Source organism: Plecotus auritus (assembly GCF_963455305.1).
Source record: "Plecotus auritus genome assembly, contig: SCAFFOLD_33, whole genome shotgun sequence".
Taxonomy (NCBI): Eukaryota; Metazoa; Chordata; class Mammalia; order Chiroptera; family Vespertilionidae; genus Plecotus; species Plecotus auritus.
The window spans coordinates 1-247,976 of NW_027664303.1; the positions used below are offsets into that span (position 1 = coordinate 1).

General features: G+C 66.2%; 1 protein-coding gene across 1 annotated transcript; it reads left to right on the forward strand.

Moving 5' to 3' along the window:
• Positions 1-30,464: 30,464 nt before the first annotated feature.
• On the forward strand, positions 30,465-227,105 carry KCNQ1 (potassium voltage-gated channel subfamily Q member 1; the record flags this gene model as incomplete). The annotated part of the gene is made up of 14 exons (XM_080688747.1): positions 30,465-30,609; positions 31,032-31,110; positions 31,402-31,498; positions 32,220-32,360; positions 39,546-39,656; positions 40,979-41,074; positions 41,807-41,935; positions 42,627-42,771; positions 77,520-77,640; positions 164,362-164,437; positions 164,636-164,730; positions 165,460-165,506; positions 167,112-167,173; positions 226,736-227,105. The coding sequence occupies 14 exons, from the start codon at positions 30,465-30,467 to the stop codon at positions 226,961-226,963; spliced, it is 1,572 nt and encodes a 523-aa protein (XP_080544873.1). The 3' UTR covers positions 226,964-227,105.
• Between the last annotated feature and the right edge of the window lie 20,871 nt (positions 227,106-247,976).

The window sequence follows — 247,976 nt, forward strand, 5'->3', positions numbered from 1 at the left end:
GGGCCTCAGCGCCGTGAGCACAGGAAAATGGCCGACACCGGGCCTGGCCCTCCGGCCCAGCCTGTCCAAGCGCCTCAGGGCCTTCTCTCTGCCCTCCAGCGATGACCCCTCGGGCAGGGCCTCGGCCGGTGCCGGAAGCGCTGACCCCAGGCAGGGGCCCCTCCAAGGGGACCCCTCTGTGTGGCTGGCGTCCAGGGTGGTGGGACACAGGGCGGCCAGGTCCCCGGGCAGCTGCCTGACCGTCTAACACCGGGGCATGTGCCACGACTGGGAATCAAACCGGCAAGCTTTCAGTGACGGGCGACGCGCCACCCATGGGCCACGGGCCGGGACACGAGGTGGCGTTTTCACTGTAACCGGGTGTCAGGGGCCGCGGCCGCTCTGGGGCCCCTGTCGGGGCCGCTGCTGTGAGGACACCTGGGCCGAATCTGTTTCTTCTGGTTTGTTCCCTGCCCGGCTCCCCAGGGGCCGCCTGCCAGTCCCCCGATTGGCTCCTCCCAGGGACCCCGCAAACACCTGTCCGGCCCCGGAAACCCCGATGCCTCTGCTCGTGAGCGTGGGGACGCCCCATCCGTGAGCGTGGGGACGCCCCGTCCGTGAGCGTGGGGACGCCCCGTCCGTGAGCGTGGGGACGCCCCGTCCGTGAGCGTGGGGACGCCCCGTCCGTGAGCGTGGGGACGCCCCGTCCGTGAGCGTGGGGACGCCCCGTCCGTGAGCGTGGGGACGCCCCGTCCGTGAGCGTGGTGCCTGTATCGGGGCTGGCGGCTCTGCGGGCCAGGCTCCAAGGCGGCGCTGGGTCACGTCTGTTGGGTTTCACGCAGGTGCCGACGCGCATCTCGCTGGCCACGTGGAGGTGGCTGACCCCACGGGGATCCCTCGCTTTCCTGGGGCCGCCCGCCCCCGGGGTCCTGGCAGCTGGTTTACTGCCCTACGCTCGGCTCTGTCGCCGCTCACGTAAAAGTAGGGACAGGCAGCAGCAAAGTTGGATGGCCACCATGCCCGCGAGGGACAGCGTGTTGGGGTCCCGCTGCCCCCTGTCCCCTGTCCCCTGCTCCCTGCCCTCTGTCCCCTGCTCCCTGCACCCTGCCCCCTGCCCCCTGTCCCCTGTCCCCTGTCCCCTGTCCCCTGCTCCCTGCCCCCTGTCCCCTGTCCCCTGTCCCCTGCCCCCTGTCCCCTGCTCCCTGCCCTCTGTCCCCTGTCCCCTGCCCCCTGTCCCCTGCTCCCTGCCCCCTGTCCCCTGTCCCCTGTCCCCTGCCCCCTGTCCCCTGCTCCCTGCCCCCTGTCCCCTGCTCCCTGCCCCCTGTCCCCTGTCCCCTGTCCCCTGTCCCCTGTCCCCTGCTCCCTGTCCCCTGTCCCCTGCCCCCTGTCCCCTGTCCCCTGTCCCCTGTCCCCTGCTCCCTGCCCCCTGTCCCCTGTCCCCTGTCCCCTGCCCCCTGTCCCCTGCTCCCTGCCCTCTGTCCCCTGTCCCCTGCCCCCTGTCCCCTGCTCCCTGCCCCCTGTCCCCTGTCCCCTGTCCCCTGCCCCCTGTCCCCTGCTCCCTGCCCCCTGTCCCCTGCTCCCTGCCCCCTGTCCCCTGTCCCCTGTCCCCTGTCCCCTGTCCCCTGCTCCCTGTCCCCTGTCCCCTGTCCCCTGTCCCCTGCCCCCTGTCCCCTGCTCCCTGCCCTCTGTCCCCTGTCCCCTGCCCCCTGTCCCCTGCTCCCTGCCCCCTGTCCCCTGTCCCCTGCCCCCTGCCCCCTGTCCCCTGTCCCCTGTCCCCTGCCCCCTGTCCCCTGCTCCCTGCCCTCTGTCCCCTGTCCCCTGCTCCCTGTCCCCTGCCCCCTGTCCCCTGCTCCCTGCCCCCTGTCCCCTGTCCCCTGCTCCCTGCCCCCTGTCCCCTGCCCCCTGCCCTCTGTCCCCTGCCCCCTGTCCCCTGCTCCCTGCCCCCTGTCCCCTGTCCCCTGCTCCCTGCCCCCTGTCCCCTGCTCCCTGCCCTCTGTCCCCTGCCCCCTGTCCCCTGCTCCCTGCCCTCTGTCCCCTGCCCTCTGTCCCCTGCCCCCTGTCCCCTGCACCCTGCTCCCTGCCCTCTGTCCCCTGCTCCCTGCCCCCTGCTCCCTGTCCCCTGCTCCCTGTCCCCTGCCCTCTGTCCCCTGCCCCCTGTCCCCTGCTCCCTGCCCCCTGTCCCCTGCTCCCTGCTCCCTGCCCTCTGTCCCCTGCCCCCTGTCCCCTGCCCTCTGTCCCCTGTCCTCTGCCCCCTGTCCTCTGCCCCCTGTCCCCTGCTCCCTGCTCCCTGCCCTCTGTCCCCTGCCCCCTGTCCCCTGTCCCCTGCCCCCTGTCCCCTGCCCTCTGTCCCCTGCCCTCTGTCCCCTGCCCCCTGCCCCCTGCTCCCTGCCCCCTGTCCCCTGCTCCCTGCCCCCTGTCCCCTGCCCCCTGTCCCCTGCTCCCTGCCCCCTGCCCCCTGCCCCCTGCTCCCTGCCCCCTGTCCCCTGCTCCCTGCCCCCTGTCCCCTGTCCCCTGCCCCCTGCCCCCTGCCCCCTGCTCCCTGCCCCCTGTCCCCTGCTCCCTGCCCCCTGTCCCCTGTCCCCTGCTCCCTGCCCCCTGTCCCCTGTCCCCTGCTCCCTGCCCCCTGTCCCCTGTCCCCTGCCCCCTGCCCCCTGCCCCCTGCTCCCTGCCCCCTGTCCCCTGCTCCCTGCCCCCTGTCCCCTGCCCTCTGTCCTCTGTCCCCTGTCCCCTGCCTGCTGCCAGCTTCCTTCCAGGGGCCTCCTCCTCCCTCCTCACATTTCTGAGGTCTGCCTGCCCCCTGGTGGCCTATCTCTGAACTGTGGGCACAGTGTCCTCTGCTGAGGATGGGGACTGGGCCTGGACTGGGGGACCAGAGAGGGGTGTTTCCTGAGCACAGAGCCCCTTCCCACTTTGGTCCCACCTCCCTTTCCACCCCCTGGTCCCCTCTTCTCCCCTGTGGGCCACCCCCTGCTGCCCTCCTGCCCCCAGGCACCCTCTGCACACAGCAGGCCTGGTGTGTGTGTACGTGTGCACGTGTGTGTGTACGTGTGCACGCGTGTGCTTGGGGGCAGGGGGGCGTACAGGTCTTCCTTTAAACAATTTGATCGTCTGGACAGTGTGGCTCAGTGGTTGAGCAACGACCTATGAACCAGGAGGTCACGGGTCGATTCCCGGTCAGGGCACAGGCCTGGGTTGCAGGCTCCGTCCCGGGTGGGGCGTGCAGGAGGCAGCCCATCCATGACGCCCTCTCCTCACTGAGGTCTCTCCCCCTCGCCCTTCCTCTCTGATTCAATACAACGTGCGTGTTTAGAAAAGACCTGACCCTCCAGAAGCTTCCGTGCGTGTAGGACACGCTTGGCCTCTTGGGCCCCGGGGTGCTCCCCAGCCAGGCACCTGCCTGCACCGCACGCCGCCCTCACTGCCCACGCTCGCCCTGCGCCGTGCACTCTCGCTGACCTGGACACTCCCCGCGCTGGGCATGCCACGGGACGGCTTCTCGGCCCTTCCCAGCGCAGCCTGGCTGTCCCTGCCTCCATGAGCCCTCCTAACCTGCCCTCCGTGGGGGCCCTGCCCTCCATGGGTCCCCTGCCCTCCATGGGGTCCCTGCCTGCCGTGGGTCCCTGCCCCCCGTGGGTCCCCTGCCCTCCGTGGGGGCCCTGCCCTCCGTGGGGGCCCTGCCCTCCGTGGGGGCCCTGCCCTCTGTGGGGCCCTGCCCTCCGTGGGGGCCCTGCCCTCTGTGGGGTTCCTGCTCATGGGGTCCCTGCCCTCCATGGGTCCCCTGCCCTCCGTGGGGGCCCTGCCCTCCGTGGGGTCCCTGCCCCCCATGGGTCCCCTGCCCTCAATGGGGTCCCTGCCCTCCGTGGGGTCCCTGCCTGCCGTGGGTCCCTGCCCCCCGTGGGTCCCCTGCCCTCCGTGGGGTCCCTGCCCTCCGTGGGGTCCCTGCCCCCCATGGGTCCCCTGCCCTCAATGGGGTCCCTGCCCTCCGTGGGGTCCCTGCCTGCCGTGGGTCCCTGCCCTCAATGGGGTCCCTGCCCTCCGTGGGGTCCCTGCCCTCCGTGGGGTCCCTGCCTGCCGTGGGTCCCTGCCCTCAATGGGGTCCCTGCCCTCCGTGGGGTCCCTGCCTGCCGTGGGTCCCTGCCCCCCGTGGGTCCCCTGCCCTTCGTGGGGTCCCTGCCCTCAATGGGGTCCCTGCCCTCTGTGGGTCCCCTGCCCTCCATGAGGCCCTCCCCTCCATGGGACCCTGCCCCCCGTGGGTCCCCTGCCCTCCGTGGGTCCCCTGCCCTCCGTGGGGTCCCTGCCCCCCATGGGTCCCCTGCCCTCAATGGGGTCCCTGCCCTCCGTGGGGTCCCTGCCCCCCATGGGTCCCCTGCCCTCAATGGGGTCCCTGCCCTCCATGGGGTCCCTGCCCTCCATGAGGCCCTGCCCTCCGTGGGGTCCCTGCCCTCCGTGGGGTCCCTGCCCTCCGTGGGGTCCCTGCCCTCCGTGGGGTCTCTGCCCCCCATGGTTCCCTGCCCTCCGTGGGGTCCCTGCCCCCCATGGGTCCCTGCCCTCCGTGGGTCCCTGCCCTCCGTGGGGTCCCTGCCCTCAATGGGGTCCCTGCCCTCAATGGGGTCCCTGCCCTCCGTGGGGTCCCTGCCCTCCGTGGGGTCCCTGCCCTCCGTGGGGTCCCTGCCCTCCGTGGGGCCCTGCCACCCTCCCTCGCCCCTGCTCTCAGGCCCGTGTGCGGGAGCTGGGGGTGGCTCCGTGCCCCTCCCACACTCCTGGAGGCCAGGCCCAGGGGTGCTCACCGTGACCCCAGTGTGGCCTCCCTGGGTCTGCGGCTCCCCCCTCAAACCCACACACCCCGAGCGACCCCGTGGGACAAGCCAAGTGGCTGAGGGTCCTGGGGTCAGCGTCCCCACCTGTAAAGGGGAGGGGTGGGCAGGGTGCCCTCGGCCAAAGCCGCTGGGTCTCAGGAGCCGGCTGAGTCAGGGCCAGGGTGTGGGGGATGCTGGGGAGACAGAGGATGGGGCGGCCCCGGGTCCCCCGCCCGGGGGGGCAGATGTGAGTGTCGTGGGGACTGGCCGGGAAGCGGGTGCGAGGTGAAGAGAGACCGCGGCCAGGACATGAGGGCGCCCCGGAGGGGGTCCCCCTGAGAAGGGCGTTGGCGGGAGGGTGCACGCGGTGCTGGGGGGAGGCCCAGGCAGGAGGGCCCCTCCCCAGCTCACAGTCTCCAGGGTGGGCTGGGGGGGCCCCCGGGGCAGTGAGAGTCGGGGGGGGATGTCCTGGGGGGCTTCGGTCTGCGGGGCGCCGACCCCACCCAGAGGCAGGGCGTGGGGAGGGGGCCCGGGAAGCCGAGGGTGCGCCCCCCCCCCCCCCCCGCCCGCGTCCGCACGGATCCCAGCCCCGGACACCAGGTGGCGCTGTTGTCAGCAAAATGGGGCGGCTGCTGGCAGGGGCCCAGCGCGGAGCCAGACCGCAGGCGGCGGGGAGGGAGGGCGGGGTGGGCTCCTGCGAGGGGCTCGGCTGCGAGGCTCCGGCGGTGGAAAAAAATGCGCTCCGCTCGGCGCTGTGTTTTCCCAGAGAGCCCATATTTCTTCCTTTTTCCGAGGCTCCGGCTCACGGTGCCAGAACGCTGTTATCTCAGCCGGGAAGGCCGGCCGGGCCTCCCGGGATTAGCGTTCTGCTGAGCCAGGGATATTCGGGCCTGAAAAAGCCATTTTGTTGGAATCGCGTCTCTGCCGCGGGGTCTGTCCGGGGCCTGCTCACGGCCACGTTGCAGCTCTGAGCTTTGTTCGTGGTTTCTCGGGGCGGGGGGCCGCTTCTGGGGCTGCGGCCACGCTCAGCACGGCCCCCACGTTCGGAGACCTCATCCCCCAGGCCCCCCGGCGCACCGACGTGTGTGTGTGTGTGTGTGTGTGTGTGTGTACACGTGTGTGCCTGCTGGCGCACGGTGCCGGGGGCACACGCGTGTCCACACTCCGTGCCCGCGTTTCCACGGGCGCACCCCGTGAAGGGGTCCCAGGTGTGGGGGGCTCTCCGCGCCCCTCCCTGTCCCGCTGCTGGGGCAGAACGCCCGCTCTCGGGGAGACCCTCCCCGCCGGGAGAGGCTGGCTTTGTCTCTAAAACACACTCTGTTTTCTGCTTTTCTCCAAACCCCACACAAAAAGCAGCTCCCCCACAGCCAGCCAACAGGTAACTGGCCGGGGAGCCGGGACGGTCAGGGCCCCAGGCCCCAGCCCCGCGCAGCCCGGGCCGGGGATGAGGTCACTGCTGTGGCTTCCTGCTGCCGCTGGCGCCCGGCCCTCCGGGGACCGCCTCCCGCCAGCTGCATCCCCCTCCCCAGCCCGGCGAGACCCTGCTCTGCGGGCCCCTCACCGCCTCCCACGGGTCCGGGCCCGTGGGGCGAGGTCCAGGCTGTCCTCCCCACGCCCTTCACTGCCAGGAGGGGGCCCGGCTGGGGCAGGTCCCCGCGCCCCCGCCCTGCGCGCCCCTCTCTCGCTGGAGGGGGTGAGTCCCAGGGCTGAGGTCACTTCTTCCCTGGGTCTGCCCCGAGTTTCCATTAAGAACCCCAAGGTTTCTTATTCTCTCCGTCGCCTCCTGCGTGGGGGCCCCTCAGCCCTCACCCCTGCTCGGCGAGCGCCTCATTTCATAGGTGGCCTCTGGGGTGCCTGCCTGCTGCTCCCGGATCTCGGGGTGCCCGGGAGGACCCCCTCGCCCCTCCTGGACCCTCGCCCTCGGCTTCTTTGTCTCCGTCCCGGCCCCTGGGAGCCGCTGGCTGAGATGTTCCCCCGGGTGCAGCCGCCGCGCCCGGCTGTGGGTCCTTGCCCCCTCACTCAGCCGGCACCCCGGCTTCATGCCTGCACCCCGACCCTCACCCTGGGGCCCGGAGGAGGGCGTCATGCCCGGGCGGGGCTGACCCTCAGTTCCCGGGAGCCGGAGGCGGTGGGCATGTGGCCTCCCGCGTGTGAGTCTGTGTGCGGGCTCACGTGTGGGGTGACCCTCTGCGTGGCAGCCAGCTTCCCGCAGGCAGACCAGTGGGGCCCGCCGTTCGGGTAGGGACGCTGGAAGCCGGAGGAGGCCCCCCGCAGCCCACGCTCCTGCTGTCTGTCCGGAGGGCGGCGGCGCGGCTGCCACCTGGGTGCCCATGCCCTGTGCTGCTCCGCAGGCCTGGGGGCCCACGGCCACTGGTCACTTCTCATCGGAGCCCCCTGGTGCCTCCCCCCCGGGGAACCAGGGCGGGGGGCGAGGGCCTCTGGGGCCGGGAGGGGTGAGGGTGGGAGTGGGGTCCAGGGCTGGGCTGGAGGCTGCCTGCCGGGTGGGGGCGGGGATGCCGAGGTCCCTGCGTGAGACCGTGAGCAGAGGCTTCCGGCACCCCAAGAATGAGAACCCCGCCCTGGGGGGTTCTGGGGACACAACCCGAGCCACCTCCCGTGTCCCCGAGGCAGGGCATTCGGCTCCCTGACCCCTCACCCTGATGGGTGCCCTGTTCGCGGGCCATTGCCAGCCCAGTGTTTGTAGCAACTTCTTCTTCTTTAAAAAAAAAAAAAATAATGTTCTTATTGGTGTCAGAGAGGAAGGGAGAGGGAGAGAGAGAGAGACATCAATGATGAGAGAGCAGCATGGATCGGCTGCCTCCTGCATGCCCCCCCAACCCAGGCCTGTGCCCTGACCGGGGATGGAACCCTGACCTCCTGGCTCCTAGGTGGACGCTCAGCCCCTGACCCCGCCGACTGGGCTGCAGCCATTGTTTCTCTTCTCATTGGTTGTCACTGGTTTGGGTGACTGGACCTGGAGCAGGCTTGCGCCATCTTGTCCGGGTCGCCCCGAGGGGGCGAGCCCACGTGTGAGGGGGTCTGTTCTGGTCCCGAGGGTGTCCGAGCAGGAGGGCCGAGGCTGGGCAGGACCCCGGGGGCCCCCTCCCGGCCCCGCCCGGTGGGCACAGGCTGGCTGGCGGCGCTCCGGTGCAGGCAGCTGTGGGGGGACAGCTGGCATTCCTTCGCGCGGGGCCTCCGAGAGCGTGGAAGCGGGGATCGCACTGTAACCAGAACCTTCTCGGAGGACCCTGCCCTGGGTGGGGGTGTCCTACGTGTCTGTTCTGTAACAAAGACGGCCTCTGTGCGGCCCCCGGCCGGGCCCCACGGCGTCGCTGCCAGAATTGTCCTATCGATCAAGACTGTTCAGAACGAGGGGTGGGGGCAGGAGGAAGAGGAAGCGGTGGGAAATGTTTGGAACGTTCCCGAAAAAACACGTAACCCGAGCCTTGGCGAAGGGTCTGAGTCAGGTGGACGGTCCTGGCCGGCGAGAGTCCCGGGAGGGAGGGACTCAGCCCAGCACGTCCACCTGCCCCTCCCGGCCCTCTGCCCCCCTTCCCCTGCTCCCCACAGGCACCTCTGGGGCCCTGCATGCTCAACTGGCCCCTGAAGGGAGAGGGGAGGGGCCCTCGGCTTATGCCTGGTGCTGGGTCCCATTGGATCTTGGGGAGACCCCACGGGGTCCACTGGAGGCCCTGGGGCCCCGAGGCCGGCCAGGTGCGGGACCCCCCCCCCCCACCCCAGCTGAGGGAACTGCGAGCCGGGCCTGTGTGCTTCCATAGCATTTCCTGTTTTCCAGCCTTAAAACCGGCTGATGCGAGGGGAGGCCTGGCTCCTGAGACCTTCCTTCCGGGGGCGTCCTTGCCTGGAGCCCCTCGGCCCGCGGGCCACCCTCCTCCGTGGGGCCACCCTCCTCCTTGAGGGCCACCCTCCTCCCTGGGGCCACCCTCCTCCGTGGGGCCACCCTCCTCCGTGGGGGCCACCCTCCTCCCTGGGGCCACCCTCCTCCGTGGGGCCACCCTCCTCTGTGGGGCCACCCTCCTCCGTGGGGGCCACCCCGCTGGTCCTGGGGAGACAGGAGCTCTGGGCCTCATCCCCCTCTGGGGCCGACCAGGGCCCATCACCACGCAGGTGCCCACTCAGCAGGCGCCATGGCCGGCACCGGGCATGAGCGTATGTCTGCGTGTGTCTTCATATGCCTGTGTGTGTGCCTGTGTCTCTGTGTGTGTCTCTGTGCATGTGTGTGTGTCCCCGTGTGTGTGCCTGTGTGTCTGTATGTGCATGTGTGTCTGTGTGCGTGCATGTCCGTGTGTGCCTGTGTGTCTGTATGTGTATTTGTGTGCGTGCATGTGTGTTTGCATGTGCATGTGTTTCTGTGTCCATGTGTGTCTGTGTGTCTGTATGTGTCTATGTGCATGTGTGTGCCTGCATGTGTGTGTCTGTGTGTCTGTATGTGCGTGTGTCTGCGTGCATGTCCATGTGTGCCTGTATGTGCGTGTCTGTGTGCGTGTGTGTCCATGTGTGCCTGTGTGTCTGTATGTGCATGTGTGTCTGTGTGCGTGCATGTCCGTGTGTGCCTGTGTGTCTGTATGTGTATTTGTGTGCGTGCATGTGTGTTTGCATGTGCATGTGTTTCTGTGTCCATGTGTGTCTGTGTGTCTGTATGTGTCTATGTGCATGTGTGTGCCTGCATGTGTGTGTCTGTGTGTCTGTATGTGCGTGTGTCTGCGTGCATGTCCATGTGTGCCTGTATGTGCGTGTCTGTGTGCGTGTGTGTCCATGTGTGCCTGTGTGTCTGTATGTACATTTGTGTGCGTGCATGTGTGTTTGTATGTGCATGCGTGTGTCTGTGTGCGTGCGTGTCCGTGTGTGCCTGTGTGTCTGCATGTGTGTGTGTGCATGTGTGAGTCTGCGTGTGCGTGGTTTCCAGGTCTCTCCCTGCACAGCCAGGCGTCTGGGTGGTCTCTTCCCCCACCTCCCCCCACGACCCCCCTCTTTTCCTCTTTTCAGAAATTGATGACTCAGCTCCAGGTTGGTCGGTAACCAGAGACGGAGCCTCCCGGGTTGGGGTGCAGGCGGGTGGGGGCCCCGCTGGCTCCGCTCGGATGGGGAGCCCAGCCCAGCCCCAGCTCAGCGTGGGCGGGAGGGCCCTGTGGGGGCAGCAGGCCCCTCCTGCCCTCCCAGGAGGCGACACCCGCCCAGGGGGGTGTTGCGTTCGCCTGCACCCCGGCCGCCCCGCAAGGCCCGGCTTCCCGTGCTCTCCTCGCCCTCACCGGCCGCTCCCGAGGCGCGGACCCGAGGCGGAGCCGGGGCCGCGGGGGATTTAGGGGATTAGAGGGGCCGTCGTCCTGGGACAGGTGCTTCCTTTATGCTCGGCCGGGCCGGGCGCCGGCCATTAGTGCCACGTCCGGGGGGTCCGCGCGGGGCCGCCGCGGCCGGTTTTGTTCGGGCCTTGTCTTCACATCCGACCCGGCCAGCTGGAGCGCCTCCTGTGCGCGCAGCAGCTGACACAACATAACGGGGCTCGGGGCGCGGGGGGGCGGGCACCGAGCTGCCTGTGGGCTGCGGGGCGCCTGCGATCGGCGGGACAATGGGATGAGCCGTGGGGTGCGGCGCGGGCCGCCAGCTGTTGCCCCACAAGGGGGCTGCCCGGGGGGCTGGGCGGAGGGGGGCCCAGCTGTGCAGGTGCAGAATGGCCGCTCGCCACTCAGAGGGGCACAGCCACGCCCGCCTCCGGGTCCCTCAGAGAGAGCCAGGCCCCCGGTGCATCATCGACTGCTTCCCTGGTCACTGGGCAACGAGGCGGCGGGGGGAAGGGAGCTTGGGCCCCAACACCCCCAGCCCCAGCCCCAGTCCCAGCCCCAGCCCCAGCTCCAGCCCTAGTCCCCCAGCCCCAGTCCCAGCCCCAGCCCCAGCCCCAGCCCCAGCCCCAGCCCTAGTCCCCCAGCCCCAGTCCCCAGCCCCAGCCCCAGCCCCAGCCCCAGCCCTAGTCCCCCAGCCCCAGTCCCCAGCCCCAGTCCCCAGCCCCAGTCCCCAGCCCCAGTCCCCCAGCCCCAGTCCCCAGCCCCAGTCCCCAGCCCCCAGCCCCAGTCCAGCTCCCAGTCCCCAGATCCCAGCCCCCAACCCCAGATCCCAGCCCCCAGCCCCAGTCCAGCTCCCAGTCCCCAGATCCCAGACCCCAGCCCCAGCCCCAGTCCCCCAGCCCCCAGCCCCAGCCCCAGCCCCAGCCCCCAGCCCTAGTCCCCCAGCCCCAGTCCCCAGCCCCCAGCCCTAGTCCCCCAGCCCCAGTCCCCAGCCCCCAGCCCCAGCCCCAGCCCCAGCCCCAGCCCCCAGCCCCCAGCCCCAGCCCCCAGCCCCCAGCCCCAGCCCCCAGTCCCAGCCCCAGCCCCCAGCCCCCAGATCCCAGACCCCAGCCCCCAGCCCCAGCCCCAGCCCCAGTCCCCCAGCCCCCAGCCCCAGCCCCCAGCCCCAGCCCCAGCCCCAGCCCCAGCCCCCAGCCCCCATTCCCCAGCCCCAGTCCCCAGCCCCAGCCCCAGTCCCCCAGCCCCAATCCCCAGCCCCAGCCCCAGCCCCCAGCCCCCCAGCCCCCAGCCCCAGCCCCAGCCCCCAGCCCCCAGCCCCCAGCCCCCAGCCCCAGCCCCCAGATTCCAGACCCCAGCCCCCAGCCCCAGCCCCAGCCCCAGTCCCCCAGCCCCCAGCCCCAGCCCCCAGCCCCAGCCCCAGCCCCAGCCCCAGCCCCCAGCCCCCAGCCCCCAGTCCCAGCCCCAGCCCCAGTCCCAGTCCCAGTCCCCCAGCCCCAGTCCCCAGCCCCAGTCCCCAGCCCCAGCCCCAGCCCCCAGCCCCCAGCCCCCCAGCCCCAGCCCCAGCCCCTGCCTCACAAACTGGCCTCAGAACTGGCACAGCAGCCACACTGTGGAGCCGGGGGACAGCCAGGCCTACAGGGAGGGGGGACCCCAGGGCCGGGCCGTGGGCAGCCTGTGCGGTCAGCGGGGAGATGCCCGTGACCAGGTCCAGCCCAGGTGCCCAGAGCACTGCCCACCGGCGACGTCAGGGTCCAGCCGAGCGGACGGGCTCCCGAGGCCCCGATGGCGCCGTCCTCCGTGTTGGGAGGCCGCGTTGCCCCGCAGCGTCCCTGGGGCCGTAGGAACGGGTGACGGCCCCTCCCCCGCGGCGTGCAGGTCCTGCCGGGCTTCTGGCCCCCGGGAAGCACGTGTGGCCTTGGCAGCTCCCCTTCCCTGGGGGGGCAGCTCCCCTTTCCTGGGGGGGCAGCTCCCCTTTCCTGGGGGGGGCAGCTCCCCTTCCCTGGGGGGGGCAGCTCCCCTTCCCTGGGGGGGCAGCTCCCCTTCCCTGGGGGGGCAGCTCCCCTTCCCTGGGGGGGGCAGCTCCCCTTCCCTGGGGGGGGGCAGCTCCCCTTTCCTGGGGGGGCAGCTCCCCTTCCCTGGGGGGGCAGCTCCCCTTCCCTGGGGGGGCAGCTCCCCTTCCCTGGGGGGGCAGCTCCCCTTCCCTGGGGGGGCAGCTCCCCTTCCCTGGGGGGGGCAGCTCCCCTTCCCTGGGGGGGGGCAGCTCCCCTTTCCTGGGGGGGCAGCTCCCCTTCCCTGGGGGGGCAGCTCCCCTTCCCTGGGGGGGCAGCTCCCCTTCCCTGGGGGGGCAGCTCCCCTTCCCTGGGGGGGGCAGCTCCCCTTCCCTGGGGGGGGGCAGCTCCCCTTTCCTGGGGGGGGCAGCTCCCCTTCCCTGGGGGGGCAGCTCCCCTTTCCTGGGGGGGCAGCTCCCCTTCCCTGGGGGGGCAGCTCCCCTTCCCTGGGGGGGGGCAGCTCCCCTTCCCTGGGGGGGCAGCTCCCCTTTCCTGGGGGGGCAGCTCCCCTTCCCTGGGGGGGGGCAGCTCCCCTTCCCTGGGGGGGGCAGCTCCCCTTCCCTGGGGGGGGCAGCTCCCCTTTCCTGGGGGGGGGCAGCTCCCCTTCCCTGGGGGGGGCAGCTCCCCTTTCCTGGGGGGGAGCAGCTCCCCTTCCCTGGGGGGGCAGCTCCCCTTCCCTGGGGGGGGCAGCTCCCCTTCCCTGGGGGGGGCAGTGTCGGGCAGCGTCGGGGACAAGGCCCCAGCCCGGGGCTCGTGGCGAGGGGCACCTCTGCCTGGCCACGTGGACCCAACCACAGCTGGGCAGGAAAGCCCCTTGTGCTGGTCCCAGGCCACGGGCCGTGACCTGACGGGCGGTGCCGGGGGACAAGGAGGGCGAGGGAGAGAGTGAGGAGGGCGAGGAGGGTGAGGGTGAGGGCGCGGGCACAGATGAGGGCGAGGGCGAGGAGGGCGAGGAGGGCGAGGGCGAGGGCGAGGGTGAGGGCGAGGAGGGCGAGGGCGAGGGCGAGGGCGAGGCTGGTAGACATAGAGGGTTGGGAAGATGCCCCTGGTCCACCGGACGCCTCATTGAGAAGCAGGCCGTGCACAGGTACCCACGTGGAGGCAGAAACACAGACACAGCGGACAGACACGCACCATCACACAGACACGCACAATCACACAGATACGCACAGACGCACACAGAGACACACACAGACACACACGTGTGGAGGCACAACACGAGTGGCTGTGCTCACGTGTCTGCGCGCACGTGCACGCCGCCTGGAGCGGGGCGGCCAGGAGAGACCCTCGGGGCCGCGTTCCGCGCGCATTGCATCAGGAGCTGTCAGCACGGGAAGCGGCGGGAACGCGGTGTGAAGCCCGGCCAGGCCCCTCCTGGGGGCGCGGAGCTGGTCGGTTTCAGGCTCAAGGCGCCAGGAAGCATCTGAGCCCTCAGAGCCGGTCGGGGGGCGCCGGGGGCGGGAGGCCTGTGTCCCTTCTCCGACCCTGGTCTGAGCCCGGCCAGGCGGGGCTGGGGTCAGTGCCACCGCCCTTCGGGGTGGGCACCGGGCTGGGGCCCCGTGTCAGCCCTTCCCCCGCGGCACCGACCCCGGGACGTCGCGGGCAGGCGGTGGCGGGGAGGCCTGAGCTGGACCCCAGGCCGCGTCCTGCCGGGCCCCCCTCCCCAGCACCCTCTGGGCTCAGGGGGGGTTGCTCCCTGCAGTGAGCACATCTGTGGGACCTGGGGCTCCGGGCTGGGGGGCCGCCTCCGCCTGGGAAGGCGTGAGACGCCCCGTTTCTCCCCGTGTCGGAGGGGGAGCCCCTCCGTCCCATCGCCGGCCCATGTAGGTGGCCCCCGAGGGGCTCGGCCGGGCAGTGCTGGGGGGCCTGCTGTGGGCGTGGCTCCCCGAGGCCCCTGGCACCCGGACCACACAGACAGACAGGCTCCGGGCGGGGGCCGTCCAGACCCCCACACGTGTCACCACCCTCCCCGGACCTGGGTTTCCTTGAATGTAACATTCAGGGGGTTTTGGGGGCCGCGGGCCTAGACTGTGGCGGTGGGCACGCGGGGCCTCCAGGGCTGAGGAGAGAGTGGGCGCCCCCGGCAGGATGAAGCGGGACCAGGCGCTGGCGGGGGGTGGAGGGGGCGGGGCGCGGCGGGAGCTGGGGGATCGATCGGGAGTTTGCAGACCTGACGTTCTCCTGAAACCCAAGGGGGAGGGACAGACAGATGGACAGACAGATGGACGGACGAACCCACGTGCCCGGGTCTGCACAGGGTGCCGTGGCCTCTGGGGTAGGAACTCTGCCCACTTACACCCAAACCCGCTTTAGGGGTGTGAACGCTGGCATCTGCGGGCACCCCGAGACCATCGCCACCATCCAGACAGCGAGCACATCCCTGACCCCCACAGTGTCCTCGTGACCTGGGGACCCCCCTGCCCTCCGCCCCCCACTTGGGAGGGGGCCGCTGGCCTGTTCCTGTCCGTGTGGGTTGGGTTGCATTTTCCCGTTTTCTGTCCTCGGGCTCACACGTTAGGACCCGTGTGGCTCCTTCACCGGGCGTGGCCATGCGCGGTCCCTCCGGGCTGTGGCGTGTCGATTGTCTGTTCTTTTTCATGACCAAGCGTGTCCCTGCGTGTCTGTCGCATGCTCAGTGACACTTGGGTCGTCCCCAGTCGTGAGCTACCGTGAATACACGTGTGTCCGCCTCTTGGGAAGGACTTGCGTGTCTTTTTCGTAGATGAATACGGAGGAGTGGAACGGCCCGTCGCTCAGTCGGTGTGGATTTTACCTCTTTTGTCTCTTTAAATATATCTTTACTGATGTCAGAGAGGCAGGGAGAGGGAGAGATAGATAGAAACATCCATGATGAGAGAATCATGGATGGGCTGCCTCCTGCACGCCCCACACCGGGGATCGAGCCCGCCGCCCGGGCCCGTGCCCGGACCGGGAATCGAACCCTGACCTCCTGGTTCCTAGGTCGACGCTCCACCGCTGAGCCCCGCCGGCCGGGCTGGGTTTTACTTTTTAAGAACCCGACCGCGCCGACCTGCATTCCCGCCTCCGTGCGCGTCCGTGCCCCCCGCCCTCACCCGCACTCGGGCGTCTTCTCACGTGAGCCCGCCCCGTGGCCGGGAAGCGGTGTCTCGTGTTCTAATGTTCCCTCCTCGTGACACCGACGCGACCCTCTCCCACGCGCCCCCACCTCCGTGTGGCGTCTTTGAAGAACGAGCATGGCCTCGGCTCCCTGCCCACTTCCAGTGACGCCATCTGTCCTGTAGACACAGGGGTGTGTGTTTTACAGATTACGCGCCCCCCCCCCCGACCCCCCGTGTCCCCGCCCGCGATGTTCCTTCTCGTTCATTTAATGGCATCTTTTAAAGACAAAAAGTGGCCCTGACCGGTGTGGCTCAGCGGATAGAGCGTCGGCCTGCGGACGGAAGGGTCCCGGGTTCGATTCCGGTCAAGGGCATGGACCTTGGTTGCCGGCACATCCCCAGTGGGGGGTGTGCAGGAGGCAGCTGGTCGATGTTTCTCTCTCATCGGTGTTTCTAGCTCTCTGTCCCTCTCCCTTCCTCTCTGTAAAAAGTCAATAAAATATATATTTTTTAAAAAGATGGAAAGTGACCCATTTTCATGAAGTAAATGGTATCGCTTTTTCCTTTTTTTATGTGTTTTGTGCTGTTTTTGTGTCACATTTCAGGAATCTCTGCCAAACACGTGATTACGGAGATTTCCTTCTATTGTGTTTGTTCTTCCAGTAATTTTATTATTTCCATTGATTGATTGAGAGAGAAAGAGAGAGAGAGGGAGAGAGGGAGAGAGAGAGAGAGAGAGAGAGAGAGAGAGAGAGAGAGAGAGAGAAAGAAAGAGAGAGAGAGAGAGAGAGGGAGAGAGAGAGAGGGAGAGAGAGAGAGAGAGAGAGAGTCGTTGCACTTATTTAGGGACTGGCCCCTTCTGGCCGCTTTAGTTTGTAGCTTTAACCTGAAGCTTCCATGTCGATCTGCGGTTACTTTTTGCAAACCCCTTTTGTAAATGAAGGTTGAGGTGAGCCACGTATGTGAACGCCCGATGGTTCCGCTGCCACGTGTTGGAGAGAGTGGCCCTTGCCCATCGGGTCACCGTGACACCTTCTCAAAAGCTCGGTTCTCCACGGAGGTCGGGCCTGCTCTGGGACCCTGTTCGGCCCGCGGGTCTGTTAGTCTGTCCTTGTGCTGTGGCCGCACGGTCCCGGGGGCGCGGCTTTATAAATCGTCTTGAAACAAGTTTTAAGTCACCCGGCCTCATGCTTCTCTGTGGCGTTGCTGTGGTGAGTCCAGGTCCTTTGCATTTTGTATACAAACTAGAGGCCCGGTGCACAAAATTCATGCACTTGGGGGGGGTGTCCCTCCGCCCAGCCTGCACCCTCTCCAATCTGGGACCCCTCGGGGGATGTCCGACTGCCGGCTTAGGCCCGATCCCACAGTCGGACATCCCTCTCACAATCTGGGACTGCTGGCTCCTAACCACTCGCTGGCCTGCATGCCTGATCACCCCCTAACCACTCCCTGCTGGCCTGATTGACGCCTAACTGCTCCCCTGCTGGCCCGATTGCCCCCAACTGCCTTTTCCTGTGGGGCTGAGGGGACTGGGGGACTCCAGCTGGATGAGGTGGGGCTGAGGGGACTGGGTGCCACCATCTTGTGGCTGTGTGCACCGCCATCTTATGAGGGCATGATGGTCAATTAGCATATTCTCTCTTTATTGGCTGTGTGCACCGCCATCTTATGAGGGCATGACGGTCAATTAGCATATTCTCTCTTTATTGGCTGTGGCTTCCATCTTATGAGGGCGTGGCCATCAATTAGCATATTTTCTCTTTATTGGCTGTGGCTGCCATCTTATGAGGATGTGGCCGTCAATTAGCATATTCTCTCTTTATTGGCTGTGGCACCGCCATCTTGTGAGGGCGTGACAGTCAGTTAGCATATTCCCTCTTTATTCGATAGGAATGTGGAAGCTGATTGCCAATTTTTACAAAGAGGCTCGAGGCATTCTCTCTGGGATCCCACTGAACCCAGGGGCCCGTGGGGAGAGAATGAATCTCGCGCCGACATTGAGCCTCTGACCCACGAACGCTGTCTCTCTGTTTATGGTGACTTTTATTTCTGTCAGACGACGTGGTGTCCAATGTCAAGGTCTTGCACATCTTTTTTTTTTTTTAATATATTTTATTGATATTTTATAGAGAGGAAGGGAGAGGATAGGGATAGAGTTAGAAACATCGATGAGAGAGAAACATCAATCCGCTGCCTCCTGCACACCCCTTACTGGGGATGTGCCCGCAACCAAGGTACATGCCCTTGACCGGAATCGAACCCGGGACCCTTCCGTCCGCAGGCCGACGCTCTATCCACTGAGCCACACCGTCCAGGGCGCATCTTTTTGTTGTTTTTGTTTTGGTCAGAGACCTGGTTCACATTCTTGCGCTCTTGTCCATGGTGTTGGTTAACTTTGACTTCTGACCGTTGGTTGTTGGCGTGCAGCATCGGGATGATGGCGATGTATTGATCTGCCCTCTGGGGATTTTTCTAACTCCCATCTCGGTCCTCATGGCTCTCCGTGTGGATCAAGTTCGTTCTTTCCCCGTGACTTTACCTCCTCATGTCCAATGTGGCGTGCACGTCTCCTTTTTTTTTTCTCTCTTGCTGGGTTGCCCTGGCTGGCCTCTCTGGCGCCATGTCCAGCAGGTGGCTGCGTGGACGTCCTCACCTGTTCCAGGCTCAGGAGCGACCACGTGGCTCTGCCACGCCCTGGAGTGGGGGGGGTCTCTGTAGCCGTGGCCGAGGGACCTCCCTCCGGACGGACGCCTGCCGTGGCTTCGTGTGTGGTGTTCACGTCAATGGATGCCACGTTTGGTCAAGTGCGTCTACATCTCGCGGGAGGACCGCCTGGGCCAGAGGTCGGCAAACTCATTCGTCCGCAGAGCCAGATAGCAGCAGGACAACGATAGAAATTTCTTTGGAGAGCCACATTTTGTAAACTTAAACGTCTTCTAACGCCACTTCTTCAACATAGACTCGCCCAGGCCGTGGTATTTTGTGGAAGAGCCACACTCCAGGGGCCAAAGAGCCGCCTGGGACTTGCGAGCCGCGGTTTGCCGACCACAGACCCAAACAGTCACTTTTATTTCCTCCTTTCCCATCTCTGCTTTTTGTGTTGTTTGTTTTTTAAAGATGTTTTTATTGATGTCAGAGAGGAAAGGAGAGGGAGAGGGAGAGAAACATCAATGAGAGAGAATCACGGATCGGCGGCCTCCTGCCCCCCCCCCCCCCCCGGGGATGGAGCCCACCGCCCGGCCTGTGCCCTGACCGGGAATCGAACCCTGACCTCCTGGTTCCTAGGTCGATGCTCAGCCCCTGAGCTGCGCCGGCGGGTTCTGCTTTCTGTTTGTTCTTGCCGGGTGCCCTGGCCGCGGCCCCTCGCCGTGCGGTGGTGTGGCTGTGGGTTTCAGAGGTGCCCCTTCCCGGCCGGGAGCGGGCGGCGAGCGGGCTGCTGGGTTTTGTGAACCGTTTCCCGGCGCCGATGGAGCGGGTTACGTCTTTCCTTCCTTAGCCGGTTGACATGGCACCCGGCCGGCGGCCTTCCCACCCGTCCACCAGCTCCGACCTCTCTCCTCCTTCCTCCCCTCCTCCGCAGCGCGGTGGCTGCGCGCACAGCTGTCCCCTCGCTGACCTCTCAGGCCCGCTGGGCCGGGATGCGCTTTCCACCAACACGGCGCTGGGCCCCGCTTCCCGGAACGGCGGGTGGACCGTGCGGAGCCCTCGGGCCCGGCGCTGTCTTGGTGGGAACCCCGTTTCTTTCCTAGACCCGGGCCCCTGGGGCCCCCCGAATCCCTGAGCCGCTCCTGAGAATGCGTGTCCTCGGAGGTGCTTGTTCCCACGTTTCCACGGAGCCGGCGGCCCGCCAGCTGGGGGAGCGAGGCCCCTCGTGATGGATGTCAGCCCGGGGGCCTGGGGACCGTGGGGTTTGCTGCGTCCGCATGCAGCTGTTCCGATGCAGGGGTGCCTCCCTGCCTGGAGAGGGAACGGGGCTGGGGCCCCCCGCCCCCGTCCCCGGTGCTGCTGGCCGTCCAGCGGGCGCCCCGCAACGCGCTCTGGGGCAGGGCAGCTGGGCGGGGGGGGGACGTGGGAGGTCGCCTCCGGCCGTTCCCTCCGGCTGTGCTCTGGGGGCGCAGCCCCTTCTCAGGCACGGAATGCGGGGCACACCCTCCGCACCCAGCAAGCCCGTGCGGCCTCACGCTAGCGCTCCGTAAACTCCAGCCTGAAAACAACACACGGTCCAGGGCCGTTCACATGCGAGCCGGGAGCAGCAGGGTCTGAGCACAGTCCCCCTCCGCCCCGAAGCGTGCCCGAAGGAAAACACGGCCTCCGGCACCGCCTGTCCCGCACCCCCCTGGGTGCCAGGGTGGGAGCAAGGGCCCGGCGGGCACACGGTGTGGCCCGGCCTGGCGCACATACGTGTGCACCGTGTGCGCTCATGGCACCCCCTCCACACGGGCACGCTCCCTGCACACACGGGCCCTCCCTCCCCACCTCCAGCCTGGGTCCCGGGCGCCCTCGGTTCGGCTGCAGGAAACCCCACTCGCACCCACAGCCGCACACGGCTTCCCGGCACCTCGGCCAGACGGTTAGAAAGGCCGTTCGCCGGAGGCTCCCGGTTGGGTGCTGCGCGTCTGGTTCTGGGTGAATTCTTCCACAGAACTTTCTAGAAGCTCAGGCTCTTGGCGATAGCATTCCACCGCCCGTCGCCTGCCCCAGCCCCCCGTGGGGAGCGGTCACAGGGTGGGACTGCTTTTGGGGTTCACAGCCCTCGGTAGTGGGGTTCCCCGCGTAGCCGGCCTGTGGGCAGAAATAGCCCGGCGGTGTGAGGGGGGGGGTGGGGGGGCGGGGGCTGCTTTAAATGTGCGTAAAGCCGGTCGCGGGCGGTGGCTGCCGTGGGCACGGGCACGCGGGCCTCCCGCTCCCACCACTAACGGCAGGGCGGCTGCCAGCCCCTCCTGTGTGCGCGAGGCCCCGTGTGTGATTCACGGGGAGTCTTGGCCCCGAGGCCGTGCCGTGGGGCTCGGGGGGGTTCAGGACCTGCTTCTCCCAAAGCCCCCACCTTCTCGCCGTTGAGAGTCCCGGGCGCCCCCTGCCTGCCCCCCGCATTTCCTGCGCCCAGCCCGGGTGCGGCGGCGCCCCTCCCGGGAATGCCCTCCCGCGTGCTGAGCTCTGTGGAGCGGGGAGGGGCGGGCGGTGCTCTCCTGAGAGGAGAGAGGAGGCCCCGTCTCCCCGGGCCCGCGGGCCCCCTCCCCGGAGAGCAGCTTCAGAGCCCGCGGCCTGGACATCCCCAGGGACCCTCGTCGGCCGTGGCCTGAGCTCGGAGACACCCGGGAGCACCGTCCCACCCCCGGCGCCAGGGCTGCCCCCTCAGCCGAAGTCAGAGGTCGTGGGCCGTGTGGGCGGTGGTCCCTCCGGCGTGAGGAGGCGTCTGATCCAGGCCCCCCCGCCCCTCTTTTGCTGGTTTGCGGTGACCGGTGGACTCCCTGCGTCCCAGAAGCCACACCCGTCTCAGCCCTCACGTTCAGTGGGGTCCCCCGCCTGCGTGCCTGTCGGTAACCCATCGGGACTGGGTACATCGCAGAAACCCTACTTCCAAGTCCCGCCCGCGGGCCCCGGGCTCAGGGCCTCGGCATATGAAATCAGAGGGGCACAGCTCCGCCTGAGTGGGGCGGAGGCGTGGGCGCCGTGGGCCTGTGGAGCGAGGGACATTGGGGTTCACTCTGACCCGTGCTGCTCTGGGGCCGAGGAGAGCGGCCAGGGCTGTCACCTGTTGTACTCCTGACTCCTGCCAGAGTGTGGCGCGCGCTAGGGCCAGGGGCCGCCCAGGAGGATGCAGGAGACCCCTACGCACAGGCTGCTGGCAAAAAAGTAAGTGATCTACCTAAATCCGTGTCTATATATCCATACCTATCCATACCTCTCTGTCTATCTCTCTATCTCTATTTCTATATCCACATCCACATTCATATCCACATCCACATCTATATCCACATCCATATCTATATCTATATCCATATCTGTATCCATATCTGTATCCACATCCATATCCACATCTATATCTATATCCACATCCATATCCACATCTATGTCCACATCCATATCCACATCCATATCTATATCTATATCCACATCCATATCTATATCTATATCCATATCTGTATCCACATCTATATCCACATCCATATCTATATCTATATCCATATCTGTATCCACATCCACATCCACATCTAAATCCACATCCATATCTATATCTATATCCATATCTGTATCCATATCTGTATCCACATCCATATCCACATCTATATCTATATCCACATCCATATCCACATCTATGTCCACATCTATATCCACATCCATATCTATATCTATATCCACATCCATATCTATATCTATATCCATATCTGTATCCACATCTATATCCACATCCATATCTATATCTATATCCACATCCACATCTATGTCTATATCCATATCTGTATCCACATCCATATCCACATCTATATCTACATCCACATCTATATCTATATCCACATCCATATCTATATCCACATCTATATACCTATATCTATATCCACATCCATATCTATATCTATATCCACATCCATATCTATATCTAGATCCATATCTGTATCCACATCCATATTCACATCTATATCCACATCTATATCTACATCCACATCTATATCTATATCCACATCCATATCTATGTCTATATCCACATCTATATCTATATCTATATCCACATCCATATCTATATCTATATCCACATCCATATCTATATCCACATTCATATCTATATCTATATCCATATCCATATCTATATTCATATCCATATCTTTATCTATATCCATATCTGTATCCACATCCATAGCCATATCTATATCTATATCCACATCCACATCTATGTCTATATCCATATCTGTATCCACATCCATATCCACATCTATATCTACATCCACATCTATATCTATATCCACATCCATATCTATATCTATATCCACATCTATATACCTATATCTATATCCACATCCATATCTATATCTATATCCACATCCATATCTATATCTAGATCCATATCTGTATCCACATCCATATTCACATCTATATCCACATCTATATCTACATCCACATCTATATCTATATCCACATCCATATCTATGTCTATATCCACATCTATATCTATATCTATATCCACATCCATATCTATATCTATATCCACATCCATATCTATATCCACATTCATATCTATATCTATATCCATATCCATATCTATATTCATATCCATATCTTTATCTATATCCATATCTGTATCCACATCCATAGCCATATCTATATCTATATCCATATACATATCTATATCTATATCCATATCCATATCCATACCCACATCTATATCTATATCCACATCCACACCTATATCCACATCCACATCTACATCTATATATCTATATCTATACCTCCATCTCTACCTATATCTATATCCACATCCATATCTATATCTATATCCATATCCACATCTATATCTATATCTATATCCACATCCATACCTATATATCTATATCTATATCTATATCCATATCCATATCTATATATCTATATCTATATCCATATCCATATCTATATCTATATCCACATCCACATCTATATCTATATCTATATCTATATCCACATCTCTACCTAGATCTATATCTATATCCATATATGTATCCACATCTATATTTATATATCTATATCCAATCTATATCTATGTCCAAATCTGTATCTACACAGGTTCCTGTGAGCCTATAGAAGTGATGTTGGAGATAGTGCTTTATTCACCCACGAGGCTGTCGAGGGGCGAAGGGAGAGGGAAGAAATTAAGTGAGACGCACGCAGTCTCACAGCACGGCTGGGGTGGGAGCTCCCAGCTCAGAGCAGGCTCGGCTCCGCGGCTCAGGCCTAGCAGGGTCTTGGTGGTGGAGGAGGTGGGGGAAGTGCCCACCTTCCTGAGGAAGAAGGGAGCGATCAGCTCAGAAACCAGAAGCCACGCCGTGAACCAGCCGGCGGGGACGGTGGGAAGGAATTGAGGGATCCGGGTTTGCACTACATGCGAACGGCCTGCGTTTCTCTGGACTGGGGATGAGCGTGCCAGCCACATGGAGAGCCGGGGCGTGGCCCTGTGCGTGGCAGCACGGCGCTGTGTGTCCCCAGCCCCCACCCCCACCCCCAGCTGCCTGACGGGCGACGCGCACACCGGGGCCCAGGCGGCCGGCGGGGGTTTTCGCTGCGTTTGTGAGCGCTGGCTCCCCACACAGTCGACGTCCCCTCATTAGAAGCAAATGCTAACATAGGAAATACAAGCCATCCGGTGCATCCACACGCAGACGCCTGTTGTCAGGCGCCTCCCGGGCCTCCGTCTCGGTGGGGTGTCTGGGGGGCCGTGCGGCCTTCGTGGGCTCAGAACCAGCGGTCAGCCCAGTCCCGCACGCAGAGAGGACCACGTCTGCCTCCCTGACCCAGCCAGGCGCCAGGGGCGGGGGGGGGGGGGTTGGGCTGCTGTGCCCGGGACCCCTCGGTGCCGCGAGCAGGCCTCCGGAGGGGCCCCCACCCACAGTCAGTGCCGTTAGTCGGCCGGTGGCACCACCTGTCCACAGGAACGTAAAGTGGCTGAGGGGCCCCTCGCTGCCACGCCACGTGGCCGTCTGTCTGGAGGCTGAGCCGGAAGCCTGCTCATGAGAGGGGGCCAAGCACCTGCCAGGACGTCTCGCGTCTTGTCCTGATTCTCCGAGGGGCTCGGACCCGTGCGCAGAGCTGGTGACAGGCGCCAGGGGTCCGCAGGCACCGGCATGACGGGGCGGAGAAGCGTGTGGGGGGCTGGAGCAGGGGCCGCCTGAGCTTCCGCTGCAGGACGGGTTTGCTCAAGGGGCACCCTCACGTTTTCAGTGCTTCCTGAAGGGCTGTCAGCGCCGCCGGAGGAGTCCCCCGATGCCCATGTGGGGGGCACGCAAGGCTCGGTCCAGGTGGCCACTGAGCCTGCAGAAGCAGCACAGGCCCACGCGAGGGCTGGGGAGGAGCGGGCGTGTCCCCCGGGGTTTCCCGCGTGGGGTGGGCACTGGGCTGGGGGTCCGTGCTGGGCTGGGTCGGGGGAAAAGGCAGACCCGACCTGGGGAGATGCTGGGAGGTGGGGAGGGGTCCCCTGGGTTGGGCTGAGTCCCACCGCCTGGGCCGGAGAGAGGCAGGCCAGGGAGAGAAGGCCAGGCCGGGGTGGTGTGAAGGGCTTGAGGTGTGTCCTAGGGGCTCGGGGGTCAGATCAAGGTGTCCTCTGTGTTGTGGGCGGCATGGGGTCCCGATGGCAGGGGGCCCCGAGACAGGTCTGGGCGAGGCCCTCCTTCAGGCCTCTCCCCGCCCACCTGTGCTGGGACCCGGGTCCTCCTTCCGTCTCTGGGTCACTTCTCTCTTGGGGCCATTCACCACCAGGGTCACCCCTGCCACCACTCCCAGTGCCTGGTGGGCAGGTCAGAGGTCACAGGCCGCAGGGACATACACTCAGGGTCCCGGGGGGGGGGGGCAGCCAGGACCTCAAGCCAAGGCGTTGGGGGGCTGTGGGGAGGGCAGCGGCTGAGCGTGCAGGGCTGAGGAGGAGGTGGACGGGGAGCCGGGAGGTCAGTTCCCAGTGTGGTCCCAGCAGCCAGCCCTGCTCCACCTCCCACCTCTGCCCTCTCCGTGGGGCGCCCCCGGCCCTGCCCCACGCCAGGCGACTCTCTGGTGGGGCGGGAGGCGGCGTGCACGGAGGCCCAGCTGTGCCCAGCACATGTCAGGGGGGCCCAGGAGCCTCTCGGGGGCGCGGCCGCAGCAGCTGCCCGCAGGCGGGACCCTGAACAAAGGCCGCTTTGAACAGCCCTCGCGCCTGCTTCGCCCCGTCCGGCCAGCTGACCCCCGGAACGCCGGGCCCGCTCCCCCTGCGGCTTAGCAGAGCCCACGTGGAAGGAACAGCTGCCCCGAGCCGGCCGGCCGGCCGTGGGGACCCTCCGGCCCCCGGGTCTGCGAGCCCGTGGGAGAGGCAGCCCTCGTCCTGGCAGCGCACCCCTGGCCGGTAGGTGGCTGGACAGGCCCCACGCCCAGAGGCCTTCGAGGGGACCTGGCGCCCTGGCAGAGGTCCCCGGCCAGGTCCGAGCTGGCCACGCCAGGCACCCACAGGCCGCCAGGGTCCGCGGTGACGTTTGTCCTGGACCCCGATTCCCGCTTTCGGTCAGCCCTGACCCCAGGCCTGCTGTCCCTCGCCCCACCGCCCAGCACCGCCCCCACCCCCCCCGAAAGGTGACCTTTCCTCTGACGGAGCGGGGTGCCAGGCAGGAATCAGGGGCTGCCTTTGCTGCACAGCAAGAATCCCCGAAACGAAAGCAGTGCTTTCATCCCAGAGGTCAGGGCTCCGGCAGTTCGGCCCAGCGGGTGTGGCCTCGGGCCCCGCTCTGTCCCGTGCGAGCAGCTCAGTCACCGGTGCCCGCAGGAGAGCCCCGGACGCCGGGCCCCGAAGTCCTCCCAGGACGAGGCTGACGAGGACGAAGTGGCAGATAAGGCAGCCGCCGCCCTTCACCCCCATGAGTTTGGAAACCATCGAGCCATCGCCAGCTCCCCTCGGCGCCCGGAGAGCGAGCCCCTGATGGGCACCTGCCTTTCTAAGTCTGTATCTCCACTCCTGGGGTTTCCAGATCGCCGCTGAGTGCCCTGGCGCCGGGACCCCTGGCGGGGCGGGCGTGCCTGCCTGGCCCAGCTCCTCACCGTGCCCTGGTGTGACCGTGCCCTGGTGTGACTGTGCCCTGGTGTGACTGTGCCCTGGTGTGACCGTGCCCTGGTGTGTGTCTGCCGGACGGCAAGGCTCCGCCTGAGGAGGAGGTCTCGGGGTCTCTCCGTGGGGGCCGCACCGTGGGGAGCCCTCGCCCCTTCCGCACCACAGCCCGTCCTCTGTGCTCCGGTCCCCGTGGCCCGAGCTCGGGGGTTCCTTGACCGCTGAGCTGACTGTGCCTGACATTGAGGGGCGCGGCCTGAGGTGGCTGCGGGGGACACTCCTGGCCACGGCGGCCGGCAGGGCTTGGGGCGCGGCTGCCCGTAGGGCTCTGGTTTCACCACGTCCTCACCAACACTTGTTGTTGTGTGTTTTTTTAAAAAAATATATATTCTTATTGACTTCAGAGAGGAAGGGAGAGGGAGAGAGAGAGAAACATCCATGAGGAGAGAGAATCACGGACTGGCTGCCTCCTGCACGGCCCACGCTGGGGATCGAGCCCACAACCTGGGCACGTGCCCTCGACGGGGAATCGAACTGTGACCTCCGGTTCCCAGGTTGACGCTTAGCCCCCAGCCGCCTTTCGGGTGGAGCCGCCCTGGTGGGCGTGAGGGGCGCCTCCCGAGGTCTGGTCTGCGTTTCCCTGGCGACAAGGGACTTCCGTGGGCTCGGGATAAACGCCGCCTCGAGTCCTTCGCCCGTTTCAATCGGGCGCCTGTGGGAACGTCGTCCTGAATGATAGTTCTAAATGAAGCCTGTCACCCCGCGGAGAGCCACCCAGCACCCGCCCTCGCCTCGGCGGGAATGGGCGTGTGGGGGCTGCTCGGACCCCCCACACCTCCCTGTGTCTCGGGTCCGGGGGCCTTTGCAGGCGGCCATGCTCCATCTGTACCCAGTCCCAGCGCCCAGACCGGCCCGGGCCCACCCGTGAAGCCAGCAGCCAGGAGGCAGGCTCGCTTTGTCTGTGCGGGGGGGCGGGGTGCATGTCTCACCCTGACACGGCGAGGCCCCTGTCCTCCTGCCTTCGGGGCAGAGTTCAGAGCCATTTCCATGCCGACTGGGTGCACACCCAGGGCTCGCTGGGGCCCATCCCTCCCAGGACAGAGACCCCCAAGGCTGCCCCCCTAAATCCGCAGTGAGGAGGGGTTTTCCCGGAAGGAGGGTGGCGCCATGAGCCGGCGATGCCTGGACCGGACCGGCCGGGACATCAGCCCCAGGAGTGCCGGCCACGGGAGCCCCAGGACCCCGCTGCGGGCGCCTGTCCTGAGGTCCAGCCTGGCCGTGGCTATGCTGATGGGCTCCTGAGGCGGGTGGAGGTCACAGGCTCGGGCCTCCCTCCCATCCCTTCCCAGCAAGCCGGCCGCCGTGTCGCCGCGCTGGGGGCCCGGGCCACTTAGATACGGTGAGCCCAGCGGCCGGCGGCCGGCTCTGCATTCCAGACTCAAACAGGATTTGGGGATTAGCATTGTTTAAAATTATTCCTACACCTCACCCTCCGGAGGGGTCCCGCGTCTCAGCCGGCGCCCCCAAAGGCAGGGGCAGCTGGGTCCCCGGCGCGGAGGCCGGATGAACCGGGGGTCACGCGGCCGTCAGTGGAGGCTCGCGCGGTCCTTCCTTTGAGGTCTCGCCCGAGACGCCTGTCGCTCCAGATCTGCCGAGGACGCGGCTGACGAGTTTAGTGATTTAAAAACGCTCCGAGATGAGAAAGAAGTCTGCGAACGGGACGGCCAGCCCGTGCCTGTTGGGGACATTCTCAGGACACGAATGAATGAATGAGACCCAGCGCCTGCCGGCTCGTCGGTCGGCCCTGTTCGCGCGTCCGTTCCTCCTCCCTTCTTCATTCAGTGTGTCTGTGTCACCTGCCCACCGGGGCTGGGTCAAGGGGGTGGACAGATGGACGTGCCCCTGCCCTGTGGGCTCAGCCAGCTCCCAGCCCCAAGCTGCGGAGGGAGGAGGGACGGTGCCCGCCATGAGGCCACAGAGTCTGCGCCCGTTTGCCCGGCCACCGTCTCCCCGTGTCCCCACCTCCCCCGCCCCCCCGGCCCCTGAAGGACTCGACCTTACAAACCAAGGACATTTTTGTAAAAGGCAGGCAGGTGGCATTCCCGCAGGCTCACCCGTCGCCCACAGGGCGGGCCCCACACACCGGCCGGGTGGTGTAGGCGTCCCATCGCCCCAACGCACAGCACGTGAGTGCCAGCCGGCAGCGCCCCGCGCCCCTGTGCTGGGCTCCGTGGCAGGAGGGCAGACACCGGGGGTGGGAGCGGGGCCTGCTGCTGTCACCCTGGGAGCAGACGCCCCTGCCAGGGCCGGGTCCCGGGGTGGGCACGGGGCAGGGAACCGAGGTGTCCGTGGCCTGACCCCTGATCGGCGCGTCTTATGGAGCACAACGTCCTCCAGGCCCGTCCACGCGGGAGCCGGTGTCAGGATGTCCTTCCTCCCTCAGGCCGTGCGCGATGCCACGGTGTGGCTGCACCACGGATGGTCGGGGCCGCTGGGACGCCGTCAGCACGGGGGACGCCTTTCTTCTGTTTCGGCAAAACACAGCCCGGGGGTCCCGGAGGGTTCGCACCAAATCGCAGTCCCCGTGGCGCTGCCTCGCCCACGGCCCTCTGCCAGCCAGGCCACGGCGGCGGGGTGCGCGTCCACCGATCCGTGTCTCCTCTGGCCGCGGCCCGCAGCCTTTTCTAGCCTACGGCTCCGTGGCTGAGGGAGTGCCCAGTCCAGCCGTGGGCAAACTACGGCCCGCGGGCCGGATCCGGCTGTTCTATCCGGTTCTCTTGCTCTCCCCTCCGCTCCTTTACTTTGAATTTATATTAGTTCACACAAACACTCCATCCATGCTTTTGTTCCGGCCCTCCGGTCCAGTGTAAGAACCCATGGTGGCCCTCGAGTCAAAAAGTTTGCCCACCCCCTGGCCCAGTATGTATGCTTTGTGGGATGCCAGCGTACACAGAACTGCACTGGCCACTTCCTTTCAGGCTGCCCACTGTTGGCCGAAACAACACAGCCGATCCGGCAGGGCCACCGAGGCCCGTGTGTGGACTCTGTACCCCGCTTTGCCAAATCCGTGGATCAGGCCTAGCAGGGTTTGGCAGGGGGTGGGGGGGTCGTGAGGGTTCCCCCAGATGAGTTCACATCACCCGCCAGCTGAGAGGATCTCATTCTTCTTTTCCACGGGGTGCCTCTCACTGCCCGTCCCTGCCTCACGCCCCCGGCTGGCACGTCGGGGCTGCGTTGAGTCGAGATGGGGGAGGGAGGGGGCGCCCCCGTCTTGTTCCTGGTCTTGGAGGGAGAGCTTTCATCTCTCCCCATGCCGACGCTGTTTGGTGTGGGGTTTCCTGGAGACTTTAATTCCGTGGAGGCAGTTCCCTCTCTTCCTAGCGCGCGGAGCGTCTCAGCCCGAAAGGGTGTTGAATTTTGTCAAATGCTTTTTCTGAGCCGGTTGAGATCATGTGTGTTCTTTTTCCCCCCCCTTCATTCCGTTGGGGTGATGTATTGTATTGATTGATACTCACATGCTGAACCGTCCTTGCATTCCAAGAATAAATCCCACTTGGTCATTGCGTCTAATCTGTTCAATATGCCTGGGTTTTATGGAAGATTTTTTTTCATCGATGTTCCTGAGAGATACGGCCCTGGGTTTTTTTTTTTTTTTTTTTCTTTTCTTTCTTTCTTCCTTGGAGTGACTTTGTTTGGCTTGGTATCGGGGTGATGCTGGCCTCACCGAATGAGTTGGAACGTGTCCCCCTCCCCTTCGGTTTTTGGGGAAAATCTGAGACGGATTGGTGCTGGTTCTTTACGTGCTGGATGGACTTCACCAGCAAAGCAGGAGGCCCAGGGCTCTCCCTTCCCCAGGGGGGGGGGGGGTGTTTGATTCCCGCCTCCATCTCCTGACCAGTTACAGGCACGTTCCTGCTGCTTCCTGGTTGAGTCGTGGGGGGGGGGGGGTTGCGCTTCTAGGAATCGGCCCGCGTCACCCGACTGGCCAGGGTGGTGGCATAGGTGCTGGCCTTCTGAATCCGAGTTTCACCCGCCTGTCTTCATTTGTCTACCCCTCCACCCCCTCTCCCTCCACCGCCCCCCCCCCCGCCATCGTCCGTCTGTCCACTGTGCGTCCACCCGCTGTAACTCAGACGCTCACCTTGGCCCGGGCTGCACCCCAGGTCCCCGGCTGCAGGCTGACACGGGGCAAAGGCTTTTTTTTTTCGGAGCCTGGGCGATGGCAGGGGTCTCCCACGTGGCGGTCACAGCCGACAGTGAACCTGCCCCTCCTCCCGGGCCGGGGCCAGTGATGCCCTCTGACCCCACGTGGCTCTTCCTGCTGCGGCCCAGCCCCCCGGCCCGAGGCGGCCGAGGGACCCTGGATGCCGCCTGGCTTGGGCGTTGGGGCGCCACACTTTACACGGGCGCTGGCCAGAGACGGGAGGCCCCAGGTGCCACGTTTCTCGGGCCGGGCAGGGCCCTGGCGCGGCTGCAGAATGGGTGGCGGAGCCCGGCGGGGGGGCGAGCTCATGGTCCTCTTCCCCCAGGAGATCGTGCTGGTTGTGTTCTTCGGGACGGAGTACGTGGTCCGCCTCTGGTCAGCCGGCTGCCGCAGCAAGTACGTGGGCGTCTGGGGGCGGCTGCGCTTCGCCCGGAAGCCCATCTCCATCATCGGTGAGTCATGCTGCCCCCACGGGAGTGTCACCCCGAGATTCCAGGCCAGCGCCCCAGGAAGGTGGGGTCGGGCAGGGTAGACCCCCATCCTGAGTGTCTCCGGGGGGAGTCCCTGGGCTCCACTGCCCATGACAGGCAGGACCCAAGGCCAGCAGGGTGACCTCCGGGTCTCCCAGCACAGGGGCCAGCCTCGGCGCCCGGCCCCCCCGCCCTCGGGCACTGCTCCCAGGACAGGGGTTTGGGGCGTGCTCGGCCCAGAGGGGTGCCTGCTGCCCTCAGCGGCCTGCGGGCCAGCCTGGGGGTGGGCGGTGGGCTCGGCAGGTGCCTGGGACAGTCCCTTTGTGGGACCCCGTCCCACCAACCGCCAGCTCTTTCCCCGGAGCCGGCGGCCGGGCTGTGACGCGGGAACTCTCGGCCCGCAGACCTCATCGTGGTGGTGGCTTCCATGGTGGTCCTCTGCGTGGGCTCCAAGGGGCAGGTGTTTGCCACCTCGGCCATCAGGTACGCCGGCTGCAGGCTCTCGGGCGGGATCGGGCCCCCGCTGAGCTGCGTTCGGGATCCAGGCCCGGGACCTCGGTCTGCGCCTCCGTAAACGGGAGGGATCCGGCCGGGGTGGGCGGGCAGCGGGGAGGACCGTGCAGGTCCGGCCCAGGCTCGAGGAAGGGCGAGGGGACCAGGGGGTGCACCGTGGTGCGTGGCGGGCTCACGGCCGGGTTGGAGGGAGGCGCCTGGGGGCTGTGGGCGTGCCCGGCGGGGACCTGCCTGGCGGGGACACGGGCTTCTCCTTCGCAGGGGCATCCGCTTCCTCCAGATCCTGCGGATGCTGCACGTGGACCGCCAGGGTGGCACCTGGAGGCTGCTGGGCTCCGTGGTCTTCATCCACCGCCAGGTGGGCGGAGGGGCGGGACGGGAGGGGCGGGGGCGGGGCTTGAGGGGCGGGGCGTGAGGGGCGGGGGCGGGGCGTGAGGGGCAGGGGCGGGGCGTGAGGGGGCGGGGGCGGGGCGTGAGGGGCAGGGGCGGGGCGTGAGGGGGCGGGGGCGGGGCGTGAGGGGCGGGGGCGGGGCGTGAGGGGCGGGGGCGGGGCGTGAGGGGCGTGAGGGGCGGGGCGTGAGGGGCGGGGCGGGTGGGGCTGGGCGTAGGCAGCGGCCTGTGGCTGGCATCCCGGCCTGCCAGTCGAGGAGGTGCCCACATTCCTTCTGGGTGGGGACCAGGGGCTGTCGGGCCACGTGGGGGAAGGTTCCGGGGGCTCCGAGCCTAAAGGCGGGCCATGACCAGCCCGGGGCTCGCGGTTCCAGGCAGGCGCGTACCTTTGCTGCTCCCGTGTCCCCACCCAGCCCTCGGCGCCGCAGGAGGAGAACCGGGCGTCGGGGAAGCCCGTGCCGCCCAGACCGTGTGTCCGGGCGGGGGCGGGGCCTGCCCAGCTCCGGGGGGGCGGGGCCCCACAGCGGTCTGGGACGCCAGTTGTGAGAAATAGGCGTTGAGCAGTGCGGGGTCCGCGTGGGGGAGACGTGGCCAAGGTGGCATGTGCCTGTCTGGGTGCCGTGGGCCTGGCGGCCGGCATGCGGCACCCTCCCCGGCCTGCCGCCCGCTGACCCGGCCCCCTCCCCCAGGAGCTGATCACCACCCTGTACATCGGCTTCCTGGGCCTCATCTTCTCCTCCTACTTCGTGTACTTGGCCGAGAAGGACGCCGTGAACGAGGCGGGCCGCGTGGAGTTCGGCAGCTACGCCGACGCCCTGTGGTGGGGCGTGGTAGGTGGGGCCTCAGGCGGGCGGGCTGGGTGGTGGGGGCTGCGCGGCCTCAGCTCCTCCCGCCCCCGGGGCCTGGCTTCTCAAGACTCGATGCCTCATGGATGGGGACTCGGGCCCCAAAGCCGGAAACGCCGTCTGTGCGGGGCTGGGCGTGTGAGGGCCGGCCGGCCGCCAGCTGCGGGGGCCAGGGGTGCCGCCGGGTCTCCCACACCCCTTCCCCGGGGCACAGCGCTCTGGGGTCGCGTGAGCTAGCGGCCTAGGAGGCGCGTGGCCGAGCGGGAGCCCCTCAGCTGGGCGCAGGGGGGTACCCAGGCCTGCTCGGACCAGGGAGACGAGAGGGTGGCAGCCTGCAGGAGGTGGGCCCGGGCCTTGGGGACAGCACAGGCCGAGGGGCACTGGGCGGGGGCAGGGCCTGTGCCAGCCCCCACGCGTTTCTCCTTCCAAAAAGGAGGGCCCCCTCTCTCCAGGACTCCCCACCTTCCCCCCCCCTGCAACGGGCGCCCCCTCAGATGGTCCGGGGGACAGAGGGTGCTCTTGGTTCCGGGCGGGGGCAGGTGCCTTTGCTGCTCCCGGGTCCCCACCCATGAGGCCGGGCTCCCAGACAGGGCTCCTGACATGGGTCGAGCCCGTGTTTTCTGGAAGCTTCCAACAGGCCAGGCTGCTCAGCGAAGGCACGGCCCCGGTTCTGTCGCTCGCTGCCCTCCCGCCCATAGGTCTGTGCCCCACAGGTCCGGGGGGGGCCGCCCCCGCAGGTTTGGTGGGGGCTTTGCCCTCAGCAGCGAGCTGGCCTGTGGGGGGCACAGGGGGCACCAGCCTTGGTGAGGAGCGAAGGGTTCCCAGGGCCAGGAGCACGTGGGTGAAGGCTGAGGCTCGGCCGACCCGGGCGCTGGGTCTGGTGCTGCCCCCACCTCCTCCCAGCTCCCGGAGCCGCGGGCAGCGCCGTCCCCCCGCCCCCGCCCTCGGCACGGCGGCGCGCCCACTCCCACACCTGTGCAAACATCCGCCCGCCGGCCAGGAAAACGGCCCCTTTGTGCCCGGCTTGGCACCGGTGCCCCAGGCCTCGCCGTCAGCTGCAGCCCCAGCCTCGGCCACCGCGGGCCCTGGCCTGGCCATTGTTCCCGCTGGGCCCTGGGCCGCCCGGGCCCCTGACACCCGGGCCTGGGGGCAAACGGCTCCCATTCATCGCAGCGGCTGCCCCTGCAGCTGTCCGGGTGCCCCCGCGGCTTGAGTTATGGGCTGTGTTCCTGGCGCGCCTCGGACTAACAGCGCTGCCTGGCTGGGGCTCCCGGCCAGTGGCATCTGTGGCCGCGCAGTTGCTGTATATCGGTTTCCTGTGTCCCGGCTGCGTCCACCCGCTGTGCCTGCCGGCACCTCCTCCCCCTGCCCAGCCCTGAGAGGTGGGGGGGCTCCGACCCAATGGGTGGTGAGGCCCCCGGGCCCCGGACAGGGCCAGGATCACCGGCCGGGCCATTTCTGATCTGCATGCCGGGGCCGCCCAGGAGGCAGACCAACTGCTCAGGCGTGGGGGGCAGACCCAACAACGGGGGGTCCGGGCCCGGGGCGTGCTGTACACTGCGTCTCTTCTGGAGCCGGGAGCCCCGTGGGAGGCTGCGTGGGCCCCACGGGGTGTCAGCCCTGGTGGTTGCTGGGTGAATGAAGGCATGAATGAGCCGGTGCCTCAGGGTGGCTCTGCCTGGCATCGGGCAGTGGGGTGTTGGTCTCCCGAGCTGTCCCAGAGTCCCGGGGTCCCCCATGTGGTCTTACACAGCAGCCGCACGCTCCCCGGGTCTGGAAGCCAGGAGTCTGACCTCTAAGTGTCAGGGGGCCGCGCTCCCCCCGAAGGCTTCGGAGAGGGTCCCCCTGCCTCCTCCCGCTTCAGGGGCTCCAGGACCCTCTGGGTGTGTGGCCGCATCTTGTCTCTTATACGGGGACGCTCGTCTTTGGTCGGGATAACGGGGTCACCCTTCCTTAGCCTCCTGAACAAGGGGCCCTGTTCCCAGGAGCGCCCACACTCTGCGGGTTCGGGGGGACACGCGTTTCAGGGGACACTGTTCAGCCAGGACAGCAGGGGTCGGGTGGACTTCCTGGGACAGTGCTGTGTCTCTCCCCCCCCCCCCCCCCCAGTTCCCACACTGCAGCGAAGGGGCCGGCTCCATGGCCGGGGCCTCCTGTCCCCCCTCTGAGGTGGGGACGCCCCTCTGGTGTGAGCGCTCCCCGCCCCCCCCCCCCCCACGTGCGGTGCCCCACGCCCAGCCGCTGGGTGTGGGGAGGAGGGAAGACTTTTTCCTTTGCCCCTGGAACAACACGCGAGTGTTTGTGCTCAAGCCGGGGCGGCGGGAACGGCTGACACACGGCGCCTCTGTTCCGTGCCCCGGGGTCTCCGATCGGAGGCCGCTGGGTTCTGGTTTCCCGGATCTAAATTTAGAGTCCAGCGTGAAAGCACGGCCACCATTTACCCTGGTCTGAGTCCCGTTCCTGCCCTCCTCCACTGCGGCTCCGGCCTCACGGGCTGCCCTGCATCCTGGCGGGGGAGGGGGGCCAGAGGGCTCTGGGGGCCCGAGTGGGCGCTCACACATAAACCCTGGGTGGGGGGCCAGTGCAGGGCCTCACTGGAGCTGGGGAAATGGAGGCCCATGGTCCCAGGGGTGGCAGCCCAGGCCCCCACCCCCACGCTCAGAGCCCACCCATCCAGGGCCCTTCCTCTGGGGGAAGCCTGGGAGGACTTACGGGTCCCCAGGAACCCAGGTTGCCGCCGGCCCCCGCCCAGCCCTGTGCCTGTGGACCATCTAGTGCAGAGGTCGGCAAACTCATCCGTCCGCAGAGCCAGATATCCACAGGACAACGATTGACATTCCTTTGGAGAGCCACATTTTTTAAACTTAAACTTCTTCTAACGCCACTTCTTCAAAATAGACTCGCCCAGGCCGTGGTATTTTGTGGAAGGGCCACACTCAAGGGGCCACAGAGCCGCCTGTGGCTCGCGAGCCGCGGTTTGCCGACCACGGATCTAGTGGGAGGTCACTGTGGATTCCGGGAGCCTCGCCAGAGAGCCCTCCCCAAGGAAGGGCCTTGGCAGCTGGGTTTTGCAGGGTGGGTAGGAGTCTACACGGCAGCTTCATCTCCTGCCCCTGCGGACACCCGGGGGTGCCCCGCTTCACCGAGGGGAAGGGCCGGTGGCGGCACCAGGAGACAGGGAGACTGGAAGCGGCTCCGTGACCGTGTGGGCAGGAGCCTGGGCCGACGCCAGACGCGGGGCGGCATCCGCGCTCCACCGCTGACCCGCTGCGTGGCCTTGGTGGCTCCCGCCCCTCTGTGGGCCCGGCTGTGAAATGGGTATAAGATGAGCACGTCGGAGGGTGACGTGAGGGAGCGCTCAGAAAGCCGGGGGCACCCGGCACCCAGCGAGGACGCAGTGAAGGCTGGTTGTGAGTTTGGGGGCCGTGACCCGCCCCCGTTCTCCTGGCAGGGCCTAACCCAGGGGTGGGCAAACTTGTTGACTCGAGGGCCACCATGGGTTCTTAAACTGGACCGGAGGGCCGGAACAAAAGCATGGATGGAGCGTTTGTGTGAACTAATATAAATTCAAAGTAAAGGAGCGGAGGGGAGAGCAAGAGAACCGGATAGAACAGCCGGATCCGGCCCGCGGGCCGTAGTTTGCCCACGGCTGGCCTAACCAGACGCTTAGGATGGGCCCAGAGCAAGCTGATCCACACGGAAGTGTTTAGGGCTGCCGGGGTCCGATCACACTCCTTCGCCCTCTGGCCTTGAGGGTCCTGCCACCCGCCCAGCCTTCTCTGGGCAGATGGGTGGCTGCAGGCTGGGTGAGGTCGGACCAGCCGTGGGCAAACTATGGCCCGCGGGCCGGATCCGGCTGTTCTGTCCGGTTCTCTTGCTCTCCCCTCCGCTCCTTTACTTTGAATTTATATTAGTTCACACCAACACTCCATCCATGCTTTTGTTCCGGCCCTCCGGTCCAGTTTAAGAACCCATGGTGGCCCTCAGTTGAAGAACCCATGGTGGCCCTCGAGTCAAAAAGTTTGCCCACCCCTGGGCTGGACTGTGAGGGGGGGCAGCCGCTGGCCTCAGCTCTGCTGCCCGGCCTTCCTGGCATCCGGTGTGGCGTCTGGGGCTGGGCCGGCCTCGGTCACGCCAGCTCAGTCACTTCCCCGCAGTGACACCCCGGGCACAGAGCCTGCACCGCCCCCCCCCCCAGCCTCAGTTTCCCCTCACTCAGGGCATCGGTGCCCGTTTGTCGAGTGGACGTACCACCCGTGGGAGCCCCTCAGGGTCCTGCTCTTGGCCACCCCTCCCCCCGGGAAGATGGCCCTGCCATTCCCAGACACATCCGGCCTGTGGGGTGGCCGCAGGCCGACCTCCTGTCCAGTGGGGTCCAGGTTTCGGGCCCAGGAGGGCAGCCCCAGCAGCACGGGTGGGGCTGGCGGGTGGGGCTGGAGGGCCTCTCGCGTCCCGTCCTTCGAAAGGGAAGCGGAACAGCCGAGGCTCGTGGGAGGACGAGGGCACTCCACGGCCCTGGCACGGGCCTGCCGGGTCCGTGTGGTCACGTCTGAGCTGCCGGGCGCCCGGGCGAGGCCGTGGTGTCCGCACTGTGTCTTCCCCTCCCCCTGCGGCCCCCCCCACCCCCGGTCTGTGGGCCCCGCGGACGTGCCGATCTGCATTCTAGCGTGCCGCCTAGGGGGCGAGCCCCGAGCGGGCGGCTGGAGGGCCCATTCCTGAGCTGCTTGTGTCTGTGAGCTCCGGAAAAACAAACAGCCGTGCGGACGGCCGTTTCCTCAAAGGCGGGAGGACGTCGTTAACTTGACAAAGAGGGTCTGTGACAGGGGCCGAGGGCCCGGCGTCCTCGGCTCTGGGCCTGTGCTCTCCACAGGGGGCTGGGGGACCCCTGGCCTGGGCACCCCAACCCGTGCTGACCAGCCGGCAGGCAGCCCCCGCACCTGGCGGACGGCGCGGGCCAGGCCTGGGCGGGACCTGTACGAGGGCTCTCTGCGCGCCGGGGGTGGTCTCAGGAGTCCTCGCCTGCCACCCGCCACCCGCCACCCGCTCCCGCTGCCCCCTTAGCCCTTCCCTCCCTCCCCCGCTTCCCTGTGGGTTTTTGCAGGAATTTTGATCGTTTCGAAGGTTGTGTTACATGTTTTTGTTATGTTTCCGGCACCCCTAACCTTTGTGCCCAGGTGTGGGTGCCTCCTCCGCCCGGCTCCCGGCCGCCTTGTCTCCGAGGTCCCCTGCCGTGCAGCCCTAGCTGGAGCTTTTGACTCTGAGCGATCGAAGTCCCCCGAGAACGTGTGCGCCCCCGGGTTCTGTCTGTTGGACTGAGCACAGCGGGAAGCGGAGGAATTGTTAAATGCCTCCATAGTAACTCGTTAGAAGTAAGAGATGCTCCTTACACGCTGGTAACATCTGTTTACGTAATAGAACCAACTCCTGAGAGAGGCCTCCGCTTCCCAGAGAGGGCGGGCAGTGCCGGGGTGGGGCGGGGGGTGGGGTGGGGGGGTCTGCCCGTCTGCAGCCCGGAAGCTGCCTTTGCTCTGAGTGCCTGGCCCTGCAGAGGCAGAGGCAGCTGCGGCCCAGGCCTCACACGTGGAGCCCAGGCCCTCCCGGGAGGACACCCCGCCGACAAGGGGGCCTGGGCTCCCCCAGGGTCCCCTTATCTGCCACCCGCCCTCAGCCTTGCCTGTGGCCCCGGGGGGGGGGGTCTGTCTCCGCCCTGAGGCCCTCGGGCCCTGCTCTAGGTGCGAGGTGCGTGCGGATGCGACGTGGGTGCGAGGCCTGGGTCTGAGTGTGCCCGGGTGTCAGGCCCGACCCGGCATCAGCCGCTCTGTGTGTGACCGTGCCGTGCCGTGTCTGTGTGTGCGTGTGTGAGTGCGTGTGCGTGTGCTCTGCATGCACGGGTGTGCCGTGCGGCCGTCCTGCACCCCAGGCCCTTGCACATGTCTGCGTGTGCGTGGTGTCCGCCAGCGTAGGGAGGTTTGCGAGTGCGCGCGAGGGGCCGCAGGGGCAGCGCCGTGCTGGCCTGGGACATGCCGTGTCTCCAAGGCCCGGCCTCCTCCCGCCCCGCTTCCCGCCGGCCTCGCCTCGCTCCCGCGGTTCTGCGCGGTCACCGAGCCACGTGGGCCTGTGAGGGCCTCACCTGCAGGCGGACAAAGGCTGCTCCGGGGCCTGCCAGGCCCTGCCTCCATGTCCCCGCTCCCACAAGGCCTGGGCGGGAGGCGGGGGGCAGGGGGCGGGGGGCGGGGCCCGGATGGAAGTGAGGTCCCCGCAGACCTCGGGCTGTGGAGGCCGCTCGCTGGCCTGGCCTCCCACAGGAAGAAGCTGCTGTCCAGACCCAGGCTGGCCAGTCCACGGGTGGCAGGGCCAGCCAGGAGGTCTCCGTGGCCCCGGAGCCGCAGGGACACTGGGCCCCGAGCCTGCTGTCCTGCGTGCAGGTGTGAGCTGTGCCCGCCGGGCAGCGGGCGCCGGGGCATCCTCAGTCCCCTGGCCAGGGCTCGAGCCAGGCCCCGGAAATCCCAGAATCGGGGGGCAGCTCGGGGCTGGCCGGGTGGGCTCCGGAGTCCCTACAGCACGTCCCCGTCAGCTCACGCTGGAGCCCTGGGGCCGGGGAGGAGGGTGGCCTCAGGTGGAGCAGGAGGCCGGCCGCAGTGGGGGAGCCCCAGCCCCACTGTCACTCAGCAGCCTGGGACCGAGGCCCCCCCAGACGGGAGGAGGACTGGGCTGCGGCTGCTTCTCGGGAGGAAGGACACAAGAAACATGTGGTGTCAGGAAGTGCGTGTCATCCGTCCGGCTCCTGTCGCGGGCCGGTCTCCGGGGGGTCGTGCTCAGCGACGTAGGTGGCCTGGTGCGGCCTCCCCCAGGATGAGGCAGGCGTGGGCGGGGGGCGGGAGGCCTGCGTGTCCACACGGCCTGGTTTCCGTTGGCGCCAGGCCCCGTGCCCACCCGGTGAGCGGGCCCAGGAGCAGCACACGGCGTGGAGATCCCGACCACCCCGTGTGCACGGGCCGGGCAGGGTCCCCGCTGTGAGCAGACCACTTAGTAGGGCAGCACATGAGAGTCCTGCACAGACCGCCTGCCCTGCTCGTGGGGTGGAGGTGGTTTAGGGAGACAGATGCCCGTGTCTGGATTCTGGGGCCTCGACTGCTGACCACTGTCCCCCCCCCCCGGCCCCCCACACAGGTCACGGTCACCACCATCGGCTACGGGGACAAGGTGCCCCAGACGTGGGTCGGGAAGACCATCGCCTCCTGCTTCTCCGTCTTCGCCATCTCCTTCTTCGCACTCCCAGCGGTAGGTGTTCCGTGTGGGGCGTCGCCACTGCTCACCAGCCTCCCCTGGGCTCCAGGCCAGCAGGGCCCCACTGTGAGCAGGGCCCCACTGTGAGCAGGGCCCCACTGTGAGCAGGGCCCCACTGTGTGTAGGGCCCCACTGTGTGCAGGTTCCCGCTGTGAGCAGGGCCCCAGTGTGTAGGGCCCCACTGTGTGCAGGGTCCCCACTGTGTGCAGGGTCCCACTGTGTGCAGGGCCCCACTGTGTGTAGGGTCCCCACTGTGTATAGAATCCCCACTGTGTGCAGGGCCCCACTGTGTGTAGGGTCCCCACTGTGTATAGAATCCCCACTGTGTGCAGGGCCCCACTGAGTGTAGGGTCCCCACTGTGTATAGAATCCCCACTGTGTGCAGGGCCCCACTGTGTGCAGGGCCCCACTGTGTGTAGGGTCCCCACTGTGTGCAGGGCCCCACTGTGTGCAGGGTCCCCACTGTGTGCAGGGTCCCACTGTGTGCAGGGCCCCACTGTGTGTAGGGTCCCCACTGTGTATAGAATCCCCACTGTGTGCAGGGCCCCACTGTGTGTAGGGTCCCCACTGTGTATAGAATCCCCACTGTGTGCAGGGCCCCACTGTGTGCAGGCTCCCGCGGTGAGCAGACTGCTTAGTGGGGCAAAACATGAGAAGCCCAGCTTCCTGCCCGGGCCCCAGTGGAGAGGCGGCTGGAGAGGGCCTTTCCCTGCACACTGGGGAGCAGACTGCTTATTCAGTCCCCAACGGGTAGGGTGAACCCCCAGGGCGGCTACCCTGGTGAGGGAGCGCGTGGTCCTGCACTGTGGCCTGGGAGGGGCCCTTGATCCACATCCTTCCCAGACCCACAGCCCAGGGGGAAAGCGGGTTCACTCTGCATGTGTGCGCATGTATGCGTGCACACTGTGTTAGCGTGTACCGTGTTGGGTGTGCATGTGGAATGTATGTGTATGTGTGTCTCACGGGTACGTGCATCGTGTGTATTTGCATATGCTTTGTGCCCGGGCACGTGTCGTGTCTGTACCTGTGTCCTGTGTGTATGTGGTGCACACGCATTGCATGTGTGTTGTGGGTACTGTACATGGTGCCCACACGGCACAGCCACAGTGCAGTGCTGTGTGTGCGCCTGGACCCTCTGCAGACGGGGGCTCCCTGCGTGAGGAGCCGGTCCCTGCCGTCCGCCCTCCTGGGTGCAGCTGGGTCCTCCTCCGCCGGGCCCACCCTCTGCCGGGGGCTGGCACCACGCGGGCCCCGTGCCCGTCAGGCCCAGCCCTGGGGGCCGAGGCGCAGGCTGGAGCGGGTCCCGTCTCTCCCAGGGGATCCTCGGCTCCGGGTTCGCCCTGAAGGTGCAGCAAAAGCAGAGGCAGAAGCACTTCAACCGGCAGATCCCGGCGGCGGCCTCGCTCATCCAGGTGTGGTGCCCGCCTGGCGGCCCGGTGCTCAGGGCCCGGGCTCCGCGGCCTCAGCGTGTCTGGGCCGCCATCCCCACAGGCACGGTGCTGAGTGCCAGTGGGCGTGGGGTCCCCCCACAGGTGGTGTCCCTGCCCCAGGACCCCGCCCCCCGCGCCAGCCAGCACCTCCCACCTCATCCCCCCCCGCCCCTCAGGCTCCCGTGGCCAACACGGCAGAGCCCAGGACGCAGCCTCCCAGGCCCCACTACCCCCGCCCCCCCCCCACATGGCGCATGGCCGCCCTCCTCCGCGTCGTCCCATCCAGAATGGGAACCTGGGCCTCAGGGACTCTGCCTCCTGGCCACTCAGCCTCGCCTCCCGCCAGCCCCAGGGCCGCTCCTCCTGCCCCGCCTGGTGCCCCCACGGCCCCTGGCACCCTCGCGGGAGGGAGCCCAGCCGTTGGGCTCTGCCCCGCCCCTGCCCTCACTGTGCCACCTCAGGGAGAGGCAGCCACAGGCCCCAAGGAGGGTCACAGGCCAAGGCCCCTGGTGCGAGGCGTGTGCTGCCCGCCGCCTCGGGGGGCTGAGGAGGCGAGGGCCTGGCAAGGGAGGCCCTGCTCTCCTGCGGGGGGTGGGGGGGTAGGGGCACGGCAGGATCGGGGCTGCAGCTTCTGCAGCTCAGCTCTCCCCCCCCCACCCCGTCGCCCCCTCCGCGGACGGCTGGGCAGGTGACAGCCTCTCCCTCCGGTTCCAGACGGCATGGAGGTGCTACGCGGCCGAGAACCCCGATTCCGCCACCTGGAAGATCTACGTGCGGAAACTGCCCCGCGGCCACGGGCACGCGCTGCTCTCCCCCAGCCCCCGCCCCAAGAAGTCGGCCATGGTACCCGCCCCCCCATCCCTCCCCGTTCCCAGGGCGGGCCGGCGTCGGCAGGCGGGGACTGTGCGGGTCAGCCCGGGGCACTGGCGGGACACACTTGCTCGACCCCGCCATCCGTGTCCCCAGACTCAAGGCCGTGGCGGGTGGGCCAGAGAGGGGTCCCCAGGCGTGACAGCTGTGGGAGAAGGCCCTTGAGGGGCCCCGGTGTTGGGCTGAGATATACAGCCAGGATAGCGGGGGCGGCGGGGGGCTCCGGGCAGGTTTGGCTGTAGTGGGGGGCGGCGGGTGGGGGGCCCCGCTGCAGCCCACACCCTCCCTGGGGCACCCGCCTCAGTGCCCAGCTCCTCTGCAGCCTCTGCACCACCGTCCCTCGCCGGAACCTTCTCCCAGGGCCCCACGCAGCCTGTGCCCCTTCCTTCCGCCGGGCACGTCCGCCGGGCGGCCCTGGCTGGCCCCGTAGATCCCCCCTCACGTGCTTGAGCCTCCTGGGGCCCCAGCCCTGGTCCCCAGGCCCTGGCGTGTTCCTATACATCTGTCTGTCCCCCCGCCCCTGGCCGTGAGCTCTCAGGGCTGAGACTGGGCCGAGCCCTGCGGGTGGGAGGGCTCCCTGGCCCGGGCCTTCTGAGGCTGGCGGGAGACTCCCATGAACCGCCAATTTATTGCCTGTTTTTTGTTGTTGTTGTTGTTGTTTTAGGTAAAGAAAAAAAAGTTCAAACTGGACAAGGACAACGGGGTGAGTGTGGGAGAGAAGACGCTCACGGTCCCTCAGATCATGTGCGACCCCCCCTCGGAGGAGCGGCGGCTGGACCCCTTCTCCGCGGACGGCTACGACAGTGCGGGTGAGGCCCCTACGGGGGGAGGCTGCGCGGGGCCTGGGCGCGGCTCGGACCCCTGCCCACTCCTGCCCAGGACCCTGCCGTCGGCGGGTGGGCTCAGGGGTCCCAGGGCCTGGCACTGGCCCGCTGGCCCGGCGTCGCCTCAGAGTCCTGCCCCTGCTTCCAGCCGAGTCCCTACAGGAGGCCTGCCCCCTGCACGCGCCCCCCCCCCCCCCGCCCAGAGGGGGACCCACGTTCTGTCCTGGACTCGGGGCTGCAGGGCGCCTGAGTCATATGGTGGCTGGTGCCCTGAGTCAGCAGAGGGGGGTGACCCCCCCACACACGGACCCCCACCAGGGGCTGGGCAGCGGGCATTCCACTCGCTGTCGCTCCCACCCTCCCCTCGTGGACCTGGTCCTGGGACCCACGGTGCCCGTGGCTGTGAGGACGGGGCCATTGTCCCAGCGTGGCCGAGCTCCTGTCCTTCACCCTCCGCACCCACGGGCGCAGCGCCCGGCCCACCAGCACTTGGTTCACGGGCAGAGGACCCGCTGTGTCCTCTGTACCTCGTGATGGTCCCTGGCAGGAGGCTGGCAGTGCCCTGGGGGGGGGGAGACTCAGCCGCTGTGCCAGGGGAGGGGCACTGCCATGGGCATCGTCCTGGGAGTCGGGCGGGCAGGACGGAGCCGGGCGGCCCCCGTGGCCGCATCACGTGCCTCTGGCTGTGGCTCGGGCCCAGCCGCGTCGCCGGTGAGCCCGGGACGTGCTCCCGCTGCTGCCGGAGCGGGCATAAAGGACAATTGTGCCCACAGATGCCCGTGCCCCGCGGCTGGGCTTGGGGGCAGGGCCATTGTGGGGATGCAAATGGGGGCTTTCTGCGGATGCTAATGGGCAGGTTGGGCGCGGGGAGAGGCCTCCTCAGCCGGCCGACTGCGGAGCCGGCGCCGCGTCCATTCAGCCGTGCGTTGCCCGGCGCACAGCGCGCCCACCGAATGCTGATGAGGCGCCCGTGCCCGGAAGGTCGGCGCCTGGCGTGCGGCTCTGCACGGCTGGTCCTCTCCCCCAGCGAGGGCGACCCGTCAGCCGGCCCTCGGCGTCGAGCCTCACCCCGAGGGTTGCCCAGGACGTGGCCTGGAGAGCCTGGCGTGGGGGGAAGGGTGCGGCCCCAGCTCCCCGTGCGGTGCCCGCAGCACTGCTCCGTCCGACAGCCGAGCCGGGCCCAGGCCTCCCCGTCTGAGCCTGGCAGGCGCACTGGTGGGCGAGCCGACAGGTCAGGCTGACGCCACCCCCTCCTGCACTCGGCCCGGCCGGGGAGCGAGGAGACGCACATCCCCACCCTTCACGGGAGTTCCTGGCAGTTCTGGGGAGACGGGAAACCCACAGCCAGAGCTTTGAGCAGTTTCTTAAAGTTGTAGCCTATCCGTACAAGGGAGTCCTGCTCAGAAACAAAGGAATAAACGCTTCGCGGCCCTGCTGGTGTGGCTCAGTGGATAGAGCGTCGGCCTGCGGACTGAAGGATCCCGGTCAAGGGCACAGGCCCGGGTTGTGGGCTTGATCCCCAGTGTGGGGCGTGCAGGCGGCAGCCAATCAGTGCTTCTCCTCATGGATGTCTCTCTCTCTCTCTCCCTCTCCCTTCCTCTCTGAAATCAATACAGATACATTTTAAAAAAAGAAAGAAACTATTAATGTGCATAATAGCCTGGGTGAATCTCAAAATAGTAATCATTATTTTTTATTGATGAGAGAGAGAGAGAGAGAGAGGTTTGTTGTTCCATGTATTGATGCATTCATTCATTCATCGATTCTTGCATGTGCCCTGACGGGGGATCAGACCTGCAACCTGGGTGAATCGGGACGTGCTCTGACCGGCTGAGCAGCGGCCGGGCTCAGAATAGTCATGAGTGAGAAAAGCCAGGCCAGAAAAAAAAAAAAAAAAGAGCACCAACTGTCTTATTTTACGTCTATAAGACCCAGCAAATGCAGACCGCCGTAGAGGGACACGTCCAGTGGCCGCCTAGGGACGGGGGGAGCTTGGGGACAGTTTGGGGGAGGCGTCCATGGGACACAGGAAACTCGAGTAGAGGGTCGGGGGGGTGGCACATCCATGACCTTGACGATGGCGATGGTCTCGCCGTGTGTCCAAAGTGACCAAATGGTACGCTTACAACACACATGTAGTTAGTTCGCTGCGTGTTCGTTCTGCCTCGGGAAGGAAGACCTACCAAATAAGACCGTTTTTTGCCAAAGCGAGAAAATGACCAGAAATACTTATGGGAACAGCGCGGCCGCTGGTTTCAAAGGCCCGGGGCTCGTTTATCGCCGCGCGGCACAGCTCCTGTAAATCACAAGGGGGAACGGCTTACGTCTGTAAAACGCAGTTCCCCGGGAAGGAAATACCAATCAGTCTTAGGGATGAAAGGATGCTGATAAGCTGCATTATGATAAGAGAAATACAAATTAAGGCGCTGGCATTTTTTACTTATCTGATCCCTAAATAACGAAAGCATCTGATAGCTGATAGCGCCCCACGGGCGGGCGCACCCCAGGCGCTCCTGTGGGAAAAAAGCGTATGGATAGCTGGATAGCGACCTCCCTGGAAGCCAGAGGCGCGGACGCCCTTCGACCCCGCCAGAAGCGTGTCCTGCTCCGACGTCGCACGTTTGCTCAGGGGGTCTGTTACCCAGACACCGACGTGTGTGGGTGTTATTAAACAGCAGACATGAGCCAGCTCTCCCCGACTCCACCCCCGCACGCCCGCCTCGCCCGCCTCGCAAGTCCCTTCGCCCCGCAGCATTAAAGCCGCACTGTCCCCGCTGCCTGGGGAAGGACACCCCTGATGTCTGACCCCCGAAATGACAGCGCCCGGGGTCGGAGGATCGGGGCCCTGGCGTCAGGCGTGTGCGAGCGGGGTGTTGACAGAAGGGGTCCGCCTGCCCCTCTGTGTCCCGGGACAGACCTGAGAACGGGGGACCGTCTCCTGGAAGGTGAAATGTCAGAAGGACGCGGTCAGTCCCCTGAGCCCGAGCCCGTTTTCAAGGACCCGCGGTGGACGGTCGTTCGCCTGGAGTCCATTCGCCGCGTCTCTGGGTCATTCATTCATGGCGGTGCCATTCCTCCGGGGGTTCAGAGCTGTCGCCACCGGTTAGATTACAGGGGTGGGCAAACGTTTTGACTCGAGGGCCACAGTGGGTTCTTAAACTGGACCGGAGGGCCGGAACAAAAGCATGGATGGAGTGTTTGTGTGAACGAATATAAATTCAAAGTAAAGGAGCGGAGGGGAGAGCAAGAGAACCGGATAGAACAGCCGGATCCGGCCCGCGGGCCGTAGTTTGCCCACGGCTGGGTTAGAAACACGTTTCCTCTTGATGGTTTTATGTTCTTCTGTAGATGTTGCTTCTCTTTTTTTTCCTCCTTCGAGCTCTATTGTTTGGCTTTTATTTAAAAAAAAAAAAGGATCCCCAGTGTGGGGCGTGCAGGAAAGAAAAGAAAACCACACCCCAATCCTGAGAGGTTTATGCTCTATCAGGCATTCGGTCTCTTGTCGGGACACCCCTCTTCAATCTTGTTTTCTATTCCCCCAACCTGGCCTTTAGCTTCGTTCGTTCCCTCTTCCTGGGCACCCCCATCCTTTCTTTAAACCTAATTCAGAGGGACACTCAGTTCATTTATGTGAAATCTTCCTTCCAACAGGCACCTCGAGGCTATACATTTTCCTCTGACGGCAGCGTTAGCTGGGACACAGACCTCGCCTTGAAATACGTCCCTCCTCGTGGCTTTCTCGGCAGTTTTCATTGTGTGTTCTGATTTTCCTCTTTGATCTGTGGGTTTTTTTTAAAGAGATGTTTCCCTTCACGGCCAAGCAGTCCCCTTTTTATCGCTGTCATTTATCTCCACTTTACCTGGCTTGCGGGGAGAGCGTGCGGCCTGTGGCGTCGCTTTGGAAAGGGAAGGTTTGCTTGGTGTCCAAGGGGCAAAAGATAGCACCCTTCACGTTCGTGAGCGTTCGTGGACTGACGCGGGGACGACGCGTTCTCCCTTCGTAGGACGCCAACGGTTAATTGGCGTGTACAGGCCGAGGGCACGGAGCAGGTACACGCACATGCGTGAGATGGTTATTCACGCACAGGTGCACGTGCTTGCTCATTGCATCCCTCGGATCGGCTCCAACCCTCCTTAGGACGCACCATTCTTTTTTTTTTTTTTAAATATATTCCATTGATTTTTTACAGAGAGGAAGGGAGAGGGATAGAGAGCTAGAAACATCGATGAGAGAGAAACATCGATCAGCTGCCTCCTGCACACCTCCCACTGGGGATGTGCCCGCCACCAAGGTCCATGCCCTTGACCAGAATCGAACCCGGGACCCCTCAGTCCACAGGCCGACGCTCTATCCACTGAGCCACACCGGTTTCGGCTGGACGCGTCATTCTTTTTATCTAATGTACCTGCTGCCGAATGCGGGGCCAGGAAAACAAAACCCCGCCTTTACAGTTCCGTGTCCAGGCGTCCCGTGGCGGGCGTGGGGGCGGTTTGGAGCACAGCCTGCTGGCCCAGCCGCTGGACAGAAGCCCGGCTCTCCCCTTCTCCTGTGTGACTCTGGGCAAGCGCCCGCCCTCGCTGTGCCTCCGTTTCTCTATCCGCGGAGCAGGGATCCCGACAGGGCCGCTTCCGGAGTGCATCAGCACGCCTCGGCCCCCGGTCTGTGCAGCGCCTGCACCCCCACGTCCCCCTCTTCCGCTCTGACCTCCCCGCCGCTCCCCTCCCCTGCCCAACAGCCCCCACGCCACCAGCTCCCTACGTCATGCATCTCAGGGCTGGCTCTCTCTGTTTTTTGTCGTCGTTAATCCTCACCTGAGGATGTTTTCCCATTGGTTATTAGAGGGAGTGGGAGGGGGAGGGAGAGACAGAGATGATATCGATGTGAGAGAGACACATGACTGGTCACCTCTTGCATGAGCCCTGACCAGGGCCCGGGCTGGGGAGGAGCCCGCAGCCAAGGTACATGCCCTTGACCGGCATCGAACCCGGGACCCTTCGGTCTACGGGCCGACGCTCTATCCACTGAGCCACGCCAGCTCGGGCTGGGCTGGGATCTCTTGAAAGCTTTCTTAAAGCGACATGACCAGGGAAGGCTCACACGCCTCACTCTACAGGTGTAGGGACCTGTGCTCTGTGTCCCCTCCTTCTGAGCTGCGCCGTCCTCACGCTGGTCCCAGGGCTCACGGGATGCGATGAACTGAATGCACGCGATCGAATGGGGGCCCGGCACTCACTTCCAAACACACGGGACCGTGGGACACGATCCGTGACCATGTGGGCGTCCCTCCGCGGATGCTGGAGCCGCTCATTCCAAACGGTGCGATGCTTCTCGGCGGTCTTGTTTTCTGTCCCCCCAACGCGGCCTTTCTGCTTATGAACCCCCTCTTCCCGGGGAACGTTATCCTTCCTTTTAATTCAGAGCGACGCTTAGTTCGTTCCCTTGAGGTCTTCCTTCTAAGAGGCACCCCGAGGTTATGGGTTCCCCTCTGTGCACGGTGCGCCGCGCTCTGTGGCAGCAAACCCACCGGCTCCCGGTTCTGGGCGGTTTTCGAAAACGACACGTCCGTTCGTTCCTGGGGACAGTTTCCCGGATGCATGCGTGTGCTCAGGCCAGCCTGATGGAATACCCCGCTGTGTGGCCCAACAGGCGTGATGGAGGCTGGGGTCCGAGACCCAGGTCACCGGCGGCTCCTCCTGAGGCCTCCCGCCTCCTGTGTCCACACGCAGTCCGTCTGTGTGTGTGTGTGTGTGTGTGTGTGTGTCCTGTCCTCTCTTCTGAGGAGGACCCCAGTCACCCCGGCTGAGGCCCCTCCCTGGCTCCCCTGCGCCATCCGTGGTCTTGTCTCGTCAGCCCGTGGGCGGGGCCTCTGCCGGCACCAGCGATGTTCGGGGCCACGTGAGCCTTTGCCGAGGGGCTGCCGGTGTGTCGTAGGCTGTTCAGCACCATTGCGAGCCCGTCAGGGTCCCGGCAACACCCCCCCCTCCAGGTTATGACAACAAAACTGTCTCCAGACATCACTGAATGTCCCTGGGAGGGCGGGGGAACCCCCAGTTGAGAACCACTGGGCTAAACGGATACCCCAGGGTTTGGGGGTTTTAAATATATTCTTTTTATTGACTTCAGAGAGGAAGGGAGAGGGAGAGGGAGAGAGAAACATCAGTGAGGAGAGAGAATCACGGATTGGCTGCCTCCTGCACGCCCCACACTGGGGATGGAGCCTGCAACCTGGGCACGTGCCCTGACTGGGAATCGAACCGTGACCTCCCAGTTCATGGGTCGACGCTCAGCCACGGAGCCACGCCGGCCGGACAGGGTTTGGGGATTTGGGATGCACGGTTTCTTGGGAATAACGCTGACCTCGGAGAAGAATGAGACCAGATGTGCTTCGCTCACCACGACCCCTGCCCCCGCTGCTTTCCCACTGACGCCCCGTCTGTGAACCCCGGGCCCTGGTTTTCAGAGAGGACGTGGCCCCGCACCGGTGTGCTGTGTTTGATAGAAAACGCGGGCAGCGTGGTCCCCCCCGTCGGCAGAGAGTGCTAACCCGACCCCCGGCCCCACCTGCTCCCTGCCCGTTGGCGTGGCGACGGCCTCCCGTGCGGATCCAGCCCAGGGCCGGGTCGCCTTCTGCCCCCACGTCTCCTGGTCCCCTTCTAAGCCAGACACGGCCCGGCTCCGTCTCTGCAGCACTGACATTTCAAAGGGTCCCCCCCTCCCCCCTCCTCGGCGGCGGGCCCGTCTGAGGTTTCCTGGCATTACACGGAGCCTGAGTGACCGCCGCGGGACCGGGTGTGCTTCTCGGAGTCACCGCCCAGGCCCGTGATGCCATCTCGCGCCGCAGGGGTTCCTCTGACCCCCGCCGCACCCCGTGAGGGTCCCGCGGGCCGCCCCGCCGTTTGGCCTGGTGACCAGGAAGCGGGCGAGGCGAGGAGCTCCGAGGCCCACAGATACAGCTCCTCCGTACACAGCGCCCCGTGAGGTCTCCCCGCGAGGCCCCGGGGCCGGGCCTGGAGACGGTGACGAAGGCTGAGCCGCTCCGGGCCCCCGGCACCGCCTGCGGACAGGACCGTCGGCAGAGCCTCCGCCCGCCCGCGGTTCCTCCTGTCGGTTCCTCTCGGCCACGCGTCGTGGGGACGCCGTCCTCATCCTTGGCCGTCCTTCGTGATGGCGCCTCGGGTGGCCCGGACGTGGCGGGGGGCGGGGGAGCCCCCCACGCGCTGGCCGGCCCGCGTCCCTGCGACAGGCTCACGGCCCTCGTTCTGGGATGGCTCTGTCCCGGTGCCGCTGACGCAGGCTGGTACACGCAGGCCGTGCCCGGGCCCGGGGCCTTCCAGTGGGGGTGAGCTCACTGGGGACCGAAGCTGGGGCACTGGGGCACTGGGGCGCTCACGGCTGGCAGGGCTCTGCTCTCTGCGGCCCTCTCCTCCACGGGACCTGCACCCCCACGGCGGCCCCAGCTGGCTCTCCTCCTCCTTTCAGTCCTCACCTGGGGGTGTTTTCTCCACTGGTTTCTAGAAAGGGAGGAGGGAGGGAGGGAGGGAGGGAGGGAGGGAGGAAAGAAGGGAGGGAAGGAAGGGAGGAGGGAGGGAGGGAGGAGGGAGAGAGGGAGGGAGGAGGAAGGAGGGAGGGAGGGAGGAAAGAAGGGAGGGAGGAGGGAGAGAGGGAGGGAGGGAGGGAGGGAGAGAGGGAGGGAGGAGGAAGGAGGGAGGGAGGGAGGGAGAGAGAGAGGGAGGGAGGAGAGAGAGAGAGAGGGAGAGGGATCAGAATGAGAGGCACACCGATTGGTTGCTTCCCCCCAGGATCAAAGCTGCAACCACGGTACGTGCCCTTGACCGGAGATCAAACCCGTGACCCTTCAGCCCGTGGGCCGACGCTCTAACCACGGAGCCAAACCGGCCAGGGCTTCGTCCATTTTTACAAGCGAAACTTTGTATCTCCAGACACCGACGTGCAATAACAGGGAGACCCCACACGCCCTTTAACCAGCCCCCCACCCCCGAGGGAACCGCTAACACGGCCCGGGCACCGCAGCCAGGATGGCGGCGCCGAGAGGCCCCCCCCCACACACACACAGACACACAGACGGTCCCGCCGCACACGGCCCCTCGTGGGCCCTGCAGAGCCACACCCTCCCCCCTCCTCTCCCTTGAAACCACCCATCAGAGCGCCCGTCCCACCAGTTTGTCATTTCCAGAATGTTCTATGCGTGCACGCACACGGCCCGCGACACGTGGGACCGGCTCTTTTGACGCTGCGTCACTCCGGTCAGGTTCACGCGAGCCACCGCCGGCCGGGTCGGCGCGCCCGCCTTGCCGAGGGGAGCTCTGAGGCGTCGGCGTGCCACAGTCGGCGTGACCGTTCGCTGTTGCACGTCGGGGCTGCTTCCTCTTGGGGCGCTTCCACCCCGTGGTCGGCTGAACAGGCCCCCCCGCCCCGCCCCAAGCACCTCGGTCCTAGCTCCTGGACCGAGTGCCTGTGGCCTGTGCGGTGGCGGCGGAGGCCCTGCGGGGTGCCGGGCCCAGCGTCCTCACGGCACCCTCAGAGGAGGGAGGCACAGGGAGGTGAACCCACAGAAGCCGGGGAGAAGGAGCCACGTGACAGTGACATGAGGGCGGGTCATGGGCTGAGGGGGTGTAGGTGGCTCCCGGGCCAAAAGGCAGAGACACCCTCCGGGAGGGCCCCCCAGAAGCCCTCTGGCCGGGGTCTCCGTCCCCTAAGAGGCGGTTGGGGCGCTGGCCTCGGCTGTGAAGGAACACGTCGGGCTGTGCTAAGCCGCCGCGCTGGCGGTGGTCCCGCGCAGGGGAGACGAAGGCACCGGTAAAGCCGGTGTCAGCTTGTGGGTGTCGCCCGGGAGCCGAGCTGCTGAGTCGCGTGCGTGTTCGTGTTCAGTGTCGGAAGCAACGGCCCAGCGTTTCCCAGTGGCCGCGCCCTCCCTCCGGCGACCCCGTTTCTCCGGTCCTCGCCGGCGCCCGGTGGCCCTGCTGGCCACGTCCTCGTCCCACGAGTGTGAGCAGCGAGCGCCCCCCCCCTCCCCCTGGCCCCCCGCATCTTCCCAGCATCCTCTCCCATCGCCTCTCCTGTGCCCCGGTCGGTGCCACATTCTTCCCGATCATTTGCCCGGTTCCCGATCGGGTCCTTTTGTAAATACTGAAGTTTTGCAAAGTCTCCATATTCTGGATACTCGTCTCGGGTCAGACGTGTGCTCTGAAAATACATTCGCCCGCCCTGTAGCTTTTTTTTTTTTCTTTTTTCACCCTCTGAGCAAATACTTTTAATTTCGAGGAAGTCCATGTTATTCTCCCAATGGATTGTTCTCCCAGGATCAGGTCTAAGAATCCTTCGCGTCACCCTGATCCTGAATGCTCTCTCCGATCGTTTGTTTGTTTGTTTGTTTGTTGTTAACAGCCTCCTTCAGGTGTAACTCACGCGCCGTGCAATTCGCCCGTTTAAAGTGTGCAATTCAGTGGTTTGTAGCAAGGCCCCGGGGTTGTGCCGACATCCCCACGATACATTTTAGGCAAGGATGACCCCAGGTGCACGAGCTCCCCCACTTCTGGGTTGCTGGCGGCCCCTGGAGATGCCAGGCTCTGCGGGGTGGGGGTGGGGGGGGGCGGGGGAGACAGGAGCTCTGGGCACGTGGCTGGTGAGCGCCGGGCAGAATCGGATCCAACACGCGCGACGTGGCCCTGCAAGGTCCGAGGCTGTTTATCTCGTCGACCGGCAGAGGAAGCCAGGCTGAGCCATCAAAGACCTTCCCGAGGTCACGTGCTCGGAAGGGGCACGTTCAGGATCTGCGGGAGCACGGCTCTGGGGCTGCGAGACCGAGATAAGGACTCGGGTCGATGACGCAGGCGGAGGGGAGCTCCAGGGGGTTCAGGCTGGGGAGCGGCACCCTCAGAGAAAGAGTGTTTTGCTACAGGCCCCCTCGGCGGTCCACCTTCCCACGTGGCGACATGCAGCCACGGTCGGTGGCCCCAGAGGCCGGGGCGTCCGGGACGGAGCGTGCAGAGTGCCTGGGGGGGGGGGTCCGAGTTTATATGGTTTCATTCAGCACCGCCTCCGGCCCTTTCTCTCTTAAAAAAAAATATATTGTTTTATTGATTTCTGAGAGGAAGCAAGAGGGAGAGAGAGAGAAACATCCATGATGAGAATCATTGCTCGGCTGCCTCCTGTGCACCCCACACTGGGGCTGGAGCCTGCAACCCAGGCCTGTGCCCTGACCTCCTGGTTCACAGGTCAACACTCAACCCCTGAGCCTCACGGGCCGGGCCAACCTTTCTGGGTCTGCGTCCGAGCCTGTACCCCGTCCCCCCCGCCCCCCAGAGATTAGCTGGTCGGAGGCGGCAGGTCTGGTTGGAGAAGCCACCGGAGGGGGAGGGAGAATGACCTGCAGACCAGCAGCGAGGGGACCCCGCCACCTGCCCGCCGCTGGCCCGCCCCCCAGAGTCCCTCGGCGTGGCCCGAGGGGATCGGGTCTCACGAGCTGCCGGCGGCACCGGTCACCCCGACGTGCGTATCGGGTGTGTCCGCACCAGCACCGTTTCCGGAGGAGACCGCCCTTCGTCCCTGTGTCTGCTGGGCTCCTGGGCCCCCGAGTTCCTCGGCCAGCGAGGCATAGGGTGACTGGCGGGCCCTCTCTCCCGAGCCACGGACCTGGGCGTCTGTTCCCATGCCAGTCCCGTCTCCTGTGAACTCCGTCCCTTTACAGTCCCGTGGGACACCAGGGAGCGAGGTGCCTGTCGGTGTGTTAAAGGCTTTCGCATCTGTGTTTGTAGGTTTCTGTACGGTCCTCATCCGGTTTTGTGATGGGGGAATTCTATTTTCATAAAACGCGTTGGAAAGTAGACCCCCCCCTCTCCCATCTCCCGGGAGGTGTGGTATGCCGTTATCACTCATTTCCCCCTAAAGGTTTGGGAGAAAAACCACCGGGGCCTGGGAATTCTCCCCACCACAGTCCCCAGCTTCGGAACACCCCCCGTGGCCACTGCCGACACCGCGGGTAAGACAAAGTCTCGGCTCAGTCCTCCCCTCCCTCCTGCCCGTGCCCGACCGGCTCCACCCGGCCCCGCGTCCCCGCCTCTGTGTTCACGAGGTCGCCGTCTTCTCACGGGGCCACGTCATGCGAGTCTATGTTTGGGTTCCCATCTCTGTGGAACCCCTCCCCGCCCCCCCCGCGGCCCCCGGCCCGACCGCCAACAGAGGCTCGGAATCCGGACCCGAGGATGCCGTCTGCTTGGACGTGTGCGTTTGGCCCGTTTCCCCCAAATTTCTGCCCTGAGTTCCGGAGCCCGCCCCCGGGGAGAAGGACCTCAGAGCATCTGCTTCCGCCCAGGTTGGCCAGGAACTTCCCGGCCCGGATGGTCCCCGAGTCGCTCACGATGGTGGCCGACCTTCAAGCAGCCAGGGAGGAAAAGATCAGGAACCTTTAAATCACAAGCGGAACTTCCTTGCGAGGCCCCGGGCCATACAATGCCCCGCTTCGGGCTGCGTGCACGGTGCGGTCTGTGCTTTCTTTCTTTCTTTTTTAAAAAAATATATTTTATTGATATTTTACAGAGAGGGATAGAGAGATGGAAACATCGATGAGAGAGAAACATCCACCAGCTGCCTCCTGCACACTCCCCACTGGGGATGTGCCCGCAACCAAGGTACATGCCCTTGACCGGAATCGAACCCGGGACCCTTCAGTCCGCAGGCCGACGCTCTATCCACCGAGCCAAACTGGCTAGGGCACGGTCTGTGCTTTCTGATGCACCGGCCCCGTCTCATCCAAGTCGTCAACTTGACGTGTATGCAGTTGTGTGAAGTATTCCCTTAGCATTCATTGTTTGCATCCTCATCCCAGGACAGACGTTTTTATTTGAGGGAGAGAGAGAGAGAGAGAGAGGAGGAGGGAGAGACATCTCTGTGAAAGGGAAACATTAGCCGGTTGCCTCCCATCCAGGCCCTGCCGGGGATCAGACCCACCACCTGGGCATGTGCCCGCCCGGGAATCGAACCTGCAACCTTTGGGGGGGGGGGGGGGGGACAGGTTGTTGCTCACGCAGCTGAGCCCCGTCGGCCAGGGCTCCGTGCTGATTCTTTCCGTGTTGACGGCTTTCGAGTGATGTCAGTCATTTCGTGTTGTTTTCTGAGGAATTGCCATGACCGCGTGCACCTGCGGTTTGGCCTCACCGGCTGGTCTCTGAGTGGAGGGTGTAAACCAGGGTTCCCAGCGTGGGGCGCACGCCCCCAGGGGGCCATGGGGCGTTGAAGGGGGGCCATTGGAGAATGAGTTGTTCGCAGTGAATTCCTGGCATTTCTATGGTCCTGGGGGCCCCATATACAGCATATACATACATATGGTGACGTATTTATGCATTTCTGGTCTCTTATGTTTTGAAACGTTGCTATTTTTTTTCCCTATCACTTCCTATTATTACTATTTTTTAAAAACAATTTCTTAGTGATCTCTTCCTCAGGACTTCCACTGTCCTTGCGTTCTTGGATTTTTCTCCTTCGTGGACGCCCTGTTCTTGGGAAGCTGGCTTAGACCAAGTTCATGGCCTCTTGGCTTCCTCCGCGTGAACAGGGGTTCGCCTTTTGAATAGTAAGAATTCTGTGCCAACCGGGGGGCATCGGGTTTTAGAGACGCCGAGGTGGGGCGTGGCCAGAAAGGGTGGGGGCCCCTGGGTGAAACCTCCCTTTCGCCGTGGCCCTTCGTCCTCGCCGCTCTCCAAACGTGGTCCCTTCCGTGCGGCCTCCGCACCCGCCGAGCTCCCGCGGGCGGTGAGCGGTCTCCCGCGCTTCTCCGACCATCGCCGGCCGCTGCCAGCCCCGGGCCCCTTCCCCCGGGAACCCGCTCTCCCTTGCCTTCCTCGCCTGCGTCTCCGCCCGTGAGAGAACTCCCAGCGGGCGTTTCTTTCCTTCACGTTTTTGGGAAATGCCACGCCACTTCCGTCCGGTCTCCACGGTCACTGACGTGGACCGTCGCTCCACGTCATGTCCCTCTCTACGCCACGTGTCACGGCGTTCGCACGCTTTCTCGTCGTCCGTTTTCAGACGCCGGTGACGCGTCTGGTCAAATGGCCTCCTGTCGGGGGAGTGTCTGCTTCAGCCTGTCTATTTTTGTTTTTTTTTAAAAAAAATATATTTTATTGATTTTTTACAGAGATCGGGAGAGGGATAGAGAGCTAGAAACATCGATGAGAGAGAAACATCCATCAGCTGCCTCCTGCACACCCCCTACTGGGGATGTGCCCGCCACCAAGGTCCATGCCCTTGACCGGAATCGGACCCGGGACCCCTCAGTCCGCAGGCCGACGCTCTATCCACGGAGCCACACCGGGCAGGGCCAGCCTGTCCGCTTTTGTTTCCTGTATCTCAGGACTCTGTGGTCACTTGCGTATGTGACGTCCATCGTGTTAGAGTTTTTTTTTTATCGTTGTGGCTTATGTGCCGAGCCTTGGGCCACGATCCCCATCCCTCGTCGTCTTGGTGACATGGGTCGCTCGGGGGACCTTCCCGCCGGCGTTTGGGGTGGCCGCCCCGGCCCTCTGGGCTCAGCGCGGCGTGTCCTCTTCCCCCCACCCCGGTTCCTGGGACCTGTGTGTGCGTCTCTGAGTCTATAACGTGTCCATGGCGGGGCGTGCGTCCCTGGTTCCTGCTCCAGGCACTGTGGCCACCCCTTGCTTCTTGTTTAATTCACTTACGGCTAATGCGATTACGGGGATGTGGTAGGATTCCCGTCTGCCATTTGCGCTCGCCTCGTGGCCCTTTTGAGCCCCTCTGCCTCCTCTCCCGCCTCCCGTGGGCTGAAGAGAGACTGCCTTCCCTCTTCCCCGTGCCGAAGACGGAGGCATCCTGGCGGGTCCGTCGCCAAGGCCACTGGCCCTCCTGTCCCGCCGGCTCACACCTGCCCTGCCGCTCCTCCGGGGCTCCGTCGTGTCTGCGCTTTCCGACGCCGGGAACTCGGTGTGGCTTGTTTTACAACCCGTCTCTCTGGGTCGACGTTCTCCACTCGGCGAGTCGCTGCCATCGCTCCCTTTCCTGCTCCACACGCCGTTTCGGCGAGTTCCTCGGCACACGTATGCTCGCTGCTTTGACGTCTTGGCCTCTGAGGCGGAGGGGTGGGCCCCGTGGGGGAGCACCTCTGTGGGCTGCTGCTCGCTCCACGTGCGCGCTACGCCCCCGCGGCCCTGCGCGTCTCAACATGCTGGGCTTGCCCGGCCGGTGTGGCTCAGTGGTCGCGTGTCAGCCCATGAATCAGTCAGGGCACAGGCCCGGGTTGCCGGCTCGATCCCCAGGAGGCAGCTGCTTAGCGCTCCTCTCCCATCCTGGATGTTTCCATTCCTATCTCCGTCTGCCTTCCTGTCTCTGAAATCCACATCCACGGCCACCACCAAACCCCGACTTCGGTGCCATCCCCGGGGAGCTGGGGCTCAGGGCCTCCCTCCAGGCCCCGGTGCTGCTTGCGGGCTGGTGTGACGACGCACGCGTGGCCCCGCCAGGCCTGGCCCTGCAGTGCGTCTCCTGCAGCGGGCGGCCGCTGACGTGTCGGCTCGAGGGCCTTCCATCCTTGTTTGTGTGTGTTTAGGCCTGGCTTCCTCCGTGTCACCACCGGGTCAGCCCGGCTCGTGGTCAGACGGATGGCTCAGAGGTTTTGTTTGATGCTGGAGCCAGCGCCCCGACCGTGTGCTGAGGGGCTGTGCGCGAGGTCAGAGGTCGAGTCCCGGCAGCTCACGGGTCTCTCCGTGTCTGTCCTTCCTGCTGCGCAGGGCCTCACGGCGGCCAGGGAGAGACGGGGCGCAGGTGGGGGGGTCCCCTCTGGCCTCGCCCGGGAATGTGCAGCCTCCAGGCCTCGGGAACTCCTTGAAGTCCCCCCAGTAGCCGTGACGTGAGCTCCCCGGTCATTGCCGTGCGTGGGGTTTGCACAGATGCTCCCCACACACCCCAACTGTCTGTGGGTGCAGGTGCTGAGCTGAGGGTCCGCGAGGCCGCTGTGCCCAGAGCGAGGGAGGAGGCGGGAGCAGCCCTCTGTGCTCAGCGCTGCGTGTCCTCTTTCCCCACCCCGGTTCCTGGAACCTGTGTGCGTCTTTGAGTCTATAATTCCGTGTGCCCTTGACCACACACGTGGTCGCTCTCGCATCGCCCTTCCTCGTTACCACAGGCGTGGTGTTTGTTCTAGAAGCGCCCAGCGTGTCCCCCAGGCCCACGCAGCGTCCGCTCAGAGTTCACTCCCTTCCCTCCGGCATCTGCTCTTCCCTGGTGTGAGCGTGCGTGTGTGTGTGTGCACGCGTGCGCTGGGCTTCCCAGCCCGTGTCCTCTGCGTGCGTGGACACCTCCCCGTGGCCGGTGCCGGGGCCCTCTCTAATATTCCGTCCTCGCGCATCCAGGCGGGGCTGCATAACCCGGGGGGGCTTTATTTTTTTTTTAACCTTGGGTATTTATTTTATTTTTTGCACATTTTTGGAGGCCTATCCCTAAGGTGAATTCCTAGAACAGGGCCTGCTGGGTTGAAAGACAAACACACCCTTAGTTCTGTTAAATCGTGCGCATTCCGCTCCGCAGGGATGGGGCCCCGGCGTTCCCAGGGCAGCGGGACCGCACGCAGGCGGCCGCAGGAATGTTAGCGAGACCTGGGGTTTTTGTTGATCTTGATAGCGAAAAAATGACATCTGGACTTTGCTCTCGCTGGCGTGGAGGGTTTCCGAGGGAAACTGCAGACTCCGTCCGACGCGGAAGGGCCAGGGCTGTGAATCCCCCTCCGAGCTGCTGCTCGATGGAGCCCGCGTCTCCAGCCCCCACCGGGCGTAGCAGGTTTGCGGAGGTTGCAGCCACGGGCCTGCTGCTGGCCATGCTGCCGTAAAGCCGTCCTCCCGTGCGTCAGGGCCTTCTCACTGTGCGGGGTGCGTGGGGTGGTTGGAAAGTGGCTGCCGTCGAGTGATGGTTCGCTCCTGGCCTCAGGGCTGCAGTCACACGTGGGGGGCCTCCCTCTAGGCGCCATCCGCAGAGACCCCCCCTGTCCCCCAGCGCCTGTCCCCCCGTAGTAGCCGCCGCGGCACGTGTACGGGGCGTTTAGGGGCTGTTCATGAGCCCGTGGGGGTAATCGTGTTTCTTCTTAAACCCGTGAACCTGGGAGAGCTGGCGGGTGTGCGCGTCCGCGTTCAGAACCGACGGCGGCCTCCTCTCTCCTCCCCACGCTCTCCCCGGTCAGGCTGGTGTGTCGGTTCGCACGTGCTCAGAACAGGGCTCGCCGTCGGAAGCCACGCCCGGGAGCGCACGTCTGCCTGGCCGCCGAGGCCGAGGCCGGGCCGAACCTCCCCGCAAAGCCCGCCGCCGGCTGTGGCGCTGTCTGTGAGGGCGGCTCTTGGGTCCAGTTTCCTAATTCTTTTTTATTAATTCGTATTTTTTTGGAAAACGAGTGTGTTCAGGCTCTTCGTTTCTAATGAGGTCAGCTTCCCGCAAGGAAGGCGTCCACGTCGCTGTTTTCCCCAGAGGCGCGGGCCGGCCGGCCGTTGGGAAGTCGGTGCTCCCTTCCAGCCAGAGGCCCCGCCGCCGTTTCTTCCTTGTGTTGGTGCTTCCTCTCCGCTCCTGAAGGAGGACGCGGTCTGTTTTACTTCCCCCATCACCAGGGTTTTGATGTTACTAAACGGATCTCCTCTGCCGGTTCCTGCCTCTCCGCTTCCTGCCCTCCTCGCCGCCGTTCCTTCCCCGTGCCCCCTCTGCAGCGGTGCCTCTCCGAGCTCCCCCACATACGTGGTCCTCACGTGCGCCCCTGGGGTGGGGGCTCCGCAGGTCGCTCGGCCCGGTGCCACTCGCAGACCTTCTCGGCAGCTGCTTCAGCCGCCGGGCCTGCCGTGGGGCCCTCGTCTAGCGTCTGCGTCCTGGCTGAGCGGCTGCCGTGCCGTTACCCCTCCATCACAAAATGCGGCTTCTGGCATTCGTCACCGAGTCTCCGGATTCGTCTCATGCGACGCTTTCAGCACGAAACTCCTTCCCTGCCGTTGGCATCATGACTTCCGCGTCCCGGCCCCGCTGTTGCGCTGGCCAGCCGTCCCCGTCCCCGCTGGGGGGGGGGGGTCTGGTTCGCTTTTGACTGCGTAGAGTTGGCTTTTGCTCGCTGCCCCGTGTGGATATATGTGTCGGAGGCATGCTCGTACGCCCGTGTGTTCACGAGTGGCGTTTGGTTTTCAGTTCGTTACGTGATCATGCATGGCAAGGACTGCCCCGGGCTGCCACACGGCTCCTGTTGCGCTAGGCCGTGCGCCGGCCCCGCCTCCTCGGGCCGTGTTCCCGTGTGTAAGGATGCCTACAGACGTGTGCCGGGGGTCCCTTTGGCTCACCGATGGCGTCGTAGTCCATTCATTTCGTTTACTACACGTTGGGTGCTTGGTGGCCACTTGTAACTGCGTGTTCCCGGGACGTGTGTCCATCCGGCTTCCCCCGGGCTCCTCCCGCCCCCTTCCTCTCAGGTCTGTCTTCCTGCTGCTTTGCCAGGACCTACGACGTCCAGATGGGATGACTCAGCCGCGACTCCCTCCGGGGCTTCCTCCGGCTCTGGATGAAACACGAAGACTGTCCCCCACAGTTCTGCCAGAGCTCCCCGTCTTCTGACTTCCAGGAAGTCCTTCAGCAAGGCGTGGTGGGCGCAGTCCCTGTCCCTATGTAAGCGGTCTTTCTGTCCCTCCGCACCGAACCAAGGTCAGCCGGACGGGGTCAAACCCGCCCGTGTCTGTGTCCCCAAGTCTCTGGAGAACTCTGTCCCACGGCCACCCCGCGGGCTGCTGTCCGTGTCCGGCCCGTGGCCAGGATGAAGCTCGCGCTTCACCAGTTACCCCCACGTCCCCCGGGAGGCCCAGGTTCCTCTGTGGGAAAGCCTAATGGTTTGATCACGAAGTGCCCGAGCCGGCGTCCCAGATCCGAGTCCTCGGGCGGCGGGGCCTCGGCGCGTGAGCGAGCCTTCGCTGTGTTTGCTGGATGTGTCTCTCCAGGCGGTCTGACACATTCCTGTGCTTGTTCTCTCCTCCGCGGCCTCGGGGGCACGCGTGTGACCTTGGCCGTCTCCCACGTCAGCTGCGGCCACGCGGACTGGGGACCTCCGTCTCTCCCGCGTCTTCGTGATCTCGGCTGCTCTCGAGGCGTTTTTGTGCCCCAAGGCGGAGGGCACTTCGCCGTCTGAACATTGTCTCCGGCGCTATGGGGGGTGCCTGGGGACGCTGATGAGCAGGAGAGGGGGTGCCCGCCCTTTCCGACGCCCCCACCGCGGTGAGCGTGTGCGCTGCCTGCTCGCGGAGGCTCCGACACGCCAGGTACCCGAGTTCCAGGTCAGAAGCGCTCCTCCGTCCGGTCCTCCCTCATTCCCGTTCCTGCAGCGTCTGTCCTCTGTGGCGTGGGGCTGGGGCCGGGGCCGGGGCCGGGGGAGGGAGTGGCACGTCTTATTTGTCTTGAGGTCCCACGGGATTCTCGCTTCCCGCTCTCTTTCCCTCATCGCCTTTCCTGCCGGCCCCTTCTCTCCACGCCTGTGCCTTCCCTGGAGTGACACTGGGGCTCCCCCTCCGGTCCGTCCCTTCGCGCCCTTCCTTGTCACGGGTGCCGGGAACCGCCTGTAGCTGACGGTGGTCGCCATTCTGACCCTTACTGCTGGACCTCTTTCTGTGACCCTTTGAGGGCTTCTGTGCCCCATTTTTTTAAGTGAACTCCGCACAACAAGATGAACTGTTTCCAAGCCACAATTCCGTGGCGTTTGGAGCAGCCACAGGCCTCCCGTGTCCCGCGATCGGTCGCAGCCGCGAAGCCATGAAGAGGGAGCCGGCTTTCCCCTGTGGGACGGAGGGTCTGGGCTCCGAGGCCTAGGTCACTGGTTGCTTTGGGGTCATTTTTCTCTGTGGCGTGAGCGTGCGCCCGCCTGCCTCCCTTTGCCCGGACGGCCAGTTGCGGCAGCACCGTTGGTTGAAAAGACGGTGCCTTTCCCCCGCGCGTGGCCTGGGCACCCCCGTTGGAAACCCGCCGACCGTGCGTGAGGGTTGGTCTCAGGTTCTCTGCTCGGTCCCGTCGGTTTCTGTCTGTGTGTCTGTCCCGATGCCGGGGCCGCACGGGTCCGATGCTCAGCTCTGCGGACGTCTCGAAACTGGGACGTGCGCGTTCCGACTTGGTGCTTTCCGATCATTTCAGCCATTCAGAGCCCCGCCCCCCGCCCCCCCCACCCCCACCCCACCCCCCCGGCTCCCTGCAAGTCCATACGCCTCTGAGGGTCAGTGTCTCCACTTCTGCGAACACGGCCATCGGAGCTCAGGTCACCTGGGGCTCACATACCGCCCGGGGCACGGACGGCGGCTTTGTCTGTCTCGGTCTTCACCTCCCGTCCGCCGTGTTTAGCAGAGGGGCCTCTCACCTCCGCGCTTAACTGCAGTCCTGGGTCCTTTCTTCTCCCTGTGACTGTCCACGGAGCCTCCATGGTCCCCTTCCCGGGGGGGTTGGCTGGTGCGGAGAAACACCAATGGTTTCTGTGCATCCAACATGTGCCCTGCAGGTTTGCCGGGCTTGCTCATTAGCTCTAGTGGCTCCTTTGTGGCTTCTTGGGGGCTTTTCTATGTACAGGAGCACGTCACCTGCCCACAAAGGACCTGTCCTCCTCCTTTGCGGGCAGCGCTCCGGCTCCTTCGCCTAATTGCCCCGGCGGGCGCTCCCGGGGGCTGTGGAGAGGCCGCGGTGCCCATGGGTGTCCTCGTCTGGTTCCGCTCGGGAGCAGCTTTGCGTCCCCACCAGGGAGGACGAGGGGAGCGCGGTGGGCTTTTCAGAGATGCTCTTGTCCCATGGAGCTCCCTTCTTTTCCTAATTGTGCTTTCGTGCTGAAAGGCGGTCAAATGCTTTCTCTGCGTCCATACAGAAGGTTCTATTCACGGCGAACGGCCCCGTCCACTTCCGAGAGGAATCCCGCTTGCTCTCCACGCAGGGGCCTTAGACGACACCAGGAGAGCGGGCACGCTGGTGTGTGCTCGAGGGTGGTGGCGACTTCAGGGGCTGCCGGGGGCTGGCTGTCTTCTGGCGGGGGGGCGGGGGGGCTCGCCTGGCTCTGCTATCCGTAACGGTGACTTCATGGACCGTGTTGCAAAATGTCTCCCCGGGTCTGTCTCGCCCCGGACTTGGACTAACTCTTCCTTAACGGTGGTTGTCCTTCACCCGACGCGGGACTTCTGTTCACTCAGAGCTTCTTGAAAAGTGATGGAAACTTCTTACCAGTTATCAGTGCAAGAACCTGTTTCTGAAGGCCGTTTTTGTAGCTCACGTGTCACCAAGCATGTGTCTTTTCACTCGGGTTGGGTGATTTATCGTAGTACAATCATTCACGGTACCCTTTCACGGTATGAGTTTATTTCTGTGAGTCCCATGTAATGACCCCACTTTCACTTATGACCTTCCTCACTTGCATCTTCTCTCATTTCTGCTTAGTCGTCCTGACGTTGGGACGACTTCTGTTGATCTTTTACAATAACCAACTTCCGGCGCCGTTGACTCTGTCCTATCCTATTCCTCCTTCCCTGCGTCCGGTGAGTCTGGGTATGTGGTTTTTATTTCCCTTTATCCCAAATCACTTTTACACGTCTTTCGCGACGCCTTCGTTGACCCGCTCGTTTTTTTTTAAGGAGCGAGTTGTTTAATTCCCACATATTTGTAACCCTAGTTTTCCTTCTATTATTGGTTTCCTGCCTCATTCCATTTTTGTTGGAGAAGATACTTTGTATGATTTTAGTTTCTAAAAATGTACTGCTTTCTGGCCGAATGTGAGCTGCCCTGGAAAATATTCCACACGCACTCGAGAAGGGTGTGTGTGTGCTGCCGTTGGGTGGAGGGTCCACATGGGTCTGTTAGTTCTGGTTGATTTATAGCAGTCCTGTCTTCTGCTTCCTCGCTGATCTCGTCTGGATGTTCCATCCGTTATGGAGTGTGTGTGTGGGGGGGGTTTGACGTGTTCAACTGTTGGGCTATGTCTCCCTCCAATTCTGTCAATATTGGCTTCATTTTTTTTGTGTTTTTTTTTTTGGGGGGGGGCCTGTTGTTACATGTAAACTTGTGTGAATAAACGGACCCTTTTCTCAATTGCCCTTTCTCTCCTGTCTCCATTTTTATTTATTTATTTGTTTATTTATTTATTTATTTTTTTACTTCATTTAATTCTCCTGATATGAGTGTACCCTCCCAGCGCCCCGGTGAGGACCGTTCGCATCGGCGATCACGCCCCGTCCTTCACTCCAAGTCTGTGTCTTTGGGTCGGAAACGAGCGGGTTGTGGACAGTGTGGTTTCTGATACTTTTTTTTAATCCATTAGGATCCATTTCTGTTCCCATTGGAAAATTTAACCCATTTACATTTAAAGTAATCGTCGGTCAGGGCTTCGGACATTGCGCTCTGTTCTCTGTGTGTCTTTTGCTTTTTCTGTTGATGGTGCTCATTTCCTCCTTTGCCGCCTTCTCTCACATGGAAATGATTTTTTTGAATAACGTGTGGTAGTCCTTCTCTTCTCGATTCTGTGTGTGTGTGTTCTAGGTGATTGCCAGGAGGACATCCTAAATTTATCCGAAATCTCGCTTGACCTCTTACCTGCTTAGCTTCAACCGCATACTGGCTCCTAAGGGGTTCCACCCCCTCACGAGCTTATCCACGTTGCATTTTTATGCACTGGATTGCCAGCAACACCGATGTGTAAGTACTGTTCCGTGCATTTGTCTTCCAAGTCGTACGGAGCGCGAAGAGGGTTACAGACCGAGACTGCGGCAATGGCGGCCGCATGCTGAGCTGGGCAGCGACCCGTGGCTGGGATGCTTTGTTTGGTGAGCCTTTGTGTGACTTTCTGCTGGCCTTCCCCCCCCGGCCTGAAGGACTTCCCTTTGTGCAGGGCCAGCCCACTGGTCCTGGAGTCCCTCGGCGATGGTCACCTGGCGATGTCGTCATTTCTCCTTCATCCTGGAAAGATAATCTTGCGAGACATGGAATTCCTTAGTTTCACCTCCCTGAGCACTTTCCGAATCCGGTCACACTCCTTCTCAGCCTACGTGCTTCCCGACGCGAAACCTGGAGCACCCCGTGCGATGAGTCACACTCACTCCTGTTCATGGCTTTATCTTTCAACAAGATGATTAGGATCGGTCTCCTGGAGGTCACCGAACTCCTCGGAGGGGCAGCGTCCTGTTTCCCATCCCGCCCGGGGAACGGTCAGCAGTTCTTCCCTCCCATGTTCTTCCCACCCCGCTCTCTCGCCTTGCCTCCTGGGGTCCCCACGAGGGGTGTGTTGGTCTATTTGAGGGTGTGACATGTGAGGGGCTGTTCATTCTTCCTCCATCTTTTTCTTTTCTTTCTGCCCCTCAGACTGGATCACGTAAATTGACCTAGCTTCCGGGCCACTGATTCTTCTCCCCATTCTCATGTGCTAATAAAACCCCAGTGAGTCCTCCGTGTCCATCACTATACGTTTCCGTTCCAAAATTTGCGTAACCCTCTTTTCTGACTTCTACCTCTCTGTTGATGGTCTCCCGTTGTCCTCCTGGTCCCCTTCAGTTCTTTGTTGTTTTCTTGGAGCATAATTTTAAAAGCTGGCTTAAAGTCTTCGTCCAGTACGTTCCATGTCCGTACTTCCTCTGGGACTGTTTCTGTCCACTTCTTCTGTGAATGGGTCATACTTCCTTAATTTTTTTTATTGAAATGATATTAAATGTGATAACTCTAGACATCAGAGTCTCTCCTGTTCCCAGTAGGTTTTTCTGGTTGCGAGCTCTAGCTGTTTGTTTCGTGACTTCTATTTTCGCAAAATCTGTATTCTCTGTCATGTGTGGCCCCTGAAGTCAAGTTTCTCCAGGTTGGATCCAGCTGGTCCTCTGACAGAGATTTCCTGGGCGCCCGGGAAGGGGAAGAACTGCCCATCTTTGCAAATTAGCCTGTGCTGGGGCAACCCCGTCCGATCTGGCTAGTCTGTTTGCAAATCTGTGTTAGCCTTCGCTTCCTGGTGGAGGTGGGCGTGGAGGTCGGCCAGAGGTCACGCGTGGCATGCCCTCAGCACGCTTCTGAGCTTGCGCCCTGCCCTGAGCCTGCTCCTGGCTCTCCACACTTCAGGACACAGATGCCTCTGGACGCCCGATTCCCCAAGGAAACGCTCTCCCCGCGTCCCCGCCCGCGCATGCAGTGCTGGGGCCTCCGCTGCCGGCCCCCAGGCGGCTGGGACCTGCCTCCCTGGAGTTTTTCAGGGACGCTTTCCCCCGCTGGGTGAATCCCTGTTAGAGGAAACCATGGCGACCACCTGGTGTCAGGCCACCCCCAGACAATCCAAGACAGACACACACACACCTCTGAAACTGCTGTGCTGGCTCCTGAGCCAGGGGTCAGGGCTCCACACGGGGCATGAGGGCTGCTAGCCTGAGGCCACGCTGAGCCACGGCTGGGGGTGTCGGAGGGCCGGCAGAACGGCCACGGGCTTCCCTTGCTGCGTGGCTGCCTCCCGGCCCGGTGCCGCCTGGTGGCTGTAACCTCGGGCTGCGTCCTAGTCCTGCCGGCGCCGCTTCTGCCCGACGTCACCACGCTCCCCGCAGGGCCAGCCCTCCGAGGCACGCACTCACTTTCCTCGCATGTTTGGACCGAGCCTCGTGGGCCTCATCTCCGGACGCTGCGGGCAGAGGCTGGCACAGGCACCTGGCACCCCCCCTCCCCGCCACGTGCAGGCCCCGTGTGTGTCTGTGCTGGGGGAGGTGTGCGTGCTGATCGGCTTTATTTGTCCTTCTTGTCAGTGTTACGCTTTGAGGGGGTAGGCAGGGCGGCTGAAACCTGGGGGTCTCCTAAACCCGTGGAAGGCTTTCCCGGTCCTGCCTGGGACGGGGGCCCTGTGTGATCCGCCGGCGGGTCTCGTCGGCTTCCTGGACTTCACTGCCTCCTGCCTTCCGTCCAGCCACCTCCCTGGCCACGCTCTCTGCCCAGTGCCGCCTCCCCTCTGCCCGGCCCCGGTTTCCGCCCTCGCCTGCTCCCCTCCACTCTTCCCCCTGCTGCCCGGGAGCTCTGGGGGAGCTGCTGCGTGCCGCCGTGCCCCCGGGCTTCCTGTCGCTGTCTCGGGTCAGTTCTCCGGATGCAGAGCCGGCACAGGGCCGTGTGCAGGTTGCTGGCTGAGGAAGAGCCCGTGGCGGCTGCTGGGAAAGCTCAGGGCCTCGGCCGAGGGGCCAGGCATGTCTGTCCCCACAGAGCGCTGTGCCTGGGGCCTTGCTGTGTCACCGCCTCCCTGAGGCCAGGCCACGGAGGCCAGAGGTGGCGCTCAGGGCATCTGGCAGCTCTGCGGCGAGGGGCCCTCGGCACGTAGGGAGCGAGTGCCGAGGGCGCAGGGTGGGGCCGCCGTGTGGCCTGTGCCCTAGAGAACAGGGGACAGCCTGTTCTTTACCTGTGTCCCCGAGCCAGTCCTGCCGGGCCTCGGAGGGCCTGGCTGCCGCACCCCCACGCCCCTCTGCGCTGAGCGGGCCCTTTCCTGCGCCCGCATCGCCCTCACCCCTCATCATTGGGGACCCCTCTTCCCACCAGCGGGACCCCAGGCCCAGGAAGGGGCCAACTGTATGGGGACAGGGCCACGCGGGCCAGACGCCACCGTGTCTCCTCACGACGTGGCGCCCGCGCAGGCGGAGGGGGTCAGAACCTCAGAGCCGAGCCCCCCTCGGAGCCCCCTGGCCTCTCCCTGCCTCGCAGAACCGCGGCCAGGGGAGCGGGCTGAGCTGATTGTTCCTGACATCGGTTGTTAACATAATTTTGACACTAAGCCTCCCCCTGCTCGGGGGGTGGCTCTGACTGTGTCCAGGCTCTGGCTCAGGGGGTCTTGGGGGGCCTTGGGGCCCGGATCTGGCCGGGCTGGGAGGCGGCCTGGGAAGGGCCCCGGTGTTTCTCAAGCCCGCGCCCTCGGGGCCCGGGAGGGGGGCCGAGCAGATGTCTGGATCTGGTAGCCAGGCCTGGAGCCGGATGCTGGGAACCGGGCCTGCAACTCATTTCCCCACTAAACACTCCGAGAACATCTGCACCGTCTCCAAGGCTTCTCGCGCACTAATTGCCCTGATTGCTGCGCGCAGCGCCCTGGCAGGCTCCCCGTGCTGGGACGAAGGTGAAAAGATCGCTCCTAATTAGATTAAAGACATTTCTTTCTCCCTCTGTAATTTCGCCTTGAAAATCAAGGCCGCTCTTTTGTTTTCTTCATCCAGAGACCCAGCAACGCCCTCCCACCTCTCCAGGGGCTTCTCGGGAATGTCCTGTGAGCTCAGCTCTTGGAGAAGCCGCTTAACCCAGATTCCATTGTGTGTGAGCGCTTCCCGGGGCCGCGCGGCTGCGGGGCGGCCAGGCCGGTCGGGGGGCCCGGGCGCCGACTTCCTGGCGCAGACCCCCAGGTCACCGCCACGCGTGGGAGGCTGCGTGGCTCCTTCCCCACTTCCTCCCTGCGTCGGGCTGGGTGTCCTCCCCAGCACCCCGCTGCCCAGCCCCACCCTGGGGCCCACAGACCCGCTCCCCTCCCTCCCACTTTGTGTGTGTGTGTGTGTGTGTGTCCCGTTGTGAGGGGCAGTGCTGGGACAGGGTCCTCGGTGCCCAATCGTGGTGTGGAGACCCGTGTGCTCCGTGGGTCTGGCCAGGACGCCCCAGGTTGTTGCTGGGGACTGTTGCCTCGCGGCCACGCTCACGTCCAACGTGTTCTCTGCATGGCTGCATGGGACGTGACCCGCAGCGTGTCCCACGGTTTGCTCCAAACATCACCTCACAGGGTGGGAGAGGGCCCCGCGGAGGGAGGGAGGGAGGGAGGGAGGGCCGCCAGCAGCTTCAGGGGCCCCGCTCCCCAGCTCCTCTCCCGCCAGCTCCCCTCCTCCCCGTGCCCCTCTGAGCCCGGCCAGGAAATGTACGGGTTCAGCTGTGTGTAACCCCGACCCCAGCCCAGCCTGGACTCGGGCCTCACCCGTTTGTCACACATTCCTGAGGCCTCTCTGGGTAACACACGATGGAACCCGACGCAGCGAGCCAAGCTCAAAGGGACGCTGTTTGGCTCACACATCTGGACCCAGCTGTTCCAGGCGCAGCTGGACCCCGGGCTGGGGCCATCTCATTTGCTTGCTCTCCTCCTCCTGGGCTCCCCCCACACCCGCCTTGTTCCCCCTCCTGCCCCCTTCCCTCTCCTGCCCCCCCTTCCCTCTCCTGCACCCCTGTTCCCTCTCCTGCCCCCCTGTTCCCTCTCCTACCCCCATGTTCCCTCTCCTGCCCCCCTCCACCTCCCTCTCCCCATTGCCCTGGGGCTGTCCCCAGGCAGCCACTTTCCAATCGGGGCAAGAGGCCACCAGCTCAGCGGAGCCCCAGAAAGAGGCCATCTTTCTCCCCAACATTCCTGCCGGGGCCAGGGGCTGATCCGAGCCCTGCCTCTGTGCCTGGAAGGCCAGGCTGGGCCCAGGCGCCCTGTGGGGACAGCGTGGGCGCCGGTGCGGCGGGAGCAGGGCGGGTGCTGCCCCTCGGGGAGGGCGCTGTTCCCACAGCCGGGCCTGGCGGCGGGACAGGCACGAACAGCAGGTGTCCACCGGGCAAGGTATTTTGTGAGCGGAACCGCGTGCCAGCTGTGGATTCGCTTTCACTCCCGCGCCCACTCCTGGCAGCTGGCGTGGGAATGGCTTTCGGTTTTCTGCCTGTGTCCCTTCCTTCCCGCCTGTGAGCGGAGGCACAGGTGGTGGCGGGCCCGCTGGCTCGGGGTCTGAGCGGGGCCTGGGCAGCTGGCAGGGGCCTGGGGCTCAGCAATGTCACGCAGGCCCGGCTGCAGCTGTCCGGATGCCCGGGGAGGGGGCTCATTCCCGGGCAGGATCTGTGGGGCTTTGGTGGATCCGCCGGGAGGGGGGGGGGGCAAGGGCGCGAGGGAAGGGGCTTTACTTGGAAGGACAGGGGCAGCTTCTGCTGATCCCCGGGGGGCAAGGGGCGCCCGTGCCAGCCTGGAGGGTCGGGAGGCAGGGCGAGGCCGCGCTGGGCGGCAGCAGACCTGGAGGCCGGGTACACCTAAGCCCGCGTCTGGAGGGGGGGCTGCTCCGAGCCTGGGAAGCCGAGCGAGGACTTGGGTTACACGGGGAGCTTAGGCAGGTCTTAGGCGGTCACCAGGGAGAGCCAGGGCCAGGGAAGGTTCCAGAAAGACTCCCGAGAACTCAGGGCAGCAGGGCGGGGCTGGGGGCCGCCTCCACACCCAGCCTCTCCGAGGAGTCGCCTCGGGGGGTGTCACCTTGAAGGCGGGGGAGGGGGATCAACCAAAGGCCTTGTACGCATCTGTGCGCGCGTCACCCATGGACACAGACGCGGGCGGGCGGGGCGGGCCGAGGGGTCACCTGGGGAAAAGAAGGGACCTGTGTGGTGCTTTCAGCAACGAAGGCTTGGAAAAATAAATAGACATGAAACCAGGAGTCCAAGCTGCCAGCCCTGGGGCTCTGCTGACAGTGAATCTGGTTGACGAGGGAAGCAGAGGGGGACGGGGTTCCCTTCCTGCATGTGCAGGGACCAGGGGTGTCCTGGTGGTGGGGTAGAGCAGCCTTGCTGTGATGGAGGGCCGCTGGGGCTGGGGCTGGGACTGGGGCAGGGGCTGGGGCTGGGGCAGGGGCTGGGGCTGGAGCAGGGGCAGGGGCTGTGTGGGGTGTTGGAGGAAGTGGTGCCACATGTGGCCGGTTGGCCGTGGTACAGCCAGAGAGCAGGGTGTGCAGGCCAATGGGAGGGGGGGAAGGCAGGAGGGGAGACGGCCTCCCGGTGCTTTCTGCCTTGGGAAGGATCGGGCGCCCTGGCCAGTGCGGCTCCGTGGATAGAGCATTGGCCTGTGGACAGAAGGGTCCCGGGTTCAATTCTGGTCCAGGGCACGTACCTCCGCTGGAGGCTCCCTGGCCCTCATCGGGGCGCGTGCAGGAGGCAACCAATCGATGTGTCTCTCTCACATGGATGTTTCTCTGTCCCTTCCTCTCCCTTCCACTCTCTAACCAGGGGTGGGCAAACTTTTTGACTCGAGGGCCACCATAGGTTCTTACACTGGACCGGAGGGCCGGAACAAAAGCATGGATGGAGTGTTGGTGTGAACGAATATAAATTCAAAGTAAAGGAGCGGAGGGGAGAGCAAGAGAACCGGATAGAACAGCCGGATCCGGCCCGCGGGCCGTCGTTTGCCCACGGCTGCTCTCTAACAATCAATGGGAAAATACCCTCCCATGAGGATCATTAAAAAAAAAAAAAAAAGGAAGGCTCGGCTTGGGCGAGATGTAGCGTGGACGCGCTGGGGGGTAAAGAGCGACCCACACACACGGACACTGTGAACTGCTTCCTTCCAGGCCGTTCTCAGGGCCGCATCTAACACACCGAGCTCCACGGGCGGCCGGGCAGGGCCCCGGCCGGGAGGCGGCTGCGAGCTGGGCTCCCGCTCCCCGGAGAGTGGGTGCGACTTGGCGGCCAGGTCGCCAGCTGCGGCCGTCGCCACGCCAGAGGCTGGGCTCGCCGTCCCGACCTCCCGTTTTCCTAGAAAACGGAATTGTTTTGTTCTGCCCCGAGCACGGAGGCCCCGATTCCGGCCTCCGCGAGGCCCAGGCAGCCAGGAAGTGAGAGCATCCGAAACGGGGGCCGTCTTAGGAAGGTGACCTCAGTCGCCAGGATGCAGGCTCGCCTCTGCAGAGGCCCAGCTCCCTGCGCGGCTCCGTGCCCCCTGCGGCCGGGGTGTCGGAAGGAGCAGCCCTGGACACCCCCGGGCCGGCCTCCACCCCCCCGCCCCCGCCCCCGCCCCCGCCGCCGTCTCAGCGGGCCTGCAGCCTCCAGGCAGGGCTGTCCCCAGACCTCAGGAGGTCCATCACCAAGCGGAGGGGAATCCTGGCCCCTTGGGACCCCCACCCCCCCCACCTGAGCCCTCCTGGCACCTTCCTGAGGGTCCTGGCCGGGCTGTCACCACAGGCCGGACACGGGGCAGGGTCTGTGGCCCTGGTCTCCGTCTGTCAGAGGGCAGAGGCCCGGGGACTGTCCGCCAGGGGTGGCGGCGGCCGCAGACCCTAGACTCGGACCCAGGAGCTGCTCAGAGCAGTGCCCCCCCGCCCCCCCCCCCCCGCCTGTTGCTGGGGTGCCCGCCCACTGCACCCCTCACCCCTCTCCCGGGGCCCCGTGTGTCGGTCCCAGGATTAAGCCACACGGCGCACATTCTTCTGTGGCAGGTGCAGCCGCGCCCGCGCACCCGGTTGACGTGCGCCAGGTGGGGCCTCGCGGGGTCAGGGGCTCGCCCTGCCCGTGGGCCTGGGGTGGCACTTGTCATCCGCGGCCTCGGAGAAGAGCCCTGCTGTCCAGCCACCCGCCCTCGCGTCCCTCCTGTGCAGTGATGCAGCCGTGAAAGTATGTGCTTGTTCTGTCCCTCTTCTTCTTCTTCTTCTTCTTCTTTTTTTTTTTTTTGAAGAACATTCGAATCCTGGACGAGTTTTAGCTCCGACGCTTGACAGCCGTGACACAGCCCAGGGCACTTGGACCGCCGCCGAGCCCGCACACCGGGCGGGGGCGCGCGCAGGTCCCAGGCTCTTCCCTGCACGGAGCTCGGGGTGACTCAGCCGTGTCTGCGCGGCTTCCTGCTGGGAGGCGGCCCCTCGCCCCCCGGCGGCGGCCCCCCGGTTTCTTTACATCCCCGATGGCTGGTCGGGGGCACACCTGTCCGCAGGCTCACGGGCCTGGGCCCCCTCCCGGCGCGCTGTCTGCCTGTCCCACCCACTTCTCACGAAGCGGGTCACGCGGTTCTTGCTTTAGCACCCGGCCGGCACGGCTCAGAGGTTGAGCGTTGACACAGGTGCTCGGACGAGGCCCGGGGACACTGGCCTTCGGGGGGCCCCCTTCCTCTTCAGGGGCCCTTGATGCCGCTCTCCGTCTGCCGCCGAACGGGCCCGCCTTTCCCTTCCAGCTCCTGCTCCGTGCTCTCAGCTCCTTCCAGGCCCGGGCCTCGCTCCGGTCGCCAGCCGTCACTCCACTCGCCTCCAGTCGCCTGGGCACCGAGACTGTGTGTGTGAACGGTGTGAGGGAAGGGGCCATTCTCACGTGTCCCCACGTGGAGAGCCGCTATCCCTGACCCCCTCGGCCACCCCGGGCGGGCGTCCCTTCGTGTGGGGCTCTTTCCCGCCCCGGCCCGGCCCCATGGCCTGTCTGTCTCTCGGGGCCGGCTGCCTTCGGGCAGACGGGCCTCCTGTCCTCTTGCCCTGCCAGGTCAGGGTCCGAGCCGGCTGTCCCGGCCCAGCGTGCACCCCGGAGCCTCAGGGACGTGTGGGGGGAACCTCCTCATGGCCGCGTCTTGGAGTCGGAACCAAGCAGGTCCTGGCGTGTCTGCCTGGAGCGCCGCTGAGCAAGGGGTGACGGCCTCTCCGTAGTCCTTGCAGCTGCTCAACGACACACACACGGCCTCGTTGGTCTTTCTGCGGAGGGAGGCAGAGGTCGCCCCGGGCCCCGCGCACCTTTCTGCCGCTTCCCCGCCGTGAGCGTCTCCTGTAGCCGCGTGGTGACGGGAACGAGAAATCCCCACGCAGCAGCACCGGCCACCTGTCCGCACGTCCCCGCTTAACCAGCGGCCCTGTTCTGTCCCGAGACCCCAGGTTTAGTTCGCAGGCCTTCTCGTGGCCCCATGCGGCCTGCTCTCCCGTGACCTTGCGGCCTGCGCTTCCGTGACCTTGCGGCCTGCTCTTCCGTGACCTTGCGGCCTGCTCTTCCGTGACCTTGCGGCCTGCTCTTCCGTGACCTTGGCCCTGGGAGGCGGGCTCCTCAGGTGTCCGACATCTGGGTGGGCCTGGCTCCCTCAGGCTCAGGCGATACGGGGGTTCGGATAAGGTGCACAGGCGGGAGGTGCTTGTCTCACTGTGTCACGCCATGGCCTGTGGCCTCAACACGCTGGCCCCGGGCGTGAGCTTCGACTCACCTGGGCGAGGGGATCCAGCCAGTCTCCCTCCCGCCCCACACCCCCTCCCCGTGCGGGCCCCGCGTCTCCCTTCACACAGTGTAGACGTGAGAAGCCAGCCGAGTGCAGCCCCCCTCAGGGAGCGGGGACGGGATGGGGCGGGAGGGGGAGTCGGCCCTGCCTCCCCCGGGAGGGTGGATCAAAGAATCGGGGACGTCTGTTCCCAGGGCCACGGCGGGGAACACATATTTGAGGGGAGATGCTTTGAAGGCGCGCCTCCGAGTCGCACCTACTGACTTCCGTGTTCGTCCGTGGAAGCGGCCCGCAGCCGGTCCCGCCGCATTCTCGTGCTGGCCCTCCCGTCTTCCTCGTTCTTGCTCCGTCACTCGGGACCCCGTGGGGAGGGTGCGCCCCTCTCCTGCTGGGCTCTCTTCCCCACCCAGGGCTGCCGGGACCGGGAGTGCGTGTGGAGCTAAAAGCCCAATGCTGTTCGCCCCTTTGTTGCTCAGATTAGTCGTCACTTTAACGGCCACGGGTCTGCAAGCTCTCCGGGGTTCCGGGGTCTCCGTGACACGCCCTCATCCTCCTCATCCAGCGCTGAGCATGTTCCAGACAGCACGGGGGGCGGGCCCTGCGTCTCCCCCGCTCCGGCCCCGTCCCCGTAGTGAGGGCGTCAGAAACCAGCCCCCGGGCCCAGGGTGGGCGCGCTGCCTCGGGGGTGCCGCTGCTCCCAGAATCTCAGCGGATGGAGCCGGGAGACCCGTGTCCGCACGTCGCCTGCCCGTGTCCACGTCAGCCAAGTGGGTGCCCAGCTGGCGCTCCTGACCGCTGGGTTCGTCCCCACGCACCCCACCCGCTGACTTCCTTCCTCCTCTGGCCGTGGGAAGCCTGGCCGCCGTGACCCATCCCTCATCCACGTGCTCGTTGGGTCCGTGTGAACGGCGGCACCCTCGGAGAAACGCATTTCGCAGGCCCATCCTGTGTTTACGAGCTGCTTTTCCTCGTCCTTCACCACGGCGTGTCCGGTCCCGGGGCCGTTTCCAGAGGCTCGGAGGGCCTGCGCGCCTTCCCCTTCCCTTCCGAGCGACTCCACTGTGTTTGTAGACAGTAAACTGGCGTGGAAACGCACAGGTGTGTGTGTCGGGGGGGGGGGGTTTGACCATGTCACGGACCCACCACCACAGCAACACCCAGAAGGCCCCTGGGCCTAAGACTTCCCGTAGGAGCGAGCACTCCCCTCCCCGCCGCACACACGGGCAGACTGCAACCTGCTCCACGTCCCTGCCGCTCAGGAGGTCACGTCCGTGGAACCGGACAGTATGTGGCCTTTGGCCTCTGGCTTCGTTCGCTGCTCCGAACACGCACGTGAGGTTCTCCCGTGTTGCTGGTGAGCCACTAGCTCAGCCGTGGGCAAACTACGGCCCGCGGGCCGGATCCGGCTGTTCTATCCGGTTCTCTTGCTCTCCCCTCCGCTCCTTTCCTTTGAATTTATATTCGTTCACACAAACACTCCATCCATGCTTTTGTTCCGGCCCTCCGGTCCAGTTTAAGAACCCATGGTGGCCCTCGAGTCACAAAGTTTGCCCACCCCTGCACTAGCTGGTCTCCTCCGACGGCCGAGTGGTCTTCTCCTGCACGGACGCGCCACGGTCCCCCGTGCGCCCACAGGAGGACGGCTCCACGGTTCCAGGTTTGGCCGGCTGCGCGCCAAGTGGCTGTGCACGTTCACCGACAGGCTTTGGGGAACGTGAATTTCCCTGCATCGGGCGAGTGTCAGGAGGGACAGCTGGTCCCCCGGCGAGGGACCGAGCGGCCCAGGCCTGTCCCACCGAGGCCGCCGCCCCCCGACGCCGGCCTCCATTCCTTCTCTCCGCTAGGTCAAATCAGGGGCGGGCTTTCTTCCCCCCAAATAAATACCCAACGCCACATAGAGACGCCAGCCATCCCGACAGGGCGTGGTGGGCTTGCTCGCTGCGGGTCTGATCGGCTTTTTCCTCGTAACTGCGGAGGCTGGCTGAGCCAAGCACCCTCCCGTCTGCTCACCTGCAGCCACGCTGGCCGGGGGGGCGAGGGGGGGGGTGTCTGCTTCCAGTTGGCAAACTGCGCCCGCTCCTCAGGTCCCGAGACAAGCCGTTGGCCGGGCGGTGACGCGTCCAGGTTTCCCCGTCCGTGACTGGCTCCTTCCCGGGCGGTGTCTCCGCGGGGCAAATGCTTTTCGGTTTGATCAAGTCCAGTTCTTCTGTTTGCCCCTCACACATGGTGCTTCTGGTAGTCGGAGTTCCACGTCCGCGGCCAAGCCCGAGGCCCAGGGACGTTCCCGTTTCCTTGGGGAAACGTCCCGTTTCACGTCAGGGTTCCGGGAAGGGGTCGATGCCAGCTCTTACACGTCCATTGTCTGATTGCTGACGTCCCACGATGTCAGGTGTGAGCGCTAAATACATGAAATTTACACACACACACACACACACGCACACGCACACACATGCATACACATGCACACGCACACGTACACTTAAATCACAAATAGATTTAGGGAACAGTTGCGTTGCTTTGGGTGGGGAAACCTCCCTTTTTCAAAAAAGCCAAAGAGAGGCATACTGTTTTAAAAACAAAGACCGTGCCCTGGCCGGGGGCTCAGTGAGTTGGAGCGTCGTCCGGTATACCAGAAGGTTGCAGGTTCAGTTCCCAGTCAGGCGCACGCCTGGGTTGAGGGTTCGAGCCCTGGTTGGGAGTGTACGGGGAGGCGACCGATCAATGTTCCCCTCTCATATATAGATGTTTCTCTCTCGGACTCTCTCTAAAACAACAACCAGCAATAAAAGATAATCATGTCACGGGTGTAAAAGCTTGTCTGCAGCCTCAACAAGCAGAGAAGGAAGAGGCAGGAATCGGGCGGGTGGCTGGCACTGATGTCCTGGCGGGGGCGGGGGGGAGGGCCCTGGTGAATCTTTACCTTTTACAAGGAGTAATTAACTCTTTTACAGGGAAAACTTTAAACAAACTTAGCGCCCGGCCGGCACGGCTCAGAGGTTGAGCGTTGACCTATGAACCGGGAGGTCAAAGTTCGATTCCCGGTCAGGGCCCATGCCCAGGTTGCGTGCTCGATCCCCAGTAGGAGGCGTGCAGGAGACAGCTGATCCATGACTCTCACCATTGACATCTCTTTCCCTCTCTCCCCACCCCCCCGCCGTTTCCCTTCCTCTCTGAAATCAATAAAAATTTATTTTAAAAAAACTTCAAATAAATTTAAAACCATTAAGTCCAGACTGAAGCTCAGGGGACAGATGGGTGTTCTCTGTCGGGCCTGGGCCCTGTCCGCCTGTGGAGGGCAGGCTGGGAAGCCAGTCCGCATGTGTGGCCCCTCATGGCGGGGGGCGGGGGGGGGTCTGCGCCTCGGGGTGCAGGTGGTACGTGGCCCCTTGGCCTGAGCGGCTGCCCCTCCTCCTGCCTTCCCATCCTCGCCAATGGGGCTCTGACCCCCCACCCCGGCTATTCAGCACTGTCAGCAGCCTGCCAGCTGCATGACGGCGTGGAGGTGAGTTGTCCCTCTGACGAGACCGCGCCGGTCGGATTCTCAACCCGAGTATCAGGTGCGGGGCTGGGCGAGGTCAGGGCCCCATCCTCAGAGGCATCGCGGCCCCTGCTGATCTGAAGCCACTGGAGCCCAGGCTCATAGGCACCTCCACCCCAGGGGCTTCTGGTCCGTCCGTGGGGAGGCCCAGGTGTCAGGGTGTCCATGCCAGCGTGGCAGGCTGGGTGGGCATCCGAGCCCAGCTCCGGCTCTGGAGAGCCCCAGGCCCTTGGCCACCGAGCCTTCCCCGGAGTCTGACGCGCCCGCTCTCCCCGCAGCGAAGAAGAGCCCCACGCTGCTGGAGGTGAGCGCGCCCCACTTCACCAGGACCAACAGCTTCGCCGAGGACCTGGACCTGGAAGGGGAGACCCTGCTGGTCCCCATCACCCACGTGTCGCAGTGAGTGCCCGTCGCCGGTCGGAGAGGGCGGGGGCGGTGCTGCCATGGGCCGGGCCAGGCCAGGTCCGCGGGCCACCAGGGCGGCGCCAGGCGGGAGGAGCGCGGGTCTGACTCTGGAAAACCCGCTGTTGTTTCCCACTTGTTTACGCGTTCGGGGCGTCTGATGGCTGTTCCCCCGGCCCCGCCCCCCCTCCCCAGAAGGACACAGTTTGTGCTTGAGCATTTCCCCGCGGAACCCTGGCCAGCGCCCCGGGCAGGTGTGGGGATGGCTCCCTTCCCGCGCCTTCCAGGTGGCCTGCCCCGAGGTGCGATGGGCCGGGATGCGCCTGCCCGCCCTGCAACGTGGCTCACTGCCCCTCCGTCAGGGCACCCGGCGGTGGCAGCCTGTGGCGGGGGTCAGTGGGACAGTGAGGCCCGTTCCGGCCGCCACCCACCAGGGATATCCCGGGACAAGTCTTGTGTCAGGATGTGTGAGCCGCTCGCTGGCCCTCCCTGCCTCTCTCTCTGGGACAGTCCACCAGGCCCTGATTCTCTCTGGGACAGTCCGCCAGGCCCTCATTCTCTCTGGGACAGTCCGCCAGGCCCTGATTCTCTCTGGGACAGTCCGCCAGGCCCTGATTCCCTCTGGGACAGTCCGCCAGGCCCTCATTCCCTCTGGGACAGTCCACCAGGCCCTGATTCCCTCTGGGACAGTCCGCCAGGCCCTGATTCTCTCTGGGACAGTCCACCAGGCCCTGATTCTCTCTGGGACAGTCCGCCAGGCCCTGATTCTCTCTGGGACAGTCCGCCAGGCCCTGATTCTCTCTGGGACAGTCCACCAGGCCCTGATTCTCTCTGGGACAGTCCACCAGGCCCTCATTCCCTCTGGGACAGTCCGCCAGGCCCTCATTCCCTCTGGGACAGTCCGCCAGGCCCTCATTCCCTCTGGGACAGTCCGCCAGGCCCTCATTCCCTCTGGGACAGTCCGCCAGGCCCTCATTCCCTCTGGGACAGTCCACCAGGCCCTCATTCCCTCTGGGACAGTCCGCCAGGCCCTGATTCTCTCTGGGACAGTCCGCCAGGCCCTCATTCCCTCTGGGACAGTCCGCCAGGCCCTGATTCTCTCTGGGACAGTCCGCCAGGCCCTGATTCTCTCTGGGACAGTCCGCCAGGCCCTCATTCCCTCTGGGACAGTCCGCCAGGCCCTCATTCCCTCTGGGACAGTCCGCCAGGCCCTCATTCCCTCTGGGACAGTCCGCCAGGCCCTCATTCCCTCTGGGACAGTCCACCAGGCCCTCATTCCCTCTGGGACAGTCCGCCAGGCCCTGATTCTCTCTGGGACAGTCCGCCAGGCCCTCATTGTCTCTGGGACAGTCCACCAGGCCCTCATTCCCTCTGGGACAGTCCGCCAGGCCCTCATTGTCTCTGGGACAGTCCACCAGGCCCTCATTCCCTCTGGGACAGTCCGCCAGGCCCTCATTGTCTCTGGGACAGTCCGCCAGGCCCTGATTCTCTCTGGGACAGTCCGCCAGGCCCTCATTGTCTCTGGGACAGTCCACCAGGCCCTCATTGTCTCTGGGACAGTCCGCCAGGCCCCTGGTTCCCGGGGTTCTGAGGGCCCGGGTTGTCCTGAGCTGTGGGCGCTGCTGTAAAGGGAGGCCCTGAGCCGGCTGCCCGAGCTACTGGCTGGGCACAGCCTTAGCCTGGCGGGCGCTGCAGGAAGTTGGGACCATAACTGCAGGGCCTCCGGGTGCTCGTATAACGGGGACTGGCAGGGCTGGGTGGCAAGGAGGAGGAGGCTGTGGCTGTCTCGGTGGTACGAGGATCAGATGGACCCGCCGGCCATCCCTGGAGCCCCTGTGACCGGGGGGCTGACGGGAGACCCTGTGTTTGCCGGCTGGGTGGGGGCCGGTCACTGGGAAACAGGGCGACTTCTCCACGTGCCCCTGCGGCTGTCGGCCTGGGAGGGGGCTCCGACCTCTGGCGCATCCTGGAGACCCCCTGCCAGCGGGCCTGGTCACTGGGTGGGAGCCGAGGTGTGGGCGGCAGCTGAGCCAGACAGCCTGGCAGGGCCAGGTCGGTGCCCAAGGGCAGAGCACCCGCTTCACCCTGGCTCAGAGGCCTGCAAGGTGGGCACTAAAGCCCGAAGCACAGCACCATGGCCTGCCCGCTCGGTGGGGGGGGATACCGCCATGGTCTGCGTGCTGGGGGAGGAGGGGGGAGCACCATGGCCTGCGTGCTCGGTGGGGGGGGGGGGAGCACCATGGCCTGTGTGCTCGGTGGGAGGATACCTCCATGGCCTGCGTGCTGGGGGAGGAGGGGGGAGCACCATGGCCTGCGTGCTCGGTGGGGGGGGGGGGGGGAGCACCATGGCCTGTGTGCTCGGTGGGAGGATACCTCCATGGCCTGCGTGCTGGGGGAGGAGGGGGGAGCACCATGGCCTGCGTGCTCGGTGGGGGGGGTGGGAGCACCATGGCCTGTGTGCTCGGTGGGAGGATACCTCCATGGCCTGCGTGCTGGGGGAGGAGGGGGGAGCACCATGGCCTGCGTGCTCGGTGGGGGGGGTGGGAGCACCATGACCTGTGTGCTCGGGGGGGGGGGGGGATACCGCCATGGCCTGCGTGCTGGGGGGGAGGGGAGAGCACCATGACCTGCCCACTCAGTGGGGGGATACCGCCATGGCCTGCGTGCTGGGGGGGAGGGGGGATACCTCCATGGCCTGCGTGCTGGGGGGGAGGGGGGATACCGCCATGGCCTGCGTGCTGGGGGGGAGGGGAGAGCACCATGGCCTGCGTGCTCGGGGGGGGCGGGAGCACCATGACCTGCGTGCTCGGGGGGGGGGGGGGGAGCACCATGGCCTGCCCACTCAGTGGGGGGATACCGCCATGGTCTGCGTGCTGGGGGGGGGGAGGGGGGAGCACCATGGCCTGCGTGCTCAGGGCGGGGGGGGTCTGTCCAGCACTGGCTGGGCCTGAGCAGGCAGGACCCCGTCCTCACCCCGTGACTGGGCAGCTCTGGGCAGCACAGACCTGCGCAGAAGCAGAGGCTGGAGTGACCACGGGGCGTGGGGCTCGGGTGAGGGGTCTGCGGGCGCGGGGAGTGGGGCGTGGGGAGCGGGGACCACGGCCTGTGTGCAAGGCCACCTCAGGCACTGTGGTCTGTCAAGGCCGCGATGGGAGGGGTCGGTGTGCATAGCAGGCGAGGTGCCCCCCTCAGAGGAGCCCTGGTGGGGAGCGCAGGGTGCGGGTGCGTGCGAGGGGTCGGGGCCTCGGAACCTATGTGCCCGGGGGCCAGGGGCCTGGCAGACACCCACCCCACGGCTGCAGGCGGCGTGGGCAGCGTGTCACTCGGGTCTGCCACCCCCTCAGGCAGGGAGGGGAGCCGGACCGCAGTGCCCGCGCCGGGGCCGCATTCCTGAGCCTCCGGCACAGCCTGCCCGGTGACTGAGCCCCCGATGGACCCGCCCCAGCTGCTGGGGACCCCACCCCCCGGGGAGAGCCACATGCCCGTGCGTGAGAGACGGGGATGCACGCGGGGTCTCACAGGGGCCGAGCGGGTGGGAGGGTCCTGAGGAGCAGACCCACTTCCTCAGCGTTTTCTGATGTTCAACGCATTGCACGCTGGGCCAGCTCCAGAATCCAAATTAAAAGCATAAATAAAGACACGTTTTGTTTCCATCTCCAGCTCTCCCCGCCCCAAGGGCCCCAGGGAGGTGAGGTCACCGCAGCCCCGATGACGGAAGGTCCCGGAGCTGGGAGAATCGAGGGGCGGGGGGCCCAGAGGTCCCTGACAGCCTGGTGCAAACTGGGGCGTTGCTGGGAGCGGAGCCGGGGCCCGATGGGCTGAGGAGACAGGGGCGTTAGCCACCCCGGCACCGTGCAGCCCACACCCCCTTCCGGCGGTCTCCCAGGTCCCCCGGGGCCAGAGGGAGCAGCTGGCCGCCCGTGCCCATGCCCGCGCCCATGCCCGCATCCGCGCCCACTCCGAGCCCGGCTGTGGGGCTGCCAGGGGCAAGTATGAGGCAGAGGCCCCTCCCCAACTCCGCAGGAGGGGAGCCCTGCACCCCAGCAAGAGCCAGGGAGGTTTCCGGGGCTTCTGCCCACCCAGGGCACGGGCACAGCGGTGGGAGGAGGGGCCCCGGGCCCTGGGGCTGGCACATAACGCCCTTCGGAAACGCGCCATCGGAGTCCTCCTCCTCCCAGCACCCGCTCGCCCTCGGCGCCCAGGCCCAGGAGCCGGGGCGGGCAGCGTGTCCTCCTCCGGCGCCAGGCCCTCGGTCCGTCCCAGAGCTGCCAGCACGGGGCCGGGGACCCTTCTGGGGTGATTCCCTGCCCGACCCTTGGCTTCCCTGTGGCTCCCAGCCTCTGCCTCCCCAGCACCATCAAAGCCCCAGGCCGGGGTAACTCCAACCTCCCCCCAGAGCAGACAGCCCCCCGCCGCCCGCCAAGGGTCCGGCCAGGGCGTGCAAGGAGGAGGGGCCGAGGGCTCCGGGAGCCTCGGTGCCGACCCAGGGCCGGGCCAGCTGGGCAGAGGGGCCTGGGCAGGAGGACGTGGCTCAGCTCAGGGCCGCTGCCAGGGGGGGTGGGCACCTTTCCCAGCAGCCCTGGGGACGGCAGCCGTTCCATGCAGCCCCCTCCCCCGCACCCTCCCCCCCCCCCCCCCGCCCAGGCATCCGGAACCGGCCTGGAACCCACGCCAGCCCCCCCTGCGGCAGAGGGTGCCAGAGGCCAGGCCGTCATGAGCACAGCAACATGTGGCTCCCGAAAGGGTCCCTCCAGGAGAGCTGGTCCCCGGTCCCCTCCGTGGGGGGGGGGCGACTCGCTCATGTTTGCCAGCCCCCCCCGCCCCCCCCCAGCCTGCCCTGCAGGGGAGCGCGCACGGCGGGCCCTGTGCACCTCGGGCCCACAGGTGACCGTGCCCCCGGCGAGCATGTGGTTGCGGGCCTCCTGCGCCATGACAGCCCGTAGATCCTTGAGCAAAACCAGCCTCGTGTGTGTTAATTAGAATTTCCATGTCTTCAACTTTCTCCTGGACCCTGCAGAACCTCACGCCAAAACGTTCCCGTTTCTGCTTTCCAGCGAGGCCGCTGCGGCCTGGCTTTCGTCCACATCACTGCTAACGTCTCCTGAATTCTGCATCTGTCAGCGAGGCCTCGGCCAGCCCGGCCGTGCCTTTTGGAAACGGGGCAAATGTCACAGGCTCGGCCCCGCGCTGGCTCCGTGGGGCCCCGGGGTAGCTCTTGGTGGGACCACTTGATGGGACCCTTCAGGGACTTGGGTCCCACGCCCACCGGCCACGGCGGCACCGGCAGTGCCCCTCTGCCAGCTCCTCGCTCTGTTCCCTGCCCCGCAGACCTGGGGGCGGGGGGGAGGGCCGGGGAGACCGCGCTGGGACCAGTGTCCAGCGGGCGGGGGAGGGGGCTCGCAGGAACAGAAGAGACCGGTGCCCCCCCTTCTTCAGGGCTCGACCACCTCACCAGGTGCCCAGGCGGCCCCGGGGAGGGCTGCGGGGAGCTGAGTCACAGGCTCCCCCCACCCGGCAGAGCTCACAGCCCCGGCCAGGCTCAGCCTGGCTCCGAAAGGCCTGCAGTGGGGGATGAAATGTTCTCCTGACTCAGTGAAACGCCAGGCAGGACGGCTCGGCGGGAAAGGGGACGGGACTGGGAACAGGACACCCTCAGGCTGGCTCCCAGCTGGCACCGGCCCAACTGCGGGCAGCCCCCAGGGGCCCCTACCCGCCGGGAGCATCGCTTCGTCCACTGAGCACGTGGGGCGGCCGCTGTCCGGGGAGCAGGCCCAGAGCAGAGCGGACAGCCCCGTGGCCTCGGCCCAGGCTGGGCCCCCGCTGCGCCCTCGGCGAGGCTGCTGGACCAGGGAGCGGAGCGCGTGCACCCGCAGGACTGGGTAGGAGACAAGATGACCCCACAAATCGTGCCGTTGGCCTGGGGGCATTTCCGGAGGTTGTGGGGGGGGGGGTCCCATGTGTTCGGCCTAAACCGGGAAGCGGGGCTGAGCCCTGAGGTGCGTGGCCCCGGGCAGGCCCGGCCGCCCGGATCCAGGCTCCGGGCTCGAAGGGACACCCGGGCATCGTGTCCACCTGGTCAGGGGACGGGGGAGCTGCACACAGACGCGCACCCGACCTCAAGGGCGGGGTCTGTGCACGCTCACCCCTGGAGCCACGTAACCAGGAGCCCGTGCTGGCACCTCCTGCTCCTGTCGCCCGGGGACGGGGAGGTGGGGGGGGCGCAGGGGGAGAGCACGCTGGCTCCCGGCAGCTGTGGTGTGGGAGTGGCCGACTCTTCACCTGCTCCAGGCACGGCCACCGGCGGGTTCCCAGGGCGGTGGTCGCCAGGCCTTGGTGGACACGGTTGCATTTCCGGTGAGCGTGTGTGCCAGGCAGGGAGCTGCTGGCCGTCAGGTGGGCATGTGCTCTCCGTGAGGGCTGACCGACGCCCTGAGGCCGCGTGCCCACCCCGCTCGCAGCACCGGCGGCGGGCGAATGGCTGCCCCTCTGCCACCCTCCCCGACGGCTGGGAAGGCTGGCAGCTCCTGGGGTTCCTCTGTAGCCGCCCTGCTGGGGCCAGAGCCGCCCGACGGGTTAGATTTGCGGCACCCCGGTGGCTCACGCAGCCGAGCCCCTTCCCGCGTTGCTGCCGTTTAGCGGATCCTGTCCTTGATCGCACGCCGCGTCTTCTGCCGTTCTGTTCCGGTTACCTTTCCCACGGACCGCGGGAGCTTCCCGTCCCCGGGTATCCCGGACACGCGTCGCTTGTCGGAAGCACACCCACGTGCTCGGCCTACACCCAGAAGGGGGACTGAGCCCTGAACGAAGAGCGCCTCCCCGTGGAGGGTGCCCGTGGCCTCTGGGGGGGGGGGGTCTCCGGTGAACAGGGGGTCTGGACTTCCACGCGATCTCAGTCACGGCGTCTGCACTCTGTTTGCGCGGCTCTGACCACGCCAAGGCCACGGGGTGCTGCTTCCTATGGCTCCACAAGTTCACCTTCCACCCCAGGTCTGCGTCCACCTGGAGTGATTGCGGCGTCCAGGGTGAGGCCGTGGTCAAGGTACGCTCTCCCCACCTGGCACCTGGACAGCCGCTCGGCCTCCGTCCTGAGCTTGCCGTCTCCCCGCTGGACTGGACCTGGTCCCACTGGTCAGCTCTGAGAGTTCTTTGCTCGTGTTTCCTTATCACTGCGGTTCGAGGACAGAGCTGGGTGCTGGGTGGGCCCCAGGCCCGCCTGTTCTCCTGCCTCGCGGCCGGTCCGGCTGTCTTGGCGTGGCCCCTCCATCCTGGCTGGGTGGAGCGTGTGGAACTGCAGCTCCGCGCCCCACGCGCACTGTCATCACTTCCCCTGGGTCTGCCGTGCTCAGTGGGGTGGTGCGCGCACCTGTCTGAGGGTCACTCCCTGTCGCCTGCTGGGGTGTGTCCACCCAGCCTGGGGACACTGTCTGCCAGGGCCTGGCCAGCTCCGGGGGGGGGGGGGCTGCGTCCTGCCTGTGGGGCGCTGGGCAGTCACCTCGCCTCTGAGCCTTACACACTTTGGGGAGGTTCAGGTGTCCGGTGCCGGTGCTGGGCCCAGAGATGGGTCAGGCGTCCGGCGTGGACCTGCTTCACAAAATGCCTGAGAGATGTCCCCCGTATAAATGAGGGGGAGCCTGGGGGACACCCTCACTGGGCCAGCAGCTCCTGAAACTGCCAGGTCACGAGTTTCCCTGGGAATACACGGGGTCAGGGGTCAGGGCCTGTAGCCACCAGGGCTTGTCCTTAACGGGTGCCTGGGGCCCGAGAGCCGGGCCTGGGGTGGGCGGCAGGGCCGCTGGCGGCTGGGCCGGGGCTCCCAGCTGTTTGGGCCCCTGCGAGGGGGCGGGCGAGCGGGCGCACGTGGACTGTGTCTCCCTGGCCGGGTCGGCCTCGGCCTCGGCCTGCGAATGTTTCACCCGTGAGGATGCCGGATCTCGGCGCTTCGCAGGCCCAGACTGGACGGGGCGAGCGGGGGGGGTGGGTGGGGAGGCCTTCTTGCTGGTACGTGGGGACCCTCGAGTGGGGGGCAACGTGGGGCACAGAGCAAGGAGGCTTCCTGCGTGAGTGAGCCCGCTGCTGACGGGGAGTGAGCCCCGGGCGGGAGGCCGGCCCTGCGGTTTCGGGCGGCTGCGGGCCTGGGGCGCGGCCCCTCGTTCCGCTTGCTGGCAGCCTCCGGAGGACCTGGCCTGGGTCTCCCGGCCGCGGGGAGGGCGGGCGGCGTGGAGCTGGCCACCCAGTGCGGGCGCAGGAAGGGAAGGAATGTGGCTGAGCGGGTGTGGCTGAGCGGGCCCGGGGAGCTGTGGTTTTCCTTGGGGCCCCGAGAACCCCGAGCAGAGATGGAGGCCCCTTCTCCCTCCGCCCGGCACACACTGGGACCTTTCTTCGCGTGCGGCTGCGGAGCGGGGGGCCAAGGACACCTTCTGGAAACCCGAATTCCATGCGCTCTTGGCAGAGGGTGGCTTCCTGCCGGGGAAGGTGCGCTGCGTGCGCACGTGTGCCCGCCGTGGGGGCCGGGGCCGGGGCCGGGGCGTTCAGGGAGGCAGGGAAGGCGACGCGGGGGTTTCCCGGCACCGGGTGGCACGCGGGGAGCCCGTCCGTCCGTCGGAGGAGCTCAGACAGATGCCCGGAGCCGGGGGGGCGGGGAGGGGGGGCTGCAGAGCGCGTGGCCGCGCCGCCTGGGAACGGGGCTCCGGCTTAGAACAGTCCCTTGGCCAAGCTCGCCTCTCTGCATCCGAGAGCCAGGCCTCTCTGCAAAACGCTTCAGAACGTCTGCTGAACCTTAAACCTTTCCTGACGATCCTCCCTTCTGAAGTTAACTCGTTAAAGTCGCTCCAACCAGCCGGTGCCAGACCCGCTTCCTGGAAACCCTCGCACCGGCCGGCCCGGGAGAGGCCCGGCACCCGAATGGCTGTAAACAGAGGCGCGCTGGGCACCGCGGCCGCCGCCGCTCTGAACGGACCTTTGTGTCCGCTCCAGCTGCAGAGCCTCTCCAAGGCCTCGCTCGGCCGGCCTCTCGCAGGCAGTGCTCAGCCGCTCTCCCCGCCAGCCTCTCTGCCAGCGGCGCAGCCAGGCCTCCCCGCGCCGGGACGGGGCAGCGGTGCCCGGGCAGAGCCCCCGGAGTGGCCAGTATGGGCCTGTCCCGCGTGGGTCCCCGGCCGCATCTCCCCTCCACCTCCTCCGAGCCCCCTCGGCGATGCGCCCCCCGGGAGAGATTGGCCCTCCTCCGTCCACGCGGTGTCACTGCCCCGGACACCCAGGCCCCAGGCGGCTGCGGGCAGCCCCGTCGTCCCCAGAGCGGAGTTTGAGCCACAGACAGCACGGATGCACAACGGGCCCGGAGAGTTGGCAGCGTGAGTGTGGCTCAGGAAGCACGGACGTCCGTGCGGGCGCCGGGCACGGCCACCGAGCGCTCTGTGAAGTGTGCGGTCCCCGTCGCGTTGATCGGGACGAGCGGTAACCCGAGAATCGGAGAAAGCTGCGTGAAGACTTAGACACGGAGCGAGACACGGCCGCCGGGATGTGCTGCCCACGTTTGCGCCTCTAAAACCACTCCTCTCCCCGCTCCGGGGGGACCCGACACGTGTAAGGTCTCTCCCGCTGGGAGAACCGCAGATCTGCAGCGGGTGGAGGGCACCCCTTCCCGGGAGGGGGCGCCGGGGAGCCCTCCCGGGCTGCTGGCCTCCGGCCTGGCCTCTCCCCGTCAAAAAGCCCTTTGTGCACAGCCCCGCTCCCGGGAGGGACACGAAGCAGAGGCGCCCGCAGCCGCCTCGCGAGGCAGGGCCCCGCTCCGTGCGGACGAAACCCAACATCACGTCTCACGGAGGTGATGGCCAAGTGGGCGTCACAGGCGCCCGGTCACGCGGGTCCAGGGTGCAGAGGAGACCCGGGGAGCCAGGCTGCCCCACCCCGAACCCTAATTCCCCCGTCTCCTTCCCTGAAGGTCACCACTGAACAGTCCCGGTGTGTTTTTCAGCTTTTCGCACGGACACGTCTGTCTGCGTGTGTGGAGTGGACGGCCCTGTGCACGGTGGGGACTCAGACGTTCGTCGCTGTGCCCCTCCCTGTGGACGGACAAATAGGGCGGTACGAGCCATTGGTCCTCCTGCGCCCTGGTGAGCGGCCATGCATGAAGTCAGTCCCGCCGTCCGCCCCGCCGTCCGCCCACCCTGCCCCGTCCCTGCGGACAGAGGCTCTTTCTGAGCCGTCCCTTATCAAACAACCACAACTTAAAGTAAATAACTTGGAGAAAGGAGTCGTAAATCTCGCCGGGATGTGAGGCTTGGTGAAGTGAAGTGAGGCTGAAGGACCTCTCGGCGGAGATTAGGAGATTAGACAGGGCTAAGCCTGCCGTCAGCGGGGAGAGCCAGGCCGGGCCAGATAGATAAACACCTGGGGGCCGAGCAGATGAAATGGTGAGGGATGAAGGGCGGCGGCCCCGGGCCTGGCGACGCGGCCCTGCCTCCCAAGCTCCTCGCCGCCCAGGGCCTCGCACGGAGGGCTGCCGCGTCCACGGGGGGGAGGGGGGGTGGGCGTGCCTGCACACACACACACACACACGCCACGGGAGAACCGCATACACGCGCCCTCCCCACCCTCGCGAGTGAGGGGCCGCGGCGTTCCGGGAGCGAGGAGAAGGGGCGCGGTGGCTTTGGCGGCACCTTTTACTATCCGTGAGGCTTCATCTGCCCCCCAGGTCTCTCTTTCTGAGGGCCACCCCTCTGCCCCTCCTCTCCCCGACTTGGAGGAGGAGCTGGCGTGTGTGGGGAATGCCTTATCCCAGCTTCCTCTGCTTCTTAGCTGCTTCTACGGTGTTTTCTGCTGGTAGGACAGGGGTGGGCAAACTTTTCGACTCGAGGGCCACCATGGGCTCTTAAACTGGACCGGAGGGCCGGAACAAAAGCATGGATGGAGTGTTTGTGTGAACTAATATAAATTCAAAGTAAAGGAGCGGAGGGGGGAGCAAGAGAACCCTCCACGCTCTTTCGGCTCCGCGGGCCGGATAGGACAGCCGAACGGGCCGGATAGAACAGCCGAACGGGCCGTAGTTTGCCCACGGCGGTGGTAGGATGTTTGCTTTTAACTTTTTTTAAACTGCTCCACTGGGTGTGACGGGCGTGAGATCTATACATAACTAACGCACGCACGTGATGAACGTGGAGGTGCGTGGGGATGCCCGTACGCCCACAGGAACGTCACCGCCCCCTAGGCCGGGGACGGGGGGACGGGGCGGGCAGGGTGGGGAGTACCCTTTGCTGCCAAAGGCCACGTGATCTCTACCGATCGTTCTCGGGCCACAGAGAATGACCAGCGTGAGCAGTAGCCTGCCCTATGTGGTGGACACGTCATGACCTCCGCCCAATGCCTTGGCAGGGCCGGACCGAATGATTCTGGGGGCCGTGGTCTAGGCCGCCACGTGCCCGTCACCTCCAAGCCCCGCCCTCTCTGTCCCTTAGTTGCTGCTGTTAAGCACCCTCAGACCGACCCTCGGAGCAGCTCCCGGGCCCACCAGGAGGCAGGGGACTGGGCGTGGGGCTGGCAGGCCCTGAGGCCTCCCCCGGGCAGCGATGAGGCCCGTTAGGCTGGGCTCCTGGACCATTTAGGTCAGGCGTCCTCAAACAACGGCCCGCGGGCCACAGGCGGCCCGCCAAGGACATGGATCCGGCCCGCCAGGTGCCGCTGCCTGTCCTGCTTAGCAGCCGACGCGTCCCGGGCCCGCAGTGCGTATAGGAATTTGTTCATAGTTGTTTTTTTTTTAAACTATAGTCCGGCCCTCCCGCGGTCTGAGGGACAGGGAACTGGCCCCCCGTTTAAAAAGTTTGGGGACCCCTGATTTAGGTCCTCGGGGAAGTGGTATCGCGGGGCCTGTCCTGCGTCTGGCTTGTCTCGCCGCCTCCGCAGGCCCCTCACCGTCACAGACACAGGGCTCCTCCCGGCGAGGAAGTCCGTGCCCTGCGCGTCCCTGGGTGAGCACTCGGGCCGGGGAGCAAAGCGGTCCCGACACCGCTGCCGTCTGAGAGGAAGCAGGGCGCTGGCTGCAGGGGTTCAGAAGGCCCGTGAGGCCGGGACTCTGGGCGCCCTGGGGGGCTGGACGGAGGGCATTCCTGCCTCCGACGCCTCCCTGGCGTGTCACCCGGTGTCTGCCTCCTCACCCCCGGCCCACCCGGTCCCCCACGGCCATTCCCCCTCCAGCTCGGGACCCTGGTTGTCTCGAAGCTCCCGCTCGCCCACATGCAGAGAAGAAGGCCCTCAAGGCTGGGTTGACTGTAGACGAGAAAGCTCTGGGGAGGGGTGGCCTCAGTCTCCCTGTGTGGGAATTGGGGCTGGGTAACGGGGTGACGCTCCCCAACCGTCCAGGCTGGGCCGCCCCGAGGCAGGGCAGGGGTGCCTGGGACTGCGCTGGAGGTTCTAGCTGTTCGCCACGCCCCACCCTACACGCACACCCTGAGCCAGGAGGGCCGCTCCGGCCTGCGATGCCCATGCCCTCCCAGGGCCGATGGGGGGCGGGGTCCAGGTGCCGTAGCTGAGGGGACCTAGCCAGTCCCATGAGCGCCCTGAAGGCAGGTGGGTGAGGGGCCCCGTCCGGTGTGTCTGGGCTCCTCCGTGCATGAGGCGTGACCCGTGTGGGCCCGGGGCCAGCGGGGGTGGGGGGCCCAGGCCCTGCTCTTGGAGCTCCAGCCGGGGGGGTGGCGGGGGGGCAGGGTCACCGGCTCAACAGGCTGCCGCATGGAGCTCTGGGCACAGGATAACCATGCACGGGCAGCGAGGCGGAGGCCGCTGTGGCTCAGTGTTGTCTCCCGACCCTGAGCCACGGGGCCCTCCCCGGCGGCGGCGGCGGCGGCGTGGTGTTTGACGGATAGCCGAGCGAGAGAAAGAGCAGGGGATCTGCGTGCAGCTGCGGGCACCCTCCCGCAGGACTGCTGAGGCCACGCACCCCGAGTCCACCCCACCGCTGCCGCTGGAGGAACACAGGAATCGACGGGGCCTCGGCGGCCCAGGCCTGGTGTGTGGGGACCATTTCAGTTTCTGTGGATCCAGAAACCGCGGCTTGGGGGCGGCAGACATTCCGGACAGAGAACGGGGTCCGGGGCTTGGGGGAGGCGCTCGGTCTGTGGGTGCTGAGGCCTGAGCCTCTGCCCCGGCCGCTGGCCTCGCGCTGTCTCCTGAGAGCGAGGTGGCTCCCGCGTTCCAACGGCAAGACTCCCACTGGCCTGACCACCAGGGCCCCCCAATCCTCCTGTGCCCGGATGAGTCTCCCCACCCCGGGAGGCATGGGGACACCCGGTGCCCGAGGGCGATGGAGCTGGGGTGAGGCAGGGCACCTGCCCGTCCTGCGCCTGCAGAGCCGGGGCTGAGAGTGCAGAGGGCTCCATCCAAGACGGTTTTCCTCTTAAAAACACGACCCGTGAAAGCACAGGCCCAGCGCAGAGTCAACAGCCCAGGTGCTGGGGGGAAGCAGAGACCCACAACCGAGGGGGCTCGGGGAAGCGGGGTTCGGGGAGGCCGGTCCCTGACGCTGGCCAGGCCGCGCGGCCGCCTGCAGAGCAGCTCCCTTTCCACACCACCCGCTCCCCGCTGGGCACAGGGACCGGCTGCGGGCCCCCCGCCTCGGCCCCCCACACTCACAGCAGCTCCGGGGCGCCCTCCCCCCCGGCCCCACACTCAGGCCGCCTCCCTCTTCCGAATCCTAGACACAGACGATGGCCAAGGGGTCGCCCTCCGCCGCGTCCCCTCGCGGGCAGCCCTGACGTGGCCTTTTGTTTCCTCCCATTTGGAAGCGTCCCCCGGGACCCGCCGCTCCTTAGCCGACAGCGGGCCGCCCCTTACCGCGACGCTGTTTGGAGCGCACCCCTCATTAACGGGCAGCACCTTGGGAACCTGGCTCTCAGGCTTTCAAGAGGCCCTTTCCCGCGGGCTGGCCGCTCCAATTGGACACACGGACCTCGCCAAAGGGGAGTGAAGTGGCTGAAGTGGCTGCCTGTTGCTACCCCCTGGCCTCCCGGGAGGCCGCCCCAGCATGGGCCCCAGGGCCCGGCCGGCTGCTGGCACCAGGCAAGCCCCGGGTCGGCGTGGGGGTCCGTCCCCATGGACCCTCTGCTCCCCACAGCACCCTGCCACGTGGAAGCGTGTCCTCGGGGACAGACTCTGTTCCAGAACCTTCTAGCGGACCTCCCCCTCTTCCTCCTTGTCGGTTAGGGTTAGAATCCACATGCTTCCTCCATGTCCCGGAGGCGGCTTTCGGCCGAAAAGAGTGGCCCTTGTCCAGGCCCCGGGGCCGAGCTTTCCTGGTGAGGAGCCCCTGGGCCAGACCTGCCCATCTGGACGGGTGCGGGAACCTGCCCCCCACTCTCCCTCGCAAGCTGCCCCGGGCACAGGCAGAGTTCGGGGGGCCTCCTGCGAGGCCAGCCCGTGACCAGCCCCCTCCAGAGAGCCTGCGCCATCGGAAAGGTCTGTGTTCCCACCCACGCGTGCGCCAGCGGCTGAGCGAGGGGCGAGGTGGCTTCCGCTCGCCAAGGTCGCCTCTCACGCGCCCGCCGCCCCTGCTCCGGTACTCATGGCTCCTGGGTCTGAAACGCGGGCCTCTTGGGACAACGGTGAGAATTAGACAACGGGGCGGGGCTTCCTGTGGGCACAGGCCAGCAGGTGGCGTGCCCCTCGGCGTGGGACATCACAGGATCACTAGCGCTCACAGAGGCCAGGCAGTGGGGTCACCCCGTGGGGGGCGGGGACGAGCCCCCACGGGCACTCATGCCACAGACCTCCTTGGCCTCTCCCTCGGCGCCCACGTGGGCTCAGGGCTTGAGGCCTGGGGTCTGGGGTCTCAGGTCTGGGGCCTGGGGTCTGGGGTCTGGGGTCTGGGGCCTGGGGTCTGGGGTCTGGGGCTCAGGGAGCGCGGGCCGGGCTGTTCCCACCAGGTGCTTGGCCTTTGCCAGGGGGAGGCCACGGGCTCTGTGGAGCATCTGCCCAGCCCCGGCCTGTTCACTATCGGCCGCTGGGGATACTGGGCCCCTCTGGCTCCCACCCACCTGGGCGACAGGGGAGCAGAGAAGGGTGCTGAGCCAGCCCCCAGCAAGCCTGAGGTGCCGACAACGTATGGGTGCTCACCCCACCTCACCCCCCCGTGCCGGGTGCCTCCCTGAGAACACAGCTGTGCCTGCCCATCTGCCCCCCGCTGCCCCCGCCGCCCGCCTGGCAGTGACCTCAGGCCCTTCGGTGCTCAGAGCAAAGCCCCCGCCCCAGTAATGCCCTGGCCTGGGGGGGCGAGGCCACCCCCCGGAGCCTGGTGCCTGGCCGGGGAGGACCCCGCTCTGGCTTCTCCGTGCGGTGCAGGCACCTCACCCCGACCGGAGGCCAGGACCCCGTGCCCGAGCCCTACGCCAACTTTGCATGGCTGTTCGGAAACAGTTCCCCCGCCAGACACCCCGCCGGGCCCCGGGGCAGCCTCGCTCCGGCCCGAACAACAGGGCCAGGTGTCGGGAGGACAGCTGCGGACACCCGACCCCGTGAGTGCGCCTGCTGGGGTCATGTTGTGGGCCCCGTGGAGCATGGCTGCTGGACAAACCCCGACTCGAGGCTGGGGTGTCCTGCAAGCCCTTTCCAGCCTGGACTGCACTCCCACCCTAGAGCTGCACCCCCTGGACAAGCATCCTTTCCCCGCAGAGAACCCCAAAGGGACGGGTGCGGCTCCCTCCGGCAGAGGGCCTGGGTGTTAGCAACTAGGTCTGGGAGGGCCTTGTAGGCCAGGGTGCTGGTCCATCGTCCTGGGGAAGTGGGGACCGGCCAGGCCTGGCGTGTGAGGGGACAAGAGTTGGGGGAGGCCTGGCAGCCTCAGCTCTGGGAGGGCAGGACCCCGGAATGAGTCGCCCCAAGGGAGGCAGGTCAAGGAGACATGAGCCCACTCTGCACTGGGAGATGGGAGCCTGGCCTGTCCGCCAGCCCGGGGGCTGTGAGTGCTGGGCTCCCAGGCTGGTGGCCTGGGCTGAGGGCTGGGGCCTGGGCTGAGGCCTGGGGCCTGGGGCCTGAACTGAGGGCTGGAGCCTGAAGCTTGGGGCCTGGAGCCTGAAGCTTGGGGCCTGGGCTGAGGCCTGGAGCCTGGAGCTTGGGGCCTGGGCTGAGGGCTGGGGCTGGGGCTGGGGCTGGGGCTGGGGCTGGGGCCTGGGCTGAGGGCTGGGGCTGGGGCTGGGGCTGGGGCCTGGGCTGAGGGCTGGGGCCGGCCAGGGAGCAAGCCTGCCTGCCTGGGAACCGGGGACTCTGGACTGTTCTCTGTGGGGTCCTCTCCCCAACGTGCCTAACAGCCCCCTGTTGGAGGTGTGGTTGTGGGGTGGCCACATTCTCTGCCCTCTGTAAACGCTGTGGCCCTTCCTCCGGGCGGGTCCCAGTCCCGGGGCACAGTGTCTGACGCCCCTGGGCCAACAGGCAGCACATGGGGGGGGACCAGGACAGGGCTTCCTGCTGTTCCTGGCCCCGCTAGGGAGCCCCCCACCTCACCCCTGCCCGGCCCCACGAGCTCCCGAGGAGCCTCACAGCCGGAGTGGGGGTGTCCCGGGGCATGTCCTGGGGCGGGGGTGTCCTGGGCAGGGGTGTCCTGCGGAAATCCCAGTGGGATGGAAAACCCCCAGGCCTGGGCCCCAGGCCGCGCAGACCTGCCCTCCCCGCCTGCTGGGGGTCAGCGGGCCCACTGCTTCCTGCTTCCCTTTGATGTCTCCGTGCGCGGGAGGGGTCGCACGCCTGGTCCCGGGCACACGCTTGCTCACACACTCGCTCGGCTGCGCTTGGCTGTGCTTCTGGGGCCTGGGTATGCCGGGGTCAGGCAGGGGCCCAGCAGGCGGGGTGGGGAAGGAGGCGGGTGGAAAAATCCCAGCCGGCGAGGGGAGGGAGAGGGGAGGGTCTGCCTTGAGCCCCCCCACCACCCACTCTCCCAGGGGTAGTCTGCTTGGGGGGAGGCGCCAGCCCGTGTAGGGGACACGCGGCCTCCTGCAGGCAGCTTCCTCTCCGCCCGGGGGCCTTCTCCAGGGGCTGCCGTTTGCCGGCTCTGTCTGTGGCGCCTTCCGGCTGCGCCCCTTCCCCACACACGGTGCCAAGGCAGGCGCTCGGCCGAACGGGGCCGAGCTGGCCCTGACCGCCTGGCGGCCCAGAAGGACCGCTTGCTGGCTGTAACGCCGGTTCACGGGGTCACAGATGAGGACAATGGGGCAGGGACCGGGCGGCCACCCAGGGACACACACCTCGCCTGCTAGAGCTGGACGCACCCCGGCGGCCATGCTGTCAGCCACCCCTCGCCTCGCACCCCACTGCGCCCCCACGTGACCTGCCCCCGAGGGGACCCAGAGGGGCGCGCTGGCCGGGTCCGGGCAAGTATGCCCCCCGGGTTGTAGGGCAGGTCCCCTCTCTCTGGATGAGCCCTGAAGAAATGGCGGGGAGACCAGAAAGCGGGGCCCAGCATGGGGACCCTCAGGCCTGCGAGGCTGGGGCGCCTTCTGCGGGCCTTCGAGGGGCAGCGATGCCTCCCCGTCATGGCTCACCTGCCCGGGGGGGAGGGTCTGGCCCCCACTGCCTGCCAGGAGAGCCTGGGCCCTGAGGGGGAAGGGGAGGGGAGGGGGAGGGCAGGTGACGGGGGAGTCGCCCTCCCCTTTCCGTGTTCAAACAGCTCCGCCCGACTTTGATGCGGAGTTAGCAGGGCGGCTTTGAAGTGGGCCCTTGGGGGATGTCCTATCAGCCCCGAGCAGATAATCTCCCCCCCCCCCCCGCCCGCCTGCCCATGCCTCTCGGGGCGCCCCCACAGCTGGGGCCTTTTTGGTGGCCTTGGGAAGGGGAGGTGGGAGAAGCCCGCCTTGGGAAAGGGACGGGGGAGGGGCTGGGCCGGGCACACAGGCCCCCAGGGACCTGCTTCCACTCTGCCTCCCCCAGGCCCTGCTTCCCAGGGGAGCCCCGGGCTAGCTGGTGTTGGAGAGCTGGCCGCCCTTCCTGGCCCAGAGGGAGCCTGCCCCCGCCAGCTGGGGGGACCCCTAAGCATCCACCTCCCAGCCCCCTCCTGCCCTCCCTCCCCTGCCTTCTCTACCAGCCTGGGGGCTCGCGGGGGCACCCCCTCTGACGCCCCGCGTCCAGCACTGGGCCCGCATGGGAGGGACAGGACGAATGAGGAGCCAGCCAACGGCCCCGCGGCCCTGGCAGCAGAGGAAGGGGCCGCGGGGCGAGCGGCCTGCAGGGGCGCCGGCCAGGGGAGTGAGTGGCTGTAGGGGGCAGCTGACCTTTGCACCCAGATGGGGTCCGGCCCCACGGGCTTGCAGGGAGCTGGGGGCAGCACTGGCTCTGGAGTGACCCACGCAGGAAGGGGGGTGATGCCTTATCGAGGTGGCCTCAGGCCTCTGGGGCCCTGACCGTGACAGGCTGCAGCTTGGCAGCGTGGGCAGCCGGACACCTGGCCCCGCGTGGGCTGGGCGGGTGTGAGCCTCGGGGGGCAGCCTGCCTCTCCCCACCCCCAACCCCCGGGCTGCTTCACCCAGAACGGACAGGCCCTCTCTCCCAAGGTCGGGACAGGGCCTGGCGGGGGCCCGCAGGCTTCCCGGGCGTGAGAGGACCAGGCCAAAGGCCGCCATGTCAGTGCCCAGTGGCCTCAGCGTGGCCGGGGAGCCCCCCGGGGGGCTGTCACAGGATGCAGTCACACCGAGGTGAGGACGCGAAGGCGCCACGCCGCCGTGAAGGCGGGGAGTGGATGGTGTGAGCGCCAAGGACTGGGCTTGGGACCTGGGGCCTGGGACACAGCCACGGGCCCGGCAGGGCCTCCGCTTCCATCTCAGAGACGGTGGAGCGGGGCTGAGGGTTGGACAAGACGTGGCTTGAAGAGGGGACGGCACCACGCCTCATCGGGAGTGGGTGCCGGACTGGACACGCGTGTCCGTCAGTGAGCGAGTCGGGGCTGCGTCAGGGCATGGGGGGCCGGGGCTGGCTGCTGGGGCCTGAGGGGTTTCCAGCCCACGCCGTGGGGCCAAGGACGGGGCGTGTGCCCAGGGCCCCCAGGAGGGAGCGCCCGGCAGGGGGTCAGGAGATGCGGGGTGCGGGCTGTGGGACAGGCCCCCAGCGCCCCACTGCGGGGAGCTGGGCTGTGGGGAGAGGACTTGGAGCCGCCACGCCCAGCCGTGTCCCCTGGCGGGTGGGGGTCAGGGGAGCCATGCTTGTGTGAGCCCAGCAGGCGAGGATGGGGGGCAGGCCTGGGGGGGGGAGCCGAGGCTTAGGCATCAGAACGGGCTGAGCGAGGGAGGGGATGGGGAGTCTTTGTTCTAGACGCACGTGGATTCCTGGCGATGGGGGTGGGGGCCGCGGAGGCCCTCTCGGGGCTGCTGGGAGGGGCCCGCCCGCGCGGAGCTCAGCTGCGTTTAAAAATTAGCGAGTGGAGGAGTGGGAGGCTGTGCAGTTAACCCCTTGGAGCCTCTGCAGCCGGTCTGAACGAGTCACGGGGCTGAGCTCGGGGCTGCTGCGCCCCCCCCCCCACGCCTGGCTGTCCCCCTCCCCGGCTCTGGGTCCGGGGCTCGGGCACGGGACCGACCGGCGCTGCTGCCTGCGTGGGGCCGCGCCCTCCCCCTCCGTGGCCGCCTTTGTTTCTCATCAGCTACTCAAGGCTGTTTCGGCGGCTGGCTCCACGCTAGCACGGGGGGATTTTCCACCCTCCACCCTCCACCCTCCACCCGAGGTTATGAAATAGCTCGGCAAGGACGAGGCCGCCCCTCCCCCGCCCGCTTCCTCCCGCACGTGCTGAGGGAGAGGCCCTGCGCCCGATCCAGGGGCGCAGGGAGGGGAGGCAGGACGGCAGGGGAGGGGGCTCTCCCTGTCCTGGGAAGGTGCTGGGCAGGGCCAACCCCCCCGGGGGGGGGGCACGTCCCACGGGGCCACCGTTGGGGCCGGTGGTCGCCTCCAAGGGTCCGCGGGCCAGGAGCCCGGTTCCAGGGCAGCCCCTGCAGGCCGTGGCCGAGGCAGGTGACCATCCCTCCTGCGGCCTCCCCAGCTCTGTCCTCAGGCCAGGCTGCCGATCCAGCGCCCCCCCGTCAGCCGTGCCCCCTGGGACCTGCAGTGTCTGTGTGTCCTTGACTCCCCCATGTCTGTCTGGCCGGGCCTCGCCCTCCAGACCCACACTCCGCCCCCTGCCCCACAGCCCCTCCACGGCCTCCGGCACTTCCCACTCCACGCCACCAAGGGTCCCTGCCACCCGCTCCAGCCACACAGGAGGACCCGCGTCACATCGCCCACACGTGTCCTGCTTCCCCCCACGCCCTTCCCCTCCGCCCTGCAGGCCACCGGCTCTGGGCACTGAGGTGGCCGTGTCCCTTCCAGCCCACTGTGTCTGCTCAGGGGGAGGGACAACCCTGCAGAATGCAGATCCCACTGAGTCACTCCCTGCAGGAGACCTCGGGCCCTCAGAACGAGGCCAAAGTCCCCAGGACCCAGCGATCCCTCCTTGTCTTATCTCGGCTCAGAGGCCTGGCTTCGCTCAGCCCCTGGGACGGCTCCTCCCAGCCCTGCGCTTGCACCCTGTCCTGCCCCCACCCCGCCTCCCCCAGGGGGCCTCTAGGACCCCAGAGGAATGCCTGCACCGAGCCTGCCTTTCCCAGGGCCCTCATCTCCCCGGCGGAGCACGCCCCTGGGGGTGCACGCACACTCACACTGGGTGGTCTCTCCCCTCTGGGCCACAAGCCCCACCGGGCAGGGCCCGCTCAGTCCCTGCTCTGACCAAATCCCTCCACCTGGGCCTCAGTCCCTGCTCTGACCAAATCCCTCCACCTGGGCCTCAGTCCCTGCTCTGACCAAATCCCTCCACCTGGGCCTCAGTCCCTGCTCTGACCAAATCCCTCCACCTGGGCCTCAGTCCCTGCTCTGACCAAATCCCTCCACCTGGGCCTCAGTCCCTGCTCTGACCAAATCCCTCCACCTGGGCCGCCACTGCCTAGGGCCCGGTGAGTTCACAACAGATGGACGGACGGATCTGTAGGGGGCAGTGCGAGCTGCGTGGATGGCAGACCCCGCCCTGGAGACCACGGCCTCCTCCACGTGGCCTTACGGCACGAGTACGCGCCGATGTGCATGGCTCCCGGGGTGCTCCGTGGGCCTCGGGAGCGGGGCCGGGAGCTCCCTCATGGGGGAGGGCAGGGAGGGCTCCCCCGGCCACCCTGGGACACGGCTCCCCACGCTGCGAGGACCTCAGTCGCGCCACGGGCTGCTCCCCCTCCTGCCCTCGCCTGGCGCTTGGTTCTAACCAGTCCCTCTGTCGGGAGGGTCACTGTCCCAGCCCGGGCTGACCTGGGCATGCACACACCGGCCACCACGCCCTTGAGCACCAGGGGGCCAGCCCTCTCTCCCACCCCCACCTCCACCTGAAGCCCAGCCGTCGGGATGCGGGGGAGAAGGCCCAGTCTGTGGGCCCAGAGGCCTGAGCTGGGGACAGGCTTGTGTGCCAGGCCCGGCCCCCCAGGGAGCCCTCATTCTGTGACACTAATCGCTACAATTAGCAGGAGAAAGGCCTATTAGATCAGTTTCTCCCAGGGCTGCGGCCTGCCGGGGAGGGTGAGCCAAGCCCGAGGCTTTCCGAGGAGCAGGGATTCTTCCGTGAAGGAGGCAGCATTTACATTGCAAACAAGGGCCTGGCCCGGCCCGGGAGAGGCTGGGAAGTGCTGGGGAGTGGGCCCGTGCTGGGGGACAGGGTGCGCGCTGGGGGACGGGGTGCGCGCTGGGGGATGGGGTGCGCACTGGGGGACGGGGTGCGCACTGGGGGACGGGGTGCGCACTGGGAGACGGGGTGCACGCTGGGGGACGGGGTGCACGCTGGGAGACGGGGTGCGCGCTGGGGGACGGGGTGCACACTGGGAGACGGGGTGCACGCTGGGGGACGGGGTGCGCGCTGGGGGACAGGGTGCGCGCTGGGGGACGGGGTGCACACTGGGGGACGGGGTGCACACTGGGGGACGGGGTGCGCGCTGGGGGACGGGGTGCGCGCTGGGGGACGGGGTGCGCGCTGGGGGACGGGGTGCGCACTGGGGGACAGGGTGCGCGCTGGGGGATGGGGTGCACGCTGGGAGACGGGGTGCACGCTGGGGGATGGGGTGCGCGCTATGGGAGTGGGCCCGTGCTGGGGGACAGGGTGCGCGCTGGGAGACGGGGTGCACGCTATGGGAGGGGGTGCGCGCTGGGGGACTGGGTGCGCTCTGGGGGGCTGGGTGCGCTCTGAGGGAGGACTGGATTGGAATCCTGAGTTATCAGGCTCCCAGCACTGACCCAGCCCTGGGGGACAAAGGCCGAAAGGGGCCCTGGCGGGGGCGGGGGGAGGACAGGGTGAGAGGCTACTCCCTCCTGCCCACATGGCCAGCTCGGAGGCCCCCAGAATTTCTCCTCCTCCAGCGTATGCTGCAGACCTTCTGGGTCCCCCAGGCACTCGCTCCTCAGTCTGCCCTGGGGGCGGGGGGACTTCTAATTGGGACAAGTTAGAGGGGCCGTGCCAGAAGCAGCTTAGGGACTGCAGCTGAACAGTGGACCCCCTGAAGCCGTCGTCGGTGGGGGCCCAGGGGCCTCGGGCACCCGCCACCCTTATATGGCTGGTCGGCTGGTCGTGGGAAAGGGTGCTCCGATGGCCAGGCCTGGGCAGGGTCTCTCTCATGGAGAGGTGAGGCCCTGCGTGCTGGGTGCGCTGGGGTGCAGGCCAGGGCTGGCTTCATTTAAAGGGCCAGCATGCGACCATCCCGGTCCCTGGAGCTGGTTTCAGGCAGTGCCCTCGCCGGGGCCCCCTGGGGGACACATGGCACTGTCTGGGGACATTTTCATCATCGCCATGTGGGGGTGCTGCAGGCGACTACGGGGAGAGGCTGCTAGATATCTTACACACAAAGGGCAGCCCTCGCCCAAGGACCGGCCGGTCGTGCGGCCTGGGGGCCAGGTCCTCAGCCTGCTCACCTCGGACTGCGCTCAGAACGTGGACACACTTTCCGGCCTGGGCCTCTTCCTTCGTTCAACAGATCAATGACGCCATTCACCGGCAAGGCATAACGCACGCCGCAGGCCGGCGCCGTGCAGGACGGACGCTCTCCCGGGCCTCCCTTCCGGCGGCGGAGACGGCCGGCACCAAATATGGAGATGCCTGGGGACTAGAACGTTCTGTGGCGTATAGCCTGGGTTCCGAGAGGCCTGAACGTGGTGCCGGCCTAGGGAGGGACCGCAGGACCCCACTGGGTGGCAGGTTAGGGGAAGTCTCCCTGACCAAGGGTCTTCCGGGGCGAGACCTGCAGGACGTGGACAGTCACAGGGATGGGGTGGCCGGGCAGGGTGGCTGGTGCCAAGGTCCTGAGGCACGTGGCTGGTTTGAGAAACGGGCAGAAGGCTGGCTTGACGGGTGCTGGGCGAGGGAGGAGGACAGAGGGCAGGGCCGAGCTGGTGAAGCGATGGGATGTGAGTTTTATTTCTTAGAAAGAGAGGCCGCTAGAGGGTGCCTGTCAGGGCGGGGGCGCCCGTGCATTCATTCATTCATTCATTCAGTCTGGGCCTCCCCGGAGCAGGAGGGAGGGGCCAGCCACAGCCTAAGTTCGGGGGTCCCTGGGAGGGTCCCTGGGAGGCATCGCTCTGTCCCTTCCCCTCGCTTTGCCATCCCACCCCCATTCTCCACCACCGCGCACCCCTCCCGCCCCGTCCCTTACACCCCCCACCCGCGTCCCTGCACCCTGGTTAGGCTCCATCCCCTTCCAGCGGGGCCGGGTGGAGTGTCATTTTCACTTCAATGCGGAGCCGTGGGCCTCGCCCCCGCCCCCTCCCCCCCCCCCCCCCCGTTCCGCCCCGCACTGGTGCGCGGAGAGCCGTGTTTGCACACGTCCCCATCTCGGGAAGAGCGTGCACAGCCAGTCCCCACTCCTAACCACAGCGCCGCTCCAGCTCCCCACCCCCACGCCGGCCGCCCAGCGCACACAGCCCCTCGTTGTTCTGGGGAGAGGCGCTCGGGCTGTTTACCCAGGAGGGAAGCTGCTGGGCTGCAGGTATTAAAGATTTTATTTGAGGAAGAAGTGCTGGCCGGCGTTCCCACCTGCAGCACACAGGGCGGCTTGTTCCTGTGTGGCTGCCAGCGCTTGGCAGGGCCAGCCTTTCTGGTGCTTTTCAGGGGAAGCGCCGTCGCTTCCCTCGGCCCTCCGCTGGTTACTGATGAGCCTGAGAACTTCTTTTCGGAGCCGCGTTAACCCCGAGAACTGCCAATGAATGTCACTGGGGCCTCCGATCCCTTTGATGTCTCCCTAATAGATGCGTGGGACTTGCTAGTATATGTCAGCGATTGCCCCCTCATCCATGTTCGTCGTTTCGAGCACCCCCTTTTTTTTTAAATCAAATATCTTTTCGTTTGCCCTCCGCAGCCTGGGCAGAGTGACACGCGTGGGGGCGATAAGGCAAGCGTGTCTGCGCGGGTTAGGAAAATGGGTCTGTGTCCTGCTGGGTGTGTTGAACAGGACTGCTTCACGTGCGTCTATTCTAGTCCATCCATGTTAGCCTGAAGCCTGGCTTCCTGGTTCCACCCCGGGGCCGTGAAATCATTCTCCAGAATTTTCTTCCCCTGAGTAAACACCGAGCCCCTTCGGGGTCTGAAACCTCTTGGTGCATCTGGAGCAGGGGTGGGCAAACTTTTTGACTCGAGGGCCACCATGGGTTCTTAAACTGGACTGGAGGGCCGGAACGAAAGCATGGATGGAGTGTTTGTGTGAACTCATATAAATTCAAAGTAAAGGAGCGGAGGGGAGAGCAAGAGAACCGGATAGAACAGCCGGATCCGGCCCGTGGGCCGTAGTTTGCCCACGGCTGATCTGGAGCCTGCTTTCTCTAGCAGGGTCTGCAGGCAGGGGTCCTCACTTCTATTTCTCCCTTTGGGGCTGATTCTCCCCACTGTGATCTCCCGCGGTCCCCAGAGGCGGGCCGGGCCACCTCTATCTCCGGCCCCCGCTCCCCCACACCGGGCCGCCTGCCTCTGAGGGCGCTCCTGGCCTCGGGCCCCGCCTCTCCCGTTCCTGAGGCTTGGCGTGGGCCCCGCGCTCTGCTGGGACAAGGCTCTCTCTGTTCTCCTTGCTCCCAGTTCACTCCCGTTGCTTTCACATCCATTTCAGAATATGTTTGTCAAGTTCCTCAAAAGCTCCACCTGGAAGCTGGAGGGGAGGTGCGGGGGGGACGCCCAGATTTGGGGAAACCCAACGTCGTTCTCGTGCTGGGCCTGAGAGGAGACTCTCTCTCCACACCGAAAGCTCTCCCTGGATATGTTTCAACAGAATTTCACCCTTTTCTCCATAAAAGTCTGCTTTGCTCCTTCCTAGACCCGGTGTGGATTGTGGGGTTGTGCTGTTACTCCGATCTCAGCCTTAAACTTCCATCCTACCTGTCGGTCCTACTCCAGAAGGAAATGCTTGGGGGTGGGGGAAGGTCTAGCAGGCCCTTGAGTAACATTTCCTTCAAGGACGCCTCATAACCCTGAGGAGAGGCCACGGCGGGGGGGGGGGGGGGTGCTGAATGGGTGTTTATGCCCCTTGGCCTGTGGTAGAAATGAGGCCTTCCCCTTAAAGCCGAAGAAGCTGCCGACATCCGTGAGGGTTCACCCAACACTGACCTTATAGCCAATAACGCCGGCAAAGCCTCTTTGTCATTCTAAAACAGGGGTGGGCAAACTTGTTGACTCGAGGGCCACCATGGGTTCTTAAACTGGACCGGAGGGCCGGAACAAAAGCATGGATGGAGTGTTTGTGTGAACTCATATAAATTCAAAGTAAAGGAGCGGAGGGGAGAGCAAGAGAACCGGATAGAACAGCCGGATCCGGCCCTTAGGCCGTCGTTTGCCCCCGGCTGTTCTAAAACCTTAAATTTTTTTTTTCCGTGTAGCTCCTCGGGTTTTCAAAGTGTGGCCCCCGGGGACCCCCGAGGCCCTTCCACGCGAGGCCAGAACCCCTTTACCTAACAGCACCCAGACATGACCTGCCTGTTCTGCCTTCAGCGCTTCCCAAAGGCAGCCGGGCCCGCGGGATCTGTGCTTTGCGCCGTCCCGTTTTCCCGCACATCACAGCGTGGACCCACACAGCCCCAGAAGCTCTCGGGGGGGGGGGGGGGGCGCAATCCTGGTTAAGAAGCGGAATCCTGAGACCCCCCCCCCCCCGGCGCCTCAGAACCCTGGTGCAGGCCGGCAACCTCGTGCAGGGCAGTCCTCTCCCTCTCTGTCCCTCTCCGGCCACCCTTTGCCCTTCCTTGTGCTCGGGGACGGCCACCCAGGCCTGCTCCTTCTCTTAAAGGAACAGATACACTTTGGGTTTCTCGATTAAGTTTGCTAAGAACGTAAAGTTGTGGTCTAGAGCGTGATCTAGTGAGGGAAGTGCCCGTCGAGTTCTGGCTGGCTACGGGATCCCCCCCCCCTCTCCCAACCACACATACGCATTCAACTTTATCATATAATTTGGTTTTTCTCCCCTCCTCCCCTCATGGGGCCAAGTGCACGGGTCGAGTTTCTGATGTTGGATCCTCTCTGCATTCCTGGGAGAAATCCCACCCGTGGCAGCGCTGTTTAATACGCTGCTGGGCTTGGTTCGCTGGAGCTGGGCATGGCCGCAGGCATCCACGTCCACGAGGGAGATGGCTCCTGGCTCCCTTTTCCCGCGCTGCGCGGGGCGGGAATCCGGACAGGCCGTGATTTGTGATTTCTAAGAGACCCCTCCGGCCGGAGCACGCATCGTGCCACAGCGCGCTCCTCTCCAGCATGTTTGGAAACATTAAAACGGAGCCACCATCAAGCAACCCAATCCTTAAAATTTTTTCTCCTAGTGAGTGTGTGGGAACAGGTGCAGAAATGCATCATTTGAGACACCGTAGCAATCTGGTTAATCCCGCCTGCCTGCTTTCCCTCAGCGCGGCCTGAGCGCGCGGGCCTCTGGGTGGGTGCGGGGCGCAGCCGAGAACAAAACAGCCCCATGCCTCGTGGGGAGCTCGGGTGCAGCCAGGGAAGGGACTGGTCAGTGCACGCCCCCCCCCAAAGTCTGGTCAATGCACCCCCAAAGTGGACACTTGTTATCAGCAACTTCCTCCTGCTCTGTGACCCTCAGGATAGGGCGGGCGGGCGGCCCCTGTAGATGAATTCTCTCTTCCCGCCGGGACAGTCCTATGGGAAGGTGCTCCCCATTTCACAGAAAAGGCGGTCAGCGGCCTGCCTGGGGCTGTCCCCCGCTCTGCCCAGGGAACACCGGCCGGTCGTCCACTCCCCACAGGCCCCAGACCAGGCCCAGCTGCCCCACGCGGACTCCGAAGCCGCACCGCGCGACAGCCTCCGCCGCTTCACCTCCCAACGCTGCTCCCCAACTCCACCTGGGAACTCGGTCGCCCGCTCGCTCCGATCCCCCACCAGGGCCGCCTGGGGATCCAGAGGGGGTTCCACAGCGTCTGCGGCCCCGCTCAGAGGCCGCCACCGACTCAGGTCTTCCACCCCCCGCACCCCCCTTTCGCCTCCCAATTCGGCTCCCATCTCCGACCACAGTCCCCGCCGGCGCGCCGGCCCTCCACTCGGGACTACACCGCGGACCCGGATCCCTGCGCGGACCCCAGGCGCCAACTCCGAGGCGCGGACCCCAGGCGCCAACTCCGAGGCGCGGACCCCAGGCGCCAATTCCGCAGCCCCCGACCCAGAAGCACGAGCTCCCGATGCCGAACCCCGATCCCGGACTCGGACCTCCGACACCGGCTCGGATCCCCGGCCCAGGAGCATCGAGGCGGGTTCGATGCGGAGCGCCAACCCCAGGCTCGGACCTCCAACGCGGGGCTCGGATCCCTGCGCGCCGACCCAGACCGCGATCTCGGATCCCCGGCCCAGAAGTACGAACTCCCGATGCCGAACCCCGATCCCGGGCTCGGATCCCTGCGCGCCGACCCAGACCGCGATCTCGGATCCCCGGCCCAGAAGTACGAACTCCCGATGCCGAACCCCGATCCCGGGCTCGGATCCCTGCGCACCGACCCAGACCGCGATCTCCTGACGCCGAACCCCGATCCCGGGCTCGGACCTCCGACGCGGGGCTCGGATCCCCAAGCGCCGACCCCGACCAAGATCCTCGGGTCCCCGCCCCTGAAGCATCGAGGCGGACTTCGATGCGGAACTCCAACCCCAGGCTCGGGCTCGGACCTCCGACGCGGGACTCGGAACCCCACGCGCGCCGACCCAGACCGCGATCTCGGATCCCCGACCCAGAAGCACGAAATCCCCCGATGCCGAACCCCAATCTCGGGCTCGGATCCCCGGCTGGGGTCCCGGGCTCGGACCTCCGACACGGGGCTCGGATCCCAGCGCGCAGACCCAGACCGCGATCTCGGATCCCCGACCGAGAAGTACGAAATTCCCCGATGCCGAACCCCAATCCCAGGCTCGGACCCCCGGCTCGGACCCCCCCGGCTTGGACTTCCGACACGGGACTCGGAACCCCGCGCGCCGACCCAGACCGCGATCTCGGATCCCCGACCCAGAAGCACGAAATCCCCCGATGCTGAACCCCAATCCCGGGCTCGGATCCCCAGCTCGGACCTCCGACCCGGGGCTCGGAACGCCGCGCGCCGACCAGACCGCGATCCTCACCGCAATCCTCGGATCCCCGACCCAGGAGCACGAACTCCCAAGGCCGAACCCCGATCCCGGGCTCGGATCCCCGGCTGGGGTCCCGGGCTCGGACTTCGGATACGGGGCTCGGATCCCAGCGCGCAGACCCAGACCGCGATCCCCGGCCCAGCAGCACGAAGCGGATTCACGCCGAACCTGATCCCAGGCTCGGACTCCCAACTCAAATCCACGCGGCGGACCCGCGACCCCAACTCGGAACCACGGCAGGACCCCGGTGCCCGGCCCCGTTTCCACGAGACGCAGAGCGGAGCGCACAGGCGGGGCCGGGTGGAGGGGGGCAGCCTTGACCGCGGGCATTCCCGCCGCCACGGAGCTCACCTCGGAGCGACGGCGGTTGCCCGTCCCACGCCGCCCGGAGCGGAGGCGGCCATGAGGAGCGCGGACTCGGGAGCTTGGACGGAGGAGCGCGGACCGAGCTGCTTGCCGCGTGGCGGGCGGTGACTGTCTGCCGAGCGGGGCGGGCGGTGCCCCTACCCAGATCGACGTGGCGGCCACTCCGCTGCTGATTGGTCGGGCCCACGGGGCGGGCTTGCCGCCTCACGCGGCACGGATTGGCTATCCGCAGCAAGCGAAGTGCCGCGTCCTGCCATTGGCCAGGAGGGGCCGCTGCCTATGCTACCCGGGCGTGCATTGGCTGGGCGAGTCCAGCACCACGTGGGGCGCCCGCCTCCTACCCAGGGCTCGGAGGCAGCGCCACCCCCACCCCGTGGTCCCGCGATCACGGGTTCTGTTCCTGCGTCCGCACCGGGCAGAGGGCTGCCGCGGACGGGCCGCTCCTCCGTGAACCAACCCGAGCCCCCAAGTGACTCCACGGGCCATTTGCAGCACTCGGTGGCCCGCTACAGCCCCTCACCCCAGGGTCCACGAGGGTGGACGCGCGTGGGGCCACGTGGTGGGATAGGCGGGCGCCTGGTGCTCCCGGAAGGACCCGTGGCAGAGCTTCTGAAGACGCCCTGTTGTTTGGCCTTTGGGAGACCCTGGAGGAAGAGAAGTGCCCGGGCTCCGAGCGGCAGGGCGCCTGTAGGAGGTTCCAGGACCTTCTCAGTCCCTTCCCACAGGGGACCCAGGAGGCCAGCCTCCCGCCTCACAACCCTGCATGTGACCGCCTCCTTCTGATTGCCCCATGCCTGGAGGCCAAGTCTATCTCTTGACTATCTTCCCTACCATCCACCCACTCACTCACCCCCCATTCCTCTGTCCATCCATCCACCAACCCCCATCCATCCATCCACCCACCCACCCCCCATTCACCCATCCACCCACCGGGGACCCATTCATCCATCCACCCACACACCCATCCATCCATCCACCCACCCACCCATTCATCGATCCACCCACCTGCCCCCCATTCACCCATCCACCCACTTACCCCCATCCATCCATCCATCCATCCACCGATCCACCCACCCGCCCACCCATTCATCGATCCACCCACCCGCCCCCCATTCACCCATCCACCCACCCACCCCCCATTCACCCATCCATCCACCCACCCCCCATTCAACCATCCATCCACCCACCCACCCATTCATTCATCCATCCACCCACCCACCCATCCATCCATCCATCCATCCATCCACCTACTCATTCATCCATCCACCCACCCACCCACCCATTCATTCATCCATTTGTCTCCCCCCCCACCTGTCCACCTGTTCATCCATCCATCAATTATCCATCCATCCGCCCATTCACCCACCCAGCCATCCATCATCCATCCACCCATTTGTCCGTCCATCTGTCCATCCACCCACCCATCTATCTTGCATGGCTGTTGAACTCATCCAGGGTGCCCGGCACTGCCACCTCCACTCAGGGTTGACTTCAAACAGGAGGAAGAAAGAGGATGGAGCTAGCCACGCCACTGGCGGTCCCCGCACCCAGAGCGGGCGACGCGGCCGTTCATCTCAAAGCTTCTCCCTGAAACATAGGTTTATAAAGAGCCCGGACTCTCTCCAGGGATAACTGAGTTGCTTTTCCTCTGTGGTCCAGCCTGGAGGAGGAGGAAGTGGGGGGGGGGGGTGCTTACTTTCTGGCCTTCAGAAACGATGCCCAGATGGGTGCTCTCCTCCTCCCCTGCTGAGCCCACAGGAAGGCCAGACAGCAAGCCCGGGTGGGGGCCCTTGGCTCAGAGGGTCATTTCCACCCTTGCCACCTGGGGGCGTGTTCTGTGACCAGCCCCGTCCCATGTGGCTCCATGCTCTGAGGGGCCCCAGCTTCAGGGTTGATGCTCTGCCCTCACCGTCTTGAATAAATTTTAGCTTTGAACTTGCGTTTCGAATGTGGCGCCGGAGAGGATAGTGGTGTGTGCCCACCGCCTCCCTGCCTCCTCAGGACAGACGCTCAGCTGCCCACTCCCTCCCGCCCAGCCCCTCTTCTCCCCACTCCCAAGGCCGCCAGGCCGAGGATGGCAGGAGGGGCTGGAGTCCTGGCCCACGCTCTGCCATGCCGGGACCCCTACCTGCCAGGGCGGGGAGGTGACGGGGCCAGCCTCGTGGGGCTGTGGAGACAAGGGTGAGAGAGACCACATGGGGAAGCAGTGCGGGGGCCTCAGGCGCGGCCCAGCCCTTGCTTCTGGGAGAAGAGGAATTCAGCCGGATCACTGCCTCCCGGGCCTCCTTCTGTGGGAGGCCAGGGCCCTTCCTAGGATCACCATGGGCATGGCTGCCTCTACCTCCCTGGGGGTGCCAGGGGAGTGAGGGGAGCTCAGGGTGATTTCGCAGATTTCACCAAAACAGAAACCTCCGCCGATGTGGGGCTTACAGTCCGGCAGGAAGGACAGGAGACGTTTCCGAGTTCCGGGCCTTCTCCGCTGTCGGGCCCTGGAGGCCCTGGGGGCACCGGGGGCTCGGTCAGCGGCTCCATTTGCAGGCACTTACTTGATGGACCACCTCATCCTCGCTCATGCACTCAAGCTTTTCCCCAACCTTTGCAAGTTTCGGCTTTTCTTTTTTCCCTTTTTGTTTCTTATATATATATATACATTTTTATTGATGTCAGAGAGGCAGGGAGAAGGAGATAGAAACATCCATGATGAGAGGGAATCATGGATCGGCTGCCTCCTGCACACCCCACACTGGGGATCCAGCCCGCAACCCCAGGCATGTGCCCTTGACTGGGAATCGAACCGTGACCTCCTGGTTCCTAGGTCAGCACTCAACCACGGAGCCACGCCGGCCCGGCTAGGTTTTTCTTTAATCCAAGGAGGTGGAGGGTAGGGTGAAACGCCCCCTAAAGCGGCTCCCCTCCCAGGGTGACTGCCCCCCGAGCAGAGTGACGGGTGTTGGTGGGGTTTGTGAGAACGGGTCTCCGACGTGGTGGCAATCCGTGGATTTGATCTCCTACGTCACACAAGTGGGGCTCACGGTGGGCCTGGATCAGGCACGCCTCCCCAGTAGCCGGTTCCCTTCACGGGTGTTTGCATGCCATGGTGCTTGCTCCGTCCGCCCCTCTAACCTCAGACCTTCGGACCCGGACACTCAGGGTGAACCCCAAGGTCCCGGATCTCGGTGTGCCCGAGGGGCCGTCCCGGGGGGAGACGGGGGGGGGGGGGGGCAGAGGAGCCTGCCGCTGTCCACTTTGCCACGGTTGCCGGGAAGGGTGGCTTGGAGTCCTCAGCCCTCACTCCCTCAGCCCCTCCCCGCACACAGGGTGCTGTCAATCAGACAGTGCCGACTGCCAGCCCCACACACCTGTTGTGGGCCCCCCGCCCCCACCCCCTCTCTAGTCCTTTGGGGGAGACAGAGGGGAAAACAGTCCGAGACTAAGAGGGGTTTGTTGTCTCGTTGGGAGACAAGAGACATGTGGGAATTGGCTGGGGAAGCGTGTGAGGCTGGGCGGCCTCCAGGCCAGCCGGGGCCCCCTGGGGGCCGCCCGACACGCGGGGAGGGGAGCCTGGAGCAGGCCTTGGGCACGTCGGCAGGACTTGGGGAGGGGTGGCAGGCGCAGCAGGCTCCTCTCTCGGGGGTGCCGTGCTTCCTCCGAGGCCACCCTGGGGGCTCTCTGGTCCTAAAAGCCCCCGATGGGGCGCCTGGCCCTTGTCACCTGGGTGCAGGGCCGCTGGGTGCGCGCAGGGCGGAGGCTGGCACCTGGCGGCCGCCCCCAGCTCCCCGGTGACAGCGGACGCCTGGTGTGTCTCATCTGTACATCTGTACGTGGTGGGGCTGACCCAGCGCTCTGCACGCTCCCCCCCCCCCCAGCCCTGGTGCTCGGGTTCAAAAGGCTCCCTCACAGGCCCGGGCCCAGCGCACGCACGCACACACGCACACACAGCTGAAGAGAATTAGGCTCAAAACGTCCACTCGGCGTTTCTCTCCCGCTCCGAGGTATTCGGAGTGGGGGTGGGGGATTAGGGGAGGAAGTGGCTGAGCTAATTCCCTGCCTTCGCCAGCACAGAAGTGCAGATGGGCCCAGAGCCCCCGGGGCCTGGGGGGAGGCAGCAGCCCTCCTCCAGCCCTGCAGGCCCGCGGGGGGAGGTGGGAGCCCCTCGCTTAGTGAGCGAGGAGACGTGGCAGGCCCTGCCCGGCTTCTCTGGGCCGCAGTTCAGCCCCCACCGCTCCCCACCCCGAGCCGAAGGGTGGAACCAGCTCCAGGCTCAGCCAGGTTCCCAGAACACGCTTCCCCCAGGCGCAGAGGCCAGGCCACGTGGCTGCCCCAGCCCGGCTCCCCGGGAAGGGCCGGCGCTCCACGCCGCTCTCCGAAGGGGACGGGAGCGTGGGGGGCACCAGGGGCCCGGGCACCCCTGCACAGCTGCCAAGAAGCCCGTTCCCGGGCTCAGCCACGCTGGCCCCCCGCCCCGGCTCCAGCAGCCCCTCCTCGTCCCCCCTCCCCCCCGGCCCCTCGCACAGCTCTTGGCGCAGACACACACGCACGCACACCATGCAGCTGTCCTGGGCGAGGTCTCGGTGACCCCGTGACCCTCCGTCCTGCAGCTTCTCCACGGACCCTGCTTCCCATGTTCTCATTCTGGAACCTTCCTCCTCCTGGGCCTCTGGGCCTCCTGCACCTGCACGTTACCTAGGCCGCCCCTCCACCTCTCCACCCCGACGGCTCTGCCCGGCCAAGACTCTCTCCCCTCCTCCTGCGCATGTGGGCCCACTGCCCTCCAATTCTCCCTGCGCTCCCAGGGGGCACCCCACATCCTCCCCCAGAGCTCTGACCTCCACATCTCCCTTCCCGGTGTTCCCTCTGCAGCGCTCAGCCCCCCCCCTCCCCCCATGAGGATGGGCAGGCTCCCGGGCACGCTGGGCCTTCCACGCTGCGGGGGGGGGGGGGGGCAGTGCAGGTGGTGGGGCATCTCTGGGAGGTTTGGGGGATCAGCTTCCCCTCCGGAAGGATCCCTCTGGCTGCCGAAGGAAGGAGAACTAGAGGAGCCGGGGAAGGCGAGGGGCCGGGAGGGCCGCGTGGAGCCCAGTGAGAGAGGCAGGGGGCTGGCAGGGGTGAGAGGCGGTCAGGTGGCGCTCCCACGGGAGGCGGCCTTGGCGGGGCAAGGAGGGGCTTCAGGGAGCCCCTAGGACGGGTCAAGGGTTGGGTGAAGAGTCAGGTGGGCAAGCCGGATCCTGAGAGAGCTGTGCACGTGGTCGGCCGCCACCCCTCCCCCGCTGTGTGGCAGGTTCCCCTTCTCAGCTGCCCAGGGCCTGGGGCGGGGCACAGGCGCAGGGCGCCCAGGTGTGACGCGTGGGTCCTGCGCCCATGGACGGTCCAGTTCCAGGTCAGCCTTGGCCCCAAGAGCATCCTCGGAACGAGGGATGGGGGGCACCCGGCCTTCCCTCCGGAGCGGCTCCCTCTGGGACTCACGGCCGGGATGGGGCCGGGAGGGGGCCAGGAGGGGGGCCCGGGAGGGGCAGCACCCAGCGGGAGGGGCAGCGCCATGTGTGGGCACAGGTTTGGGCAGCGCCGTTCTCCCCGAGCCCCGCTCCGAGGCGGTGACGCAGCAGCTGTCTCCTGAGGACCGGCGTGGGGGGTGGGAGCGGAATGAGCCGGACCCCACCAGACCCACGGCCTGGAGACCCTTGTCCCCCACTGTCCTCCGAGGCCATGCCCCCCCATGCAGCCCATCCCAGGGCCTGTCCGCCCCGGGCCCGCCCGGCCTGCCATGTCCACGCACCACTCCGCCAATCTCCCGGCCGGGTGGGGGGCCCAGGCCGCTGAGGCCCAACCACACGTGCTTGCGATGGGCTCTGGGCTCTGGGCTCTGGGAGAGGTGTCACGGGGCCTCGCCGCCGCTCGGAGGGTCCTACGCTCTTTCCCATCACGGAAGGGCCGTCCATCCATGTCAGTGGCGCGGCCAGACCACGTGTGCGGACAGCGCCCCGCAGCCCCGCGCTCTGTGCTGGCCTAGAGGGAAGGCGTCTGCCGGGGAGCCCGCCAGGCCTTGGGGGGCTGGGAGGGGCCCCGGAACCAATTCGAAGGTCCTCACTGAGCCAGGCAGGCTCCGAGGACGGGCGTCATTGGGCCGAGAAAGACGGGAACGAGGAGACAGCCGTCGGACGGGGTGGTGGGTGGCGCGTGGGGTGCGATCTGCCGCCACCTCCCCGGCTCCTCCCCCGGCGTTGGCTCTGCGCTTCCTGGTCTGCCTCTGACCCGTACGGCACGATGGACGTGACGAGTGGCTTCCGAGACAGACCCTCACGGCGGCACAGCCTCTTGCTCGCTCCCTCGCGGGCATCCCGGCTCCGGAAGGCACACCGCCCGTGGACAGGGCCGCTGGGCAAGGAGGCCTCCAGCCGGCAGCCTCCGGAGGGCGGGGGGGGGGGGCGAGCCGTCTTGGAAATGGAGCCTCCGGCCCCCGGCAAACCATCCCCCCTGGCTTCCGCCTCCCAAGAGACCCTGAGCTCCCGGATTCCCGGCCCTTGGAAGCCAGGAGCTGACAAAGGCCGTTGCGCTAGGCCGGGACGTTGTGGGGTCATTTGTTACGTGGCGGTCGCCGGCTGTGACGGCCCCCTCGCCAGGTTCCACCGGGGCGGGGCGTCTGGGCGCCGGGAGGAAGGGGGTGTCCTGGCCGACACAGCCTCCGCCAGGCGTGCAGGTGGCGCTCCCGGTCTCCGAGCGCGCATTCTGTCCTCCGGGCCCCGGGCTCTTCCCTGAGGGGCCCACGCGCCCCGCCCCGTGCAGGGCCCTCTCCCAGAGGTGACAAGGTGGACTCCGCAGGGGCCTCGGGGGCAGGAGCTGTGGGTTCGAGCCAGGAGCCGGGGTGGCTTTAGGGCACGTGCTATGGTTCGGAGAAGCCGGCCCTGGCGAGCAGCACCGCACTGCGTCGGCGGCTGGTTCTTCCCGACAGCACCCCCGGCCGGTTCTCGAGGCCCTGCCCTCCCGATGGTTCTCGCGGGATCGGGGCCCCAGCGAGGCCTCGGCCGGCAGCGCTGTCCCGGGTGTTTTCTGTGCCCGCAGCACCGAGGGGCCCTCTCGTTGGCGAGCCAGCGTGAAGGGGAGCAGGCGAGTCGGGGGGCCAGTGGCACGCCCTTAGCCCGAAGCCCCCTGCCGTTTCCTGGCGGGATTCTTTCTGCCCTTGAGCACCCACCAAACTACAGGGGCGTCCTCAGAGCCCAGACCCCACCTGTGCCGGCCCCTCAGCAGGCGGCCCTGCCCCCCAGGCTGGCTCTGGGCCCTGCGAGGAGGCCCTCGGAGCAGCCGGATGGGGAGGGCAGTGCGGGGCTGCGTCCCTCTCACCTCCCCACGACCGCTGCGTCAGCCTCGGCTCTAAGGGCTGTAGGACAGAAACTCACTCCACCCTGTCCCAACCGCCGTGGAGACGGGGAAACCGAGGCACAGCCAGGTCACGGGATTGCCGGCATCACACAGGCCGCAGGTCCTAGCGGGGGCTTCGTCACCTGTCCTTCCCCCCCCCCCCCCGGCCACAGGCCTGGGTGGAGGGACACGGTGCTGCCTGTGCAGCGGCCACGTGCGGGCGGGCGTCCGTGGCGGACCCGGCGCTTACCAGGCAGGAGCAGGTGAGCCCGTGCCCACAGCTGGCCGCCGGGCGCTGAGCTCCATGCGCCCCGATGCCCCGATGCCCGTGTGCCCCGGTAGGGGAGGCGTGTGGGCAGCTGACCCCACACCCGGCCCCTCCGGGCTGTGCCCTGCTCCCCAGGACTCTCCCGAAGGTGGTGAGACTGGGGACCCCAGGATCACCTGGGCCCTCATTGCGCGCTGGTTGGGGGGCCTCGGGGGCCCCCCTCAGCAGGAAGGGACGCCCCAGCCCAGCACACTTTGGCTGCAGCCGCTCGGCCGACTCGCTGTGGCCACTGTCCTGGGCAGAACCCTGTCCTGCTGGCGTGGGCACCCAGCCGGGGCCGTGGAGCCGACCCGCGTGGCTCCCGCCCCGCCCGCTCTCTCCCTCCTGCTCCCCCTGAGGTGGACCCAGTCCCCCAGTGGGGCGAGAGGGGGAACTGGAGTCAGGACGTGGTACCCCAGGGGGTGGGGGCAGAGGCCTCTGGGCGAGCACAGGGCGGGCACTGTCTGGGCCTCCACCTCCGTCTAAATGCGGGGGTTGGGGGCTTCACACAGCCGCCAGGAGGCAGGGGGTCCCCTCTGAGTGGGGGGGCCTCCTTCCCTGCACCCCATTCCTCCCCAGCCCCGCGGCGGCCGAAGCCCTCCTCTGGACACTTGGATGGCAGCAAACGTTTGACAGGGGGACCTGCAGGCCGGGGGCAGGGGGACCCACAGGCCGGGGGTGGGGGGGGGGGCAGGGGCGGATCCTGCCTGCGAGCAGCGAGCCCCCGTCACCTTTCCCCGCTCGCTCGCTCGCTCGCTCGCTCGGAGAGCAATCTCTCCCTGGAAGCCTTTCTGGAAAATCTGAATCTTGTGAGCCATCAGCTGTTTATAATCAGGGAAGCATATGTTTAAAAAGGGCCGAGGGGCCTCCTGAACGGCGTGTGCAAATTACCTTCGGGGCCGCCCGCCCCCCCCCCCCCCGCCCTCCCCCCTGCCATCGCCGGCGAGGGGCTCCGCGGCGCAGAATTAGCTGTAACCCCGTGTGGCATGGGGTCTGTTTAGCTTTAGTCACGTCAGCTTGGCCCTGGAGCGTGGGAGCCTCCATCTCCGCGCGGCTGCCAGCCTCCCCGCCCCCACCGGCTGCACACGGCTCCGCGCCGGCCGGCCTCTCCCTGAGAAGGATCCAACCTGGGCCCCGCGGAGCGGAGCGGAGCAGCACGTGCACCGAGCCTGGCCGCGGGGCTGCGGGGGCTCCGGGCCCCACATCCAGGGACGGGCCGGCGGGGGCGGGGTGGGGGCGCTCTCAGGCCCGCGCGGGGCCCGCGGGGGGATGTGCTCTGCGTTCCTCGGTTTGGGGTGTTACGTTGGGAGCGGCTTTATCCACAGAACATCCCTCACGTGCCGTGCGATGGCTCCCCGAAGCAGACGCGTCCCCGGTTTCCACCGTAGAGCTGCGCCGCCATCCCCTCTCTGGCTCTGGGGCAGTTCCAGCCCCCCCCAACCCGAAAGAAACCCTCAATCGATAGCCGTCACCCCTCCCTCTCCGCCTCCCACCCCCGGGCACCCGAAGCTCCCCCCGTCCCCGCGGACTCGCCGGCTCCGGACGTTTCCGATGAGTGCCATCCACGGCACGTGGCCTCGGTAACTGGCCTCTTTCACGGAGCATGTTCTCACGGTCCGTCCATGCTTAGCGTGTAGCGGTGTGTCAGTCATGGCCGCGGCTACACGGTACCCCACTGTACGTCTACCAGGGGTGGGCAAACTTGTTGACTCGAGGGCCACCATGGGTTCTTAAACTGGACTGGAAGGCCGGAACAAAAGCATGGATAGAGTGTTTGTGTGAACTAATATAAATTCAAAGTAAAGGAGCGGAGGGGAGAGCAAGAGAACTGGATAGAACAGCCGGATCCGGCCCGCGGGCCGTAGTTTGCCCATGGCTGTTCTAGACACAAGCCCCGGGCCAGCCTGTTCCCTCCCGTCCCGCGGGCCGTCTCTCCCCGCTTCCTGCCTGGTGTCCTCGGATGCACACCCATGCTTAACCGCGATGAAGCCGGCGTGCCTGCGCTGTGGCCGCCCGCGCGCGTTGACGTGGGTGAACGAGGCAGCCGCGTGCAAATCCGAGGCCGCGACCATTTCCTCCCGGTCTCCTAAGCGTTTTCTCGGGTCCGCCTCCCATCTCGGTTTCCGATTCAGCGCGTTCGTTCCTGTCCTTGGTCTGTGGCCGGAGCCTCCCCGTCCTCTGGCATAGAGACGTCGCGCTGTCCCGGCACCGCTGGTTGAAAAGACGATTCTTTCCCCATTGAATGGCCTTGGCACCCGTGTCAAAACCAATTGGCCATAAACGCGCGGCTTTCTCTCGGCCTCCCCGCGCCGTCCCGCTGGTCTGCGTGCCTGCGCCTGTGCCAGCCTCCGCTGTCTTCATTACGGCGGCTCTGCAGCCCGTGTCCTTCCCTGAATTCAAGGTCGTTCGGCTGTTCCGGGCCCTCCGCGTTTCCATTTGCCTTGGGGAATCGGCTTGTCCGCTTCGGCCGGGAAGGTGCTGAGCTTCTGAGCGGGGTCGCACGGGATCGATCGGTGGGCCGGCCTGGGCCACCGGGGCGCCTCCCGTGGTGTCTTCAGGCCCATGACCCTGTGCCAGCTTTCCATTTCAGCCAATGGTCTCTCACACCCTCTCAGGCCCAGCTGGTCATCCTCCGGGTGTGAGCTGTCCCTCGTCCTGGGGACTCACAGCCATCCGTTCCCACCACTGGCCCTGCCCAGCCGCTGGGCACAGCCCCCCCCCCCCCCCGCAACCCCCGAGTCTCCTCCTGCGCCAGGCCCCCGGCCCACCTGGACGCAGCGCACACACAGGCGCCCTGTCCGTGGCTTGGCGCAGCTGCATCCCTGCCTGGGACCCACGATTTCCTCCCCGCTCAGCTCTTCCATGTGCCCGGAGGGTCCCTGAGGTGCCCCACGCCCAGGGCCTCCCGTGCCCCCCAAGGGCTTCTTCCTGTGTCTGGGTCGATGCCCACCGAGTGCGAGTGTCCCCTCAGACTGTGGCTCTCAGGTTGCGTGCACCCCGAGACCAGGAGGCGGGGGCGAGCCGACTGCTTCCCGAGCACGCGGTTTCCTCCCCGGCGCCCGTGCCCGGTGACTGGTCCGTAAGTACCAAGTGCACCTCCCAGCCTCGCCGCGGGGACGCGACCCTGGCAGCTCACGAAGGACCCAACTTTCCAAATTCCCTCTCAACTCGGGGTCTCAAACCCAGTCAGTAGCCCGGGGCGCGGGGGCGTGGGGACAGGCGTCGGGGGTGGGGGTGGGGGCGGGTCCTGGCATGAGGAGGGGCTCAGAGGGGGGCAGGGCTGGACCGGGGCGAGCTTGCTGGGCCTGTGGCAGGTGGCTGGGCTGCTCACGGCTCCCCTGAGCCTGTCCCCGTCGGTGGGGCTGGGCCGAGCCACCTGCACCGAAGTGGGTGGCTGCCTGCGGGTGCACCGGCCTGGGGGCCCCTCTCCCTCTGTAAAAGGGGGAGATGCTACCCACACCCCTGCCCCCCGGAAAGCCAGGGGCATGCAGGTCCCAGGAGGTCATGGCTTGTGAGCCCTTCGGACCTGGGGCGAGGCCCTGTGTGTGTCTGACTGCTGCAGGGGCACTCATTCTCTTCACTCGCCAGGCGCCCTGCACCCCGTGAGCCCCTCTGTGCGCCGCCTCTGTGGCGTGGGGCCTGCAGGCTGGTGGGGTGTGCCGCCCACGGGAGCTCAGAGTCGCTGGGCCGCCTGGCCTCGGGGAGACCAGCACAGGGCTCGGTGCCCGCCAGCCGCCCCCAGGGCTCAGGGGAGGCCCGGTGCGGGGCTTGCTGGCAGCAGGACGCAGGGCGAGGGCAGGGCACCGCGGGAGCCACCCCGCCAAGGCGTCCTGAGCGGAGCGGGCAGGCCAGTGCCCACCCTGAGCCTCGCCCCACCTCCGAGTCCAGGGAGGTGGGAGCTCTGGGCTCTCCCTTCCTGTTGGGATAGGCACACAGCGTCGGGGGGCCACAGTGGGAGCCTTTCCACGAGCGAGCACCCCAGCCTCGGGCCCTCCCCGTCCTCCCGCAGCCGCTCCCACGGCCTGGAAGCCGGCAGGGCCGGGCTCCGCACCTTCCTGCCGTGACCTTCCTACAGCACCCGGCACGGGGTGTGCACGTTGTCTCCCGGCGGGGCCTGAGCTGGGCGGGGACGGAGGCGAAGGGGGGCCGGGGGACCCCCACCTCTGTGTCCCTGCGAGCCTGTGGTCAGAGCCCCTGGATGGCGAACGGCGTGGGGATGAGGAACACGGGCCCACCTGGCGGGCCGCCCTCCTGCAGGGCACCCGGGGGCGCGGGCCGAAGACTGTGATGCTCAGCGCTTGGTGAAGGATTTCATGTTCAGGGTTTTCTGTGGGGGTGGGGGTTCGGGAGCCTGTGACATGAGACCCTGGAGAGCGGGGCACCTGCCCGGCGGCCTCTGCGTGGAGCCCACGCCCCCAGCCCGCTAGGGCCCCGCACGCGTGCCCCCTGCGCCTCCGGAAGCCGCGGGACCCCGTGGCTCGCCTTGCTCGGCCTTCTGGGCGCTTCCCCCGGCGCCCGCCATCCTTCCCGCTGTGGTTTCACTGTCGGGTTTATCGTCCCGGCGAGATGGAGTCGGGGCGCAGACAGCCTTCTGCTCCGGGGTACCCGCTCGCTCCGTCGCTGCCTTTGCAGACTTCCCGTGTTACTTTCCCAACTTCATTCTCCTCAGAGTCAGTGGGGGGCATATCTGCAGCCCCCATCCCACCCAAGGAGAGAGAAGGGTGCGGGTCCCATCAGCCCGGGCCCGGCGGCCGTGGCCAGGCTCCGGGGGAGCCAAGCGCAGGGTGAAGGCCCCGGGGAGGAATCTGGGTCCTCCTGGCTGCTGGTGTGATTACCCATTCAACCCATAGTCCTCGCTGCAGAGTTCACGTAGCCAGAGCCCGGCCCGGCCCTGGGCGGCCTGCATGACTCGATATTGCTTCCAGATGGGCAGACACCCACTCGGCCCCGCACATGCGACACGGGCGCGGCTCACCCCTCGCCTTTGTTCTCCGGTCCCGCTCTGTCCCCGCTCCTCAGGGTGCCCCGAGGCTGTGTAGGGGGGTAGGGGGTGCCAGGCCCGTGGCCCCAGCCCACGGCGGCCTCTGCAGGGAGAACAGAGCGTCTCACTCGAGCCAGGGGGGCTGAGGCCTCTTTCCTGAGCGTGTCCTGTCGCTGGGACCTGTGACAGGCGTGGCCCCTCGGGTCCCGGCCGAGGGGTCCTGCTTGTCCTTCCCCAGCCCCGGGACAGGTCCAAGAGGAGCGAGCGTCCCAGCATCCCACTCCTGACCGGGGGGGGGGGGGGGGGGCAGCCTCTTCTCCCATGCAGCCCACCCCCCACAGCCCGAGCCCCAGGTCCCTGGGCCCGGCAGGGTCCAGAGGGCAGCACGTGGACCCAGGCCGCCCCCCTGGCCCCAGGCCACCCCCCTGGCCCCCGGCTTCCTCTGGCAGCTCCTCTCAGGCCTGAGTGTGGCTTGGTGGAACCAGGAGGTAGGCCCGCCCCGCCTCCCCTGCGGGGCGCACAGCCCTCGACTGTGGCCCTGAGCAGCCCGGGGTGTGGCTGAGGCAGAGCAGGTCGGTAGGCCAGCGATAATGACGCTGAGTGATACTCGGCAAGTGGTGACAGCCGCCCGCCGGGGCCGGCATCGCCCATCCCGGGAGCTCTCTGAGGGGGGCTCACGGCCCCAGCCCTGCTCTACCGACCACCCCACGCCCCACGCCTCTCCCAGGGACCCCTGCTCTCCGAGGGAGCCCAGCCTGAAGGCCTGCCCAGGGGGAGGGAGGGTGGGGGCCAGAGGTTGGGCAGGGCCGGCTCTGCGGTTACCCAGGTCCTTCGGTGGCCGGTGGGGGTTGAGCACAATCAGGAGGACCCTCTTACAGCCTCCCAGGTCTCGGCAGGGCAGGGGGACCAAGGTGGGGGGGAGGGGGAGTCAGGAGCCGCTGGGGCCCAGGCCCTGGGAAGGCAGCGTGGCCAGGGCCTCTGCGGGGCCGGCCAGGGGCTCCGGGGCAGCTGCAGGGTGGGATGGGGGCTCCGCAGGCTGAGAAAGACCAAGCCCATGCCCGCCTGCTCTGCCTCCCCCTCCTGCCCAGGACGGCGGGTGGGAGGGAGCTGCCTTCCACGGGGGGGGGGGGGGGACACATTTTGGACTTGACTCTCTGAGATAAAACAGGGCTTCCCAGCTCAGCCGGCGTGGCTCCGTGGTGGAGCGTCGACCTATGAACCAGGAGGTCACAGTTCAATTCCCGGTCAGAGCACATGCCCGGGTGGCGGGCTCGATCCCCGGTGTAGGGGGCATGCAGGAGGCAGCCGATCCGTGATTCTCTCTCATCACGGATGCATCTCTCTCTCCCCCTCTCCCTTCGTCTCTGACATCAATGAAAATATATTAAAAAACAACAACAATACAACCCAGGGCTCCCAGACAACCCCAGGATTTAATTCCCTCCCGTAAAAGCCTGTTTCTGAGGGTTTGAGCCACCCCGGGCCATGCACCGCCTTTGACCTCTGCGGCCCAGGCGTGGTGGGCACGCTCTGCCGTCCACCCTCGGAGGTCAGACCCCCTTCCTCACCCGCGTCATCTCTCTTGGTTGCCAGGCCCACGCTATGTGCCCCGTGCACATCTGTATCCCTTCACTTTTTCACGTTTGGGGGATCATAAATGACCCCGAGGCCCAGGACCCCCCCACCCCAGCCTCGGACGTGCCGCGGCTCACCTGCGGGCCCCCCCCACCCCCGCACCCCGGGGTGGTTTCAGGGACTGGGGCTGTGAGGCCAGCTGGCCACATGCAGGGAAGGGCCGCCGGGGGCCACGCCCGCGATGGCTATCTAGGAATGGCTGAGCGTCCCTCCTCCGTCAGCGCCTCCCGGGGGGCCTGCCGAGCGGCGTCAGCACAGACAGGCCTGGTTCTGCGGGTCCTGGTGAATTTCCATTCCTGCCTCCAGAACCTCTTATCTCCAGGGCTTCCCGAGATGGCCAGGCCCCGGCTGGCCCCAGACACAGCCTCCCACTCAGCAAGGGGGCTGCGGCAGGCCCCGCGGCATGGGGCTCCTGGGGGTGGGACCCGGTGCCCCACATGGACTGGGCAGGGCCTGGTGTCTGTCCCCCAAGCACTGCTCCTCTGTCCACACGCACGGGGTTCGGGGCTGCCGGCCAGAGACCCCTGAGCACTGAGCACTGGCCTCGGCCAGGAGCACAGGAGGGAGGACCTCGGTCCTCAGCGGGGGAGGGGCTTCTGGGAGCTTGAGGTCAGCTGCCGAACATCCCTCCGGACCTGGGCGGCCAGGGTCCTCTGAGCAGCAAACAGGCCACTGGGTTGGTGCCCTCTCGTCCGCTTGTCCGACCCAGGCCGGCCGGGGTCTGCCTGGAACCCCAGGCCCCATCCCCGGCCAGAGGAGAGGGCGGCTCCCATCTACGGGTGGAAACCACCCCACCTGGGCATCATGATGCAACACACAGGCCTCCTCTCTTTTTTAATAAAAATATATATATATTTTTATTGATTTCAGAGAGGAAGGGAGAGGGAGAGAGAGATAGGAGCATCCATGAGGAGAGAGAATCATGGACCGGCTGCCTCCTGCACGCCCCCCACTGGGGATCCAGCCCCCAACCCAGGCCTGTGCCCCGACCGGGAATAGAACTGTGACCTCCTGGTTCCTAGGTTGATGCTCAGCCCCTGAGCCACGCCGGATGGGCACAAGGCCTCCTCTTCCCAGCCCTGTCCAAACTCAGGCCGGCTTCCTAGGCCTTGGCCTTGGCCTTGACCGTGGCTGGTCTTTGTCCTTCCCCCCGGACCCGCCGCTCGTGGGGCAGGGCCCCAGCCTGGCTCACACCCCCTCAGTCCCCTACCCTACCCGGCGGTGTTCTCAGCCTGACATTTCATGTTCCTGAGGGTCAACTGGGGGGCACGGGGCCCTCCCCTCGGGATTCATGGGGACGGAGTTCCCAGCACGTAGTGAATGCACTGGCTTCCGGGGGCTCCATGGTTAGGGGCCCGGCCGACCTCTGGGGGCCTTCCGCGCCCTGCAGGGCTGCAGGCTCCAGCACCTGGGCCGGAGTTAATCATCAGCCAGGACCGGCCGAAAGCGCCGGCTGGGGCTGGGGCTGGGGCTGGGGCTGGGGCTGGGACGGGGGCACCGAAACCAGCGGCCCGGGTCCAGGGGGAGGGGTCGGGCCCCTGGGCAGTGCCCCCTGGTCCTTCTCACCCTCAGCAGGGCCACCAGTGTCGCCACCCTGCAGGGGGGAGGCGGCGTCCGGCCCGGGTGGGTCCTGCAGCCACAGTCAAGGCTGCCGAGGGGGGAGGGGAGCCGCGAGGCCCCCCAGGAATGTTGACAGCCCTGTACCTAGGGCTCCAGAAAGCAGGGCACTCCTCCACAAGGGAGTTCCTGCAGAAAGCTGGGCTGGACGTCGGAGGAGGAGGCCGGGAGCTCCCCTCCTCCCACTCGCTCGCTGCCCTTTCCCCCCTCCCCCCCCCAGCCTCTGCCGGCCCCAGCAGGCCCCGGCAGGCCCCCGGCTGGAGGAGGCGGCGGGGGAGGGGAGCGCCAGGAAGTGGCAGCCCCTGCCCGGCCCCTCCCCCACTCAGGAAAGTCGCAGGCGCTGGCTCCTCACTTTGTTCCAAACACAGACTCGAGGGCTTGGGGGGTTGGGAGGTCCCTCAGGAAGGCTCGGGAGGAGAGAGACAGGAAAACTGTGCTGAGGGAGAGTGAGCGAGACCCAAGCCCGCTGGGCCTCCTGGGGACCCGCCCGCACCCCACTTTGCCGCAAGACCCCAGGTGCCCCCCTGGGGGGGCGGGCACCGGTCCGGGCAGTCCTTCGGAGTCAGGGCGCCTCTGGGGTCCTGAGGCTGAAGGGCGCGTCCAGGTGTGGACAGGGTGTGGCCTCAGGGCCCGCAGCTCCTTCCATTCTCAAGGTGACCCCAGGTTGCCGGGCTACAGGCTGGCCTGACTCAGACCTGAGACCGCCCCTGCCCTCAGGGTAGAGCTCCCAACACCAGCCCTGCCTCTCCTTCCCCTCCTCCTTCCTCCTTCCCTCTGTCCCCCTTACACACACACACACACACACACACACACTCACACACACACACACGCACACACACACACACACACTCACACACACGCACACACACGCACACACGCACACACACACACGCACACACACACACACACACACGCACACACACGCACACACACACCCGCCCCAGCACCCCCTGCCGGAGCCCCTGCAGACCCCACAGGGACCCCAGCGCCCCTGCCCAGCCTGGACCCCTGCCGCCTGGCTGAGGCCCTCCTCGCCTCTCAGTCCCCCTCTCCATCTTCCTCACTCACGGAGACCCCCCACCCCAGCACCCCCCCCCCTTTGGGGACACAGCTCCGGGGACCCCGTGAGCAGCAGGAAGGAGGGCTGCAGGGCACCTTGGAAGTTGCCATGGGAGCCAGGCCAGCCGAAGCCACGGCTCCCCCCGCGCGCCCCCCCCCCCCCCCCGCCGGCCACACGCACGGGCCTGGCTGTCAGCGGCCCCGGGAGGCTCTGCGTGGGCGCGTGGGCAGCCAGCGCACGTGCATCTGTCACAGGAAGGGCAGTGCCCCGAAGGCCACGCCCAGGCTCGCTGTCTAGCCTGGTGCTGAGCCAGCCCCCCGCCCTGTGTGGGGTCACCTGCCCCGTGCCCCCACCCGGAATGCCTGCTGGTGCACGGGGCCCAGTGGCCTCCGAGGTCGAGGCCCCTCAAACCGTGCGACCTCCTGAGTCTCCCCGTCCGTCCGTCCGTCCGTCCGTCCGTCTCGATGGGGCGGTGAGCATGCCTGCGCCTCCCAGTCGTGGCTGTGGGTGTGGATTCACCCCTTTGGCCATCGCAGGAGGCAGCAGTAGCGAATGCCCCTGGCACCCTGGCTCCCGGCCCTGGAGCTCGGAGAATGCAGACCAAAGCAAGTCGGGAGGCTCGCCTCCTCCCGAAAGTGCCCCTGGTTTACTCACACCTCGGCCCACGGGTGCCCGCAGGTGGTGCCTGAGGCCGGCGGGATCCCCCACAGGCAGGAACAGCCCTCGGGCCCAAGGCTGTGTGCTTGGCCCAACCCCAGAGGCAGCCTCCCGTCCCACCCCCTTCAGTTATGGAAAGACGACCAAGCCGTCTCGGGGGCAGGAAGGACCAGGTCCCCCCACATCCCGTGCCAGGGCCACCATGCCTGACCCCGGGCACGCGCCTCTGATGTGAGCCGCTTCACCGCGGTGCAAACACACCGAACCCACAACCGCCCAGAGCTGCCCCGAGGGCTCCTGCCACCGCAGGCACCCCCTGGGGGGCCGCAAGGACACGCTCCCACGCCCTTAGGGGGCCCGGGAGGCCTCCACGTGGACCCCGAGGTGAAGGTCAAAGACTCAGGCAAGACACGTGCCCGGGCTGCCTGAACACACGGGTATTCTCTTCGCGAAGTGGCCCTGGGAAGGCGCATTTGCACACGCAGGCGGCTTTGCACACGCAGGCACACGCTCCTGTCGCAGCCGCCTCAGGCCTGGGGGCGGGGCACCCCTGAAGGCCAGGAGAGCCCACTGGCCTTGGAACAGCCCCGCAAAGCAGAGGCAGCCCCGGGCCACCGGGCGCTCTCTCCGAGGGGAGTGGGACCAGGCGGCCAGCCAGCACCGCGTGCTCAACCCCTGCCTGCTCCGCGCTCCTGCGGGGGGCGGGGGGGTGATGGGGGGGCTTCTCCAAGCAGCCTAGGTTGGGGTCCTCTCCTCGGCCGTTGAAAATGGGCCGCCCAGGCAGTCCTTAGGGTCTCTCCTGCAGCCTGGAGGTCCTGCCGGGTGGGGGGGGGGGCTGGGGGGCAATTGTGCTTGGTTCTTCTCCTCGAATGGGGTGAGGTTGGGACCTGGAGACTGGCATGGACCCCAAGGCCATTGGGGCTCAGGACCGAGGGAGACAGAGTGGTTCTCCGTGTCCCTGGCCCCAGAGGCCTCACCAAGGGCTCCCGGCCCCGCCCGCTGCAGCGGGAGCCGCAGGGGGTCCGGGCACCTGCCAAGGCCAAGGCCAGGCCAGGCCGGGATGCCAGAGAGGGGCTTTGTCTCCTGGAGCTGGTGAGAGTCAGAAAGGCAGGCGGGAGGGGCCGAGGGGGCCGCTGCAGGTTATTCTTCCTGAATGTCAAGGGGACAGGCGGGCGGCGGGGCCAGACCCACTCCAGGGGGACAACGGGGCAAGTCACAAAGCACGCAGCAGCCCCGTCCCTGGCTAATTTCCTCCCTGTCGGCCTGGCGGGGGGGCGGGGGGGACGAGTTAAAAGGCAGCACTTGGGGGGTTGAAAGGCTCCCCGCTGGGGGCTGCGCACAAGGGGTCCCCAGCCCTCGCAGCCTTTGTTCGAGGCCACTAACGAGCCCGCTCCCGCTGGGCGCCAGCGTCGAGGGCCCGGATTCCACCAACAGCCGGCCTCCTGGAGCCGCCTCTCTCCCCGCGCCGGCCCAGGGCGTGCCCCGCACTTCCTGTCCGCGGTGCGGGGGAATCAGCAGACTGCACGGAGAAATATTTCTAGGGATTTGCATTCCGGCGGTGGTCAAGAGTCTTTTTCCGGCTTCCCCCCCACCCCCCATGTACACAGGGGGCGGGGCGGGGGGGGCAGACAGGGGAAGGGAGGTGTCCAGCGAGGCGGCCGGGGAGGTGGGGGCGGCCAGAGGGTCTCCCGTCCCTGTCTCCACGCGCCTTGATGAGGTCCCTTCCTCAGCATACAGTGGGAGCGGCCATTCAGGGGCGGTGTCTCCCCCACGGCTGTGGGTGGCAGGCCTGCCTTGGCCCCCTTGGACGTGAGCTGCGGCCCTCAGGAGGCACAGAGCTCACTGAGGCATCTAGTCCATCCGTTCGTGTCCCTCGTCTGTCTCCAAGCCCCTCCTGGGAACGTAGCTTCCTCCTCCCGTTCAGAGAGGCCCCATGGTGGCCTTATCTGGGGGGTGGCCCAGGAGACCCCCTCTACTGCCTTCCACCCAGCACTGCCCCACGGACCTGGGGACACCCTTACTCATCCCAGGAGGCCCCGCCCCATCCCTGTCCCCATGAGCCGTGCACCCAGAGCTTCCCACATGTGTCCGTGGCCCACCATGGCCCCACGGGGTTCGGCTGGGTGTCCTGCCCACATGACACTGGGTTCAGGGCGCCGCCAGCTGAGGGGTGGGCCCCTGAGGTCCTGGCAGGGGCGTCCTTGGTGAGTCAGGGCAGGGGGTGCAAGAGCCCACACACCCTGCTCCTTGGGCTCACGGGTGACGTGACAGGGAGACAGCAGGCTGGGCTGGTGCAGGCTAGGGCGGGTGCTGGGTGGGGCCTGTCCATGGAGGTGACAGTGGGTGGGGCCAAGGAGTGTGGGCTGCATGGGTCCTGCGAGGCTGACTCGGTTTCCGTGGGCGATGGGGACCCAGAGGGCTGTGAGCCAGGGCCGACCCCAGGCAGAGCCAGGCTCTCGGTGCGTCCGCCTCCCGTCCTGCCCGGGTGGGCATGGCTGCTGAATGGGCTTGGTGTCCACCTGGGGATGTCCTGTGCCTGCCCACAACACTGCCCGACGGGGATGACACTGACGTGCCGTCCCATTTACTGCGGGACAAGTGAGGGGTCACGGAATCTCAGTGGCGTCCTGAGGGAAACTGGGCATGCAGGCCTCTTGCCGGGGGGCACTAGCCCTCCAGACCCCAGCAAGTCCTTCCCTCTCGAACTTCTGTGTCCTCTCTGTCGCGTGGACCATGATAATAGCTTTCTCGCTAAATTTAGGGGGGGGAGGGGCATAGGTGAGACCAAACGGCGCTCTTTACATGCCTGGCACATCTGGAGGCCCCGCCGAGACAGTCCCAGGCCTGGTCCCGGTCCCAGCTCTGTCCCTGGTGTGATGGTGGTCCCTGGAGGCAGCGTCGTCGAGTACACACTATGGAGGCTCAGCCACAACGTATCAGCTAGAGCAGTGGTCGGCAAACTGCGGCTCGTGAGCCACATGCGGCTCACAAGCCGCGGTTTGCCGCTCTGTTGACTAACGAGTTTGCCGACCACTGGGCTAGAGGCTCAGATACAATATGTCAGTGAGAGGCTCAGACACAATGTATCAGTGAGAGGCTCAGACACAATGTATCGGTGAGAGGCTCAGACACAATGTATCGGTGAGAGGCTCAGACACAATGTATCAGCTAGCTCCTCTGAAAAACAAGCCATCCCTGAACCTAGCAACTCAAAGAGCAACTGTTTCATATTGCTCACAGCTTGGTGGGTGGCTCAGCAGGACGAGTGGTTAGGTTCCAGCAGGGTCTGGCTGGTCTGGGCCGGCCTCACTCACAGCTCAGACCCCTGGCTGGGGCTGGTTCCCAGGGTGGTGGCCGCAGGGTTCTCGGCAGCTGGAGAGGACAGCTCATTGCGCAGCGTTGCCAGCCCTCCCTGTGCTCGTGGCCCTGTCGCCAGAGCAAGTCTCACAGCCCAACCCCAGATTCTAGGGTGTGGGGAGAACAGCGTCCTGCCGGGCTGGGAAAAATGGGGACGTCACTGGCAGAGGGGCATGCCAGTCGGGGAGGGGTTGGCAGCCTTCAGGGTCGGCCGCGGGTGTGTAGGAATTCGCTCTGCTCACCAGGTCGAGCAGAAATGTAAACCTGCTCCACCTCTGATGAGCCCGCCCCCCAGCCACCTACCCCTGCCTCCCGCAGCTCCCCATCGCTTTACAGTGTCGCCTTTCAGCACGTGGCCCCTCCTGCTGTCATGGTGGAGAGCCCGCCTGTCCACCAGGGGATGGCCCTAAATCCTGGGAGCGACAGCCATCCTCCCGCGTGGCCTGGGACTCTGCACCATGGGACGGACGGCAGCTGAGTCCCCTGGGCACAGCGGGTGCGCGATGAGGGCTGGAGCCAGGAAGCTGAGGGAGGAGGGGGAAGCCAGGACGTCCTGCAGGTGCCATCCGCAGAGACCCCACCCACCTGGCACCCCCAGTGCAGTCCCCCCCGGAGAAGGGCTGCAGGAGCCGGGGCACCCTGGTGTGGCCGCAGCCAGGACCCAGCCCCGTGCTCTGCCCTCGGCCCATGTCCCCACCCCGTCTCGTCACCTCCCACCCCGGGAGGCAGTGCTGTGGTTTTCCTGAGGCGTAGGACTGCCCACCAGAGCCAGGAGTCAGAAGGGGGCAGGGGTCACCTGTCCCGTGCGTGCATCGTAGGGTCTCTGGGGTGCGGCCTCGGCCTCGCACACCAAGGCTCACCCTGCCCCCCCCCCCCCCCACGCCAGCACCGCGATCTGGAAGGAGATGCTGAGGCCCCAGCTCTGTGTCCTCAACTGGGACATGGGGGACACAGTGGTGACTCTCAGGGAGCAGGCAGCTGACCCAGTCGCTGGCCCAGGTTCGGGTGCTCAGAACCAGATGGTCCCTCGGAACCATCACACGGGACTTGGCTATCGCCAGAGCTCCTGGCTCATTTACCAGCAGCCAGAGCGCCAACAGCTCGCGTGTGATCTGCCGAAAACGGGCGGACGTGTGGGCATCTCAAACCAGGGCTGGCGGGCCTGTGGCTGCTGGGCCAGGGCGGGGTGGGGAGGGGGCGCGGTGTGGCGGGCGGATACAAATCTATGACCATGGAGACAGGGGTGCAGTGAGCAAAGGTCACCCATGGCGACCCTGTGGCCGGAGTCTGAGAAGCTCGGGGTCAGGGCCCCTCTCCGAGGTGGGGGCGCGGCTGCAGGGAGAAGGTGGGGATTTTGCAAGCGACCTCGGCTACGTTGCCATTTTGCTGTCAGTACTCGCATCTCCAGGCTGGGAGCTGGGAGCTGGGAGCTGGGAGCTGGGAGCTGGGAGTGGGGAGCTGGGGCCTGGGAGTGGGGAGCTGGGAGCTGGGAGCTGGGAGCTGGGAGCTGGGCCTGGGAGCTGGGAGCTGGGAGCTGGGAGCTGGGCCTGGGAGCTGGGAGCTGGGAGCGGGGAGCTGGGAGCTGGGGCCTGGGAGCTGGGAGCTGGGGCCTGGGAGCTGGGAGCTGGGACCTGGGACCTGGGACCTGGGACCTGGGACCTGGGAGCTGGGAGCTGGGAGCTGGGCCTGGGAGCTGGGAGCTGGGAGCTGGGCCTGGGAGCTGGGAGCTGGGAGCTGGGAGCTGGGAGCTGGGAGCTGGGGCCTGGGAGTGGGGAGCTGGGGCCTGGGAGTGGGGAGCTGGGGCCTGGGAGTGGGGAGCTGGGAGCTGGGAGCTGGGACCTGGGACCTGGGACCTGGGACCTGGGAGCTGGGAGCTGGGAGCTGGGAGCTGGGAGCTGGGAGCTGGGAGCTGGGAGCTGGGAGCTGGGCCTGGGAGCTGGGAGCTGGGAGCTGGGCCTGGGAGCTGGGAGCTGGGAGCTGGGAGCTGGGAGCTGGGGCCTGGGAGTGGGGAGCTGGGGCCTGGGAGTGGGGAGCTGGGGCCTGGGAGTGGGGAGCTGGGAGCTGGGACCTGGGACCTGGGACCTGGGACCTGGGAGCTGGGAGCTGGGAGCTGGGATCTGGGGCCTGGGAGTGGGGAGCTGGGAGTGGGGAGCTGGGAGCTGGGAGTGGGGAGCTGGGGCCTGGGAGTGGGGAGCTGGGAGCTGGGAGCTGGGGCCTGGGAGTGGGGAGCTGGGGCCTGGGAGTGGGGAGCTGGGAGCTGGGAGCTGGGACCTGGGACCTGGGACCTGGGACCTGGGACCTGGGAGCTGGGAGCTGGGAGCTGGGATCTGGGGCCTGGGACCTGGGAGCTGGGACCTGGGAGCTGGGAGCTGGGACCTGGGACCTGGGACCTGGGACCTGGGAGCTGGGACCTGGGACCTGGGACCTGGGACCTGGGACCTGGGAGCTGGGAGCTGGGAGCTGGGAGCGGGGAGCTGGGAGCTGGGGCCTGGGAGCTGGGAGCTGGGAGCTGGGAGCTGGGAGCTGGGAGCTGGGAGCTGGGATCTGGGGCCTGGGAGTGGGGAGCTGGGAGTGGGGAGCTGGGAGCTGGGAGCTGGGACCTGGGAGCTGGGAGCTGGGAGCTAGGCCTGGGAGCTGGGAGCTGGGGCCTGGGAGCTGGGAGCTGGGAGCTGGGAGCTGGGAGCTGGGGCCTGGGAGTGGGGAGCTGGGGCCTGGGAGTGGGGAGCTGGGAGCTGGGAGCTGGGACCTGGGACCTGGGACCTGGGAGCTGGGCCTGGGAGCTGGGAGTGGGGAGCTGGGAGCGGGGAGCTGGGGCCTGGGAGCTGGGAGTGGGGAGCGGCTGCTCAGCCCCCTCTTGCCTCAGAAGAACGGCTTTTCGGTGAGACCCCTGCATCTGTCTATCTGGGGGCCCCCAGTCTTCTCTGCGAGGCGCTGAAGCAGGGGCCCCATGTTGAAAAGGGTCCCAAGTTCAAGGGCTTGCTTCCAGACCCCAGACCAGCTTCCCAGACACACCTACCACTCAAGGCCCCTGCCCTGGTCCTGGACCCCCAGGCTCTGGACCCCAAGACCGAACTCACAGTTCCAGCCCAGGGACCTCGGGAAGGTGGGGGCCCGCGCTGGCTGCTGCCGGGGCGCAGGTCCCCTGCTCTGTGCGTCCCCCTGCCCCGAGGCTCCCTGGGGCCTGCAGGTCAAGGAGAGGGGGAGCCCTCCCCACCGCCTCTCAGATTCTGCTGAGCTGACTGAAACCCTAACCTTCGGGCGTCCCCACTCGTGCGATAAGGCCTCGCCAAGAAAAACAGCAGGAGAGACCCCTGATTCCTCCACGAATTCCAGAGCGCTTGGTTCACCCCGGCGGGGCCGGGCCTGGGGGCTGTGCATGCAGAGTGGGTGCGGGGCCGGGCCTGGGGGCTGTGCATGCAGAGTGGGTGCGGGGCCGGGCCTGGGGGCTGTGCATGCAGAGTGGGTGCGGGGCCGGGCCGGCCGCTGGAGCCGCAGAGGAGGCCCACCTGCCCGCCCCGAGAGTGCTCCCAGCTGCCCAGGCAGCGTGGCCTCGGGGAGGGGGGTCCGGGCCGAGGCTCAGCCCCCACGGCTCACGTGACCTGTGCTGGTTCGGGTGGGGAGTGCATGTGGAGGCCCGTCCACCAGGCTCCTGACCTAGGAACTCAGGGCCCCCCCGATGGATGTGGGGGATCCACCATGCTCCCACATCAGGGGTCAGGGGGGTACTGAAGCAGGAGGGCCCAGGCCACACGGGAACCGGAGGCAGAGAAGTGACCGCTCCGCACGGGGGTCTCAGCACGCCCCACCCCGCCACCCCCCACCCGGCCCCCATGACAGCGTGGCCGGGAGCCCAGAGGGGCTCTGGGCGGGACGGTGGTGACGAGCCAGTGGACGGAGGCCAGAGCGATGGGCGAGGCCGCTCCCGGCGGGAGGAGTGTGATGGATGTTTCTTCCCCAAATCACGGTCCCCCTGAGCCACCCCACTGGGTGGGCTTCCGTGAGCAGAAGCGCTGCCCGCCTGCCTGCCCACCCCACTCCCAGGGCCCGGGGGTGCTGCCCCGATGCCTCCCCACAGCACCCCGCTCACACTCGAGCCCCCTCAAGAGGCCCGTGGGGCCCTGCTCTGGCCCCGGCCCCAGGTGGACGGTGGGGGCCCTGGTGTGGAAGCCGCAGGCAGGGGCAGCTGAAAGCACTGGGTGGGGGCTCAGCTCGGCACCCCCAGCTCCCATCCCCCGGGGTGGGGGTCCCTGACCACGCCCTGCAGGGCCTTGAAGCCTTTCCGCAGCCACGCTGGTGCCTGCCGTCTGCTCCGTCGTTTGCTTCAACGTCTTTCTCTTTTAAAAAATATATTTTACTGATGTCAGAGCGGGAGGGAGTGGGAGAAACATCCACGAGGAGAGCGAATCCTCCATCGGCTGCCCCCTGCACGCCCCACCCTGGGATGGAGCCCCCAACCTGGGCCTGTGCCCTTGACTGGGAATCGAACTGGGACCTCCTGGTTCCTAGGTCGACGTTCAGGCCCTGGGCCCCCCCGGCCAGGCCTGTTTGTTTCAGCTTCTGAGGTCGGGCAACGCCCCTGGCCCAGTCAGAGCGCGGCAGGCACGCTGGGCGCAACGTGGGGCTCTGGCGCAGTGCAGGGGGCAGGCCGGCCCCTGGGGCGGGGGTCCAGGGGCGAGGAGGCAGCTCCGGGCCTGGCAGACACACTGGGGCCCACATCCCAGGTCACAGGGACGGGGTTCTCCTCCTCACCTGTAGGGCGGGCAGAACCGGGGAGCTCCATGGGGACCAGGACCCCGTGGGCTTACCCCATGGGGGGGGGGGGGTCGGAACCACGGGGCCTGTGAGGGCTGGCGTCCGCACAGAGGGCCCACGGGACGCGGAGGATGAAGGGGCGGGAATAGGCCACCTTGCGGAGAGCAGCAGGGAGCCAGGCGGGGGTCACAGCGGCCCGGGCAGCTTCGGGGCCGGAGGAGAGCCGGCACACCGAGGCCCAGGGAGCCTGCAGCGGAAGCCACAGAGAGCGGCCGGGCAGAGCCGGCGGCGGGAAGGGCCGTGTGGGCTGGGAGCGCAGGACGCGGTGAGGGGCGGGCACACGGGCAGGCGATCTTTCCGCCGTAGATGCCCAGGGGTCCCTGGGACCCCTTTCCTCCACTCTGTCCCCTTCGCTCGCAGCGGAGAACCCAAACCTCTCGCCCCCACCCGGCCGGCGTGGCTCAGTGGTTGAGCGTCGACCTATGAACCAGGAGGCCATGGTTCGATTCCTGGTCAGGACACGTGCCCGGGATGCGGGCTCGATCCCCAGCGAGGGGCGTGCAGGAGGCAGCCGGTCCAGGATTCTCTCTCATCACTGAGGTTTCTCTCTCTCCCTCCCCCTTCCTCTCTGACATCAATAAAAATCTATATATTTTAAATAAAGATAAATAAACACACCTCTTGCCCAGCCCCAGGCTCCTGTGGCCAGTCCCCGCTCACCTCTACCTCCCTGCCCTCCCACACCCCTCTCCCTGCAGGCCATTGCCACCCCTCAGCCTCTTAAGGGCCTTCCTGCCCCGAGGCCCCCACATGCACCCCTCCACGCCCCCCACATGCAGGCCTCCCTCTCCTGCCTCCCCCCCCCCCCCCCCCGCACACACACACACCCTCTGCTTTGAGCAGATTGTGGTTCCTCAGCTCCCTGCACCCCGTGTCCCCCAGGGCTTGCCATCTCTACCCCAGACAGGAGGCTCTGAGGCAGGATGGGACCCTTGTCCTGGCCACAGGGTCCAGGCCGCTGCCTGCAGAGACTCTAAAACCACTCTCAGGCGACCTTGGAGGGGACACGGGCAGGGCAGGGGCCAGCCAGGCAGAGCCACCTCGGCCTCCCAGAGGGCTGGCTCAGGGGAGGAGGCCATCTGGTCCCTGAGGCTCATGGGGGGGGGGGCGGGGAGCGCCCCAGAAGGGCCCTCCCAGACAGGTGGCAGGTCCTTGGCAGCCCCTCGCCCCTCGGCGCCTCCCGGGCCCTCGCCACCCGGAGGGCTGGCCCTGTGGACGCTGTTGACCCGCCAGAAACCTAATCTATTATTACACAGAAACCTCTGTGAAGTCAGGGGCTTGAACTCCCCAGAAGTGTTTGCCTGATTGGGGGCCGATAGCGGGTGATTAATGCTGGCGATAAGGTGTTGATTGGCTTCTGGGAGCCGCGGCGGACACAGGGGCCGTTGTGTGTGCCGGGCCGGCAACTGCGCTGGCCAGACAATAGCCCATTTATCCACCGCCCTCCTGCCGCCGCCCACCCCGGACGGACGGGCCTACAGGGTGCAGGGCCGGGAACCCCGCGCCCGTCCTGGGGAGAAGGCCCCAGGGCAAGCGCCGTCCGGCCGGGAGTGGGCTGCGGAGTGGGGCTGGGTCCGCCCCCTCCTCTCCGCCCTCTGGCCCAGCGCCCCCCGTAGAGCCACCCTGCAGGTGACCAACCCCCCCCCCCCCGCCCCCCGCAGCCTCGGTGGCCACCCTGCAGAAGGGGCTGCACAAGCTGCTCACGGATGAAATCAGATCGAATAGAAAAGTCCTTAAAGAGGCGAGCGAACCCATGGGGGGGGGCGGGGGGGGGGGGCGGGGGGCGGCAGTGTGATTCGACACAAAGTCCATACAAAACCGTTTCAAAGCCGACACAGCTGAACCCCTGTGGACAGGCGTCCGCACAGAGGGACCCAGAGCTGGCGCCGACCGAGGAGCCAGCATTCCAGGAGGCACCAAGGACGGTCGCTAGCACCCTCGGGGCCCGCCCCAGCTCGGCACATGTACGGACAGGTGCCGGAGGGCCCGAGGCGGCAGGGCCGGGAAGGCCTGTCCGGAGTTGGGTCAGGGGGCGTCTTGAGGAGACAGCTGGGAAGGGAGGTTTGTGGCTGCGGGTGGAGGGCAGGCTCGGGCGGGAGCCCTGCAGGAGGCTGACGTGGCCGGGACCCTGAGTTCAGGAGGCCTGCGACCCAGCCCCGAGGGTCCCGGTCCTGGCTGGACCGTGGAGGGGCCGGGGCTGACCTGGGAGACCCCCCGGGATCCTCACAGGGCCTGGCCTCCGCCTCAGCGCTTCCCCCACCCCTCAGCCCGTCTCTCCTGCCCCCCCCCCCTGTTTCCCTTCTCAGGAGCACAGGGTGAGCAGGGGGTTCTGGGAGGGGAGCCATGGGCAGATGGGACCGGGAGGCCCAGGATGAGGACTTTGTCCCAGGCGTGTGCGGCCACCTCCCGCGCCGTCCCCGTGGAGCAGACGGGGAGGGGCCGCCAGGGGTGCGGCCCTGGGCCTGGGCTAGGCAGAGGTCGAGAGGGCCAGGGGCCAGGCCGGACGGCAGGGCTGCTCAGGGCCAGCCTGGGAGGCTGTGGCGGGCGCTGGCCTGGGCTTGGGCCGCTGCAGGGATAGGGCCGGCCGAGGTGCCTCGTGGCTCGGGGTGCTCAGCTCTCTCACAGAGCCCGGGGGACCTCGAGGCCTGGCCCCTAAACCAGACCCTGAAGGCCATGGAGGCTGACGGGGAGGAGAGAGGCCGGCTAGACTCCTGGACAGAGACTTCCCTCCGCTCCATGCACGACCCAGCCTGCAGGGGGAGGGGGCTCCCCAACACTTTTAAAAATATATATTTTATTGATGTCAGAGAGGAAGGGAGAGGAAGAGAGAGAGAAACATCCACGAGGAGAGAGAATCATCCATCGGCTGCCTCCTGCAGGCCCCACACTGGGGATCGAACCCACAGCCCCAGCATGTGCCCCAACCGGGAATCGAACCCCGACCTCCTGGTTCATAGGTCGTTGCTCAACCCCTGAGCCACACCGGCCGGCGGGTGGCTGAGGTTCCGGAGGCCCGGTGGCCCTGCGGGTCGCACCACTCATGGCCACCACTGTCTCCGAGCTCACAGTCCCGGAAGGGCCCCATCCCACAGTCGGAATGCGGGGCCCCTCGGGAATGCAGGCCTGGTGGGTCTGGCACATTCCAGCCGTGTGTCAGTGGGAGAGTCCTGGGCAAGGACGCCGGGCGCAGGCCACCCAGCCCCCACGCCCACCTCAGCGCCCGCTGGGGCTGCTCTCTCTCGGCAGGGGCCCCTCCTCCCGCAGCCCATGTCCCTGCCTCAGCCCCAGGCAGGACCCCAGGTTCCTCCTGTGTCCTCACTGACCCGTCGCAAAACACGGCCTCCCAGGGACCGTGGTCCTGGGTCGATGCCCGGGGTCGCCCTGACGGTCCGCCGAGGAGCCCGCACCGGGACGAGACGTCAGGGCGCATGGCTGCCGGCAAATACAACATGTTTACTGTGGTCAGCCGCCCGACACCCATCTCCAGAGGCCTCCGTGGCACCGTCCCTTCGGAAGCTGCTGGGAGCTCCCCGCCAGCCTCCCCCCCGCCCCCCGCCTTGTCCCGCTCGGCCCTGGGAGGAAGTCGCTCAGCCAAAGCGGGTCACCGGGTCAGCGGGTCACGGTGGCAGCCTCTTGCGACGTCACCACCAGGACAGCCGTCCGCCGGACCTTCGGGAGGTCAGCCAGCCTCTTCCTTCAGGCGTCCCTTCCCCGCCACCCTGGTGGCCCCGGCGGGCGGGAGGCCACAGGTCCCCGGTCCCTGCACCCGGGCAGGCGGAGGCCAGGCACCAGCCTCGGGGCTGAGCAATGGCACCCGGAGGAGGCCTGGCCTGGGGTGGCCGGGGCAGCACCCTGAGGCCCACACCGTGCGCCCATGGGAGGGGGACCGGACTCGGTCCCAGCCCTCAGCCTTGGGGTCTGGGATCCCCGTTCCCCTGGCAGGTGGTGGGCACGTTTGTGGCCGCCAGTGAGCAGCCGGACCCAGCCTCGCTCTCCGCTGCTGGGGTGGAGTGTGGGCTGGGGCTGGCTTCCGGGGGGTGGCCGGCTGGCCTGCCCACTCCTGGGTCCCTCCACCACCCTCACCCTGGCACCCCGCCCCCCGGGATCCAAATGCCGTGGTCCATGCCGCTGGACTCGACCAGGAGCCAACCGCCCCCATGGGGAGCCCCTCGTGCCAGAGGCGCCAGCCGGCCCGGCCCCAGCTTTGCCTCCTGGGCCCCGGGGCCTCGGGCGAGGCAGGCCGACCCGGCCTTCTCTTCCCGCCCGCCTCTGCCAGGCTGCCTGGCACCTTCCTCCCCGTGCCCGGCCCAGAGGTGATGCGGACGGACGAGCGTACAGCTGGGAGCGGGCGAAGGGGCGCGAGGCCCCGGGTGCTTCCGACGGGGCCGAGGGGCGTCTGACCTTTCCGGCCGCGGGGCAGCAGTGGCGTGAGCACGAACAATCGCCCCAGTGTGCAGGCACAAGTGGCCCTCTCTTCCCCGTCGGGCCGGGGCGCACGGCTCCCAGCCTGGCTTCCCTTGAACAAACATATTTATTGTGGCCGCCACCGAGGGCCTCGCCTCGCCGCCGGGGCCCGGGGGCCCGGGGGCCCCGTCCCACCCACCCGGGCCTGGGGAGGGGACCCCTGCCCCGTGGTTCCCCCCCCTTCACCCGCCAGGCCCCCTGCCTGCAGGCCCGTCCCGTCATGCCCGAGGTGGAGGGGCTGAGTCTCCTCTCAGAGTTGCTCCCACAGGAGCCTGTGACCACCCACAGGCAGCTGGCCAGCTGCCGAGCCAGGCCCGTGGGGGGCAGGGCCTTGGACAGCCCCCAGCCCCCCTCCCGGACTCAGTTTCCGCCACAGGCAGGTGGGAAGCACCCCCCCCCCCCCCGCAGGACTGTCCGCACCCTCTCCCCCATCTCTCTCCTCCTGAGCTCTTCGGGGCTGCCAGGCGGCAGGAGGGAGACCCCTGGCCCCTCACCGGGGACTCGGAGTGGTGGGACCAGCCTTTTTGGGGGCTCTCAGCTTTAGTCAGCACAGGGGTCCCTGAAGTGCCATCCTGCCCCCTCGCCCATCCTATCCGCCTGTGTCCCGAGGCCTCCCCTGAGGTCTCCCGTTGGGCGGGTGTGAGCCGTGGCTCCGAGAGGGGGGTTCCGCCCTCGCCACCAGGAACCACAGACACTGCCCCGTCCTGGGGGCTGGGGTCCGAGACCCAGGGTCGCAGGGCTGGCTCCCCGAGGCCTCTCCTGGACGTGCGGACGCCGCCCCCCGCCCCCGCCGCCCCCGGTCCCCATGCGGTCTCTGTGTGTGTCTGGGGCAGCCGTGGGCAAACTACGGCCCGCGGGCTGGATCCGGCTGTTCTATCCGGTTCTCTTGCTCTCCCCTCCGCTCCTTTCCTTTGAATTTATATTAGTTCACACAAACACTCCATCCATGCTTTTGTTCCGGCCCTCCGGTCCAGTTTAAGAACCCATGGTGGCCCTCGAGTCAAAAAGTTTGCCCACCCCTGGGCTGGGGCCTGGTCCCTCGTCCTGTGAGGACCCGCCCCATTGGCCCAGGCCTCGTACTGCGATCAGAAAGGCCCCCCTCCGAACACAGCCCGACTCCACGGCAGGAGGGGGGCGGGAGAGGCCGCCGGTTCCTCGGGGTCAGGAGGAGGGTCAGAGGCAGGGAGGCGCCTCCCCCCGCCCCCCGGGGATGTGGGGCAGGAGCCAGGAAGGGCTGCAGCTGCCGCGGGGGGAGGCGTCCTGTGGGCCCAGCCCCCACCTGCCCCTGGAGGGCCCTTCCTGGGCCACATCCGGGGGCGCAGGCCTGGGACTGCCGAAACCCGTCCCCGGCTCGGGGGGCCACGGGCTGAGGTGACAGCGGGCTCCCTGGGCCTGAGGGAGCCGGGCCTGCAAAGGTTGGGAAACTGCACAGTCTGGCCCCTGAGTTTCAAAATCCTGGAGCTGCCGCAGGGCCTGAGGGCCAGGCCCGGCCTGTCAGGGCCTCCGCAGCTTCCGGCTCCCAGTCCCCAAGGCTGTGCCTGGGAGGACCCGCGGGGGCAGAGGGCAACGTCCCTGCCTGGGCTCCCTCCCGGGTGGGGGTGCGGCACCCGCTGCCCGGGAGGAAGCCCCGGCTCGGACCCTCGAGGGGTAGGCGCCGTGGGGGTCCTGCCGTGGCCGCTGTCTCAGGCTGCCCCCAGCCCCTGGGAGCCCCACCTGCCCCTCCACGCTCCCTCTGAGGTCTCCCCCCAGGACAGACCAGGGGGCACGGCTGCCCACGGACACGGGCGTGGCCTGGAGCCAACGGCAGAGCCTGGATGTGTGTGTCTGCTGCCTGCAGGGCCGCTCTGGGGGCTGTGCGTCTCGGGCAGAGGATGGGGGTGTCCGGCGGGAGCTCCGTCGACATAGGAGGCCTAAGGTTGAGGGACCCCACAGAGCAGCGGGGGAGCCGGCTGGAGCCCAGGTCAGCCTCCGGCTCCCCGAGGCACGGACTGACTGGGGAGGAGGCTCAGACCTGCCTGCCCTTCTGGGGGTCTGAGTGTCCCTGGCCTCAGTGTCCACACCCCAGGACCCCCACCCGCCCTGGAGCAGCAGCTGGGGTTCCACTTCCTATTCATGGGGTCCGGCGTGACACGGGAGGTCCTGGGAGGTGATGTTGGCCCTGGCCACAGACAGGCCGGGTCCCTCCTCCAGCCCGAGGACACGCAGCGCCCAGACCCCAGCTGGTCTGCCCAGCCCTCTCTGGGGACAGGGACGCCCTGCAGCCGTGGGACAGGCCAGAGCCTGTGCCCACCCTAGGGTCCCTGGGCGCTGGGAGGCTGAGGGCTCGGCCTCCGCGGGTGGGAGGGTGTCTGACGTTTCTGGGGTCCCTGCCGGGCCAGGCGGTCCTCCCGGCAGACCACGTGCGGCGCCAGGCGTGCAGACACGGGGGGATTGTCCTCCCCGGCCCCGGCCCCAGCGTCCACAGGCATCCAGGGCCGCCACCGAGTGGGCTGTGACCGGGCGCCGCGCGGCCCCCCTGTTGTTGCAGGTACGAGCGGGTGCCCGCGGCCAGGTGGGGGGCGCTGTGCCGCCGTCACTCACCGGCCGGGACGTGGAGACCCCGGCAGGAGCGGAGGCTTCCTGTGGTCTCGGTCTCCCCGGGAGGCGGGGAGGGGAGGGGAGATGACACTGGCCAGCTCCGGGGCGCCATGAGTGGGATGTCCAGGGTGGAGGGCCAGGCCAGGGTGCAGAGGCCCTCCCTGGCTGGCCGGCTGGCCATGGGTGCGGTGCTGTGTGCCCGTCCCACGGATGCCGCAGCCAAGAATCCGGAAGGTCCGTGACAAGTCACCCGGGTCACACGGTGACACAAAGGACTTCAACCCAGGAGTCCCCGCTGGCGGCGCCCCTCCGCAGTGCTCGGCCAGGAGGGTCTCAAGGGAGGCCCCACGGAAACGCCCACTGTCGTGTGGCTCCGTGGCTGAGCGTCGACCTACGAACCAGGAGGTCACCGTTCAGTTCCCCGTCAGGACACAGGCCTGGGTGGCGGGCCCGATCCCCCGTGTGGGGGGTGCAGGAGGCAGTGGATCCATGATTCTCTCTCCTCGTTGGTGCTCCTCTCTCTCTCCCTCTCCTTCCCCTCTCTGAGGTCAATGAAAACAAATAGATGCCTTTTAAAAGTCCATTGCCCGGCCCTGTTCTGAAAAAACCACGGGATGGAGTCTTTTAAACGGCACGAAGGACCTTGTAGAAAGAAGACAGCTGCTCCACGACCAGCATTTCATTCCATGAAGTCTGAGGACCTGGTCTCAGACCGAGGAAGGAGTCCCGAGTCCTGCACAACAGGGATCCCCAGGCCCCTGGCGGCCTCAGGCCCCCGGCAGCCCCCCCCCCACCCCCCCACCTCCCGGCAGCCCCGCCACCTGGCAGCCCCAGGCCCCCCGGGACCCCAGGCCCCCGGCGGCCTCAGGCCCCCCGCAGGCGAGCGCTCCACTCCACAGTGTTTGGACAGCCACCGTTCATGTGGGGCCACTCATTCCGCCTCTCAAACGCCCTCCGATAAGGAGAGGCGTCCCTGGGAGGAAATCGTTCGGTAAACAGCGTACAGGTGTTCAAAGCTACGGCCCCAGTGGCAGATGCCGAGGCAGCGGGGCGGCCCGCCCCCCTCAAGGGGACCGCCCGCCCAGGGGACTGCGCCCACCGACTTTGAAGTCCTCCTGGACCTGGGTGGGCGGCGTGGTGCCGGGGTCCCTTGTGATTATACTGGGGCCCACTCAGACAGTCTCCATCCCATCTGCACCCTGAGTACCCCATCTTCCCCTGGGCACCCCGTCTTCCCCTGGGCACCCCGTCTTCCCCTGGGCACCCCATCTTCCCCTGAGCACCCCATCTTCCCCTGAGTACCCCATCTTGCCCTGGGCACCCCATCTTCCCCTGAGCACCCCATCTCCCCCTGGGCACCCCATGTTCCCCTGAGCACCCCGTCTTCCCCTGGGCTATGTGGCCAAATACATTCCTGGCTTCTAGGGGTCAGGACATGGACACTTGGGGGCCATTGTTCTGCTCGCAATGGTGCCGGGTGGGTAGGGTCCCGTGTGCATCCCTGCACCCCATCCCAGCCACCTCTGTGCTGCCTCAGACAAGAACTGCGGGGACCTGGGGCGGCCGCAGACCGGGGCCTGGGAGGGGGTCCCTGTGACCTGGGGGAGCTTGGGGATGGCCTGTCCCCGGCCGGACCCCAGCCCCGACCTCCATCTGGGTCTGTGTCCTCCCCGCTTTAGCCCCTTTGTTACTGGTAGAACATTCCAGAGCAGGGACGGCTGGGGCTGGGTCCTCTTCCAGGGACCTCGGCCCTTCTCAGAGGGCCGGCCCCTGGCCCGCTGAACCCCTCTCTCCCTCCGCAGGGGGATCCGCCCGCTGTGACCCCACGGTGGGCGGTGGGGGGGGCGGCCCACATGGATGCTGTCCCGGCCCGGCCCCGCCCTCCCTCGGCTTGGCACTCAGCCCACCCCAGGAGAAGGGCTGGGTGTTTCCTGACTCGCGTCCTGGGCCGAGGGTGCGAGTGGGCAGCTGGGCCCTGCCCCTCGGGAGCTTTGCAAACAAGACAAAGGAGGCCTCGCTCCGCGTCCCCTCCCCCGCAGAGCTCCGCGGGGGCTGGCCTGGCCTCCTGCACAGGCTGCAAGCAGAGCAGCGAGGAGACTCGGCCAAGGAAAGCAGCCGGGCCTGGGGCCGGGGAGCAGCGGGGAGCCCAGCGCCGAGGCCTCTGGGCTGGGGGGAGGGGGGGGCGGGAGGGGGAGCCGCGGGCGAGACTGGACAGAGGCCACGAGGAGGCCCAGGTCGCAGGGCGCCAGCAGGAATCCGGGCTGGGTGGGTCCGTGCTCAGGCCCGGGGGCCGGCTCTTCCCCCCAAGCCCGAGGTGGAATTCCCGAGCTTTCAGCGAATTCTTTGTTCGGCCCTCGGCCACACGGGCCGCGATAAGCATCGACGTCGAGCAGGTCACTGGGAGGTGAGCGGGCCCCCGCAGACCCAGTCACGTCCTCCACTGGGGACCTGGGACCTTCTTCCCAGTCCCTCGGGGACAACGGTGTGGCCTCTACTTGCACCGCAGCCGTGCCCCCGGCCACGCCACGCCACGCCACGCCACGCCACACCACGCAGGACTGGGTTTGCCCCTGGGTCTCCCGGGCACCAAGGGGCAGCCTTCACCCCGCCTTCAGAAGCGGGAGTCACCCTGGGCCTGGCCCAGCGCTCGCCCACCGCGGCCCAGTGGGGCTCGCTGTCCTTCTGCCCTGACCTCCCCTACGACAGACGAGAGCCGGGCAGAGAAGGGGCCTCGGGGGCCTGCCCAGGCTGCGTCCCCTGGGGAGGGAAGCCCACCCCGCCCTCCCCGCCCCGCCCTGCCCCGGGCTGGCTTTGCCCAGCTCCTGGGTCTGCACAGCTGGGCCCAGGGCAGCAGAGCTGAGCCCCCCTAACTGCCCCGTCCATCCGAGACCACGCCCCGAGGCCCTCCAGGACGTGCCCGCACTGACCCGCAGCCCACACGCCAGGCGCCTCTCCCCGGGGGGGCGGGGGGCCCCAGACCCACCCAAGCACATGGGTGGCCTGCTGTGGTGTCTGCACCCAATGGGTCCCGCTCTGTTTCAATCATTTTACTCTTGTGTTGATAATCAATGTGAGCTAACCGCTTAACCTACATTGTGTACCACGAACGGGGAGGAAGAAGCTCACACATAGAACGTGTCCTGTAACAAACCATAAGCGTGATTTCAACGACTTAACACCGTTATGACGTCTCCCGTGGGGTGGCGCCCTGCTCAGCCCAGCAGTCCCCTGGGGCACAGGCTGCACGTGGCTGTAGTGAGAGTTCCTGGGCCCGGGTGAGCGTGGGGTTGCACACGCGGACGTGGGGGCAGCTCGGGGGAGACGGGGCTCAGGTGTCTCCAGGCCCACGGCCCACGGCCCACGGCCCACGGCCCGGGGAGAGTGTTGTAGGTCAGAACTCACAGGACCTGTGGGGCGACCTGAAGACAAACATCTTGTGAGTCTCATCCCCAGTTCTCTCTCTGCCTGAGGAAACGCCCAGAAATCCTGGAGACGCTGGCGTGGCGGTGCCGTGGGCCGTGGGCCGTGGGCCGTGGCGGCACTGCTGGTTTGGACAGTGGGTGATCCCAGTACTTTCTAGGTCCACGGAGCCCGAGGAAGGAGTCCACGAATCCCGCCCTCCCCCCTCCCCACACCCCCCCGCCCTGTTGTCCCACCAGCTACTCCGAGTACCCTGCCCGCATTCCAGGCCGGTTGCTCCGGGCCGGGCCTCTGAGGCCTGTTAGGCCCGCGCTGCCCCGGGGAAGGAATGTCCCCGCCCCGGCACCGGCCGGCTGGGCCGGTGGGGCCAGATGCTTCAGGGCCATGACTCAGGTGTCTTCCCAGGACAACCTGGTAGGCCTGGCGGCAGGGGGGTGGGGGGCGCTGCTGTGTGTGCTCACCCCCCTCCTGCCCCCCCAACCCAGGCCTGGGCTCCGAGCTGCCCTCCTCCACATGGCTGGGGACCCCAGCCTCCCCATGGGACACACCCCGTGTGGTTCCCCTAAACCAGTGGTCGGCAAACTCATTCGTCCACAGAGCCAGATATCCACAGGACAATGATGGACATTTCTTTGGAGAGCCACATTTTTTAAAACTTAAGCTTCTCCTAACGCCACTTCTTCAAAATAGACTCGCCCAGGCCGTGGTAGTTTGTGGAAGAGCCACACTCAAGGGGCCAAAGAGCCGCCTGTGGCTCGCGAGCCGCCGTTTGCCGACCACGGGCCTAAACCATGAGCCTCAGGGCCCAGCCAGCCAGGCTCAGGCATGCGGTCTCTCTGGTTTGGACTCGGGGGCCCTGTGGGGCACTCACCTCCCTAGGTCTCCCCCAGCTGCAGGGGAGCCTGTGGCTGCTGTGTGTCCCCCTCTGCCTCCCCTTGCCCCAGTCGCTGACAGGCCCAGGGGTGCAGGAAGGAGACCGGGAATGGGAAACGGGGCAGCGGGGCGGGGGGGGGGGGGGGGGGAGAAGGTCCAGGCTTCTCGCTGGAGTGAATGTGTGAGGAAGGTCCACCACTGGGGTCGCCCCTGGGGACCCGCCCAAGGCGTGGCTTGTGTCCTGCCTGCTTAGCATGCCCTGCATCCACCCCGGGCCTTCCTCCAGACAAGGAGGCGACACCTCATGGTGACCCTGAGGAGGGCAGGTCTGGGTCCAGCTGGCGAGGACGGCCGGTCAGCTGGGGAGTCTCTCGGGGCGTCGGCGTTCCTGCGGACCCTTCCGGGCCCTGGAGGGGGGGGTGCCTTTCTCGCCGGCTCCTGCCCGTGGACACTGATACCTGTAGGGTCTTAGACGCACCCGTTTCTGGGCCCTCACCTGAGACCAGGCTCTGCGGGGACCGCTTGGGGGTGGCGCCTGCTACAGAACCGGCCCGCATGCCTGTGTGCGTGCATGAGTGTGTGTGTGCATGAGTGTGTGCATGAGTGTGTGTGTGCATGAGTGTGTGTCTGCATGAGTGTGTGCATGCATGAGCTTGCGTGCATGAGTGTGTGTGTGCATGAGTGTGTGCGTGCATGAGCTTGCGGGCATGAGTGTGTGTGTATGCATGAGCTTGCATGTATGAGTGTGTGCATGCATGAGTGTGTGTGTGTGTGCATGAGCTTGCATGTATGAGTGTGTGCATGCATGAGTGTGTGTGTGTGCATGAGCTTGCATGTATGAGTGTGTGCATGCATGAGTGTGTGTGTGTGTGTGTGTGCATGAGCTTGCATGTATGAGTGTGTGCATGCATGAGTGTGAGTGTGTGTGTGTGTGTGTGTGCGTGCCTTCCCTCATTGCTTCATTCACTGACCCTCATGTACCAGGCACCGTCCTAGGCCCTGTAGATACAAAACTCAACAAAAAGACAAAATGCCACCCACGGCGTTTGCAGGGAAGACGACAGGGAAAGGGAAGTGAGGTTCCGGCCGGCCCGCCATGCAGAGGGCTGACGGGGCGTGAGCAGCCCAGCCAGGCAGCTGGCGGCGTCCCTCCGTGTCGGCAACGCCGGCGGAGGCGTGCCCGGTGCACCGGCCTCCCGTGTGCGCTGTTCGGTGTCCTCCTGTGTCTTCTCGGTCAACAGCCTCTTGTGCGAGGCCTCCCATCCCCACAGGCTCGCCTGGGTGGGAGGGGAGACTTGGCCTTCACTCTCCTGCTTCCCCCCTCCCCCAGCCTGTCCGGGGCTCACAGTGCTGTCTGCGTGGGGGGCTCTGTTCTCCAGTGTCGGGGTGCCAGCGGGCTCCTGTTGCAGCTGCTGCCGGAGGGCACGCCGGCGCCACGCAGACCTGCTGCTCTGGTTTGCAAATAGGTCCCAGGCCAGCAGCCCCGCGCCCCACGCCCCACGCCCCTCGCCCCTCGGCCCTCGGCCCCGCTTCTGTCCCCGCTCAACTCCACTTCTCTGGCTGGAGACTGTTTTCCCCTGTGGCAGCTGTAAAGTTTACTGAGTGTCTTCATGTCTTTTTTTCTTTTTTAAATATTTTTTATTGATTCTTTACAGAGAGGAAGGGAGAGGGAGAGTTAGAAACATCCATGAGAGAGAAACATCCATCAGCTGCCTCCTGCACACCTCCCACTGGGGATGTGCCCGCAACCAAGGTCCATGCCCTTGACCGGAATCGAACCCAGGACCCTTGAGTCCGTAGGCCGACGCTCTATCCACTGAGCCACACCGGTTAGGGCCCTGTTTTTTTTTTGTTTTTTTTTAACATATTTTTATTGATTTCAGAGAGGGAGAGAGAGAAAAGCATCAACGAGGAGAGAGAATCAGGGATGCGCTGCCTCTCCTGCATGCCCCACCCGGGGGTTGAACCCACAGCTCAGCCATGTGCCCTGCCCAGGAATGGGACCGGGACCTCCTGGTTCATAGGTCGATGCTCAACCACGGAGCCATGCCAGCAGGGCCTGAGTTTCTTCATTTCAGTGGCCAGTTTGCTTGGGTGACTGGGTTCACAGGTTAAATCTGGGAAAATGGAAATCTCCGGCATCGCGTCCCGTCTCATCAGACAGGCTGGCGTCCCGGTCCGCCCCTGGCGGCAGGAGCGCCCTGCGCCGGCCCCAGCGCGGCGGCTCCCTCGGTCCGGCTGACACACTCACCAGTGCCACCTGGGGACTGGTTTCTCCTGGGACTTTTCTGCTGGAATAAAGAAATGCCACGGGCTCAGGCGGGTTGGCCTACGATCCGGCCACGGGCCGCACTTGTTGGGTTCGTCCTAATAACGGACCTGCGGACCTCACTGGTCTTCACAGTAGATGGTTTTATCAGCTGCGGTCAGTGACACTCGCCCCTTTCTCTCCCTCTCCGTCCGCACACCCGTCTCTTCCCTGCGGCCTCCGATGGGAACCTTCGGGACCACGTCCCATGGCGTGGGGTCCTGGGCACCTTATCCCACCAGGCCCCACGGTGAAGGCATTGGAAGCTCCTCCGTGAATTGCATGGTCCATGATAGGGTCTTGGTCGACCAGCTGCCACGTTAAGAAAATTCCTTTCTATTCCTATCCTCTGGCAAGTTCCTTTGTGTTACTATAGAAGCTTATTTTATTTTCATGTATTTCTATGGTTGGTAGTATTACAGATCTCTCCCCCTTCCCCTCCCGCTTCACCCCCTCCTCCAAGCTCCCCAGCCCCCCACCCCCAAGGTCTTCACTGCACTGTTGCCCGTGTGCATGACTCTGGAAGCTTTAAACTCTGTCACAAACGCCACCCGGTCATTTTTCCCTCCGAGGAGCGGCTCCCCTTGCTAGATTGGGGGGGTGTCCAACCGTCCGTGCATTCCGGGCCCCGATCCTGGTTGGTATCTCTCTTTGAGTACATGGTTGGGTTTGGTTGGCGAATGTTCTGTTAGGGTCTTTACATCTGTTTTCATAGGTGAAACGGGCCTGTCCTTCTATTTCCTTGAATCTCCCTTGCCCGGACCAAGAGTCAGGTTCCCAGGCGCTCCCAGGAGCCGGGAGATGGGACTCGCTTGCCCCTGGTGGAACGCCTTGGACACGGGGTCGGCGTGTCCCCCTCGGGCGTCCACAAAGCCATGCGGGCAGGCATGCATTTTTGGAGGCGATCTCTGATTAGATTTCCATTTCTTACCAGTAAATACATATTTATGCAAATCCTCTGTTTCTACACACATCAATGCTGACGTTTTTATCTCGTCCTAGGAATCCGTTTTATCTGCGTTTCCCTGCCGATCGCTCCGAGATGTCCACGGCTCTGCTATCTGTGTTGTGTTGTTTTTTCCATTCCTGCCCTGCCTTTCATTGCCCGGTCCGTGCCCGATTGAGATCTCTGCCCCCGGCCTGCGCCCTCCATCAAAGGCCGCCCTCCCGCCGGGCGGACCTGCGGAGGCCTGCCTGCCCGGGAATCTTCGCTGTGGGGTGTGAGCCGGGACCGCGCGCTGCTGTGTGTGTGTGACCCGGGGGCTGTGGCTGCCTTTCCCTTTCTAAATGGTGGGAGAAGCCCAGGATGCATAGAGCTGCCCTGAAACCCAAGCTTCGGACGGCTGGTATTCGGTTTTACCGGCACCGCCACACATGTCCGCGTGCCCACCGCCTGCGGCGCTTTCAAACCCCAGAGGCGGCGCGGGCCGAACCCAGGCTCTCCTTGAGCCCCATCCCCTGGTGCCACCTGAGCTCATGGTGGTCCTGTGGTGGGAGCCGGGCCCAGGTGGGGGTGTCCATCCGACGGAGGGTCGGGGTTGGGGGGGGGGGGGGTAAAACAGCTGTGGGATTCCAGAATCCTGATGGAGGTCGTGCTGAAGGCCCCGATGTCCCCTCGCCCCGTTGTCAACACCCTACACTAGGGAGACAGACGGTCCCAGCTGGCAGACTGATGCCACACCTCCTTGTGAACTGAAGCCCACACTTGACCCGGCTCCCCAGGACCCGCCGGGACCCCGCGTCACACCGGTCCCCACACCTCCTCGGGCCCCGGGGCTGGGACGGTCTCTCGGGCTCCCTGGTCGGCTGACGTGGGGTTTTGGGGGGACGGGGCCGTGTTTGCAGGACGCGCTCTGTTGGGGTTTGTGCCACGATTCGAGCGGGGTTGTGGGTTTGGGGAGAACCCAGGGGTGCCCTTCTCATCTCGTCACATCAGGGGACACGCTCTCAGCACCGCCTGCCCCTGGAGGCTGACCTTGACCAACAGGCCAGACCACACCTGCCAGGCGTCCCCCCCACACAACTCTTCTCCCCTCCCCTCGGACCCACCAGGGGTTGGCTCTGGGGCCCTGGATCACCCGTGAGCCTGGGGATGGGTGGACCCCGGAAGGGACCCCAGAGGCAGGGGCCTGGGAAGCGGGGAGCAGTGTCAGGCCAAACGTGGGAACCCACACATGGTCTCTTCCCAAAGGGGGTGCTGCCCCCCAGGGCCCCTGGGGGTCCGGGCTCTTTCACTGGACACATCCGAGCCGGGCCTGGCCCACGGTGGATATGCAAATCTCATTAGTCTGGCGCTGAGCCCGTCTTAAAAGCATTAACGGAGCCTTAAACTGGGCCGTTGGAGGGGGATGAAGCGGCGCCGCGGAAAGAAATCACCGATGGTGACAAAGCCCGTTCATTAGCCTCCTCCGACGGCTGCGCGGGGCCCTAATTACTGTAATGGGACTTATTTTGCTTCGTTGCCCAAAGTAATTGGTTTATTAACCTCTCCTTTCCTTCGGGGGGAGGGCAGGCCAGGGGGTGGGCCCGGGGAGACTCTCCGGCTCTGCCCCTCGGCCAGTGCCCGCTGCGGCCGCCCCGCCCCCACCCTGGCAGCCAGCAGCCTGCCCCCTGCCTGGCCCAGAGCCGCCTGGCACCCGGGGCGTGTTCCTGTGCCCGCACTTGCTGCGTGTCAGGCACTGGGAATGCGGCGTGAGAAAAGCAGGCCTTTGGGAAACGTGCGGGCCCCCCAGGCTCCTCTGGCCGGAAGGAGCCCGGCCTCAGGGCCACGGGCAGAGGGACACGGACAGAGGGACAGGGACAGAGGGACACGGACAGAGGGACAGGGACAGAGGGACAGGGACAGAGGGACAGGGGCAGAGGGGCACAGACAGAGGGACAGGGGCAGAGGGACAGGGGCAGAGGGACAGGGGCAGAGGGGCACAGACAGAGGGACAGGGGCAGAGGGACACGGGCAGAGGGACAGGGACAGAGGGACAGGGACAGAGGGACACGGACAGAGGGACACGGACAGAGGGACAGGGACAGAGGGACAGGGACAGAGGGACAGGGGCAGAGGGGCACAGACAGAGGGACAGGGGCAGAGGGACAGGGGCAGAGGGACAGGGGCAGAGGGGCACAGACAGAGGGACAGGGGCAGAGGGACACGGGCAGAGGGACAGGGACAGAGGGACAGGGACAGAGGGACACGGACAGAGGGACACGGACAGAGGGACAGGGACAGAGGGACAGGGGCAGAGGGACAGGGACAGAGGGACAGGGGCAGAGGGACACGGGCAGAGGGACAGGGGCAGAGGGACACGGGCAGAGGGGCACAGACAGAGGGACACGGACAGAGGGACACGGACAGAGGGGCACAGACAGAGGGACACGGACAGAGGGACACGGACAGAGGGACACGGACAGAGGGACAGGGACAGAGGGACAGGGGCAGAGGGACACGGACAGAGGGACACGGACAGAGGGACACGGGCAGAGGGACAGGGACAGAGGGACAGGGACAGAGGGACAGGGACAGAGGGACACAGACAGAGGGACAGGGACAGAGGGACAGGGACAGAGGGACAGGGACAGAGGGACAGGGACAGAGGGACACGGACAGAGGGACAGGGACAGAGGGACAGGGGCAGAGGGACAGGGACAGAGGGACAGGGGCAGAGGGACACGGGCAGAGGGACAGGGACAGAGGGACAGGGGCAGAGGGACACGGGCAGAGGGGCACAGACAGAGGGACACGGACAGAGGGACACGGACAGAGGGGCACAGACAGAGGGACACGGACAGAGGGACACGGACAGAGGGACAGGGACAGAGGGACAGGGGCAGAGGGACACGGGCAGAGGGACAGGGACAGAGGGACAGGGACAGAGGGACACGAGCAGAGGGACAGGGGCAGAGGGACAGGGACAGAGGGACAGGGGCAGAGGGACACGGGCAGAGGGACAGGGACAGAGGGACAGGGACAGAGGGACAGGGACAGAGGGACACGGGCAGAGGGACAGGGACAGAGGGACAGGGGCAGAGGGACAGGACAGAGGGACAGGGGCAGAGGGACAGGGACAGAGGGACAGGGACAGAGGGACAGGGGCAGAGGGACACGGGCAGAGGGACAGGGGCAGAGGGACAGGGGCAGAGGGACAGGGACAGAGGGACAGGGGCAGAGGGACAGGGACAGAGGGACAGGGACAGAGGGACTCGGACAGAGGGACACGGGCAGAGGGACACGGGCAGAGGGACAGGGGCAGAGGGACAGGGACAGAGGGACAGGGACAGAGGGGCGCTGGAGAAGGGGAGCAGGAGAGGGAGCATGTTTCCAGGCTGTGGGGTCCCAGGCTGGGAGGCCCTTCGGCAGAGGAGGGAGGGTGCCTGCATGTCCACACCCCTCACTGCCACCCCCACCCACAAAAGGCCTCGGGGAGCCCCCTCAGGCCCAGGCTCTGTGGACAGTGTCCGACCCACCCCGCTAAGCCCTGGGCTGCGAGGCCACTCCTCCCCTGTGGACATGGCCGTCCTCGGCGCAGTCCCGGGGGCCAGGACCAGACAGGAAGGAGCCCCCCAGGGCCCTGAGGAGCTCTGGGATGGAGCAGAGTCTCCCATGTCCCCAGACCAAGCATGGGGGGGGGGGATGCCGCTCAGGAGAGCGCCCCCCACGGCCCAGCTGGCCAGGTGGATTCGGGTCACACCTGTGCTTGCCCAGGGACAGTGGGTGTTCATTGGGGGCCGGAGGGCAGCCGGGCTGACAGCTCTGGGCCCTGCAGGGACCTGGTGTCCTGGAGGGGTGCCCGCTGACCCCTCTGCAGCTGCATTGGGGGCCAGGCCAGGAGCAGCCAGGAGGGCTGGACCCAGGTGGGCGGGCCCGACCATGAGGGCCAGGCCGGGGTCCAGGCCCAGCACTGATTGAGGGGCGTGGGAGCTGGGGCAGCTGGAAGGGGGGCCTCTGACCCCTTCCCTACTTACAGGGGGGAAACCGGGGCATAGAGCATGCAGATGAAGCCTCAGTGGCCGCTGGGGACCCACCACGGGGACCCCCACTGCCCACACTGGGCCTGGCCGGTCTCAGCACACGTGGCCAGCGGCTCCTCCTCTGTCCCTGCTCCCCCGGGCTCAGGCCCTCATCCCTCCGTCCCTGGGCGTCAGGGTCATTGTCACCCGAGAGGGACACACTCGGCCTTCTCACCTTCACTGTGAACTTCAGGGCTGTGACCTGGCCAGGTGATGGACACTGGGACGGGGTCCCCCGCCTCTGACGGCTGGATGTGCAGGGCACCCCCACCCCCGGTGCACCCACCATCCCCCTTTGCCATCGACCCCTTGCCCTTGAGCTTAGCCGTGGACCCAGGGCCGGCCCAGCCCTCCGTGCTGTGAGACCTGAGCTGATGGGCGGAGAGGGGACAGGCCTGCAAGCCAGGGGGAGGGTGCAGCCTGGGGGTTGGGGGGGTGGGGGTCGAAGCAGCCCGAGGCCCCCCGGTCGGCGTGAGTGGGGCTCTGGGAGGAAGGCCGCTCCGTCACCCCTGGTTTTGGGGTCTGCCTCCCAGCACCCCGCCGAGGCCGTGATGCTCAGGAAGTTCCAGGCTCTGCAAGAACAAAGCCCCCCAAACTCAGCCTGAAGCCCAGGGGCTCGGGGTGCAGCTCTGAGAGACTAAGGAATGGGGCGTGTCTGAGGCCCCAGCAGGGGACAGGGAGCACATGGAGGCTGAACCCAGGAGTGAGCAGGTTAGGGAGTTGGGGGGGGGGGGGGGCACTTAACACAGTGCCCCAGACAGGGCTCTGCCCCCACACCGGCGGAACCCCCACGCGGTGCCCACGGTGGCGCCCACCAGGTTTCCGTCTCGGGAAAGACGGGCAGGAGGGTCTGGGCTCCGCAGCCCCAGGGCCTCGGGGACGGCTGAGAGCAGGAGGGCAGGGCCAGCGCCGCGGCCTCCGCTCTCCTGCCCGGGGACCCAAGCGGCCGTGGGGCCTGAGCCGGCCAGTGGGGACCAGGCCCGCGTACAAGCCTCAGGCCTTTAGGAGATGCACTCTGTGGACGAAAATGCAAAGGAGCCCACGGCCCGGCCGGCGTGGCTCAGGGGCTGAGCGTCCACCCAGGAACCAGGAGGTCCCGGTTGGATTCCCGGTCGGGGCACAGGCCCAGGTTGTGGGCTCGGTCCCCAGTGGGGGGTGTGCAGGAGGCGGCCCATCAGGGATTCTCTCTCATCCTGGATGTTTCTCTCTCTCGCTCCCTCTCCCTTCCTCTCTGACGTCAATAAAAATATTTTTTTAAAAAGGAAGAAGGAACCCCTGTAGTTCTTCTTCCACGTCAGGGGCTTTCTCTCCCTTGTTTTAATAACCAGTTCCCAGTTCAGTCATTTCGGGAGGGGCCGGTCCCGATGGCTGGTTACCCCCGGGGCTGTGAGAGGGGACCCCGGCTCCGTTGCCCAAACACTCCCCTCGTTTTCCCTCTCGGCTGGAAGCCCGCCCGCTCGCCGTTCCCTGGGTTTAATGAGGCCCACAGCCTGCAACACGCGTCCCCAGAATCTCCCCAGGGTTTACTGGGGTCCCCCCGGCCGCCGCGCACACCCCAACCCTCTCCCAGGCCCTCCTGGGGACAAAGATGCGTTTCTTCACCGGCTCCTCCGAGCCCGAGTCTGTGCACAGGCCGCCTCTCGGGTCAGGCGGCCCCCCCGCCCCTGCCCCCTGCCCAGGACACAAGGATGGAGCCCACCACCCAGAGGGGACGAGCCTGGCCCAGGGTTACTCAACACGCCCTCCCGGCTCCATGTCCCACCAAGGCCACGGCCTCAGGGTGGTGAAACCTCCGGCCCACGGGGTGCTGGACATGTGGTGGTCACGTAATACTGTCCCCAGGACAGCGGGGGCCCGGGCTCACAGGAGGCGCGCAGCCAGGCAGGAATGGGTGCTGGGCTCTGGCCAGGGCGGAGGGGAGGGAGGGCTGTGCCTGCTGGGACCCACGGTGGTGGGCGTGCGCGTGGCTGCGGTGTGGCAGGGGTCTGTGGCCGTGGGCTGTGGCGGCAGGAAGGCTGTGGGGGAACCGTGGCAGCCACACACCCGCCCCCGGCTGGGTGGACCCTCCCGCCAGCGGCTCCAGTGGACCCTGTCGGAGGGGGCTACACGGACCGCCGGGGCCACCCAGTCTGGTTCGGGGTCAGCAGGAGCCAAGCACAGTGCCCAGCTGCCCCGGCCGCTCAGAGCGATGGCCTCACAGATGCGGGCAGGCCTGGCGGGGACGTGTGGGGCCTGGCGGCGGAATGCTCTCTGGCGCCAGCGGGCCATGCGGGCAGGCGGCCGCTGTGAGTGATAGGGTTGCACCATCCACAGCCGTAGGGCCTGCTTTCAGCTGAAGAATGTACCTGGAGCCGCCACCACCGACTTCAAACCGCCCCGCCCGCCTGCCCGCATGGAGCCGGAGGCCAGGGCCACCCGGGAGGGCAGGTCAAGGCAGGGAAGGGGGGGTGAGGGGGACCGCAGGGCAGCAAACTCCCAGGAGGGCAGGTCAAGGACAGGGACGGGGGTGGGGGGAACCGCAGGGCAGCAAGCTCCCAGCAGCCAGGCTGGACACGGACACAGAGCCCCATCCAGGCTGGGCACACCTGACACGCACCCACTCCCCAGACGGGAGCCTGAGCGGGCAGGGGTGTGATCCTGGCGGTCACAGCGCCGGGGCCTGCAGGGGGCCAGGGCAGGGCCCTGCTTCCCGGGCCGGAGAGGGGCTCACCTGCCTCCCAGTCAGAGCTGGCACCGGCGCCACGACACACAGCCCACACTCACTGATACACGAGGCAGGGGGACCCGAGCGAGGGGTCCCCTCCTTCCAGACCCTGGGCCTATGTTGTCAGACCACGGAAGGGCAGACACTGTCCCGTGGCCTGGTCCCCAAGCCCCAGCCTGCCCGCCTCCCCTCCCGTGGCCTTTGGAGACTGGCCGCTTGGTGGGGCCCAAGCATGGCCCACACACCCCGCAGGGGTCGGGAGGTGTTTGAGGGGGACAAAGGCCATGCATGCACCCTGGAGCTGTCCCAGGACGGTGGATGACAGTCGCCTGCCTCTGTCACCATGAGGCCTTCTCTGCCCTCAGAGCCACCTGCAGGCCTCGCCATGGCTGGGGGCTGGCTGGGGCTGGCTGGGGCTGGCTGGGGCTGGTTGGGGGCTGGCTGAGGGCTGGCTGTGGGCTGGTTGGGGCTAACTGGGGACTGGCTGGGGATTGTTGGGGCTGACTGTGGGCTAGTTGGGGCTGACTGGGGGCTGGCTGGGGATTGTTGGGGCTGGCTGGGGGCTGGTTGGGGGCTGACTGAGGCTGGTTGGGGCTGGTTGGGCTGGGTGGGGCTAGCTGGGGGCTAGCTGGGGCAGGCGTCCTCAAACTACGGCCCGCAGGTCACATGCGGCCCGCCGAGGACATGGATCCGGCCCGCCGGGTGCCGCTGCCTGTCCTGCTTAGCAGCCGACACGTCCCAGGCCCGCAGTGCGCATAGGAATTTGTTCATAGTTTTTTTTTTAAACTATAGTCCGGCCCTCCCACGGTCTGAGGGACAGGGAACTGGCCCCCTGTTTAAAAAGTGTGAGGACCCCTAAGAGGGGGTGGGTGGGGCTGGTTGGGCTGGTTGGGGACTAGCTAGGGGCTGGTTGGGGCTGGTTGGGCTGGCTGGGGCTAGCTGGGGGCTGACTGGGGCTGACTGGGGGCTGGCTGGGGCTGGCTGGGGCTGACTGAGGCTGGTTGGGGCTGGTTGGGGCTGGTTGGGGCTGGCTGGGGACTAGCTAGGGGCTGGTTGGGGCTGGCTGGGGACTAGCTAGGGGTTGGTTGGGGCTGGCTGGGGCTGGTTGGGGCTGGCTGGGGACTAGCTAGGGGCTGGTTGGGGCTGGTTGGGCTGGGTGGGGACTAGCTAGGGGCTGGTTGGGGCTAGCTGGGGCTGGCTGGGCTGGGTGAGGCTAGCTGGGGGCTGGCTGGGGGCTGGCTGGGGCTGGCTGGGCTGGCTGGGCTGGGTGGCCATGCCGGGTGGGTCCTGACCTTCAAAGCCCCAGAGCCCTCACCCGTCATCTCCTAACCTTGGGTGTCATGCCATCTCTGCTGAGGCCACAGAACCGCCTGGACGTGACCAGGGCCCCATTCCCAGCTGGAGCCCCAGGGGGGCCCACGGGTCCTTCCTCGGTGACGTGTAACTCAGACAGCCACCCCCAGGCGCTCCCGGGTCGCCGCCCGCAGTCCGGGACCAGGGCAGCGTCCTGCGTGTCTGGCAGGAATGACTGAGCCCGGGGCAGAGGCCTGCGCTGGGGTCGGAGGGAGGCGGGTGGGCGCACAGGTGCACGCAGGGGCGTGGGTGAGTGTGGGGAGCAGATGAGCTCAGACGCTCAGAGGCGTCACCAGGTCCGGTGCCACCACACGCCCGACAGGGAGGCACCGGTGGGCACAGAAGTGGGAACCAGCCGGCCGGCGTGACTCAGGGGCGGAGCGTCGACCTAGGAACCAGGAGGTCAGGGTTCGATTCCCGGTCGGGGCACAGGCCCGGGGGTGCGGGCTCCATCCCCGGTGGGGGGCGTGCAGGAGGCAGCGGATCCGGGATTCTCTCTCATCGCTGATGTTCCTTCCTCTCTCCCTCTCCCTTCCTCTCTGAGATCAGTAAATATACATATATTTGTATTTGTATATTTACAAATAAAGGGGGGATCCAGTCCCAAGGGCCCTGACGCTGTTGGACTTCGTAGGGGCGGCTGCTTTGTAACCGTGTTGGTACCTGATGTGGGCCCTGATCCACGTGTCCCCCGTGAGTGGCGAAGTGGAGAGGCCTTGTGCTCACTGGGTGTCCACCCCGGTGAAGAGTCATTCCCAGCTCTGTCCACCTTTAAACGCCAGGCCGGCCCCTCCCGTGGATGCGGGGTGGCGGCGGGGGGTGGGGGGCGCCTGCACATATGTCCCGACACACGCCCTTCCCAGCGGAGGCTGTTCGCACCCAGGACCCTGTCTCCTGCTGCGCAGCGGCCCTCCCGGCTCCCGGCTCAGGTTCCCCGAGCAGCCCGGCCCTCCCGAGGTCCCGAGCGCTCGCCTGCACCCTCGGGCTCACCGGGCCAGGCAGGCCTGTGGGCGCCTGGAAAACTCCGTGGGGGCGTGGGGCGGGGACACCCATACTGTTCCCGGGCCATCGATGGCCAAGGACGCCCGTTCCCCGGGAGTGGACCAGCACCTCGGCCTCAGACCCAGCGGCCGCGGGCGAGCGCGTCCCAGCGGTCCATCCCGCCCCGGGCGGCATTCACAGCTCACGTCCCTGCGCCTCAAGGCGACCACGCGGCTCGGTGTGACGGTGTCACCGCGCAGGAGTCGTCGGCCCTGCGGGGAGCCGCTCCCTCGGCTCTTCTTCCAAACGGTCTCTGCGACTCCTGCCTCTGCTCTTCCACGACGATTTCAGAATCTGCTTGCAATTTTTCCCAAAAAGAAAGAATCAAAAACCCCGGCCGGTGTGGCTCCGTGGATAGAGCGCCGGCCTGTGGACTGAAGGGTCCCGGGTTCGATTCCGGTCCAGGGCACGGGCCTCGGTTGTAGGCTCCTCCCCGACCCTGGGCCCGGGAGGGGGCGCCCGCAGGAGGAGGCAGCCAATCGATGCGTTTCCCTCCCATCGATGTTTCTCTCTGTCTCTCCCTCTCCCTTCCACTCTCCCTAAAAACCAGCGGGAACATGTCCTGGGGAGAGGAGGAAAACAAAAAGAAAAAGAAAAAAAAAAGCAATTGAAGTCCTCGGGCGTTGACTGGAACCGCACTGAATCCTGGTAATCTGCCGTGTGCCGACACAGAGCCCCCAGTTCCCACACACATCACGTCCCTCCGCTCCGGCGGGCTCTCGGGCCCGGGGCCCCCGTGCGCCGGGCGGGCCCGTTTCCATAGATGTGGGCCCTTCGTGGCGTGGGGTGCGGCGGCGTCTTTTTATTTCGTGCCTGGCTGTTGGTCGCTAGCCCGTAGGAGCACAGTCGGCTTTTGTTGATCGTCTTTAGAGCCCGTGTTCTTGCCGCATTTGTTTAGCGATGGAACGGTTTACCCGGAAACGCTTCGGCGTCTTTGACATCGGTGGGGACGTCTCTGGCAAATCGTGGCAGGCTTACTTTTTCCCGGCCTTTCCCTGGACGCCCGCCCGGGCTGAGACGTGGGGCCCATGTCGAATGGACCTCACAGCAGCACAGCCTCCTCTCCCCGCCGCCCCCCCCGCCCCCCCGCCCTCAGGTGGGGTGACATGTCCCGGGGGGCGGCGGCGCGGCGTCTGATTTTTTGACGGGAGGGCGCTCCCTTCTCGCCCTGGCTGCCTGCGGGTGTGTTTTCCATTAGGAACGGGGCCTCCGCGTTATCAGATGCTTTTCTGCATCCTTTGAGTTGATTATGGGTTTCTCCTCCCGGGCTCCGTTGATGTGGTGAGCGAGGCGATGGGGTCTTCAGATGCTAAACCGGCCTCGCGTGACGGGACCCAGCTGCCGGCCGGCCTGCGGGCGGGGGCTCCGGCGTCTGAGCCGGCGAGGGAGGCCGCCCCGCTACCGAGGTTACGCGGGTCCCTAGATGCGCCCGAGGGTTGGCACCCACCGCCTTTCGTGGTCAGAAGGATCCCCCCGGGTGACGTCCCCTGGACGGGAAGGTTTCGTCGTGGGCGTGGGGCGACGGTCACGTTCCCGCTTCCATGCGTCTCACTGATACTGGGTCATTTGGGTAGTTCTGTCTCTTTTTTGTGTTTCCTTTTATATATTGTGTTTTTAAGAGGTTGATCTACTTTTCCAGGGGTCCTCAGACTTTTTAAACAGGGGGCCAGGTCCCTGTCCCTCAGACCGTGGGAGGGCCGGACTATCGTTTAAAAAAAACAAAACTATGCTGAAACCGGTTTGGCTCAGTGGATAGAGCGTCGGCCTGCGGACGGAAGGGTCCCGGGTTCGATTCCGGTCAAGGGCATGTACCTTGGTTGCGGGCACATCCCCAGTGGGAGGTGTGCAGGAGGCAGCTGATCGATGTTTCTCTCTCATCGATGTTTCTGGCTCTCTATCTCTCTCTCTTCCTCTCTGTAAAATATCAATAAAAAATATATAAAAATAATAATAATAATAAAAAAAACAAAACTATGAACAAATTCCTCTGCGCACTGCGGGCCCGGGACGCGTCGGCTGCTAAGCAGGACAGGCAGCGGCCCCTGGCGGGCCGGATCCATGTCCTCGGCGGGCCGCCTGTGGCCCGCGGGCCGTCGTTTGAGGACGCCTGAATTACTTTTGTACGTCAGATCCTCCGAATAGGTTTTAAAAGGCACCCGTCGGTCTAGAACGGGGTTCCATTTCTGATTCCCGCCACGGGCCATTCGTGCCGCGCCGCCCGCTCCATCTCGCCGCGAGTTTCTCGCCGTGACCCGTCCCCTCCGAGGGTGAGACGGTGGCTTTGCTGGACGCTCCTAACGTCACACGCGTGTTCAGCCCCTGGACGACGCTCTTGGGTCTATTATCGCTCGTCTCTGTTGTTTGGGTTTAAATTTGCTCCTTTTTTTTTAACTTCTTGAGCCGGACGCCCGCCCCTCCTCTGCCCTGAGATGCGCGTCCGTCGCCGCGTTTCCCCCGAGCGCCCGCTCCGTGGCACCTCGAGGCGCTCCTCGGAGAGTTTTCACTTGCGACACTCGGTGCTCATTCAAATTAAAACGCCGTCCAGCTCTTAAGGGGCACCGCCCTGCGGTCACGTCGCTCGATTCCCCAACGCGGGGGCCGTGCTGGCCGTCTGCCTCACGGGTTTCCCGCCAACGCCACGCGGCCAGGGAGCAGGCGGCCGCGACGTCGTGTGTCGGGCATCTCTGGGGACTTGCCTGGACGCCCGCTGGGGTCGCCGCGGTGACGAAGCCGGGGTCCGCGCTGACCCGGGCCCCTGGCGGCTCGCTGTCCGCCAGTGCCTCTGAGGTTCTGTCCGTCCTTACATCTCCGCGGGGGTGGCTGGCTGGCTGTCCTCCCGGCTGCGCACCTGGCGGTGCGTGGCCTGTCACCCCTGCGCCCTGGGTGTGAGGCCTCTGTTTGCGGGTGCTCACAGGTTCAGAATGGATACCCTCCTCCCGCCGTCGGACCCCGTGTTCAACGCAGGACCCCCGTCCTCTCCTGCTGCTCCGCACTCAGCGTGGGGCGTGAGCTCGCGGCACCGGCGTGCCCCTGGCCGCACCCCGCCTGCCCTGCACGCCTCCTCGCCAGCTTCCTGTGTTCGCCGGGGTTTCTAATCCGTCTCTAATCCCGCCTTGGGACCTGCAGTCCCTTCGAAGTGCGAACACCTGCTGCCCTGCCTCCCTCCTGTCACCCCTTCCCTGCCTCCCTCCTATCACCCCTTTTCTGCCTCCCTCCTGTCACCCCTTTTCTGCCTCCTTCCTGTCACCCCTTCCCTGCCTCCCTCCTGTCACCCCTTCCCTGCCTCCTTCCTGTCACCCCTTCCCTTCCTCCTTCCTGTCACCCCTTCCCTGCCTCCCTCCTGGCACCCCTTTTCTGCCTCCCTCCTGTCACCCCTTCCCTGCCTCCCTCCTGGCACCCCTTTTCTGCCTCCTTCCTGTCACCCCTTCCCTGCCTCCCTCCTGTCACCCCTTTTCTGTCTCCCTCCTGGCACCCCTTCCCTGCCTCCCTCCTGTCACCCCTTTCCTGCCTCCTTCCTGTCACCCCTTCCCTGCCTCCCTCCTGGCACCCCTTCCCTGCCTCCTTCCTGTCACCCCTTCCCTGCCTCCCTCGGATTAACCACACGTCTCGACTCCTTCGTTTCGAACCTCCGGGAGCTGTTGACCCGTCGCCCGTTGGTCCACCCCTCAGGGGTCGCCCAGAGACCTCACGTCCATCCTGGACACCAGCATGGCCTCCGATGGGCACTGGGACCGTCGCCCTGGCAACACAGGGGCTTCCACGGAGACCCCCGAGGCCCCTACTCCTACCCGATTGACATCTCACACGAGGGCGTGCTCAGAGAGGGCGGGGGGAGAGCCACATCGACGTGAGAGAGGACATCCGTCAGCTGCCTCCCGTACGCTCCCCACTGGGGGGTCAAGCCCGCCACCCGGGTACGTGCCCTGCCCGGGAATGGGGCCAGCGACCTTTGGGTGCATGGGACGATGCTCAACCCACTGAGCCACTCTGGCCAGGCTTGACCGCTTTTTAAACGGTTGGTTGATTGATTGATTGATTGTTCATCCTCCCCCGAGGATGTTTTTCCCTTGATGTTTAGAGAGAGTGGAAGGGAGAGAGGCGAAGACAGAGACAAACTTCGGTGGCAGAGAGACACATCGACGGGCTGCCCCCTGCATGGGCCCCGACCAGGGCCCAGGCTGGGGAGGTGCCTGCCACCCGGGTCCGTGCCCTGGACCGGAATCGAGCCCGGACCTTCGGTCCGCAGGCCGGCGCTCTATCCACGGAGCCGCCCGGGCCAGGCTCGACCTCTGTTTAAATTCCGACACGCTTACACCTCGTGAAGCTTGGTGGTCGGGTCCACACGTCCGAGCTTTCTCCCCCGCCTGCCTTCCTCTGTGCGCTCCGCCCCTCCCCGTACTTCTAGCCTCCTTCCGGGGTTCCTTCTCTTTGCCGGGGGGCGGGGGGCGGGGGGGGCAGTCCTTCAGGCCGCTCCCCGGTGTGGCCTGCACCTTTCTGCGTGTGTCCGTTCGTCTGTCCACACACAGCACGCACACGGTCCCCGTCTGAACCCGCTCGGCGCGCAACTCGGCGGCATGGGGCGCATTCACACGGTCCTACAATGCCCCCCCCACCCCCCTGACCGCCAGCACTTGTCATCTTCGCCCCCTGACGCTCTGTCCCCATCACGCACGCGTCCCCAGCCCCTCCCCCAGCCCGGCACCCACCGCCCCACTTCCTGTCTCTGTGGATCTGACCCCTCGGGGACCTCGGGGGGTGGCTCAGCGGGTCTGTCCCTCGGGGTCTGGCTTCTCTCACGCGCACCTTCGTGCGTGAGGACCCGTGCGATGGGTATAGAACGCTAAGTTGATAATTGTCCTTGAGCACTTGGAAGGCGCCATCTGGCTTTCCTCCGCCCGTTGACAAGCCAGCTGTCGGGCACGCCGTCCCCCCTCCCGCCCTCACGCTCCCGGACACGCCCCGGGCCTCCTCCTCCGGGCGGCTCAGCCTCCTCTGGGGGCCGGGGGTCTGGGGGCCTTGTGTCTCTCTCCCTGTGGGTCCCCAGAGCAGCAGCTTGAGTGGTGGCCCACGGCCTGCCACCCCTGGGGGCAGTGACCAGCCCCCACGCCTTGGGGACCCCGTGTCCCCCCCTCGCGTCCCCGCTCCTTTTGCGCTCTCACGAGGGACGGGACCTTCAACCGTGTCTCCTGGTTGCACTTTTTCCCTCTCAGTTTAAATCCGCTTTTTTTCCGTTCCCGGTGGCTATTTTCATCCTGTTCACAAGTATCCTTATCTCCACGCCGGCTCTGCTCTGCTCTGCTCTGCTCTCCGGTTCGCCCGGCGCGTTCTTCACGTCCATGAGGGCCCTGTGTCCTGGGGATTTCCTTCGTGGAATTTTTCATAAGGATTTTATTTCTCTGGCAAAAACGCTCCAGCTTTCTTTCCACCGAGTTCCTGGAACCTGTTCATCGTGGTTATTGAAGGCCTCAGCCCATCCGGCGCGGCTCAGGGGCTGAGCGTCCACCTAGGAACCAGGAGGTCAGGGTTCCATCCCCGGTCGGGGCACAGGCCCGGTGTGCAGGCTCGATCCCCAGTGCGGGGCGTGCAGGAGGCAGCCGATCAGTGATTCTCTCTTCTCATGGATGTTTCTCTCTCTCTCTCTCTCTCTCTCTCTCTCTCTCTCTCCCTACCCCTCTCCCTTCCTCTCTGAAATCAGTAAAAAATATATTAGAAAAATAACAATAAAGTAACCACAAGCGAGCATACACATTTTTTTGAAAAGGGCCTCAGCAGACAGCTCTGATGTGAACCCCATCACCGACCTGCATCGGGGTCCGTGGGCCAGCCGTGGGCTGCCCGTCGGGGCGGGCACCCCTGGATCGTCCCAGGGGCAGCTGCTGGGGACGTGGTCTCTCGGGTCTCAGATCTCCGCAGCTGCTGGGTGCCAGCCAGGCGCCTCCCACGGGGGAGACAGACCCCATCTCGGGACGAGGGGAACGCGAAGGATTTGCGCCCATCTTTGTTCCACCGCAGCTCGCCCTCTGTCCGAAGCTTCGTACGTCCCCCCCACAAATCCCCCCACCCCTCCCAGACACCCCGAGCCTCGTCCAGTCAGCCGCGGCGTCACGCTCCGAGCCGGCATCCTGCGACAGGCCTCTGCTCCGGCCGCTGCCCAGGGCCTGGGCCCCACACCGGCTCCGTGTGGTTGGGGGTTCTGATGTAACAGTGTCCGATTTTGACCTATGAACCAGGAGGTCACAGTTCAATCCCCCATTTCTTTCTTTCTTTTTTTAAAATGTATTTTATTGATTTCTTACAGAGAGAAAGGGAGAGGATAGAGTTAGAAACATCGATGAGAGAGAAACATCCATCAGCTACCTCCTGCACACCTCCCACTGGGGATGTGCCCGCAACCAAGGTACATGCCCTTGACCGGAATCGAACCCGGGACCCTTCAGTCCGCAGGCCGACGCTCTATCCACTGAGCCACACCGGTCAGGCAATCCCCCGTTTCTTTACCTGAAATCCACTGCGTGTAGCAAGCACACCCAATGTTAGTGGCTGAACACAGCTCTCGCCGCTCACGATGGTGGGCAAGTGGGCTCCGCGGGGAGGCGGTTCTGCTGGCGTGGCGGGCGTGGGGGCGGGGGGTGACTCACGCAGCCGCTGAGACACTGGCCCTCAGGATGGGAGGTCGCGGATGGCCTCACCCACGCGTCCAGGGCTCGGTGCTGGCTCCTGGCCGGGCACCTCCGACCTCCCCGGGGCCTCCTCGGCCAGCTCAGGCTGGCTCACTGGGTCCCCAGGGCACGTGAGTTACACACAGTGGGACCCCCCCCCCCCCCCCCCGGCGTTCTCTCCCTCTCGGTAAGTTCAAGGTCATCTCAAGTTCAAGTGCTGGGGAACCGTCTCTCTTGGTGGAGGAGCTAAGAGCACTATGTCACTGAGCCTCCCCCATCTCGGATCTGTTCCCCGGATTGAGTTCCCCCCGTTTCTCGGTCTTCGGGGGGCTGAGACAATGCCGGGGCTCCCTGGCATCACCTCCTTCCAGGTGACCGGTTCCCCCCTCTGGCTGCGGAAGGTGCAGGCGGGCACCTTGGTCCAGGCCTGGACTGAGATGACCTGAGGCGATGGGGGTCTCGGGCGGAAGCCCCCCCTCCTCGGTAGATTCTGAACCCCCATTCTTCTCAGTGCCACGCCGGCGCCGCCCAACTCGCAAACGCCTCCAGGGCCCTCGTGGGCAGGCCCTCCCCTCTCTGGGGTCCCCCGTTGACCAGGGTCTTGTCCCCTCAAATCCGTGACGTCTGCGTGTCCTGGATGCCCTGCTTCTCCGCCAGCCCCCAGGGGCCCTGTTTCCCATTCAGCCTGTGTCCACACCGTGACCCCGGGGTGCCCCGAGGACACGGAGGTTGGTTCCCCGCTCCTGGGCCGGGCTCCGAGGCTCTCAGCGGCTGTGGGGGTCGTGCGGCCACTCCGGCTATTGGCGGTTTCGGCAGAAGGTTCGGTCGGAATGAACATCGGATCCCGGAGCGAAGCCCCCTGGGTCCTTTCCGCCTTGTTTCTGTGCGAACGCATTTCGTGGATTGTGGGGTCTCCGTCGATGGTGTTACAGCCGTGGGCAAACTACGGCCCGCGGGCCGGATCCGGCTGTTCTATCCGGTTCTCTTGCTCCCCCCTCCGCTCCTTTACTTTGAATTTATATTAGTTCACACAAACACTCCATCCATGCTTTTGTTCCGGCCCTCCGGTCCAGTTTAAGAACCCATGGTGGCCCTCGAGTCAAAAAGTTTGCCCACCCCAGGAGCTTTAGAATCGGAACCAAGTGGCTCAGTAGTGACCGTCCTCAGCCCCCTGTCCCTCGGTCCCCCGTCCCTCGGCCCCCCGTCCCTCGGCCCCCCTGTCCCTTGGCCCCCTGTCCCTCGGCCCCCGTCCCTCGGCCCCCCGTCCCTCGGCCCCCCCGTCCCTCGGCCCCCCGTACCTCGGCCCCCTGTCCCTCGGCCCCCTGTCCTGCAGCCCCCATGCTTTCCAGACGCCCACCCCTGGGGGGGCGGGCACCGAGCATCCGGCTGAAAGGGGCCTCGGACATGCCTGCTCCCCGCCCCCCCATTACGCGTGGGCCCTGAAGGCCCGAGATAGAAAGACGTGTCCGTGGCTCTGCTGTGAGCTAGGGGGCAGCCAGGCGGGCCCCGGGCCCCTGGTTCTCGCCGGCCGCGCCCATCGCGGTGGCACTGACGCCTCCCCTGCCCGCAGGCTGCGCGAGCACCACCGTGCCACCATCAAGGTCATCCGCCGCATGCAGTACTTCGTGGCCAAGAAGAGGTTCCAGGTGAGTCCCCCGCGGCCCTCCGCCGCGGCTCAGAGGGGACGGGGCTCCCAGCTCCCCGCGGAGGTGACCTCGGCGACGGGTGCCTGTCCCGCCCTGCGGGTCCCCTCCGTCCATCCGTCCATCCATCAGAGACCCCGGGGGCCCATGGTCCGCCCCGGGAGCCGGCGGGCAGCGGGGTGACTGTGCCTTTGCCCGCAGCAAGCCCGGAAGCCCTACGACGTGCGGGACGTCATCGAGCAGTACTCCCAGGGCCACCTCAACCTCATGGTGCGCATCAAGGAGCTGCAGAGAAGGTGGGCGCCCGCGGCCTGCCTGCCGTCCGAGGGCACGCGGCTCCCTGCCTGTGGCCCCACCCGCCCCTGCTCGGAGCTGCAGGTCCCTCCCCGCCAGCCCAGCCCCAGGAGCCCTCCAGGCTCACACCCTGCCAGGCTCACGCCCACCTGGCCTCCCACCCGGGACTGGAGCGGGGACCCTGCCTGCCACGGGGGCCGGCGCGCTCTGGCCTCTGACCTGGAGGCTGGGAGCTTGTTGGTGTGGGAGCAGCACAGCCCTGGGGCCTACACAGGCTCAGACCCACCGTGCCTTCCCGGGGGGGCCGGCCTGGGGGCCTCATTCCCGTCCTGGCTTCACAGAGACGGTGGGGGCTGGGGGGGTGGTGCTGGTCCTGCCCACAGGCCGGGGGCTCCGGCTGCCTGGCACTGACCCGCCCCTGGGACACGAGGGCCCCAGCCACAGACCTGCCTCTCGGGCGTGTCCGCGCTGCCCGGTCTGGGCACGCCTGGCGCAGCCTCGGGACACTGGGCGACCCCGGGCCCTGCCCGCCCAGGAGGCGTCTGCGGGACGGACCTGACCACCGGGCCCGCCTAGCCCCGGCGGGAGCACGGGCCTCGGGGCTGGGAGGCGGCTGGCAGGTCTGCGGCAGCGGCGGGGACCCCGGGGTGGCGGCGTGTCGTCTCGCTGGGCACATGGGCCGTCTGCTCACCCACAGGCGGGGTGTGAGCGGCTCTCTGTCTCCCTCCCAGGCTGGACCAGTCCATCGGGAAGCCCTCCCTCTTCATCTCCGTCTCAGGTGGGTTCCGGGCCGAGCGCCTGGGCACGGCGGGCGCCAGACCCTCCCCGCCCTCCCCACCCCGATCAGACACGCCTCGGGGTCTCCGCAGGGGTGACAGCCCATGAGAGCCAGAGAGAGGGCCAGGGGGGCCGAGGGGGGGTGCAGTGAGGTGAGGTGGGTGGGGTGGGTGCAGTGAGGTGGGTGCAGCAAAGTGGGACCCCCAGCAAAGTGGCCTCAGGCCCGCCTCTCCAAGGCACCTCCGTGGTGCGGGGACGCCAGGCTGGGGTCCGGCCTGCAGCCGGACCTGCGTGGGGCCTGGCGAGGGGCAGTGGGGGAGGGAGGGCAGTGGGGGAGGGAGGGCAGTGGGGGAGGGCGGGCCCCGGCTCCCGGCTCGGGCTGCAGCGGGCAGCGCCGCCTCCGGCTCCAGCTCCGTGTGCCCCCTGGATCGGGGCCGTGGGCCACTAGGGAGGACGGCTGGCAGCTTCCTCGAGGCCGCCTTCACCCAAGGTCATGGGGAACCACAGCTCCCACGGGGACAGGACGCGGGGGCAGCGGGCGCTCCCACCTGCGGGGAGGGGGGCTGCAGTGGGTGTGCACAGCGGGTCTCAGGGACTCAGGCCCCAGCGCTGGGATGGTGCAGCGGGGGGGCCACGGCCATCCCTCCCTCCCCACCTCACTGCACCCACCTCACTGCACCCACCTCACTGCACCCACCTCACCCCACCCACCTCACCCCACCCACCTCACTGCACCCCACCCCCCTCACTGCACCCACCTCACTGCACCCCACCTCACTGCACCCACCTCACTGCACCCACCTCACCTCACTGCACCACCTCATCCCACCCACCTCACTGCACCCACCTCACTGCACCCCACCCACCTCACTGCACCCACCTCACTGCACCCCAACTCACTGCACCCCACCCCCTCACTGCACCCCAACTCACCTCACTGCACCCACCTCACTGCACCCACCTCACTGCACCCACCTCACTGTACCCACCTCACTACACCCACCTCACTGCACCACACCTCACTGCACCCCACCCCCCTCACCCCACCCCCCTCACTGCACCCACCTCACTGCACCCCACCCCCCTCACTGCACCACCTCATCCCACCCACCTCACTGCACCCACCTCACTGCACCCCACCCCCCTCACTGCACCACCTCATCCCACCCACCTCACTGCACCCACCTCACTGCACCCACCTCACTGCACCCACCTCACTGTACCCCACCCCCTCACTGCACCACCTCATTCCACCCACCTCACTGCACCCCACCCACCTCACTGTACCCACCTCACCCCACCCACCTCACTGCACCCCACCCCCTCACTGCACCACCTCACTGCACTCCACCCCACCATACCCATCCCACCTCACTGCACCCACCTCATCCCACCCACCTCACTGCACCCCACTGCACCCCATCTCATCACACCCCACTGCACCCCCCGCACCCACACCCTCTGACGTTCTTGCCGTGGAAGGTCATGGGTTCAGCCTTCCCCCGTGGGCTCCCTCTCCCTCAGTCATGCTGCCCCCCAAACACAGTCGGGGTCCATGGCCTGCCCCCCCAGCACGCACATCCTTGACACAATGTTTCGCCCCCAGAGAAGAGCAAGGACCGGGGCAGCAACACCATCGGCGCCCGCCTGAGCCGCGTGGAAGACAAGGTAGGCGCCCGGTCCCGGCAGCTCCGGGGGCAGCACGCCCTCCCCGCGGCCGGCCGGCGGCCTTTCGGGGCCTGCACGGTGCCCCCCGTGAGCAGCCGCTCACTCTCCAGGTGTGAGGATGTGGACGGAGCTGCCTGGGGGTGCCCCCTCCCCCCGTGCTCAGGGTGGACGCAGCCGCCAGGGACCCCCGTGTCCACTCCACCCCCCCGCTGGGCATCGTCCTGGCAGGAAGCCTCGGCCGCTGGTTTCTTGACCTCTGACAAGTGACCTCTTTCCTGGCCGGTGGCTCCGGTGCCCGCGGGCCCCTCCTCGAGGTCGCATCCCTCGCCCCCCAGCCCGTGCACTCGGGGACCTCAGGGGTGTGTCGTCGGGGAGGGGCTGTGCGGTCCCCACTGCGCTCGGAGGTGTGGGGCGTCGGCCGAGACCCTGCCGGGCCCCAGGTGGGACCCACGCGCCTCCGCTTCAGGGCGCCGGTCCTGGGCCCCGGGATGCCCCACTCCCTGCCAGGCCCACGCCCCCTTCCCAGGGGCCTGGGAGCCGAGGGAGGCTGGGGGCCGCCCTTTGAAGTCTGTGGGAGCGGCGGTTATCTGCCGAGTAGCTCCGGGGCTGCGCGGACTTTATCGGAGTTGCCGGGAGCTAAAAATAGAGGCGTTTCGGTTGGGCAGGGGGTGCTGCCCCTCGTTTCCCCGGCAACGCCTGGCTCTGGCCCGTGGTCGTGGGCTGCAGCTGGGTAGGCGGGCGGGGCACGGCCCGTCCAGTCCGGCCCCTCACCTGCACCCGGCCGCACCCAGCGGGGCCCCGAGACCAGTCCACGGGGTCAGGCCGAAAGGGAGGCCGGGCCTGGCCCCTGGGTCAGCGCGGGCCTGAGCGGCCTGGTGCCCGCCCCTCGCAGGCATGGCCCCGTCTGGCAGGTTGGGCACGGAGCCGGGAGTGGTCAGCCCACCAGGCCAGCCGGGGGCCTGGGCTCGGCCACTCAGCGGATGGGTCCCTGGCCTCCGTCGTCGAGTTGGGGCAGGGACATGGCGGGGGGCGGGGTGCACGCCCTGCAGGCGCAGCAGAGGCGGAGCCCAGAACAGCGGGGCACTCTGTGTAGGGGCTCCCAGAGGAGGCAGGGGCTGATCCAGGGCACCCCAGCTTCCTCACCAGCCCTGGACTGGCCTGGCCTTGGCAGCTTCTGCTAGGGAGACCCCTGAGTGCAACCTTGGGGCAACCCCTCCCACCTTCCAGCTGCGCTCGCCCTCCTCCCTCCCCCGCCTGGCTGTCCGGCCTTTCTGGGGGCTCTGCCCGTGGCTCTCAGCACCCCCGGAAGCCTGGTGTCCTCTGGGTGGGGTGACAGTGGGTGGGTGACAGGGTCCCCGAGCAGTGACGCTCCAGGGCTGGGTGACACCAACCGGGGCCTAGCCAGGACCAGCCCTGGGTGGGCCGTGGTCAGGGGGGTGGGCTGCGGGGGACCGGTCACATTCTGCACACGTGGCACCTGGGGAGCCTGGTCGGTGCCATCTTCACCCCCTGTGCTGCCCACGGAGGTGGAGTCCCCAGCCCGGGGGTCTGGGGAGCGGGCAGGGCCACGCTGCCCCCGGGTCTCAGCCCCGCTGTCCATCCAGGCGCCGAGGGGCGGCCTGCCCTGCCCCACCCTGTGCTGACCGAGGCCCCTTGGGCACAGACCCTGGGAAAGGGCCTCAGCAGGCCCGCGGGGCACCGTGGCACGTCCTGGGCCCCACGTTATCGCACTTATCGCTGCCGCCATCGGGACCGTAAACAACCCCCACAATCCTGCTGGCCGAGGGCGGGAAGTGGGGCAGGAAATGCAACAGCCGCCGGCCCTCGGGCCCCCATGCCTCCCCCCTGCCCGCTGGCCTGGGGCCAGAAGGGAGCCTGGCGGAATTGGGGGGGGGGGGGTCTCCAGCCCCCACCGGCTTCCTCACCAGCTCAGACCCGGGGCTGTGACAGGGTCCCGTCCCAGCCTGGCCCCTCCACCTCTGGACCAGGGACTCGGAGGGAATGGGATGGGGCCTTTTGGGTACTTGGTCGCCGGGCCCCCGCTCCTGGGGGCAGATCATTCCGAGGGGCAGGGGCCTGGGGTCCATTTGCTGGGGGAAGACTGGCTCAGCTGCTCAGGGGCCTCAGCTTCCCCGCGAGGAGCCCCTTCTCCAACGCCCAGGCCTGGGCCACCCGGGGGAGAAGGGCCCTCATGCTCCGGCCTGCCGGAGCCCGGCCCCAGCTCAAGCTGCAGGATCCCTCCTGCTCGGTGTTTGCTGCAAATGTCCGTGGCTCAGAAACGGGCTCGGGGAAGTCCTGGGTTTCCAGGCCCCGGCCCAGAGGTGGGGGGGGGGGGGGGGCGGGGGGGGCAGGGGCCCCACCCTCTAACCCTCCTCCCACCCTCTCCCACCCGGGCATGGCCTCCAGCCCAGGACCCCCCACCACCCCGGCCGCCCCAGACCGGGCAGGCCCAGTCCCCTAGGCATCTGTCCCCGACACTGCCCCTCCTGCTCTCTCCCTCCATCTCCCAGGCCTACAAGCTGCACCCCAAGATACTATTACCCCAACAATTTCACTCCCCTCCCCCCCCGCCCGCCCCCAGAGCTCAGCAGCCCCAACCTCCCTGCTCAGTACGGCCTTATGGCCTGGAGCTTAGGTTATTTCTCCGACGTCTCTGTGGTCGCGGCCTGCCCCCCACCGCCCCGTCCTTCACTCTGTATGTCAGTCTGTGAGCACCCTAAAACCCGCTTGCTAAGCCGTCGTCTTGTGACAACATCCATGTGGGAGACGCACATGCCTCTGAGTGCTTCCCACGCTGTCCTCAGGCCCCGTCCCGGAGGCACGCGAGCCGGGCGAGTGCGCTGAGAGGTGCCCCCGCTCCTTCCGTGTTCTAGAACATTCCGGGTGGGCTGGGGACGGGGCTCCCCTCGCAGGCCGGGGTGAAGGCGTCTCGGCCCGGTGTTTTCTTGGTGGGAAGGGTTTTCGCTCGGCTGCCGCGACCTGAGTGGGTGTGGGGCGGTCCGGCTGTCTCCTCTCCGTCCGTCTTGACCCGGTGCGCGTCCCAGGAATTCAAGTCCATTGGCATTTTAACGTCCGCATCGCCCGCAGCCGGCCCAAGGTGGTCGATTTGGGCCGGACCTAGTTTTTCTGTCGGTGCCAGTTGTATTAATATTTTCAACGACCCCCGTCCTGCGGGCTCCACGGAGGGGTCCTCTCCCTCCTCCCCTTCCTGCCTCCTCCCCGTTACGCAGCCTCAGACACCGCCTCCCTCTGCTCCCAGGTTGGGGCACCCTGGGGGTGCAGGCGTCCTAGCCTTTCCAGGCGTGCGTTTCAGGGGGAGGCTGTGCATTCTCCCTCGAAATGCCACTCAAACTGCATCCCCACCCCCGGCGTTGAAAATATATTTTTATTGATTTCAGAGAGGAAGAGCGAGAGAGAAACATCAACCACGAGAGAGAATCACGGTCCGGCTGCCTCCTGCACGCCCCCCCCCTACCGGGGGTGGAGCCCGCTACCCGGGCACGTGCCCTGACGGGGCATCGAACCCTGACCTCCTGGTTCCTAGGTTGATGCTCAGCCCCTGAGCCGCCCTGGCTGGCCGGGCTCCCAGCTGTGACAACACAGCATTTACTTCCAATGGCCATTCACGTGTGTATGTCTCTGGTCTCCATGCCACCTCCTCTTGTTTCTCCCGGGAGGCCGGGGGGTCTGTCTGCAGGGGGGCTGTGTCACTGGGCAGCAGCGAGGGCTCACGGGTGTCCCTGCTCTGTGGGCGCAGGAGGGAGGCCTGGAGGCGGGCCATCCCTCGAGAAGGGGCGGGGGGGGTGGGCGCGGGGGGCGGACGCTCTGTGCTTGTAAATGTGCCTCCTGGGCCCAGCTTCACGCTCGGTCCCCAGCTTGTTAACTGTTGGTGGAATCGCATCCCCGTGGGAACGGGGGTTTTCGGTTCCATTTACTGGGGTGACCTTGCTTCAGAGGGTCACACAGGTTTCAGGGGTGGGTTCCTAGGAGACAAGATCTGTATAGTGCACCTGTGCCCCCCGACACAAAGTCCAATCACCTTTTTTTATTCTTTTTTTAAAATATATTTTATTGATTTTTTTGCAGAGAGGAAGGGAGAGGGATAGAGAGTTAGAAACATCGATGAGAGAGAAACATCGATCAGCTGCCTCCTGCACACCTCCCACTGGGGATGTGCCCGCAACCAAGGTCCATGCCCTTGACCGGAATCGACCTGGGACCCTTGAGTCTGCAGGCCGACGCTCTATCCACTGAGCCAAACGGTTAGGGCTCACCTTTTTTAAAAATATATATATATATATATATATATATGTTTTACTGATTTCAGAGAGAGGCAGGGAGAGGGAGAGGGAGAAAGAGAAACATCCATGATGAGGGAGAATCATGGGTCGGCTGCCTCCTGCACGCCCCGCCCTGGGGATCGAGCCCGCCACCCGGGCCTGTGCCTTTGACTAGAATTGAACCTGGGACCCTTGAGTCTGCAGGCCAACGCTCCACCCAGTGAGCCCCACCCGCCAGGGCATCCAGTCATCTCCTGTCACCCCATATTAGGCCCCCTCCACCCCCTCCCCACCCCCTTCCCTCTGGCAACCACCACATGGCTGTTGGGGTCCCCGAGTTTCCGTTCCAGGTCCCCCGTGTGGGTGAGATCGGGGGGGCTCTTGGCGTCGCCGCCTGACCTGGCTCCCTCAGCGCAATCTCCCGGGGCCCCGCGTGCCGTCCCCAGTGGCCGTGTTCCGTCCTTCCCGACGGCCGAGTGTCCCCCTGGGGTGCTCTCACCCGCTCCACCCACCGCGAGGCCAGCCCCGGGGAGCCCTGGACGGTTTCCTTCACGTCTCTGTCCGCGTCTGCTCCGCACGCTCATGGCTCCCGTGACATTCACGCTTCCTCCGTCCACGCGGGGCGCCAGGCCCCGTTCACGGCCGCGCCCTCTCTGTCCCCCGTGTCCTGGCTTCCCTGACCGTCGGTTGCCACTGCTAACGGCCTTCGTCTTGCGCGTCCTTCTTTTTCGTAAAAGCGTTCGCGGGGCCCAGGTCCCGCCATCAAATGTACTCGGTATTTTGTGCCCTAAACACGGCCCAGGGCGAGCGTGCCAGCCTCCACCCCCCGAGTCAGAGCGTTCGCCGCCCCCCGCGCCCCCCCCCCCCCCAGCAGGTTCCCAAGGTCCATTCCCAGCCCGCGCGGCTCCCGCCCCCGCCCCCACCCGGCCGCCGGGCCCAGGCGCTGACCTGCTCCGTCTCGGGGCCCTTCCGTGCCTCTCACACTGGAACCGTGCCTCCTCCCGGAGTGGCACCCAACGGCTGCCCGCTGCCCGCGCTCGGCCGTTCTCACAGGGCCGCCGGGCCGGGGGTCCCCGGCCTGCACACCCACGCCTCTCCCGCAGAATGCAGAACAGCGCGCCCCGTTGTGCGCCCGGGCCCATGTTTGTCGGCCCGCGGCCCCGGTGATGGACGTCTGGATTGTTTCCAAACCGGGGCCCTATTGTGGGCCCGGCCGCCCGGACCTTTGTGCGCAGCGTTTGTGTGGACACACGTTCCCCGCCGCGCGAGGTGCGGGCCTGCCTGGAAACGCTGGCTGGCCGGCGGGGCGGGCTTCTGTGTCACCGGCTGGAAGGCGGCCCCCCCCCCCCGCCCCCACCACCCCCACCCTCCCACCCCCGTTTCCCAAGGGTCTGGCCGCCTTGATTTCCCACCAGTCACGTGCGGGGGTCCCGCTCCCTCGTCTCGGCGCGGCCGTCCCTTTCATGTGAGCCGCGCTGGCCTGCGTGTCATGGCATCTCATTGTGGCCCGATTTGCATCGCCCTCGGCCGCTAACGATGTTGAGCAACTTTTCATGTGCTTATTAGCCATTCAGGGCCGTCTTTAGTGAGATGTTTATTCAACTCTCTCGCCCATTCTCTAATTAAGCGGTGGGTCCCGTTATTCAGCCCGGGGAGCTGTTTATAGGTCTGGCTACAAGGTCCTTTATCAGATATATATATGACTTGCAAATATTTCCTCCCATTCTGGAGCGGCCTTTTCACTCCCTTAATCGTGTCTTTTGGGACACAAAAGTTTTCAGATTTTAATGAAGTCCGATTTCTCTGCTCCCGTACGGCCCCCGCCTTGAATGGTGTGTCGCGGGACCGCCGCCTAATCCGGGGGTCACGAGCGTTTTCTTCTAGAAGGTTTGCGGCTTTCACTCTTACGTGGACGGTGGTTGGCGGAGCTGGTTTCGGAGCGCGGGGGGCGGGGGAGGGGGGCGGGTGAAGCCTCCTGGATGTCAGCAGCCCCCCGCCCCTTCTTGAAGGCCGTTTCCTCCCGCGGAGGCGTCAACGGCCAATTCGGCACAGACGCTGGCTTCGTTCCTGACCCGTCAGCCGGGTTCCGTCCTCAGTCCCACGGGGCGGCGTTGCCTCGACTGTGGTCGCTTCACGGTGGGTTGGAGGGCGGGCGACGCAGGCCTTCCAGTTGTATTCTTTGCCAAATGGTTGGGCCCATTTCGAAGGCCTACGAATTTTTTTTTTTAAATGTGTTATTATTGATTTTGGAGAGAGAGCGATAGAAACATCAATGAGGAGAGAGCATCATGGATCGGCTGCCTCCCGCATGCCCCCTACTGGGGATCGAGCCTGACACCGGGGCACGTGCCCTGACCGGGAATCGAACCGGCGAGCTCTTGGTACGTGGGTTGATTGCTCAACCACCGAGCCACACGAGCTGGGCTGAATTTATTTTTTTTTTAATACTCACCCAAGGAGGAGAGAGAGAGAGACAGAGAGACAGAGAATGAGAGAGAGAGAGAGACATTGATTGGCTGCCTCCTGCACACTCCCTGATCGGGAATGGAACCCACAACCTCCTGGTACACAAGACAACACTCATACCAACTGAGCCACACTGGCCAGGGCAGCCCTGTGAATTTCAGAATCATTCCGTCCATGTCTACAACGCAGACGAACGAACGAATTCGCAGGGATTTGGACAAGGACTGTCCAACACGGTCCCGCCTTCCATTCGCTGGCTCCACTTCAGTCCCTCCCAGTGATGTCTTGTTTTCAGTGCATGAATCTTACCCACCTTTTGTCAGATTTACTCCTAAGCATCTTACTGTTTTTGATTGCCAACGGAATCGTTTCCCCTCCGTTTCGCGTTCAAACTGTTCCTCACTAGCGTATAGACATGCACCCGCCTTTTTATCTCACGCTGGTGAACGGAGACTTTGCTGTTACGAATCCTCTCTCTCTCTCTCTCTCTCTCTCTCTCTCTCTCTCTCTCTCCCGCTTGCACTGGCTGGAACTTCCCGTAGAATGTCGACTGGAAGGGGCCAGGGGAAATCGGATGGAGGAGAGCATTCGGTCACTCGCCCCCACGTGTGACGGCAGCCCGGGTTTCCGCGGAGTCTCTGTCGGGTGAAGGGGCTCGCTGCCATCCCGAGTGTCAGACTCTTCCCGGGGAGGGTGTGGCTTTCCTCACCCGGAAAAGCCCGTCTGCACCCACGGGTTCAGCCCCTCGTTCTGTGACTATGGGATAAGGCAGTCATTGGCGTGAGAATGTTACACCGCCCTCCTACATCCCACTCGGTCCAGGACTATAATCTCCTTTATAAGTTGCTGGATTTGGCGTGCTCTTGTTTTGTTAGGAATGTTTGTGTGTCTGTTTATAAGGGATATTCTATATATATATATGCTTAATCCTCACCTGAGGACATTTTTCCATTGGTTTTTAGAGAGTGGAAGAGAGAGGGAAAACAGAAATACTACCACTGTGGCAGAAACACATCGATGGGTTGCCCCCTGCACGCACCCTGACCAGGGCCCGGGCCAGGGAGGAGCCTGCAAACCGAGGTACGTGCCCTTGACCGGAATCGAACCCGGGACTCTTTGGTCCGCAGGCCGACGCTCTATCCCCTGAGCCACATCGGCCGGGGCTATTTACAAAGGGTATTGACCTGTAAGTTTTCTTGTGGGTTTTTTTTTTCTGATTTTGGTGTCAGTCTTTTCAAACTCTTTCTCATTCCACGTACACATTCTAGGTGGCTTTTGTAAACAGCCCGTGGGTTTTAAAAATTACTTCACGCCTTTGCGCTCAGTGTAATTTCTGATACTTTGGATCGATGTCTCGCCACGTACGTTGACGTTTTCACGGTGTGTTTTTTTTTTTTTTTTTTTTGCTCCGCTTACCTGCCTCTCGTTGGGTTAGCGATTCTTTCTCGTTCCGTTCCTTCTTCCACCGCTTTGAAGCCATAGAGTGTGTTGCCCTTCTTGGAGAGGAGAATCTAGAACATTCTGCATGGACCCGTAGCGGAGTTCCGAGCTGTCTGCACCCGGATAACGAAACGAGGACCTCACAGCCCTCCCCTCCACCCGCCTCCTGCCAACGCACGTGTTCGGGCGGCCATGTTTATTTCTACCCCAACGATTCACACGATCAGTTTATTTTTCTTTTTTAAAAAATATATTTTATTGATTTTTCACAGAGAGGAAGGGAGAGGGATAGAGAGTTAGAAACATCGATGAGAGAGAAACATCCATCAGCTGCCTCCTGCACACCTCCTCCTGGGGATGTGCCCACAACCAAGGTCCATGCCCTTGACCGGAATCGAACCCAGGACCCCTGGAGTCTGCAGGCCGAGGCTCTATCCACTGAGCACACCGGCCGGGGCTCCATTTATTTTTCAATGTGCTCACCTCGAGGCCTCTTTCATGTCTCACGGTTTATTTCTCATCTCGGCTCTGACATCTCGGCTCTTGGGTTTTTTGTGGTTTTTTTTTTTTTTTTTCTGGCTGAAGTAGTCATTAGATCTTTCCCTTCGGTGAAAATCAAGATCTCACAGGCGTTCCCTGTTTTCAAATGACTTTTTTCTTTTTTACTGTTGCTCTTAGGAAATAGTCCTACCCCGAGTGCAGTTCTAGGCGCTCAGGTACCCCATGGCTCTCCCTCCGCCGGCCAGAGCCGGTCGGTCCCCCGGCTGGTGGGCCCCGGGCACTGCTGAGAGCGGAGAGGAAGATGGGCAGCGGCCCCGGGGAGGAAGGACGTCTCTTCTTTTTAACCCGTTTTCATTGACTGCAGAGAGGAAGGGAGAGGGAGAGAGAGACATCCGTGATGAGAGGGAATCGTGGGTCGGCTGCCTCCTGCACGCCCCCCACTGGGGATCAAGCCCGCACCCCGGGCCCGTGCCCTTGACCGGAATTGAACTGTGACCTCCTGGTTCATGGGCCGGCGCTCAGCCCCTGAGCACGCAGGCTGGACGGGAACACGCCCTTCTCTCCGCTGCCTCTAAGGCAGCCGTGGGCAAACTACGGCCCGCGGGCCGGATCCGGCTGTTCTATCCGGTTCTCTTGCTCTCCCCTCCGCTCCTTTACTCTGAATGTATGTTAGTTCACACAAATACTCCATCCATGCTTTCGTTCCAGCCCTCCGGTCCAGTTTAAGAACCCACGGTGGCCCTCGAGTCAAAAAGTTTGCCCATCCCTGCTCTGAGGCCTCCCTTTGGCTGCAGGGCGTGTCCGCGCTGATGGGTCCACGAGTTTCTTCTGCTCGTTCTGCTGGGAGCTCGCCGAGTTTCCGGAACCCGCGGTTTGGCCTCCCGCATGCGTTTTCGGTTTCTCTCAGCCGCTGTCGCGTCGGGTTCCTTGTGCTCCTGGTCCCCTCCTTCTGGAATGTTCACCCGGCACGTGGCAGACAGTCTCGGGCCCCGCCCGGCGTTGTTTTCTTAATCCCTTTGGTTTTCCGTCCCGTATCCCGGGTCACTCCACGGATCCGTCTTCCAATTCCCGAATCCCTTCTTCGGCTGTGTCTAATGGGCGGTGACACCTGGTCGAAGAATTTTAAATTCCAGTAACTATGTTGTTGTTTTTTTTCTCTATTTATGGAAATTCTCTTGGGCGCGTATGTACGCCCAGTGGGTCGTTTTTATAACGTCTTTCTCTTCGCCGTGTATTTAAACGGTGAGAACGCCTTGACGTGGAAGGATGTGCCTGTTTGTGTTCGGTTCCTGTGACCGACGGTCTTCACGGGCTCAGGAAATCTGCCCCGTGCGTCCGTTTTCGGCTCTCGTTCACGTTCTCGTTCCCTCTGAGGGTTTCTCTTTGTAAATCGGAGTCCGTGTATCTGTGGGAACCGTCGAGGCCTGGGATGGAGTCGAGGTCCTGGGGGACGATCTATGTTGACCGCTGTCTTCGCGGTGCACGGGGAGGACCGCCAGCCCGGACTTCACGCGCTGGGATCGGAGGTTCCCAGACCAGCCAGGTGGGGTGCACGGCCTGGTGGGGACCAGCTTGTGGGCGCGACGTCTCCGGACAGACGCTGTTCCACGCCTCCTGGGGCGAGGCCGCTTTGCTTACGGACTTTCCTTATGGGCTGCTTCCCCGCCCTCCTTCGCGCTGCAGTGAGAGCTCCACGCACAGCTCTGCTGGGACACTGAACCCCGAACCTCACGTTGTCTCAGGCATCAGATGCCTCGGGCACCTCTTTCCTCTATGGGTTCTTTCTGGGTTTTTGTGGGGTTTTTTAAAAACATATTTTTATTGATGTCAGAGAGGAAGGGAGCGGGAGAGAGAGAGAAACATCAAGGAGGAGAGAGCATCATGGACGGGCTGCCTCCTGCACGCCCCCCACTGGGGATGGAGCCCGCAACCCGGGCCTGTGCCCTGACCGGGAATTGCACCGTGACCTCCTGGTTCATGGGTTGATGCTCAGCCCCTGAGCCACGCCGGCCGGGCCGATCCACTTGTGCTTCTGCCCTCCCTGTGTCCCTGCGGTGAGTCCCCCCCAACACGTGATGGGACCAGCTCCGGTCCACGTACAGGGGACAGAATCAGGATGCTGAAGACGGGGCTTTTGCGGGCAGCCTGGGGTCGGGCTGCTGCGTCCCGGACCCCGCACTGGTTCCGGGCCCTTCTGTGCGGCGTCTCCCCATGAAACCTGGAGCTACTGGGTGGCAGCCGCACGCCTTGTCCACGCCGGTCCTTGGGTCCCAGGTGGGACCGGGCCTCCTGCTGGGATCCGGGGGTCTGGGTTGGGCCACCAGCCCTCACAGGCTGGACGGGGAAGGACACCCATCCACAGGCCCCTTGCCCCTCCGAGAGGAAGGAGCCCCCCACGAACTGGTCTGGAAACCAGCCGGTGTGATTCAGAAGGAGCCCCGAGACTGGGGCCAGCCCACTGTGGCCATGGCCGCTCTGGGCCCCAACCTGCTGTTGCATAAAAAAACAAAAACAAAAAACCCTAAGCAAACGGGAGGGCGTGCTTCAGGGGTGCGTGCTGCAGGGGTGCGTGCTTCGGGGGTGCATGCTGCAGGGGTGCGTGCTTCAGGGGTGCGTGTGCAGGGGTGCGTGCTGCAGGGGTGTGTGCTGCAGAGGTGCGTGTGCAGGGGTGCATGCTGCAGGGGTGCGTGCTGCAGGGGTGCGTGCTACAGAGGTGCGTGCTGCAGGGGTGCGTGCTGCAGGGGTGCGTGCTACAGAGGTGCATGCTACAGGGGTGCGTGCTTCAGGGGTGCGTGCTACAGAGGTGCGTGCTGCAGGGGTGCGTGCTGCAGGGGTGCGTGCTTCAGGGGTGCGTGCTGCAGGGGTGCGTGCTGCAGGGGTGCGTGCTGCAGAGGTGCGTGCTTCAGGGGTGCGTGCTGCAGAGGTGCGTGCTACAGGGGTGCGTGCTGCAGGGGTGCGTGCTGCAGGGGTGCGTGCTACAGGGGTGCGTGCTGCAGGGATGCGTGCTGCAGGGGTGCGTGCTGCAGGGGTGCGTGCTGCAGAGGTGGCGCGTGACCCGCGACGCCCACACTGTTCCCCGTTGGCCCTCCTCAGAGCAGCTGGCTGGCCATCAGGCCCAGGACCCCAACGGAAGCCAGTGGGAGCCACCGAGTAAATGAACCTTCCCGATGGCCGTCGCCATAAACACGGGCTGCAGGCACTGTGATCCGACACCTTGCTTCAACCAGGAGGCCGCCCTAGGGTCATGTCCGTACCGAATCCATATTTAAAATTGCCGGGATGGCGGGCCTTCGCCTCGAGCGCCAGGGTGTCCTCCAGTTCGACGCTGCGTTCTCTTAGGACCGGCCGGTCTGCGTGCAGAGGCCACACCACTGACTGTCGGGGAAGGGGACGCGCATCCCTACGTGGCCCAGGAGGAGTGTCCGCAGCGCCCGGGGCGGGGCCTGTGTTAAATCTGAATGTGTTCCGAGCACATCACACTGAGCTCAGACCTGCAGCCCCGGGAGCCGCATGCCGGGCGCTCTAGACACGTGGGCTGGGGCTGGACCCCCGGACGGGGCAGCCGCAGGCCCTCACGTCCTCGCAGGCTGGGCTGTTCCGGCCTCGGACCCAGGCCCGGGAGGATGAGTGAGCTCCTGCCACGGGGCGACGGGCCGGCCGGGTCGGGGAGCAGCACCTTATGGCCCCGGCCTCCCCTTCACCCCCTTCTCCCAACAGGGACTAGTCCTCACACACACCGCCTGGGCCCCCACCCCCCGAATCTCCCCGATTCCCTCCCTGGAGCCCTCAGAGCTCATGGCCACGCCTCCCGAGGTGGTGAGGCCCGTCCACGTGGAATTCTGTTCCTTCCACACGTCTGACTCGCGCGGGCCTTGGCTTCCCCCGGTGGCGTGGGCTGCGTGGGGCTGCATTCCCGCTGCTGCACCCCGCCCCCCCCACCCCGGAGCAGCGGGCCAGCTCGGCTCCATGGAGCACCCACCACCCGTCCGGGCCGGTTGCATCAGAAAGCCGGGCGGCCTCCGACGGGCACCGCTGGCCCTGCTCCCCGCCTCTCCGCCCGGCCCCCCACTTTCTGCACACCCCCCCCCAACACTCCTCTCGTTGCTGGTGAGCTGCTGGTGAGTGACACGCCATAACGAGGCGGTGGCGTGGGGCTCTGGCTGATCAAAGGCTCCCTTCAGAGCCGTCATTAGCTGCTATTCTGGGAACGGTTATTCTAAGGTCCGTGTATTTTTTCTTTCCCGAGGAGCCGACTTGGTGGATGGTGAGGTCCCGAGGTGCTGGCTCTTCAGTCAAACCACACAAGCCCTGTTTTGTCTGGGGTTTCAAAGATAAACCCCTCATGAAAGCGTCACTTGACATGGAGCGCCACCACCCCCATTCCTGGGCAGGGGGCGGGCTGGCGGGGAGTCCCCGCGCTCCGTGAGCGCCAAGGAGACAGGCCCCTGGGACCTGGGACGGGGCCGCCCCCTCCTAGAGGGAGCTGAGGCCGAGGCCGAGCCCGTGGGGCCTGCTACAGTTGCACCATGGCACCCCCACAGGCCCTGCCTGGGGCCTGGCTGGGAGGCGCCTTTCCGTAGAGGCCCCGCTTCGGCCACCAGCCTCCGTGGGGAGATGCCCGCCCTCCCTCCCCCGTGACCAGGAAGTGCACAAACATCAAAATGTGAGAAAATGACAAGGCCCACACCGGCACGAGGTGGGGACGCAGGCCGTGCGCGTCGCGTGTGGGATGGGCGTCACTGGGGGCACAGAGCTTCCAGAAAGGGGCGTCCCGCCACTGCGGCCGGTTCGCCCTGAAGATGCGCCTCCTCCGGCGCTGCCTCTGCCGCTGCCGCTGCCTCTGCCTTCCTCTGAGCCCAGGGCCCGTCTCCTGCCTCCGAGACATGTTTCCTGAGCCCCCGCGGCCCGGCTGGCTCACTTCTCTACCTCCGCGACGCCCTACCTCTCTCCCGTAATTAAAAGAAGCTACACGTGCGTGCCCTTTGACCTGACACCTGCCCTTCGGAGGAGAGCGCCAGGCGGGGGTTTACGTGCGAGGACGTCCCTCGCGCTCTCCTTGGCAACAGCAAGAAGCCGGAGGAGGTGGTGGGGTGAGGAGTCAGGGTGATGGAGCCGCCGCCCAGGTGCTGGCCATGGGGCAGCCATGGTGCCTGACGCCAATGGGACCGGTCAGCTGGGAGCGGGGAGTGGCAGGGGGGGACGGGGGGGGGGGGCGGGGGGCACTGGCCAAGCTGCTAAGTCACACACCTGAGGTGCCAGGATCGGGATCCCAGGCGCAGGGAACCCCGCCGCCCAGCCTCCTGCTCCGTCCCCGCCCTCGGTCAGCGGGGTCCCCCCAGGATTCTCCCCCTGTCTGGCCAGCCTGTGACCCTTCCCCTGAGGTCCATCTGCAGGCTCTGGGCTCCCTGGGCACCTGCCATCCAGGTCTCGGGCATCGCTCTGAGCCTCCTGCCCCCCTCCTCAGGTCCCCCCCCCCCCCCGGGCCAAGGTGGGAACGCTGCCCTTTGGGGACAAGCCCCCCCAGGCAGGAAGGCCCGCCCAGAAGGGGCACGCACATCCCTTCCGCGCATCCCATTGGTGAGAATGAGTCACGTGGCCCCGCCCAGAAGGGGCACGCACATCCCTTCCGCGCATCCCATTGGTGAGAATGAGTCGCGTGGCCCCGCCCAGAAGGGGCATGCACATCCCTTCCGCTCATCCCATTGGTGAGAATGAGTCACGTGGCCCTGCCCAGAGGAATTCTGGGGAATGTAGTCCCCAGCAGGAACGCTGCTTTCTAGCCACACGTGGGAGGCGTGGGCACCTTTGGAGTACCCGTGTGATAGGATGTCCGTCTGCCCACCCGTGTGCTCCCAGAGGCGGTAGGCCTGGCCTCTGCCGCCGGCCTGTCCTTGCTCACCCACAGCTCGATGGTCAGGGGCTGGCCATGGAGGGTCAGCAGCACAGCCAGGGCCCAGCCCTCTGCCCCCTGTAGGAGCCCTGGAACCAAGCCCAGCACCCAAGGGGCTCAGGTGCTGGCCGTGATCCGGAGGGTCAGGGTGAGGGGCACCCAGGGAGGGGCCTGCGGGAGACCCACGCCTGGCCCTCTGGCCCCGTACGGGCAGCGGTCAGCAAGCCTCAGTTTCCCCAGGTGCACCGGGCCTCCCGCTCTGCATGTCCTCGGCAGCCCCCAAGGACTTTTCCCGCTGCACCCCCTTCCGCTCTCCCGGGGGCTCCTCTGCCGGCCAGCCTGGGGGACAGTCCCCAGCGAGGCCTCCCCTGAATGGCTCTATTTATAGGCCTCGAGCTGGGCCAGAAAGGAAACGTACATTTTTTAAAAATGTAGCTCAAGTCCGTGTCAGCTCCTGTGGGTTGACGGCGGAGCGAGGCGGTGGGGGGCGGGGGAGGGAGGCGCAGACGGCGTGCGCTCCTTGGGGATGTGCCGGCTCCGGGGCTCCCGGCGGCGTCGCACGGCCCGTCCGAGGGCGGCCCCCGGCCTTGTCTTTGCGGCAAACCCTAGCCGGCCGCCTCGGCCGGCCTCAGAAAAACACGTATTTTGATGAAAACGGGCTCTTTTTTAAACGTGTCACCCTGCGGTCAGGGCACAGCCTGCCCCGGCCAGTCCTGCATATTAAGCAGCGGCTTGGTCACCACCAAAAATAGATGTCCCAGCGAGAGGCGGCGAGGGGGGACGGCGGGAGAGGGGCAGCCTGCCGGGCCCTGATGTGCGTGCGTGCGACTCTGGCCACGGCCGGCCCTGAAGGAGGCCGCGGGGACTTCGGGGTCACCCCCCACCCCCAGGGTCCGCAGAGCTGGGCTGGGACACAAGGGGGGCGGGGGGGACTGGGGGCCATCAGGGGGACCCTGGCCGACGGGGTGGGAGCCGGTGGCAGGTGGATACCGCAGGTCCAGGGCTACAGAGCCACACGAGCGAGGCGCCCCCTCACCCCCGCGTCGGGCCACCCCGCCCGGGCCTCGGACCCGGACCCGTGTGCGCAAGATGGCCGCCGGGGCCCGGGCAGACGGCCTCTGTGCTGTTATTGTGCCGCCCAGGCTCCGAGCGGCAGAGGCCGATGGAAATTTTTGTGGATTAAACCCGGGGCCGAGGCGCGCTGGGCTGTTTGCGTTGGCAGCGGGCGGCCTCCCCACCCCATTCCCCATCCGCTGCGCCCGCCCTCACCACGGGGCTCCCATTCATGCGTCCTCTCCTCCGCCCGGCCCCCCTCCGCCGCGGCCGGCTCCTCCCTCACGCCTGTGGCCTGGACCAGGCAGCTGGACCCCTCCCCGAGTTTGGAAGGGCCTGCGGGGGGACGGGGTGGGGCAGGGGGCGACCAGGAAGGCCTGCTCCCCGGGAACCTTTCTGCACCTGGGGCCACTCTGACCTCCAGCTCCTCCTCTGGGAAATGGGAGCCTCTGGGAGGGCCTGGCACGCGTGTGGGGGGCACGCCCGGGGCGCTGGCACCCGGAAAAGCCCAGCAGAGGCTGTCGTGGCTCCTGCTCTGGAAGGCAGAAGGAGTCGAATGAGGGGCCAGGCCTCCGCCTCGCTCCCACTCGGGGGGAAGCTGTCCGTGTGCAGGGGGGGCCTGTGACTCCGGGAAGGAGACAGAGGGAATGAGGGTCTGCAGGAAAGCTCTCTGGGGGGGGGGGGGGGGAGACAGGCATATGGGGATCTCAGGGAACAGTGTCAGGGCAAAGGGCACAGCAAGTGCAAAGGCCCTGGGGTGGGCCCTGCCTGGCTAGTCTGAGCAACAGCAGGACAGCAGTGTGGCCAGAGCCACTGGTTAAGAAGGATCCCAGGGCAGGAGCAGGCAGGTAAAGGAGCGGACAGACCCCAGACCCTGGGGGACACCGGAGGGGCCGAAGTCTTCGACTGGAGAGAGGCGGGGGCCGAGGGGCCGAGGGGGGCCTCCATCCGACTCGTATTTTTAGCTGCGTGAGTCTGGCATGTGCAGAACAGACTGCAGAGGGGCAAGTGTGGCCGCAAGGGGACCCATGGGGCCAGCGCAAACCCCCTCCCACCCTCCCCGCTTCCTGCCCACCGCCGCCCGCCCAGGCGCAGGCCGGTCAGCTGCACAGCCCCCACTGCTCCCCGCCGGCCGGGAGCCGCAGGTCAGGCTCACACATAAAGAGCCATCTGTGTGGGCACCGAGGTGGCCGGCGGCCTGCCACCCGCACAGGGACGCCGCCTCCAGCAGGGCCCACCCAGCCCTCCCCTTCCGACCACCGGCTCCCGCCCCAGGCAGGGGCGCCTCCGCAGGGCAGGAGGCCGTGGCCCAAGGTGCCGATCAAGGCCCCGGAGAGCAGGGTCGCCTGGCCACGCTGGGCCCCAGCGCCCGTCATGCTGGAGGCCGGGTGAGCCGACCCGGGCAGCCTTGCCGGCGCCGCGTGGGGTCCGTCCCGGCGTCCCCGGCACGCGCACGAGTCTTGGCTTTATAGCTTCGTGACGTTCCCTTTTGAGAAGAAAGTCCAGGGCCCGTGACCAGGGTGGGAATTAGGCTCCCGGGTCCCAGGAGGGGTCCTCTCAGCCCTGCACCCCCCAGGACCAGGGGTGCCCTACAAACGAGGCCTTTCTGGCCTGGCCAGGGGCGCAGAGAGGGGGGCACACAAGGAAGGGTCCCTCTGCCACAGGACACATTGGTCCATGCCCACAGGCACCCCTGCAAACAGGACGGGTGGGACAGGTGGGCAGAGAAGGGGACGTCTCGAGCAGGCAGGGGCTTCCCCGGTTGGGGTCAGGGGCTTGGAGCCACCAGAGTGGACGAGGTGCAGGGGGTGTGGGCTAGAAGAGGACCAGCCTGGGCGGCCGGTGCCAAGGCCCTGGGGCACAGGGCCCCTGAGGCTGAGAGTGGGCGAGGCAGGCCTGGGAGTGGCCAAACCGCCAGCTGAGTGAGGGGCCTGAGAAAGAGGAGGAGAGGCAGGTGGGGGTGAGGGTGGGGCTGGAGCAGAGGGCCGCGTGGGATCAGGGTGCCCTGCCGGGGCCTTGGACCGGGTGCAGTCCTGCAGGGAGACCGCTCACAGGGCAGGGCCAGGGAGGCAGACCCTGGGGGACGGGGTGTCAGGGGGGACCCTGGTTTCTGCTGTGAGCACCTGGGTGGGGCCCTTCGCTTGGAGGGTGCTGGAGGTGGGACACGTCGGGGCGATCCGGGGCGGCTGGAACACCGGTACTGAGAACTCTTCGGCTCCATAAACCCCAAGGGAGCCTGCTTTTCTGCCGGGGTGGGGGTGGGGGCGCGGGAGGGAGAAGGCAGGGGCCCAGGGACCAGAGAGACCAGAGCGGGGAGGGAAGGGGCGAGGATGTGGCTGAGGGCCGGGCGGGAGGGCCCGGGCTCCTGGCTGTGAGCCAGCATTTCCCCAGACGTGACCTTGGCCAGGCAGGTGTGTTTGCCGACGGGAGGAGTCGGCATGGCACCCCCACGTCCAGGGGGGCCTTCCCGGGTGAGGAGGCCCTCGGACCACCGTTCCCAGGGACAGGTGGCGGAGGGGACAGGGTGGGGGATGTGGCGGCTGCGGCCTCTGTCTGCCGGACGAGGGAGGGAGACCAGCTCTGGTCCCCCTACTGCACCCCCTACTGAGGTCCCCGCCCGTCTCCCCAGCCTGAGGGCCTGGCGGGGGGAAGTCAGGGGAGACCCCGCCGCACGGCCGGCCACTCCTACAAGGGAGCCACCTGGCTCTTGGGCTCCATAAGCCCCGAGGGAGCCTGCTTTTCCACCGGGAGGGCCCCCCCCCAGCAGGTGCCTCGGGCAGGTCCCCGCCTGACAGAGGAGGTGCTGCGGCTGGGGCGCCCCCGTACCCGGGAGCTGCCCCCACGATGTGCCCCACCAGGCCTGGGCCGTGGGCAGGCCTCATGGTGTCCCAGGAGCCGGACACTGGCCGCTCCCCACTTTGTGGCCTGTCCTTGCCCCCAGCCGGCCAGCATCACCTGACAGGTGCATGGCGACAGGGCGAGGGGGCAGGGCAGCGCCTCCCGTGCCCACGACGTGGCCTCTATCCCGTAACTGGCTTCTGTGTCGAGGGCACGGGCCTGTCCCGGCCTGACCACCGCCGCCCCAGGGCCAGCGAGGGGAGGTGGGATCTGCAGAGCTGGTGGTGAGGCTGGCACGCCGTCCCCACGGGCCACAAAGGGGCATGGGCCCCTCCCCTGGCTGACACCAGCCCCAGGTGTACAGGGCCTCGGCCGTAGCCTTGTGGCTGCCTGCTGGGGGGCGGGGAGGGGGGCGTGGCCCGGGAGGGTGGGCAGCATGCTGCCCCCCACAAATGGCCGTGATGAGGCTGCAGACCTGACAGGTCACGGCCCCCGTGAGCCTCTCCTCCCACATCGCCCCGGGCCGGGCCGGTGTCCGGGAGCAGCGGCAGCAGCAGAAGCCAGGCCACAGGGGGACCACCTTCCCTGGGCCCCTGTCCTGAGCCGGCCCTGTCTGCTGCTCCCCCCTGGTCTCTGCTGCCACCCACCCTCGGCCTCACCCTGGGCCTGAGGGCCTGGCCTCGTGCACTGCCGGCCGCTCCGTGTAGGTCTCGGGGCCCCTTCTCTGTGTGGCAGGGCCCCGTGGCCGTCAGGCGTGGCCCAGCGCCCCGTCCTCCACCGCCTGCCTCTGCTCGGGGCCGTTCTCGGGCCCGTGGCACCTTTGCCCGCCCCAGCCTTTGTCCGTGCTGTGCCCCACCTGGGCCGCCTCTGAGAACGCGCTCAGCGGGAACGGGGGCGGGGGTGGGGGGCAGCCTGGAGCTTGGGTGCTCGAGGGCGGGAGGCTGTGCCCTGGCCGGCCGCCCCGTCTCCTGGGCCGTCAGAAGGGGGCAGGCCTGGGAGAAGCTTCCAGTCCCACCTGCAGGCCCGGCTGGCTGCCAGCAACGTGGGCACAGCCGGGGCCGGAGCTCACCGGCCCTGTATCCAGGCCAGTCCCACCACAGCCTTCCTCGGGGTGCTCGCGGCTCCTCGGCCCCCTCGCCCGCCGGGGTCACCCTAAAAGCCCCAGAGGGTTTGCCGCCGCAGCCGAGCCTCTGACACGGACCCGCTAGAAACGCGGAGGTGCCGAGTTCCCCCCCAAAAAAGTCCCCCTCCATTTCCTCATTAACATAATTGCAAACAGAATGACCTTTCCCGATTCCGTGTAAACAGCAGCTTGAAGCCGTTTGTAATCCTCGCAGGTATCAAATCAAGTGCGTACTTAGGCCTGGGAATTAATTGCCTTGCAGCGAGACAAATGTGGATGCTGGGTCTTTTTGACAAGAAAATGAAGCGGCTATTGGGGGGTGTAACTTAACCATCACCGAGAAAATTGTTTATAAATTGGTCGCATTGTTAGAGCTCTCGCCTCTGCGGCCGGGGCCCGGCCGATTTGTGGGAGTGCGTTTGCCTAATTTGGGGCCGGTTTGGGTTGATTATTGGGGTACCATCAGGGGAAGGGACCAGAGGGGCCGAGAACAGGGCAGGGAGGAGGGGAGCGGAGAAAAGGGGGGGAAGTGACGAAGAAGGAGGACAGGAGGACAGGACCAGGGCAGCACCTCCCTCCTGAGGGAGGGGCGCGGGCGTGGGGGGCTCCAGGCCGAGGGGATGGCAGGAGCCACAGCCCTGGGCAGGCGGCCTCGCCCCCAGGCGGGTCTCAGGGCCTGGGAGGCCCCGCCTGGCTGGGTGCTGGGAGCAGCAGGCGTGGGTGCAGGGGCTGGCGCACCGTGACTATGAGGATGCTGACGCCACCCTCCACCGCCATGGCAAACCTCCGCCCGCGCCTCCGCTCGGAGTACAATTCCTGGGCCAGTGTCAGGAGCGTTTCCAAGAACTTCTCCGTGGCCCCAGTGTACAGGGTGGGAGTGAGCTCCCCGTCGCGGGAGGGGTCGGCAGGCTGCGTGGAGGCTGTGTGGAGGGTGCGTGGAGGGTGTGTGGAGGCTGCGTGGAGGCTGCGTGGAGGGTGCGTGGAGGGTGCGTGGAGGGTGCGTGGAGGGTGCGTGGAGGGTGTGTGGAGGGTGTGTGGAGGGTGTGTGGAGGCTGTGTGGATGCTGCGTGGAGGGTGCGTGGAGGGTGCGTGGAGGCTGTGTGCAGGGTGTGTGGAGGGTGCGTGGAGGCTGCGTGGAGGGTGCGTGGAGGCTGCGTGGAGGCTGCGTGGAGGGTGCGTGGAGGCTGCGTGGAGGGTGCGTGGAGGGTGCGTGGAGGCTGTGTGGAGGGTGCGTGGAGGGTGCGTGGAGGCTGTGTGGAGGGTGCGTGGAGGCTGTGTGGAGGGTGCGTGGAGGGTGCGTGGAGGGTGCGTGGAGGGTGCGTGGAGGCTGTGTGGAGGGTGCGTGGAGGGTGCGTGGAGGGTGCGTGGAGGCTGTGTGGAGGGTGCGTGGAGGGTGCGTGGAGGGTGCGTGGAGGGTGCGTGGAGGCTGCGTGGAGGGTGCGTGGAGGGTGTGTGGAGGCTGTGTGGAGGGTGCGTGGAGGGTGCGTGGAGGGTGCGTGGAGGGTGCGTGGAGGCTGTGTGGAGGGTGCGTGGAGGGTGCGTGGAGGCTGCGTGGAGGGTGCGTGGAGGGTGCGTGGAGGGTGCGTGGAGGGTGCGTGGAGGGTGCGTGGAGGCTGCGTGGAGGGTGTGTGGAGGGTGCGTGGAGGGTGCGTGGAGGGTGCGTGGAGGGTGCGTGGAGGCTGTGTGGAGGGTGTGTGGAGGGTGTGTGGAGGGTGCGTGGAGGGTGCGTGGAGGCTGTGTGGAGGGTGCGTGGAGGGTGTGTGGAGGCTGTGTGGAGGGTGTGTGGAGGGTGCGTGGAGGGTGCGTGGAGGGTGCGTGGAGGCTGTGTGGAGGGTGCGTGGAGGGTGCGTGGAGGCTGTGTGGAGGGTGCGTGGAGGGTGCGTGGAGGGTGCGTGGAGGCTGCGTGGAGGCTGTGTGGAGGGTGCGTGGAGGCTGCGTGGAGGGTGTGTGGAGGCTGCGTGGAGGGTGCGTGGAGGTGCGTGGAGGGTGCGTGGAGGCTGCGTGGAGGGTGCGTGGTGGGTGCGTGGAGGGTGCGTGGAGGCTGTGTGGAGGGTGCGTGGAGGCTGCGTGGAGGGTATGTGGAGGCTGCGTGGAGGCTGCGTGGAGGGTATGTGGAGGCTGCGTGGAGGCTGCGTGGAGGGTGCGTGGAGGGTGCGTGGAGGGTGCGTGGAGGGTGCGTGGAGGGTGTGTGGAGGGTGCGTGGAGGCTGTGTGGAGGGTGCGTGGAGGGTGTGTGGAGGGTGCGTGGAGGCTGTGTGGAGGCTGTGTGGAGGGTGCGTGGAGGGTGTGTGGAGGGTGCGTGGAGGGTGCGTGGAGGGTGCGTGGAGGCTGCGTGGAGGGTGCGTGGAGGCTGCGTGGAGGGTGCGTGGAGGGTGCGTGGAGGGTGCGTGGAGGGTGCGTGGAGGGTGTGTGGAGGGTGCGTGGAGGGTGTGTGGAGGGTGTGTGGAGGGTGCGTGGAGGCTGTGTGGAGGGTGCGTGGAGGGTGCGTGGAGGCTGTGTGGAGGGTGCGTGGAGGGTGCGTGGAGGCTGTGTGGAGGGTGCGTGGAGGCTGCGTGGAGGGTATGTGGAGGCTGCGTGGAGGCTGCGTGGAGGGTATGTGGAGGCTGCGTGGAGGCTGCGTGGAGGCTGCGTGGAGGGTGCGTGGAGGGTGCGTGGAGGGTGCGTGGAGGGTGCGTGGAGGGTGTGTGGAGGGTGCGTGGAGGGTGTGTGGAGGGTGTGTGGAGGGTGCGTGGAGGCTGTGTGGAGGGTGCGTGGAGGGTGCGTGGAGGCTGTGTGGAGGGTGCGTGGAGGGTGCGTGGAGGCTGTGTGGAGGGTGCGTGGAGGGTGCGTGGAGGGTGCGTGGAGGGTGTGTGGAGGCTGTGTGGAGGCTGTGTGGAGGGTGCGTGGAGGCTGCGTGGAGGGTATGTGGAGGCTGCGTGGAGGCTGCGTGGAGGGTATGTGGAGGCTGCGTGGAGGCTGCGTGGAGGGTGCGTGGAGGGTGCGTGGAGGGTGCGTGGAGGGTGCGTGGAGGGTGTGTGGAGGGTGCGTGGAGGCTGTGTGGAGGGTGCGTGGAGGGTGCGTGGAGGGTGCGTGGAGGCTGCGTGGAGGCTGTGTGGAGGGTGCGTGGAGGCTGCGTGGAGGGTGTGTGGAGGCTGCGTGGAGGGTGCGTGGAGGGTGCGTGGAGGGTGCGTGGAGGCTGCGTGGAGGGTGCGTGGTGGGTGCGTGGAGGGTGCGTGGAGGCTGTGTGGAGGGTGCGTGGAGGCTGCGTGGAGGGTATGTGGAGGCTGCGTGGAGGCTGCGTGGAGGGTGCGTGGAGGGTGCGTGGAGGGTGCGTGGAGGGTGCGTGGAGGGTGTGTGGAGGGTGCGTGGAGGGTGTGTGGAGGGTGCGTGGAGGCTGTGTGGAGGCTGTGTGGAGGGTGCGTGGAGGGTGTGTGGAGGGTGCGTGGAGGGTGCGTGGAGGCTGCGTGGAGGCTGCGTGGAGGCTGTGTGGAGGGTGCGTGGAGGCTGCGTGGAGGGTATGTGGAGGCTGCGTGGAGGCTGCGTGGAGGGTGCGTGGAGGGTGCGTGGAGGGTGCGTGGAGGGTGCGTGGAGGGTGTGTGGAGGGTGCGTGGAGGCTGTGTGGAGGGTGCGTGGAGGGTGTGTGGAGGGTGCGTGGAGGCTGTGTGGAGGCTGTGTGGAGGGTGCGTGGAGGGTGTGTGGAGGGTGCGTGGAGGGTGCGTGGAGGCTGCGTGGAGGCTGCGTGGAGGGTGCGTGGAGGCTGCGTGGAGGGTGCGTGGAGGGTGCGTGGAGGGTGCGTGGAGGCTGTGTGGAGGGTGCGTGGAGGCTGCGTGGAGGGTATGTGGAGGCTGCGTGGAGGCTGCGTGGAGGGTATGTGGAGGCTGCGTGGAGGCTGCGTGGAGGCTGCGTGGAGGGTGCGTGGAGGGTGCGTGGAGGGTGCGTGGAGGGTGCGTGGAGGGTGTGTGGAGGGTGCGTGGAGGGTGTGTGGAGGGTGTGTGGAGGGTGCGTGGAGGCTGTGTGGAGGGTGCGTGGAGGGTGCGTGGAGGCTGTGTGGAGGGTGCGTGGAGGGTGCGTGGAGGCTGTGTGGAGGGTGCGTGGAGGGTGCGTGGAGGGTGCGTGGAGGGTGTGTGGAGGCTGTGTGGAGGCTGTGTGGAGGGTGCATGGAGGCTGCGTGGAGGGTATGTGGAGGCTGCGTGGAGGCTGCGTGGAGGGTATGTGGAGGCTGCGTGGAGGGTGCGTGGAGGGTGCGTGGAGGGTGCGTGGAGGGTGCGTGGAGGGTGTGTGGAGGGTGCGTGGAGGCTGTGTGGAGGGTGCGTGGAGGGTGTGTGGAGGGTGCGTGGAGGCTGTGTGGAGGCTGTGTGGAGGGTGCGTGGAGGGTGTGTGGAGGGTGCGTGGAGGGTGCGTGGAGGGTGCGTGGAGGCTGCGTGGAGGGTGCGTGGAGGCTGCGTGGAGGGTGCGTGGAGGGTGCGTGGAGGGTGCGTGGAGGCTGTGTGGAGGGTGCGTGGAGGCTGCGTGGAGGGTATGTGGAGGCTGCGTGGAGGCTGCGTGGAGGGTATGTGGAGGCTGCGTGGAGGCTGCGTGGAGGCTGCGTGGAGGCTGCGTGGAGGGTGCGTGGAGGGTGCGTGGAGGGTGCGTGGAGGGTGTGTGGAGGGTGCGTGGAGGGTGTGTGGAGGGTGTGTGGAGGGTGCGTGGAGGCTGTGTGGAGGGTGCGTGGAGGGTGCGTGGAGGCTGTGTGGAGGGTGCGTGGAGGGTGCGTGGAGGCTGTGTGGAGGGTGCGTGGAGGGTGCGTGGAGGGTGCGTGGAGGGTGTGTGGAGGCTGTGTGGAGGCTGTGTGGAGGGTGCGTGGAGGGTGCGTGGAGGGTGTGTGGAGGGTTCTGTGGCTGCCGGAGGGTGTGACTCCCACACCTGCCATTCCGAGCTCCAGGGGCCCATCCTGCCCCCCCCCGCCCCGCTGTGCAGCCCCGTCCTCCTCCTGCCTCGGCCGGGACCTGCCGCAGCTGCTCCTCCATGTCACCTGCGGCCCAGGCGGTGGACAGGGGCGGCCGGAGCCACTGCGGGCCCCTCGCACGGCCTCTCTGTGCCCGCTTCCCCAGCCCTGACGCGTGACCGGGGAGTGTCGGCTCCCTGGGTGCCCCCTGCATCCGCCAGGGACACAGCTGGCGGCCACGACTTTCCAAGTTCGGGATCTCGCCTCCGTGGTGGGCAGCGAGCGGGGAGCGGGCGGGGCCCGGGGGGGGGAGGAGCGCCTGGGGCTCTGACCACGGGCCAGGACCGCAGAGCCCACTCCACATGCTCACTCTGCAGAACTTTCCAGAAAGAACAGGGCAGGCGGGGATCCGGGAGGCACCCAGGTGGGAACCGTGGGTGGGAGCTAGAGAGAGGGAGAGGCTGCTGAACAGACCAGCACGCAGGCGCCTGAGGCGGGAGTGGCGGCTGCGGTGCCTGCAGGGCGGGGGGGGTGGGAGGGGGTGGGGGGCCGTGTCCTGGCGGCAGCGTCCTGGGCAGCCCTGTGCCCGCTCACGGCCCTTCTCCGTGGGCAGCGCAGAGCCCTGGCCTCGCTCTCCTCCCCTGAGGCCACGGCCCCACAGACCAGGCCCACACTCGGGCCCCTTTTAGCCGGAATCACCCCCAAAAGGCCCGTCTCCAACACAGCCCCGTGCGGTCTGGGCCTCAGCCTGTGGGCGGGGGACACAGTCAGTCCCTGACAGCGCCCAGCACCAGGGCACCATGCCCCAGCCCCCCCACACACACCCCGCCCGTGCGAGGCTCAGGAGCGAGACGCAGGAGGTTAGGAGGGGAGAGCTGGGGACTTGGGGTGTCCTTGCCCCTCAGAGCCACACCACTGGTCGAGTCGGGGCAGCGCAGCCCCCTGGGGCGGTGAGGGGACCCCGTCTGAGCAGCCCCTGGGCTGAGGCCCCCCCCCCCCCGCCCCAGCAGCACGGGCCCCTGCCCCTGGGCGGGGCCGGCACGGAAGGTGGAGGCAGGGCTGGGCAGGGAGCCGTGGTTGTGGTGCGGGAAGAGCCAGGAGCCGTCTGAGGCTTCAGTTTGCCGCGTCCCAGGGCCCTCGGTCCCCGACAGCAATTGCAAACTGGAAGGCAGGGGGGTGGACGGGGCGATAATCTGGTCCCGGGACAAGGAAAGCTGTACCCTGCAGGCTGAGCTGCTCGGTGCCCGCCCTGCCCATCTGGGCGTGGGCCTCCCGAGGTCACCGAGCAGGAGGGAAACAGGCCGAGGGCTCTGGTGCCGCTGGGCCTCCTGTGCATTCGTGGTGACCCCGGGGCTGGACCGGGCGTCTGGTCAGGCCCAGCTGTTGACCCGCAACCCACGGCCCGCGCAGGAGGGACTGTGGCCCGGCCGGGGCGGGCGCGGTGACCTGGGCCGTGAGGGCGGAGTCGAGAGAGTGCTCCCGCCGGGCTGGCGTGGCTCCCGGGCTGAGTGTCGACCTCGGAACCAGGAGGTCAGGGTTCGATTCCCGGTCAGAGCTCAGGCCCGGGTTGCGGGCTCCATCCCAATGGGGTGTGTGCAGGAGGCAGCCAATCCATGCTTCTCTCTCATCATTGGTGAGTCTGTCTCTCTTTTTCCCCCCCTTCCTCTCTGAAATCAATAAAAACTTACTTAAAAAAAAAGACACCGAATCTCGGAGAGAAGCACTAAGGATGGGCAAAGAGCCCGAAAGGCAGTGAGTTCACAAAAGCAGGGCCCCTTCCTTGGGTCCTCTGAGCCCGTGGGTTCAATCGGCCCTCGGCCTGTTTTTATAAATAAAGTTTTATTAGCATACAGCCGTGTCCACTCATGTACAGCCTGCCTCTGGCTGCCCCCACCCTGCAAAGGCACCCGTCGAGAGTTGCAACAGAGACTGCATGGCCCTCGATGCCTAAAATGGTGCCCCCAGCCCCTCACGGGAAGTCCTCAGACCCTCGCCTTCAGGATCTCGATGGCGCCCAGCAAGACAGGCAGAACTGGTGTCGTGGGCGCGCGGCCCTCCCCGGTGACGCTGCACCCCGCCCACCCTCCCGGAAAGCGCTCGATGAGACGCACGGAGCGTATTGGCAACTGTTCCTCCCGCTGCGGCCCCGCGGCCCCCTCCCAGAACAGCTCAGCGCGGCCGCAGAGGGTCCGCCCGAGCGCGTTCCTCGGGCCTCGTTCACCGCAGCGAGAAACGGGGACGGGCCTGGCCGGGGCCGCACGTCGGGGACCGTTCTGCCGCTTTCGGGCGCGTCTGGTGACCGGGCAAGTGCCCACCAAACCTGCCCACGGTGACGTGGAGAGGAAGGGGGCCCGGCGTGGCCCGGCGTGGGGCGTGGTGGGCGCGGGCGCACGAGACAGCACCTTGCAAACCTCCCTGCTGGCTGTGTCTCCAGAGGGCTGCACGCGTCTTTGGAGAGCTTTCTGTCCTGAGTGGCTCTTGTCTTCATCGCTGGGACAGTGAACGATACACGGGGAGGGGAGGAGGGAGGACTTGGGGGGGCCCCCCCCACGAAGGAGGCTGACCATCTGGCCTCGTCTCCACGTGGACCCTCGCATGCTGTCCAAGCTGCCCACGGCCACGTCGGGCCACGGCGCTTCCGTGGGGCTGGCTGGGGGGGGCGGCGGGGCCTCAGGTCACCCGGTGCCTCCCAGGCTCACCCTGCCCTGACTTGCTCCAGTACATAACTCTCCCCTCCTCCCACCTGGCACCCCATTCACTCCCTCGGCGGCACCGGCGCGGCACTGGCATGGGTGCATCGGGCTCCGGGTGCCCACTGAGGAGGCCCCCGGCCAGGTCGGTGGTCTGTCTGCAGGCAGAACCCACCCACCTCTCTCTGTGCCCAGAAGGCTGCCCTTCCGCGGCCGGGAGGATGGCAGAGCCGGGCCGGGGCGAGGGGCCCTCTCCGCGGCCCCAGGCGCCTCCCAGCCCCGCAGGCCGAGGGGCGGGCACGGGCGTCTCGGCTCCTTCCGAGGGCGCAAACGCCTGCTTGTCGCAGACGCAGACGAAGTCAAGGGGACAATTAGGGGGCAGCCTCCACCTCGCTGCTCTGCCCCCTTGGGAAGTCCGCTAATTATCCTCGGGAGGAAAGAAACGCGGGTTCATTATTGTAATGAGCTTTGGGCAAAATATTTCATGGAGTTTGACAAGCCGCGGTGACCCCCGCGGGGGGCCCTCCGGCTCGCAGAGGCCCCACCCGACGTGGAGCTAATTGGCCGGGGTCTCCTCTCCCCGTGCTGTTTGCGAGCTGCTTTAATTTGTGCCTGCAAAGCCCCACTTTGATGTCGGGGACCAGATAAGGAGGCGAGGGGGACCGCGCGAAGGAGTGGGCCTGCACTGCGCCCGCCCCGGGCCCCCCATCCGCCCTGGGCCCCCTGCCCGCCCGGGCCCCCCGCCCGCCCGGGCCCCTGGCCAAGGCGATGTGTCAGGAGGTAACTGCACAAACAGTCCTGCCTGAAAAAATGTGCTTTTGTTTCACTAATAAATCTCTGGTTGGAGTGCTCCCCGCAGCTCCGGCTCAGGGCCCCACTGCCTGGCCGGGCCCCCTGCCCAGGGCTGCAGGGGCCCCCCGCGGGGGGCGCCCGGAGGGGCGGGGGGCGCAGCACCGGCGAGGGCGCAATCCGTGGAGTGGCCGGCTCAGCCCGGTCCTGCCAGGGGCGCCCGCCCACCCGCCTCGGCCTCTAGGCCTCTCCCCTCCCCCGCTGCCCCCGCCCACTCCCCATGGTCCTCCCCCCCACCCGCTCCCTCTCCAGCTCTCCTCCCTCGCTTCCTCCCCACCGGCCTCAGTGACCTCTCTCTGCCCCCAGCCCTCCATCCCGCCTGGAATGGGCGGCAGACTGGGATGTAATCTCTCCGCACCCCCACAGCCCCCTCACGGCCCCCCCCTTGCTGTCCTAAGGCCAGGGGGTGGGGGACAGTGGCCTTGGACTTTGGGGCCCAGAAGGCAGTTCAGCCTGACCTGCCCAGGGCCCCTCACTCTGCGGAGAAGGGACCAGCATGGCTCCTGAGGTGGCTCAGCCAGGATTGGGGCTCCCCGCCCCCCACCCCCACCCGGAGCCAGCACCCAGGGGCTGTGCAGGGCCCAGTGGGCCCCACACGCTGGTGGGCAGCTGGGGTAGCAGCCCTGGACCTGGCTCCCACCCCCTCTCGCCAGCCCTCCTTGGCCCCCTGCCCCAGTCCCTCTGCCTAGCCAGTGCCCACTGCTCACTGCCCACTGCTCTCTGCAGAGACCACCCTTCCTGCCCCCTCGTGTCTGTGCCCCAGGCCGCGTGGCCCCCGGCACTCCCCGTCAGCGTCTGGAAGCCCCCTCTTCGCTCGTCCCACCAGCCCCTGCATCCCCGTGACCCCCCTAGCCGGGGTGTGGGGTTACGCAGAGGGCTGAGTTTGAACCCTGGCCTCCCCTCCCAGCTGTGTGGCCCGGCACCGCACACCGCCCTGAGCCTGGGTGGAGGAGAAGGATGTGCTCCCGGGCCTGCGGCCAGGATTACCTGGAGCCCTGTCTGCGGAGCACCTGGCCAGGCGCCCGGCACGTGGCAAGGTGGAAGTTCCTCTCCCCGCCCCCCCTCTTATGGGCACTGCTGCGGGCACCATTGTGGGTTCGTCTTCCCCGCCCGCTGCCAAGCGCCAGACTGAGATCTGACTCCGTCCGCCTGAGCCACCAGGAGCCCTGGGGGCTGCAGCTCCGCGTGTGCGCCCGGGCTGACCCGCGTCCACCCCCCCCCACCCCATGGCCCACCCCCCGTGGCACCCACCGCCGCACCCTGCCGTGGCCCGGACCGTGGACGGGGCTGGAGGGGCTGCAGCACAAGACGGCATTGCCGGCCTTCAGGAGCTGCCCCCAGTCAAAAATACACCCCATAATTACAGCCCTGGATAATTACTGCGCAGGAACAGACCAGCCTGTGACGGGGAGCGGGGGTCAGGGGAGACCTCGGGGAGGGCGTCTGAAAATAGCTCCCAGGGTTGCTATTAATAGGTTGGGCACGCTCTCCCAGGAGCGGCCAGAGGACCTGGCTTCCCCGCGGATGACATGACGCTCGTTCATTCTTTTCAGTGGGAGCAGGTAGATGGGTTGGTGGATCATTTCGTTCTACTGGAAGCTCCAGAAAACTCGAACAGTGCAGAAAGGCCAGGAGCGTGAAGGCTCCAGATCCTCCCTTCTCCCGACGGAGGCCCCTCGTTGTCCCTCCCAGAAATTCCCATCATTCCAGGCCCATCGCCTGGGTAAGGGCAGATGGATGGACAGGCGGAGAGTGAACAGGCAGACGGACGTGTGTTTGTAGGATGGGGGTTAGGTGGGTGGGTGGATGAGTGGGTGGGTGGGTTGGTGGGTGGGTGGGTAGATGGATGGATGGATGGGTGAGTGGGTGGATGGGTGAATGGATAGGTGGATGGATGGATTGATGGGGGATGGATGGACAGATGGGTGGGTGGGGGAAGGATGGGTAGATGGATGGATGGATGGATGGATGGATGGGTAGAGGGATGGATGGATGGATGGGGGAAGGATGGATGGGTGGATGGATGGATGGATGGATGGGTGGAGGGAGGGATGGATGGGTGGATGAATGGATGGAGGGAGGGAGGGATAGATGATGGATGGGTGAATGGATGGGTGGATGGATGGATGGATGGATGGATGGATGGATGATGGATGGATGGGGGAAGGATGGGTGGATGGATGGATGATGGATTGGTGGATGAATGGATGGATGGAGGGATAGATGATGGATGGATGGATGATGGATGGATGGATGATGGATGGATGGGGGAAGGATGGGTGGATGGATGGATGGATAGGGGAAGGATGGGTGGATGGATGGATGATGGATGGGTGGATAGTAGATGGATGAATGGATGGATGGAGGGATCGATGATGGTGGATGGAGGATAGGCAGATGGATGATGGATGGATGGGTGGATGGTTGGATGGATGGGTGGATGGATGGATGGGTGGGTGGGTGGATGGACTAATAGATACACCATCAGAAACTATTATGAATAAGGTACTATTATTATTTATTCATTTTTCTTAGCAGAAAAAGAAACACAGTGAAAAACTGTTGAATTCAGATAAATGGAGGGGTTTTTTCACCTAAGGAGAGGTCTGTTTCTACAGGTCACTTTCAGGTTGGGGGAAAATTCTAGAATGTGGGAAGCTGGGGTCACTGTGGGTCTCACGGTCTTCTCTCGGCCTTGCGTGGTATTGAACGGCACTGGGGCTGCGCCACCCTCCTTCCTGCCTCCTGGGCGTGTCCCTCGCATCCCTGTTCTCATGACGCTGGTCTGGCACTCGAACATCTGGTGCTGCCCCGAGATGCTGCTTCCCACGTCGGCTCCTCCTGGCTTGGTGCTCAGGTGGAGTCGGGCTCACCAGGGCCCTCGGTGAACATGCCCGTTCCTTAGGTCTTTGTTTCGGTTTTGATTAACCTTCTGACTTGGATTTCCTCCTCAAGTAAGTGATTCTAGGAGGCCCCACCATTCATGCCCGCTTTCCCGTCCTCCTTCCAGTGGCCAGATCAGGGCTGGGTCCCACCTCTCAGGTGGCGCTTTAGTCCTAGTCACGATCCCCTGCCCCCCGCACCCCCCCCCTCCACTCAGGATTTTTTTCCTGAGGGCTCCTGCCCGGCGTCACTGCCTCTGTGACTGGTCGGTTGGATTTGCTGCTCCCTCGCTCTGCTGCGTCCTTCATCCTGCGTCTCTTCCATTTCCTGGGGAAACCATGCGTGCCTGCCTCCTAAGAAACCTGGGGAGGTGAGCATTGAGTCTGCAGACATCTGAGCGTGCCCTTTATCCGGCCAGGGTGCCCTGTGGATAGTTGAACTGGGTATAGAATGTCGAGTTGAAAGCGATTTTCCTTCAGAGCTCTCCCTTCTCCCTAGGGAGGCCCCTTGTTGTCCCAGAAATTCCCATCATTCCAGGCCCATCGCCTGGGTAAGGGCAGATGGATGGACAGGCGGAGAGTGAACGGGCAGACAGACGTGTGTTTGTAGGATGGCATCCTTCCCCCATCCATCCATCATCCATCTATCCATCCCTCTACCCATCCATCCATCCACCCATCCTTCCCCCACCCACCCATCTATCCATCCATCCATCCACCCATCCATCCATCAATCCATCCCCCATCAATCCATCCATCCACCTATCCATCCACCCACCCACCCACTCACCCATTCATCCATCCACCCACCCAACAACCCACCCACCCACTCATCCACCCACCCACCTACCCGCCATCCTACAAACACACGTCCGTCTGCCTGTTCACTCTCCGCCTGTCCATCCATCTGCCCTTACCCAGGCGATGGGCCTGGAATGATGGGAATTTCTGAGACAACAAGGGGCCTCCCTAGGGAGAAGGGAGAGCTCTGAAGGAAAATCGCTTTCAACTCGACATTCTATACCCAGTTCAACTATCCGCAGGGCACCCTGGCCGGATAAAGGGCACGCTCAGATATCTGCAGACTCAATGCTCACCTCCCCAGGTTTCTCGCCCCCTGGTCTCCGGGCACCGAGACGTGCCCTCGAGAAGTTTCTCGTCGGCTCCTCTGTCCTGCCTGCGCAGGGGCGTTCCCCGGTGTGTGAGGTTTTGTTTGTCTGTTTGCCTGTTTTTTCCTGGAAGGTGTCAGCGTGTGCGTCCAGCCGGAGGGGTCCGGGTCTCCCAGGGAGGTTCCTGGGTGGGTGACTTCGCTCGTTGACTGCGCCGGGCGTTGGTGGGCCCTGCGGGGACTGGAGCCTTGGAGCTCCGGAAGGTCCTCCTGGTTATTTCTGACCGTTCCTCTGTGGTAGCTCCTCTGCTGTCTTTCTAGAATCCCTGTCCGTCTGGCTGGCGGCGCGTCTCATGACACTTCAATGTCTCTCCGCTTTCCTCTCCTTCTGTGTCTGGGACCACAGCCCTGACATGCCTCCTCAGATATGCGATCGGCAGATTAGCAGCGCGCTTGCTGGTGTCCTTCAGCGGCGTCCTCTTCCCTGGGACTTGCCCTGGCCTGCGCGCTCCCTGCGTCTAGCGGCCCCCGTCCTTCCGCAGGCCCCAGGCGCGTCTCTCCGTCTTCAGATCAGCTCGTTCCTCCTCTTCTGGTTCTGATGGGCAGCTCGACCTCCCGCTCATGCTCTGAGCCAGGGGTCCTCCAACTTTTTAAACAGGGGGCCAGTTCCCTGTCCCTCAGACCATTGGAGGGCCGGACTATAGTTTTAAAAAAAAACCTGTGAACAAATTCCTATGCGCACTGCGGGCCCGGGACGAGTCGGCTGCTAAGCAGGACAGGCAGCGGCTCCCGGCGGGCCGGATCAATGTCCTCGGCGGGCCGCATGTGGCCTGCGGGCCGTAGTTTGAGGATGCCTGCGAGCATTTGCAAACGTTGGCTCGGAGTCTGAGGCTGGCGAGCTCGCTGGCACTCAGGGTGTGTTGACAGTGATTAGGGGGTGCCAATCATTTCCCTAGGGCGGTGGTTGGCAAACCGTGGCTCGCAAGCCGTGGTTTGCCGCTCTGTTGACGAATGAGTTTGCCGACCACTGTCATATCCTACCCTTTACCTCTTTGCACACAATATGCCACATCCTCACAGCGTCCACCTACACGGCAACATTTCGCCTAGTCCAGTGGTCGGCAAACTCATTCGTCAACAGAGCGCGGTTTGCCGACCACTGCCCTAGGGAACCCCTGGCGGCAGAGTGCTGAGGCAGCTGCTGTGGAGAGCTCGCCTGGAGACCCTGGGCTGGTGGCTGGGAGGCCCCTGGTCAGGGCCCTCTGGTGCGGCCGGGGTGGGGTGAGGCCCTCTGGTCCGGCCCTCCATCCGCTCCTGTCCTCGCGGGGCTGCAGGCAACTTCTCGACATGGCCTTGAGGTGCCATGGCCCCGGCCTGGGCACTGCCCCAGCCCCGGTGACCGGGCGGACGCGGTCCCACCCATCTCCACGCCCACGCCATACACTTGGTGGTCATGTCCTCATCCGGGGCGCCCCCTCGCCGTCCCGGCCTGCCACCCCTGCACGGCTCCCGCGGCCCGGCACGGGGCCTCCCTCGAAGGCCCTGCTGGTGTCCGCAGCTCAGGTCACATCCCGTGCGGTTTGAGCCCCGAGCCTGAGACATGCTGAAGGCTGGGCATCAGCTGGGTCCCTCTCCCGGTCCCCAAGCTCAGCTCCCTGGCCCTTGTCACCGCTCCCGGTTCCCCCAGATCCGCGAGGGGGCGTGAGGCGGTGGCTGCGATTTCATAGGCTGGGGAAGGGGGTGCCAGGCTGTGTGGTGGCTCCGAACACGGTTTTGAGGTCCGTGGCCTCGGGGAAGCCACAGAGGGAGCAGGGACACAGGGGGTGGGGGGGCAGGCAGGGGGCAGAGGGCTCGGCGGGCCACCTGCTCAGCAGAGGGCGGCCAGGCGCTCCTGGCTGAGGCTGTCGGTGGGGGTATCCCGAGCAGACACCAGCCAGGGCAGGCAGGCGGGGCAGAGGGGGGAGGTGGTTGGCAAGGTGGAGGGCGCGGTGGGGAGCCCAGGAGCTGCGGGCCGGGGAGAGGAGGGCGCAGCAGGAGCGGCTGCAGAGAGGCCTCCTTGCAGGCTCCGGTGCAGGAAATGGGTCCCGTGAGCAGTGCGTGTCCACGAACGGCTCCCACGGGGGGGGTGGGGGCTCTGCCCGGCGGCCGCGCCCCGTGGGGTCACAGTGTGAGCTCACCGGGCCCACCTTCAGGCCCCACCTGGGCCTGGGCTTCTGAGGGACACACGGTGCCCCAGCGCCACGGCCACCCCCCCCCCAAGGGCCACACCCTTCCCTGTGGAGGTGGCGCTGCCTCGGCATGGGACAGCCCCCAGGGCAGCCAGCCTACGAGGGGGTCGGGAGGTCCCGGCCCCTCTGCCTCCAGGGAAGTCAGCCGGGAGCTCCCCACCCACACCGCCTCCTTCCCTGGCTCCCTCCTCCCTGCCCTGAGACCCAGCCTCGGGATCCGGTTCTGGGGAACGCCGCCCGGAGACCTCCCAGGGAGCGGGGATGAATGGGAAATGGCTGGGGAGGCGCTTAGAACTGCGCCCCCCCCCCCCCCCGCCAATCCCATGTGGGCTCATGCGGTCGCCTCCGACATGACGGTGATTTGTGGGGCCACACAGATGGTCGCACCGCCCCCCGCTGTGCTCCAGACCCCGTGACGTGGGAGGTCCGGGGCAGCATGTGCCCCGGGCAGTACCCCGCGTGTCCCCCTCCCGGGAGGCCCACACCGCACACATGGGTCCCAGGGAGTGAGAACAGAACCAAGCCCCTTGGGGGTCCGGCAGACTCGGGGGCACCCACAGCCCCGACCTCATCTCGCCGGGCCCGCCGCGCTGCTTTGCCGCCAGGGGCACGCGTGTCTGCGCCCTCTCTGTGGCCGTGGCGTGGGGCCCGCGTCCCGCCTGGGGCTGGCGCATCGGCTGCAGGTGAAAGACTCTCTGCCGCAGGCATGACAGCCGTCCCGTGGCCGCCTCCTTCCTCGGCTCCGGCAGCTGGAGCGGGATGAACGAGGGCGCACGCAGAGCGAGACCCGGCGAGGGGGTGGAGGCATGGCAGCCGGTGACCCGGGCCCTGTGCCCCACGTCCCGTGGTTGGGCAGATGGAGAAGCCGCGCCCCGAGGACGTACCCTGTCGTCAGCGTCGCCGAGGGAAGACGGGGTCACAGGTGCTGGGCCAGGGTCCAGTGAGCACGTGCCGGGCCCAACCCTATGCGCCAGTCAGCTGTGCCACATAACAAACACCCCCCCCCCCATCTCCGCACCGTACACGGAGGTTCACTCAGGCGGCCGCGGGCGGGCCGGGGCTTGGAAGGTGCTGAGGGCCCTCGGTCAGGGTGTCTGCTCCCCTGGGCCAGTGGGCGTGTCCTCACAGTGATGGTGGACGCGTGGTGCCCCCGGGGCCTCTCACCGACCAGCCGAGGGGGGCGGGGGAGGGGTGACGGGTCCATGCGGGCAGGCTGCTCTCTAGCCGGGGCTGTACGTGACTTCCACGCCTGGTGTGGAGACCCCGGGTGGGATTCTCCCCGAGACCCACCTGCCCGAGGAGGAGCAGCAGGCTCACCTCGCCAGCTAACGGGGGGACGGGGGTAGAGGGGGGAGGCGGGGGGCTGACAGGCTTCAGCCCGGCGTCCCGGGGGGCTGCCTGAGGCCAGGGACCCCCACGGCAGGCAGACAGGCCCCTCCGCAGAAGCGGCCTCGTTGCCCCGGGGAGAGCGGGGCTCCAGAGACCCCCGGCCGCAGGGCCACCCGAGGGGCAAGATTCAGCAGGAACGACGCCGGACACCCAAAATGTCCAATGTTTTTAGCATGACTGCATCCCAGCTACTCCCTGTGACATATTTACACTGTAAAATCGCTGTTTATCTACAAGTCGCATGGAGCCGGCTCCTGGACGGCAGCCAGCCCGCTCGCTCAGGGGGCCCCACACCCCTCCGAGCCCGTCCCCTCCCAGATATGCCCCCACCGCCCAGGCCCAGAGCAGAGAGGGCTGTGTGCAAGATGCCGGCCCCCAGCCCTGCCCCCCCTCCTGCGGCCCGGCACCACAGCGGCTGTGAACCCCCCTCCTGCTGACCCGGGGCGGTGAGAAGGGTGCTGGCATGCAGCCCCCCTCACACCCCACCCCCACTGCTTGCTCAGCTGGTGCCCAAGGGGCACACGCCCCACCATCCTATCAGCAGGAGCAGCCTGCTCGCTCCTGGGGACTGGGACCCCACAGGTACTCCGAGGTCCTAGTCCCGACGCAGAGGCCGGCCCGGAGGCAGTGTCCTGGGCCGCAGCGATGGCTCTGGGCCGCGGGGGTCACACGGAGGTGCTCGCGGGCATCTGGCCCGGCTCCGCTCGGGGACACGCAGGAGGAAGGCCCGGTTCCCTCGAAGGGTGCTCCTTGTCGGGTGGGGGTGCAGGGAGCCGTGACTGGTAGCGTCCAAGGGGCGGAGACACTCCCGGGGAGGGAGCCACCTGGGTGGTGGGCACTCGGGAGGGGCTGCCTGGAGGAGGAGGCGGGCCCGCGGGCCAGCCAGGTACGCGATGCGCCCACAGCGCGGCCGTCAGTGGCGGGGAGACGGCCTGCAGCCCAGCCCCCCTCCTCCGTCCGTCTGTAGCCTCTGCCAGGGCGCAGGGCATTTCCGGTGGCAGGAACAGCGCGCATGACGCAGCTCTCCTTCCCAAAGGGGCGCGGGCTCTCTCTCCCCCGCGTTCCTGTCTCCACGCAGCAGCCGGGGGACTTTCAAACGGAAACCAGAGCCCGCGCCCCCCGCTCCACCCCCGGCGGCCTCCCCTCTCCCAGAACGCGCCCCAGGGCCCGTCCACGCGGGGGCCTCGGCCTCGGCGCCCACCTCCCGGCCTCACCCGCCTCACCCGCCCACAGCTCCCTGTGAGGCTCTGGGTCTGCGTGGAGGGCACCCCCACGTGCCCTCCCCCCGCCTGGCACGCGATCCCCCGGCGCCCCTCCCCCATCGCCGTCCCCCCCGGCTCCCAGGCTGGGTGCTGGGGTCCGGCTCCCGTGGAAATGGAGCCCTGTGCCCGGGCAGAGCCTGGCATGTGGTGAGCAGTGGCCTCGCTGCCCAAATGAATGAACCGTGAGCGCAGGCCCGGCGAGCCCTCGTCTTTCTCGGCGCCGGGGTCACATGTCCTAGCGAGGTGCGGAGGCCACGTGGTCCCAGGACCCTGACCCGGCCCGGCCACACCCCGCACGCGCTGGGCCAAGAGGCGGGTGCACCCCCTCCTCCTCCCCTGACCCTGCCTCCCCGGTCGCCTGCTCTCCGCCAGTGGCCGCTGTCCGCAGGCCAGCCAAAGCCTGCAGGCTCCCTTCCTCTCCCGGCGCCAACCCCCGAGCCCTGACAGCACCCGGTGCCTGTCCTGGGAGCCCCTCTGATCCGGACCGTCAGGCCCCGTGGCGGGCGTCCCCGTGGCGAGAGGACCAGCATCTTGCTCCGGCCTGCGCTGAGCCGGTGGCGGGCTGCCACTCTGAGGCCAGTGGCTGTGCCACCAATGCCCTCCGATCTCCTTGTCGCTGCCACAAGACGCACACGTGGCAGCTGCTACCTGCAGAAAGAATGAGGGCCGCACGGCCTGGGCGGGCACGCGCCGGCAGGGGGTGGGTGCGTGTGGGTGGGCTGACGGGGCGAGGGAGGGAGCCACGGCGAACGCGGGTGAGCAGACAGGGGGCCTCCAGCGACGATGCCTCCCGAGGAGCACGCCCTCGAGGCCCGTGCCACCTTGCCGTCCTGCCAAGGCTGGGTCTCCCGAAAGCGGCCTGCCCTGCTTCCCGCCGACCGCGCCCCCGCGGAGACTGTGCGCCAAGCGGCCACTCCACCCCACCCTCCCCGGGGCACCCACGCAGGGCCCGCTGGACCGGGCCCACCACGGAGGCTCGGCGGGCATCTCTGGGTTCTGAGGGAGTCGCGGCCCCTGCCCTGGGCCGTGCAGACGGGCGGTCTGGAGTCCCTCCCTGTAGATCCATCGCCGGTACCAGTCAGGACCCCCTCCGGCGCCCCTCCCAGAACCTGGGGTGTGGGGACAGGACTCCTGTCCCAGCCACCAGCCCCAGGGGAAGGCCAGGCCGAGAGGTCATTGCACGAATCTCACCTGAAGGTCACCTGCGCCCGGCACCATTCCCCAGGCCGGTCCAGGCATGCAGGAGGCCAAGACTCTCCCTGGAGGGGGAGGGGGGAAGGTGCTGGAGCCCCCGCCCCGGCGAAGGTGGAGCAGAGAGGGGGTCCCAGAGGCACGGGCTGAGCCGCCCCCACCCTCAGCGCAGGGAGGCCGCCCAGGGGTCTCCAACAGCTGCCTGTGCAGAAAAATTAAGGGCGGCTGAGTCACCCCACACCTGTCGGGCGGGGCGGGGCAGGGGCCTGGCTGAGCTCCCTGGCAGGCAGACCCAGCGCAGGGCCCGTGAGCGCACAGCCGCGGGCGAGGGCCGCCCCAGACGGACGCCGACAGCTGACAGCCTGGGCTCCCGACAGCGACAACCCCAGGGAGAGGCCCCCCGAATGCCTTTGGCAAAGGCTCCTCATCCCCCTCCCCCACCCCCACCTCCCCCACCCTCCACCCCCAGCCTGCAGTGAGGCCAGGCCGCTGTCCTGGAGAAGCCGCTAGGCCGGGAGCCGGGGACGGCGAAGCCTCAGTGCAGGGGACGGGAGGCCTCAGGTCAGAATCGCAGGCCCCGGAGAGGCAGTGCTAACACTTGAGGGGAGAGCACCGCTCAGTACTGGGGATGCGACGGGTGCAGGTCTGGAGGCCCCACACCCTCGTGTGTCCACGGCGGGGCCTGGGAAGGGCCCTGTGCCCAGCCTCTGGCCCCGCGGCCGCCCTGGGAGAGTCTCCCGGAGCACAGAGCCTCGGCCGCCTGGGGCCAGGTGCTCCTGGTCGCTCTGGAAACGCTCACCTGCTGTCACGGGAGCCCAGGCCACCTGGCCACGCTGGGACAGGGGCACCAAGGCCTGGCCACGGGGCAGGGGCTGGGACAGGGGCACCAAGGCGCTGGCCATGGGGCAGGGGCTGGGTCAGGGGCACCAAGGCGCTGGCCACGGAGCAGGGGCTGGGACAGGGCCTCCAAGGCGCTGGCCACGGGGCAGGGGCTGGGTCAGGGGCACCAAGGCGCTGGCCACGGAGCAGGGGCTGGGACAGGGCCTCCAAGGCGCTGGCCACGGGGCAGGGGCTGGGACAGGGGCACCAAGGCCTGGCCACAGAGCAGGGGCTGGGACAGGGGCACCAAGGCCTGGCCACAGAGCAAGGGCTGGGACAGGGGCACCAAGGCCTGTCCGCGGAGCAGGGGCTGGGACAGGGGCACCAAGGCCTGGCCACGGAGCAGGGGCTGGGACAGGGGCACCAAGGCCTGGCCACCGGGCAGGGGCTGGACAGGGGCACCAAGGCACTGACCACAGAGCAGGGTTCTGGGACAGGGGCACCAAGGCCTGGCCACGGAGCAGGGGCTGGGACAGGGGCTCCAAGGCCTGGCCACAGAGCAGGGTTCTGGGACAGGGGCACCAAGGCCTGGCCACGGAGCAGGGGCTGGGACAGGGCCTCCAAGGCCTGGCCACAGAGCAGGGGCTGGGACAGGGGCACCAAGGCCTGGCCACGGAGCAGGGGCTGGGACAGGGGCACCAAGGCCTGGCCACGGAGCAGGGGCTGGGACAGGGGCACCAAGGCCTGGCCACTAAGCAGGGGCTGGGACAGGGGCGCCAAGGTGCTGGCCACGGGACAGGGGCTGGGGCAGGGGCTTGGCCTACGCTGAGGGTGCTGGGTCTCCCGGCCGCTCCCTGGGGCACCCCCCCACCATCGTATCTTCTGTGTATCTTCCCCCCACCCCTCCTCCGAGGGGACATGCTCCGTCTCTTTGTGTTTGAGGTTAACCGTCACCTGAGGATACGTTTCCATTGATGTTTAGATCGAGTGGGAGGGAGGGAGGGAGGGAGAGAGGGAAACGTCCATGTGACAGAGACACATCGGTTGGTTGCCTCCACGCACGCCCCGACCAGGGTCAGGGATGGAGCCTGGGACCGAGCTACGTGCCCTCGACCGAATCCAACGGGGGGTCCCGTCGGTCCATGGCTGACGCGCTCCCCACTGAGCCACGTGGCCAGGCGGGGCCCTGCTCCCTTTCACTGCTGGGTGTGCCCCAGCTCCCCCAACTCCAGGGTGTCGCCTGGGTGCGCGGGGGCTTTCTCCGCTGCTTTGTGCCGCGAATCCCCACCCCCAGGTGCCACCGCCCTCTGCCTCTGCAGGACCCCGAGGCCTCGGCGGGCTCCGGCCCCCGACGCGCCTCCCTCCCAAGGGTTAAGCGGCTCCTCGGACCAGCGTCCGCGTCTCACATGAATGTTTTTGCAGCCGCGCTGCCAGCATTTTTGCGGTCGCAGTCAGATGTTTTCAACTACATTGGACAGAACTCACGGCGGCTCTTTCCGTGGCTGCAGCCAGTCTCTGGGCGCCACCCCGAACCTCGCGTACCCCAGGGCGAGGGTGGGGGAGGGGGCGGGGTGCCCAAGGCCCCCAGCTCTAGCAGAGCCCCCGAGTGCGGCTGGCCCGATGGAGGATGGAGGCACAGTCCTACCAGGAGGGAGAGGGCCCCCCAACCCCCAGGAGCAGGTTCCCCTGTCGGTGCCTGGAGCCTCCGGAGGCTCGGCGGGGCCACGGCCAGCAAGGCTGGCGGGACAGGCGCCCGGGCTGGGGTGCAGGCGGCACGGGCAGGGTGAGAGCCGCCCCAGTCACCCAGGGCCGCTCCCTCTCGTGACGGAGGCAGATCCCGGCCTGTGGGAGCCCTCGAACCCTTCAGACACTGCTCGGAGTCCCCACGTGGTCGGAGACCTCGTCCCCCCGCCCCCGGCACCCTCTCCCCAGCTTCGTGCCAACGGCCTCCTTTGCCCGCGACAGGCCCCCACAGGGCCCGAGTCAAAGAAGTGACTTTTGTTCAACGCGGCCATCCCGCACCACCGCTCAGATCTGTCTCATGGCGAACAGGCCTGGCCATCCAAACCCCTTATCTTGGCAGGATTCCTTTTTGCTGGGGAGGCAGGGGGGGGCCAGGAAAACACGGGGTCCCCTCTCCACTCGCACCCCGCACTGAAGGTGCCCAGCACGTCCTGACCTCTTTTCTACCCACCCCCCTCGGGGTGCGTATCCCGGGCGCCCAGACGCCTCGAAAAGCCATGAGCCCTTTCCCAGCACGGAGCCCAATGCCAAGGCTGTCACCGGGCATCGCCGCTCGGGGCCATAGGACCGCATTGTCTCTTCTCCTACGCCGGGTCCCCCTGGCACACAGGCACACGCATGCACATACATGGACCCACACACGTGCGCATACACACATGCATGCGCACACGCAGCTCAGGGGCCGGATCTGCCCGGGTGCAGCCCACCCTGCTCCAGTTGTCGCCAGCCCAGCTGCTGAGCCCCCACCCGGCCCACCTGTCAGGTCCGCGGGTCGTCAGCGCCAGCTGCCCCGAGCCCCCAGCCCAGCCCAATGCCCCAGCCAGGCCCCCCGCTCAGCTGCCAGCACAGCCCAGCACACCCGCCCCAACAGGTGTCCCCACAACTGCTGGGGGAGACAGCGTGGCTTTGCTGTTCTCCTGCCCCTGCCCCCCCCACCCCACCCCCCGGGACAGGGCCGTGCCAGCGGGGGGCCATGGGCCTCTGCCATGCCGGAAGGCAGGTGGCCGGAGGGGTCTGGCCCGGCCTCCAGCGGCTGCCCCAGCCCCAGCCCCACCAGACCCTACCTCCTTGGGCTCCCAGTTCCAGCCGAGACGGGCTCAGGCATCTCCTGCTCGTCAAAAAGACCAACCCTGCCCGCGGGTGTGGCTCAGGGCTGAGCGTTGACCCGGGAACCAGGAGGTCAGGGTTCGATTCCAGGTCAGGGCACAGGCCCGGGTTGCGGGCTCCATCCCCAGTGTGGGGCGCAGGAGGCAGCCAATCAGTGATCCGCTCTCATCACTGATGTTTCTGTCCCTCTCTCCCTCTCCCTTCTTCTGCAAAATCAATAAAAAATATATTTTAAAAAAAAAGACCAACCCTCCCCCAGGGAGGTTCTCCCAGCAGGACCCCGAGTGTCCCTGCCCGAGTCTCACTCCACAGGCATTTCCCGCGCGCCCCACACTCCCGGCGTCCGTGGCGGCCCGGGTGGCAGACTCCCGGCTCCGGGCCCGTGACCCGGAGGAAGGACAGACAGCCATCGGGAGACAGAACATGTGCTGGAGCTTGCAGGTGGCGGCGGCAGCCCCGACCCGTGGCGTCACCCCCCTCGGCGTCCGTTCCCCGCGGCCCACCGCGGTCTAAACCGTGGAAAGGGCATTTCCAGATATAAGCCATTCGTGCGTTTTCAACCGTGCAGCCTTCTGAGCCGCGTCATGACATCGTGGGCGTCCGGCTCCGTCCCACCCGAGACGCAGGTCGCCCCCCCATCCCGTGTCTCCGGGCTGTAGACGCCCCCACCCCCACCCCCCACCGCGCAGTCCCTCAGTAGCCGGCTGGGCGGTCAGGTCCCCGGCCGCGGGCACGCTGCGTGTCCAAGGGGCCTCGCTGGATTAACAGCCATCCCGGAGCTCAAGCTGGCAGATCGGATTCGCCCAGGGACGCGGGAAGGCACTTCCTTCGAAGGAAAAGGTACCCTGGCCGGTGTGACTCGGTGGAGAGAGCGTCAGCCTGTGGACCGAAGCGTCCCCGGTTCGATTCCGGTCAAGGGCACGTAGCTCGTACCTCGGTTGCAGGCTCCTCCCTGGCCCAGGCCCTGGTCAGGGCGCGTGCGGGAGGCAACCAATCAGTGTGTTTCTCTCACATCGATGTTTCTGTTTTTCCCCTCTCTCTTCCACTCTCCTTTTTTTAAAAAGCAATGGAAAAATATCCTCGGGTGAGGATAAAAAAATAAATAAATAAATACACGGAGTGGCCAGGTGATGATGATCTCTGAACGCATCATCATCTGGCCCCTCCGTGTCGATCCTATAGAATAAAAGGCTCATATGCAAATGGTCCCCTCGACCAGGAGTTCGACCAGCAGGCAGGCTGGCCAACCGCCCATGTCCCCTCCCCCTGGCCAGGCTGGCCAGACCCCACCCATGCACAAATTCATGCACCGGGCCTCTAAAATATATATATATATATATATATATATACTAGAAGCCCGATGCACGAAGATTTGTGCTAGAATGGGCCTTCCTTTCCCTGGCTGCCAGCACTGCCTTTCCACTCAGGCCCCAGAGCCACCTCTTTCGGCTCCGGCCCTGCCTTCCCACACTGCCCAGAGGCCCTGAGAGACGGGGGTGGGGCGGAACCCTGCGTCGTCGCCACGCCCGCCCCCCCCCACCCATCCCCCCGCTGCTGAGCGCCTGCGTATGCAAATTAACTGCCATCTTTGGTGGGTTAATTTGCATACTCACTCTGATAGGCTGGTGGGCGTCGTGGAGGTATGGTCAGTTTACATGTTTGTCTATTATTAGGTAAGACATACACTGAGCGGCCAGATTATTATGCATTCAGAGATCATAATAATCTGGCCACTCAGTGTGTATATGTATATTTAAAAAAAAAAAAATAAGGGAAAAGATGAACCTTCTTGACTTAAGGGAGAAAACCCGAGGTCTCGGGGGTCTGTGGTGAGATTGAGAGGAGGGAAAGAGACGCGTTCAGTTCGGGTGGGAAAACCATTCGTTTGTGGGTGAGAGACAGAAAAGAAGCATTTCCGACGGACCGCGCTGTGTAGTTCTAGAAAACACTGAACCTATAGGAAGCCTTCAGCAGGGACACCCGCCCCCTCCCAAAACAAGTGACACCAAACCAGGCCATTTCCTGCAAGTGAGGGATGGTCGCACCCACTCAGGAGCAGGTGTGGCTGACACATATAAAAAGGACGGAGCGCGGGGAGACCACAGTCGCATAACTTATTACGGCACCCGTGAGATCGGTCCCATGTGGTCAGTGTTGTTGTCAACCTCATACTGGGCCGCGCTTATAAATCGCACTTTATCGTAGGTGTGTACGGGTAGGAAAAACGCATCGTATACATAGGTTTCAGGCGTCCACTGGGGGTCTCGGGACGCAACCCCCGCAGAGCAGGGGGGACCGCTGTAAGCGCCACAAAAGGAGGGGCGTGAGGGTTGAGATCGAGGGGCCTAGAGGGAACCAGCGGGAGGTCCCCGAGGACCTGAGACCCCCCACCCCATGGCAGCAAGGAGCCAGCTTGACAAAGCCCCGGGGGAGGAAATGGCAGGTGGACAGCCCGAGGGCGGAGGCGAACTTGCATTCCAGGGATTCACAGGATCGTGACTCTCTTGGGCTGCTGGATTCCATCTGCATCTATACGAGGTAGCATTTGGACGTCTGTGTCTGGGACGGGGCTTGGCCTACCTAGAATTTTCTTATGTTTCCTTGTCCAGTTTGGGGGCCTGGTTCTGGCTCATCAGATAAGCTGGGCAGCACCCCACTTTGGCCTGCGCCCCAGAACATTCTGTGTGGGATCGATGTTATCCGCTTCCTGAGAACATTGTAGAAATCACCCCCCCCAAAAAAAAAAAAAAAAAACTGGGCTTGGAACCTGCTGGAGAAAGGTGGGTGACCATCATTTCCATTTCTCCATTGGGTTTCTGTTCGTTAGGGTTTTCCACTTCAGAAGTCACTTGGGGTATTTTTTTTTTCCCCTTGAAATGACCCGTCATATCAAGTTTTGAATTTTATGGACAGAACGTTAAAAATCATAACCACTTACAATTACTCGGTTCGCCCTGCCTCCGTGGTTACTACTCTCTTTTCACTCCTAAATCTTGTTGGTTACGTCGCTTCCTGAAAGCTCATCGGTTTTATTTGTCCATCAAGCGGCCGGCATTGGGTTTTATTGACCAACTCGATCTTCGTAAACATTTTTGTGTCTTGTTAACGCCCTCTTTCATCCTTTCTTACTCGTGTGTGTGTGTTTATGTGTTTGTGTAATTTGTTCGTTCCGGTGTTCTTTTTCTTCCGCCTCTTGAGTTGAAAGCTTAGCACGTTCATTTTCAACCGTTCTGGTTTTCTAAAACTACTATAAATACTCCTCTGCATACCCTTTTGGCTGCACCCACAGGCTTTGATATGTTAGACTCTCACAGGGGATCTATTCTAAATGAATTTACTTCTGTTTAATTTTCTTTTTGCTCAAAGACTTATTCTTTTCACTTCCAGGTGTATCAGTGTTGTCCCTCTCTCTTTGTTGCTAATTTCCCTTCCCCCCCTCCCGCCCAAGATCTGAGCTGTTTGAAGTGCTTTTCCTTCAGGCTTTGGGCCTATGTGGAGGCACCAGAGCCTTTCCTGTTGATTGAGGTGGCTTGTCTGCTGGGCCATTCCGTTCCTCTCCGTCCTGCTGTTGTTCCTTTGGTTTTCCCACCGGGATGTCTCCGCTCCGGAGGGAGTCGCTGACGACACGGTGGGTTCCTTGTTCCGTTGGTTTCGTTTGGTTTCGTCTTCCCCGCACTCTGGGCACACGTGACCTTTCCTCCCCGCGTGCAACAGTCTCGGCTCCGCGTGTGAGCCCTCCCTCCCCGCCCCCTCGGGCTTCTCTCCGGGAACCCTCTCTCTGCCCCGGCTGGCCGTCTGGAACCTCCAGCGGCCACCTCCCTCGCTTCTCCTCCCTCCCTTGTCCCTCGGCCTGCCCGCCCCAGTGGTGCTCAGGTCTGTGGCCTCCATTCCTCCCGCAGACCTACTCTAAAGCCCGGTCAGACCTGCTCCTCAGGTGTGAGCTCTCGTCCCGGGATGGGTGGCGGGTGGGGGGTTGGGCTCCTCAAGTGCTGGCGACTCCTCTCTCAGGGCGTGAGCTTCTGCAGCTGGGGAGGGGCTCCCAGCTGAGCGCTGGCGCAGTGACTCGGGTGCAGGGGGTGCAGGGCGGGGGGGTGGGGCGTGAGGACAGGAAGGCGGCGGAGGACGCACAGGGCGAGTCTGGGGAGCGCCATGCAAGTGCTGCCTCCTGGGCCTCCACGCCAACCCCAGCCGAAGCGCTCGAGAGTTCCAGGGGTGGGGAGCGCCGTGTTTTGAGTTGTTGCTCAGGCTGCAGGCGTCGGGGGACCCCGGGGGCTGGCTGAGTGGGATCAGAGGAGGGAGGTCACGAGGTCTGAGCTTGAGCAAAGGAGGGCCACCGGAAAGCCGAGGGGACGCCAGGCCGAGCCCTGGGAGGACAGAACACCTGACCCCTGGAGCCCTTGACCCCTGGAGCCCTTGACCCCTGGAGCCCTTGTTCCCTGGAGCCCTTGACCCCTGGAGCCCTTGACCCCTGGAGCCCTTGTTCCCTGGAGCCCTTGTTCCCTGGAGCCCTTGACCCCTGGAGCCCTTGTTCCCTGGAGCCCTTGACCCCTGGAGCCCTTGACCCCTGGAGTCCTTGACCCCTGGAGCCCTTGTTCCCTGGAGCCCTTGACCCCTGGAGCCCTTGTTCCCTGCCCTTGTCACCCAGGACAGTTCTCGGTGGCTCCTGGGCTTTGAGGTGGCCCGGCCACCCTCCCTGGCATCATCCCCCTGGACGGCCTCAAAGTTGCTCAGAGGCGCCACCCTCGTGGCCCCATCACCTCTTTGTTGGCGACACCTTCCCCCTGGTCTGAGGCGTCTCCTTAGGAGGCACTTCCTCCGGAAGCCACTCCCAGGCCTGGAAAAGCGCCTGGAGCCCCTGGTCCCAGAACGTCCCCAAGATGCCCCGCCCCCCCCACACCTGGGCCCTCACTCAACGGGACGTGCCGGGGGTCAGGACCTGGAGATGGGGCGTGACCCGGGGTTGGCCCCAGGTCCTCACGAGGGCCTGGGAGGAGGGTCGGAGGCGGTGGAAGGGCCTCAGCAGGGACAGGGCGCTGCGCTGGGGGGCCGGCCATGACCCCGGCCTGCAGGCAGCTCTAGACGCTGCAGGAGGCGGAGGCAGAGCCGCCCTGCGCCTCCGGAGACCCTGGCGTTCGCGCGAGACCCCCGAGCCCAGGGCCCTGAGACAGTCCTGAGTGTGTGGGGACTTCCTCCAGCAGCGGGATCCGGGCACCAGCCACGGGCAAGGTGGGCGAACCCTGCCCTCTGGGGCTGCCCGCCCGGAGCGGGGACAGGTAGTCAGGCCGAGCTGACGGCGGGCAGGAGCGCCACGGGGCACGTAGCAGGGCTGTGACCCCGTCTCGGAAGTCAGCAAAGACATCCTCAGGAAGCAGCTGCGGTCCAGCAGGCAGCGGCAGTGGAAGCCAGCAGGCGCAGAGGCATGGAGCGCTCCCGAGGGTGGCACCCACCGCGCCCGCCCGCCCGCCTGCCCGCGCAGGAGGGAGCAGGCCTGGCTGGTGGGGCTGAGAGGAAGCGAGGGCTGAGCCAGGGCCAGGGGCGAGGGCAGGGGGAGGGGGAGGGAGAGCCACTGCTAGACAGGGCTGGGCCGGGGCGCGCAGTGAGGGCAGCGGGGCGCCCCGAGGGTGTTGGCGAAGACCGAGCCCCTGGAGGATGCGTGCCCGTGGAAGGTGGCTCGGGAGCGCGCAGAGAGGGGGCGTCCAGCCAGCACGGGACGCTGCGAGGGCCCATCGGAGACCAGGAGGAGCCCTTGGAAATGGGAACTATGCCGCCGAATGAAAAAACCCGGGGAAAAAACTGAAGTAAATCTCCCAGAAAGTAGACTAGAGACAGAGAGATGGAAACTGGGCGAGACCCGCCAGGAAGCAGGGAGAGGCCTCCAAGGAGATCCCTGTCCAAGCCGGCCGTTCCAGAGCGGGGGACGGAGCCGGAGGCGGCGGGAGGGGCGGCCCACCGCGAACCTGGCTCCGGCGCCAGCCACCACGTCCGCACATCCTCCCAGAAACCCCCATCGTCCCAGGGAGCTGACAGCCGCCCCCACCCCCAAGCCATGGGCCCTCGCAGGGTGGTTATCAGGAGAGAGGAGCCACACGCTGCCTTCAGAAGTCAGAGGAGTCACCCTGTGCCCAGCGACGCCGGGGCGCGGGCACCACGCGGCCCTCAGACACGCGGTGCGTCGCGTTGCTTCCCGCACCTTCTCTCACGGTTAGGAGAAGGCAGGCACCCGGTCCTGTGCGGGGAGAGCCAGGGGGCCCAGCCCGTGGGGGAGGGCGCGCTCAGGAGGCCTGTCCCCCCGGGACACGGGGGCGGGCTCCGAGGGAGACCTGGGACGGTGGGCTGAGCCAGCGGGGTCACCCCAAAGGCGGCAGGCATGGCTGGGAGCAGGCTGAGAACAGGGCAGCAGGCTCGGCGGGGCCTGCCCCGGGGCCTGAGGGAGGGAGGGAGGGAGGGGAGCAGCCACGGGGATGTCACAAACCAAGAGATCACCGCCAAGACCTTCCCTAAGGCCATCAGGGTCCTTCCTGTAGCTGCGCCCCCACCCCCCACCCCCATGGGACGGGCACAGGCCGAGGCCCGAATGGGCCTTTCTCAGGTTAAGCTGCAGTGAGCACACATCCTCCCCCTGACACGCACCAGCAAGGTCACACACACACAATCACTGGCGAGTTCACACTCACACACACTCACATTCACACTCACACACACTCTCATACTCACACACTCACAGGCAAGCTCACATGCACACACTCTCACATTCACACTCACACATACTCTCACACACACTCACACACACTCTCACACAAACACACTCACGTTTACACTCACACATTCACACTCACACACACTCTCACACAAACACACTCACGTTTACACTCACACATTCACACTCACACACACTCTCACACAAACACACTCACGTTTACACTCACACATTCACACTCACACACACTCTCACACAAACACACTCACGTTTACACTCTCACATTCACACTCACACACACTCTCACACAAACACACTCACGTTTACACTCACACGTTCACATTCACACTCTCACACACACACTCTCACACAAACAAACTCACATTCACACTCACACACACTCTCATACTCACACACACACTCACAGGCAAGCTCACATGCACACACTCTCACATTCACACACACACTCACGTTTATACTCACACATTCACACTCTCACACACACTCTCACACATACACACACTCACACACACACATTCACACTCTCACACACACTCACATTCACACTCACACACTCACACACACTCTCACACACACTCTCACACACTCTCACACACACTCACACACACACTCTCACACACACTCACACACACTCACATTCACACTCTCACACACACTCACACACTCACACACACTCTCACACACACACACTCACATTCACACTCACACACACACACACTCTCACACACACTCACACACACATTCACACTCTCACACACACTCACACACTCACACACACTCTCACACACACACACTCTCACACACTCTCACACTCACACACACTCTCACACACACTCACACACACTCACATTCACACTCTCACACACACACTCACACACACACACACTCACATTCACATTCTCACACACACTCACACACACACTCACACACACACACTCACACACACATTCACACTCACACACACACACACTCACATACACACTCTCACACACACTCACAGGCAAGCTCACACACACACATAATTAACTCCCCCACAGAGCACTGTCTGGCTGGGACGTGGGAGGACCCTGGGGGACCAGAGGAGATGGGGAGACGGGAGACGGGGGGGGGGGGGGCAGGGCCCAGGTCCTGGGAGGAGGGGGCACCAGGAGGTGGGCAGAGGGTGGGGGCGGGACCACGGAGGAGGTGGAGTCGCAGACGTGGGCAGTGGGGGCTCAGGGTGAGGGAGGGGGTCCTCAGGAGGAGCCCCGGGCGGGAGGCTGTGGACATTCTCACCAGGAGCGGGCGGGGAGGGCTGGCGGGCCAGGTGTCCCCGGGGGCGCCATGTGCAGTGAGGTGTGAGGTTCACAGGGGAGGTCGGAGCCGGCACTGACGCTGGAGCCGGGTCTGCGTGGAGGCCGGGTGTGGACGAGGCGACGGGCAGGAGACCGGGGGGACGAGGCAGGACCACAGAGGCCAGGCTGGGGCGGCAGGAGAACCGGGAGCCCAGGTCCCAGACGCCCAGGGGAGGGGCTCCAGGAGGGGGCACACCCTGTGATCCCGAGGACGGGCTCAGGGGCCAGGGGCCGGGCGGGTACGGCCACGTGGCATTCCGGGCTCGGTCTGACTCAGCGCCGCCGCCACGGGCACCCGGACCCGCCCGGCACTGCCCCGATCGGGGACATGTCACACGCCCAAGTCACCAGGGCCTCCACACAGCACACGCGTGCTCTGAGGTCCGGCGGCCTGAGTGGCCGCACAGGAGGGGGCCTTCGGGACAGGGACAGCGGGTGTCGGCGAAGCCAGAAGGTCAGGCGGGGCAGCCGGGGGCCAGCTCCACCACCCACATGTGGGCCTGCGCAGGGAGCCAGGCAGGGGCGTCCGAGCTCGGCCTCGGCCTGGGGCTGGGAGCAGGCTCGGTGGACCTGGCGAGAGGCACTCTGCCCCAGAGCCGGCCGCGGAAGGGAAACTGCCTGGAGAGCCGGGAGTGGGCGCTGGCCAGAAGCCGGGACGCGGCTCCCTGGGTGCGGGCAGTGGCCGGGGTGCCGGGGTGCAGACCCGGGCACCCAGGGAGGGCGAGGCAGGGCCCTCCCAGCCCACACGGTCTGCACCCTCCGCCCACTCGGCTCAGCCTCCTTCCGGGGCGATGGGCTCTCAGGGGGAGGGAGCCCCACCCGCCGTGCCAGCCTCCCTGTGGTGCCCGCCAGGGCCCCGCGTGCGCCTGCATCATGGCAGTGAAGGGAGAGGTCCCCGTCTTCAACAGATACCCCCCGAATGCCTGCGCCACGCGGCCTGGGGGCCGGGGAGTGTGTGGGCCTGCCTGGGGGAGTGGGCGAGGGCTCGGCAGGGAGCAGACGGGGGCCCAGCGGGTGAGCCCCACGCACACCCCGTGAGGGCGCTTCTCCGGCTCCGTCAGGAAGGACCCGGCAGGGTGGCCGCACGGGGAGTGGGTGCATGTGGGGAGCCGGCAGAGCGCGGGCGGGCGCATTCTTTCCACAGATGCTTCCCGCTCCCACGTTCCAGGCTGGGGCCCCCTGGGGCCCCCGGGAGGCCCTCCTTCGCCCCCCCCCTCCCCAGCCCGGCCTGGCCTCTCCTGGCCTGGACCCTCTCCCCGAGGCCCCGCTCCCCTGTCCTGGAAGCGATTTTGTTGTCTGCGATCATGTGAAGCGCCTGAGTTATAGCTCTCCGGGGCACACAGCCTGTTACCTAACGCCTGGCGCATGCCCATGTCTTGAGTAATTATTGGGGGGCGGGGGGCCGTCCGGCCGCAGCGAGCCTCTCCGAGGGACGCTATTGTTTCCCGTGTCAGCTGCGCTGGAGGCCACGCTGCACCGCAGCTGTGACTTGGAAGGAAAGAGGGCCAGCCTCTGGGCAACGGAGGAGCAGACCCCGGGGCAGTGGGGGGCGGCTTAACCCTCTGGGTCCCGCTCCCCAGCTCCTCCGGGGTTGCCTGGCAGGGAGAGGCTCGTCGGGGATCAGCGCCCGGGGCCAGGCCTCGGCAGCGCCGCTTGGCAGCGCCGATGGAAACCGCCGTGCGGTTACGCACAGACACGGAACCCGGAGAACCGCGTGCTGAGGGCGCCAGGCGGCCCGCCCCCCTCCCGCCCTGGGCCCCGTCCCCCTCCCGCCCTGCCGGTCTCACCCCGGGGAGGGGGGGGTGCAGCCCAGCACCCCACACACACACATGGAAATGGCTCTGGCCAGCAGCCCAGCCTACCACCCCGGGTCCCGGGGAGCCGAGAGGGATGCAGGGCTGCTGGGGATCCCCTGGGCGCCCCTCAGCTCAAGGCCCAGCCCTGCCTCCACCAGGGATCCACGGCCTCAGGGGCCGGAGCACCTACTGTGCACCTGGAGGGGCGCCAGGTGCTGGAGCCACCAACCCCTTCCTCAGGAAGCACGTCCAGGCAGAGCCGGGCGGGGAGCCAGCGCGGGGGTGGGGTGGGGGTGGGGCGCATTGCTGAGACACAGGCCGGGGGAAGGGCGGGCGGGTGTGAGTGAGCTGTGGCGGACGGGGTCCCCGAGGAGGTGACATGGGAGCAGAACCCGAAGGGGACGGGGTGAGCTGGGCAGATGTCAGGGGCGGAGGAAGGGCCGCCGGCCCCCCCCCTCCTCGGCCCCCGTGCTCCGGCCTGCCCGGCCGAGAGGGTCCGGTGCCTCCTGGTGCCAGCGGGCGCAGGGGCCTGGCGGTGTGGCTCCGCGGCGGGGCCGTCCTGTGCCGTCGGAGACCAGGTCGGGGCACATGCACGGGTGCTGGGCCCGCTCTCCGGGCTGGCGGTACAAGGAGGCAACCCACCAGCGACGTTTCTTTTCCCCGCGATGTCTCTCTCTCTCTCCCCCTCTCCCTCCCCCTCCCTGAGATCAATGGCCGCGTCCTCCCCACGTGAAGATCTGTTTTAAGGCAGCGACTCCTCTCCTGCTCACCGGGTGGTTCAGCAGGTCTTTCCAATGCGCCTGCTGCGGGCGGGAGCGTGGGCCTGAGGTCCGGGCACGAGAGGACCCCGTGTTCGGGCTCCGCGACACCCAGGCCCATGGCTCTCGGGCGAGGGGGACGCAGGGAGCGTGGGGCCCGTGCCAGGCGGGGCCAGCTCAGGGCCGGCTGCCCCCTGGGGACGCGTCTCAATGGACGAGAAGCTCAGGCGATTTGGAGCCCTTGCCCTCCCCGCACCCCCCCATGACACGCTCTGGTCCGCACTCCCTCGGCGCCTGGAGAACAGCGGGGGGTTGGGAGGGGGGGTCCCGGGCGAGGCCCTTGGCACAGAGATGCGGACAGCATTCAGGACAAAGGGGTCGGTCCCGGCTGCTTCTGAGTGTAGCCTAATCAAGAGAGAATTGTGCCCCCCCACCCCGCCCCCCGGGGCTGCAGCCCAGGGACGCGCTCAGGGCTGAGGTGTGCAGAGCGCGGTCCCCCCGCCCCCCCACCCCCAGGCCTCTCCCTGCCTCTCACGCCCGTGGCCCTGGGGCTTGTCCTGCGGCCGCCGTGGCGGGAGGAGGGAGAGGGCCCTGCCCAAAAGGTTAAGCTGCCCCCCTGCCAGCCCCTCCCCCCTTACCTCCATGGACCAGAATGGGACGTGCCCCCCACATCGCCGCAAGGGCCCCTGGGAAACCGGCTCTCCTCCGGGCGCCCAGGCCCCTCACCAGGACTGGGCCCTGAGGGTTAGAAAGGAGACCAGGGCTCTGGGGCCGTGAGCCCCCTTTGCCGCAGGCTAACGTGCCCGTGGGGCCGGGAGGCCAGGGAGGAAGGACTCGAGCAGAACCTGGACGTCAGAGGCGGACGCTGACGTTTCCGGGGGACGGCGCCGGGAGATAGGAGGATGCGTCGGTTCCAGATGCTTCTGAGGCACCGTGTGCTGAGGCCAGCGCCGGGCTCCATGGCTGGCTTGACCCCGAGAGTCCGAACTGGGAGCCACCGGCATGTGGATGTGGTGAGGCCAGCCGCAAAGGGAGCGCCCCCTTCAGGGAGCAAAAGCAGAGACGACCACCACACGATGGCCAGTGGACAAAGGGGCCACGGGGAGTCAGGGGGAGGAGAGACACTGGGGCGGTGCGGGCCCTGGCGCTGAAGGGCTTCGGCAGGGAGGGCGAGGGCCCGCCCCTCAGGACATCGGAGCGGTCCGGAGAGAAGACGGCATGAAGTGACCACTGGGAGGTCCCCGGTAACGGGAGCCCTGGGGGGGCCAGGGGCAGAAGTCCGGGTGACAAGGGCTGACAAGCGCGTACACAGCCTCTGGATAATACGGCAAATTCGCTTTACGTCCGCTCCCTGCAAGCCTGCTGCCGGGACGGGAAAGGTGTCCGTCAATAAGGCCCAAGTGGTCATGAGAGAAGACAAGGGAGACGCCAGACAAGAGGCTGGAGGAGGAGGCGGTGGGAGAGCCCCCAAGAACAAGACAGCTCCCAGCCCGAACCCGGGGCGGGCCGGAGGACGGAGGAAGCCAGCGCGTAATGGAGAACGGCCTTCGAACCTCTGAGAGCGGGGAAATCCTTTCCAATCTAGACTTCCACACCCAGTCCAACTCTCAGCCCGGTGTCCTCCACGCTGGGGCTGGGCAAGACTGCAGACAGCAAGACGTTCAGCGCAGGTCCATCTGAGCAGCAGAGGCCCCCCAGACACCCCCCCCCCCCGCCAGCCTCTGACACCAAGTACCGTCTGGTCCCAGCCCCGCCCAAGACAGGAGGTTCAGTCCCCAGAGGAGCTGAACCTGAGAGATTCCGAATGTGGGGACACCAGGAGCAGTTGTGGGTGAAGGATAAATTTTCAGGATGAAAAAACAAGGGGACTCGGCGAACGCTTTTGTGCTAAATAGTAAGACCCCCTCCCCTCTCCTCTCCTCACTTCCTCTCCTCACTTCCCAGAAGGCCCTCATCAGGGCACGAATGTGATTGCAGGGCACCAGCAACAAAGGGGACACCCTGTTTCTAGGGAGAAAAAAAAACGTGAGTCACACACAGAGGCCATCAGAGTCTTCCACGGCAATGCAGGAAGCCAGCGCACCGCGGAGACAGCCTCCGGACCTCGGAGAGGGGAAGCATCCTTCCCAACCTAGAATTCCATACCCAGCCCAGCTCTCAGGTCGGAGGGCAGGGGACAGGCCCCCTCCACACGGGCACAGTCAGAAGCTTGACCTCCCACACGCCTCCCTCCGGAAGCTCCTGGGGACGCCAGGAAGACACCTCCAGGAGGAAGAAGAAGAAGGGCGCAGATAGGTGGCTGGTGTTCTCAACGGGACGAAGAGGGGGTTTGCGATGCTGGCCGAGCGTTTGAGAATGAACTACTGGCAGATGCCTTAAAAGCTCAGCAGAACATAGAGGCGATGCTTAACCCCGGGGAAAACAAAGGGTTGTCTTAGAAGACCACGTGACTCCGTGGGAAACGGGGTTTCCGTAGCGACGGAAAGCTGCGTGATGTTTACCCGAGTTGGAACAGGGGTAGTTGGCCTGGAACTGCACTGTACCTCCTGGGAGAGGTGGTGCCGTGGCAAAGCAGGGTTCAGACGGGGCTGTGGAAACAAAATCCTGATCTGGCCCTCCATCCTGGGCAGTCACTGCGGACGTGAACACCGCGGAGACGAGGGATCGGCAGCGCGTGGTGTGGGTGCCAAGGGCAGCTGAGAGCGTGGGGGTGCCTCTGGGGTTGGGAATAGGGGGCGGAGGACACAGCACCGGGAGAGCTCTCCACGCGGGCTTGCTTGCGGGCGGCCAGAAAACTCCAGAATGGAGGAAGAGATGGGGAGGCGGATGGGGAGGTCGGCGGATGGCCTGCGGGGAAGGAGGACATGGCGCTGAGGAGCGGGGGGTTGGGGGGTTGGGGGGGCATTGGGAAGAGCAGGAAGGTGGTGAGGAGCAGGAGAGGCAGCTCTCCACGCTGACCCCAGGTATGTGGCCCTGTGGAGCCCTCTGGGTGGCGGGGGCTGAGCTGTGCGGGACAGGGCGGTGGGGGAAGAGGAGGGCTTTGCACCCATCCCCACCTTGAACTCGGGGGACAAAGGGAGCTGGGCTTCTGCCGGTGGGTCCCCCAAGCTGGGACCTGAGTGGTAAGGAGGATGGGCTCTAAGGCCCAGGCCCAGGCCCCATGCAGGGCCCCCAGGCTGCGACGGTGGCGACCCAGGTCCCAGAGGCCTGCAGACCACAGCAGCGCCCCTCCCCTGGGCCCCTGGAGACCGCACAGGGTGCCACCTGGGGAGTCCTCAGCCCCTGACCCCCGCTGGGCACGGCCCCGGGACCCTGGCTGAGCGGCCGCCCCAGGAGTGAGCTCTGAGGACGGGTTCCAGAGCGGCCTCCCCAGAGCCATGTGGCGTGAGGACAGCGAGGAGCCGGGCGGGGCAGAGGGTGCGGGGCCGGATGTGTCCCTGGAGGGCTCCTACCTTTTAGGGCAGCGGCTCTCAGCCTTCCTAACGCCGCGACCCCCAGGCTGAGAACCGCTAGCGGGGTCGCCTAAGACCATCGGAAAACACAGATATGTCCATGACGATGCGTAACAGCAGCAAAATGACAGTGATGAAGTAGCCACGAAAATAGTCTTATGGTTGGGGGTCCCCGCCACAGGAGGAGCTGTATGAAAGGGTCGCGGCCTTCGGAAGGTTGAGAACCGCTGGCTTAGAGAGAATGTTTTCCAGGAACACTCACATTTCATTTAAAACCTTCAAAACTGGCCAATTGAAAAACAAGAACTCCCACCCTGGGCGGCGTGGCTCAGTGGATAGAGCAGAGGTGGGCAAACTTTTTTTTTTTTTTTAATATATTTTATTGATTTTTTACAGAGAGGAAGGAAGAGGGATAGAGAGTTAGAAACATCGATGAGAGAGAAACATCGATCAGCTGCCTCCTGCACACCCCCTACTGGGGATGTGCCCGCAACCAAGGTACATGCCCTTGACCGGAATCGAACCTGGGACCCTTCAGTCCGCAAGCCGACGCTCTATCCACTGAGCCAAACCGGTTTCGGCGGTGGGCAAACGTTTTGACTCGAGGGCCACAATGGGTTCTTAAACTGGACCGGAGGGCCGGAACAAAAGCATGGATGGAGTGTTTGTGTGAACTAATATAAATCCAAAGTAAAGGAGCGGAGGGGAGAGCAAGAGAACCCTCCACTCTTTCGGCTCCGCGGGCCGGATAGAACAGCCGAACGGGCCGGATAGAACAGCCCAACAGGCCAGATCCGGCCCACGGGCCGTAGTTTGCCCACGGCTGGGATAGAGCATCAGCCCGTGGACTGAAGGGTCCCGGGTTCGATTCCGGTCAAGGGCACGGACCTCGGTGGCAGGCTCCTCCCCAGCCTGGGCCCTGGTCGGGGAGCGTGCAGGAGGCAACCCATCGAAATGTTTCTCTCACATCGATGTTTCTCTCACCTCTCCCTCTCTCTCCACTCTCTGAAAACCGGTGGGAAAATGTCCTCGGGTGAGGGTTCAAAAATAAATAAAAACAAGAGATCCCGTGGGCGAGCGCGTTGGCCAGGCGGGAGGGCGACGGTGGGCGCGCCTGGGTCTGCGCAGCGGGACGGGCAGTGCTGGCAGAGGAGGGAGGGCGCCCGAGGAGGTGTGTGCCTTGGGGTCCCCGCCAGTGTCGGTCCTGCCTGGCTTGCTGTGACGTAGGGATGTTCGCAGACGCATGGCGGGCCGGACGGAGGATGAAGGGAGCGCCGAGCTGGTGCACAGACGTGCTGAGTTGTCACACCGTGTCCCCGTGCGTGTCCCCTGCGTGCCCGGTCCACAGCCTAGAACCCCAGCTCCCTGCACCACCTCCCCCTCCCCCCCCCCCCCCCCCCCGCGCAGCTCCAGGCTGGCATCCAGCTCCGCCCAGCGTGCATCGCTCCTGGGAGCGGCCAGGCGGCCACTGGTCCAGGGAGGGCCCTGGGCTGGCTCACAGAGACCCGGGTTCCCTCCCCGCGCGCCCCAGGCCTGGCCCCCGGCCTCCTGCCCGCTGTCTCCGGCCCGGCCCGGCCCGGCAGCACGCTGAGGCAGCCCCGGGCAGTCATGGCCAGGCCGCCATCGGGCCGAGCTGGGATCAAGGCTGAGCAGGTCCTGCCCAAATTCCCCCTGAAAGACTCTTGTTCGGGACTTTCGTTTGAAAACAAACTCATAACCACATCAGGCTGGCCCCCTGCGGCCGGGCGTTTGATCCCGTGGCCCCAGGTCTCTCACTGGCTGTTCCTTCTCGTCGCTTCTTCCTCCTCCGAGGGCAGGGCCACGTGGGCGCTCACGGTTAGCTTGGCGCGTGGAGGCAGGAACAAGGCGCTTCTGTAGGCCCTGCCCCGCCGTCACCATCCGATGGCAAATCATGACACGGTTCCAGGTCCCCCCACGGGCCCACCTGGCAGCTCCTGGGCCCCCGGGCTGCCCCCCTGCAGCTGGGGTTTGCCCAAGGCCGCCCCGCCGCTCACGGGGTGTCCTGTCACTGTGCAGTGAGGGAGGGACAGTCTGTGCTCAGGGCCAGAGGGTGAGGGGACTTCGGGGACCCTCTGAGCCCCATGAAGGCCCCGGAGAGGCCGCCCGCCGTAAGCCTGGCCCAGGGCCCGCCCAGCAGAGAGGCCTCAGGGCCACCCACAGGCCAGGCCACGGAGCCCGGGCTCCACCCGAGACCCCACCCGGAGAAGAGCGTCCGAGGGGCTCCCCTGTGGACCGTCCCCCTTCACCCTCAAGACGGCCGCGGAGGGCAGAGCAGGAGGGGAAGGAGGCGGCAGCCGAGAGGCAATCCAGCCTGAGTCAGCCCCCCGACCAGCCCGGCCACGGCTCAGGCCACACACTGGCAGTGGGATCAGCCACTGAGGGGACCGGGACGAGGCCGTGTGTGCTGGGCAGAGGCCGCGGCCGGGCCCGGGGCTGGGCAGTGCCGGGCAAGCTCAGGACACCCAGAGCCAGGGGGGGCAGCGGGCAACCCCTGGGTGGTCAGGAGGGGGGACACCTTGGGGTGGGGCTGGGAGACTCCACAGGGCTTGACCCACCCCGTGGCCCCCACACCTCCTGCGCCCCAGGAGGGACTGTCACCTCGAGGTGGCCCTGGACTGCGCCTCTTCAGCCACGCCCAGCAGCCCCACTCCTGCCTGCATCCCAACACCACCATTCCCTCCTCCCCCGCGGCCCCGAGCACCCCGTAAACCCTCCACACCCACGTGCACATCTGGAGGCCTCGACAGATGTTCAAGTGCCATAAAGTGAAAATTTACGAAACCACAGACTTCTTCTGTAAAGCGTTTGGTGCGCTAATTGATGCCAAACCAATCGATGCTCGGAGCCGCGCCCGCGCAGTTAGGCGGCGTGAAGCCACGCCGGGACGGGCCTTCGTCAGGGCCACGGGGCTGCGGGGCCCAGGGAGCCCAGGTGGACCCCTAAGCCGGGTCCCCCGCCACACTCAGGCCTCCCAGGGCAGGAGCAGGCGGTGGGCTGCGGGGGCGGCCCAGCTGCAGGGGAAACCACCCCCCCCCCCGGGGTCTCAGGCCGGGGAGAGGGACAGGGTTTGAGTGTGAGCAGGTCTCCCCACGTGCCTCCCCCTCGCTCACCTCCTGAGCCCGTCCCCGCCCGTCCCCTCCTGCCCAACACTGTCTTCCCCAGCATGGAATCGGGGTGGGGGCTATGGGGATGCATTGGGCAAGGCCCTTCTCCTGGGGGAGTGGGGAGGGGCGGCAGCGCCTGGGGGGCTGAGGGCGTGGCTCCAGGCCCAGGGAAGCCCTCCCTTTCCTCGCAGCCCTCCCGCACCCGCTCTGCCCCCAGGGGAATCGACGATGAGGCCCCTCTGGCCTGGGGACAGGACCGTGGAGAGGTGGCTGTCCCCACTGGGCCTGGCGGGTCTTACCCGGTGCCAGCCAAGGAGGCAGAGCCCACGCCAGCCTTCCAGCCTTCCCACTGGCGCGGGGCGGGTCGTCCCGTCTCTGCCTCCGGGAAGGCACAGCCCCCGTCCGGCCGCCATTCAGACGGAGGGAGGGGCGAGGGCGCTGGGCCACCCTCCTGGCTACGGAGGGCTCCCTGGCCCACGCGTCCACACCGTGCCGACGTGCAGGGCCGTGCTCACGCAGACACGCATGCCCGGTCCACGCACACGCATGTGGCCAGCGCGCGCGGCTCACCGGCGGGAACAGAGAGCCGCGCCGCCTCACCTCGCCCTTTCCCCGCAGGTGACGCAGCTGGACCAGCGGCTGGAGCTCATCACGGACCTGCTCCACCAGCTCCTCTCCCTGCACCAGGGCGGCCCCCCGGGCGGCCAGCCCCCCAGCGGAGGCGGGGCCCACCTGCAGCCCTGCCGGGGCCCCATCGACCCCCAGCTCTTCCTGCCCAGCAACGCCCTGCCCACCTACGAACAGCTGACCGTGCCCCGCAGGAGCCCCGACGAGGGGGGGTCCTGATGGGGGGCCTGCGAGGGGAGGCCCCGAGGAGCCCCCGCCCCGGCCTGCCCCACCTCCCACGCAGCGGGGACACCCGGCGGGCCCCCTCCTGGGCGGTCCCGGGGCAGCCCCTCTCTCCCAGGCCCTGGGCACCCTGTGCACCACGCTGCCGCCCGGGCCTGGGCTGGGGGCGGGCTGAGGCCGCCGCTTCCTGCCGGTGGGTACTAGCGCTTGGCTGGGGGCGGGGCCCTCCACTCGGGGACCGTGGCCCCGCATGGCTTGTGTGGTGGTTGGGACCCAGGGGCCGGGGTCAGGCGGGCCCTCGGGGCAAGGACCCTGGCGCTCACTTGCTCCCAGGTACGGCAGGCGGGCAGGCGGGCAGGCGGGCAGGCCCAGGGCGCTTCCTGGGGGGAGGCCAAGGGACAGCCTAGACGGGGCCCGTGGGTCCCACACCCCCGCCCTGGCAGTCGGGGTCCAGGGAGGAGACAGGCAGGGCAGGGCGGGCCCAGCCCCTGCCAATCAAAGGGTGCCCATGCCCACGCCCATGCCCAGCTCAGAGGGCCCCCCGGGCCTGGGCCTTGAGCCTTGGTCTCTGAGATGCTGACTCGACGGGCCGAGGACTGTGAGGAGCCGATCCTGAGGCCGCGCTTCGAGCAGGAGGGTTCGGCCCACTGTCCCCCAACGCTCCACTGGGGCGGAATGTCCACCGGCAGAATGGGGCTGGACGGCCCCCCACTGTGGACAGCAGCTTCTCCTACCCATTCCAGAGAGAAGAGGGGCCGCCCCACCCCCTCGGGCAGCCGCAGCCGCAGCCACCGCCCCGCGGAGCAGCTGGGCAAACGCACACGGGCGCCCGCAGGCCCCCCGCCCCCCGGAACCCGGCTCCTGGGGGCGTCACGGCTCACAGAAATCAGAGTAATTTGTGGTGATTTGGAGTCTGTGTTTTAATGAGTTTCACGGTGTGACTTTGATTCTCTCTCTGCCGGCTTTTCCTAATAAACGTGGAGTCACCGGGTTGATCTCGGCGTCGCTCTCGCCTTGTTCCTGGGGGACCCTCCCCTGGGACAACCCCGTCCTCCCCGGAGCTGCCACCCCTCCAGGCGCCAGAGCTCCCGCGCTGCCCGCACCCGCCCAGGTGGGGGGGGGGGCCCGGAGGACCCTGAGGCGGGGACCTTCCTGGAGCTGCCCCGCACCGTGGCCGCCTCTGCCCACAGCGCTGAGTGGAGGGAAAAGGTGGCCAGAGCCTGCCAGCCCCGCTCTTGCTGGAATGTTCTTCCCGCCCCCTCCACCCGCTACAATGGCGCCGTGGTCGCCAGCCCAGCGCAAAGCCCCTCCTGCAGGAAGCCTTCCCTGATGGCCCCATGCCCGCCCCTGCAGGCCTGTGCCCCTCCCAGGGGGCAGGGGTGAGCCGGTGAGGTCGCTGCCCCCAGACAAGCGGTGGGGGCAGAGCTAGGGACCCTCTCCTATGCCCGTGGCCGCACACCAGCTCCACCCTCACTGCCAGGCCGTGGGGCTTGGTGTGGCCAGGAGGGACCCTATGGTCCCTGCTCCTCCCCCTGCTCCCTGGGCATCTGGGCCCCGCCCCCTGTGGGCATCTGGGCCCCGCCCCCTGTGGGCATCTGGGCCCCGCCCCCTGTGGCATCTGGGCCCCGCCCCCTGTGGCCATCTGGGCCCCGCCCCCTGTGGGGATCTGGGCCCCGCCCCCTGTGGCATCTGGGCCCCGCCCCCTGTGGGGATCTGGGCCCGCCCCCTGTGGGGATCTGGGCCCCGCCCCCTGTGGCATCTGGGCCCCGCCCCCTGTGGCCATCTGGGCCCGCCCCCTGTGGGCATCTGGGCCCCGCCCCCTGTGGCCATCTGGGCCCCGCTCCCTGTGGGCATCTGACTCTGCCCCCTGTGGCATCTGGGCCCTGCCCCCTGTGGGCATCTGACTCTGCCCCCTCCGGGGCCCAGCCTCCTCGCCCAAGGCCTCCCGCGTGGACAGGATCCTGCGGTCCCCTCAGAAGCAGGTGCCCCAGTGGCTGCTGGACAGGAGCTCACGGTCCACCTCACAGAGGAGAGAGTGGGGTCAGGGGCTCAGAGGCCGCCAGCCCAACCCACGGCTGGGAGCAGCCAGTGTCCCCCCCGACTGGGGCTCTGGTGGCCTTGGGGTTTCCCCTGAGGTGGCCCTGGCACCTGGTTTGGTCCAGATATGGCCCCTGCCCTTCTCCCAGCAGCCCCTGGGGAGGGGGTTCCCTCTTCAGGGCCCATACTCAGTCCGGGGCCTGGCCTGGCTGGGCTGTGGGTGCGGGGACAGCAGTCCACACCCCGGGGGGCCACCTTTGGGGCCACACTGGGCCTCTCCATCTGCCCTCCCAGGCCAGGCTGGGCCTCGTCCGAGGACCCCCGAGCCCACCATGCCAGGGGCCTCCAGGTCCCTCCTCCAGGAGCTCGAGGTGCTCAGACCATTAGAGTGGGTGCAGGGAAGGCCCCAAGCTCAGGGCCCCACGGCATGCAGCACCCCTAGGCCTCAGTCCCCCCCAGGCCCATCCAGGTCCCCGGGCAGGGGGTGCCCCAGTGCTCGGCAAGGCCCCATCCTCCGCTCCTGCTCCAGGTGGGGCCTCTCAGCCAGGGCCGCGGGGGCGGGGGACCGAGGCCACTGCACCTCTGACGGTCCCTCACTCTCTCCTCCCGCCAGAGCCCCCCAGGGCCAGGCCAGCAGGGCTGAGGGCGTCTGAGCTCAGGACGGGCTGTCCCAGGGCCGCAGGAGGCAGAGGACGGCAAGCGTGGGGACGGGATGCCGGGTTCCGTGTGGCCTGGCCCCTGGGGGAGGGTCCCACTCTGCTGAGCCCCGCTGTGACTGGCTCCCAGGGGCTCCCCAGAGCCCGGCCTGGCACCCACCGTGGGGACAGACAGTGCCGGGCAGGGGAGTGGGGGGGCCGCAGGCCTGGGGCTCCCGGCCCGCCTGGGGGAGGGGCGGAGCACAATTCCTGGAAAGGCCGAGTTCTTGTTTCCGCGTCGGGTAAATATTTGCGGAAACCCCAGGAAGCGCTGGCTGGGGAGCAGGGCCCTCCGGAGCCCCAGGCCAGGTGGGCGGCAGCTCCGGACCCACAGCCCGGGGCCCCCCTGGCCGCCCTTGGCGCCTGGCCTGGCCCAGCCCGGTCTGCGCCCCGAGCGCCCAGGGCTCTGCCTCCCGGACGGGCCGTGGCGGCCCTCCCGGGTGTGAAATGCAATTTACCTGAAATAAAGCCCAATTATGGAATTAGCTCATTAAAAGCCCCGGCGGAGGCGGGGCCCGGCCGGCGGGCGCTCAATGCCCGCCCCGGTGCCCGCGGTCTGAGGACAGATGGCGCCCCGGCCGCCTCGCCGCCGCATTCCTTCACTCTGCCCCCCGATAACTGACTTCGACAGCACACGGCCATCTGGTGTATGACACGTCCTGTGTGCCCCGGACAATGGCCCGGCGGACCTCTCCGGGGGAAGGCCGTCGCCCGGGCAACCGTGGCATGTGCAGCCCAGGCCCATTCAGGGCCCCTCCCCCGCCCCTTTGTGGGCTCCGCGGCCGCCCCGGCTGCTCACGCCGACAACATCCATGAGTATTTGTCCGCCGTGCCCGGCCTTTGTCTCCAAATTGGGCTCTCAGCGAGCTCCTCGGTACCCAGCGGGCGCCGGAGCATCTGCTGGGGGGAGGGGGAGGGGGCTGGGCAGCTGCCGCTTCCCGGGCACCCACCTCCTCTGCCACAGCCCTCCCCGCGAGTGTGCCCGCCGGAGCCGGCTGGGGAGGTGGCACCTCACACCTCACGGGCACTGGCTTGGCCAGGAGCCAGGAGAGGAAGGGCCCCGTCCCCCCCCCGCACCCCCCCCCGCCCTGTCCGTGAGAGGGGAGCAGGAACAGTGACCCTTGGGCGGAGGGGAGGGGCTGGGGGAGAAGTGTGTGGACCCGGCGCCCGTGGGCACAGGGTGAGTGCCTGAGAGGAGTCAGCGCGGCCCAGAGGTGCCTGGTCTGGGCGCCACCGCTCCCTGCACCCCTGCCTGGCCTGCCCGACCCCTCAGCTGCGCCCCGGGATCCTCTCAGCGGCTGTTTGCCTCCTGCACCCCAGCTGGCTCTGGCCCCCACTCCCTGTGACCCCTAGCCAGGCCGACGCCCCACGGCATCTCCTGGCGGCCTGGGTCAGGCCCAGAGCTGCCAGCGGGCACAGCCCCTCCCTGCTCGGGACCGTTTGGGCAGGCAGCCCCCACCAGGCTGGGTCCGAGCCATGCCCAGGCTCCCCTCCCCCACCCCCCCCCACCCCCGGAGAAGAAACTGTGCGGGGACCTTCAGGCCTGGACCCCCAGGCGCGGGCAGTGCCAGTTCAATTGGGGAGGAAAGGAGGGTCTGCAAAGAGGTCCTGGCCCCAGGCAGGGCACCTGGAGAGCAATGCCATCTGGGGGGCCCACCGCCACCCTGTGCCTCGGTGGGGCAGCCAGTCAGCTGGGGTGGCGTGGGGTGGGGTGGCGTGGGGTGGGGTGGGTGGCAAAGGCAGAGCGGGCAGCCCCGAGCCAGCGCCTCCACGCTGAGGACCCGCTGAGTCACGCACAGGTCCTGCGGGCGGTCCCGGTCTGGGGCCCTTCCTGGCTCCCCTGACACCACCTCCTGGGCCCAGCTGTACCCGGGACCGCCCTCTGCACCTGGGACCGCCCTCTGCACCATCTCAGCCCAGCAGCTCCCGGGAGCCAGCGAAGGAGGGCATCGGCCCGAGCTGGGCAGCGGGGCCGGAATCCCAGGCGGCAGAGCGGGACCGAGAGCCGCTCCCTCTGAGCCTGGGCCAGGCCCCCCAGCCCTCCCAGCCCCCCGGCCCTTCCAGCCCTCCAGCCCTTCCAGCCCCCAGGCCCTCCCAGCCCCCCAGCCCTCCCAGCCCCCCAGCCCTTCCAGCCCCCCGGCCCTCCCAGCCCTCCAGCCCTTCTAGCCCCCAGGCCCTCCCAGCGCCCCCCCCCATCCGTCCTCCCAGCCCCCTGGTCCTCCGAGCCCCCCGGCCCTCCCAGCCCCCCAGCCCTCCCAGCCCCCCAGCCCTCCCAGACCACCGGCCCTCCCAGCCCCCCAGCCCTTCCAGCCCCCCGGCCCTCCCAGCTTTCCAGCCCTTCTAGCCCCCCGGCCCTCCCAGCCCACCCCCCCCCAGCCCTTCCAGCCCCCTGGCCCTTCCAGCCCCCCAGCCCTTCCAGCCCCCCGGCCCTCCTAGCCCCCCAGCCCTCCCAGCCCCCGGCCCTCCCAGCCCCCAGCCCTTCCAGCCCCCTGGCCCTTCCAGCCCCCCAGCCCTTCCAGCCCCCAGGCCCTCCCAGCCCCCAGGCCCTCCCAGCCCCCTGGTCCTCCGAGCCCCCCGGCCCTCCCAGACCCCCAGCCCTCCCAGACCCCCGGCCCTCCCAGCCCCCCAGCCCTTCCAGCCCCCCGGCCCTCCCAGCTTTCCAGCCCTTCCAGCCCCCCAGCCCTTCCAGCCCCCCGGCCCTTCCAGCCTCCCGGCCCTCCCAGCCCCCCGGCCTTTCCAGCCCCCCGGCCCTCCCAGCCCCCCGGGCAGCGCAGCCTGGGCAACAGGCCGCCCGCCTGGCGGCAAGTGAGCCCTCGAGCAGGCGACCTCCGACCTCGCTGGCCAGCTGCCGCTTCTTCACCTGCTCAAGGCAGGCTGCCGGCTCCCGCGGGCCAGGCCTGGGCAGAGGCCGAGACACTGGCCTAAAGTGGGGCCCCGACCAGTCGTGGGGCAGGGGCCACCACCTGCCCCCTCCAGGCCAAGGCCCTGAGGCCCCGGCACCCTCCCAGGCCATAGGCACGAGCTGTGTGGAAGGTGGGGCTGGAAGCGAGTGGGGGGTCTCTCTGAGCCCCAGATTCCTCCATCAGTGAACTCCCGGGCTTGATTCTGCCATTTGACCCCTCCCCCAGCACCCAGGGAGTCACGGCTCTGCCAGAGGGAAGCATGGCGCCTCCCCTCCCCTCCCCCCGCCGCCAGCCGCCAGCCAGGAGAAGGGGTGGGAGCTGTGCCAGGGCAGACCTACCCGAGCCAGCGGGGACCTCCCCGCTCTGAGCCATCCGCCCGCCATGGCCCCAGAAGGGTGGGCTGCCCTTCCTGCCCCGAGCCAGGCCCCCTTGCCCTCACCTGTCCCGCCTTAGGGTTCCCTCTTCTGGCAGCGACCCCGCAGCCTCAGACGGCCTGTGGGGCCCAGGGCAGGCTGAGCGGCGGGGTCCATCCTGGTGCCCACTGTGGGCCTAGCACACCAGCTGCTGCTTCCTGGGGGGACCCAGGTTGGGGGGTGTTGAGACCGAGTTGAAATCTTGTCTCTCGCCCGGCCAGCGTGGCTCAGGGGTTGAGCATCGACCTATGAACCAGGAGGTCGGGGTTTGATTCCCGGTCAGGGCACAGGCCCGGTGGTGGGCTCGATCCCCAGTGTGGGGCGTGCAGGAGGCAGCCAGTCCATGACTCTCTCTCATCATTGATGTTTCTCTCTCACTCCCTCTCCCTTCCTCTCTGACATCAATAAAAAGATATTTTTTTAAATAAAGAAATCTTGTCTCTTGGACACCACAGTAACTCCTAGCTGCCAGGGACTCCCCTACCCCGTCGGCCCCTCCACACCCACTCGTGACCTCTCGCCCGCGTCCAGCCCAGGAGGCAGTGACCTTTCTGAGCAGCATTACTGCGGGCGGCAGCAGCCAGCACAGGTGAGGGGGTGCCTGCCGGGGGCTCGGAGGGCACAGATTGTACGAGGGGAGGGGCACGCTTAGGGCAGAGAGGCCTCGGGCACAGGAGTCCTTCCCACCTAGTGCAAATGGGCAAACGGAGGCCCGGGGCAGGGCCGGCCGAAGCAGCACCTGTTTGTGGGAATTTGCATTGGAAAGGCCTCCGAGAAGAAACAGGACTTCCTGTGCAGCGAGGTCCAGAGGAAAAGCCGGCCAGGAAGCTGGAGGGCAGGGAGGGAGGACGGCGGGAGCAGAGACGGGCCTTCCAGGGACCAGAGAGGCCACAGCCACGGAGAAGGTGCAGAACATTCCCCATGGTGTGAGCACAGGGCCCCGCTCCCACACAGGCCAGGTCGCCTTCCCGTGGGGTGAAGAGAGAACCGGGTGCTGGATGGGCCCCCACAATGCCCCCCTGGCCCCAGCCAGGCCGCCGCTGCCCCAGCAGCTCCGGAAAACGCCAGGCTCCCCACGGATCCTCAGGAAATGCCACAAGCCTGTCCCCTGAGTCAGCCCACCATCCCCCCGACTTCAGGTGTCTCTTAGCTGCCCCACAGCGAGGCCAGCACCCTCAGGTGGGAGCCTTGAGCCGCCACTCACCGGACACCTCCCACCACACACACACACTCACACATACACACTCACACACACATACACACTCACACATACACATACACACTCACACACACACACTCACACACATACACTCACACACACATACACACTCACACATACACACATACACTCACACACACATACACACTCACACACACACACACTCACACATATACACACTCACACACACATACACTCACACATACACACATACACTCACACACACACACTCACACACATACACACTCACACACACTCACACACACACACTCACACATATACACTCACACACACATACACACTCACACATACACACATACACTCACACACACATACACACACATACACTCACACACTCACACACATACACTCACACACATACTCACACACACATACACACATATACTCGCACACACATACACACACTCACACACATACACATACACACTCACACACACACATACACACACATGCACACACATGCACTCACACACACACACATACACACTCACACATACACACACACATACACTCACACACATACTCACACACACATATACACACACATACACTCACACACATACACACACATACACACATATGCACACACACTCACACACACATACACACTCACACATACACTCACACACTCACACATACATGCACATACACTCACACATGCACATATATATACACACACCTACACACATACACACTCACGCATACACACATACACAAACATGCACATACACTCACACATGCACATATATGTACACACCGCTACACACATACACTTACACACATGCGCATATATACATTCACACAGATATGCATACATGCATTTACACATGCATTTACACACTCATATGTACATATACGCACATACACATGTGCACGTACACATATACTCACACACATACACACATCTACACATACACTCACACACATTCACACGTGCACACATAAATACACATACACACATACATTTACACTCACACATACACACATACACTCACACATATATATACATGCACACGCATATACATGCACACATATAAACACACACGCACACGTGCACACACTTGGTGGAGGAATGGCCTCCAAGAACGTAGGGGTGAAGAGAACCGAAGCCAGAAGCCAGGGGGCCTCTGTTCCTGGCTCGGCCGCTCTCTTGCTGCGTGTCCTTGGACAGAGCCCCTAACTCTCTCAGCTCAGTAGGTCCCTGCACCCCAACTTCACAAGCTGCGGGCAAGGCGCCGAGCCTCGGAGAAGACAGGGCCCCAGGCTCCCTCGTCTGTCCCATTACCTGATAAATGACCCCAACCTGCACCCCTGCCCCGTCCTTCCTGGCCCTTCCCCTCATCACGCACCACCCGACCCGCTCTCCTCGCCACGCGCCCAGGTCACCTCCGGGGCTAGTCCCTCCCACACCCAGGGTGCATCTGTCCTTCTGCCGTCCGTCCGTCTCTGCCCCGGCCACTAATTCACTGAGCTCAGGGAAGGACGTGTGTTAGCCGTGTGGTGGCCCGCAGCGCGTCTTTGTGGAGCTGGGGCACAGGCCGGCCGGGGATGGACGTCCCCATAGCCAATCAGCCTTGAATGGCCTGGCCCAGGGCGAGGGCCTCCTTCTTCTCCGTGCGGTTCCCCGGACGCTCCGGGAAGCGACACGGCCCAGGGTCCACGGGATGGGCTGCCCCACAGCGAGGCCAACACCCTCAGGTGGGAGCCTTGAGCCACCACTCACGGGACACCTCTCAGCGCACCCCCTGGGGCCTCAGAGGGCCCCCCGGGAGGGCTCTCCCCAACCGGGTCCTCCACCCCCTCCCTCGAAGGCCCAGCCACAGCCCCTCTTGGTAGACAATGGGAGTGACAGGTCGGAGATGGATTACCCGGGCCAGGGGGACCAGGGGGGCCAGGGGGGCCAGGGGGGCCAGGGGGGCCAGGGGGGCCAGGGGGGCCAGGGGGGCCAGGGGGACCAGGGGGGCCAGGGGGGCCAGGGGGGCCAGGGCAGAGGAGGCTCGTGCTGCGGAGGCCCCGGCCGGTGGGGGCCCCAGGCCCTGGCGCACGGAGACTGTGGATGGGCTGGGGCCTGGGCAGGCCCTGGGGACCACGGCTGGCTTCTCCGGAGACCAGGGCCCTTGACAGAGAGAGACTTCCTAAGGGGGGTTGTGGGGAGGGGAGTGTCATCAAGTGATTGCAACAGTCTCAGCCTCAATGGAGTTCCTCCCCACAGGGCCTGGGAGCTTGGAGAGGGAAGGGGGCAGACAATCGACTTGACGACTTGACGGGCTGCCCTGGTCCTGGGGCCGGCCGCCCTCCATCCCCACCCCCCAAGGCCCAGGGGGACCGCACTGCCCGGCTCGGGGCACAGGCCACGGGCGGGTGAGGGGCTCCTGCCCGCTGCTGCAGGAGGAAGCCTTGGGGGTGTCCCCTCAAAACCTCAACCGCGCAGCCCCTGCAAACCACCGCGTACAGGAGGGGACCCTGAGGCGTGGGGAGCCGCGCCACATGGGGGGTCAGAGCTTCCTAAGCCAGGGGACCCACAGCCCTCTGGGCCCGCCTGCACCCGTCCACCTTGGAGGCGGCCACACCCACCCACGCGGCCGGCCCCTCGGGCAGAGCAAGGAGGTGGCCCGCAGGTGCTTCCTGAGGCTCCCGGTGAGGTTCCCGCTCAGCCCCCTCCCAGCTCCTCCGTCCCCCCCGCAGAGCCCGCACCCCCGCTCTGCTTCCTGTGGCTTTGTTTTCCAAGGTATAGACAGAAAGACTCCCACCCCCACCCCCATGGGCTGGGAAAGGGCTGGCCCTTCACACTCCCCCCCCTCCCCGTCCCCGCCCCGGGGTCTCCCAGCCTGTGCCTCTGAGTCCATTCCCGCGGGGCAGTCACCGGGCCACCCGCTGGTCCACAGGACGGGCCCTTGTTTCCAGGGTGTGGTCACTGAGGCGGAATGGGGACACCCACACCCCCCTGGAGCCAAGACTGCTTTCTCGGAGCTGAGCCAGGGTCGTAGCTCGGCCCCTCACCCCCTCGGAGCAAGCTGGTCCCCCAGAGAGACCCTCAGGCTCCAGGGACCCCCCCCCCCCGCAGAGACCCTCAGGCTCCAGGGACCCCCCCCAAGAGAGACCCTCAGGCTTGAGGGACACCCCCCCAGACACTCAGGCTCCAGGGACCCCCCCCCCAGAGACCCTCAGGCTCCAGGGACACACCCCCCCGCAAAGACCCTCAGGCTCCAGGGACACCCCCCCCCGCAGAGACCCTCAGGCTCCAGGGACCCCCCCAAGAGAGACCCTCAGGCTTGAGGGACCCCCCCCCGAGACACTCAGGCTCCAGGGACCCCCCCCCCACCAGAGACCCTCAGGCTCCAGGGACAGGCCTCCCCTGGGCTCCAAGGCCCAGCGCCCCTCCCACCTGGCTGGCACGGCGGGCCTCTGCCCCAGGCGGCCGCACCAGTGGACAGAACAGATGCACAAATGGACGAGTGGCTCGGCTGGAACCACTGCCGGACAGACGGGAGGACCCCACGGTGGGGCCTGGGGCCCGGACGCCTCTCTGACTCCAAGCTCCCTGCCCCCACCCAGGCACCTCCGCCCCGGAGTGAGTGGGAGCACCGGTCCCTCCTCCCTCCTGTGGACCCCGAGCTGCCCCCCCCGCCCCCGCCCCCAGCCTCCAGGTGAGGCAAGCAGAGCCCTGAAAACTCTCCACAGGACCTCACGGGTATCCAGGCGGCTTCAATGACCCGGTGCCCGGCTGGCCTGCCTCCCACAGGCCCTGCCGAGGCCTGGCACCGCGGCCGCAGCCCCCTCCCTGCCAGTGCGCCGAGGCCTTAGGGTGCGGGCAGATTCCCTTCCCGCTGCCAGCTCAGCCCTGTCCCCTGGGAAAAGGCCCCATTGTTCCCCAGCCCCCGCCTGGCTCCCAGACACCCCGGCTCCGGGCTCCGAGGTCACCAGGCCTCGAAGGATCCACCTGCAGCCGCACCCGCTTCCAGGAAACTGAATCCAGCGGCAGATGCCAGCCCCGGGGGGGTTGGGCACAGAGGCCCATTCACCCATGCTGGCACTGCCGCTCGGCCTGGCGCTGCCTGCCCACTGGCTCCACACCTGGGCCCCTCACACCTGGGCCCCTCACACCTGGGCCCCCCCTATGCCTAGGCCCCCCGTTTCTGGGCATCCACATGCCTGGGCACTCCATGCCTAGCCCCCCCATATCAAGGCCCCCCAATCCTGGGCACCCACATGCCTGGGCACCTCACACCTGAACACCTCACCCCTGGGCACCCCACACCCCAGCACCGGCCTCCCAGAGCCAATGCTCCCCAGAGGCCGGGACAGAGGGCTGGGGTGTGCCCGCCCTGGGTGTCCAGCACAGGCATGAGGTGGGTGGGAAAGGGGCAGAGACCCTGTGCCCCCGCCGAGCCTCACAGATAGCAAGCAACCCCACGTGGGCGCGGGGGGACTGTCCACGCCGAGTGTCCACACGAGTCAGTCGGGTCTCACTGTCCCCGCCGCGTGGGTGAGGGACCCGGGCCGAGCGCCTGCCGGGACCGCCGTCTCCTCGCGGGGGAGGCCAGAGCTGGCGGAGCCTGGCCCCCCTGCCAGCGCCCCTCTGGGTGAGCGGAGGGCGGAGACGGCGGCCTGGCAGGGCGCAGCCTGAGCGCAAAGGTGCGAGCAGCGTCGTGAGCGGAGGCTGAGGGGCCAAGGCAGGGGTGGGCAAACTTTTTGACTCGAGGGCCACCATGGGTTCTTACACTGGACCAGAGGGCCGGAACAAAAGCATGGATGGAGTGTTTGTGTGAACTAATATAAATTCAAAGTAAAGGAGCGGAGGGGAGAGCAAGAGAACCCTCCGCTCTTTCGGTTCCGCGGGCCGGATAGAACAGCCGAACGGGCTGGATCCGGCCCGCGGGCCGTAGTTTGCCCACGGCTGGGCCAAGGGCTGCCTCCCGCCCCGAGACGGGATCTTTCAGGGGCGGGCGGCGGGCATTGCACTGCGGGCAGGGGCTCCACCCGCCCTCCCTCCCTCCCTCCTGCAGGGAGGACCCCGAGTGAGTGGTCTCTTGTTACCTACCCCACACCCAGCCCAGCCCAGCCTGCAGCCCCAGGGACCCCGTGGAGGCAGCGGGGGGGCAGGCCCAGCGCCAGGCCAGGCTTGACCCCCAGCGGGTCCCAGCTCTGTCTCCTGGTGGAGTGGCCCGCTGTGGGCCATGTGGGGAGACAGGGAACAGAGGGGGGCTCAGGACAGGGCAGTGCTGACCCGCGCGGCCGGGGGGGGGGGGGTGCCCTAGGCCCACAGCCAGGACCCGGTTCCCGGCTGCTTCCAGGCGGCCCCTGCTCCCTCTGGAGCGTCAGGCCCGGCCAGCGCCCAGGCTCAGAGGCTGTCCTCTCTCCCAAGCCCTGTCGGTCACGCCGAGAAGACACTCCGGCCACCCAGAGGCATGAACATGGCCTCCCACCCAGTGCAGGAGGCAGGCCCTGGACCGCGGTCAGGTGGAGGCCAGTCTCCAGGCCCAGCCCCCACTCTCCCGCCCACCCCCTCCGCTGCCCCAGCTCCTCCCAGGCACCCCCCCAGGCGGGGCCACCACCATCCACTGAACTGGTCCTTCCTCCCTTACTTCGTTTAGCAAACTCCTACTCCTCCAACAAAGCCCGAGGCCAAGGGCCCCTCCTCCTGCAGAGCCAGCCAAATGGAGCGCATGCTCTCCCTTCACAGCCCTTGGCACCACGGCAGACCCGGTCTATATCCTCTGCAGCTGGCCTCCCCTCCAGACGAGGCACTGCCCCTTCGGTAAGTCGAGAAGGGGACACATACCACAGAGAACCCGTGGCCACTTGTCCAGGAGATGCCAGCCTGCAGGAAGCCGGCTCATCCCCAGCCCCGGGCCCTGGGTGCCACCGCGGTGGCTGGCTGGGACCTGGACCCTAGAGAACGGACCATCTCCCCACGAGCCACGGAGGAGAGAGGGGGACACCCCACACACACCTGTCTCCTGTCCCCATGGCCAGCTGTCCCGCAGCCCTCAGGGGCCCCTAGGGTTCCACCCATGTGTGTGCCCGCTGTGTAGCCCCCCCACCCCCAGAACACTCCTCCCTCACCCCACGTCTGTACTGTGAAGGCGGCCCCCAGAGAGCAGGTTTGCTAGACCTTCACGCCGTCTCCTGGGGGGGGCTCCCCTGCAGGCGCTTTTCGGGGCGTCTCAGAGGCATAGCTGTGTCCGATGAAGAACACCTGAGACCGGCCGGCGTGGCTCCGTGGCTGAGCGTCGGCCTAGGAACCAGGAGGTCACGGCTCCATTCCCGGTCAGGGCACGTGCCCGGGTGGTGGGCTCGATCCCCGGTGTGGGGCGTGCAGGAGGCGGCCGATCCGTGATTCTCTCTCATCATCGACGTTTCTGTCTCTCTCTGAAACGAATAAAAATATTTTTTAAGCTGAAACCGGTGTGGCTCAGTGGATAGAGCGTCGGCCTGCGGACTGAAGGGTCCCGGGTTCGATTCCGGCCAAGGGCATGGACCTTGGTTGCGGGCACATCCCCAGTAGGGAGGTGTGCGGGAGGCGGCTGATCGATGTTTCTCTCTCATCGATGTTTCTAGCTCTCTATCCCTCTCCTTTCCTCTCTGTGAAATATCAATAAAATATATTTAAATATATATATTTAAAAAAAAAAAAAAACAACAAAGAACACCTGAGTGCCGGTGCCACCAGGTCCCTGGCACCACACCCCGCGCACCCCTGGGGTGAGGGCAGGAGGGGTGACTCTGCCCCATTGACAGCCAAAGCGAGAGACCCACGTGGAGACACGCCCCAGCGGGTGCTCACAGCCCCCCGGGCAGAGACGGGCGCCCCACCTCACAGGCAGGGCCCACAACAGCTGGTGGCCGGAGCCCTCGTGTGCCCACCCCCTCCCCACCCGCGCACAGGTCAGTCTTCAACCCTGGTCCCCGGAACGCCGACTCCCAAGAAAATCAGTTGGCTGGCGAACTTTCCCTAGAGTGTTATTAACTACTCAACGTTCAGCTTACTGGTTTTTTAAATATGTTTTTCTTGATTTGAGAAGGAGAGGGAAGGAGAGGGAAAGAGAGAGAAAAAAAACATGGATGAAAGAAGAACATCGATTGGCTGCCGCCTGCTGGGATACAGCCTGGAACCCGGGCATGTGCCCCGACTGAGAATCAAACCAGCGACCTCCCGGTTCACGGATCCACGCTCAACCCCTGAACGGCCCCACCGCCAGGCCCAGCTTACTGTTTCCGCTAGTATCCGCGCCCCAGAAAGACAGCCTGAGCCCTGGGGTGTCTATTTCTGGGGAGATTTTAGAATTCTGGCCCCTGCTGAGGGGTTACTGGAGGGCCCCCTCAAATCATGACCCTGTCTGGCACTCACTGCCGGGAGACCCAGGGCCCACCTGGGTCCCCAGCATCCCCCCACCCCACCCCCGTGTACCCTGATGAACAGGATCCCAGGCCCCAGCCCCGCCCCTCACCGCCAGGCTGGCCAGGGTGCCCTTGCCCCCCTTCAGGTGTGCCAGGAGCCGGTGACGAAGCGGGAGGAGGCAGGGCAACCAGGGGGGACATCACGCAGACAAGACGGCCTGGGGACCCAGAGGCCCACGAAGGCCCTGCGCTGCCCTGGGTGCCTCCCCCACACTCCCCCCAGGCCTTTGGGGGTGTCCAGAGCAACGGGGTTGAACCTCCCTCGGTCTCTGGGCTCCCGTGCCGCCTCCCGCCCCCAGGGGCCTGGCCCTGCCCAGGGAGTCCCAGCGCCCTCGGAGGGAGAGCTGGCTGGTCCCCGGAGCCACCACCCACTGCCATTCCCTGAGAGCCGCGGCCGGTAAAATGCTTCCGAGTCACCGTGTCCAGAGGCTTGGGGCATTGAGGACCGGCGGGAAACGTGTCCCGGGGGCCAGCTGGCCAGTTTTCAGGGTCTCCCAGCATCACAGGCCCCCCACCCGCCCCAACCCCGGTCCTGGAGGCCGCTTCTCAGAGCCCTGCCCAGGCGGCAGGCGGGTCAGCCAAGGCCCAGAGGGTCCAGGCCGGGGAGGGGGGGAGGGGGCCGCTGGCCGTGGTGGGAGGACCGGGGCTGCTGAGCTCCGGCTATGCCCTCGCCGCTGGCCTCCTGCCCGGCCGGGAAGGGCCCAGGCCTTGGGTGCGTGGCCGGCCTGGGCCGCGAGGGGCCGGGGGTCGCGCTGGAGGGCGAGGCCGGGTCGGGGTCCGGCCAGCTTTAATGCGCAGATAAAGCCTCATTTGCAGGTCAATGCGGCGCACACTCGCCGCTGCCCTCGCCCGCGCCCTTTGTCCGGCTCCTCGCGCCAGATGGCCGCGGAGATGCTAATTTCGGGGCCCCCCCGCCCGCCCTCCCCCCTCGTTTAATTGCACGAGTGCGCGCTTCCTGCAGATGAGCGCTGCTGGGCCGCCCTCGGACCCGGACTAGAGCCGCGCCGGCGAGGGGGTGGGGGTGGGGGTGGAGGAGGGGGTGGGGGCGGGGAGGGCCAGAGGAGGGGCGCCGGCACCCCCAGCGCACCGAGGGCACGAGCGGGCACCCAGCGGGCCCAGCTCCGAGGCGCTTTTCTCTTTTCATTTCTCCAAAATGGGATCTGGAGTGATTCTGAATGACAACAAATTGGCCGCTTTCTTCTGCAAACAGAGGGCTCCGTGCGTGGGGGCGCGGGCGGGGGAGGGGCGCGGGGCGCAAGGGCTGGGAGGGGCGGCCGCGGCCTCTGCCCAGGCCAGGACCCCGCCCCCGCGGCACTGACGGCGGCCTGGCAAGTCCTGGCGGGCATGGGCCGCCTCCCCGGAGCAACCAGAATGCAGGCGGACTCCCCTCCCCCAGTTCCCAGCCGGAAACAGAAGCCCAGGCCAGACTGGGCGCCGAGACCCGGCACAGAGCGGCCACGGTGTTCAGCCAGGCCCCCTGCACCATCACCTAAACCCAACCTCTGGCTCCAGTGAGGGGGGGGTGCTCCCCACACCTACAGCTCTGTAACCCCTGCAGCTCTGGTCTGGCCACAGGGGGCGCAGGGGTAGGCAGGGTGAGCTGCAGAACTGACGTGGGGAGAATGTTTGGACAGAATGAATAAATGAATGAATGAATGGGAGAATGAATGAATGAATGAATGAATGAGAGAATGAATAGGAGAGAGAATGAAGGAGAAAATGAATGAATGAATGAATGGGAGAAAGAATGAAGGAGAGAATGAAGGAATGAATGAATGGGAGAATGAATAGGAGAAAGAATGGAGAGAATGAATGAATGAATAGGAGAAAGAATGAAGGCAAGAATGAATAAATGAATGAATGGGGGAGTGAATGAATGAATGAATGGGAGAACGAATGAAGGAGAAAAATGAATGAATGAATGGGAGAAAGAATGGAGAGAATGAATGAATGAATGGATGGGAGAAAGAATGAAGGAGAAAATGAATGAATGAATGAATGAATGAATGGGAGAAAGAATGGAGAGAATGAATGAATGAATGAATGGATGGGAGAATGAATGAATGGATGGGAGAAAGAATGAAGGAGAAAATGAATGAATGAATGAATGGGAGAAAGAATGAAGGAGAGAATGAATGAATGAATGAATGGGAGAAAGAATGAAGGAGAAAATGAATGAATGAATGAATGAATGGATGGGAGATTGAATGAATGAATGGGAGAAAGAATGAAGGAGAAAATGAATGAATGAATGAATGAATGAATGAATGAAGGAGAAAATGAATGAATGAATAAATGGGAGAAAGAATGAAGGAGAGAATGGGGAAGGTTCTGCAAACTTACAAGCCCTGTGCACTGTTGGCTCTCGCGCTCTCGCCCACTCTCTCTAAAAATCAATGGACAAATATCCTCGGGCGAGGCTGGCTCCCAATAGCCGTGACTCCCGGGCCAGCACATCCTCCGGCCCAGTGACCATCAGCAGTTGTGGTGTTCGTGTAGTCTGCTCAGACAGAGGGCTGACAGCCCCCACAGGGTGACCTCTAGGCCGGGTCTGAGGTCCGCCTGCCCAGGGAACCGGTCCCGCTGCCAACAGCCCAGCCCTGGTGCCCGGCGGTGGGCCCTCCACCCCGAGACCTTCCCTGCCACCTGCTGTGCCCCCTCCTAGCTGCCCGGGCTGCTCAGGGCTCCCCCCGCCCTCACGCTCCCCCGGCTCCTCAGGCCAGCCCACACCCCAGCCGGGGCTCTGTGCCCGCCCGGAGGGTCACAGGGCTGACACTCCAACTGGCTCTCAGGCCAGGACCGGAAGGCCCAGCCGACCCCCAACGCCCGTCCTGCTGGCCTCGGACCTGGGCCTCCCGGGACCAGCTGTGGGCAGGGGGCCGCGCCGCCAGGGCCCCTGGAAGTTTCCATGGCCATGGGGTGGGACCTGTTTCCTGTCGCTGTGGAAAGAGCAGGTGACCCTGTGGCCTCCCCTTCCACCATGTGACACAGACACGGTCTGGCCGTCCCCCTGCCCTCCACCGTTGGAATCAGAGACGTCACCTCCCCCGGCGAGCGTCCTGGCCCCGAAGCCCAGCTCTGCCTCGCCCGCCTGGCTGTGCCCCTCGGCCATCTTTGTTGTTGTTGTTGATCCTCACCCGAGGGTTTTTTCCGTGGATTTTTAGGGAGCGTGGAAGAGAGAGGGAGAGACAGAGAGGAACGTCGGTGTGAGAGAAGAAACACATCGACTGCTTCCTGCGTGACCCCGGACCGGGGCCTGGGCTGGGGAGTTGCTTGCGACTGAGGTCCACGCCCTTGACCAGAATCAAACCCGGGACCCTTCGGTTCGCAGGCCGATGCTCTAGCCCAGCGGTCGGCGAACTCATTCGTCCGCAGAGCCAAATACCAACAGGACGACGATGGACATTTCTTTGGAGAGCCACATTTTTTTTTTAAATATATTTTATTGATATTTCACAGAGAGGAAGGGAGAGGGATAGAGAGCTAGAAACATCGATGAGAGAGAAACATCGATCAGCTGCCTCCTGCACACCTCCCACTGGGGATGTGCCCGCAACCAAGGTCCATGCCCTTGACCGGAATCGAACCTGGGACCCTTGAGTCCGCAGGCCGACGCTCTATCCACTGAGCCAAACCGGTTTCGGCTGGAGAGCCACATTTTTTAAACTTAAACTTCTTCTGACGCCACTTCTTCAAAAGAGACTCGCCCAGGCCGTGGTATTTCCTGGAAGAGCCACACTCCAGGGGCCCAAGAGCCACCTGTGGCTCGCGAGCCGCGGTTTGCCGACCACGGCTCTATCCACGGAGCTGAACCAGCCAGGGCCTGCGCCGTTTCTTCCAGACACTCTGTCTCCCTCTTCTTCTCACTGCCACTTTTCTTTTCTTTTTTTAATAAATGTGTATTGATGTCAGGGAGGAAGGGAGAGGGAGAGAGAGAAACATCCGTGATGAGAGAGAGTCATGGACCAGCTGCCTCCTCCACGCCCCGCACTGGGGGATCAAGCCCGCAACCCGGGCCTGTGCCCTGGACCGGGAGTCAAACCCTGACCTCCTGGTCCTAGGTCAATGCTCCACCGCCGAGCCACGCCGGCCGGGCTGCCTCGCCACTTTCCAACAACCGTGGCCGCTGAACCCGACCCCAGGGCGGCCGGCCCCTTCCTCTGAGCCGCAGGGCGGGTCTGCGAAGCTCCCCGCGCGGTTAAATATTTTGAAATTCAAGCAGCGCATCTGTGTGTGTGTGTGTACGTCTATTTACTCTAATGCTCTAAACTATGCACTAAGTATGTGCTTCCCACCGAGAATGTAAACGTGGGCCCCCCAAATGGTGTAGAACCACCAGGCTGCCACCCATGGTTAGCTCGGGGCGGGAGCGGGCAGCGGGGCACGTTCACAACCTTCTGAACGTTTTCCGCGGTGAGCCCACGCTGGCTCCACAGTCACGAGGAAGGAGAGGCTCTTTCCATCATCGGGGAATTAAAAAACATAAGAGGCCCACCGGTTTGTCAGCCCGGGGCCCCAGGGCGTGGCTACGCTGCCAGCCGGGGTCCGGGGCCCGTCGGGGGGGGGGGGGGCACCTCGGGCACTGCACTCCCGGGGCAGAGGCCGGCCAGGCCCACGCCGTGCCGGTCCCACGGGGCCCCTCTCGGTTCCAGCAGGGGTTCCGCGGCCTGTGTTGCTCTGGTTATTATGTTGCAGTGACGTGGGGTTTCTCAACGCCCGGCGTGTTTTCCCGGCCGTGGTGAGAGCGCCTTCTCACTCCCCCCCCCCCCCCACCCCGGGGCCGCTTGCATTGTCCGTCCTCGCCGCGAGGCCGCGCTGCGGAGGCTCAGAGCGGCCCCGACACCCCTCGGAGCCACACAGCACCCAGCGGCAGGGCGCACGCTGGCCCAGGCCGCCCTGCCCGGCCTCCTCGCTGCAGCCTCCTCCGCCGCCTTCACTGGCCTCTAGAAATTCGTTGGGGGAAGAGAAGAAAGAGCAGGAATGGACAAGAGAAGGAAGGAGAGGGGAGGGGAGGGGAGAGGAGGAGGGCAGGGGAGGGGAGGGGAGGGGAGAGGAGGAGGGGAGGGGAGGGGAGGGGAGGGGAGGGGAGGGGAGGAGGGGAGGGGAGGGGAGGGGAGGGGGAGGGGAAGGGAGGGGAGAGGAAGGGAGGGGAGAGGAAGAGGGGAGGGGAGGGGGAGGGGAGGGAAGGGGAGAGGAAGGGAGAGGAGGAGGGGAGGGGAGGGAGGGGAGGGGAGGGGGAGGAGAGGGGAGGAGAGGGGAGGGGAGGGGGCTCAGGCACCAGAGAGGGATGAGGGAAGCAAGGCTGAGGGGGCCTGGGGCCTGGGGCCAGGCAGAGGGATGGCTCGGGGGCCGGCAGGGGCTTGGGCCCTCAGGTGGCCTGCAGCCCTTTTTCCTCCCTGCACACCCGGGGCCAGGGGCCGGTTCCCAAAGATCCTCGGGCCTCAACTCTCAGTGTGTGGGGGGCGCGGAGGGCTGGGGTGAGAGCATCCTCTCTGGACCCCCATTCTCCCAGGAGACTGTCTACCTGGAGGGCAGGGGATGGTGGGGCCTCAGGGCCGCCGGAGGCCTCTCTGAACCTCGTCCACCAAGCCCACCCCCCGCCTCACGCTGCCCAGGACGGGGGGTGGGGGGGGGGGCTGCACAGAGCACTCACCACGGGAGCCCCCCTCTGTGTGATGGCTGAATTGTGTCTCCCCAAAACCCTCATGTTTGGAGCCCCAAACACCCCGCCCAGCAAAATGCGGCCGTCCTCGGAGCGAGGGTCTTCACAGATGCCTCAGTGGAAACGAAGTCCTAAGAAGAGGGGATCAGGACACGACCCCAGGGGCCCTGTGGGGACCCGGGGAGGAGACGCACCACACGCCCAGGAGAGGGGCCGGGGAGCCAGCCTCGCGGACGGGCGGTGAATTGTCTGCGGGACTCGGTCCTACCCCGCGACCCGGGAGCGCGGCCGCCCAGCCGAAGCCCTGCCCACACCGGGTGGCCACCTCCTCGGGGCCTGAAGCCGCCTCCCAGCGGCTCCATCCCGGCCCCCAGGAAACGGGAGCCCCCCAGCTGCCGTGCCCCAGGCCGCGCACCCTGTGCCGAGCGAATGGCTGTGGGCCCCTGCTCAGTGGGGGACAGAGGCGCTGAGGGTGCGGGGTGGCTGGGAGGATGGGTGTCCTGGGGGGTTGAGCCCGTGGGGCTCAGGGCCCCTGAGCCTGGGGGACCCTGGGCCTCGCTCACTCGGGGCTGCATTGAGCGCCCCCTCGCCCGGGGCAGCGGGAGTCAGCCGACGAGCCCCTCCGAGGGGCCCCGGGAGCCCCCGTGGCTGTGTTCCTC